The sequence below is a fragment of the Periplaneta americana genome, chromosome 9, assembly GCF_040183065.1.
Source record: "Periplaneta americana isolate PAMFEO1 chromosome 9, P.americana_PAMFEO1_priV1, whole genome shotgun sequence".
NCBI lineage: Eukaryota > Metazoa > Arthropoda > Insecta > Blattodea > Blattidae > Periplaneta > Periplaneta americana.
This window is the reverse complement of record NC_091125.1, coordinates 89,032,032-89,295,289: the sequence shown is the minus strand read 5'-3', so window position 1 is coordinate 89,295,289 and position 263,258 is coordinate 89,032,032. Positions and strand designations below refer to the sequence as shown.

The 263,258-nt window shown below is 35.3% G+C and overlaps 4 protein-coding genes across 11 annotated transcripts; 1 reads left to right on the top strand and 3 right to left on the bottom strand.

Moving 5' to 3' along the window:
- Window positions 1-47,196: 47,196 nt before the first annotated feature.
- On the bottom strand, window positions 47,197-89,139 carry LOC138706210 (WD repeat domain phosphoinositide-interacting protein 3). 3 transcript variants are annotated; one of them, XR_011333928.1, is made up of 9 exons: window positions 88,943-89,139; window positions 88,651-88,827; window positions 85,010-85,192; window positions 72,176-72,366; window positions 70,059-70,144; window positions 69,871-69,972; window positions 68,702-68,823; window positions 63,669-63,869; window positions 47,197-59,152 (listed from the first exon to the last, which is right to left on the bottom strand). XR_011333928.1 is itself a non-coding variant. In XM_069835242.1 (8 exons), the coding sequence occupies exons 1-8, from the start codon at window positions 89,007-89,009 to the stop codon at window positions 63,763-63,765; spliced, it is 1,035 nt and encodes a 344-aa protein (XP_069691343.1). In that variant the 5' UTR covers window positions 89,010-89,139; the 3' UTR covers window positions 47,197-63,762. The 3 variants fall into 3 exon arrangements, 1 of the variants encoding a protein (XP_069691343.1); XR_011333929.1 differs by having other exon boundaries at window positions 47,197-56,645; XM_069835242.1 differs by having other exon boundaries at window positions 47,197-63,869.
- A 121-nt stretch (window positions 89,140-89,260) lies between these two features.
- Window positions 89,261-92,068, top strand: Mrm2 (Mitochondrial rRNA methyltransferase 2). The gene is made up of 3 exons (XM_069835244.1): window positions 89,261-89,457; window positions 90,266-90,405; window positions 91,597-92,068. Exons 1-3 carry the CDS (start codon window positions 89,261-89,263, stop codon window positions 92,025-92,027), a joined length of 768 nt encoding a protein of 255 aa, XP_069691345.1. The 3' UTR covers window positions 92,028-92,068.
- A 2,924-nt stretch (window positions 92,069-94,992) lies between these two features.
- LOC138706209 (reticulon-4 receptor-like 2) lies at window positions 94,993-115,858 on the bottom strand. Of its 4 annotated transcripts, none has more exons than XM_069835238.1 (3): window positions 115,699-115,854; window positions 101,448-101,630; window positions 94,993-97,266 (listed from the first exon to the last, which is right to left on the bottom strand). In XM_069835238.1, the coding sequence occupies exons 2-3, from the start codon at window positions 101,506-101,508 to the stop codon at window positions 96,224-96,226; spliced, it is 1,104 nt and encodes a 367-aa protein (XP_069691339.1). In that variant the 5' UTR covers window positions 101,509-101,630; window positions 115,699-115,854; the 3' UTR covers window positions 94,993-96,223. The 4 variants fall into 4 exon arrangements, with proteins under 4 accessions (XP_069691339.1, XP_069691340.1, XP_069691341.1 ...); XM_069835239.1 differs by having other exon boundaries at window positions 101,448-101,612; XM_069835240.1 differs by lacking the exon at window positions 115,699-115,854 and adding an exon at window positions 115,487-115,617.
- Window positions 115,859-135,424: 19,566 nt separating this feature from the next.
- Window positions 135,425-246,016, bottom strand: LOC138706208 (uncharacterized). Of its 3 annotated transcripts, XM_069835236.1 has the most exons (4): window positions 245,776-246,016; window positions 179,679-179,765; window positions 159,809-159,852; window positions 135,425-145,175 (listed from the first exon to the last, which is right to left on the bottom strand). In XM_069835236.1, the coding sequence occupies exon 4, from the start codon at window positions 145,095-145,097 to the stop codon at window positions 143,694-143,696; it is 1,404 nt and encodes a 467-aa protein (XP_069691337.1). In that variant the 5' UTR covers window positions 145,098-145,175; window positions 159,809-159,852; window positions 179,679-179,765; window positions 245,776-246,016; the 3' UTR covers window positions 135,425-143,693. The 3 variants fall into 3 exon arrangements, with proteins under 3 accessions (XP_069691337.1, XP_069691336.1, XP_069691338.1); XM_069835235.1 differs by lacking the exon at window positions 179,679-179,765; XM_069835237.1 differs by lacking the exons at window positions 159,809-159,852; window positions 179,679-179,765.
- Between the last annotated feature and the right edge of the window lie 17,242 nt (window positions 246,017-263,258).

The window sequence follows — 263,258 nt, the reverse complement described above, 5'->3', positions numbered from 1 at the left end:
CCATTTCAAATTGTTATGATATTTCAGAAGAAAGTTGATATAAAGTAAACACAGATCTGACCATATCTAAAGGAATAATATTGTGACAGAGAATTTAAATTGATAAAAGAGATAAATACCGGTAACTTAATTTAATTTGATTTAAAACAATTTCCAAGTTTAATCATCTACGAATTATGAATTGACTAGAGGGAGATTCAAAGCCATGTCCTTTTCCAGATCAAGTTCCGTTTGATCATGATTCTAGTTTCACAATATCGTCATAAAGTCGAAGGAAAAGTTTTAATACACTTTTGATACCACAATGAAATTGTCTATAGTACCGCTAACTAAGAAATTTGGAGAGAATAGTTTTTATCCTGAAGGCACACACACGATGAAAGCTCAACAATTCCAAGAAATAGTATGGCTCTGCTAATAAAACGTTACAAGGTTCTTTGCTCAAAAAGTATTATTTCACATATTGCGAAATGACTATTGAAGTTAATTCTAAAGAAATGGATAATCTACACATATACTCACATATAAGTAAAGAACACTGGTTTGAATGTGTATAGCAATATATACTGTACCGACTGAAGTTAATAATAGTGCATGATAAAACATTTTAACTATAAAATAGTTTATATTTTATATTAACTTTGCATAGTGATAGATAAAGGAATAATTAAAATAAAAGATGCACAATAATTTCTAATTCATTTATTTGAGAATGCTGTTTCATTAAACCATTAGTGAGAATCTGTTCTTACGTCATTTTTGCACTATTATACGAATCAATAAATAATAATTAGAATGATGCCATATATGTCACAATTTCTTTTTTTTTAACGAAACAAATGCCGAATTCTTAATGAAATTGATAGTCAATTTGCATGCAGAAAGAAGTAATAGCCTATGATTTACCTACCAAATCAACTATCATTGTTCTTATACTAAAGACATTCAGAATTACAATAGATAAGCTATTTTAAAGGTAAGCCGTGCATATCATAGGATAAAATATGTATTTGAATGAATGTGATGTAAGCAAAATTTAAAATAACCTAATTTATTATAAGAGGAAAAAGAAATAACTACGGTATGTTCGAATATATGAAGTTATATTGTATAAAGCGTATTATATAAATGTGATATTGACTACTGATTTCTTCATAACAAACACAGATTGAGTAAAAATAACGGAGAAGAATAATGAATAATACTAGATAACAGTATTCCTTTAAAAATATGAAACTGTGATTCAAAGAGTACAAAAATTTTTATCAAAACAAATATTACTCCTGTAATAATTAAATTTCGTACTTTAAATAAATTGACAAGAAAAGGTAACGAAGTTGGTTGCGATATTTTAAGTACGGTATAAAGAGAAAGATAAAAATTAACATTTTTTTGATTCTATGAAAAAATGTTTACCTCTTTTTTTTTCAGTAAATTTTAATAACATGATAAGAATTTTATATGAGATACAGACCACAATAAAATATTACATTTCAAATTCTGTACTAAATTCATCTCAATACAGTATTACAGAAATTTGAGAAAATATACTCAAACCAGAAGGTGCTAAAATTATATTACTATGCAAAAAAAAAAAAAAAAGAGGCATTTCTCAGTTGCAATATTACTGAATGTCATGACAATTAAGACTATAAAATTTAAAATAATATCGGAAATGCATTAGTGTACTGAAGAGATATCTAAGTGACTGAAATTGGTAGTCAAGAACAAGTACAAAAATTGTGATAAATAGCATAAATAAACAAAGAACAAAATGTAAGATGTGAAAATGGAGCCAGAAAAACACAAGGTGTGAAATTAAAGAAAGGCTCACGATGACATATATAAACTACTAATTAGAACAGAATAGCAAATACAGTAAACATTAAAACACCACCACATAAATGGCTGTGAAAGGGTCATTTAACAAATAATAAAAAGTGTAACGAAAGAATGAAAATTACTAGTAATCTGTTGTATGAATGATACAAGCACACAGTACCTGAAAATAATTTAAGATCTGTAACACAAGTTTGAGAAAAGAGTGAAAATGAGATATTAAAAAAAAAATAACAGAGAAAATGATACTATAGTAAAGAGAATATAACAATAAAAATTAATAAAACAAGTGACAAATGACGTATGTAAGATCAATGAAAATAATTCCCAACTGTTGACTTAATACTCGCAGATAACCTTGAGACAAAGATTAAAAAGGAAAAAATTAGCTACTTCAATAGTTCAATGAACATAGTGGCAATAATAAGACAATAGTCAGATATTAAATAAATATAACAATCATTCTACGTAACATATCTCTCACAAAATTAAAGTTCGTGAATGACAGGAGAAAATGTGGAAAGTATATTAATTAAAAGTTACGGAGATATTAAAAAATCAAGCGAAAAGAGGCTATATAATTACAATGCTATATGTCAATTTAAATGGTTTGCTTAATAAGTGATATATTGCTTCAAAATTATGGAAGACAATAAATTCAAGACTATAAAATATACATTGTTCCAGTATTTCATTATACTAACAGGAGGATTAGTTGGTTAAAACACACTTTCTCTTCTCGTGTGCTGATGTTATGAAATATACTCAGGCAAATATGAAATAGAATATGAAAAGATATCATTAATAAAATTCACGAAATAAAATGGTAAATTACTGTGAACTATCTACAGCATGTGATCAGAAAATTACATTTTACTGGTGCTATAATTCTGATTAGAAATTAAATTTGACTGCATGAAATCTCGAAATCATAATTATAATTTTGAAAATTATACCCAGATATTTTTAAGAATTGCTGCAATGAAATTAATTGAGAATTTAAAATGTTTGCAGTGTCAATCTCTTTCAATTATTTACACAACACTAATAAATTTGATGCTGAACTCTATAGACATTATCAGAATAAATCAATTAGACATATGACTGTTTTGGAAAGCCTAAATAATGCACTAATTTGATTAACTGTAATAAAGGAGTATCGAATCATTAATTTAAATGTATTTGTATGTATAACTTAACATGGAAATTATTTACTTATTAAATCACACTGACTATAAAATCCATTGTAAGTTATTATAACATATTTTTAATTCCTCGCAGAACAGATAACTGCAAAAGTGAAGAAATATGTCTTCCTATTGATAAAGTTAGACACACAAAATATAAAATCTTCCATTTCAAGTTATTAATCTTTCCATTTATAATAAATAATATACTAATTATTTTGTACTGCTTCCAATTTATTAAATGTTTATATATACACTAATACAAAATAAATATTTAATAATAAGGAAGGAAACACTTCTATATACTATATCAAATTCAATTAAAAGTTGTCTGTGTGATTGCCGATAGTTTGCACGTTGTTAAATAATTACACAAGTTACTACAAATGCTGATACTATAAATACTGTCCAAATTTCACGAGAGGATCCCTGCGAGGGGAGTATGTCCTTGCGGTGTAAGAGGAGAGAGTAAGCCAGTAACTCAGCGTTCTTGAAGGAGCAGGTGGATGGGAGTGGTGCCATTGGCTGGCTGGGACAAACAAGGCTCAATCAATGGCCGGCCGGTTCTGTATCAGGGATAGGTTATAAGAGTGGGAGAAAAACTCGCATTCCTTGCACGAATCTTCTCGTGAAATGCGGACTGTATATAAATAAGCACATAGTCAAGTAAGTTGAGATAAGGCACATCATATAATATTTATCAGACAACGATGATAATAATAATGTTTCTTCACGTAAAATGAAGATAAATAACGCCAAACCATTTAAAAACAACACTTTTACAGTAACTGTTACGGTAATGTGTTTTACTGAATCTAAGTTACACTGTAGCTTTCTGATTTTAATCGAGGTGCTTGAAAATAATACCGTATCAAAAACAATTTCTTTTAGTAGGCCTATATACAACTTATAACTTATTGCTTGTCCACCTATTGCCATTCACTTACGAACATATAACATAATAAATACTTCAAAATCGACCTTCCATTGAGAACCATGACAGAACTTTCTGAGTACTTCACACATATACACAAATACACATACACTTGTATGACAACATTCGACAGAAAAAAAAAAACAGGAATTAAGTTTTATATGTAATATTAAAATACAAAGAAGATGTTGCACAAAAGTATAATTTTTAAAATATTAGAGCTTATTAAAAGCCACAAAACAATATTTAAAAATGTTAAAAGAAATATTTATAAAACATTATAGCAAATTATAATTGAGGGCACATCCGACAATGTTAAGTTAGACATGTAAAAGGCCTATGTAGCATATTTTATGTCATAGAAATTAGGATATTCAAAAGTGAATTAAACTCTTCTTACATAAAAAAGCAGAATCATCAGAGACTAAAGATTTTTCAGAATTTTAAGATAGATCATTGCGTTTTTCCAGCTTTGATTACTGGTACTTGATTATAATTGCATTATATATTCGATAAGAAATTATTGTTAGTTTACCACACAATGGAAATAATTGGTAGACTAAAATATAACTATTCCATTGCAGTCGGAAAAAAATCACCATAAATTCTCCATTTTACGCAGTATGTCACCTAATCAAATTTATACGGGATTTAAATTAAAGTGATTTTGTGGAATATACACCATGCATTAATTTCCTTTTTTCTGGATATTCAACAAAATAACTAGAAACATCTACATAAAGAAGCAAATGTTCGAAAAAAATTAATACAGTTACCGTATAAGAACTGTTTTCCTCATGTTGACATTCACGTTTAATAAAAGGAAAGGGAATGAATACTAGTAAAACTGAATAATTAAAATGTTTTTATTATTTTTTGTGATAGTATCGTAACAAATTTAAACGAAAATATGAATACAATACAAATTTTGTGTTTTAGCCAATTAATCTTGTTTCAAGTGGCATTTGTTGCTTATAAATGTTACAATCTGAGACACCGTTACTAACAACAAATAATCATAGTCACTTAGCAAAATATTTGTGGTGAGTAGAGTGCATCTAATTGTTGTATCGTAATAATGTTAGTTTTTAGATAAATGTTATCTACAACCACAACGAAGCATACCGTATGTGAAGTGGCTGCAACAGTACTTAACAAGATAAATTTTATTATCGATGCTTTCCTTCAAGTCCTTAGCTTTATAGTCATCTGTTAGTATGTAATACGAATGTAATTCCCATTACCTCAACACTAAAACTTTTTCTTATCTTATTATTAAATTTCAGTACTTTCAATGGAAAATTAATTTTCAAGATAGCTAAAAATAAAGGAAGTCATATTTAAATGATGCCTGTAACCAAACATTTGTGCATATGTTTTGACGTAATGGCTTCATCAATAGTGCACAAACCAGACTTTCAGAACTCTGCTTTACAAATAGATACCTGCTTTGCACGTAACTAATAATTTCACACACAAATAATTCTATCTTGTTTAACTCAGGTAATAATATATTTAAATCATATTAATGAAAGAGACATTTGCTGTTTGAGATTTAACATCAATTTCAGCAGCTAAAATATACAAAGATTAAATAGCCAGCACAAAAGGGACCACAATGACAAAAATGATCAACGACTTAATAGTATGAAATGGTAATTATGAAACAACAAGACTTGAGACGAGAACTCTATTTAGGTATTTATTCATTTATTGGCAATCAAAAACGACATTTTGGTAGTATAAAAGATGAATAAATACGAATTAATGACTAAATAAAAACAATATTCACTACATTAAAATCTTGCAAAAAGAAAGTGACATTTCAAACTCGGAAGTATAATATGTTTGTTCCTAGACCTTAAAGAGGTTATTCAGAATTTACAAACTGAAAATGTTCCTATATCTAAATATAAATAAGATTATTTTCCCCGTTTATTTTATTCCATGCTTAATGGCCAACTCAAAGTAAATTAAAAATTCGCATGCGAACTTATAATACTAACAAAAAAGTATTTGTATTTTAACTTCCATGTTATATATTTATCCAATGTTTCAAATATTTCAAGACTTACAGAATATATAATTAAATTCTTTGTAATCTCTCTAGAAAACAAGGTTGTGATGGCACAAAATCCCCACAAGTAAGAAAGGAAATTACATGATTTTAAAATGTTTTCCCGTGTTATAATAAAATAAAATGAGGAATGTGACATCCTTTTTCCAAACCATAAACATTTGAGCAATATTATTTAAAATTTCTTATGTTTGTAATAAGTACTAGTAATTGTACTTAAATGTTTATATTTAAAATCAGTGATACCAGTTAATGTTCACATAAATTATCATTTTTACAGCATGTAAAATAATATTAAAGCATTATGTACTGTGTCAAGCAATGATGAGATTCATAACAGGCTAGTATTCATATGAAAGATACTTTTGCATTACATGACCAGGTCATATCTATTCTTGAATAGGACATTTTCATTACCAGCGTATTTTAATAGTTCTTTTCTACTTCTCCGTGTACATGTCATTGTCACTACATTACTCTGACATAAGTTATGAGTATTACGATAGAAAAACAGCAGATGGTGGTCAGCATTACAATATGAAAACAATGGTCATACAATAGCATGTATTATTATTATTATTATTATTATTATTATTATTATTATTATTATTATTATTATTATTATTGCAATATTAGTGAAGGTAATAGGACTTCATAATATAAACAATAAAATCTCAAATAATGAGCAATTTTAACACGTAACATTTTAATTGTTACATAAATCTACATTTTAAACGAAGCAAAAAGAGGAATCCTAAATATATATGTAGATTGGCTATGTATATAGCTCGGAGACACCATTTTTGGAGGAGAAATGCATTGGTTATGTATAAATGTTCTAATACAATTAAAATATGGAGGTAAAAAATTATACTCATCAACTTCTAAAAAACGAAAGCCTAAAAGTTCTGTATTAAAAAAATTAGCACAGAACATGTTCTCGAAATTTACACAAATGAAACGTCATTTCCATAATTAATTTATATACAGAGTCAAAAATAATTTGACCTGTCAAACGAAATGCACTAATAAATATTGAAACAAAATTAAAATTTTCAAATTCTGAAAGAAATGTGTCGTAAAGAAATATATTTACAAATTGATAGAAATTATTAAACTTTTAAATTAAGGTATACTTGAAACATGATATTTAATGTAAATTATGTTTTTATTTAATACAAATTAAAATCAGCAGTATATTATAGAAGAGCTGAGTTTTACAGTACCGGTACTTACTACAATTTCCTGGAAGAAGTTACCAGTACCTATTGGCATACAATAGAGTGTCTGGGTAGAATAAAGAAACGAAACACCAATATGTAACACATTACAGTATATCATGTATGCCATTTTATCGAAGTAGAAAGTGAGAGATAAAATTTAAGAAAAAAGTCGTTACGAAAACACTATTATTGTCAAAACATGAATAAATATTGATGGAAGTAAATTAAATATCATTTTATCCAGAAAGAGGTTCAGAGGAATTTTGTAGTATAGGCCTAGCTATAATATTAACACAAAATATAAATATAATGAAGTTTAATTAATATTAAATATTTCTTTCTTATTCATCTGCAGAACAAAATAGATGTCATAATTAAAATATTGCACATTTTAATTGGTAAAAGACTTATAATGCTTTAGAAAGTGTATCCTTAAAATTGACAATTAATATTTATTGTTCACACTTTAACAAAGTCTGAGTAAAAATCTCACACAATTATTGGCAATTACAATTTTCGAATTACCTTAGATCGTTATATTAATTTCATTAATCAAATTGCAATATTTACTGCAGCTATATCTTGTCAGCCTTCGTCTATAATATACTGCTGTGCCTGGAACAGTGGAGACTGTGGGGAGAAAATAGGGTGATTCACTTAGGAAAGGATTATAAGCAAATAGCCTGAAATCCAAAGAAAATAAATAAAAGAAGCTTAAAATAGATATAAATTATATTTTAGCGGAATAAATATTATTAAAAAATGGTAACTGACAACTCTCTTGACCATACTCATTAATGGGAAATAGCTGTCGTCCTAGAAAAAAAAAAGAAGTCAAAACATTACCTCTAAACAACACTCCACTAGTTGCACAATATTAAAAATAAATATTGGTATTTGATTCTAAATTCTGAACAGAAATGATATTCAGTACTTAGATTTCAGAAGCATAGGTATTGTTCTGAACGAAGTAATTTCGATGTCAATATGAACAAAGACGTATCATTTCAACACTGAAAGTGTATTTATATCACATTATTAATTGAAAAAAAAAATAGGGAAACCACTACATGGAAGCCACTTGATGATAATAAATAGTACGAAAATTGAAAAACTTATCCAAAGCATATTAAATTTAATAAAATATTACCCACATGGTACTTTATAAAATGAAAAATTATTAGATACACATACTGTATGTTTCAAAGCATTTATTCCAGATTTGAATAGTGTGTAAAAATGTATAACATAATGAATAAATACTAATGCGTTCTAATGACTATATAATTGTTATAACTATTACAAAAAATATGAAATCAAAGTCGAAGAACATCGATATCTAACTTCTACTTAGAATATAATATAGGATATGGAAAACACACGATATACAAAATAATTTAAAATGTATAATCTGAATTAATGCGTATCTTTTAGATGTTTCTCGTCCCATTCTCAAAATTCATTGTGTGTTACTGAGGGCAGAATCCTTATTTTAAAATCTCACGAACTGTACGGTACCAGTATATGTAAATATAAATAATCATTCAAAACTTAAAGATGATATACGGTACATATATTGAAAAGGAAATAACATTGAATTAAAATAAAGACTATCATTGGTGGCATCATTAAATTATTAACTATGCTTACATGTTTATTTAAGTACTTGAGCAAATATACTTAGCAACCTCAAATTTAATAAGTAAATAAATAAATGGATGAAACAGAATTGTTACTGGAATGAAGAGTGTCAAAACGAAGTGTTTGAATTAATAATTTTATTATGATAAAGAATTGGAGAGGTATTGTTTCATACTGCTAAAGTTCTGCGAAATGTAGAGAATACAGTAAAAAAATAAAGTAAAAATATCTTAAAAGAAGTAAATATACAGGGATACATAATAAATTAAAATTGTAAATTGAGAGAAGTGCCGTAAAACTTTCAAACATAAATTACTACATTTATTTTATTAGTTATCAAAGTGAATGAACAACTAATATGTATAAATAAAATCAGAATGAAGAAAATAAGTTTAACCATTCTGATCAATCAATCTTACTGGAGTTCGAGGGCTGAATATTAAATCAAAAATATTTATTACTTAAAATATCGAAACTACATAAAAAATATTATTGTAATAAGACAAGTTTTATAAACAACATTGGTTGAAGTGCATCCCGAACACAGAAATTCTAAAATTCTACATTACATTGCTTCAGAACTAAGGGAAAAGTATTATTTTCACTGGAATGATTTACACCGAAGTTAATTTTTATAATGACTGAATGTCAAAGAAAGGAAACGTCAGTTCTTCCAATCTAAACAAGAACAAATAACAAAAAATTAAAAAAAAAACATGAAACTTCATGTGCCACATTGGATACAAATAATTTATATCAATTAAGCTTGATAAAAAGATTCAGAAATGTATGTATACAAGGGTATGTGAAAACAGGTAGTTGTGATACATTTTAACAGTAAACTGGCAAGTATACATTATGACACGTAATCATTAAAAAATATATATATATGTACGATGTGTGAAATGAAAAATGCAGTAATATATTTTATGAAATGTTAACAGTATTATTAATATTCTATTGTTGACTAAAATTAAAAATATACTTTCTCAGCACAATTAAATTTAAAATATACACTGCTGATAGTAGATCTATACTATATTCTTCATATTTCCATGTAATAAAGTAAGCCTTCAAATATATTTCATACATACACTTTTAAAAACAAATTTTTAAGTTGATAGTGAGTCATTTACAGTAATTTATATCAAATGAATGTTTCCAAATTGAGAACATTAAGTAACATATTAGAACTATATTAATAAATCAGTTTGTTAAAACGTTAACCCTCGGTGAATATTCAGTGAGTTTTCAATCGAATATTTGGATTAACATGATTTCTTCACAATTTCATTTTTTGTGACAAGGCTAACACAAAAGAATTAAGCTAGTTCACCCATTGTAATGTGTTGCAATAAAATGTGATCACGAATATTTAATAACAATTAAATCTTGAGGCATGAAATATAAGTATTTCCTCAGAAAGGATAGCCTACATATTCATACAAAGGTGAAATGCATATCGATACTATACAAATTATTGCAACTTGTGCTAGGAATTTTTCCGTCATTGAATGCGTCTTTTAAAATATGACGAGGTCTACTTATATTCGACATTTAATTGATTGATTTAAAGAATAATACGACTACATAAAAATGTTGTAGGCCTATATACCAAATTCTATCGAAATCAATACAGGATAGCAAGTAATAAGTCTTAAAAATCAGTAATTACGCATTTATTTCAAATCTAGTACGAAACTAAACTTAACATCAATAAAAGTTCTGTATTTTGCATCTTAAATAATAAATTAAGTAAAAGTGGAAATATTGTATATACAAACACAATATAAATTGAAGATTCTCAAGTTAGTTGGACCATAATATGAAAGTAATTATTTTATTGTTTAATATAGTGAAGAAATCATATTAAAGTTTATGGATGTAATAGAATGAATAAAACATAATTTAGACTGATATTGCTCATATCATTATGCTTAATGATGCTATCAAATATAGCATAAATTTTAATTTATATACCGTAATTCAATGTTATGATCCAACAATAGCTATATTTTCTGAATAAAACTTCATAATGAAAAGCAAAGATTGCATACAATTTGACTTCGATTTTAGGACATTTGTGACTTTCAGCTACATACACGAACTGATATTTAACCATTAGTAAAAAACAGTCTCAGACAATACTTTACACACGTACCTAACTCGCAACTCTAACTTTCTCACTACTTTCAAGAACTGTAGTGAATATAGGTATATTTATCATACTTATAAATCCATGGATTTTAATCAATAAAAGGTGTAAGTGGAAACTGAATTTGATTTTAGGTAACTTTAACCCAAATAATGATATATTATGCAATATTATATTGAATGTATGCTAAAGATGAATAGGTACATAACATTTTCTATCATACCGTAATAGCAAAGAATTGGCCATAAATCCTAATTATATATTTCATTAACTCGCTATAGAACGAAATGATTTTAATAATCAAAGTCGGAGAATATATTTTATTTCAGATAAAAATGGTGTAATAATTTAAGTGAGTGTTTGAGAATCAAAAGTACACATTCCATCGCAAATTTTCCTATATTCTAGTAAAATATACTAAAATATATACCTTAAGAATTTTGTTATACTAACAACTTTCTAATATTAAGGAAAACTAAGTGGTGAATAAATTACCTAGTTGACTAGTTTCGACTTCTTGTTAGTCATCCTCAGAGCTAGTGAGGTCCTTGCTTCTTCCGGTCTCTTCAGTTGTTTTGCTAGGGAATAGGTTTGTGTATGATAGTGATGAGTCGAACAGGGTGTATGTTCTGAAATTTAGATTCAACTTCACACTACCGAACACAAACGCACCCTCCAGCAAAGCAACTGAAGAAACCGGAAGAAGCAAGGACCTCATTAGTTCTGAGGATGACTAACAAGAAGTCGAAACGTCAACTAGGTAATAATTTACCACTTAAGTTTTCCTTAAGACTGGAAAATTGTTATTATAACAAAATTCTTAAGTCATACGAAGTGTTAAAAGTGTGTAAGCAAGATTACAGTATATAATATATAATTTGATGGCACTTGTAATACAAGAATATAATAAACTGGTACTAATTGGCGTATCGGTATAAAATTAAAACTAGATCGTTCAAATTAAGCAGTTGCAGACTTTAAATAGATGTTTAACGACACTTAATGTTAGATCTGGAATATACAGTTAAGACATCTTAAACAATCAGCACTGAAAGCATCATACACGAATAATCTGCACTGAATATCTCATCAATGAAATAAGAACTAAATTATGGAAACATTCCTAATAACTCAAGCACATGATCAGAGAAAATAATTCATAGTGAGTTCAGAAAAAAACTGCTTTAATTTAATGTAAATGGAACCTTTTCTAGCATATAACTGGATCGCGTGTTTAAAATAAAAAGGAGATACACGGGACAAAAAAAAAACATCAAACAGAAAGTCACACAAATATAGAAGAGAATTCAAAAACTAAGAAAACACAGATTAAAACAAGAAGGATTCATAACACACAAAGCTACGCACAAAATTTTTACGCACAACCTTGTATCTCTGTTGTGAGATATCAGGGCCTATATGAAATTACATTTGGCAATTTCCCCAATCTCTTTGAAAGCAGAAATGGAGTGGGAATGAGGAAATGCCGATACACTGTTGTGATGTCCACATAAAAGCAGTTGTGTAACCTCATAAACACCAGCGCCAACAAGCTTTGATGAGCCACATACTGGCTCGATCCAATTTGTTCCAACATACACCATCTTGGAACAAAATGGAAAACAAACTCCTTAGTTACCTTAGTTCCACATACCTATCAATTTTTCCAAGTGTTACTGTTGTGCTATAAACTAAGTAAAAATTAACATAGAATAAATCTTGCCATGAATTCACTTTGTAAGAAGAATCATACACCAAACTTTTAGTTAGTATGAGTCGTGTTCCAAAACTATATTTTACCAACACAAATACTACCTAAAAAGCCTTCACACTTAGAAAAAATAGCACATTACATTAAACACTAATAAAACAAGGAAGAGATTTAAAATAATGTAATTCTGAATTATTATAATAGAGTAATCTGATGAATAAGTAATAAAATGTTACATACAATATAGAAACATCACACAACGAGGAGGTTGAATGAAGTTTTCTATCTCTGTAAGAAACCACCAATAAACACATGAAAATGGTGAACATGTTAAATGCTGTTAAACTACTTTGAACTGTGACTAAAAAATTGAAAAGAATGGCAGGATACAAAATAGAATTATATATTATCTTCACATTACAATTGCATCAAAAACAGACAAGATGACTATACAAATTTGAAAAATGTACAAAAACAAGAAAGGTTTAAGAGTTCAAACAGAAATGACATATAACATATAACTGAGAAATAAATATGGAAATATCAACTACAAGTTTAAGTTAAAGAGCACATTCTGTGAATGAGAAAAACATTTCTGAAATTACTAAATACATCAAGAAAACCACGAAAAATATACAGTACTGTAATTCTTACGTAATATTCCTCTATTTTAAAAGCGTCAGGATAATAATATAATTTTTTTAATGACTAACGCTCAAGTAATGTCAAAACTGGCACATAGGTACATGAATAAAAATATATTTTACTTTAGAACACTATATTATGCACAAATCACCTTACAAAAGTCAAGTGAACACTGAAACAAAATATATACCGTGAAGTGGGGTGACTTTGAACGCCGAGGTGACTTTGAACAGTAATTTAGCTCCTTTCTAAATTAAATGCTATACCCAACTGCGAAAAAACTGAACTAATTTATTGATAACGTAAACAGTTTTTTCGCAATTGGGTACAGCATTTAATTTAGAAAGGCGCTAAATTACTGTTCAAAGTCACCTCAGCGTTCAAAGTCACCCCACTTTACGGTATGTCAGAAAAGATTATTTAACCTGTGACATGCGATGAAGAATATGAAACTAATAGCACAACATATCTTTAGTGGGAATCTAATGATAAGAAACGTAATCACAGTATTGGTATTTACGTGATTGTTAACTTCTTTTAACAGCATTTCACATGTGACAAAATATTATATACTTGCAAGTTTTAAAATACTGGTCAAGAATTAACTGAAATTTGTATCTAAACTTTACTATCTATTGCCGACCATCTTTGATAGCAGTATTTGAACCTGTTTTAAAGTTTGAAAGAAAATATGTTAAATTTTCATCTTAAAATATTTATATAAAAGAGTGTAGTACATAGTGAAAATGTATTGCTAGATTAAAATTATGTAAGATCTTATTAAGATGCATTCATTGATGTTTTAAAAATAAATATGTGACTAAAATTAAGATGATTGTATTTCTCATTAAAGAGGTGCTCCAGAAAGTGTATAATTTAAGGACAAGTTATATTAAAACCCGCAATTAAGATTAGTCATGAAGACTGAAATATTTAACATTTAACTAAGAAGAAAATAATAGCATCTTTGAACTCACAGAATAAAGAACTGTCTTGGATCAAATAAACTAAGTTACAATAATTGTGAAAAAATAAATATTACATTCACAAATCTTAATTGTGGGTTTTAACTGCATACACATATCTAAACAAAGAGATTACGACTTTTCTAAGTGCTGCTGAGTCAGGTTCATTTTTTCATATTCATACATGAATTTACACAAGACTAGACGATTCTGACTAACAGCATGCCAATCAATGTACATGTTTGCAAAGAAATGTTACCGGTAATAGATCATTATTATGGAATCTGTAAGGATGGAGCACCTCAAATAAAATTTAGAAAGTCACTCTGTCACCTCAAATACGAATATGCATCAAAATCATTAAAGCAAGCATATATTTTAATTATATACGAAATGAAAGGATTTTGAAGTATTAAACTTTCTAAATAACACACTAAAACAGTGTCTATAAATTTAGTAACATATTCAAGCCCCTGTTACATCACAGTAGACTCATTAGACTTACATAAAGTCATTTATATGTGATTAAATGTTATGTAGGTACTTTCCAAGTTAATATTATGCTCATGAACAATGCTTACTTTGTGACAGTTTATAGCGCAATCGATGTGATACAGTGAAATTGTAAGTATATATTTATATATATTTTTCAATGTAGTTGTGTGCCTATCAATAACATTGATTATATTATTATATACAAAATATATTTTATAATAAAATTATATCAAATTATAAAAATAAGAAGGCATTCTTACAGCAAAGAAAACATTTATTCCTTCATGAAAATAATCATTTTGGTCCTAACTGAACAGCAATTTTTTTTTTACAAAGTAATGTGGAATAATGGAGAAGATATATTATAATTTTCTTTCGGTGTTTCATGTTGTGTGTAATTAAAAAATTGAATCTAAATTGTTACCTATAACACTAACAAAACAAAACGTCTTACATTGGTTCTTGTAAACCTAAAAACCTTACACTTTCTATAGTAGTATTGTTGTAATTAAATATTTATTCTAAAGAAATTAACTGAATCTGACACACTGAATGTATTCATTATTAAATAGGTTAATTCACTGAATTACCTAACAAAATACATTAAAAATCTTACATTTACACCAACAGTTATTTTTTATCATTCATATTACTAAATTATGAATGTCCATATTTATGATATTAAGAAAATAGAGCATTATTTTTTCAAATATTTGTTTTTGCACTTGCCTCATGAGATATCATTAAATTGAGACCATATAATCAAATTTACAATTTTTTGTGCTTTTTGAACTGAAGACTTCATACAACGTATTGAAATAGTAAGATAATATTCGGTTATTATAAATTTAATGAATATTTAAAAATATAAAACATGGATGTATCAATACAATACAGTAGTTCTTTTCCAGCTCAGGCAGTATACAGTGACTGAGGTATAATGTAGGTGGTTGAATATTTATCGAGAACAAGAAAATAATATCGTCCTCTCTTTTCACTCAGCCTTCTCAGTACAGTGCTGGTATTAAGGATGAATTAAACTTAGTCTTTACGTTCTAACACAACTCTAGGAATTGTGTTTGGTCATAAAATGTTACATCCATTTGAGTGAAAACGAAAGATGAAATATCTACATCATAAAAATAATTTCTGGTAACAAATTGATTTAGGAGCTCTGAGTTATTAAAAGAGTGAAAAATATCTTAATCTAAACGATTAAAATTAATGTTATGTAAACAAGCGAGAACAGCAATAAACAAACAATTGGTGTAAATGACATGATATAAAAAGTTTATGAAAATAAAGTTAAGTGTGGAAGTATGAAAATAAATGCTCGTACATGCTTGAAAAATACTTCGAGGTTCAGAAATATGGATCAAAATGTATTTTACGGGTCAGTAATGGAAATATTGGTTGACACATAACTACAGAAAAATATATTTTAAGAAATAATATTATTCATATATATGATACGCATTAGCCTACCTTCAAGTGATAAAGTTTGTACAGTGAGAAATATATTTAACTTGATTTAGAATGTTAAAGTTTCAAATATAATAATATAATTATTATATGACTTCAATTACTATGTATTTATCTCGCAAATTAAGCACTGTCAGAAAACCAGGCATGATCGTAAGATGATAACAATTATTACAAAAAATCACCAAAATATCCATATGTTGTACAACAATATTAACATTGTGGGAATGGTACAACATAGTGGTACTTTGAACAAAAAAAAAAAAAGAAGAGTTTTTAAAATTACTCTAAGTTTTTATATCTGGAATTGTAAGTTAGTTAATATAATGTTTATTTATTTGTAAGTATTTGTGTAAGAATATGCAATCCATAACATTCAAGACCCATAAAACTGAAGAATAAAAATTGTTCTTAAAGGAGAAAAACTCGCTCTGGCGCCGGAGATAAATTCTGTAGGACCAAATATTAATCTTTATGAAGAATAAAAAATGAAATTATAGTAAAAAAGAAATTATGTCTGAGACAATTCATATGTGGTAAAACAAAATACGGCATAAGTTTTGTATCAAAGATAAGAATTATAAGATACAATTTTGAGACTAAGAATGAAACTAATTACTACATACCGTGCTCTAAAACAGTCAGAAGGCAATTTTCTCAGCATATTTCTTAAAATAATGAAATAAGTATTATCATAACATATTACATACCGGTATTTTATTTAATAAATATTTAAATGTTAGTAAAAAGGTTTTTTAAATGTTCTTCTTTAACAATACTACATGTATTACTAATTGCAAGTAAAATCAAAGAACATGCAGAAGAAATTTTTAGATTCTTCATCACTGCTGATAACATACAGAAACCATAAAGTTTCAAGGCTAGATTTATTCTCTTCTTCAGGTGAAAATAATGAAGCATTTTAAATTAAGTTAACATTGTTTATCACGGAACTCAAAGATAATGCATTTTTTAACACTACCCATAATCTGAAAAAAATCTAATAACAATCCATTCGTTTCATGATACAACTTTGACACGAAATATTAGTTCTACGAAATTCAGAAAACTACAAAATATTGGTTGCTTAAAAATCCAGAAATATGTTAATAAACAATTGGCATTTTCGCCCCCTTTCTTATAAATGTATCACTCAAGTGAGCTGAAATACCGGTAATATTTCAAAGGATAGTGAAAGTATTTCCACAGTAATTTTACCATAGGTGTTGAATGTACGGCCTTTAAGACTGTTGTATTTCCTTAACTTTCCGGAACATGTATTCTTAAATCTTCAAAAACACCAAAGTAATATTTTACAATCAGTATAATCAGCATTGCTTAAAATTTGATGGAATATGACTACATTTAATAATACACCGTACTAAAATGTTAAAGTTTCTCATCAACGTCAATAACATGTTAAAATGGTGTCAAAACAAGAATTACAAAGTAGCATCGTCCTCATTTTAGATAATTTGTCTCAGGGATTCTGGTTTAGATAACTGTAATTTAGCTTCAAATGTCAGCAAGGAAAGACATCTATATTTCAAATTCCGATTTCAATATTGGAGACTGGATGGCATTACATCGATGATATTGATATTGACTTTAAAGAATAATATTGAGAATATTCTTGATTCGTCTTGAGTGTCTACTTTGTATAGCACTCCTTAAATTTTTCGTCTTTTCACGAAATTAGACCAAAATTATATAAATTGCCTACAATATTACCTATATCTTCATTAAGTACAGTAAGCTTACCGGTACACATTGATGTATTAAGCTAAGAGCAGTCCTTTCGGAAAATGTTTATCTTAACAAAATTAAATGAAACTGAATTCATAAATTACTCTAAGTTCCTCTTTTAACAAAAGTTTAAGAGAAGTACCGGTAATAAGGTCTTTATTCTGTATATTCTTAATAGTGCGCATTAACTTTGCAATGTATTGTTATTTTAAACCATTTGTGGAAACATGAATTCAGTTCCTTGACTGAAAGCAGAACTTACGTGTTTTATAACTGTATGTCTTGTTGAGTAAAACTGTTTCTTCCAATAATTATCATTATTATCGTATACAACGTCTGTGGGAGTAGGCTATATTATATGTACCTATGTATGTATGTATGTATGTACGTACATACGTATGTATCTATGCATGCATAATTGAATGACATGTAACTATGTGTTTACACACACATGCATACGTATACTGATCTGAAACAAAGTATTCAAACAAGTGTCAGTCGTATCTTAAATTTTTGTATCAATACCATTTATCCAAAAATCTTGTCATACAAATAATGCAAGTTGTGTGTCAGAATCTTTTCACAAATCTCCCAAATCATCAAAGACAAATATAAGTTACTTCTCTTTATACAGCTGACAAATAGTAAATTACGTGATGCATAATTTTGTTTTTCTTTGCAGAGCTAAAAAACAACCTTAAAAAAAATAAAATAATAAACTTACATATATGAGTTGTGTAACATATATAGGCCTATATTGAAAATCCGTATTAGATCAATTTCATCGTGTTTTATGATGCAAAGAAAATATTATAATTAGGCTACAAATATAAAAATATACTTCTGTAAGGGAACAATAGTCTAATATTTAATAATGAGAAAAAACATAAAATCTATAAAACACATATAATCTTCAGATTGTAATTTGATGAATTTTGAATAATATTTTACTAAGGAGTTATGCAATTAACTTACAGTTCCAACTCATAATGGTTATAAAGCAATGACAAATTTCAGCAATTACAAATATGATGTTATGTTTCCTTTTCATCGAATCTCCTCCTGATGTAGGATCTACATGCCAATGTCTGTAAGGGAGGGAATGGTTTTCTTTGTACCACACACTAGGCGCCGAAACATATGTAGGTCTCTCCTTCCTGGAGTCATCTGAGCATAAAGATCTCCACATAACATACCGAGGACAGCCATCCATGCCCACTCAAAGTACTACATAATTTACCTCTGTTACTACCTATGTCAGAACCCGAATCTTCTTTAACTTTAATATTATAAACTACGGCATTTCATAATTGAGTTCTTTTCAGTAACTTAATATAAGGTCTAAAAAAAAAAAAAAAGAAATAATGTGATGCCAATTTTGCTAAAGATTAGATACAGTTAAAGAAAGATAACTTATAAAAAATAAGTAATACTTTCTCTCTGTTCTTGTTTCTCATCTTCTTTTTTGTCTTATTTTTTCTTACTATTCTTTTTCCCTTTATCCTCCTCTCTTCACTTTTTCTCTTTCTCTTTTTTTATATTTCTCTTTATAATAATTTTATTACCGTACTTTTTTTCTTCTCATTCTCTGTTCTTATACACATTCTGTTTTTCTTCCTTCAACATACATTAGAACCTCCATTATCCGTGCTAATGAAGGGGATGGACTGAACGAAAAAATTGGATAATCCGTCCCATGGAAGATTTTGTAATTTCCTCAGTGGTCTTGCATTTAACTCGCTATGTAGTGGATCAGAAGTTCACTAATTTAAGTTTGGTTATCAACGAGTTTTTAAGGGGCGAGCAAACCCTTTGCAATGACTGTCTCAGGAAATATAAGAATAAAGGAGGTCTCATGTTGTAGATTTATGTACCTTTTTACATTTCATCCTTGTTTTTTTTTTTTTATTAAATCGCACAGTTGTAACTCCTATCTCGTATTATGATGCAAGATGGGCCACAATTTCCGTTTCTCAACCTATTCAATAATTTCCATTTTTTGTTTTTCGATACTTAACACAACACGTTTTCTGTTAACACTCGTGGAAGACGTTTTATATACAAGTTATATTATAGAACGGCAATTCGAACAGTAGACAATGTTGTGTAACGATAAAACCTTGTAATAACACTGTTTTTTTTTACATTCTTCATTTATTTCTTGTTTCTTCATCTTCATTATATTCTTTTGAATTACTATCCCTTTTCCTTCTTTTAAGCTTTGTAATCATTTCTTCTCCTACCTATTAACTGAATAGCCGCCCAGAATAAGGTTGCAACTCTCATTTCTCATAAGTTGACTTTTTAGTGAATAATGGTTGTTAATGGTGTGCTATGTGTAATGCTTGTACTCGTATTCAAATCTGAACACATGTCTGATTGTCAAACTTGCTCTAAAAATTAAAAGTATATCCAGTACAATGTGTTTTTCCCCATTTTTTTAAAGAATTTCGTAGCCTATTTGTTGGTTACAACCTTGTTCTGGGAGGCTATTCAATTCTTTCTTCCAAAACACCTTCACATCATTCCTATCTTCCTTCTCCTCTTTCTACTTCCCCATACTTCCATTTTTCTTCTTCTGTCAAATTAACTGGAACAAAATATTCCGCTATTATTTCACTTCAAACTACTCTATCACTAGCTTCGATGGTCTCAACAGTGATGTTGGCAGAACATTTGTCCTTAGTAGGGCCACCCATATTAATCATGTTCAATGGGCGTGGTATCTACTGTACTTATTAGAAAAGGAAACACACTACACACAACTATAAAAAGTCAGAGCTACGAACCTACTGCAGATATCTAAAGATATTTTCTTTTCCATTTACAATGAGATACGATACATTTCAATAATGTAATATATATTTCTGTCAAAAAATGTTTAGGCCTGCTGTTAGGTGTAACTAAATATTTATAATCAGTTCAAACATAAAATTTAAAGAAACTGCAAAACATTTTAATACGATGTTTTCGCCTATTCTAAGCGAAGGTCTGAAGTTATAGTTACAGAAAATTCTCATTTGCTATTGTATTTCTCTGTATGTTATATGTAAAGAAAGTATGCATTCCTTGCCTCATTCTCTTTAGAAGGAACTGATAATGGTCCTTACAAACACAGAGAAATTTTTTCCTCGAAAATAATACTGTATACCCCTCAAAAAATAGATATATTACATCCACTTGGTAGTTCTAAGTATTTTTTTTTCCAACCCAAGTTCAGACAGTAGCTCTGTTTGTAAAAAGCTAAGCTCAGTGCTACTTAAGAGACAGAAATCATCTCGTGTAACATTTATTAAATAGCACATCATGTGATAAAGTACTGAATAAGATACTAAATAAAAAGACATGTTTCAACAACATAAAGACCAATATTTTGCTGTCAAACATTATTAACATGAAATATAATCAAACGTTTTCATAGCAGTTCAAATGGTGTATAAAGACTGAACATAATTTTCATATAGGAACAAATACAGTTTCTTTGTGTTTATCGATTTATTTTCTTTCCTTTCGACTCTCTGTTCTAAGTGCACTATATCCTATTGACTTATTATGTTAGCACTACACAATTGCAATGAAGAAAAATTCTTGTAATATCAAGTACCGGTGTCTAGGACAAGCAGTTATGATTACAGGAATTCCTCTTCAGTTATTACAGTGTAAATTTGTAAAACAGGTATACAATTACCTCGTTTTAAAATAGAAGTAACTTTTTCTCTCTCAGATAGTAATACATTTTGCTTCTTGCAAGTACTATCATCTTCATTAAATAAAATAAAACTAAATATTATTATTGGCAGTTTAATATGACGGAACAACTAAATTAAAATACGTTCTTTGTAATAAATTACTGTAGAGCACACATTATTATACATCATTGTGCATCTAGGTTAATTGTGTCTTCAATGTTCTCTACATATTCGATATGAAGTACGTATGTTTAAGAATATTTTTCTGTTTTATTACACTGACCAGCAATGTTGCTTGACAGACACTAATCTTCTTGGTGTCACATCTAATAAAGGTATACCATACAAAAATACTTTACTTAAATAAAATCACACAAATAGTCTCATAATACATTCTAATAATTTTGAAATACATAAAGACTGTAACTCCATCATGAACTTCGAATATTTATTAAGTGAAAAGGGTGCGAGAAACAAATTTATGCTGAAAATCAAGGTGAAAGATAAAGCAAAAGTCAAACACCTATCACTGAAGAGAAGTCAGATAAGTAAATAGAGTTATTTTGAAACAAACTAATTTTTTTTTTATATGTATAATAATTGGATAACAAGCATCATATTTCGTAATACATAGTTTTCCACTGATTCCTAAATGGCTATAGTGATCTTCAATACATGTGCACAAACACGAAAATTTTCTAAATTTTGGAAATGACCATAATAAAATTATTTAACAAAATTACTGATAAATGTATTTTACTCTTCCATTACAACCAAACAGAGGATTTTTGGTCCCGATACTGAACATTAGGTGTATGTCAGTTGCAAGGAGGTCATTGAACTCATTGCTACACTCCCGCCATACGCCAAGGGACATGACGTCTTATTGCTGTGTAGGGACCGAAAATTAGCTGTCTGATTATAACACATGCCAGCACAGAGAAAGTACTGTGATGCTGAAAAATATACATTTCGAGTTGACAAGAAGCGTTTTCAGTACCATCTCTCAAAATGATACAGTAAATCTTGGCATGCCATCTGTCTGCCTTATGCCCTAATTGTTTCTTTTTTCAGTTATTATCGTCGTTAACAAGCTGCAACGTTAATACATATCACACATATGAAAGAAATATGTAGGCTACAATAGTTTCGTCTTCAAATTTGCCCAAGGAGAGGGCACACAGGCGATATTATGAATGTAACTATTCTGAGTAAAGATTTGAAAGGGAAATTGAGATTCAAATTTAAGGCAAACGAAAAGGCAATAATTATTACGGTGGAAGAAAAGCTATATAAGTCAAAATATAATTTTAATTACAAATAAAAAAGTCATGTTTTACGAACTTTGATTTTGTCGATAATTTCACTATGCCAATAAGTATCATATGTCGCAAAATATGCAATAAACCACACCAGTGAACATCAGCGAAGAAGTTTCGAAACCATAACGAGTAAACATCATTGCCTTGAAACATGGAAATAGTGAAAGAATAAAAGGGTTACCTTTGGTATTAGTTGGCAACTAAGCACTGATGCAAGTTCAATCTAACCTACTCTAATATAACCTAATTAAACCCAACCTACTGTAACATTAAACACTACTACATACAATATATAGGCATGCAATAAATTCAAGTATTATACAAAATTAGGTAGGTGCCGGTAGCAGAAGAGCATAAGTGACTACCTTCTAATACTAAAGGCTAGCTAAATATTTGTATTTCAAGAAGGGAAATAAAAATAATATTTATACATTACACTACATACCATAATTCGAAAGAAAAAAAAGATATAATTTTACTGTACAATATCATTTTTACCTGAACTTGGTAGTTATTTTGCAGGCTGATGTCAGAACAACATTTTATAGTACTGTACATCAAATATGCAACTTATGTGTCTGTATCAAGTTACACATATATAACAATAAGCCACTAGATGTTCAACTTCTTTGTCGTATAAATAGTAATAATATTGTGACTAAACAAGAAAACTATTAAATGTTCGATTCTTTGTTGTTAAATGTATTACTCAAGTTTTCGAATGTATATATGTACATAGGAACTTTTTAAAGTAAAAATAATGCTTTAAACACAGAATAGTGTTAGCTATTTTACAGTTCACAAGTAATATTGCCTTAAATTTTTGCAATCCAAATGCTTTTAGGTGGAAATAATGCCTTATTTATTACATCGAAAAAAATAACACACACTGTGACCAAATATTACAATATTCAATATACTTTGAAATGGCACCAAAACAATATCTATATTTCTTCGCTCTCAAGTACATTTTGTTGTAATAGAATGTTACATCAAATTGCACTGTACCACACTTTGGTTGGTAAGGAATGCATACATCAAACGGTTACTTCTATCTTTATAAAAAAATCTGGTATTGAACAAAAATGTTAGTTAAATTGTAATGCAATATAAAGTGAAACGCCACAGATACTAGTAATGTTTTTTTTTTAATTTTCGTTATGATTATGATAGGCTACATGTTTTATTTTCATAATTATGGTTCATAATTCTGGCAACATCATCTCATTCTAAAAATTAATTCAACATTTCATTGAGAGGTAAAAACTGTTTAGGGAAACAATTTCAAATTATAAGTTTGGTATGAAAAAACTACTACAGAAATATTAAACTGCACCCCCCCCCCACTAGGCCAGGCATGGGAATAGGTGTCCTGAAGAGCTCTCTGAACACTACCCCATCTTTCCTGACTCCATAAATTTCATAGCTGTGCTGTGTGTATATAATATTCGAACCTGAGATACACAGATGTAGTACTATTCAGAGGCATACTAAATGAATGATATACAGTACAACAAGATACATTTCAATTTCAAATAAACGTGAAAAAATGAGTATACGTCTTTCTAAATAATGATGAAGCTGAATGTCTGATCTACTCAGCTGAAGAGTTACATAAAATAGTAGGCCTATAAAATGGCAAAGAACTGTACGAATCATCACTCACTGAAACTTTCTCTACCTCACATAATTTTGCAGCAAGAATTGTGGCCATGCTCGGATACACTTATTTATACGTATAAACAATTTTTTTATATGAATCATATTAGAAGTACAGTAAGACCTGATAATTCGGACTTCTCTAATTTGGAATTCGCAATAGAACATCTTCCTTTCATTTTTATTTTTATGTAAGACGCTTGGAGAGTAATATTCTACACAGTCAAAGAGTGAAAAATCTGATAAATTCAAATTATCCATATAAGATTGATTTAGATACATTAATTGAATTTGTAGACTGTAATCCGAATTATCAGAAATTTTATCTTTCCTTTAAAAAAATGCGTCATGATGTAGGCCTACACAAAGTACAGCAGTGCAAACATACGCAGACAACACTTACTTCTTTCTTCAAATTACAGTGTGAAAATTCCAAAGCTGGTACTTCCTAATTGTCTTCGAATGAAAAACTTCAAACTCATTTCTTTTTTAATTAATGCTCGATATGTTTCCAAAAGCTAGATACAGAATGTACTACCTGTGCAGTACCGGTAATTGACTAAAGAACTTCAAACTCATTCTTTTCTTAAATTAATGTTTGTAAAATAGAATGATTAAACACTAAGCTACGAATTAAACAACTATGCAATATCATTATTTTTTTCAATTGTCGAAATAATCCTATCCCAATAAATTCTTTAAAATTTGGATTTTCACTAATTCAGACTGGATAACCCCACAATTAGTCCGAATTAGAGAAGTTCTAGTATACTACACGTTCTCGTCTATAGATGACCATCAACTGTCAGTTTTACACTAAAGTACAAAAAGTGTTAATTTCATTATAAAAAGGCTTATTAGAAATAAGAAATGTAAGTGACCTACAGCACCGAAGTGATTATTATAAATGAGTACTGAAGTCAATAATTTTTATTTATGTCTAATACTATGTTGGTATAGTAAATGAACAGTAAAAATAACTTTTAGAAGCTGATACCGGTAAGTAATTAACTTTTAATATTTAATTGTAGAACATATAAAATTAATATTGTAATGACATGCACGTCACTATTGTTGCTTACTCCTACTACGACTGAACACAGTAAGCACTTGATGTAATGAACAAATAGTCAGGGTCCAAGATTGTGGGGTGAGTGAATATTAGCAGTTACCCAAACCGTCCCCTCATGTCCGCCCTAGATGTCTGAGTAATTACCACCATGCTTGCTGTTGCATCCAAGGCTCGTAGGCTCAAAGCCGACATAGAAATCCTTCGGAAAAGAAGTAAAACTGAATAGCCATTTTCTATTTATAAATGTAAAAGAACTGTGAGAAGACTGCTAGCAAAACTGACCAACAATTCTCGCCCATGTCAAATTTCAACTGTGCTAATCATTCACCTGCCATCCCTATCAACCTAACCTGGAATAATGAATTCCACTGTAAAAGTAAATACCGGTACAGGAAACTCTTAATCAACCTGGAAATAAAAGCAACCAATCAAATTGCAACAATCTAAAAAATCAGGTTTCCTTCAACAAGGGAAAAAATAACAAATAATCTTTAAAGATAAATTCTTACTTTCGTGTAACATAAAAATTCATCATATTCAATGTTTCTACACAGAAGTATATGTGGATTCGCAGCTGTTTTAAAACGTCACTTTAAAAATTCTCCTAATTGTTATTTTAGAAAATAAACTGAACATTTTACTAATATGCAATGGAATTCTGACTAAATCACAGAAAAAAGATGTCGAAGTAAATAAGAAAGCTATTTTTAATTTCAAAAAGAATTCGAAAGCTAGAAACTGCTTTTGTTATCACAGTTTTAAACAAATAAAGTCAATATGCCATTTACTAGACAGTAAAACTTAAAAAAGAAATATCGAATTATATATACATTGGGCGCATTTTAAATAAAAATTTTAACATCATGAAGCATACTCCTTGTAAAATATTTTCTCTTAAGATACATTATAAGGAAGAATCAGAATTCTTAGTGAACACAAGACTGTATTGGAATCAGTGTTATCTGGGCTAAAGGACAGTGGTCTGTTGGAACTGTTGTTGCCATATGTTTTGTCTGCTACTCTGGCAGACATTATCAGTGGTGTGGTACACAGGAGCGCAAAGATCTTCTTAGAGTGTCGGGAACTACTGGGACTGTGACTGTTTGCATTACGGTATTTAAGGTCTGGATGGATCGTGGCTTGCTGTTGTCGCCATGGTCCGCACCGGTGGTCGAAGTGTTATGATTGGCTACCATCTTGTTTGGCTGTTGGATGAACGATTTGATGCATATGTTTTTCAGGACCGGGTACCATGCTTTGTTGATTCTAAGGCCTTCTTCCTTTCGATTTAAGTTGTTCTTGTGCTTATAGGTTTCAATGGCCTCTTGATGTAATCTGCCACTGAACTCTATAAGCACAAGAACAACTTAAATTGAAAGGAAGAAGGCCTTAAAGTCAACAAAGCATGGTACCCGGCCCTAAGAAACACACGCATCAAACCGTTCATCCAACAGCCGAACATGATGGTAGCCAATCATAACACTTCGACCACCAGTGTGGATCACGGTGACAATGGCAAACCACGATCCATCCAAACCTTAAATACCATCATGTAACCAGTCACATTCCCATTCGTTTCCGACACTCTAAGGAGATCTTTGCCCTCATGGTGGTGTCTGCCGGAGTAGCAGATGAAACATATGGTAACAACAGTTCCAGCAGACCATGGTCCTTTAGCCCGGATAACACTGATCCCAATGATGCCGGCAGTGAAAGCCTGCATTCCAAGACAAGACTGTATGTTTTGTACCAACCCTAGGTAGGTAATGCTCGTAAAATTTATGCTGAGGGATTTTATTTTTGTCCACTGTCGGCGACTGTTTCAATGGAGACTTCCGGTTTCTTCTTGTGTGTTGGTCTCTCTGATAATATGGCTTCAGCTGCATAACAGATAACATGTGTTGTAATCTCAGAGGTCCCATCATAATTTTTACAATCGTTTACCTTTAGTGAGAGTCTACTTGGGAAAACCAGTACTATACACTATATAAGATAAGGCTTACCTATATTTCGTCCCGAACCATAGCGTCGTGGTCTAAGACATCATACCTATCCGAGACGTGGTTCAAATGTTAGCGTGCTGGTCTTTTATCTAGATGGCCTGGCTTCGATCCCCGTCCAAATCATGATGGAATTTGTGGTGGACAAAGAAGAAGTTCGCTGGTATGGGAAGGGATTGAGGCTCTGGTCCTCTGAGGCTCATCAGACCAGCCGTGTGCAAATGGGACGTGGCTCTATCAGTGGCTGAGGCAGAATGGCCCACCTGTCAGCGACGGATTCACGAATGATACCGGAGCCACCTGTCACACTTGGACAATCATCGCATATATATAACCCGCACAATGGGCAAAAGCATGCCTGAGTCCTGTCCTGGGTAGAGCCTTCGTAAAGTCAAGCCAAGGCAACAGTAACTAGGAATGACATTACAGAGTACACTCTGATTCGAGTCTTCACAGGGAAAGTATTTTCTCATGAAATCTAGGCCAGTTAATATGAAAGGTTTCCATCTAGTATTGAGATAAATTTGGGGAACTATGATAGGTAGCAAAATCCGTTGCGAAAATCAGCTATAATGACTGGGAGGATCATCATGCTGATCCCATGATACCGCATTTCTGGTTAGATGATCGTTCACCTCTGAGGCTTGTGAACGTGACGCCAGCAGCCATTCTGCAATAAGACCAACGGAGTATGTACGCAATGAACCAAATTTACCATTACCTTTCTTGTAACAGAAAGGCAATTGCACTTTTTACGGCATTCTAAACATCGCTGGTATCTGTTCCTGGATTATATGCTTACAAAAAAATGACACCGAAAAATAAAAATGTATTGTCGAGAAAACTCTTTCTTTTCCAACTGTGTGAGGAATTGGTAAAACTGTTGTTGATCACATGATACCACCGTTCTGGTTAGATGATCGTTCACTTCTGAGGCTTGTGAACGTGACGCCAGCAGCCATTCTGCAATAAGACCAACGGAGTATGTACACATTGAACCAAATTTACTATTACCTTTCTTGTAACAGAAAGGCAATTGTACTTTTTATGGCATTCTAAACATCGCTGGTATCTGTTCTTGGATTATATGCTTAGAAAAAATGACACTGAAAAATAAAACTGTATTGTCGAGAAAATTGTTTCTTTTGCAACTGTGTGACGAATTGGTAAAACCGTGGTTGATCACATGATACCATTGTTCTGGTTAGATGATCGTTCACCTCTGAGGCTTGTGAACGTGACGTCAGCAGCCATTCTGCAATAAGACCAACGGAGTATTTATGCAATGAACCAAATTTACCATTACCTTTCTTGTAACAGAAAGGCAATTGCACTTTTTATGGAATTCTAACATCGCTGGTATCTGTTCCTGGATTATATGCTTAGAAAAAATGACACCGAAAAATAAAAATGTATTGTCGAGAAAATTGTTTCTTTTCCAACTGTGTGAGGAATTGGTAAAACTGTGGTTGATCACATGATACCACCGTTCTGGTTAGATGATCGTTCACTTCTGAGGCTCGTGAACGTGATGCCAGCAGCCATTCTGCAATAAGACCAATGGAGTATGTACACACTGAACCAAATGTACCATTACCTTTCTTGTAACAGAAAGGCAATTGCACTTCTTACGGCATTCTAAACATCGCTGGTATCTGTTATGCTTAGAAAAAATGACACCGAAAAATAAAAATGTAATGTCGAGAAAATTGTTTCTTTTCCAACTGTGTGAGGAATTGGTAAAACCGTGGTTGAACTAAGTTTGAAACTACGGGGGTTGAATCATTAATTCAAAAGGAAAATTCAGAAAAATGTTGTTAACAGAAGAAGAGCAGTATTTAGTACTTCAGAAATATGAAAAACATACTGTGTGCGCAATATACCCTGCAAAGAAGAAGGGAATATCTCAGTCCTATTGCAAATACCGCAGAAAACCATTTTCTAAAGAACATAGGGCTTTGCTTCGTCTTAACTGTAAGACGGGCAAAATGTGACAATATTGTTAGTATACCCATGTAAAATCAAATTCCATAGAAAATAAATGTTCAGTGAACAGAATTTTCTAGTTTTTAGGTTGTGAAAACAGATAGTAAAAATTGCGACTGTTTACCTTTTGCATACATTAAATTGATCATTACCTGTCTAGAGTTAATTATTCAAGTCATCACAAACGTGACGATACTGGACATATAGCTACAGAGGTGTGAAAATTATTAGAATAATCTTAATTTTAAAGGTTTTTTAATACTTCCTTCACAAAATATTAATTGAATTGATGAATATTGGTATATATTACTATACTGATGTAGGATATATTTACTACTAACAATGCCGGAAAGCATTGTTGTACATTGGTATTTTTCTTATTTTACAATTGTTATGGGAATTCAGAATTTATTATATTATGTTGGCGGAATTGGAAACATAAAAAATTATATGCACAAAACAGATGTATACGTTCATTTGAACCTTCACAACAATGTACACGCAAAGAACAATTTGTTTAAAGCATTTCTTAATTAATTTTTTATGTTTCCAATTCCGCCAACATAATATAATAATTTATGAATTCCCATAATAATTGTAAAATAAGAAAAATACCAATGTACAACAATGCTTTCCGGCATTGTTAGTAGTAAATATATCCTACATCAGTATAGCAATATTATATACCAATATTCATCAATTCAATGAATATTTGTGAAGGAACTATTAAAAAATCTTAAAAATTAAGATTATTCTAATAATTTTCACACCTCTGTAACTTCTAAAAACTGTATAATTTCATGGTTAGTACGAGATCTAAGTGAAGAACAGTTATATAGGCATGCAGTACAAAACTGAATTTATAATGCAGTTTTTTTTTAATGTAGGTAGTAGGCCTACCTACAAATATTAAGAGAATCACTTAAAACACATATATTACAGAAAATCTTAATCATCAATATAAAATACGCAAATAAAAGTTCTACCAAATTGAATAAAGCAGATGATAGAAGTACAGAGAACCTCTATTATCCGTGGTAATGAAGGGGATGGACTGAACGGTTGATCGAAAAAATCGGATAATCCGTACCATGAAAAATTTGTAATTTCCTCTATGGTCTTGTATTTAACTCGCTAAGTAGTGAATCACAAGTTCACTAATTTAAGTCTGGTTGTCAACGACGGGTTTTTAAGAGGCAAGGAAGCCATTTGCAATGACTGTCTCAGGAAAGATAGGCATAAAGGAAGTCTCATGTTGTAGATTTACATTTTTTTTTACACTTTGTCCTTGTTTTTTTTATTAAATCGCGCAGTTGTAACTACAATCTCGTATTCTGATGCGAGATGAGCCACAGTTTCTCTTTCTCAAACCAATTATTTCCATTTTTTTCGATATTTAGCACAACACGTTTTCTGTTAACACTCATGGAAGACATTTTATATGCTATGCAAGTTATATTATAGAACGGCAATTCGAACAGTAGACAATACTGTGTAATGATAAAGGCTTGTAATAACACACTCTAACAAAAAAATATGTAGAACCTACTAATATGATGTATAAAACAGTACTTCAAATAAGTTACTTATTTCTGAAGAAAAAAAAAAGATGGAAAAATAGACAGTCGGATAATCCGTCAATCGGTTAATAGGGTGACGGATAATCAAGGTAATAAAACTGTATTGTCGAGAAAGTTGTTTCTTTTGCAACTGTGTGACGAATTGGTAAAACCGTGGTTGATCACATGATACCATTGTTCTGGTTAGATGATCGTTCACCTCTGAGGCTTGTGAACGTGACGTCAGCAGCCATTCTGCAATAAGACCAACGGAGTATTTATGCAATGAACCAAATTTACCAATACCTTTCTTGTAACAGAAAGGCAATTGCACTTTTTATGGAATTCTAACATCGCTGGTATCTGTTCCTGGATTATATGCTTAGAAAAAATGACACCGAAAAATAAAAATGTATTGTCGAGAAAATTGTTTCTTTTCCAACTGTGTGAGGAATTGGTAAAACTGTGGTTGAACTAAGTTTGAAACTACGGGGGTTGAATCATTAATTCAAAAGGAAAATTCAGAAAAATGTTGTTAACAGAAGAAGAGCAGTATTTAGTACTTCAGAAATATGAAAAACATACTGTGTGCGCAATATACCCTGCAAAGAAGAAGGGAATATCTCAGTCCTATTGCAAATACCGCAGAAAACCATTTTCTAAAGAACATAGGGCTTTGCTTCGTCTTAACTGTAAGACGGGCAAAATGTGACAATATTGTTAGTATACCCATGTAACATCAAATTCCATAGAAAATAAATGTTCAGTGAACAGAATTTTCTAGTTTTTAGGTTGTGAAAACAGATAGTAAAAATTGCGACTGTTTACCTTTTGCATACATTAAATTGATCATTACCTGTCTAGAGTTAATTATTCAAGTCATCACAAACGTGACGATACTGGACATATAGCTACAGAGGTGTGAAAATTATTAGAATAATCTTAATTTTAAAGGTTTTTTTAATAGTTCCTTCACAAAATATTAATTGAATTGATGAATATTGGTATATATTACTATACTGATGTAGGATATATTTACTACTAACAATGCCGGAAAGCATTGTTGTACATTGGTATTTTTCTTATTTTACAATTGTTATGGGAATTCAGAATTTATTATATTATGTTGGCGGAATTGAAAACATAAAAAATTATATGCACAAAACAGATGTATACGTTCATTTGAACCTTCACAACAATGTACACGCAAAGAACAATTTGTTTAAAGCATTTCTTAATTAATTTTTTATGTTTCCAATTCCGCCAACATAATATAATAATTTATGAATTCCCATAATAATTGTAAAATAAGAAAAATACCAATGTACAACAATGCTTTCCGGCATTGTTAGTAGTAAATATATCCTACATCAGTATAGCAATATTATATACCAATATTCATCAATTCAATGAATATTTGTGAAGGAACTATTAAAAAATCTTTAAAATTAAGATTATTCTAATAATTTTCACACCTCTGTAACTTCTAAAAACTGTATAATTTCATGGTTAGTACGAGATCTAAGTGAAGAACAGTTATATAGGCATGCAGTACAAAACTGAATTTATAATGCAGTTTTTTTTTTAATGTAGGTAGTAGGCCTACCTACAAATATTAAGAGAATCACTTAAAGCACATATATTACAGAAAATCTTAATCATCAATATAAAATACGCAAATAAAAGTTCTACCAAATTGAATAAAGCAGATGATAGAAGTACAGAGAACCTCTATTATCCGTGGTAATGAAGGGGATGGACTGAACGGTTGATCGAAAAAATCGGATAATCCGTACCATGAAAAATTTGTAATTTCCTCTATGGTCTTGTATTTAACTCGCTAAGTAGTGAATCACAAGTTCACTAATTTAAGTCTGGTTGTCAACGACGGGTTTTTAAGAGGCAAGGAAGCCATTTGCAATGACTGTCTCAGGAAAGATAGGCATAAAGGAAGTCTCATGTTGTAGATTTACATTTTTTTTTACACTTTGTCCTTGTTTTTTTATTAAATCGCGCAGTTGTAACTACAATCTCGTATTCTGATGCGAGATGAGCCACAGTTTCTCTTTCTCAAACCAATTATTTCCATTTTTTTCGATATTTAGCACAACACGTTTTCTGTTAACACTCATGGAAGACATTTTATATGCTATGCAAGTTATATTATAGAATGGCAATTCGAACAGTAGACAATACTGTGCAATGATAAAGGCTTGTAATAACACACTCTAACAAAAAAAATATGTAGAACCTACTAATATGATGTATAAAACAGTACTTCAAATAAGTTACTTATTTCTGAAGAAAAAAAAAAGATGGAAAAATAGACAGTCAGATAATCCGTCAATCGGTTAATAGGGTGACGGATAATCAAGGTTCTACTGTAGTATGGGAGATATTGCTATCTATCGACAATATTCCGTATCAATTCTGACCATAATTTTGTGGTTTTAAAAATTCAAGAAATATACCACCTAGCCTATAAAACAAAGAAATGTGCTACAACATTACACTCTTTAATGTTCCTGGATCAATTTATTTTCAAAACAAATAATTGAGATGATGAAAGCAATAATAAGCACCATAACAAACATTCCTTTGTCTGAAATAATTGTAATCTAAATCTAACCTTACAGCATATATTTTAACATGTTTAAAATATAAATCGAATAATTTAAAGAGTTATCTTAAAATACTGGAAAATATTCTTGTAACAACGTAGATTTTATTTTATCTTAAAATATCGTATAATCTATTATATCTGAAATATGATGCATACTAGTAATTTATTAACCATCCCACATTTTACATATGACTCTAAAAAACTTTAATTACGAAATCAATAATATTAATGTACTTCTGGACAGCAACTAAATGAAACAAGAATTAAAACTTAGTAAGAAACAAAATCTTTCTTCTAAATGGTTTTGGTTTAACATAAAATCCGGAAAAAAACAATATACTCCAAACAATGTTTCAAAGTTTGGTGCAATTAACTGGTGGCAGATTGCAGATTCTCACATTAATACAGAAAAATATTATATTCTTAGTTAATATTTTGTAAGATATTTGTGAATATACTTTACTTTTTATATAATTTTCATACAACTGTCTTAAAAATGCCCAACAGCATCTAAACATGCATTTCAGCGAAATATATTTCTTTAAAACAACACATTCAAAGTAAAGGTAATTTGCAAACTAATAAAAAAAACTGCAGATTATATTTAATCATGAATTGTTGATACAATATTCTGAAATAAAATTGAAAAATAAATGAAAATGTACATTACAACTGGGAAAAGAAGAAAAAAACGATAAGCAATTACTTGGCATGTCCTTTACGAGAGAAAAATACTTCAGGAGCAAAAATGTAATACATACCAAGTGCATTTTGTCAATAATATTTATTGTTTCTGTGTTACATTTTATTTTGATCATGATGTCATTGCTGTAAGCATTTTTTATATACTGGTAGTTCAACTTGGCAAACTTGAAAATACTGTTCTTCGGTGGTACCAACAGTAATTACAACTGGAAATTATTGCGACAGTATTCTAAAGTAAAATGAATTTACAGCATTGTTCATTGTTTCAATAAGAGTGCATAATTTTTACATTATTTAGTGTAGCAAGAAATTGGAAGAAAATAGTGATGACCCATTTGAAAAAGTTATGAAATAACTGACAGAAGGAACATACAACAAAAAATACATTATAAAATGAAAAGTTGGTCACAATACATGTAAGAAATCAAATTTATATCTTTCAAGCTTTAAGTGACTTCTCTGGCGAGTAATATGAGATAAGATTCTTGGTAGCAGTGTAACAAACTGTTAAGTTTTAATCGCGAATTTTTTTCTTACCTTTCATTTTAAGAATTCCACTAAAGAATGTCCATTGATAATTGATATTGAAATGCAAAGAAATTTTTTTTTGGTAGTAGAGAAGGTAGTTGCTGCCGTAGGTCAACATCCAATATAGGTGGATCTCATATTCATTAATAATATATATAAGAAGTACAACCTCTACTGTGAACAAATTAGTACCAGTAACAAATGAAAGCATATTGATAATAATTACTGGTATATTGATTTATAATTGTACAAGTTATTTTGTCACTAAAATTATTGACAAAACAGTTCTACTCCGAGATTGTCACATGTCAAATATCGATACAGTATACAAAATAGATGTCCAATACTGATCTTTAATAGATACCCATCTACATATGTATACATACCATTCTGTGACATTTCTTTGGTCCTAACTTACACTCTTCTCTAACTGGACACGTTCACATTGTAAAAGTACCAGTATCACAGTAAGTCGCCAGTAGTACTATATGTAAGCAGAATGGAAGTTACAATACACTGTGTTAAAATTAGGATTTAAATACGTGTCACTAACTAAAAGACTGAAATTATATCTAGCTAAAGCATGATGGCTTATATTACACAAATCATACCAAAACTAACATTACACAATGATATCATAAATGTGTGCATTTACAAATATATATATATATATATGTGTGTGTATACCCTAGATAGAAGTTTACTGAGCACAGTACAGTGAATATGCTAGTTTTCTTGTCTCACTTTCAAATTACCAACGACTTCTTGTGTTTTACACTTATGTCATTATCTATGAAAAAAATATGAATCCTATTTTATTTAATATTTCTTCAGAATCTTTCTTAAGTATAATTATTACTGGCATCTCTAAAGAATATGGTACCAGTAAGTTTTCGTGTTATTTATTTCACACTATTACTGTGATCTGATATTGGACATCTTGTCTGACAAAATCTGATTTATAATAATTTCATAGAAATGAATGTATTAAGAATCGATCAATAAACCAACAGAAAGTTTATTTGCTGTTTAAAGTAGCTTTCTGTACAAAAATAATAATATACGGTACTTTACTTCATTTTCTGTATAATCTGGTATCATATTACCGGTACCGTATTCCAAAACAATGCACAGCATGGTATCTCTAGCCAAAGTATCTCATAAGGCTGATCACAAGAAAGAAAAAAGAAACAATGGACAATGATGGCAAAATTAGGTAATGTCTCTTAATAACATGGATCACTAATACATTATTGCTAGTACCATAATTCGAAGAACAAGAATTGCTAAAATTTTATAATGTATTGTAATACAGTGGAAATTGCTCTTACTTTGTATTTAGAAAATTTTTTAATTTTATCTGAAGGACAAAAATTTAGCTAAAGATATTCACGAATCCCCCACTCTTTGCCGATAGTAATATTGGTAGAAGTTTACTGTAAATCATTCTTTCTAAATTCGTCATCTTAAAACATTGAAAAAAAAAACTAATCTTTCTTACTTATATCATTCATTATAGATTTTACAGTGTAATCTGAGTTAAGCTATTGTGATAACAATTTTTCTATTTCCCTCCATACAGTATGCTTAGATGTTCGATAAAGTTCTCATCATACCTCAATAAACTAATAATTATATATAACATGTACACATTTACAAAACTATTCGTTTTTTTACAGTTTTTCCATACTAATAATACGACATCATGGCCAAAAATAACAAAGAACGTTTTACTACACCAGGAAGGAGCCTGAAACCTAAAATTGACTGTTACACTTATTATGACTTCTTCTTTTCCTGGATGTATTAAGTTTATTTAATAACAGTAACACTTCATTTATTTTGAATAATTATAAAAACATATTAAACATTTAAACTAGGATGTTGTTCATGATCAAAGACTTCATTTAATTAATTTTATTTCGAGATACCAATACACAGATAGTGTTTGCAGAAGATCCATTTGTATCAACAGATAATAGAAGTGCTACAAACTTTTTCATGTGTGATTTTTGCACCTGCAAGAAAGAGGTAGTCTAAGAAAGAGAAGTACTTTTAAAAGCATGAAATAATATTGACGTAGTATATTGAAAGAAGTTCATTTTGTTATTTTCATTTGCCAAAGGTGTGGCTACAAAATTTAAGATAAAAAAAATATGTATTCGTATAAATACTGAAGAAATACAATTTCTTTTATTAGATCGCAAATATATCCAAATTATAATTTTAAACTAAATAAAAGGTATTACAATCCAAGCTCCTAATGACATAAGTAGTAAAGAGAAAATAATATGAAAAATTCGAACATGTTTTCATTAAATTTTTATCTCAGGATAACATCGTCATAAATTAAAACAATCTTACTTTATAATTTGAAGTATCCTGACAATAAGACACATACTGTACATCCACTAATAGTACAAGAGTGATGCAATCTCATTAATGGTAATTCAAAAACATTAAATATATTGGAAAACCTATCAACCACTAGACATTTAGGCTACAAAATACAAGATCTGTCTTACATGAGAAAATAATTATGCTGATATGAATATACCTTTCCGTCAATACAAAACAATAAAACATGTAATAGAAAAATCGGTTCATAAACAGGATGAATTTGTATATACAAATAAGTATGAGTAAATTGACACAGCTTATATATTGGTAATTAAAAAAAACATTACCGGTATTACATACTTAAATTCGGAAGAAAGAGAAAGGCATTAGGCATGGGAAAGGGGGAAAAAATAATAAATAAATAAAAAGGGTAATATAAAAACCAAAGAAAAGAAAACTCATAATTGACCGACTTTAATGTAAATTATAACAAATGTAATATATATTTTCATAAAAGTGACTACTGGAAAGTTTGAAGATATGCAAAAATATCACATGATACGAACCTGATAATGAACAACATCCTTGCGATAAACAAAATAAAATCTGAGAATACTCATCTTGTTTACTAGTTAAATGGATTTCCTCCGATGAACATATTTCTAGTAACAAGATTTAAGTCCAAGAAATTGGCAACTGAGGGGAATTAGTTACAGAATTGTGCAAACAATAATGATAACACTTCCTCTTTGCATTGTATTTAATTGATGGTTTCCTTGTACAAGCTCGTCAGACATACTGCATTGTTTACTGTCGTGATGTCAAGATATTGTACTATGCATGTCTTGTAAAACTATAACCGAAATAGAATTTTATAATGAAATCATTGTTAGAGGATCAATTTCTCGTTTCAAAGCTCACATTAAGAGATGTTAATTGATTACACTTGGGCTATAATAATATTCTTGTTATATGAAATGTACCATCTTCTCTTATTAAGTCTAGTATAGTCTAGCTAGTCTTACTACGTGTTTAAATCTCAAAAACTTCTACGCAAATCTGTTCATAAATTTCGACAAATTGTTACACCCTTGCAAAAGTTTCCAAATGGACAATTTGGATGGATTCAAAAAGTGAAATTAATTTTTATATTGTAATACCTATAGCTTGTTCAAGTTTCCGGTTGGATGTGTAAAATGAAATGAAATCTCCAAAGAATTTTTATAATATACAAGCACACATTCCTAAAGTTAAAGTGCGAATCTTGAGTAAGAAATAACTTTTTATTATTTTGTCACTTTAACTTGTTTTAGATTCTTTAATTACAGAACTGGGGTGTAACATTGTCTTTTCTCAATCCTTAGTCCCATGATTGAGATAAATTTTTGTCACACAATAGACAACATGTGTGTTATCATATGGCTGTTACATTATACTGTAATTAAAATATACTTTGTTGGTACCATATTATGAGGAATAAAAATGGCACATTTTATCTAGGGCAAAAGAAAGGGGAGAGATTCTTTAACTCCTGACAGATTGAGTAATATTTCTGTCATATTTCACTGTTAGAATAGCTACTTTGTACCAGCACAAATGATCATGAACATTGCATTAGAAGAGTGAGAGAGTTGCTATGTCATAGTAATCGTCAATCAGTAGAATACGAACAAGTCTACATATTAACCTCACAGTTTGTCAGCTGTTCATTTGTAGCCATATTATAAGGAAAATGCTACACATATGTCTGCTGTTATATTCCATGTAAAATCCATTTCCTTCCAATAGATCTAGATTTTGGCTTGTTATACCATGTGTATGACTGTAAAAGAACTCATGAGATTTGAACAATGAACATAGTGTCTTTTTTTATGGAGATGGCTAATAATGTTAACAGTATGCATAAAATAAAATTTGGAAAAAAAGATATTAATGGAATCCAATAATGCAAAGCACTACAGACTACTTGAACTTGTTCTATTAAATAAAATCAAGATCACTAATTAAATGTTCAATGATAAAAAAATTCTGGCACAAATACTGTACTTTCTACATTGTCACAGTGATTATTAAAATAGCTGGCAAATTTCTGTGTCTATTTCTCCAATGTTCTGACATGTCAAACATTTATTTTGTGGACAACATTTCTATTACAGCTGATGGTTGGAAAATATTTTTCTGTCGGAACAAGTTGAAAAAAAAAAGAAATTAATCATATAGTATGGTACATATTTAAGTTTGAGTCTTTATCAAACACAGTATACTTTTCTAAACTCTGAAACATTAATGCTACATTCAGTAATTATACGTAAACATACAAATGGAACAGTGACAACTTCATGTTTAAATGAGTAACTGAACATGGTGATGTTGATAAAAGTCTGTTAGTGGTGCAAACATACTGTAAGTTTTCATAGTGAATAGCAACTCAACTGTAAAATGTTTATTCAACAACAATTCTTTTAAGAAGAAGTAAACAATTTTAAAGATTCCCAACAAGTGTGCAAATATATGGCAATTCTGGTTAATTAAATAAGTTCCTATGGCTTGCAGATAAATCAGGGATTATTATGGAATCTGTCTGTAGTAACTTCAATACCAAGAACACATTTTTTCATATGAAAAATTAATTCCAACGAAACGTATGTACCAGTGTTTTATAATATCATCACAACCATCATCACAATCATATTAAAACTGCAGTGTTCAATAAAAATAAATTAAAGAACAATACATAAATTACATTTACAAGGTTTTTTCTAACTCGCCTATAACATTTGTTCTATTGGAATAAATAAGAATATACAATTGCCTATTTTTATTAAAATAAAGTTACTGAACTAAACTGAAACACTGGTATTTACAGAACAAATGACGGAAACGTAAATTTTTACAGAAAAATACTGTTATGGATGAGAAAAAGTGATAAAATTTGTTGGGAATCGTTTTCATGGATGGAGTACAAAATATATTGTGAAAGGTTTAGATTCAAAGGATCATGGAATTAGGAATTAGAGTGCAAAGATGTTCCAACGCGCTGGAATTCTCTCTTCCGTGGATGTTTCCAGGAACATGTTAGTTATTGAAGAATCACGACAGATCAAACACATGAAAATATTTTGCTATAAATTAAGCCGGATAAGGGGTGGGCAATAGTTTTGACTATAGTCAGTTTGAAGGGGCGTAATTATGCCAAATATTGTTACCTCTGTAAAACTATTTGTACTCAGGTTCATATATTCTATACGTACATAATGGAGATTAGATTAAAAAATATTTGTAGTCAAAATAATAGATCAAAGCACCAAATTACAGCACATACATATGATTAATTAAGACTTTAAAATTAAATTCACTGTGAAGAATATTTGACATACTGGTACATATTGTTTATCCATGCATCTTATGAAAAATTCAAAATGTTGACGAGAAGATGGGAGATGACTTCGATAAAATGTATAATAGAACAATGCCTTTTCATGTTTGCAATATTCGGCATAAATTTAATTACGAACATGTTTGTTCACATATGTATGAGAGCTGAGAGCCTTACATTTTCTGAAGATGTGCGGACTTAAAACAATGTATGGAAGTACTCTCAAATGTATCCATTTGTTGCTTTGAATCTACTGAAATACGATGTGTAAACTCTTGTCCACCTCTCATGTAATAAATTTATACACTCACTACCGGTACCATGATGGAATATTATTTTAGGCATAAATAAAATAAATGGAAAAACGTTTTTATACTTACAGCCATAAAATAATTTGTATGTTTTACTGTTACTAGATATGGAGATGTGAAAACATAAATAAATAATCAATAACTTAGAATATGTTTTTGGAAACGAAAACTAAGCTTATGAGTAACCCAACCCACAATGCACACAAAAAAAAAAATAGAAGTATGCTTCAGTGAAAATAAATAAAAATTAACTATTAAAATATTTGTACCTGCATGATAACATTTGTATTGTAAAACGATATTTTTAAGAAAACTGGAAAGAAATCACATCTACTTAGTAAAAAACATTTTAATTGGTTTAATTTCAGTTTTTATTGGGAAATGTACAGCAATCTATTTCAATAAATAATCAAATCAATAGAATTAAATATGCTTATTTTCCACACTTCCATATGTTCTCCTGACCTGAAACATCTATGTTCGAGGTACAAAAGAGAAAATTTTATTGCAACGTTTGGACATGAAAAGTTTACTCTGACATCACTCGTGGCACCATGGAAACAAGTGTAAGATGAACTTCGTGCTTCGTGATTTTCCATGTACCGGTAGTCCATTTTCTGTTTCATTGCCTATCGATTTTTCACATAACAGTATTGGAAAGAGTGGGTGAAGAAAGAATGATGCTGAAACTGATCAGGAAAAGAAAAAGGAATTGGTTGGGACACTGACTTAGAACAAACTGCCTACTGAAGGATGCACTCGAAGGAATAGTAAACAGGAGAAAAGTTCGGGGCAGGGTAGAAGGAGATATCAGATGATAGACGACATTAAGATATATGGATCATATGCAGAGACTAAGAGGAAAACGGAGAACAGGATTTGCAGTGAAAGACCCGCCCTTGTGCAGAAAACTGTAAATGAATGAAGCTTCAAAATATAAGTTGGACTCATCCCTTCGGAGTCAGCCATGTCAGGTCAATCGCATTTCATCAATCTTGATGAAGAGACTCAGAAATTAATTGGTTTCCTTCTTGCTTTCGTGTCAGCAAGTTCTTTACCAACTCCCATACATCCAATTTTTTCAACTTCGTCCGCATTTATTGAGAGCAATGCTAGATCGCTGAATTTATTGTGACTTATTGTGCTCATTACATAGTTTTTTTATTAAATTTCAATTTTGAAAACGACCTCTCAGCAGAACTGACTAAGACAGGAAGCATCAGAAACAGCTAATGTGCTGTAATAAGTTCTGAGAAGCTAGACACCAATGAATTATATTTCACGAATAGAAGTCTTGTTAAGTCACACACAGATTTTGTCCTGCAGAAATTGTTTCACATGCCAGTAAATCTACTAATATGAGCCTGTCGCATTTAAACACACTTCAATGCCATCAACCTGGGCCAGAATCTAACCTGCAACCTCAGGCACAGGTCAGCACTGTACCGATTGCACCACCCAGGCCAACACTTCAGATTCTCCTGATAATGATGCAAGAAGATCCCATCGTTTAATACTGTGACCAAAAAATATACATAAATCTTGTAAAACAACAGATATGTTTTCTACTTCTCTTATACTTTTAATGGTAACAAATTTAAATTATGAGCTGCACAATATATATAAAACGCCTTTTCTTCAGTATTCTTTAATTTTAGTCATTATATACACCACTCAAAACGGACATCCTATCGTAAGCTTATGCTCTGCAGCATTTCAAATGTAATTCTGAAGAATTCAAATCATTAAGTACTTCAATAAAGTCATTTGGTTCATTATATTCATCAAGGATTATTTCACCATGGCGATCCCGGCCACTTAGTCACTCATGACGAGTGCACCGCTGCACATGTGGACACTGTGCCAACTGTCATACATCTATGACGTAATGCATGAGGGTAGGCCACTAGAGGAAACCCAAGAGATGGGACTTAAACTGAGAGGATTCGATCCGACATCGGGATGGGAATCTGGTGTGGCTTAGTGGATAGAGCGTCAGCACGTAGGTGCCAGAGAGAATTTTTCTCTGTTCCACTCTTCCATCATCATAAGATGACGCAGAATTTCTGCACTGAAATATCATATGTACTTTGGTACATTGTAATATACTCTTACAAATAGTTCAACTCCTCTTCCGAAATCAATGCTAAGTGTGCGCGTTTGAACTGATACTTTTCTTATGAGTTGTAATGAAACATGTCCCCAATATTTGACGTCAATGGAACGTACAAATAAACAGTGGCAAAGCTAAGATGTAAATACTGGGTATGCTGAAAAAATCTGCTTACCTTACATCTCTTTATACAGCAGAGGTTTCTCTGCTTTTCTATCAAAGTTTTTCGTGACACAGACCCCACAAGAAGGTAAAGGCCACTCATTTCCACACCCAAACTGAATACAGGTAAAACAATATAACTTATTTATCTAAGAACACCCTGTTAGCCAAGGATATTTCTTATAACATGAAAATTGAAAATTTGTATTTTGACTTCCTCCATCTGCTATTTTAATATGTAAATGTGGTGTCGATCTCTTACCTTTGTAAGCACATTTTGTTTCATATGTCCAACTTGAAAACGGTTTCTCTTTTAATTCTACAAATAATGACTTCAATGTTCTCGCAGTATGCGCCATTTTACACAAAATTACTACGCAACACATGCATGCACTTTTTGATTAAACCAACACTCAATAACAAAATGCATTCACAGAACACCAATATACAGCGACATATTATTGTGACAGGGAGCAAGAGGCTAGCTGTGTTTCGCACTGAGCTGTAGCAAATCAATATCCCTCCCCAATTCCCCTTCATGCTTGCTTCTACTACAAGCCTCACACTGAACTCATCAAGATTCTGGAATGACTGCCAACAGTGAACTTAATATATGTAAGAATCGGAGTGAAACCAAGTGTTATGACACATCGTTATTACAAACTTATAGGCCTGCTGTTACCAGGTATAACTCATATTTGTTGGGTAGGCTAAGCCTCAAAAGCCTCTTAAGAGTTTTGCCACTGCAAATAAAGTGTCAGAACACTAATGACAAATGTTACTATAATGATCTTTGGGGCCTTGATGTAATATATAACAACAACATTAATGATAATGATGATGATGATGATGATGATAATAATAATAATAATAATGAAAATTTAACACAATTAGCCATAGCTTATTCAACTGATAACTTTTCAGTATAGAATCAAAATTAGATTCCAGACACAGACACATCTTATGAGATTTGTCATTGACGAAAAGGTAATGGTGCAAGTTCCCTCCATTTCTTTCAATTTTCCACATTACTTATTTCGCCATTGCTCCATTCTCGTATATTACCACCTTACTGTCTCTAAATAACCTTTTTTAATTGGAGAAGAATGTTAAGGGGTTAGAGCTTACAGCAATAAAATTTTGGAAATATTCAACATTTTTTTCCTCCATTATTGTATCTTGTACAATAATGAAAAATTAGTATGTGTAAAGCAGTGTCCTTCTGCTATATGAAAAAAATATTTTTACGATTTAAAAAAATTATTTACTTTTTTTTTTTTTTTTCAAAATTCAAAATTGTGGCAGTTCACTGTGCAGAGCTGAAGTGTTTCCCTCATAACTCATAAACTTGTTAATTTTTTCATGTTCTCTCTCTTTAATTTTATTGCTGAAACTCATGTTTACAATATCATGCTCTTTCAATTACATTCCTTAATAAATAATATTTTTTTTTTTATTTTGTGTTAGAAGAAAATTCTGATATTTGACCATTTTTTAAATGAATTTATTTTTTATCAGACAATCTATCAAAAGTAGAGTAGTATTTTGCATCATATTGTAGATATGATATGCATAAATACACACAAAAAATTGCATCAGAGAATGTTGGATAGTTTTTTAGTTATGAGGAAACACTTCATCATTGCACAGTGAACTGCCACCATTTTGAATTTTGAAAAAAAAAAAATGTAAATAATTTTTTTTAAATCGTAGAAATATTTTTTTCATATAGCAGAAGGACACTGTTTTACACATACTAATTTTCATTATTGTACAAGATACAGTAATGGAGGAAAAAATGTCGAGTATTTCCAAAATTTTACTGCTGTAAGCTGTACCTAAACCCTTAAATAGAGAATTACTAATCTATTCTGCAATACATAGAGTAAAAAGGTACAGTATATACTCATTATGACTTGGTCCCAGATTAAAATGATGCAAGACTGTCTCTATGATTTATTTCATTACATACTGGGAAGTTTACACTGCTGTCGAGGATAACGACGTATCTTGTGGTGTCACTGTGCAAGCACTGCATTTCTACTGTGAAACGAGCTTAAGACCAGAAGGGTCGTCTAACATGCTCGCTCATTATGTCTCAGTTGCTGATGGAACCTGTATGTAGTTTTGAAATGCTGGAAATGTTAAGTTCCAGAACATGGTTGAATATTCAGAAGTCTAATTTTAAAGCTTGACTCTTCTTCCTAAATCTTGTACCTTTCATTCGACAATGGATGTACACAGCGTGAGTAAAATGTCTAAGTACATGCAGATAGCTGAAGCTGATCACTTAGAGTTGTGCATAACAGAGTACTGATATGTGTCAAAGAAGGTGAACTTACCAGTTTCTTCCAACATTTTCTTAACTTTCACTTCATCTGATGAAGATTTTTTCTTGACAGTTCTATTTTAAAAGTAAGAAGAAAAATAATAGGTACATTCATTGTGGTAGGGAAAATTTACGACACGATTTATTTCATGAACTAAAAATAGTTACGAAAAAACTGTATTAATAGTTCAGAATACGAGAGAGATTCTGGAAACATTTCACTACATTCTAAATAAAAGTGAACATCGTTTAACTGAATACCTGCAATGGTTATAACATAATTGATAAAAATTTGTGAGACGATTTACAAGAGATAGTCTACTTCTTTAAAAATAATTCACAACTGTTTAAAGAATAATAATAGAAATGGAATTCGATGATAAACACTATCATTTCAAAATGTTAATATTGTATATTAGTTATGGGTCTGTAATATATTTCTTACTCTTCTCATTAAATTTTTTTTTTTTTTTTTACTTATTTCTTCCAAACGCATTTTTGTACTGATACATTTGTTTGTTTTATCACAGAAGGACAATATTAAAATAGTACATTATGCAACGAGCCTATAATGGTAGTAATTAAGACGCAAGTATGTTTATGAAAATGAGCGCGAGTTTCATAATTTTCATACAAGCGTCTTAATTACCATTATAGTCAAGTTTCATACGACTTTTTATGCTCGACCATATTTCTAACTTGAAATTATTCAGAAGTATTCATTTTATTCTTATCTGACTGAGGAGCGGAACTGACCTTGTGCAATTGTGAGATATGCGCAGACGCGAAAGTATTGATTTTTTCCGAGGAACAAATGTCCACATTGACCTTGATATAATCTAGAGACTAAAATAAACATTAACCTTGCTATAACCTTGAAATTGGTTTAGACATTGAAAAACAAGATGACAAATTGAATTTATTTGAATATTATTTACAATTAACGCTAATTATTATAGTAACAGAACATAATCTTCTGCGACAATATTGGATTTCCAGCCTCTGTGACGTTTCGCTAGTTGTCTTTCGATTGCATATCCGAGAATAATCGATACTTGCGCTTTCATATTGCTACAATGGTGCTTTCTGATTGGTAGAACACCTGAACTTTAATGAATAGGTGTACTTTAATGAGGTCCATTAAAGGGCTGCTACCAGGTGTATAATTACTACATTTCGGCATGGTCGAGCATAAAAAAAATATATATCAGTAATTAAACCCTCATCTTTGTTAATACAGAGTGCATGCTTAGAAGTAACCTTTCTTTATGTGAAGTAAGCAAAAACAATATTCAAGTTTCTTGGATGAAAGAATGAGCAAATTGTAAGGTTATAAACGTAACTCTTTTATTATAATATAATTGAACAAAAATTGCAACACAGTAACCAATCCCATGTTATCACAGTAGACCTCCTCTTCTGCATTGAGTGGCATTGCTTCTAATTTAATCTAGGAGCAGACAGAAAAAAAAAAGTTCATTTCTCGCAAATGTTATACAATGTATCAAAGACAAATATTTACATACAATAAAGCAGCAATTGAGTATATTATACTCACTAAACTCCAACAGTCACAAGTGACCTCTAGATCATGAGGGCTAGCTCTCTTGCTTTGGGCTGATACAAAACCTGACAAAATTTAGTCAAGTAGATCCTCATTTGTCAGTTGTCATCTGCCACCTTTTGACACTGTTAAAACTTAATTCTCACTACTAATATAAATGGACCACTGTCAAGTTCACAAAAACTCTTTTCAACTATAACCAATAAATACTTCTCTATTTAATTAAATTCAATAATGAAAGTACTCAAAATTCTTATAAAATGGACATGGAAATAATACAGAAAATTATTCAATGTACAGAACACTGTCATTACAAATGTATTACAGTATAGTAACAGGCAGACATATTTTAATTTGTTTTGCTTTTTGTTAACTTATATTTAGAAAAACAATTGACCGTCATTAAATGATAAATACTCATACTTCTCATTATACGTACCATGTAGAAATTAAAATAACTACTATACAAAGTGAAAGTTTGTCAAATTATCCGTACATATTCTTCCAGAGCCCTTTAATTTGAAGCTACAACATTCTCATTGTTAGAGACTTTTTATTTGTCCTAATCCCTATCTCAGGGATATAACATACAATTTGCTATGAGAAGTATCAACATATCAGCTAACATGCTTCCATTCTGTCACAACTCTCAAGTCTGCTGATACCAAAACACAGAAGTTTCAAAGATCTTGACTGGTAACAGGCATGAGGTGCATGAGTGAATCAAGTAATAGGGTCGATTCCGCTTCTTGACAATATTTTCTACTACCACTGTTTGAATAATTCTGAAGAATTTTACACCCGCTCTGCCAATACTAATCCAGTGTGATAGAGAACGATGAAAAACAAAATGTTTGTATTGTATTTTGTCTGCAGGTTTAGTGCATAACTGAATGATCACGAAGAGCTGTGTCAAGCGTGTGTGTTCCAGCAGGCCAACAAAAAGCTATTCAAAAGCAGATTTTAAGCTGTTTTTGGAGAATGTGTTTTTATCTTATGGTTTATATTGGCAGCAATTTTTTGTATTCATTCTTTCTCTTACATTACCTACTCATGTGTGAATTTTCAAGAGAGGTTTAAACCTGGTGATTTTGGAAGATTAGGTCGATTTTGTCTTTGATGTCGAAATTTCAAATCCTTGATATGAAAGGTCAGAAGCAGCTAAATACCAGATGAAACACAATAATAACTTCATTTGGTGTTTTATGAAACGAAAAATAATATGATACATAGATTGTATGAACAAATATAAATAGAAACAATAAAATTTTGTATTTTGAAGCAATCCATGCATACAAGGCTTGAAAGCATATTTTTTCAATCCACAGTCTAGTATATACAGTCGCGAAGTTCAATACATAGTAAATATGCAAACATTAGATAGTTGCTCACCACTAGGATCACTAATATCGCCTCATTACAGGCATGCAAAATAGTACCGTCAAAGTCTGTTGTTTCTAGCACCCTCAAAACTCAAGCTTCGTGACTATATATAGTAGACTGTGGTATTACACGCAAATGAAAGTAAGTTAAGTTATATTTTATCAGTAAATTATTTGTGTTTTGAATAGAAACATAATTGTAACAGGTGACAAATTACCACAAATACGTGAAATCTGACATCTGTATTTTAATGAAGAAACAATATAATTTTAGTTTTGTTTCCGTCTTGACTTATTTTAATGTTACATGTTACATTAAAATAAGTCAAGACGGAAACAAAACTAAAATTATATTATTTCTTCATTATAATTCGACTTATTTGACAGCTTTATTAAAATGAATTCAAAATTCAAATCTGTATTTTAATTTAATTTTATGATACAATTAAACATCTATGCAGACTGAACAAACCAATATTACTACAGTGAATATTTTTATTACTGTGGGTTGCAAGGTAACAAAATTGTAATGTTTTGATAATAATAATATTAATAAAAAGAGCACTAAAATAAAAGTAAAATGAATAAATAATTCATTCTAATAAGTTAAGAAGTTCGACAAGATGACAACCAAAAATTAATTTAAAGAAATAATAATAATAACGGAATTCAAAGATACCTAAACGAAAGGGCTGGTGAGAGACTTAGATAGCAAAATCATCAGAGCTAATTTCAGATTTTCTACAAAAGCTGTAGTAAAATTCAAATTATCCAATGGATACATCAAATTGCAATCAATTTGCAAAATAATTCACAATGATAGGAAATATTTTGTAAATTAAAAAAAGTTTAATTCAGTATAAACTATGCAAGGAATTTAGTAAGTAGTTTTCTTACATTTACGAAGATATAAGTTAGTAAAAGAGCAAATAAGACTAAGGACTTTTCCTTACAAGTCTGTCATAACAAGAATACTTCAGTCATACAAAATGAAGACTACATATTATACTAGCTGCAATGGAATGGAAGGACATTGGTCTGTTATATTTCAGGTTGCTGAAAGAACGGCTCTTTAAACCTCCAATGAAGATTTAGAAGACTTGACTGATCTATCCTGAGGTTTTTATGTTACTGTGGTAATCCTGTATAACATAAAGTGCGCGGTCAGCGCGTCTGGCTGCAAAACCAGGTGGCCCGGGTTCGAATCCCGGTCGGGGCAAGTTACCTGGTTGAGGTTTTTTCCGGGGTTTTCCCTCAAACCAAATTCGAGCAAATGCTGGGTAACTTTCGGTGTTGGACCCCGGACTCATTTCACTGGCATTATCACCTTCATATCATTCAGATGCTAAATAACCTAGATGTTGATACAGCGTCGTAAAATAACCCAATTAAAAAAAAAAACATAAAGTGCATGCTTTAATCATCTTGCTGTGAGCAGAAAAAACAGTTCTGTTATCTTCATCACTTGAGGATTACATTTTTGAAGTCAATCATCTTTAGGCAGTGTACAAGTCAAATGCTGTGAAACAAAATTCTGTGATGGACGTTTCAAGAGGGCCATACCTCCAAGAAAACACCTAGTGCTTTTATTACCGATTTGTAATACAGCAAGAAAACTGAAGTAGTAGTTGTTTTCTAATGCCAGGTGTTTGACAATAAAGTCATTTGACCTCTTGCACTCCAATATTTTTCAAAGATACTGTCATGATTAGCCACTGAAGCACAGATTTTGAGGTATTCCGAATCCATTTCTTGGTTTGAGTTGCACAATGGGCAGTTAGGGGACTGATATATTCCAATTCTATGCTGGTGTTTGGCCAAACAGTCATGGCCTGTTGCCAATCTAAATGCAGCTACAGACAATTTGCATGGTAAATCGGGAATTAACTGTGGATTATGATCATTTCATTCTGCATGAAAAATAGCAAAGTAAAACTGGAAAATTAGTAATTAATATGAATACATGAGGTTGTTAAAAATCTGGGCACTTCTGAGATAGCTAAAACTGTTAAAAATAAGATTTGCATAATGGAAGAATAAGGTTTACTTGTAAACAACTGAAAAAATATAAAATTCAAATACAAACGCCATTTTGTCTTCAATCATTAATAGTCTCTTCTCGAGGTTCGGTACAACAGTGAGAAGAATAACTTGTGGAATGTTAAATCTTTTCAAGGCGCTGGTAAATTATCTTCTACTTTAAGTATCTTATTTCATAAACCAATAAATTATTTCATTTTTTAATTTTGAAAGAGTACTGAGTATGAAAGTGTTAAATTCAATCCTAATTTATCATCTCTCATTGCACGAACATTTGAAAGATTACTACTACACATTTACAACATAACAAAAGTTTCACTTCTGCTGCACGTAGCTCAAACTACACACTTTCTTTTTTGCAGCCAATTTTAATTATGATATTGAAATACAGTGTTGCCTAGTTTGTTGTAAGGCTATATATTGTTAAGTTTCTAACAATACTGTAAGAAGTGCTGGCTGCTGTTTGTTGGCAATATTGTGGAATACTGTCAGAGCTGTTCTCCTGGCCAACCCACTACAACCATTTATATATTATATGATGCATGTCTTTGTAATGTGCTAATAATTCTAATCTATTCAATTTAATTATTAATTGGTCCACCATCAAACTTAAAACATTATTAAAGAAACTGAAAAAATTCAAGAATAAATTAGAAAGTAACTAACTTTATAATAAACATTAAGAAACTAAAAGTTTAATTGATCCCCACAACAGAAAGCACAATCATTAATGCTATTCTCTTACTAATAGCCAACAAGCATGTGGCATTCACACAATGACATAAAATTCCATGAATCACAGTAAATACACTTACTTCTAGTCCTTAGGTTAAGAAATAACAAAGTATCAATAAAAGCAAGATACGCAAAAGAAATTTACTGTCAATCACTTTAGGACAGTGGTTCTCAAACTGTGGTATGCGAACCACCAGTGGCACACTGAAGTTCGGTAAGTGGTATGCCTTATAGTTTCCGAGTTATCACAAATTTAAATAGTCTTACACTTTTCATTCCCAGATTCCAATACCTGGCTGTCACCCAGATTTCTCTAGTGACCCTTCGATATAGACATATTTACGTCAGAAAAAAAAGTCTGCTCACAAATATGAAATGTACTCATGACAAATAAATGTAAGAGTGAAAAAAAAGTCATAGTTTTGTCTATGCATCACATTCAGTCCCACTTTCATCTTCAGAATTTCAAGTCTTCATCACCATGTCCAAGTTGAAATCCAAATCACACTGAACCTGTTTGTTGTCCTCCCAAAGCCAGCTGTGTTCACTACTATCTATAGCAATGGAGATGCAGCAATTCTTTAGAATATAACATGCATCACAATTTTGAAGTTGATGATTTTAATCGAGTAAATACAGTATTTTTATAATGCAGAATGTGGAACAACTCTTTTGATTTTTACATAAATGCTGTAATTTTTTCTTATTGTTTGGAACAATAATTGGTTCAATCCATTTATCATTAATATGCATGCAATTTTAATCAATATTTTGTAACCAGCATATGTATAAACGATTCACGTATATTTTTCCACTACACTGAAGAGAATGTTCAAGCAGAAAAATTGATATAAAGATTAAAGGAATAGCAACTGAACATCCAGAAGTACCACTGTCCAGATACATCGAAATGAGTTATCTAGTGTTTTTCCTGAGTACAGAATCAACTCCCAAAAAGGGAAAACTTAAATCATTACGTCACACACACAGGGGAGAGATGCCACTGATCCGAAGTCCATTGCAGATCTGTATCAGTTAGCTACAGAAAAATAATGAATGGTGACAATTTTCTGTTGTACGATTCTTTCAATCAAACAGCAAACAGATGAGAATAAATTGAAGTTTTTCAACATAACGTAATTTGGAGCTTCTAATTAAATCATATAAGTGGTTTACTGATGGCACATTCTAGATGTCATCTCATTTTAAGGGTCCAGGGAAAAAACCAGGTGTCACTTTTTTGTCGAGATGGAGTTTGTGGTGCCATTGGATTCTCACTACATTATCATAATCATCCTATCACATCATCGGGGTAATGTAACTCCGCCTTCCAGGCACCCCAACCTCAGAAGTGGGTTACAATTAAGCCACAGCCAGGAGAGAGAAGACCTGAAATGTCGAAAAGACAACCTGGTGGCATTGGATTTATATATAAAAAAAAAATTCTCTATGGAAAGGACTATCTTTTAGAGGTATGAAACAGGAAAAGAAACAGATTAGTCATGGGTTTATTTGCCTTCAAATTTTTGGCGCACAGGAAAAGAAGCAGGTAAGTAAATTGTTTCAGCGAAAAAACCAAGTTTCATGGAAAAAGTGACTTACCTGGTTTTTTCCCTGGACTCTTCATTTGTTTGTTCATATATTTACAATAATAATGGAGTTGTAATAAAAACAAATGAACATTTGGCTCAAAAATTTATGTCTTTCTCTTAGAACTTTCTTTCCTGTTTTACAATGGTGTATCAAGAGGTATGTCATGCTGTGAGCTAGCAAGCTATATTAAGAGATACACTGTTCATCCAAGCCAGGATTATATCCGATAAAATGGGAATCATTAATGCGTTAATGTTTTTCCCATTGGCCAAGCTTTTCTGTTGCTTTTTCCAGCTTGGGCGAGCAATATACACAAAGATTCAGGCTGAGATAATACAAGAATAGTATAACAATAATCCTGACAGCATAAGTCTCAACAGGGCATCTATACATAGCTGTTTTTAGCTTTTATCCTTATTGGAGATACCAGAAATACTTTCGGTAGAATCTTAGATATTATTTCAGACAATCCTTTTCTTACTACAGATTACAGTACTTTTAATAGATACAGTAGAGACCAGGGAGAGGGCAAAGATCTACTGTACCAGCATGATATCCACTAGAATTATGGAATTTCTATGAAGATACTGGTCGTCACTGTACAAATAAGTCAGTAAGATGCATGAATGACCTCAGCTTGTGATTGGAAAACATCCATCCCTCTAATCTGAACTACAAGAATTAATTAAAGAAAAAGCAGATATTGAAACTGATCTGGCCATATCTCGCTTGGCCAGGCAGTTAACATACACAAACTTAAAGGAGGCTTCAGTTATAAGTCTGCATCAAGAGTGCAGTACAGGAGTACATGATTTGTAAAGATGAGGGAAGAATTCCTTGTTACCTGCAGGTGCTGGGACATAATTTTGCGTCACAAAATAAATTTCTTAGAATATTGGATTTATTTATGGAGAAAGCACCAGCAAAACAAATAAGAAAAAGTATTGGAAAAAAAGAAGTAAAAAAAATTGATGTCCACTGCTGAGGAGTAACAGTCAGCATGTCTGACTGTGAAAGTAGCTGGCCTGTTCATTAATAGCAAATGCTGTGTAACTTTCAGTGCTGGACCCTGGACTCACCTCGCTATCATTATCATCTTCATCTTACTCAGACACTAGATAACAGCAGTTGATAAAGCATCGTAAAACAACCAATTTAAAAAAAAAAATTGATCAGAGAAACTTGGTCTGGGAAGAGAGTCATTGAGAATAAAGTGTAGAAAAACAGACTTTGGAAAGAACAGTTTGGGAAAAACGGGTTTAAGCACTGGTAAAAAGAGACTTGGAATAATGGCTTAGAAAAACTGGTTCCCAATGTAGGTATATAAATGAATACAATGTGTAAAAGCATACCATTTTAGATTATCATCATACAGCTATTTCATCTGCCATGCTTAGCCATTTCTGTTATTTTTCAGACAACAATTTAGCTATTACCAAGCCCCTGCTGGCAACACTGTGCCTGTATCATTATAGAGCTGTCACTCATTTAAATTTAAATTATGTTTTATTTAACGACACTCACAACTGCCGAGGTTATATCAGCGTCACCAGTGGCCGGAATTTTGTCCTGCAGGAGTTCTTTTACATGCTAGTAAATCTACTGACATGAGCCTGTCACACTTTTAAATGCCATCGACCTGCAAGGATCAAACCCACAATCTCGGGCACAGAAGGCTAGCACTCTAAACAGCTGTCACTGATAGCCAGACCTTCCTTCACAAGCATTTCATAATTGAACTTCAGATAATACTCTTGTCTTCTGACATTTTTGCCAACAGAAAAGTGCGAATTAACATAAAAACGAAACGAAAGGTGCAAAGAAGAAATAAACAGGGAGTTGGGCATATAGGGAAATTGAGTACATAGCAAAAATAAACTGACAAACGTTTCCATTCTAGCATATTTTTAAGTTATATATTATTTTTCATAAAATATATACAATTATGGTTGGATTGAGTGTTAATCAGCATAATCCTATGTAACAGGCTGATATTGCATTATGAAAAGAGCTTCAAAACTCTGCACTGTACACTTCATATACGAAAATCAATTATGGTAGAGACTGTCTACTGTTTTCGGTTAACCACTCACTCCCTTTATTACAATGGACAATTTGGGCCCACGAAATTGTTCAGATTTTCAAGCCAGTATCACCCTACCCCCTTGTCATAAGTCTGTTTTAAGTGATTGCTCAAATATGAGGTCTGTGCTGTGTGGTAGAGGATTATATTACAGTGTTGGGCACTTGCTTACAGACGATAACAATGAAATAATGATTAACATGTGGAATAATGACAGGGAAAAATGGAAGTTCTTCAAGAAAACCGACCTAACACCATCTCTGTAAATTGAATGCACTGTAGAGGATATGGATTTAGGTCTATGATGTCACATTTGATAATGTAGCCATAAATTTATCAGCACATAATTTCAAACAACGTAAGTTTAGTACAGCTCCATAAATCACTAATGAAATTTTTTCATTGACATTCGTTTTCCCAAGACACTCTCAAATTTACATTACAGCAGAAGAGAAAGTATGCTTACATGATATACCTTACTAAGTGAAGTTTCTTTCACGACCATAAAGTCTCTTAACTTCAATCTCAAACATTCTGTATATCTATTTAGTGAAACAAGGCTAAATTTACAGCATAACAATCCTGCTCTTTTATAGAAATTCGTAACAAAGCAACATTTATATATGAGAATCAATTAAACTTCTTTCAGTTATTTTCATCTCTATTCTCTTGTAACTTCATTCTTCCTCCAGTAATTTTACATTTTTATGTATACATGCTTATATAGTGCTAAATTGTCATTATCATTTTTAATAACTGGAATAACTTCATTTTCCTTTCAGCACACACACAACTCTCTCTTCGAATTTATGTACACATTAGTACCGGAAACAAACAGACTGGCTATTCTATCAAAGAAATCAATTCCAATATATTTTACACTTTAGTAACATATGAGCACCATATCAGAAGCCACGAGCATATTAATATCATAATCAAGTAAAGATGCTAACAAGAACATACTAGTTATGAAGAATCGTCTCACTCGTCATTACTTCAAAAACCATCATTCAACCAACTTATTTCTGTCACCTGTCTAAGAGTTTGAAAGTGTTCTTTTCTGTAATCTATGGGCAAAAATGTATAGCCTGCTGAGCATCTTCATTGGTTTTGACGTAGATTTTTAGGGTCTTTTAGAATAATTAAGTAATAAAAAAAATCGCTCTGCAGTATCACAACCTTATACTGCTACCTGAAACTTTGACACAGTGGGAATCAAGAAGAATGGAACAGAACTTCTGTCTCAGAAACCATTCAGTCCATATCTAAGTCACACTACAACCTGTTTAGTTTTATAAACAAGCAGATGAGGCTACTACTTGTAGCTTAACAAAGACTTCCAATGGATTGCAGAGCATTGACAGTACCAGTAGTCTAAAAAGAACAAAAACAAAATCAGTTCAGTGATTCGCATCTCATGTTTAACAAAGGCGTTATGAGAATTTGTGTATTTTAGTGGGATGTCATTCAGCACTAGATTCGAATTCATTAGTCATGGACTCATGATGCTCATACAGTTGCATTAGCTGCAAATATTAACAACAATCTTACCAAGACAACTTTATTTCTTTCAAGTTATAATCTCGCAATCACAGTGATTCGCTTTTCTTCTCCCCAAATCATTTCCCATATGCTGAACCAGAGATATCAAAATTGAAAGAATCGTCATGTTCAAGTCACTCTTTTTTTTCTTCTCCTTTCCTTCTTCAAGAGTGTAAATCTTTTGCATTTCTGATTTTGGTGTATGTATGACGAAACCTGAACTGGAGTGATGGTAAAAGTGTGTCAATCAAAATGCTGACTTTCTAGAGAAGTTGAGAAAAAAGTAGGCCATTTCTCTCATAACCAGTATGTTGGTGGGGGCGTTTTCGTTAGAATGTGATCATATGATCGTGAGTTTGAGTATGGCCCTAATATGTGCAGATGTAGGACTGTCAATACTACACAGATGAGTTTCATTATAAATTTAGTGTAGACAGATAAATAAGTACGAGAAGTTTACAATAGTATGGTACAGAATAGTTTCAATTAGTTTAAAATTCACTGTCATATGAACAATGTTTATGATACTGCTAGAAGTAGTAGTTTCCTTTTATTATTTGATCTCGATATGTACAAGATATTTATAACTACACAGGTGGGCAATCTTTCTACTTCATATTCCCTTCATGTTAGTAGTACACTGTTCAAATTACTGACAATTATATTTCAAGAAGAACTGGCAAGTAATTAAACCTTAAAACAAGGGTTCATTAGGTGATGATCAATTTTACTACTTACAAAGGTAAATTGTAAAAATTCAAAATTTCCATTACTGTCATGGGTTATTTCTATTTATAGATACAATTGGTACAGAATCATCATTCACCAGCATTTCTCAAACTCAGGAAAGTGCATCATCTTGGAGTAAGCAAATAAACGCAAGGACATACATCAACACCAAAAATTTAATTTATGTGTAGATTGCTAAAGAACAGCCCTGGCAGCTCCTGTGAAGATGGGAAAAAGGAAGATACAGAACTTGACCTGCCTATCCTGTTATGGGATTTTGTTTACTATGGCAATCTTCAAGTGTTGTTTTCCTAAGGAACATAATCATGTGGTTAAGTCACATTGCTGAGAACACAAAAGGCAAGTACATGATGTGCTGTTTTCTTTGTCTTTGGAGGATTTAAATTTTTATTATGGCTAATTTTAATCTAAATATTTATAGACAGTGCAGCGTAATTTGCACGTATACAACAAAAGGCCAGATAATATAACGTTTCTGGCATTCACAATCAATGCTGGCTAGTATTTGCTGGTAATGTCATGAAGAACTGTCAGAGCTGTTCTTCTGGCAAACCCGCTGTTAAATCTTATTTGTTACAGGCTCCTTCTCAAAAATGTTGCATATAGTATCAGCCTAATTTATACAATGATTGATCATAAAAAGATTACACATCCAATAAATAAAAATGCCAATATTGTTGAAAACTCATTCATTGCTGACATATTTGACACAGGTTCTAGTGTTAAGTGTCACGTTAGTTTAATCCTACTGTACATAAGACAGAGAAGGTGTCTTAACAATTCCAGATGAACAACCACAAAAATTTATGAAAGTTCATTACTTGCACATTTTCTGTTTCCTTTTCTTTTCTACTTGTAGTAATTCATAGTTATAACAAGAGATGATGTAAAGGAATTTATTTGTGGCAAAATAATCTTCTGGTTGCTTCTTATACTTGATACCAATTTCTCAGGCTAGCCGTACAAACAAAATTACACACCTTAATAAGGCTGAAGGTATAAATTTTCCATTTCAGTAAAGAAATGGTGTACTCGTTGTGTACCTATATTTTGTTTTGAAATGTGCTCTGTAAGACTCAAAATGCTTCCTTCCGTAAATATAGACACTTCGTATATTAATGAGAGCCACGCCAGTGACATGTGTGCATGTGTGAATTGCAATATTGGCCCTAATGAGTGTCTCAAGTTTTCTTCTTGTATTTGCTCACTTCTCTTCAATGCAACAACTCTACACTATAATGCCAGCAATCTCTATCATTAAGAAAACTATAATCAGAGATAATGGTGGAGTCTGTGAAAATCCATTCTCTGATGATCATTCGAGTCTCTCTACAAGTACAAGAAAAGATGTCTTTCAACATTTCCAAATATTCAATGCATATCATTTTCGCCAAATTTCAACTCCTCAAACTCTACAAATTTTCCTGATCTCCCTAAATGTTTTCAGTTTCTTTAACAGCCAGCTCATACACACTTCCAGACAATAGTTACATCAGTCAATTCCTTTTTCTTGGGTGTAGCAAATTCGCCAACCAAAATATGTCACAGTAATGATGAGAACAATTTTCTCAACAGGAAGATGGCTGTTCCTGAAAAAATATTCATTTTCTCATGAATTTAACAAAGTTTCACTTTTTATTCCTTCTAGTATATAAAAGGGAAACTGTTTTAGATTTCATTTCTGCTAACTGGTTTTGCAAGCTGTCACAATGAAATTCCATGACTTGCAAAACATAAAAAGCTCCCAGAGCTGTGGGCCGTGACTCCATCACTTCGTCCCTTCACCTGCAGTAAATTGCAAAAGACTAAAGAATATTCTCATTTGACACACAATCTCACAATCTTCATATACTAGAAATCGTGTAAAACAGTGGTATCCTCATGTACGAGGGCTATTCATAAAGTAACTTCCGTTTATTTTTTACAAACCTGTGAATGACACTACAGAATTGGGTTACAATACATTTGAAAGTATACACTCTAGTTTATTTTTCCACATAGTTTCCACTCACATTGAGACACTTGTCGTAGCGTTTGACGAGCTTTGAAATTCCGCGATCATAGAAAAAGCGCTTTGAGCCAAGCCATGTCTTTATGTGCATGAAGCCATGGTAATCACTAGGTGCCAAATCTGGGCTATAGGGAGGGTGATCCGATACTTCCCAGTTGAACTCTTGCAGTTTGGTCGCAGTACGATGCGCTGTTTGCAGCCAGGCGTTGTCATGCAGGAAAATCATCCCAGAGCTCAACATGCCACGACGTTTGTTTTGAACGGCACTTTTCAAGTTTGTTAATGTGTTACAGTAACGCTCGGCGTTAATTGTGGCATTCCTCTCCAAGAACTCCACTAGCAAAATTCCTTTTCTCTTGCAGAAGACAGTTGCCATGGGTTTCCTCGTGGAAAGTGTTTGACGACACTTTGTGGGTTTTTTCGGAGAATGAGTATGGCCTCACTGCATTGATTGCAGCTTTGTTTCTGCATTCACATACCGCACCCAAGTCTCATCTCCTGTCACAATCTGATCGAGAAAAGCATCACCTTCTCTTTCGTAACGCTCAAGAAAGGACAGTGCTGCTCCCATCCGCAGAGCCTTTTGTTCCTCAGAAAGGAGTTTAGGTACCCATCTGGCAGAAAGTTTCCGGTAGCCCAAATCTTCAGTAGTCACTTTGTACAGACTAATCTGTGGAAAATCCTCACTAAGCTCCGACATGTTGAACCTGCGGTTTGCTCTAACCCTTTCGTCAACCAAACGAATCAGATCTGCATTCACGATACTCGGTCGACCACTTCTCTCTTCATCATGGACATTGGTTCACCCATTTTTGAACATACGGCACCATTGTATTACACCACCTTCACTCATTACATCTGGCCCATAAACTTCACAAAGTTGGCGATGGATTTCACTAGCTTTACAGTTTTTGGCCACAAGAAGTCTTATTACAGAATGTACCTCACACCTGGCGGGACTTCTGATTGTAGCACACATTTTGACAGCACGTGGCTCAGAGAGGAACAAAGACACGACCTTGGCTCTATCGCTGCTCGATGCGTATTACTTCAAGGTACACTCCACCACAAGAGTGGCGCCACTGTCTCTGTTGTTACGCACGCTATATGAAAACGGAAGTTACTTTATGAATAGCCCTCGTAACATTATGGTTTACATCCACTCTTCCTCCTAAATATATTAACACGTTTTCATTTCTCCATTTCATTTGGCATAATTTAGGCTTTTTATTATATGGTGGCAGTCACAAATATTGCTTCTAAACTCGTTTCACAACAACTGACATGATATTATTTGAGACAATGGCTACCATTTCTGTCTTTTATTGCAAGTGGGATACAGGGTGTTTCAAAGTTACAGTTACAAACTGCAGGGATGACTAGAAGACAATGAAACATGTCAAAAAGTTCTAATAAACATAGGTCCAGAAACCAACTGTTTCCGAGATATGTCATCAGTGTCACCACTGTGGCCACCAACCAAATACACCTGGTACATTTGCAACTCATTTCTTACCTGGCAGACTTGGCGGTCGTGCCTACCTCCATTGTTTGCATCTTGAGTTATGTGACCTTTTGTATGATGTGACTCTTTGGGAAAGGCAGCTGCTGTGGTATGTGCGTGACAGACCACTGGATCACTTTTATTTGAACAATCGAGAGTTCTTTGTATTGTATTGTATTTATTAATATTCCATGGTATTCTTACATGCTTACAGCTAGAATATGGAACAAGTCAAAAAACTTAATACTATTATAAAATCTTAATTTATAGTCACAGTCTAGATGAAATATATACAGACGAGATTTACAATACAGTCTACTAGTACAACACATAGTTTTAGTATCAATTTCATGAAGTGTTATTGAATGTCATGAATTCACCTACAGAATAGAAGGCGTGAGAAATTAGGTACTTCTTTAATTTGGCCCTAAATAATTTTATGTTTTGAGTTTCATTTTTTATATCGATAGGGAGGCTATTAAAAATTTTTACTGCCATATAACGCACTCCTTTTTGATAGCACGATAGACTTGCCGATGGAGTATGAAAGTCATTTTTTTGACATGTATTTATGCTATGAACTGTTGAATTAGTTACAAAGTTTTCACGATTACATACGAGGAAGACTATTAATGAAAAGATATACTGACAAGCCATGGGCATTATTTGTAGTTTTTTTAAAATAGTCCTACACGACTGCCTAGATTTCGCACCTACTATTATTCTAATTACTCCTTTTTGTAATAGAAATATACTGTTACTATCTGTGGAATTTCCCCAGAATATTATTCCAAAACTCATTACCGAGTGGAAGTATGCAAAGTATATTGTTTTTAAGGTATTGATATTTACTATCTTTTGCATAGATCTAATAGCAAAACAAGCTGAATTTAGTTTGGGGGTAATTTCTTTAATATGATTTTTCCAATTTAACACATTATCGATTTTTAAGCCAAGAAATTTGGTTGTTGTTGTTTCTAATAGGGATCTATTGTTAATTATTGCGCTAGAAATTTGCGACGTTGAATTTGGATAGGATTTAAATTGAATTATGTTAGTTTTTATTATTATTGTTTATTAGTTCTTATACACAAGCTTCCACAATAGGTGTATCAGCCATGGCTTACCAACACCATGGCCTCCCAGGTCCCCTGACTTCACTTCTCTGGATCTTTTGTTTGAGATATTTAAAGTGTTTTGTGTAATCCAACCCTATTGATAATGTTAATGAACTGCAGGAATGCATTGGGAATGGTTGTCAAAGCATTAGAGACTCGCCAGGAATATTCTAAAGTGCATGACTGTCAATGAGGAAACGTGCTGATGCCTGCCTTAACATGAACAGTGGCCATTGAGCACATGTTATAACGCTCTCTTTCTCCAATGCATATTGGATGTTGTTACCCCAGAGCATCTGTACTTCGGACCTAAGTTTATTACAACTTTTTACATTGTTTCATTGTCCTCTACTCACTCCAGCAGTTTGTACTTATACAGTAATTATGAAACATCCTGTATAAAAATGACGCTACGTGGAATGACTATAGCTATCACATAATAAATATTATCTCTTATAAAACTTCTGCTAACTTTAGTAACAAATCTCGTTATAATATGTACACTTACAATTATTATGGGCAAAGAATGTATCATCAGTTGACACAAATCAACAGTTTTATGAATTGATCATTAGAAGTCATGACACATGGCTCCATTACTTCACTCCTTCCAGCACAAGAGGAACCATGAAATGGAAATACACCAAATCTTCTATTCTACTGAGAGAGTAATGGTCTGTATCTTTTAGGACACACAATGTGTGTTATTGATGATCTTCAGTATAGACAAACTTTGAATACCAATAGGCACGGTACTATGTAATGTTATAAAAAATTGCAGGACATGGCATGTTAAGTAAGTGCAAAACTAACTGCAAGATTTCCACTGAAAAGTTTTTTAACATCTACCATTCAGTGCAGATTTGGGCCTTGAGAAATTCACCTCTTTCTTTCAGGCCATCATTTCACATAATATGATGAAGGCATAAAATGTTCCGAAACATGACTGTTGCAACAGCAATGACATATCTTGTATGTATACTAAATGAACAAAATAATTACACAATATAGTAAATGATGCAATTGTCAAGGAGACTACAAAAAAAAAAAAAATGTGACACTTCTACACCCCACTACCAGCTTCCACATTACCTCTTACTTACAAGCACTGTAACCTTTTTCTTAATCAATCTTCGTATAAATATTTAAAATGAAGCTGAAAATCAACTTCTCCCTTATGTTTGATAACTGACTCATGGCAATTAGATTTCTGCAGTTTGAAAAATACTGATCTACATATTTTGTTCGATACAATAAGAATATTATCATATTACTTGAACTAAATAAACATTTAAAGGTTTCTGTTTATTAAGCTACAAATTCGAAATAAATTACAGAATGTTCAATCCTCTTCACATTAACTGCTCTCCAATCTTAATACTCGTATTGTACTAAGCAAATATCAGTATAAAGGAATTTGATTATAAAAAGCAATGTCTTGCCAACTCAATCCACTCAATGCAGAGACTCACCATCACATATGGCCACAAGAGCAAGATGACCAGGACAGGCGAGGAGGAGGAGGAGAAAGGAAAACCAAGCCTGTCCTGATATCCTGCACACGTGCTACATCTTGTCATCAGTCATCTCCAGGAACTGGGCGTACACGTCACGTGAACATTCACCCTTGTTGTTGAACACGAACTTGTAGTAACTTCCATCAGCACATATCACTGAGAAAAAACACAATTCCACACACCGTCAAGTATTGTGACTAATTGTGGAGAGATAGTAAATTTAACAGAGGCTATTCCCAGGTCAACAAGCTAGTAATAAAATGACAAAGATGTAAAAAATAAAAAAAGTTATTTTGAGCATGTCTCACATTCATTTCATCTGCCACAAATTCTAAATGATGTGACAGGCAATGATGTGCAGTTCCTTTAATGAGAAGATATTAGCTGAATATCACTATCAATTAATAGTAAGTGATATAGTGGTTACCTTATTTGCTTCTGGATACAAAAACCATAGGTTCAAATTCTGCTAAGCAATGGATTTTTGAACGAAAAAAAAAAAAAAAAACTCCATGGTGTGAATACCTTCAGGAGGGAAGTAAAGTTGTGAGAGGGAGTCTTATGTAGCATTAATTTCGTGGTATATAAAAAAAACTCAATACAATCGATCAAAATGTAAATAAAATTCTGAAAAAGGCCAACAGCATTGTTTGTACAAGGGTGATCCAAAAAGTAAGATAACAAGAGCTCTCATGGGTGACATATTCCCCTGTTGTTCGAATTTTCTGCCAGAGGTGCAGCACAAACTACATCTTTATCACGCAACCATTAGATGTGCAAGATGACCAATGCTGCAGCTGGCCAAGCACATCCACCACAGATGAGAATGTGTGTCATATTGAAGGTCTGATTCAGGACTATCGCGACATTCGACTTAGCGACACTGCTGAGGAACTCAGTGGGTGGTGTGCATGGTGAGCAAACATAATGTCCATCGTAGAATTTCCAATGCACAAAAATGTCCACACCATATTGTCCAACCCAAAAGGTCCACCGCCGGAAACGTCCACAAGGCAACTAGTCCATACCAAAATGTCCACATAGTAATGCAATTCCAGTATGATACTGTGACCAAAGGAACTGCTGCAACAGTAGACAAAATAACATGCAGACAGCAAATGCAGGAACTATTAGCCATATTGTTCATTCTTCTTCCAGACATACAAGCCACATTTGACATCCTGTATGAGGACATCCATGAGGATCTTCTCGAGCTTGCAGATTTTATGAAACATGTTTATGTAAGGGGTAGACGTGTGCAAGAGAGACGAAGAGCTGTTGCTCCTAGATTTCCACCAGAGAAATAGAATGTTTATGAATCAACTTTCTATGGCCACCACCGGACAAAGAACACGTAGTTGAAGGGTTTCATTTGAGATTCCAGAGGATAGTATCTGCCCATCATGTTAGTATTTGGCGATTTCTCGACACGTGAGACAAAAACAAAATGAAACAGAACATCAGATACTGCAAATACAGGCTGGTCATGTGAATGTCAAGACACCCAATAAACACGAAATGCAAAACAAATCAACAAAGGGTGCTACAAATAGTAGGATCTTATCAGCAATATAAGTACCAGGTGAATGTGAAGCTCTATCTCACAGCAATATCATACCACCTAAAATTAAACATTACGGTCCTCTCGAGCAGGAATGATGTAATTTTCTTAACTTGATGAAATCGTGTAAATTCTGTAACTTCTCACTTACTGAATGATATAATTTTCTTAACACTATCAAATCGTGTAAATTTTGTGACTCCTTACTTACTTGCACACGTTCAGTAATAATTTTTATTAATACATTTGTGCTGCAACTGCTATTAAAGTAATTTAATTTTCTCATAATTTTATGTTAATATCGAATTGGTTTAAAAGATGGACATTATTGCGTGGACATTTTGGCATAAGAAAACTGGGCATATTTTTAGTGTGGACATTTTTGTCTTTAGACCCATATTTAGTATGGAGACTTTTGTCATTGGACCTAATATCGACTGGACATTCTACGATGGACATTATGACCTGCAAGCATTTTACTGATGAACAGCTGGGATACTGAAAGATATGTTCACGGTGGGTGCCAAGGCAACTCACAAAAGATCACAAAGCCAAGCCACTCAGATGGCATTGTCTCTCATGCACTTGATGTGGCTTCATGAGAAAGGAGAACCATTCCTGCATCGTGTCATTACAGAGCATGAAACATGGGTGCATAATGCGACACTGGAGAAGTAGTAAGCATTCATGTCATGGAAACACGCATCATCCCCATCTCGCAACAAATTCCAAACAGCTCCATCTGCGAAGAAGGTGAATTGTTACAGTGCTTCTGGTGGGAGGTAATGGACTATCCTCTATACAGCTCCGATCTAGAACCCAGTGATTTCCATCTCTTCGGCCCATTGGAGAACTGAGTCGTGATTCAACACTGATAGGGTTGTTCTGCAAGCCTTCATGACGTAGTTTCAGAGACTTGATGCATATTTCTTCTATGCCAGCATTGATGCCTTGGTCTATCGTTGGAACAAGTGTTTGGATAAGCATGGTGACTATGTTGAAAAGTAATGTATACCAATGCCCTACTATATCTGTATCAGTATATCTGCCTGTGAAATAAAGTGTGTCCATGAGAGCTCTTGTTACCTTACTGTTTGAAGCACCCTCATATATAATTCTTACTATAGTGTTTCTCAAGTCTAGAAAAGAGCAATAGCCTTATGGAATCACTAATGCCACTTAATGCTGTAGAGAGAGCGAAAAAGGCAGATATGTAACTGTGTACAGTAGAGTCTCGTTAATCCGAACTACGCTAATCCGAAAATCTGGTTAATCCAAACAAAATTATTTTAAGAAAAAACCAAATTTATTGTAATCGTACAAAGTAGCAAAAAGAAAAAATGTATAAATTCACTCAATTTCTTTTACTTTAAAAAATTATGAAAATAGCACAGTCAAGGGTACTTACAACAATTAGTGTTTTCTGTACATAATTTACACATCTGTCATGCTCATAAAACTAGTAATATTCTGTTGCAATGAAGTGAACCTGTTGGTGGTTGTTCTAAAAATAGCAACAGGGTACTCCCATCACTCTCTCAGTGGTCGTGAACAGCATGCATTGCATTACAGGAAATATTACGGTTAATTCGAAAATCCTGTAATCCGAATAGGTCTTGGTCACAATTAGTTCGGATTAACAAAACTCTACTGTATATCTCTAATATAGTACAGTTGCCGCAATAGCATTACCATATGTGAGATTCAAACTTCAGACATAAATTATTTTTTTCGGCTAAACCATTATTCAAATACCAAAATGACATTTCACTTTTCGGTTACTTATTTACCCTTCAGGGCTGAAAATTTTACCTGACCTGTGGTTCCTTTAATATTCTCTTCATGCAGCTGATACGAACTCCCAAAGCTTTACTAGTCGATTGAATAATATTATTTCAAATTAAACCATTTTATTCTTGCAACATTAAAAACAATTGTCATAGTATTGCTTTTCAATGGTCTGCCAGCAACACTAGGCTCATTATTCATTTTTACACCTTAATTGAGATTTAATTACAAATAAGGAAGTATTAAGTATATACAAAGAGATAATACCTTTCCATAACTTAGGTTTCAAAAGAGATAAAAGGAATTTTTTAACAAATGAAAGGAAATTAGTTATAAATGAGTTTTAAGATCAAGACGTCTGAAGGAAATACGCAATTGAAAATACTACACAGATATGAAGAAATACGAGGTAGATTAATAGGGAATGAAAGACTCAGCGTAAATCTGTTATTTATAAAAGCTCAAAATTACAAAATATAGTACTGTGTAAAACATACTTGATGCGAAGCAATCTGTCGTGGAGCAGCCCTAGAACACAACTGATCCCCACCACTAAGTTCTGAACAGTACCAACAAGTAGTCTGCGGCACAAGTTCATTTCCAACTTGTACATCTATAGCATGCAACACTGACATCTAAATAATATAAATATAGTTAAAAAATGCTGCCCATTTGCATGTATGCATTTATTATATCTTCTTAAAAAACTGTCATTCGCAAGGCAAAGGTCATCAATGGAAATTGATACAATCGCCCTAAGAAAGTCATTAGTTCATTGAAGTAAGAGGATATTTATTTGCAAACCATTTCATGCATAAAAACTGCAGACTGTTAAGTCAGGTAATGCAATGACTATAATCCAAAACAAGTTCTTACTCCTCCAATGTGTTTACCATTTTATACCAGTTCTTACTGCTCTAATGTTTCTACCATTTTACAAAAGAAATATAAATACTTCACCAAATTAATATGTGTTACATAATAAAATTTAAAATTAAAGAATTTAAACTATGGTTTATTTAACGACACTCGCAACTGCCAAGGTTATATCATCGTCGCCAGTGTGCTGGAATTTTGTCCCGCACCACTAAATCTAGTGACATGAGCCTGTCGCATTTAAGCACACTTAAATGCCATTGACCTGGGCCGGGATCGAACCCGCAACCTCGGGCACAGAAGGCCAGCGCTATACCAACTGTGCTATTCAGGGCGATGTTACACAATATTATGACCTGTAAATGTGGGACAAAAAAGATAAATACACAATTTCTCAGAGTGGATTAGAAAAGCACACACTTGAAAGAAAGTGTAGTTCACGGACTTCTCAAGATGAGTTACAAATACTACACACTCTCCAGCCCTAACAGCCAGGCTTTCCTCGACATTATTTTTGAGAGTGTAGCCTGACGTTTCAGGCACACAGTAAGAGTTCGCTGTGCAACAACAATGAAACAATCTGTGTACAAAGACAATATTCAGATATGGCACAATAATGATGCAATGATGATATAACAGAAAGAGTAATCATAGTACTTTTAGAAAACATGCATTACAGCTACTTACAATCAGTTTTGAAATCAAAAAATATTAACTTCCCATGACAAATAAACATAATTCCGTACTCTCTCATAGCACTTACCTATGACGGAGTTGTTATCTGCTCCAAAGGCACACATGCACTGTGGTCCACCAGGAACCTGGAACTTACAGAAGCTCCAACTCGAGCTGAAGTATTTAGGGAGGAAAGTGGCAGACGCAAGGCTACAACATAAATAATCCAACCATGATATGTATAAGAATAAAGAGAGAAAGTATATCATATTCAGTACAAGAGTCCTACATCTATTTCTTTATATCTGAACACTGCTCGAGAATGAAAATAGATGCTACTTACTTACAAATGGCAGGTTCATTGCCACCCTCTCATAAGCCCACCACCAGTCCCTATTCTGTGCAAGATTAATCGAGTCTCTATCATCATATCCCATCTTCCTCAAATCCATTTTAAAATTATCCTCCCATCTACGTCTCGGCCTTCCCAAAGGTCTTTTTCCCTCCGGCCTCCCAACTAACGCTTTATATGCATTTCTGTATTCGCCTATATGTTCTACATGCCCTACCCATCTCAAACGTCTGGATTTAATGTTATGTCAAGTGAAGAATACAACACGTGCAGTTCTGCGTTGTTTAACTTTCTCCATTCTCCTGTAACTTCATCCCTCTTAGCCCCAAATATTTTCCTAAGAACCTTATTCTCGAACATTCTGAATCTCTGTTTGTCTCTCAAAGTGAGAATCCAATAATGATATTGATTATGATGATGATAATAATAATAATAATAATAATAATAATAATAATAACAACAATAACAACACTAATACAGATAGAAAATATTCAGCTTATAATACCAGGATATCAACAATGACTCTAACTCATATATAAAAGTGAAGATTAAGACAACCTTAGAAACACTCTTCATAAGATAACAATGTTAATGATGAAGATGATGATTATGACTATTTGTTAATGCATGTGTACTGCTGTTTAAGGCTATAAAGTAGGCTTCTTCTTCTTCTTCACTTTATGGAGTAGTAATACAATGTGACAAATGGTAATTTCAGCTCTTTATTTATTTTATTTCACTTACTCATTTATTTTTATTTATTCATTGCGAACACCATTTTGTGAAACATTTCCTTAAACTACTGAGGCTGAGAAGGGTAAAAAAATGTGGGAACACAGAAAAATAAAGAAAATTAAGCAAATATGGTGAACTAAGATATACGAAATTTTACATAATGAGAGTACCTGGATTGTCTATTCAGCTTCTGGTCCTCAACAGCGAAAACATGAACAGTTCCATGATCACTTGCCACACACAGCCAAGAGGAGTCATGGTTGAAATTAATACTGCAAACAATAACAGCAGCTATAGACTTCAACATAATTAATTCCTTAAGTTTCACTCCTCTCTGAATGCAAACACTGGATCTTACCAGTAAATATTTGCTGTGTTCGCTCCTCTCCTCAATTCGTTGATCATGGACCCTGTCGATGTGTCGAATACTCTAATTAAAGTTCCCTGCAAGAAAAGAAGTGCAAGTGAAAGTAACCCTCAAAATAGACAAACAATACGTAACTTCAAAATTTGGTTATGTGAATTATTTTATTAAACTGATTTATAGCAATAATAATAAGTGTGCATGAGCATGTGCACAGATGAGTATGGGTATTTATGTACGTACATACTGTTACTGGGATGAATCTGTGTGCGTGAATGGCAATGGAATGGAAGAGGCGAGGGATAGGCAACAAAAAATTTGAACCAGTTGCAAATCTAGCTTTCAGGTAAAGTTCCCTGTGAAGTAGACTTGAATAATTTCAAGGGAAAAATTGTTTTGGGGCCAGGTATCGATCCCAGAACCTCTGACTGAATGCACCAGCGCTCTACCGACCTAGATACCCAGGAACTCTACCCGACACCGTCTCAATTTTTCCCCTTATCTCCACACATCTCAAGTGGGCAGATGAGATGCCAAAAACCCACATCGAGTGCACACAAACTCTGACTTGAAATTGTGGTTTTCTGTTAACATATCTACAGTAACGTATATATTATGCAAACCTAGCTTTCAGGTAAAGCTCCCTGTGAAGCAGACTTGAATAATTTCAAGGGAAAAATTGTTCCATGGCCAGGTATCGATCCCGAGACCTCTGGCTGAAAACATCAACACTCTACCGACTGAGCTATCCAGGAACTCCAACCGACGCTGTCTCAATTTTTCCCCTTATATCCACACACCTCGAGTGGGCTGACGAGATGCCAGAAACCCACATCGAGTGCACACAAACTCTGTGTGACTTGAAATTGTGGTTTTCTGTTAATGTACCAACAGTAATGTATATATTATGCAAATCTAGCTTTCAAAAAAAGTTCCCTGTGAAGCAAACTTGAATAATTTAAAGGGAAAAATTGTTCCAGGACCACATCCACATCACTATCGTATTCTTGAAGCACTTTGTTAATTTCCCTCACCTTCTTGAGACCATTATTCTTTGCTTTACCTGACAGTGTAGTTTCTCGACAAAATTTATTCAGAACTCCATCTGACTTGCGGAATACGTAAAACCACTAATATTGAGCAGAAAACACTGATTTTTAATTTACACAAGGAAAAATGGCAGACTAACTCATTAACACATCACAACACCCTCTACATGAGGAACATTTAAAACAAACACACCAACTTCAGTCACACCTTGTCAACTATACCACACAGTGAAGTATACCCGAAAATACATCTTTAAAGTCGCAACTACTAAATAGAGCAAATAAGAAAATTATTGCTTTTTGCTCAATTTTAGTAGTTAGTATGTATTTTCCAAGTCAAATCACGGAGTTCTGAATAAATTTTGTGGAGAAAACGTGCCATCATTTAAAGTAATAATTACATTTTTTTATCAAAATCCAGAAAACTAGAAAACAGTTTTCACTACAAAAAATTTAAAATATGCATGAAATATGCTCTTACTGTCGAAATATGCACTAATGTTCAAAATATGTACCTATATGCAAGAACAACAGTGCGTCAATCATCTTAATCAAACATGAAACATGTATGAATTTTCAGGCTCTCACAGTGACTGTGATCAGAATTAGGCTTTTGCGTATCCCACTGTGTCATGGATTTCCAACATTTCAAAACTACATACAGGTTCCATCATCAGGGCAGATAGTTAAGACCAGAGGGGTCACTTACTATGTTGGGCTCGTTATGCCAGACTAATACTCAGTTTTACAGATTAGCCTTCATGGGTGAAAGATAATCTGAACACTGTAGTTGAGTGCAAAAAGATTTTTCAAACTTATTAGCTGAAAGTGAAATCATAATGTTGGCTGGACTAAAATCGAAAATGATGGTAACACCTCACAATTAAATGTTTTGCCATCATTAATATCCTTTGCAATACAATTTCATCTAATATGAAAGAACAACTAACTTTAAAGCATTTGCTTTAAAAAAATGAATTTGTAAGATACTATGACATAAATAGTAAGTAACAGAGTATAAATTATTTTGTGGTATATCATAAGTTGTAACTACATGATCACCTTCTCCGATGCAGTGGCAAGTCTTGTTCCCTGCAGATTGAGGGCAATACAACTGAGAGCTGCCTCATGCGCCACTATGTCCAGTGGAGCCCTCTCTGTGTTAGCGAGATCCACAACTTGGACATGCCCTGTCTTGCGACCAGGAAAGGCCAGTAAGGAGTTATTGCTGTTTGGACACAACACACACAAACCTGCAAAACAGCAAACATCTCCTTCCAGTGTGACAGTTTGACTATTCAGATTATTTGGATGGGACAAAATTGAAGTCTATGCGAATTTTATTAGTTCTTACAAGATTCTGTTTTATTTGAAGATTTCCAATAAATCCTGTGAGGTTAGGCAACGAAAAAAGAAGCTGAAGGAACAACATAATAGCCATTAGATGCAAGGATCGCAGTTCAAATGTGAATTATTTTATAAGCAACCAAAAATGCTTATAATTTGGGTTTCTTTGCAGGAGAGTAAAGGCAGTTTTCTTTGTCTTATCATCACCATCATTGCTGTAACTAGGTCGGCCACTACTACCATCATTAGCAGGAGTTTTCTGTCTCCAAACAAAATCAATCATGCCACATTTTCTTCTGTTCTGTTACCCATACCTGTACTCGTGGTAATTGTGTTGAACCCTAATCAACTAAATGATTTAATATGTACTGTTTTAACCTTCAATGCAAATATTAGCTTAAATAGACATCATGGTTACGCACTTTTATCACTGAAGATAAACTGGTAGTAAATTTCCTACAATAGAAATCTGAAGATGGCCGACATCAAGCCGAAACTGTCATTAACTAAGGTAAATTACCACCATAGTTTCAATTAACACAAAAAAGTTGTTTATATAACAAATTTACCAAATCTTTACGAAATAATATTTCCCACAGGTTCTTCTCCTTTTCATTATGAAATAATATATGTTGTTGTTTTCTAATGCCAGGCGTTTGACAATAAAGTCATTTGACCTCTTGCACTCCAATACTTTTCAAAGATATTATCATGGCCAGCCACTGAAGCACAGATTTTGAAGTGTTCCGAATCCATCTCTTGGTTTGAGTTGCACAATGGGCAGTTAGGGAACTGATATATTCCAATTCTATGCAGGTGTTTGGCCAAACAATCATGGCCTGTTGCCAATCTACATGCAGCTACAGACGATTTTCGTGGTAAATCGGGAATTAACTGTGGATTTTCATGCAGAGAGTTCCATTTTTTCCCTTGGGATTGTGTTATCAAATTTTGTTTGTTGAAGTCTAAGTATGTAGATTTAATAAATCTTTTCACAGAGTAATAGTAGATTTAGTAACAGGTCTGTAAGTAGCAGTGCTGCCCTTCTTTGCTAAAGCATCTGCATTCTCGTTTCCCAGGATTCCACAATGGGATGGTATCCATTGGAATACAATTCTTTTATTGAGTGATATTAATTGAGGGAGCATTTTAGTTATTTCTGCTGTTTGAGATGAAGGTGTGTGTTTAGAGACTATTGATAGAATAGCTGCTTTGGAGTCTGACAATATAACTGCATTCTTAAATTTATTGATGTGGCATAGAATATTCCTGAGACTTTCACTGATTGCAATGATTTCTCCAAAAAAACTTGTTGTTCCATACCCAAGAGATCTATAAAGTGAGAAGAGACAGCACGTAACACCTGCACCAGCACCTTGTTCTCTGGAGATCAAGGATCCGTCAGTGTATAAATGAAGCCAGTTTTGTGGAGGGTACCTAATATTAATTATCTCTAAAGACAGTTGTTTTAGTATTTCAGTGTTTACTTCTGATTTCACTATTTCTTCTGTTAAATTTAGATTATATTCCATATTTAATAGAGTTAAAGGGTTTGGTTTAATTTGTAAGTTTTCTTTTAAATTCGGGATATTGATTTTCTGTTTTAATTCTTGAACAATGGATATGAAACTTTTTTGAGTTTTCAATCTACAGAGAGGACTGTATGAATGCCAACTGTTTCCTGGTAATCTGATAAGTTTTTCATCATTATGAAATAATATATATGAACTACAGTAGAACCCCTTTTTAACGAATCTTAGGGATTACTTCTTTTCCTTAAATTGGGGTTTTCCTTAAAAGGGAATTTACATAAAATGGGAAGGAAAGGCTGAAACAACTAGCACTAACATGTGTGTTATATACCACATTATAATTATTTAATTAGCCCACAATTATTATTTACAATACATTTCATTGTAATATTAACTAACTCTTCAAATGGTAAGACACGAATATTTTTCTGTTTGGTTGAACCCGACAGTATATTATTTTATAAACTTAAGTAGCTAGAACTTACCAAATATAACTATTGCGAGGGTTAACCAAGACCTCTAAAAAAGTTAATACTAATTCCTACATTTTCCATTTTATACCAGAGCATTTCTGTATTAATTAAACTGAATGCTTTTTCTAAATCTATGAAGCATCAATACTTATATTCCCATTTAGAATTGAGATATTTGCCATTAATAGCTTTTGGGAAACTTGAAAGCTTCAGTGAAAAATGATTATACAACAACCAGATTGCTTCAGACACCGAAATCGAGTGTGTTATGTTGTATGAAAACCAGGTGAAGTCACAATTGATCTCATCCAGCCAAGGATCAAATTTTTTATAAAGAATAAAATATTGTAAAAAAAATGTGAATCCTCCAATAGTTGTTATTTTACATTTCTTGATGAATTTTAAATGGGTATTATGCATTGTTGTGTTACATGTCATCAATCATTTTCTATCATTGAGGAAAGTAACTTATAGCATATTAAATTAATTGATACATTTTAATAGTGCTAATTCAGAGTGTACATAATGTTACATCAGTCACGTTCGTTAGTCACAATACTTATATCTGAATATAAATTTTTTATTGTCTTATAATTTGTTTCATGTCTTAAAAATTTTTTTGTTTTAAAAATTAAGTATTAAGTTCATTATTGAAAAAGTCTATACTAATTTAAGCAATAGGCACCATTATCTTTTCATTACTTAACTTTTCCATTGCAATAAGCATGGTGTAAAATGTTATGTTCGTCACATTAACAAAATAAAAAAAAGGTAAAGGTATCCCCGTAACATGCCATGAAGGCATTTGGGGGGCATGGAGGTAGAGCCTCATGCTTTCCATGACCTCAGCACTAGAATGAGGTGGTGTGGTCGGCACCACGCACTGACCGCCTTTTACCCCAGGGAAAGACCCGGTACTCAATTTTATAGGAGGCTGAGTGAACCTCGGGGCCGTTCTGAAAGTTTGGCAACGAGAAAAAATCCTGTCACCACCTCGGATCGAACCCCGGACCTTCCAGTTGTGGGTGGGATCGTTGTTGTGGCCCCACGTTGGGCGCCATTTGTGGGTGTGATCGTTGTTGTATTCCCACGTTGGACGCCGATTGAGGGTGAGTGGTTATTGGGACCACACGTTGGGCGCCATTTGAGGGTGGGTGCGTCTCGATGTTGCGTGAGATTCACTCAGGGTAGCAGAGGTACGGTTGTGGTGTAGGTTGATGTCGGGAATAATACCAAGCCGGCTACTTAAATAAAAGGCAGCGTAAACTTCAAAACTATAAGTTTATTGTCGTATCCACTTGGTAAACCCTAGAGTATGTATTTCCGGCTGACTTATAATTCAATCGTTGGTCGCAATTCTGTATCGACTCAGTTGCAGCTCTGAATAAGCTCTATCCGATACTATAAATTCAATACTCTGTCCCGTACACTACGACACGAAGCGAAATAGTAGTCCTGTCGACACCAAACGAAGTAGTTATTCTGCCCTGTATGTAGGGCCGCCGACACGAAGTAAAGTTGTTTTGATGATCTCCGCTCCGAAGCGGAATAGTAGTCGTCATCTCCGCTCCCCGTCACCCTTATTTATAAAAACCTATCCTACACTAAAACTAACTATCCTATTGGTTAAAAACTACGTCACTAACTGGCCTAAAATCTATTCCCTATTGGTCCAAAGTGACCTCATAAGCTGGACCAAGATCTCTTCTTATTGGGCGCGAAATATGTCATCTCTAAATTTAAACTTTGGATTTCCCATAACCTCAAATTAGTTTGTATATCTCACAGGAGTACCTGTTCTTTGGAAAACCCAAGCTTGGCAGTATCTTTCCCACGGGTCCAGTCTAACTCCGGCTTTTATGCTTCATCGAGTCTATACGAAACCCCGCTCAAGGTGGCCCTAAATCTGTCCGATGCTGACAAGTGACGAAACACCTGTGTGAGGAAGCTAATTCTAACGAAGTCGCCAGAACATCCCCGCGAATACATGTACTAAAAATATGGAGATATCACTTCGCTAATAAATCGGTCTCTCCCTCTCCTAATTACTGCTTCAAATGCCCATCTACATAACCATTGGAAATTCCCGAAAGAGTTTCCAATGTTATGAGATGTCCCCGCTTTCTGCCTATAACTAGCCTCACAGTTCCCCTACGCTATCAGCCGGTAACACATTATTTACAATACAATCTGATTATAATATCACTACAAGCAATTACAATAAATAATACATATATCTTCACAAGCCTTTCTATGTACACAACTCTCACACAATAAGCACAACAATGTACAATTTATATTCACATTTACATATGTACAATACCATTCATTCACATATTTACATTTATTTATTAATTGATCAATTACACACTCTGCGTGCTTGGTTGTACCAGCCGCCCTGTACATGTTCACCTAGCTGTACGCGCGAGACTAACCATCCTACTCTTTCTCATTCCTGCCTCCTAGCCTCTCCTGTTTGAAAGGCCGCAAGAGTTGCTTGTGGTACCTACCAACAGGTTTACTTTTTCCCCTTTCTACCAATTCGAAAGTATGGTCTCCATATCTACTTTTAATTTCGTAGGGCCCTTTGTACAGTAGCTCCATGCGTGAGTAACGTCCTCTGAGGGCGGAAGATAACTTCACGTCCCTTAGCAATACCAGATCGCCGGGTGTGGGCTCCCATTTGTGGCGATATCTTTTAACTTTACCGAGTCTATACTCAGCCTTTTTCCTGATTCGGTCGAAAGCTAGTTTACACAGTAGTTCATCACTAGGAGGCTCACCCTCCTGTATTGCCTGCGGCAAACTCTTTATCATGGGATCGGGATCGATCCCTAACATAAGTTTGATCGGAGCTATTCCGGTCGTTGGATTGATAGAGTGGTTCATGACTCTCTCAATCACCTCACATTGCCTAAACCAGTCCTTATGGTTTCGGTGACACAGAATACGGAGGTACAATGATATATCCCTAAGCGCTCTTTCGCAGGGATTACCGCTGGGAAAGTATGCGGAGCAATTGTATAGTTTCACGCCCGCATCTTCCAGCCTTTTGCAAAACACTTTCGATTTATGTACCGACACATTGTCACTGAGCACCGCTGTTACCGGACCGTAAGTCGGTATGTAATCTCTAACCAGCTTGTCAGCACACAATTTACTAGAGATATTTCTTAAAGGGTAAATCTTTACAAATTTTGTGAAGACATCGTACGTAACAAATATGTACCTGTGTCCGAAGGACGATGTGGGCATTGGACCGTGTTCGTCCACTGCTACAAGTTCATTCTTTTTACCCCTGATAATGACCTGTGGTACATTGTCATACCTTACATTTAGAGGTTTCGCCCTCTGGCAGACCTCGCAACGAGATATTACCCTTCTAACCTTCTTTGACAGTTGCTTAATATAAAATGATTCTGACATAGTTAAAATGATCCTATCACTCCCAGAGTGACACATAGATAGGTGAAAGTTGTTTATAAGTTCATTCTCCATACTCGCAGGTATGTATATCTTCCACTTCTGGATATCCCTACCATGCAATTTATACAAGATACCAGAGCGCAATCCATACACTTCGTCTTTCACCTGTGAGATTTCTCTAGCTTTGTCCATTAAGGCCCTTATCGTGGAATCCTCCTGCTGCAAATCTGCAATTTTCCGAAATTTTCCCGTCAGAGCTCCATTCCTCGTGGAATCAATTTTCATCACGGCAATTTCGTACGCGGGGGCGGTGATAGTTTCCGGTAGCCCCGATTTGGAATTCAAACGAGAGAGACAATCACCAAAAATATTGTCTGCCCCCGGAATATGTCTAATCGTCACATCATGAGCCAAAATCTCGTGCACATATCTAGATATTCTAGAGTTCGTCAATTTGCATCTACTCAGAAAAGCTAGGCTAACATGGTCAGTAAATATGATGATCTGCCTATTAAAGATATACTGACGGAACTTCTGTAGTGCGAAGTACACAGCAGAAATCTCTAGTTCCGTAATTGATGCGTTGCTTTCGGTACGCGACAGTCCCCTAGAAGCTGTGGCAATCACATGTCGCTTATTATCTTCATCTGTCTGACATAGAATTGCTCCATATCCATATGAAGACGCATCAGTATAAATCTGAAAAGGTAGGCTGTCGTTAGACCTTTCCAACAGAATTGAGTCGGCAAAAAGCAGTTTCGTTCGATCGAATGCTTCCTGCTCTGCCGACCCCCACCTGAAGGGTGTATCCTTCTTCAACAATGCTCTGAGTGGGGCTACATGCTTAGCATAATTGACGAGAAACCGATTCTGGTATTGTAGGATACCTAGATACCTACGAACCTGTTTCCGGTTCCGCGGCGGCGGGATCCTCGAAATGCTCTGAATTCTCTCTTGGTCCGGTCTAATTCCGTCAGACGAAATTACGTAACCCAGGAAAACTGTCTCAACTTTAAAAAAAGGCTGTTTTCCCCAGCTTGACTGTCATACCAGCCTCTCTCAATTTAGTAAGTACAAAATCAATATCTCTAATATGCCTATCAACATTATTGCCATATATAAGAAAATCGTCAATGTACTGTGCCAGAAAACCTTTCGTCGAATCACCAAAAATTATGTCAAGTGCTCTTAGTAGCGCAGATCCAGAACTCGCGATGCCGAATGGGCATCGGGTATACTGATAAACTTTCCCGTTATGTAGGAACGCTGTGAATTTTCTCGAGTCCTCGTCCAGCGGAATCTGCCAATACGAACTGGTCAAGTCCAAACCAGTGAATATAGAACAGTCACTGATACGGCCTAACAAAGTGTCCACTGACTCCGTCCTGAAATTATCTTTAACTGAAAACGAGTTAACGTGTCGGGCATCGATCGTTACTCTTAAGCTACCATTGGGCTTTCTAACCCAGCACAATGCATTTACGTAAGGCGAGTCTGATACTTCTATAACGCCATCTCTTAACATATCATTTATGACTTCGTCTGCCTGATCCCTTAAAGATAGGGGGATGGGTCTACATTTATGCCGAAATTCCTCCATTCCTACCACCTTAATTTTGTGTGTATACACTCTACACAGACCCGGCGCGTCTGAAAAGACATTTAAATGGCTACCTACAACATCCATTAAGCGTTTTCTTTCACTCTCACTCAGGCCGTGTGCCTGGTTAACTTTATCTCTCACTATTTCGAAAGTATCTGTCTTCCTATTGTTAGACGCGACTACCTGCCTAAGATCGCCCGGCGAACTCTCATTACAATATCTGGCCCTACCGCTAATGAGATTACGTCCTATTTGTCTCGCCTGGACTAATTCGCCGATACACAATTCGCATTCTCCGCAGCCTACTTGACACACTCCCCTAGTTACCTCGTTACCTTCCCACGGATTAACCTCTATAATTACATTCTTACAAATTTTGAGGTGCTCTACAAAAAATAACTCTTCCTGTAATTCTATCTCTCCCGCGGTTCTCTCATCTAACTCAGCTCGAGCGTTATTGCTACTGAATGGGACATGGCCTACACTGCCGTTACCTGCCGTAACCCCTAGTCTGTTTTCCCTGAAATCTAATAGCGCGTGCCATTCATAGAAGCTTTCTACTCCAATAATGATGTCGGTAGTCAACCTTTGTATCACAAGAAAAATCGCATTTAATTTCACGTCTCCGCACTCTAACTCGAACCATACTTGATATTTTACCTTTTCCTTCTTCTTGCTTAGGGCGCCCGCACAGTACAGTGAACATATGGGTAACGTTTGCGGTTTTATTCCTGAATCCCTAACCTTTTGAAGAAATTCCAAGCTGCATACATTATTTGTGGAGCCCGAGTCCAACAACACACAACACTTTGTCCCAAATATTTTAGCATCTATATAAGGCAATACATAAGTCCCATTATTTTCTAACTCTGGGTTAGTAATCTCGCTCTGTCTCTTTACGCTTACCGCGTTGGTAGATTCTTTTGACAGTGGCTTACTGCACTTAGCTACAGAAATCTCCGAACCCTTGAGACTTCTGTCTAGCAGTTTCCCGAGTGCGATGCAGTCGGTTCCACTGCTACCTCGTCTCTATTTCTACAATTTATAGGCTCCCGGCCCATATTCATTCTGACCGGACTTTGCTGACGTCCGTTCATGTCTCTATTCCTGCTTTGTCCCACGTTACACTGTGTAGGTGGCCTATTGCACCCTTGTGAGGCCATTTCTTGTAGGACGCCTCGCCTATCTCTCTCCTGCTCCTGTCTCCTCCAATCACCTCGATTTTGCGGTCCCCTGCTAAAATTAGGCTGCCAGAATCCCTGTCTGTAATTTCTGTTTCGAAGCCAATGTGGTTGGGTTCTAAGCCTACTATTTCCGTTCTCTTGTCTTCCCGTGTACCATCGTATGTGGTTAACCCTACGCACGGGACCAACACCTCCTCTATCGTTTCTCATCCTGTTATGACTACTCTGGTTGTTCCTAATATTATTGTAAGGACCCCCAAAGGGCGGGTCAATCCTTCTCTCCCTGTTGGGACTTTTCCCTCCGTTATGGCCATTATGGTACCGACTATGTGCATTGTTGGGGCTCCTGTCACCACCCCAGTTACTCTGATTTTGGGCTCCTGTCCTTGGGGATGAAAAGGCCGTACTTGCCCCCTTCCCCGCTTTCTGGTCGGTGAGGCTTGAACCCTTTCCTTTGCCATGTTCATAATCTGCCTGTCCACTACATTCATAGTGCGTGGCGTCCGAACCATCCAGCGCAGTCAATAAATCTATTGTTTCCCCGAAGTCTCGGGGCCCTGCTACGATCAGATTATATCTTATGTTCTCGGGATACTGCGAAATCACAGTTTGGATCAGCTCTGAATCCGGTATTGGCGGATTGAGGCTTTTCCCTTTCTTAACAATTTCAAGAAAATAATCTATCATAGAGACGCCTCTTCCCGCGTCAAACCTGCTCTGATTAATTTCCTTCCTAATTCTTTGTTGTTGTCTTTGTCCCCAGTATCTCTCCGAAAATTTTTCTCTGAATTCCTCATAAGTGACATTATCCCCTAGGGCCACTAGCGCCCAGTTGAGTGGTCGGCTCTTTAGGCTCTTTCGTACGACAGTCATTTTTAAGTCATCCGGCACCCCTCTTACTCTGAAGTACGTTTCTAGCTCACTTATGTAGTTATGTGGGTTTGAAAATTCAACCTCATCAAAAATAGGGTAACCAATCTCATTCAAAATGTGAGTGGGGTACTGGGGACGGCCTAAATATGCCTTGTCGTTTACATTTATCAACTCACTACGCACATCATCCCGTGAGGTCTGACATTCCTCACCAACACTATTGTTAACATGTCTTACATTTATGTTGCTACCTGATGCCGGGCTCTCACTTGTGCCCTCTTGTCTAGAAGCTGCACGGTCCGAGCTGCTATGTCCGCTTAAATTTGCGGGACTACCCCCATTTAGTACGTCGTTTATTGAGTTTAGTTTACTTCTTAATTCTTCCAAACATTCGTTATCCGCCCTTTCTTTATTCTTTATGGCTCGCTTGAGACCGTCCACTTCCTGATCCATCTCACCTATTTTCTCTTCCACCGAATTCTGAATTTCCCGAACCTTTTCCACTATCGTTTCCTCCACAGCTGATTTTAGGTCGCTATTCTCTCTAGTAGCGCTATCTCTAACTCTAACTTCTAAATCCTTCATACTTTCTGACATCCTATCCATAGCTATCTTCAATTGGTTCTCCATTCCGATCCCATTCTCGGCTAATTTCCCCTCTAGCTTCTCTATTTTGTCCTCCATCTTGTTTCCTCTCTCCGCTAATTTTGCAATATGATCTCTAATCTCTCTCGAACTTTCCCCCAATCTATTTTCCATTTGTTTTATTTGTTCTCTACTTTCCCTTGAGTTATTCTCTAATTTAGTTTCCATTTGTTTTATTTGTTCTTTACTTTCCCTCAGAATCTGTTCTCTACTTTCCCTTGAGTTATTCTCTAATTTAGTTTCCATTTGTTTGATTTGTTCTCTACTTTCCCTTGAATTGTTGTCTAATTTATTTTCCATTTGCTTTATTTGTTCTTTACTTTCCCTTGAATTGTTGTCTAATTTATTTTCCATTTGCTTTATTTGTTCTTTACTTTCCCTTGAGTTATTTTCCATGAATTGTCTCATCTGCTCCCATAACTGTTCTAGCGTCATTTCCCCTTTGCCACTGTCTCTACTCTGTTGCTTTTCCACCGTTCGCTCTCCCTCTATTTCTTGTCCTGCGTTATTCTCGACCTCCTCCCTAATTTCCATAATTTCCTCGTCCTTCCTTTGCTCCATGGTTCCCTTGTTTCTATTTCCTCGTCTTTCTCGTATTTTCCTAACTACCTTACTCCTATGGCTACGTAGTATCATCTATATGCTACTCTGTCATCTATCCGACGCTTGCTTTCCCAATAATAATCTAACTAGGCCTGTATTTGCACTCGACTCACTTCCAACGAATTACGCAATACACTTATTTCACTCTTTCCCCCAAAATATCACACACAAAAAAAAATACATATATATATATATATATACACCCGAAATATCACACCAGAAATTGAAACATATACACTTTATAATTATTCCCCCAAAATATCATATACATATATACACATTTATACGTCTTCTATTCATACTTGCCACAGCCTCTCCGAGTCGCCTTCTCTGGTGGTCCCCGTGTTGTCTTCTCTAGTGTTGTCATGATGTCGCGATGGCTTGGTTCTGTTCCCGCCTTCCAGCGTCGTTCCTCGGCTATGCAGGGCTGAACTGCTCCGTCCGGTCCTCCTCGTTGTTTGGTGCTGTGTTCGCACCCGGGGCCGGTCACTGGAACAGCTGTCTTCCTTCGAGCCCCACGTTGGAAAGCGCCATTTGTGGGTGAATGTCGTTATTGTGGCCCCACGTTGGGCGCCATTTGTGGGTGTGATCGTTGTTGTATTCCCACGTTGGACGCCGATTGAGGGTGAGTGGTTATTGGGACCACACGTTGGGCGCCATTTGAGGGTGGGTGCGTCTCGATGTTGCGTGAGATTCACTCAGGGTAGCAGAGGTACGGTTGTGGTGTAGGTTGATGTCGGGAATAATACCAAGCCGGCTACTTAAATAAAAGGCAGCGTAAACTTCAAAACTATAAGTTTATTGTCGTATCCACTTGGTAAACCCTAGAGTATGTATTTCCGGCTGACTTATAATTCAATCGTTGGTCGCAATTCTGTATCGACTCAGTTGCAGCTCTGAATAAGCTCTATCCGATACTATAAATTCAATACTCTGTCCCGTACACTACGACACGAAGCGAAATAGTAGTCCTGTCGACACCAAACGAAGTAGTTATTCTGCCCTGTATGTAGGGCCGCCGACACGAAGTAAAGTTGTTTTGATGATCTCCGCTCCGAAGCGGAATAGTAGTCGTCATCTCCGCTCCCCGTCACCCTTATTTATAAAAACCTATCCTACGCTAAAACTAACTATCCTATTGGTTAAAAACTACGTCACTAACTGGCCTAAAATCTATTCCCTATTGGTCCAAAGTGACCTCATAAGCTGGACCAAGATCTCTTCTTATTGGGCGCGAAATATGTCATCTCTAAATTTAAACTTTGGATTTCCCATAACCTCAAATTAGTTTGTATATCTCACAGGAGTACCTGTTCTTTGGAAAACCCAAGCTTGGCAGTATCTTTCCCACGGGTCCAGTCTAACTCCGGCTTTTATGCTTCATCGAGTCTATACGAAACCCCGCTCAAGGTGGCCCTAAATCTGTCCGATGCTGACAAGTGACGAAACACCTGTGTGAGGAAGCTAATTCTAACGAAGTCGCCAGAACATCCCCGCGAATACATGTACTAAAAATATGGAGATATCACTTCGCTAATAAATCGGTCTCTCCCTCTCCTAATTACTGCTTCACAGTCCGTAGCCAGCTGCTCTACCAACTGAGCTACCCAGCCGCCACATAATAATAAGTTAAATTAAATACATTTTTTCCCAGCATTGTTGACTCTGTTCGTAGCATGTACTGTATTCGTTTATTCTTATTAAATAGTTAAAAGAATTTAACATTTATAAAATTAGTGTATATAACCTCTTCCTTCGTGAATGGATACTTCAGTTTGTTACATTAGTTATGATGGAATGATCCTTAAAATAATTATCTTCTCTCACTGCTCCACATGTGTTGATGAATGCCTCATTTTCCTGTATCAACATAGGATCAATCAGTGGTCGAGACACAGAAGGATCTTGCACTATAATTGTTGATAAGTGGAGTCTTCTTGTATGGAATGAGGATTAAGATTTTTTCTGCCTAAAAATCTGTCATCCTCATCCAGGATTAAACCCACAATTATTGAGTCACGAGAGACAAGCACTGTAACCACTACAGAACTAAGGACTCTTATCCCTGAATATTTATATGAAAGCAACCTTTACCTGACTGTTCATTTAACAAGAAGCTATTGCAACAGTATAGATTTTAAACTATCTGATAATAATCCATTCATTGTTATTTCATAAGTTTATAGTGGCCAGTAAGTGCGTGTTCTTACCTTTGGGATTTGGGTTAGTTTCAAAGACGTGAAGCTGCTGGGGTGCTTGTGTAAAGGTATATACCTTGATCACACCTTCTAACACAACCACTATTCGATCACGACGTAAACGTACACCTCTCACTGGGGCATTGAAGTCCAAAGCTATGACAGGAGTCTTCTTCAAGTCATCCCATACCATAACTGATAATAATATAAACACAGAAATCAGGAACAGTCATAATGTTTCTAGTTTTTTTAATGCATTTTGCAATAATTTCAGGAACCAAAAGATCATTGTTTTTATATTCTCTGATTAGAAGATTATAATAATTGTTAAGGTAGAAGCAGCAATATTTAAACAGTATTACAGACGTCATTTGAACACAGCCAGTAGCAGAGATTCTAAGAGTGTGACAGTAGAATTTCAATGGGCTTCCCCATAAATGAGGAATTAAGTATATCAGCCAATTCGGACAAACTACATTACGAAAATTATTATATATATCAGCATTAGTTTATTTAGTTTGATGTTAACAGATAAGTAAAGAGAATAACAAATTGAAACTAGTGATCTTAAGCTGTCTCTTTGCCAGGGGATGGAGTTGAATCTGGCTTAAGTGTCACAGAAGCTAAAGTACAACAGAGAGTAAATGATTACTGTCATCAAAAGTCACCTGGTTAAGATAAGGTTACCAGACATCCCCATTTCCCAGAGACAATCCTCGAATTTTGCTTTCTATCCCTGGGCAAAATTCGTCCCAGGATTTAATAATTTTTCCCCAAAAATCCCCGGATATTCATTGTTAATTATTAATGGTTTAATGATCCTTGCACAGTGTTGTGATAAATTTTGCTAATGCAACTATGCCGTTTCTTCATGATGCCATAATTAAAACTGAAGGTGAGGACGTAACTGCAGTCAGTCTTCTGTTGTTATCAAAATTAATTTTAAAAAATTTAACTTGAAGAAAGAAGATATATTCATTTCACCATCAATTTTAAGCAATTTTTGGGCATCTTTAGAAGAAGCTCTTATTTCACAACAGAATTCTTAGTATCTCTCATGAATTTTATGAAAATACTGTTGAATATCCCAGTGCCTGGATTATTCTTTCACAAGATATGATATCTATGAAATGTACTTATATTGCTGAGACCTCCTCTAGAAAAAGAAAAATTTGAAGAGACAGTCCATTATTTTTCTTAAATTGTAAATAGACTTGACTTGGATGAAAATAATTTATTTCATGAAATAGAATCCATCCATCCATCCATTTATTTATTTATTTAACCACAAGATGACTGACAGCTTCATTCCCATAACTTATACGGCAAGTACTCTCTTCTTCATCAGCTGCAGTTCTAAGAACTTCTCTACTGGTAGAATCAACAATCACACTAACAAAGCTGAGTAGAGTTCCCCAGAGTCTCAAGAAAGCTAGAGGGAACACAACTGAAAACCAGAAAACAACCAATAGAAGAATCCTTTACTCAGCATCCTTTTAAAAGAGTCATCTATCTAGATCCTGCTCTGAAAAGAATAGAAAACTATATAAAATCATCACTTATCTCCCAGAGCCTAACCTTGGTTTGATACTGAGTGCCACAAACAAAGAAAAGAAATGATCAAACTCCTCCACAGAGCACAAACAGACATTTCCTAGGCAAATCTAAATATCTATGGATTGCAAAGGAAAGTATAAAAAAAAAACTGCTTAAAGACCAAAGAAACTAATTTCATAGAAGAACAAGAAAAAGCCAAGCTCAAAGGGAGCTACAGATCCCTTTCGTGCACCTAGAAGTAAGACAACTACCACTACCAGAGAGATCCAATGGAATCTTATAAAAAAAAAATCTCCCTTTTCCTCAACAGAGGACACCTAATGCCAAATCGAAGAGTCAGAGTTATACAATATTAAGCTGGTAAACAAAGCAGAAGAGTAGCCATTCTCAAGACGAAAGACAAGAAAGCAACCGGACAGGATGGAATTTGTAATGAAAATCTCAAGGACACAGCAGATCAATTGAATCCCTTCACATGCAATCAATCGATTTTAATGTGTATAGTAGGTTATTTCATGTCACTGTATTCTTGCACCAATAGCCTATAGCAATGTATGTTTTCATCGTGATTGTTTATTTTTATTGCGTATCACGTAAATTTATAGCCCATAAAAAGTTCACCATACATTTACTATCCCAACTTTGCAAGGTATCACAATTTTGGGACTTGAAAATCTGATCACCTTATACACCTGCTGCCTGCTTTTACATTGCATAACTTAGTAATGCAGTAAATTCATTTAAGAACTGGGTGACACAAGTGCTGAGGTAGTGCCGGTGATTTCGAAAGTGAAAATCATTGAATGTAATTATAAGAGATTTTTTGTGGAGATACAATTGGTCGTATATGCAAAGAATAACAAAAGCCTAGATAATTATGTAGATAGGAACGGTTCAAGCAGCTGAAGTATGTGACAAGGTTAGTGGGTTAGTTGAGGGGATATATACCTACTAACCTTGTCACATACCTCGGCCACTTGGGGGATAGTTAAGTGACACGAGAACGAGTTATATGACAAGGTTAGTGGGTTAGTTGAGGGGATATACAAGTAACTAGCCTACTAACCTTGTCACATACCTCGCCTCATGTCACTTAACTATACAAGTAACTAGCCTACTAACCTTGTCACATACCTCGCCTCATGTCACTTAACTATCCCCTCAACTAACCCACAAACCCTGTCATATACCTCGGCCACTTGACAGTTCCTATCTACATACCTAATTACAATAGCCTAAACTAACCAAACCTAATCTAACCTGTCACAAATTCGTATGCAAGGTATATAAGCGCTAGTTTAGCCAAGAATTAGTTTGTAATTTTCAATGGTGACTTGTTTAAATAAAAACTTGTACCTAAGTAAGTTTGGTATTAAAGAGTGACTTATATTAATTTAACTGTATATTTACTACCATTAATAGTAAGTCTACGTAAAAAATAATAAAGTAAAGAATCATAACATTAAAGTATACAGTTAAAGTTGAAATAGTGTAGACCTAATACATAAATGAAACGGGAAAGCATAGTGAAAATCTAAAGTTTTATAGTTAAGGAAAAGGAATTACGTGAAACTAGGGTAAGGGACAACATTAGTGTAAAGTAAAAGTATAATAAATGAAACAGTACAAGAGGTCAGATAATCTCTATCAGTGCAAGAATTACTTACGAACTTTTGTTGGAAGTGATATGGGTGATTTTAAAGTGAATGGAGAAGATGCTGAAGTGGGGAGACGAGTTTGTTAAAAACATGTTAGTCTGAGTGTATAAATAAGACAGAGAACAGTGGGTGATCTTTCGTAGGTTATGATTATAACAGTATAATTAGCATTAAGAAAACATAGGGAAAACACACGTCTGAAATGAGAAAAAAATAGTAATTACTGAAATCATAGGTTATGGGTAGCCCGTATATAGCAATATGGTGGCGAAGCATAGTAAGTATGATGTATGAATAAATACATACAAATAGTATGATAAATACTCCTACAATGTAGGTTAAGTTACAATTATTCGATAGATGCAGAGTTCGTAACCATAAACGATAATACTGATAAAAGTTATTTGATATGAACTGATATACTAAACAGTGTATTACCTCTGTTTGGTGGGTACATCGGTCTTGGTCCTCCTCCAACTAGAGCTAAATAATTGCACCGAAAGAGCATTTCGACATAGCTCAAACCACCTTCAGCAAAATCCTGCCGTTCTTTCTCTTTCAGCGGATCACAGTTATACACTCGAAAGCCATTTTCCATTCCACATGCGAAACAACCTGAAATGATAGTACTACAAACTCAACAGAAATGTATACATTATATGACTACTTAATGCGGCATTTTAACCCTGTCAAAATAGCAATCCAATGTGACACATGACTGCCAACATACCTTGATCTTGATTGAAGCCTGCATACAAAAGACCATTGCCATGAGGATTTGAGACACCCAAATTCATTTTTAAAGTACTAAAGTGTTAAGTAAAGTCAGAAACAATAAATTAAATATATTTTACGTGTTTTTATGACAAAAGACGCCTAACTACGACTTCCTTGAAGCCATCTTTATTGACATATTCTTCGACCAATAGCTTTCGAAGACTAACAATTCGGCCAATCAGATTTCCGAAACCTACTTGTGACGTATTTTATTAACATGGCAGATTTTGAGTTCAGCGATTGCTGTACATAACCTTAATACAAGTTAATTATGTTAAATATTCGGTTTTCATTCATGTATAATGTCCACTCCAACAGTCGAAAAAAGATAGTAAAATTCAGTACCTCTAATCACCTGCATAAAGAAATTCCAAGAAATTTAAAAGGCCGAAGTAAAAGTTCGCAAGAATGGTTAACCAGACAACTAGCAGATCCTTATGTAGAAAAAGCCAAACTGTCAAATTACAGGTATTTATTATTACTAGTAATTAATTCGATTATGCCTGATCATTGCATACCATCTATATTAAACAAGAACCAGAGAGAGTCCCTGCTTTGCAAAAACCATTAAACTTGCATAAATCCAGGCTTATAAAATCATGCATGCCCATATTCCCTTTCTTATAATAACGGTAATTCTGTGCCTTTATGTATAAATATATGCGTGAATTACAAACTTTCTAGACGAGCGAAAGAGATAGATCTAACTTAACCCCATTATCGTCGCAATCCGAAGGCTAACCACCCATATTCAGCTATTCTTCTTGCAATAAAAAATGAAAGTATAAAAAAAACATTCACCATTACATTAGACACAATAATGATTACAGAGAAGGTTTTTGGTAATAAAAAAAAATCTGGCAAAAAATGCATATAAAAGGTCTACTGTTATAGGCCTGTAATAGATTACCAGTTAATATTACACAACATAGAAACTATAAATTTAAATCTGGATTTAAAATATTTATGTAATTTGGATGATCTCTAACTGTGTGTTGTATTTGTTTTGTACTTAGTTCTATTGCATATACTGTAGCTTATTCCAACGACAATGTCAGACACTTGTGCTACAAGTCTATTGACAAAGAATATCTACTTGATCATAGTCCTTCCTGCCTTGCTCTTGCTAACATACAGTAGATCTAATCATTATTAAAATTCAAAAACCTTCTATCCTCCCTAGTCCGCATTCGTTATAGTAATTTTAATAGAAACAATGACCATGAAAGTTTCCAGATCTCGATTGACAATATGTTTTTGTTCTTTACTTCAACAGATGTCGTAGTGCATTTAAATTGCTAGAAATTGATGACAAGTTCAACCTGTTTGCTCCAGGGCAATGTGTTATCGATTGTGGCGCAGCACCTGGAAGTTGGACCCAAGTAGCAGTACAAAGAGTTAATGCCAACAAGAAGGGTATGGAAATACTTTCACTAAGTTATCTCGTATATTAACAACTTTCATGTAGGCCTACAGTGATGTTGGAAATGTCAAAGCACATTGCAGTACGGTATTTACATTGTGTTGTCACCACCGTATTAAGAGAGTTAAGTTAACATGGTATAAATAAGCTTACCAGTATTCTTGCAGATCTATTTTTCTTCTGTGCTTTTCGGGCTTGATTCTAGCAGTCATTACAGCATATATTGTGATATATTATATAGGCTTAAGTAGGTTACCGGTATTTACAGTTTTCAATATACCAACAAAAAGTAATGAATGTTCACTGAATGCTTTATCCGTAAGCCTACACTTGTGTAGCCCTCTAAACTTTGAACATAGAGAAAAAAGTGTTCGAGTTCATGAATTCTATATGTCTGTAATAACAACTACCCGTAAGTTAGTCTGGTTGTGTGATGAGCAATCATTGTTCCAAAATTATTATAAATAGAGGAAATTAAACGAAAAGTTAAATATTGTAAATTTAAAATCTGATGGATTTGTACGGTATCTTTAAAGAGAGAGAGAGAGAGTGAGTGAGTGTGTGTGTGTGTGTGTGCGCGCGCGCGCGTGCGTACCTGTGTGTGTGTGTGTGTGTGTGTGTGTGCGTGTGCAATGAATCTGTGTAGGACTATATGTTACATTAAATATACCCTACAAAATATTCAATTTGACAGGTGACATTCAAAATGCAATATTTTCTTTCAATAAGTGCAATGTTAAATAGTTCATTTACAATAAATATCATTAGTTATTGAAGTTTTCATGATATGATCGCAGGTCACATACCATTTGCTACATTCGAGTCACAGGTACCACTGCTTTTGGGCTGTTATAGTACAGTAATAAGATGCTTAAGACTCCTGAAGTTATAGCTCCTGTTCGGAAAACGTATTATTTGTCTTTCTTGTGTTAGATTTTACATTACCTTGTTAACATGTTTCAGCCTGCTATTGGCCATCTTCAGAACTGCCGATAGCAGGCTGAAACATGTTAACGAAGTACCGGTAATGTAAAATTTAACACAAGAAAGACAAATAATACTTTTCCGAAGTGATATAGTATTAAAAGTTGTGTAATCAAGATGTTATACTGTTGTTGAACGTAATTATGTCTGTTGCTTTAATATTTTATTTCGTACTATCTTTGTGCATTTTGTTGTAACAGATGCCAAGAAATCAGTGGGACAGGTTATAGCAATTGATCGTCTGCCCATCTATCCAATAGAAGGTGCAAAAGTATTGGGGAATGCTGATTTCACATCACTTTCAACACATGCAAAGCTGACGGAGATGCTGAGTGGAACAAGAGTGAACGTTGTTCTGAGTGACATGGCACCCAATGCGACAGGTATTCGTGAAATGGACCACGAGAACATTGTACATTTAGCTTACACAGCACTGAGGTTCGCAGTACAGGTGTCCCAGGTGGGAGCGTGTGTGCTACTCAAGATATGGGATGGACGTGATACTAGTAAGCTGGAAAAAGACCTTGCAAGGTTCTATGAACATGTTAAAACTGTAAAACCACCTGCGAGTCGCACAGACTCTGCTGAAAAGTTCTTGTTGGGAAGAAAATTTAAAGGTTTAAAAACATGAGTTGTAAGTTTATAGATATGTGTAATAAATTTTGTTATGAACATTGTTTCATTTTACTACTCTTCTCCTTCCTGATTCTTTGACTACAATAATAATTAAGGATCTGGAACAGTACTATAGGTATCCTAAAAGCAAAACTCAGCTCAGACTCCTCACGCCGCGCATACTATACCCTTCTTATGCCCTGCAGTAGGCGGGTTCTTTAATAAGCGGCTACTGGTATATCTATAACGGCTACGGTTGCGGACATGTGCACTCAAAGAGCAGCTGTAACAATAATCAATTAAGTGACTATAACATTACAAGATGTTGACATCGTCTCTTTCTAAGTCACAATCGGTATCTATCTTCACTGGAACTGTCCTCATATTTAAATTTTAAATATTTAAATTCAATTAAATTAATATTTAATATAAAACGCTATGTGACTACCTGACTCTGTAGCAATAACATATGTTCAGTTCAGCACAAGAAGATAATACGTGCGCATGCGCATAGTGTCGGTGGTGTGATTGGAGATGGGGAGCATGCTGGGAAAGGGAGCATACATCATCTGCGTGAGACAGTCACGCCCGCTGGTTTCTGCGCACTGAGTTTTGTTTGTTGGATGCCTATAATAGTATATATACAGTAGAAATCGGTTAAGTTATAACAACTCCAAACGGATCACCAGTTTACGTTCATTATAGCCAATAGTCGCACAAACCGGGTTTTTTTGCTAAAAATTTAATATCTGTAAATTTTAGGCAGCACACGTACATGATTAATGAACAGAATAGAGTTGAAACTTCAAGAAACGTAACAGAAATACAATACTTACAGTATTTGTGGAGAGTAACTGAAAAGGAATTTTTTCTAATGTTTATAAAGTATGTACAGCAATAATAAGCCTGCAAAATATCAAAACCTATAAGTGAGGAAAGAAGTAACAACAATGTAAATTGTTCAATAATGTACATACACGGTCTTGGCTAATGAATGAAATAAAATGTTGAGTATGTTTTAAATTTACTGGAAGTGCTGTATAGTAGCAATAATAGTCAAGAATGACACATCCTCGTTCCAATTACTATATTACAAAAGTTACGTAATTAACAGTACAAAAATGAAAATACAGTACTCTATACATATATTACACGAAGGCCTACACTTTCTCCTGTTTTTCTTTTTAAAATATATAAATGTGATGTACTGTACCTTACACATTAGAAGAATCCAACACACATAACCACAAAACATCAATAACGAATACACTATTATTCCAATTCTGTACTTTAGAAAAAGTAACACATTATTGGAATTTAATTTTCTGGTTTTCTACAATCACAGCAAAGACAGTCTACAATCTAACTGAAAACAAGAATTTGAAAATAAGCGTCAGTAATCTCCAAATACGTAACAAACAAAAATTCAACATTGGACGTTATACTCGATAAATTTATCCGAAAATGTGATAAAAATACGTCGTTTTATACGATAAGTCGTAATAATAATAAGTGTGAAAGGAGTAAGTTTAGAAATAGAAAATGTAGATGACTTATGGAAGGAATGTAAGGAGGTCATAAAGAATAAAGCAGAGGAAGCGGTTGGACATCAAAATGCTAGAATATATATAATGATTGGTAAGATGAGGAGTGTAAAGTAGCTACAGAAAACAAAAATAAAGCATATACACAAATGATACAGAAACACTATACAAGGAGAGCAGTGGAAATATACAAAGAGCTCGGGAGGAAGGAAAAACGCATTTTAAAAAAGAAAAAGAGATGCTTCCTTGAAGAACAATTAAAAGAAATTGAGAAATATAACTCACAGAAAGAATCAAGAAAATTTTATCAACAAGTTAATAGAATGAGACAAGAATTTAGACCTAGAATCGCAAGTTGTAGAAATAAGGAAGGGGAAATCATTGCAGGTAAAACAGCAGTATTTAATAGGTGGAAAGAACATTTTGAACGATTGCTAAATGTGGATAATGAATTGGATGCTAACACTGACGAACATATAGACAGAGAAATATATGGGAACTCAGACGAAGAACCTCCAACTATACAAGAAATAGAGCTGGCTATTATGAAACAAAGAGATAACCATGCACTGGGTCCTGATAATATTAATATTGAATTATTTAAACAAGATATACCCGAGCTAATGGCAAGACTACATAAAATTATTCAAACAGTATGGATACAAGAAAACCTACCTAAAGATTGGACAGAGGGAGCCATTGTACCTATCTATAAGAAGGGAGATCAGATGGAATGTGCTAACTATCGGAGAATCACTTTATTGAACACTGTATATAAGGTCTTCTCCACTATTTTATACAACAGAATACTAGTACATGCAGGAAAAATTGTTGGTAGCTATCAGTGTGGATTTAGAAGTGGAAAATCCACGATTGATCAAATTCAAGTGCTGAGACAAATACTGGAGAAAACAATGGAATACAACATTAGCATATACCATCTGTTCACAGACTTCAAAACAGCATATGATAGTATAAATAGGCTAAAATTAATACAGGTAATGAAGGAATTTAACATCCTGGAGAAACTTGTTAAGCTCACTGCTATGACATTAAGAACTACTAAATGTCAAGTTAAAATACAAGGAGAGTTGTCTCCTCTATTTGAAACTAATTCAGGACTGCGACAAGGAGATGGTCTGGCATGTTTATTGTTTAATTTAGCGATGGAATGGGTTATAAGAAAAGCTGGATTAGATAATAGAGGGACTATATATAATAGAACAATACAAATTTTAGCATACGCAGATGACCTAGATATAATAGCCAGAACAACAAAAGCATTAAAAGAAGCCTATACTAAACTGCATCTGGCGGCCAAAGAAATAGGACTGCAAATTAACCAAGATAAGACAAAATATATGGAGGTTAATATAAAACATGGAAGTACACCATATCTTGAGGTAACTTAAATGGGAATAAATTTGAAAATGTGAATCAATTTAAATATCTTGGAACTTTAATCACAAATGATAATAAAATACAAAAAGAGATATCATACAGAATAATTATTGCAAATAGAAGCTATTCAGCACTTATAAGACAGATGAAATCCCATCTGCTTAGTACTAAGACAAAGATCAAATTATATAAGACATTAATTAGACCAATTCTGACTTATGGTAGTGAGTGCTGGACACTTACTAAGAAGGATGAGAATTTAAGGATCTTTGGAAAGGAAGTCCTGAGAAGAATCTATGGTCCCATGAATGATAATGGTATGTGGCGAATTAAGTACAATTTTTAATTATAGCCTACCAATTGTACAGTGATTCAGATATAATTAAAACAATCAAGTCAACAAGAACTAGATGGCTCTGTCATCTGTGGCGGACAGAGGAGAGTAATCCGGTGAGGAAACTGACTTTTAATAACAGAGAGGGCATCAGAAAGAGAGGAGGACCACCATTGAGATGGATGGATAATATGGAAGCGAACCTGCATGAGCTAGGAATCAGTGCTTGGAGGAAGAAAGCAGAAGATAGGGACCAGTGGAAAAATGTGGTGAAGGCGGTCATGGCCTGAAGCGGGCTGTTGCACCTACGAAGAAGAAGAAAGAATATGAACCAAAGGGCAACCAAATACTAGGTTACTTATGAATGGCAAAGAGATACATTCAAAGTTAATGTATAGCTAGGTCTAACATAAAAATATGATCCATTCATGTTTATGGTATCCACAATTATTGGAATTTTCTACTTAAGCATGCTGCAGCAATTCTTGGAACCACATCTTACTCAGGATGGTGTTTTGAACTCTGTGGTCTTTCAGTAGGATGGTGCATGACCCCATTTCGGTGATGTTATGTGTGCCTACTTCAACGAAACATTTCAGAATCGTTGGCTAGGCAGAACTGCACCAAGACTCTGTGTGTCATGTTCATCAGCCCTAACCCCACTGATTTTTTTGCTTGGGATTTTATCAAGTCCAAAGTGTACAAGACAAAGAATCGTGACCTTCAACAATTACGGTAACGAATTAATAATTTAGCTACAGCTACATATTACACCACGCATATTTCGTGCTCTCTTCAGAGAGACAGTGCAGAGCTGGGAGCGATGTCTTGAAATCGAAGGGTGTCAGGTTAAACTGTACTTACATTCAGTAGCTTTTGTGAAGGTGTTCAGCATATTGCATCAAGACTTTCTGTCCATCTAGTACAATAATGTCAATGACCAGCTAAATGACTTTCATCGTTCGAAGTATCTAAGACAGTGTTATCCACTGATATTACATCCATGGGGATGGAATTATCATAGATGGGTGTTGTAAGTTCTTTTCTTGTACGAGTTAGGTAACACACAAAAATAACAACAACAAGAACTATACCCACAATCAATATGGCTTCCACTACATACAGAAAGATACTGGAGACATTTGCAGTTTTCATATCAGAGCACTTAATATGACGAAGAGTGAACCACGATTCCCCTGAAAGTTCAGGTGGACTGGCACAAGCGGCAACAGTATGTACATTATGAGCTGTAAACCATAACCAACTATCTTTTTGAGCGCAATCACATGTTAAGTTATTACCAATGAGATAGACTGTAAACAATTTCGTCATGCCTTGCATCAAGTTTCCTACATCAAGTGTTGTGATATTGTTATGAGCGAGATCTAAAAATTTAACGTTATGTAGGCCTTCAAACACTTTCGCTCCTTCCAACATTTCAATGTTATTCATACGCAATGACAATGTAGTCAATTTATCAAGACCTTTAAATATCCCGTTTTGTAAGCTTCTAATGTTGTTATTGTCCAAATTCAGTAACTGGAGATTAGGAAGAGCGCAGAATGCGTCAGGTTCGATGTTACTGATTAGATTAAAGCTAAGATTAAGCATCTGGAGCGAGTTCAAGCCACAGAAAACATCATTCTTCAGAGTTCGCAGCAAGTTCTGTGTTATTTGTATGGAAGTCAGATTCTCTGCACCGCTGAAAGCCCCATCCTCAAACGATGTTAAATGAGTGGATTGCATCGCAAATATTTTAAGATGCAATAAACCAGCTGATTTGAATTCGTCCTTTGAGATTGTTGTGATGTTGTCAAAGCCTATCACAAGCTCTTCAACACTGCTGTCTATGCCTTTCGGTAGGTGATTTAGATGTGCGTAATAGCATGAAACATATGGCATCCATGTGAAGCAGTCACAGTTTTTAGGACAAGGAGCTGTTGATTCTTTTATTTGTAGGAGTATCACTACCAAAACTGAAACAGCAAGAAGTGAAAGAAATGCATTAGTTTTGTTCTATTCCTAAGTAATAACATCATCATCATCATCATCATCATCATCATCATCATCATCATCATCAACATCGAAGCTTTCGTATTACAGACGGATTTACAGTCAATCATGATGATAATACTGTGATAGAGAATAAAAAATTTCAGGCTATGTTGTAGAGGTTCATAATCACTTCTTTTTGCAATGTTGTCTATATAGGTCTACAAAGTTTACTAAACTGTAATATTGGAGCTGTATCTGCAGAAGAGAATATAAACGACTGTAGTAGAATAATAATATCTAATCTTCCTCAACTTGGTGAGGTTGCCAAATATAAAGAATGTTAAACAGTAACATTTAAGGTGTGACATTTAAAATGTCTTACAAGAAATTTGTTTACCATAAACTGAAATTTACAGTAGATGTTTTACAATAATGAAAATTTGCAATAAAATAAAAAATACAGATAAAGAAATAAAATAGAATGAGAAAATTCAACTGTAATTTGAATTGAAGTACAAGTGTTGCCGTAAAGTCTGCAGAGAACCCTTCAAAGCTATCATAGATATTTCTGTAATTGTTGTTGTTGGGACTCCAAATTTATGACAGAATAACACGAATTGTTTTGTTATGGTCCCTCTAGCACCCACCATTAATCCGATGACTTCTATATTCCTGAGTTTATATTTTGTTTTGTAATAAGGGATAGTTGGTTCATAAATTACCCTTTTCTCTAGATTACCCTCCTCGGGTTGATTCTGATGCGTCTCGAATCTGATGGTCGGCTCCAGAATATAACCTTTTGTCTCTCCAGGTTTAAATGTTATAATATCAATACGCTGAAGATTTCCAGTATCTGCTATTCCATGGATTTCTTCATAGGTAGTGTTGCCATTGTTCTTAAGGCATGTTGCGGTTACAGACCTGATTTTGTGATGCCTGCTGTTACAAAGAGTTTCGCCAAATGGGCATGAACCCAAGACATGAGCCACAGTTTCAACTTCATTGCCTACAGTGGTTATTGTCTTCAGTCCTGCTTGGAACAGGGCATACAGGAGCAACATTACCGGTCATCTTTAGCGCATCTCTCCACTCGGAGTTAGATAGGCCTGTATGGTGTCTAACCCAGTTGTTTACAGGAGTAGGTCATGGTCATTGAATGTTGTTTGGTAGTATGCAATCCAGCATGCAATGTTGATATCCCATGTCATAAAGGCAAAAGGATCGATTGTAATAACAATATAATTAAATTTTGAGTAAGGCGAGTTTTGCACTTGATAGCCTCATTGATAATAACATTCATACCATTCAACCAATCAAGAAATTGGCTCTTCTAATGCATCTTTTCCAATAAACAAACACTAAAAAAAAGTGGAACATCTATTGAGGCCAGAAAAACTTAATGTAGATCCTAATTCAAGTTAAGCAGCATTAGAAATGAAGTTTTATATGAATATAAAATGTTTTCTAATTTCATTGGAACTGCAAATGCATCTGACTCATAAGTTTGGTTTTATTAATTTTGTTTTCCCCTCAGTTTATGAATATATTTGTGATTGTGAAAACTGTAGTGGTGCTATAAATATGTCAGAAAGTATTTACATTGATCTCCAGGAGGGGATTACTTTGGGAGGTAAATATTTTATCACTGTGAAGTAGCCTACTTCAACAAAATGAAAGTCTTACAACTAAATATTGGGAAGCAAGAGAGAAAATAATTCGATTTTTAAATCAAGAGTATTAGATACTGGTACCTACCTACATTAAATTTATTAATTTATATAGTCTGACACAAAACATGTGTTTACTCATGAGACAGAATATTTCACAAGTGTGTTTTAGAAAAGAAACAGTATGGTATTCTTCATCAATGATCGCAACCAGAACTCAAGGAAAAGACGAAACAATTGATCAGTATTTGGAGACCCTAAAAATGTTAAGTAAAGACTGTAATATTAGAGCTATATCTGCAGAAGAGAATATAAACGATTGTATTGAAGAAGCTTGGGAAGCATTATAGGTACCGCTAGTTATATACTCCTTAAAAAAAATTCACCGGAAGTAGAAGTACTCTATTTGTATTTTATTTTTGGTCCAGGGGAAATACTCGTATTTTACGACATTAGTAATAATCAGAGGCGGCTCCTCAGGGCAGGCAGGGTAGGCTAAGCCTACCTCAACACATTTAGAAAAACCTAAAAGTGGATATTTATTAACTACCCCAACATATTTGGAAAACCTTATATAATTATATACTCTTGTCTAGGTGCTTAGAAATTCTTCAATTGACTATGAATGGGATTTTTTGAGGGTTAGTTGGACGTTGCTTACTACTGGCAGTTCGATTTATGCGACAAGAATACACTGGACAGATCACGATGCGTCAGAAGGTAGGCAGAAGCGAAGTTAGCCAACCTTCCACGTAACTTCAAAGCTGGCCCTGGAGTAAGCATTAAAAGAGATCGCTATTCTAAATGCTTTCTTAGCGCATGCGTTCTATGCTTAAGCCAGCGCGCTAGAATTCTGCCTGCCCTAACGAGAACCCACGAGCATTATCGAACACCTACGATTTGCGAAATTTCTGTTTGAAAGTTTCACGAGTTGGAATGTAGATTGTTACGAGTAGTATAACAGTTTTTAAACAGTGTGTTTTAAAAGATGTTTTTTTTTAACAGTGTCTTTTAGAAAATGTGATTTTTGCAAGTACGTACTGTATGTTATGTATATTTGGTGATTTATAGTTAATGTAAGTGATAACAATAATATTATAGTATGACTGATATAATAAGTGAACTGTTACATTGTCCGTTTTCGCGTCGTAATGACATTGAAAAAAGAAGTATTTTGGACAATGGACGACCCACTCCTGCATTAAGCTCTATTGTTCATAAAGTCAGTGCTAAAGGTGCAAGAAAATTTAATCCTTCATGGTATGAAACACTATGAAATGGAAATATAAAAACTGGAGATTTATCTTTCGAAAAGGTGGAAAAATTCAAATATCTTGGAGCAACAGTAACAAATATAAATGATACTCGGGAGGAAATTAAACACAGAATAAATATGGGAAATGCCTGTTATTATTCGATTGAGAAGCTTTTGTCATCTAGTCTGCTGTTAAAAAATCTGAAAGTTAGAATTTATAAAACAGTTATATTACCGGTTGTTCTGTATGGTTGTGAAACTTGGACTCTCACTTTGAGAGAGGAACATAGGTTAAGGGTGTTTGAGAATAAGGTTCTTAGGAAAATATTTGGGGCTAAGAAGGATGAAGTTACAGGAGAATGGAGAAAGTTACACAACACAGAACTGCATGCATTGTATTCTTCACCTGACATAATTAGGAACATTAAATCCAGACGTTTGAGATGGGCAGGGCATGTAGCACGTATGGGCGAATCCAGAAATGCATATAGTGTGTTAGTTGGGGGGCCGGAGGAAAAAAGACATTTGGGGAAGTCGAGACGTAGATGGGAGAATAATATTAAAATGGATTTGAGGGAGGTGGGATATGATGATAGAGACTGGATTAACCTTGCACAGTGTAGGGACCAATGGCGGGCTTATGTGAGGGCGGCAATGAACCTGCGGATTCTTTAAAAGCCATTTGTAAGTAAGTAAGTATGGTATGAAACACATAAATGGCTAACAGGAAGTGAAGTTAAAGCTAAGCTGTAGGTGGTCACGTTTGTTATTGTAATCTAAAGAAGGTACTTGGAATCAGATCATATTTGTAACTCGGTAAGTATAAAGAGACTTGAAAAGAATTTGAATCCAATTTCGGAAATGTTGTCTGAACAACAAGGGTTGCAAGACAACAGTATAACAATAAACTAGAAAAAAACCGACAAATTATGAGACGGCTCATTGATGTAACAGTATTGTTATGTAAGCAAGAGTTAAGTTTTCGGGAGGCATGATGAAAGCGAGCTGTCATTGAATCGCGGGAATTACATAAAAATGTTCTGTAAATTTTGCCTACCCTGGACATTTGACTACGAGCCGCCACTGGTAATAATACAATCCATAAACAAAAAAATAAAATAAAATATAGTATTTCCAGATAAGAATATGAATCGATATTATCAAATAGGCTGGCGGTACCCATAATGCATCTACGCCGAAGCTTTTATTACTCAGCTGCACACTCTCCACTACAATTTACCTGCATCAGCGAGTTTCATTACGGAACCAGCAGTTCGCATCATGGTAGAAGACAACTCCATCAAAGAGACACTGACTGTTACAACTCAGAAGTGTTACTTCTGCGGGTTTCATAACCATCTTCATACTGCACTGCATGCCCCGCAAAGAATGCCATCTGTAGGTCCTGTGGTAAGAAAGGTCCCTGTAGCAAGGTAAGTCCTTTATTAAGAGTCATGCTCCCGACAAAAAACGCGTAGTGTCGTCCCAGAGAGAGGGGGGGGGTTTAAGTGACACTAGGATTGAGTTTTGAAATCCCTATAATTTTAATCTGATTTATCTCATATTTTAACTCTTTGTTATACGCATTAACAGTAAGTTGTGTGCAAATTTTCAGCTCAATCGAACTGCTAGTTTCGAAGTTAATTTTATTTTAATAATGTAAATTATCTAGTGATAATAAAAATGTTGTTGTTGTTTTCTAATGCCAGGCGTTTGACAATAAAGTCATTTGACCTCTTGCACTCCAATATTTTTAAAAAATATTATCATGACCAGCCACTGAAGCACAGATTTTGAGGTGTTCCGAATCCATTTCTTGGTTTGAGTTGCACAATGGACAGTTAGGGGACTGATATATTCCAATTCTATGCAGGTGTTTGGCCAAACAATCATGGCCTGTTGCCAATCTAAATGCAGCTACAGACGATTTTCGTGGTAAATCGGGAATTAACTGTGGATTTTGATGCAGAGAGTTCCATTTTTTCCCTTGGGATTGTGTTGTCAAATTTTGTTTGTTGAAGTCTAAGTATGTAGATTTAATAAATCTTTTTACAGAGTAATACATAGATTTAGTAACAGGTCTGTAAGTAGCAGTGCTGCCCTTCTTTGCTAAAGCATCCGCATTCTCGTTTCCCAGGATTCCACAATGGGATGGTATCCATTGGAATACAATTCTTTTATGGAGTGATATTAATTGAGAGAGCATTTTAGTTATTTCTGCTGTTTGAGATGAAGGTGTGTGTTTAGAGACTATTGATAGAATAGCTGCTTTGGAGTCTGACAATATAACTGCATTCCTAAATTTACTGATGTGGCATAGAAGATTCCTGAGACTTTCACTGATTGTAATGATTTCTCCATCAAAACTTGTTGTTCCATACCCAAGAGATCTATAAATTGAGAAGAGACAGCACGTAACACCTGCACCAGCACCTTGTTCTCTGGAGATCAAGGATCCGTCAGTGTATAAATGAAGCCAGTTTTGTGGAGGGTATCTAATATTAATTGTCTCTAAAGACAATTGTTTTAATATTTCAGTGTTTACTTCTGATTTCAGTATTTCTTCTGTTAAATTTAGATTATATTCCATATTTAATAGAGTTAAAGGGTTTGGTTTAATTTGTAGGTTTTCTTTTAAATTCGGGATATTGATTTTCTGTTTTAATTCTTGAACAATGGATATGAAACTTTTTTGAGTTTTCAATCTACAGAGAGGACTGTATGAATGCCAATTGTTTCCTGGTAATCTAATAAGTTTTTCATATTGAATCAGTGCTTTTTCTTCTATTGTCATTTTGATGCTTTTAATATTAGTGAGGAATCTCATAGAATCTATTGGAGTTGTTTTGATTCCACCAGTAATGAGTCTGAGAGCTTGGTTTTGAACATATTCTATTTCGTTTATGAAAGGTGAAGTAATTAAAATTTCTCCGCAGTATGTCAGCACTGGCTGTATAAACATTTTGTATGTAGTGTTCAAAGTATTCCTAGAGCATCCCCATTTCTTTCCTGCTAGTCTTTTTAGAAGGGAGAATCTTTTACGAGCTTTTTCAGAAATGTATTTCAAATGGTTGCTCCATGTTAACTTACTATCGAAAATAACTCCAAAATATTTGGATTCATAAGTCCTAGTAAGGTGTTGGCCATTGTATTGGATATTGAATTCTCTTTCTTTTTTACCAAGTGAAAATATTTGGTAGTTACTTTTGCTTAAATTGAGTGTCATCAAATTTGATGTATTCCATTCATGTAGTTGATTTAGAGCTTTAAGAGCAGAATTTTGAATTTTGTCTCTATGTCTGTAAGATCCAGAAGTCCACAAAACTATATCATCTGCAAATAGTGCTGTTTTCATGTTTGATTCCTCTAGGAGGGAGGGTAAGTCATTTATATAAATATTGAATAAAGTTGTGCTGAGGACAGCGCCCTGAGGTAGACCTCGATATGTTTGTCTGTAACTAGAAAGTGAGTTATTGAATTTAGTGGCAATGAATCGTTGACTAAGGAATTCTGATATCCATCTGAACATATTGCTGGAGATACCTAATTTCTGGAGTTTTAGTAATAATTTATTTCTCCAAACAGAGTCATATGCTAACTGAAAGTCGATAAATATTGCCAAGGTATCTTCTTTCTTGTTAAAACTGTCTTTTATTTCTTGGCCGAGGCGTATGACTTGTTCACTGATAGAGTGTAGTTGTCGAAAGCCGGCTTGTCTTGGTGATAAAAGATTTTGGGATTCTAAATACCAAGTTAATCTGTTGGAGATCATGGACTCCATGGTTTTTGCTATCATGCTTAATAGTGCTATTGGTCGATAACTATTAACATCATGAGCAGGTTTCCCTTTTTTGTGAATTGGTACAATGATTGCTTTTTTCCAAGCTGCAGGAACTGAGGTGTTCCATGATAAATTGAAAATGGATGAAAGTATAGACTTGGCCTTTCATTCGGAATGAATGTTATTGGGGCCAGGAGATTTCTTGGTTTTTAAATTTTGTAAAGCTAGAGTTAATTCTTTGGAAATAATAAAAATGTTACATGTGTGTTACATTTAAATGCAGCAAGTTCATATTTTTTTTCTTAAGAACCTTGATTCACGGTAAATATTTTGAAGTTGAGAAATTCATTAAATCTTTGTTAGTTTAGGCACAATTTTGTGAAAGTAACATATTTATTTCTTCATATTTCTGATTTACATAATACTCTTTTCAGCGCCTAATTTTCTAGATAGATAATGCATTGACACGGACGAATATTTTCACTGAATTTGGTGAAATCTGCAAGCACATGAAAAATCTTGAACAGTGTAGTCTCGAGAAAAAAGTAAATTTGTGGAAGGGGATGTAATACTGACGTATGGAGCAGGCCTATATAAAAATCGCTCCTGAGCTTGTAGGAAGATGTAGAGGCAAAAAATAAAACTCTTACTATCAACTCCCTAAGTGCCCAAAGAATATTTTCGTAGAAAAAAAAACCAAAATGAATTATTTGATCATTTTCTGTGAAAACTCAGACCTAGTATCCTTTAATTTAGAGTGATAAGAGGAGTTTTTCTGCAGTACAGATGATCACATAAAATGCTTTGTGATATAAGAAATACAGAAAGATTCAATCTTTCGCCAGTTTTGTGGAAGCCATGTTTAGAACTACATTCTGAGAACAGTTTTTCTCACGAATGAAAACTGTGAAATCAAAATGTAGGACTCGCATGATGGACAGACATCTTTGTGACCAGTTACGGTTGGTAGTGTGCAACATAACTCTTGATTTCAATTCAATATTCCTTGAAAAAGTAAGTGAAACTGAGGATAAATAATTCCAGCAGCTTTTATTTCGTTACAATTCAACTTACAGACGTAAAAAATTGCATTATTTTTATATCGGAATATCAATTATGTATTTAATTTAAATTCATTTGGAACTCTTAATTATTTATAATTATTTAGTGCTAACTTGTTTTGAATATGTATAATGATTTACAATAATGTCATACAACGCAAACATTTCTAATTAATTTTGATTTTGTACACAATGAATATACAATAACTTCCCAATGATGTTTAACGTATTAATGATCTACAACTGTTCTATACTTCGTTCCATAATATCTTAATATCTGACAGGAGAAGTAAACGTTGCTTGCGGAAGAAAAGTATAATTGCTATTCAACCAATGACAGAGGTCTCAATCCACGCTTTACTTGAAGTTGGGCGGGAGTAGAATGCTTCAGACCGCCCAACTTCAAGACAAGCGTCGAATGAGACCTCTGTCATTGGTTGAATAGCAATTAGCTCTTCTCCTCTGCCGACAATGTTTACGTCTCCTGCCAGATATTATGGAACGAAGTTATACCGCACCTACTGCGACCCCTTTCAACCCTTCCTCCTAAGGTGGGGTGGGGTGACCAAAGTCTCTTTTTTGACAGGGACAGTCTCGTAATGTCCCGTCCGTCCCGTCGTTTAGAAGAAAATGAAGCATTTGTCCCGTTTTTAAAGAATTATTGTTATTATTACTATTATATGGTATTGAATTCTTGTTATAATAATTATTTCCTGTGGTCTACAATGAAATAACTGGATATTTAGCTAATGCGTCACTACAAAGACTTTCATTATTACCTATTGCCTGATCCGTCGTCTGTACAGGGTTGCCAGATTGATTTTACCTAAAGTCGCCAAATTTTGGTGCTATTGTAGCCCAACGTCGCCAATTTTCTACTTTAAAATAGGTAATCTCAATGTACTATGGTCCAAAACGCATTATGTACTACTTAGTCCCCCAAGAGTTCGGTGTTTGCCATTTAAGGCGCCACTGTGATGGAATTATGTTTCCCATGGATGCTTCCATCTACCATTACACGTGGCAATGATATGGATGCTTAACAAGGTCAGTGTGCATCGTTCTATTGAATATGTGAAGACACGAAATCATTCAGTTTGTGATTGTCTGTTTTATTAAGCTCTCCTCTGTAGAACTGGTAAGTTATAGATGTATGATTGTTTGTACAATTAAACCTGGCTATATAGTGCTTACTTTCACGTAATAATTAGACTGGCAGAGGTTAAGGAAAAATGTTTAACCTCAAGGCTAGAAGTCAGTCCTCAACTATGTACCACAATTTTTCGTGGACCATAGTTGTATTTCATTTTGAAATATTTGTTTTAATAAAATGTGATGAATGTGATTATTTACTTCTGCAAATACGGTATCGCAGTATATTCTAAAACACTATTTAACATTATAGTCAAGTAAACAAATAAACTGGCTGTTCCAGCATCAATGGTACTAGCACGAATGATGGTCCTGTAAAACGAAAACTTCAGGGTAGAAGGAAAACAACTGTCCCTGTAAATGACTATGAGAGCGATGAAATTGAATTGGACACAGATTATGATGTTTCCGGTGTTCTCTCCATATTTACAGACAGTGAGTCAGATGTGGAAAAGAAGACGAAATCTGTTACATTAATGCTAAAGGCACATAGATATATGGTAGTTACTTATGAGGAGGAATTGTGGCCAGGGAAAGTTTTGGAAGTGAAGAACAATGGAGCTGTTGTTTCATGTATAGTAAGAAGCGGCAATTACTGAGGTGGCGAGAAATGGAAGACATTTTATTCTATAGAAAGGAAAATATAATAAAACAAATTGAAGACTCCTAACGCGTCTAGAAAAAGAGAGATCTATTTTCAATTTCAGAATTACAAGAGAAATGGAGATTCAAAGGATCGAAATAAGCCTACTGAATGTAGTTCTCAGTATGGTAAATAAACATTATCAGTGAATTTATTTACATAATATTTTGCTAAGAATGTGTTAGTTTATTTTGATACCGTACTTTTGTTCTTTAACACACAGTAGTTGTTCATTATTGCAGGAAAATGACTTTCAGATTTCACTTGTTTACTGTGTGTTTATGCAATGTGTACTAATGAAAAGAATCCATATCCTTTTCATTTATTTTTATGAATATTTAAATACTTATATAGTCACAATCATGCCATCATCATTAATATTTCTGTGCTATATTATGTTTCTACCCTTAAATTAGAAACTCAATGTATTGATTTACGAATAATTACAGCTCCAGCTATAGCCCATTCATGCTTTCAAGCATGAATATATGAGTGGACCATAGTTGGGCAACTCAGAATACAACTATGTACCAATGTTTATTTTTTTAACACCTGTAATTAAATAATTTCAAACACATATGTCAATATTTATTTAATATACAATTACAACAGTCCAAAGCCAAAATTTCACTTAATCTGGATGAATAGTACTGAATATACAAAGAAAAATGTGGACCATAGTTAGGGGAAACTATGGTATGCGTTTTTATAATAATATAATATCGTTACTTTATGTCATAGCCTATTTATGTAGTTCTATAAATGTAGTAGGCTTATTTATGGCATATGCTTTGCATTGGTTTTTGTGACGATCTCAAATTTTCCCCACTCCTTCAATTTTGCACAACACAAGTCACTGTTATATCCCCTTACAAATTAAACTAATCTCAATATTAAGACCTTTGAAATAATTAAATATTTAGAGAGTTGTAATAGAAACTAGGGTTAGATTGCTATTTTTCACTTTGTTAGAAAATTCTCTACAATGCTTCGTTTATAAGTTCCAGTATTGAACAGTTTATTGGTCCTCAGATTAAGAAAAAATAGCGCAGTAGGCCTACTTCCTGGGGCAAGGAAGAAAGAGCGATACGTTTGTTTAAATAAGTGTCAAAGATCGATGACAAGTTTCGACCCTCAACTATAGGCCCTAATGTCGAGAATAAATATAAACAACTATAATAAAGATTAAATTTCTTGGATAAAGAAAAAACAAGTTCCTGCGTGTCAACAATGTTAAGTCTAATATTTGATGCCAATCATTGAATTGGATTAGAGATGTATCAGCAATGGACTACTCGATAAAATAAAATTAATACATGATTGTGATTTTTCCTATGTCGCCCAAATTTCGCAAAATTCCGGGCGAAAGTCGCCCAAATGGCGTTAGACGCAATTCTTAAAAAATAGGTCGCGAAATCTCTGTTTATGTAGCCCAAATAGCGAAATATCGCCCAATCTGGCAACCCTGCGTTTGTAGTGAAATACGAGCCAAGTAATCATCATTGTCGGAACCAAACAGGTTTTCCTTATTGTTGCCTCACTCAGTGCGGCTAGACTATGGTGATTCGTTAATTCAAACGCGGGAAGAGAGAAAAAATACAGACACAGAACAGGGCGATTCGAGAATCAAATCAGTTTAATTTTCACTGCTGTTCATATAAACACGTTTCGTTGTTACGAAAGCAATACCGTGAAAAGTGAAGTACAGTATATCGAAAAGTACTTGTAGTTGTAATGAAACCTTGCAAAAAGAGATTCAATTTATACATTTATTGGACAAAACATCTCAAGATAAATCAAAAGTCTAGTGTCTAACCGTGGCGTGGCAGAGTAATGGGTGCCAGATCTTTAGAAAAATGGAAGGACAAATTCTTTACGGTACTTACTCTTCAGAAAGTAGTAAAAATGGTGTTATGCTTACCAGGCACATCTCCTCCGTTAGAACGTGTATTTTCGTTAATGAATAATGTTTGGACAAATTAAAAATCTCGTCTTTCAGTTTCAACATTGCGATCTGTTTTGATGGTGAGAGTCAATTTCTCTTATAGTTGTCCAGAGTTTTATGACATTATATTAAAAAACAAGGTTGTTCTTCGAAAAAGTGGCACATTAGAGAAATATTTCTGGCATTCTTCTACTTCAAATTCTCAACAGGAAGAATCAACTAGCAAGCAGTGAAAAGAGAGTTATGGTTAAGACCGTGGCTAACGAGAGCCATGAGGTATGCTATGCTCATCGGATTTACTTAATATAGGCCTACTCTACGTTTTCATGGAGTATTCAAATAGATCTGAATACATTTTCCGTACTGAATACGATCGGGCCTGTTTTCATGCAATTTTCGATACGTATTGAAAACGATCTGAGTATGGAAGCTGAAGTTTCGAAAGTAGTTATATTGGTTAATGTCATCAACATATTATTAGCGTGTTGGTCACTCTGTAGGCATTAGCTATAAACAATGTCCCCCCCCCCCCCCAAATGAGGCGCATGGAAATTTAATATTCTGGCTGTTAATGAATAATGGTAACATTGACTTTTAGAAAAACACAAAATATTATGTTTTACAACACTCTTTTTCAACATAATATTGTCCTCGCTGTTGGTAAAACAGCTGACACATCAAACAAATGACGATCGATCACGCGCTTAGCGTATTGAGATCGTATTGAATACGATATCCGTTTTCATGGAACTCAATTCGAACTGAATATGATCCGTTCCCACTTTTTAGGTGCATTGACGTTGAGACTCAGATCGAATTGAATCCCCTTTTTCATGAAGATTTCAATACGGCAAGTGTATTCAGATCGATCCATTAAAACGTAGTAATAGTACTCTACTGAATGCTGTTTAGTTTTGAAAACTGAACTAACATTATGGAGGATGGAGGTCGTAGCATTTTTATCAGTTGAAATCTTATATTTTTAAATGTTACAAGGCTATTCTTATTGTTTTATCACTGGCCTCGTTAATAGAATGATTAACAATTCACATGCTATTTTAGTATAATTTGATAGTCGTCTTATAACAGGCAGCAAAAACGTGATAAGTTTTTTACGATAATTTCTAGGTATCAACTCATAAAGTTATGATCACCCTATCCCCAGGTCATACACATTCGCAGCACTAAAGTGAGTCGGAGCTATAATGTCTTTTGGTCGCTCATGCCGAATACGATAAACGGAAGCTCTTAAATACATACGTAACATTGTTTAGAATTAATTTATTTATATCTCAGCTGATGCATTTGAGATAATAGCAGTTAATGTATTCTCACATTTTAATCTTTTTAATGAACAGAAGAATAGCCGCTTGAAATAATAAAACCTGATATATTTCAATAAATTATTTGGTAATTATATACAAAGACTGTGCCAGTTGACTTATGCCATTTTTCAATTAACTTGGGTTTCGTTAATTGAATTTTTTTTCCGTTCTATCTTCAACTCCTCTTTTTTCGTCTACTCTCTCTCCCTCTCTTCTCTCCTTCACCACTCTCGTTCATGATCTTTTCCCTGAACACCGTCTATCTTCTTAATTTCCTACAATAGGCCTATTATTATACTTAATTTTAATTTTAATACATATTTTTGACTAGAGGTAGACTCGAACTGATGAAGTTGACCTTACTAGCAGGACGCTTTAGCGATCATGACGGTCATGCCTACATCATCAGGTTCAGAAAAAACATTTTAAATATTCCTTATATGTTTAGGATTCGACATTAAGAATTATTTTCGCACTAAATTTTATTTTGGTTCGTAATTTTAATTATAATTTAATTAAGTAGAAATTTGGAACAGATGCAATATAGGGGCCACCCATCACACATTATAAGCAAAAAAAAAAAGTTCAGCGGAAATAATGGTTCGATTATTGTTTTTAATATTCGATAAGTATTAAATGCTACCAAATTAAAAAAAGAATAAAAATGATTTAAATAGTTTATTACTAGATGTGATTTTAGTCAGTTTGTATTATTTTTTGGTCTAGGGAAAATATATTTTACTGTTAGCCTACTACCGTTATTTCCATTTCGAAGTAGGCTACAAGTCAACAATATAAAACTGACCGTTAATTTAGAAGTTGGCAACATATTTTATATCGATTATAACAACAATACATATCGATAGTAATATTCATACCATTCAACCAATAAGGAGATTGGCCCCTATAATGCATCTGTACCAGAAATTTACAAAAAATATCTTTAATAGAAATAAAATAATTATTTAAAATAGTGAATAAACAGATATTCAATAAAATGATCAAATCTTACAATCGCCATAGCAACCCAATGATGAACAAGTGTTGTTGGTAGAAGCGCCATTTCCAAAAATTGATTGAAGACTAGTTCGTGCTTATCTTGTCGAAATTTAATGTACGCGAGTGTGTAATAAATACTACTGCATGTGTACACGTCTCTGATTCCGAAACTGACTTGAGATATTTTTTCATCCGACACGGAGTGTTACGAAATCAATGTAGGATGTGAAGAATGTGGTAACATTTTGAATGCAAACTGGGATTTAAAATTACTTCGATGCTTCAGACGAGTTTGAAAAATCAAAGACAAAACGGTGTGGTGTCAGTATTTCTATGTACAAAAGCACTTTATTTAGTAAAGTTAATTTAGGACTTAATGATGTTCTTAAATTTGTGTACATATGGTTATCGCGAGATCCGCCCAAGACAAACTCCTTTAGAAAATGACCTGTGTTTAACACCGAAAACAATAGTGAACTGGAGTTCGACTCCGGAATAGAGAATACCTAGAAATTAGGCGGTAAGGACGTGGTTGTAGAAATGGACGAGGCAAAAGTTGGGAAAAGAAAATACATAATGTAGGGTCGAGTAGAAATTGGTTATCACTATTTTACTCTAAACCTTGTTTTGAAATTAAGACTAGTATTGTCTCATAAAAAATCAACAAAAAAATATGCGGATTATCCACAAATAAGACAATTTATAAAGAAAAAGAGTTGCACTATTTCTCATTGCGTTGGGATGGCGTCGTAGAAGTACATTCTTGGCATTAAAGGCTCACGCGCATTAATACGTAACAGATGACAAGCGCGGAACTTTCAACATCAATTTTCAGACAATAATGGATGTTAGAGGTATATTGGATATTATCCAAACCTTTTCATGAGGCAATGAGAACACGTTAAGAACTTTACAAGATATGAGATTGATAAGAAGAAGAGTGTGTAGTTTCCTAGTACCTGGTACTCGTTACATAGGTCGTTTTTGTGTTTACACAGTAGCTGATTTCTGAAAAGAATTTTAATAGTTTGTTGCTAGGTGTGTTTCTAGTCAGTTTGTAATATATATTTTTGGTCCAGGGAAAATATACATTTTTTATGATTATACAACAATGGCTGACTTAACAGCTTATGTAGCGAGTATCGGGTACTAGGAAACTTCCGAAGAGTGAGATGCAAAGTTAGAAATTGTAGACGATATTGCTCTCTCGTAAGAAAAAGTGACAGCTATTTGGGATGGAGACATACAGGAACATGACCCAACATATTTATGAACGATAACGTAATAGCCTACAGTTCTATTATTTCTAATGCATACACCAAAATTGCCTATTAAAATTATATAATGCAAAGTTCGTAAGCTATTTAAGGGGAGTGGGTAGTGATGCCTGTGCGATTGAAACAGTCCGATACAAAAGTTTAGTTCAATATTTCTAGGGTTTTAGTGCTCAGAGTGGAATAAAAATTTCCATGCTTATACAACCAATCATTCTGAATTCAGTGGTATAAAAGACAACTAAATAGTTCCGTATTCGAGTGCAAAATAAAGACCCTAACCGATAACCTCTTTTTCCACTTTGCTAAGTGTACCTCATTCTTCAGGTGCACATTACTTGCTACAATCTTGACTAATATACTTTGTATTTTGTTAAGTTATCAAGTAATGTATATTGTAAATTCTAAAGCAAAATTTAGTTAAATGCTTCACCCCTAGTGAAACAGAAAAAATATTGAACTTTGTTTAACAATTTTTGCAATTTTTTTCAATGCGTATATATTTTTTTCTCGTGTTATGTGTGTCACATTCTTAAACCCGTAGGTCTACTGTGTAGAACACAGCCTACAGAAAACGTTGTAAAAATTTCATGTAAATTGATTCAGTAGTTTCAGAGAAAAATGCACTTGTTTGAAAAACGTCAACTTATGGAAAATTGCATTTAAAACGGAATGAAGTATGAATTAGATGCACCGCCAAATTTAAAGAGATCATTTAAAGGGCTTATCTGAAGAAATACCCCCACAAATTTATATTATTTTAAAGAGGAAGTTTTGTACTCTTTTTTTAACACAAAATAAAAAAAAATCGAATTTTTCACCTCTAATCACTACCTGGTTCCCTTAAAGAATTTATTTCTTTAAAATAAAAAATACACCTGGACCACTGTCAAACCTTAAGGGTCATCTGGGCATAAGTCTACAACTCTTCCCAAAATCATGTCGAAGTAACTCCTTTTCTTTAAAATGTCCATTCTTTTCTCTTCGACACATCGCTGTAGCCACTGCCACAATCCTTGAAACTTGGCCATCTTTTTACGGGTTATTGTTCGTGGTCTGATGCTTGGAATAAATTCTAGGAACAAATCCATAGGGCAGCGATTTCCGAAGAAAAAAACTGTTAAAGGCAAACAAACGGTCTTCGTATTTTAAGTCGCTGGTCCATTGTATTCTTCTGATGTATAAAGGCCACTTATCCCTTTCGCCTATTACATCTTGTATTTCTATATACATTTTGTACCACGACATTTTCCTGCTGCTCATTTTGAACAATTACAATCACCGAGATATATCGATTCACTTAATCGAAACCTTAGTGCAGTTTATTCACGATACGGAAGGAAGAAAATAGTTCCGATGAAAGAAGATTGCATCGTAGAATACACAAGCAGTCGGTAGAATTATGTACTAGTCTTAATTTCAAAACAAGGTTTAGTGTAAAATAGCGATAACCAATTTCTACGCCCGACCCACAATTTCTATTGTAGACCTACCCGTTGAAAAAAGAGATAAACTCTGTTGGATGTGATTACAACACACATAATTCCAGGTACGACAATAATAATCGGTGATTGTTGAAAGTCAAATAATTGTCTGGAAGATGAAGGCTACAGGCATTCAGTAAAGTTAACCATTCGTACAATTTCATTGATCCTGAAACATAGAACGTGCGTGACACGAAGTTCGTGCGAAAATTCCGAGATATGGAAGAAAGCAAAAACATTACGCCAGATACATCGCTGAGTTATTCAAACGTGTGTATCCAGACCATTGCATTGTGAACATACTCAACACTTCTTCAAGGCTATTGGTAAATTGCATTCCGTTTCACATCTAAAAATGGTGAGTAAAAGAAACATAAATACTTAAAAAAATATTCCTTGCATCAAAAATAAATAATTAAAAACGCATTAACGACATAAATATTTACGCCGCATTCTCAAGTCTTATTTGACATTTTTTACTTGGTTATTTAACGACGCTGTATCAACTCCGAGGTTATTTAACGTCGATGGGATTGGTGATCGCGAGATGAGGCCGAGGATTCGCCAGATTACCTGACATTTACCTTACGGTTGGGGAAAACCTCGGAAAAAACCCACCCAGGTAATCGGCCTAAGCGGGAATCGAACACGCGCCCGAACGCAACTCCGGATCGGTAGGCAAGCGCCTTAGCCGACAGAGCTACGCCGGTGGCTTACTTGACGTAAAAAAAATTGCAATAGTGAATTGGAGCTCATTTTGTCGAGAGGTATGTCTAGACCGCGTAATAGAGAAAAAGACCCCAAAATTAGGTGGTAAAAATGTGGTAGTTGAAATAGGGAATAAAAAAACACTACGCAGGATACAGCGCTGAGTTCGTGCTCGAACGTGCACATCCAAAACCGTTGGTAAATTGTATCACCTTACATCTAAAAATAATGAGTGGAATAATTAATTGGGGGCTTCGCCTCCCAACTCCCCTAATTGTACGATCAGGAAACCATTTTTGGAATTGTAACCGCCTCTCCCTTAAAAAAAAAAACGCAAGAAAAATTAAAGTAGGCTATAATTGGGAGCTCCGCCATCCAGCCCCCTTGAAAATAAGTTTCCGACAATCTTCAATATCGGAACCAAACTCAGCATAAAAGAAATGCTCACAAAATGTATTTTTCTTTATTTTTAACGCTAGAAAAAATTAAAGTCTTAATTGGAGGGCTTCGCCCTCATCCCCCTTCAAAATACGAAAACCTTCAACATCGGAACCATGCTCTCAGCATAAAAGAAATGCTTACAAAAAACGTATTTTTTCTTAATTTTTAGGTGTCACAGTCTTTGTATAGGCCTATATATGCGTATATAAGTACTTTATGGTATTTTATACTTTGTCAGAGAGGCATTTTCAAATAGTCTGTATTGAACTGAATTAAAAGCTGAAATGTCAAATTTCAACATTAGTTGAACCGTAGAAATTAATTCGTTATGCTTACTACAGTGTGTGAAGAAAATAAAAAGGACATAAGTCCACATGCTGTAACAGATAACATAAAGGGTAAAGCATTGGTGAGTCATATCAGTGTTGTAGATAGTACTTTTTTAATCAAAACTGTTTGTACTTACATTGCTGTATTACTTTAACTGTTATATTGGGCTTCAAAGCTTAAGACTTTGTGTAATTATTAAATTTTGTAACCTTACAAGATGAAACGTGGTTGAGAACATTTCTGTTTCTAGCTTTTGTTGTGAGTACGGTATAGCCTAAAACGATTTAGATTTTACTGATATTGTGTAAAACAACACTGCCTATCACTGACAGAACTGAAAGCGAATACCTGAGTAATATATCCGCTGAGATCTTGTAACATTGTAAATATTGTTTGACGTCGAAACCATATTAAACTATAAAACGTCTTTGATTACAACATGTACCTACTTCTACTGTAAATCACAGTTTGGTATCAACTCAACACTTCCTCTCAGTGTTACCAATTTAATTTACAGCACGTGTGATGTAGAACTGTTGAAATTTAGACATCTACATTGCACAGCAGTATGTTAGAAAATCATGGAATATTAACAAATGGAACATGCAGTTTTAGTAACATTTTAGACGGGTGTCAATATAACAAACGTGGAAATAGTTTAGCCATATTTTGTATGTACTTCGCAATTCTATCTGACGCTATAACAGGAAAGCTGTAACCCGTTAGCACGTAGTTTCCTCACACTCCGCAAGGTTGTACACCATTCCCCAGCGCCTTGCCTCTATCGCCCCACCACGACTACAATGCAACCAAGCGTTCAGCCGAATCGGTAAAGTCATGGTCGTACGTTATTCTTTATAATCACAGAACCTGTCACAAGAGATGAAATGTTGAAGATGGGAATTTGATAAGGGATAAGGGATAATAATAATAATAATAATAATAATAATAATAATAATAATAATAATAATTATAATAATAATAATACATTATACACATGTTAAATAAATAACTTTATCTTCCCCTTCAACATAGCAAAGAAAGGAAGATTTACCCTGGACCACAGCGAAGAAAGCGAAATAACTTCCACTCTCCAAGGTAGTGTAATATTATGATGATAACACTGGATTACGTCGTCATTGGGCCGAGTGAATAAAGCTGAGCAAGTCCTTTTACTTCACTATTTTGGATGAAATGCTTCCAATATGTTGAATAAAAAAGAGCCCAGCCTCCTGCTCATGGTGATGCAACAGCAGATGTGAGCAAGTGCTTACCGTGGGATCAATTGCTCTTTGATTAGAAAAATGATGTGAATAAAGTGATGGATTTGCTTCAGGGAATGAGCAAAAGCTTCTGAAAACTGTAAGTCTGGTCAGTAGCAGACTCACCTGACTACAGAGCAGATCATGGCACAGTTGCCTATTAATATACGCCATGAGAAACGGTACAAAATGCGCCGTTCTCCTCCAATAGAAGATTATAAGGATTTATACAGATTCAACAAAGAAAATGTGAAGTGGATTGCATCCCATTTCTTGGGAGAAACTCATGAAACAAGAGGAGGTGCTCTGACGATGGAACAGAGAATGAAAATATTTTTGAGATACCTGGCTGACCCCGGCTTTCAGTCTGGTATAGCAGAAGAGTTAGGTGTTCACCGAAGCACAGTTTGTAAGACAATTAATGGCGTGGCTGATATGATTATGCAGAAATCTGATACATGGATTAGATTCCCTTCAACAGCAGATGACATAGCTGCTGCTAAAATTGAATGGTTGGACACATACAAGTTTCCAAGTGCGATTGGTGTACTGGACTGTACGCATGTGCGCATTCCAAAACCTGGAGATCACGGTGATGAGTATATAAACGGAAGGGAATATCCAAGCATTAACGTCCAAGCCACTTGTAATGCAAAAGAATGGTTTACAAGTATTGTAGTTGATTGGCCTGGGTCGGTGCATGATAGTAAGATATGGAAAAATTCGACTATTCGTGAGGTTATAAGGAGGCACACAAACACAGTTCTGCTTGGTGACGAAGGTTACGGCTTAGAACCCTGGTTAATGGCCCCATACCGAAACCCAGTAGAAGATAAACATAGAAGATTCAACAGATTGCTGAAAGAAGAGAGAGTTGTGATAGAGCGTTGCTTTGGACAATTGAAGAGGAGATTTCCTGTTCTACAGTATGTGTGCAGAGTCTCTCTTACAAATGTGCCAAAAATCATAGTTTGTTGTTTTTTGCTGCACAATGTGGCAAAATATTTGCAAGATGAGGATTTCACAGATGTAGACATCATAGGTGACGTGGGTGTGGAAGAGAATGGTGAAGAGGAACAAGTGAATGAAAGAGAAATTTTAGGTGCAGGACGTGAAAGGAGGGAAGAAATTGCTCTTACAATAGAAAATCATGGACTGTGAGTAATCCTTGTGATTATGGCTGAAATTATTTGTGATGAACGCTAGAATTTAATTTCCGTTTAATTTCACATTTTATAGTTGTATATTTTGCTAAAGAAATTGATTAAATATGTTTGTAACCACACAGAATATTAAAAAGAGATGCACCTATTAGTAAGTTCACTAACATAATATGTAACTAGAATTTACTAAAATATACTTTTAAATATACTTTTTACTTACATAAAACTGAAGTATAAGAGAAAATGACAAATTGAATTACCGTACCTAGCTACTTAACTTGTTTTCGAATAGTAATATTTAGTTCAGACTTTATAGAGTATAGGAATTTTATTTGCTTATATTTTGTAGAAAAATATTTTATAACACACCCAAAATATGTGATACTTGTATATTATTTAAGTAGGCCTACTTCAGACTAACTCCATTTATATAACATGTAAGTTAACCTACCTTACTAAAATAGATGATGATGCAAGTGTAATTATTACCCTTAAGAACAAACACGACATAATAGTATGGAAAAATAGTACAGTGTACAGTCCCGCAATTTAAAACATAAAAATGAAAACTTTCATCATTTTCAAGACAGGTTTCATTTTCGTTGTTGTGAGGTGTAGTGTGACGTAGGCCTTCCTTACTATTAAGTCTTTCAATCAGTAATCGTTCTCTCTCAGGCTGAAGTTTTGTTAATTTATATTGTTTCAACAATACTAGTCTTTGTAGTTCTATGTTGGTATGGGTTTTAGTCTTTTTCAGTTTCAGAAAAATCGTGTTTAGCTTTCTTTGAGGGCGGTGGTTTGGGTGAAGACACTGTACTACATGATGATGATTCAGAATGTGCAGATTGCTGAGGCCCCACACTTACAGCTCCTATAAACAATTCAATAATAACTTGTAAGGCGATACTGCGAAGAATTGATTGTATTGTTGTGTGGAGCCCTGTACCTTGTTATGTTTATACCTCCTAAAGTGACACTTATCAAATAAATTAAATATCATAATAACAGCAACTTTAATTAATTATTTAGCAGTAGGTCTACATGGAATTTTGTTCAATGTAGGATTTGTGTCCCCTTGCAGTAGATTGTACAGCTATGTTTCCCAGGAATTCAGGACTATTGCCTTATTTCCCGTTCTGTTAAGATCATTTTTCTTTTTAAGTCTTGTTTTGATGTTCTTGATTTTTTTTAGCAATTCTTTAGATGTGATAGATGTTCCGAAAATAATTTCATATAGGTAGCTTCTGTATTTCCTTAATAGCTGCATTTTTTTATATTTTTTTGCATCTGGTACCTGCGACTTCAGGAGAATATCCAGATATTTGCTTAGTGTTGAAACAGAAATACTGTTGTGCTCTCAATAGATAAAGACGTTTCACTTTCTCCATCAGAGAATCCGTCTCACTTTTATCCACTTACAGATACGAATGAAATCAATTTTGGTTCTATGCAGTTCATAATAATGACACCTGCATTAAGATTAAAGGGATGCCGACACGGCCAACAATGCGGAACACTACAGCTTAGCCGTCCATATATGTGACTAACGGGAGCACGTGCTCATAAATTAGAAGCACAGGGTTGGAGCATAAGGTAATTTTTATTCACATTATCAGAGGCTTATCCTCATGCTCCAACCCTTTGCTCCCTATCATTTCCTCATGCTCCAATCTCGTGCTTATGCTCAAATGCTCTAGTTTTATTCACTCGGCCCATTGTGTGTGAAAATGTAGGACAATAGCAGCTTAATATAAGAAGTGAAGGTATTTGGAGCGGTTTAGGTGGGTTTATAGCTTTCGCAGGACCATATCATGTGTCTGGTATGGTGCGTTACAATTTTGAGATTATTTTCAATTTTTTAGATATAAATACGTTTTTTTTTCTGCAGTGTATGGTGTGTGCGGATATCGAAGTTTCATCTAAATGCTATAAAGTGACACTCCACGCAGTGATATCGATACGTAAAATATAACTCTATGCAATGTCGTAGATTTTTTTTTTTTTTTTTTTTTTTTTTTTTTTTTTTTTTTTTTTTTGCAGGAATGAAAATTTACTTTTTGCAGGATCGTGGTTTTTGCTGTATTTACAGCTATTGTTGTTAGGCCTTGAAAGTTAGAATTCCCACACAGAAACTTGTTGCTAGGAAATCATTCTTCATAACATGAAACTATAGTGAAATAGGCCCATTACAGTACCCTTCATTGTTACTTAGTTACCATTACAATGCAGTTTTGCAAATGCTATGGAATTGTATTACTCTAGATTTTCAATGCAAAATATATTGTTTGCAATTTTAAAAATATGATGCGTGCAAAAAATGTTGTACAATACACTTTTGTGAAGTGCATTCCAAAATCTCGGAAATTGAAAAACTCGCCTCGATTCTGTAAAAATCAATTCCCAAACTTGTATCGTAGAACTATTATTTACATCTAGTGTGAATTATTACATTTACGTATGTTCAGTGGCGCAATCGCAAAGAGAAGGGGCTAAAGGCCCCCCCCCAAAAAAAAGGAAATAAGGAAGAAGAAATGTGTTTATGCCTTGACGTAGCTGTATCTGTTATGTGAGAAGTGCGTGATCTTTGAAATATTTATTTCTGAATAGGCCTGTATGTGAATAATTTTTATAACATATCTTTATTTTAAAAACTCAAACGTTCTATAATATACGAAGTTCTCTAACTTTTATTTGGAGCGTGTCTAGTAGTCCCAACCATTCCCACCAAACAATGACATCAGTGTGATGCTGTCTGTACTTCTCTAACCTCCACACTTTGCCGTAAGGATATAGTTACACAGCATCAATGTTGCTTTATGACACATTATAAATAATCCATTCCAAACCATTTCTGTGGGTGCTCCAATGAAAACAAATAAAGAGTGGTAAATATGAACTCACGTATTATTTTTATCTTCTGTTGTCTAAACAAGGCGCCATATTATCTTCCAGTTGTTCTGTAAGGAAATAAAATAGCATTCTGTAATAATTGGCGATGCATGCAATGGAGAGGAAAGGAACTGGCCACCCTACCTCATTATCTCCTGGCCTAGTTGCCTCATAAGTAGTGCTTTTTGGTATCACTTGTGAGGTCCGGATAGTTGACTTAACAACAACAATACGATTTAAATCGTAAATCATTTGTTCAAAACAACATGGCTTTTGAGAACCCAACACGGAGCATATTTATATTATATCCACGCGATGATTGTCAAAGTCCGACAGGTGGTCTGTGTGGTATTCGTGAACACAATGTTGACAGGCGGGTCATCCTGCCTCAATCCTGACAGACACATGTACCTTCCAAATCCTAGGTCCCAGAGCTGGCCCTAAAGTTCTATATCAGCATTGGAGAACCGTACTTACTACTTCCAAGACTTCATCTCAGCCTATATTTAGCTATTGCATATGAGGGGGTGAGACTCAAAGGGGTACAAGTGACATTTCTAAGTACATGAGTTAAGTGCATACAGGGCAAACTAAAACATTAAAAAAAAAAAAAAATTTAGTGGCAAAACTACAAAATAAAAAAATTCACAGAATTTAGGAAATCTTAAGTACTTTGAACCAATTTTCTCACAAATAACTTAAGTGCACTTATACACTTGCACTTGGTAAAGGACAAAGATTAATGTTACAGGCCACGCAGAAGAAGAAAATGACTTTGTAAAAAATTTTCTGTTAATGTTCTGATCAAAGCAGCAGACGGACGACTATCATGACGTCATAAACACCTCTAATTGCACGAAATAGCTAGAAATTCATGTTCTGTCTAATATGCTTTGTAATTTAGTCACTATGATGAACAATGCGAGTTATCACAGAATGCAGATAAATAAAAAAATTACGAGTCTAAAAGGATATATTTCGGTGGTTAAGGCAAAATAATGTAAAGTATGATGATTGTGACGTAAAATGACCGCAATTTCGGATCTCCAAGATGGAAAATTCCATAGATATGAAAAATAATGTACTCACTATGCGAAGTACGAGGAAAGGACTATATATATATACTGTATAGGCTATTTAATAATGTGAATCAATGAACCCAAGTTTCATGTAATTTCATCACAATGAACATAGTTATCGCCGTTATCGCAAATCACAATCACAGAGGACCATTGTTCAAAGGCCTCAGTCGTGTGATGGATTCTTATTTCGTTACTGTGACTAGAGAGAGTAGATTTGACGAAATTCAGAGCTCCATGAGCCGAAGCTAAAAACGCAGACACAAAAAATATTGCTAACATTGCGAATGCCAAGATCACCAAATAAAATAGGCAAAGTAGCGAAGGATCAAGAATGATTATTATCAAGCTGGATATTAAGAATGGATTCCATACAACCCCGCACAATACAATCAGCCTCTAGAAGAAGAGAGGGAAATAACTAGAGAGGGGTAGTGCGAAGGAAGTAACTTATGTTAGGCGAGGAATGTGAAAGCAATTTTTTAAAAGGAAATAGTAGTAGGTTATTTTACGATGCTGTATCAACATCTAGGTTATTCAGCGTCTGAATGAGATGAAGGTGATAATGCCAGTGAAATGAGCCCGGGGTCCAACACCGAAAGTTACCCAGCATTTGCTCATATTGGGTTGAGGGAAAACCCCCAGAAAAAACCCAACCAGGTAACTTGCCCCGACCGGGAATCGAACCCGCGCTAACCGTTACTCCACAGGTATGGACTAAAATGAAATATGCTATATGAGTGCAAAGAGATTGTAAACCAATAAATAAATGCTTCATAGTATCTAATTTATCACGCATAACAACTTCCACAGCTGGCAGCAATATTGGGGAACCAAGGAGTGTCAAAGTGGAAGGGGAAGACAGTAGAATTCCAGGAGTGAGAGCATTAAAAATTGATAAAATAGTATCATCTTGTGAGGAGCAAAAATATAACTCGCATTTATCTGGGTTTAGCTCAAGACCAATTGGTTGACAAGAATTAATAAGTGTTGCAAGGTCAGATACGACAATATACGGAGGACCACCTAAAATGCCATTGTCCAGATATAAGAGATTCAAAGGACTGTTTAACTTAGATATTACGGATTGAAGAGTAAGACTAAATAGGAGGGGACCAAGAACTCCTGTTTCAAATGAGATTACATCAAGATTATAATAAAGGTTAGAAGGTTCCCGATGCCTTTGCCATACAAAAGCATTGGGGGACACAATTCTGAACGATTTCGAGCATAGAATCGCGTTCGATGCAGTTAAAGGCGTTTCTAAAATCAAGGTTTAAGAGAACATGGATAATAGATTCACGTCCTTTAGCAATGCCATAACCAAGCTGATGAGGAAGTAACAAAGTGCTAATTGATTCTTTGACAGAAAGGCAGGCGATTTTGGAAGTTAGTTGACGAATAGTGTTTCCAATTGCAATGGGTCGTATTCCTCCACCCTTCTTATTAATGGCTAACAGATTGACACCGTATAAATGCGTGCACATGATGACATTGCCTGATAGCATGAAATTAACTAATTGAGTAATAGATTGAAGGAGACGACGTCTAGAATCACCTACAGATTTAGATGTGAGGTTCTTAAAATGTTGAGGTCGAATGCCATCAATACCAGACGCAGAACCAATAGGAAAACTATGTATAGCCTTAAATATCATGCCTTAAGAGAAAGTCAACATAACATTAGACCCAGAAGGCAGAACGGGGAAGGAAAGATGCCGTGAAGGTGGAGGATGTTTCAATTTTAAGGCTTCGTATGTAGCATTTGAAGCTTTGGCTATACCATAATCAGATGAAAGGACTCGAACAGCTCCAGGACTCAGCTTAGGCCAGACGAGAGGGAAAAATCTATGTTTATAGGGCGTAGAATTCAGGGAGGATGTCTGAATGTTCGCTTTAATTTTTGAGATTAAAGATTTATCTGACTTCCGGTTTTCTTTCATGGGAACTTTGAGAGCAATATATGCAAAGAGGAATAATTGATGCCAAGATTGGTCAGAATCGAGAGACACACATTTATCCATAAGTTGTGCTAATTTATCAGTAGCTAATCAACGAGCACCTTTAGGAATTCGACGTAAAATGGGGGGGATATTATTCTTACATCTTGAGAGCGTAGAAAAGAAAGTGTCTTCGGAAGAAGTAGCGGAAAGTTGCTGAGGAAGGGGAGGGGCATTAGAATGGACTTTGGTGGTATGAATACGCAGACCCTTCAGATCTTCGTAAAATTTGTCAGTGTTGTCGGAACACAGAGAGCAAGATAAAAGGTCGTCAGTATGGGCTGAGAAATTATGAGTAGTATCCGATAAATTATTACAAGAAGGACAAATCCATAAAGAATTTTACTCACTATGTAGTTGCACTTCTTCATCAGATAAGAGTATACAATCACCACGAAACTGTGATTGACATTCAGAACAAAATATAAAAATACTGTGACAGCCACATCGAGACTCGATCACGCGTCCCGCAAGAGGGCAGGTCGCGCGGGAGTCGGTACGGGCTCCACGGAGCACTGGGGAGCGGCTCGCGGCGTGGAGAGGAGAGGAGGCGACACGCTGTTCCGCGGACGTGACGAAGGGTGAGGGGAAAGTAAAGCAGCTAGTGACTGAGGGGGAGAAATCCAGAGAATTCGAGAGTGCCATCTTCTGGACATCCGTCGAAATTTCTAGCATTGTACTTTCTCGTAACTATGGTTTGGTTATAAAATACGACACGCGAGTGAACTTGAGCAGTCGTTGTTGTAATCGCTGGACAGCAAGCCAGCCAGTCTTGTGTAGCAGTGAAGCCAGCTTTCGAGACCGGAGTTCGACTTGAGTGTGTCCGCAGCTGTGTGAGCATCCGAAGCCCTGAGTTCGAGTGCAGTGGACTGCAGTTGGGGAACCTGAGTTCGAAGTTCAGTGGACTGTCTCTGAAGGTCTAGGGTTCGAGATACTGTGAACTCGAGAGACCGAGCTAGAAGAAATTAGCCAAGGCAAACGAACTTTGAACTGAGAACTGACAGTTCTGATTTGTAAATAGTGCTCTGTGAACATTAGTTAAGATTAACAGTTCATTGTTGTTCTCAATAATCCAAGTAAATTGTCATTGTCGTCTGTGGAGTGCAATAACGAATACTGTGTTGCTGTGTGGAGTGCAAATCCCATTGTTGACGGGAGTAGAATTAAATTGTAGAAAGTGATTATTATTATTGTCGTAACAATAAAATTACATTATTGTTTTGTATAAAAAGTTACAATACTCTTAGGAGACGAATCAGAAGTGTCACAGAGGGAGCAGATGAGAAAATCATTGGAAATCATAATCATATGAATAAAATATAGCTTTGCTAACGAAAATCGACAAATATTTGTTGCATAATAAAAGTCCATAAAACAAGAATTAGATAAAATAGAATTCATCAACACTTCAATTACATAATGAACTAGTTCTCATCAAGTAGAAAATAAGTTTTAGTCCATTAAACAAACAATTCTTCTATTCCTAGAGCAAAACACACGGCCACAACCACAAATTTGAGGCACTATGGTTACTGTTGTAAATATATTACCGGTATATGCCATATGAAAATCAATCCAAATATTCACAAATATATTAAAACAAGATACCTCTCTGAATTTACAGTATCTTGAAAAAATATCGGTCCTATTACTCGATTTGCTGTTACGACGCACCACACACCAATCTTTTCATCATGCAGGAGAACTTAGTGAATTAATCACGGATTTTTTGTGTACCAGAATCTATTGTTCTGCCAACATACGAGTACATAACCACGTAAATGAAACAATGCTTCATCAAAGAAAATGATTAAATATGGATCAACAGTAGCTACCGTTAACAATGTTTTGTAAAACCCAATTACAGAAATTCACTCGACTTTCGTTGTCATGCGGCCGTAATTCTTGGACTACAGTAACTCTGTAAGGTTTAGATTTTAAAAGTTCAGTAGCCGTATGGGTTCAAGTTTTTGATACGCCTACTTCTTGTGCAACACGACGTAAAGATTTATTAGGAGAACGTCCTAGTGATGCACCAGTATCATCAAGTTTTGCTTTTGTTAGAACTCTTCGTTTTGGCCTACGAATTTTAGAGTTCAGCGATCCCGTTTCTCTTAATCTAATGACAAGGTTTCGAACTGTACCTCTATTTAGAGGTCGAATATCGGGGAATTTCTCTATAAATTGCCTACATACTTGTCGACATGAATCTGTTTTGACGTAAGTTTCGTACATAAATATTCGCTGTTGTAAACTTTTCAGCCGGAATTTCAATTAGCTAAACAACTAATTTAATGCACAGCACACACACTTCAAACGTATTTAAAGGACGTACACAAGCACACACATCTTCTATCATTAACGTCTCAGACTGTACTAGAATAAGTGTGGCAACGACCGGTAACATACAGGCCCGCGCAGCCTTGAAGCATGAAGCAATGAGCAGTTGGGATCTTTCCGCGTTCTTCGGATCAAGCGTGATGCGACCGCATCATAGTTTATTTAAGTTACAGAGTTATTAATTTTATTTCCAGGTTCAGTTCAGAACACTACAATGAAATAATGCGCTCTAGCGGAAAATTACAACCCTATTTTCATTCGGAAATGCGGGCAAGTGACCGATACTATAATAAAAATCCGAACGCACAGAACGAATTTTTTCTGGTAAGTGAGAGCCTACCTTTACCAGTTGAAGCACAGATAACTGTAAAGATGACGATAACTGTTGTTTTTTAGTAGATTATTTTACGACACTTTATCAACATCTTAGGTTATTTAGCGTCCGAATGAGATGAAGGTGATAATTCCGGTGAAATGAACCCATGGTCCAGCACCGAAAGTTACCCAGCATTTGCTCATATTGGGTTGAGGGAAAACCCCGGAAAAACCTCAACCAGGAATCGAACCCGGGCCACCTGATTTCGCGGCCAGACGCGCTAACCGTTACTCCGCAGGTGTGGACCGATAACTATTGTTTCGGAAACTCATTTCAAACATATTAGCACGTTAAATCTTAGATAACTCTGTATGTACAGGTAATTGTCTTTCCAGAAACAGAGCATTAACAATTCTGTGACCGGGAGGAAAAAGGTCTTAAGTCAATTTTTGTGAAAATTAGATTTTTATATATTCTGAAAGCGGAAACAATTCTCTACAATCTGGTAAAACGGCTAAACTCAAATAAGACTCCTGACTGGATTTATAGAACGTTACCAAATGTCCTAAGTACTTTTTGAATCGAACACACACAGGATAAAGGACTTAAGAATATTTAATACTTTATTCCTTACAAACCATCACATCTTTACTTTCCATACTTTCCGTGCTTCCCTATCAAAAAGGTCTAACTTGTATTTTAGCCATTTTATCACATACTGATGCCCTTTCCTTTTAAAACTTTAAGCACCAGGGTAAACAGTCCTATAATTGTTTAAGACCCATTTTGCATTCCTAATAATTTACAATTCTCATTTATTTTGACATGAAAAAGGTCTTATGTTTAATAGTCCCTTCTACTCAGTTTGGCTTCTAGTCTTAAAAGGGCTTAAGTGCGACAATTTTTGGAAATAATCAAGAAAATTGTTAAATGAGCAGCATTACCTATTTTAGAAGAAATGTAAACAAATAATATCCAGAAAAAAACCTCTTAATTAAAAAAACTCTATAATTGACACCAATTTCAATCTTTCTATTGCTTTCCTGAAAAGTATAAAATTTTTACTTAAGACCTTTTTCCTCCTGGCCACAGAATTTATTTCTGTTTACCCTATGGAATGTTTTTTCATAATAAATAAAGACAATATGTGTATATCTGATGCCTACCCACTTCACTTGCGTGATTCGGATTCCGCATATTGCGGCTAGATGGCAGGGCTGTGACCCATTTTCTACAGTCACTGTACCATTTTCAAGTTGCACACCATTTCGGCGGGCCACGTTATGCATGATGCATATCTGTGAAGAGTTCTTATGTCGTGTACTAGGGCGAATGTATGTGTAAATGTTCGTGTAAGTGTAGTATAGGGAATGGATGAGGATGATGAAAGTAAGGAAGGGAGAGGGAGAAACCCGGTGCCGGCACGTAGCCTGCTTCTGTCGAATAGCACCAGGGGGGGGGGGTCGCCAGGCTTAACATCCCTATGCGACGGACGAATCACTATCAACAGTGACATAATATGCCTTCTCTTCAAATGCACTGCGGAGAGATTTGAGATTTAACCCAGGCATATTGGTGCATAATTTAGTGATCAGAAGTTGTGCACCGCCATCTCTCCTAGTCCCAAGGTAGAAACTTTACATCACAATTTCTGACTCTGCCGGGAATCGAACCCGGTCCGACTAAAGGCGGGTTCACAATAAACCGGGAACGAGAACCAGAATGAAAACGAGAAGCAGAGGACGTGAATATGAAAATTTTTGATTCACAATAAACCGAGAACGTAAACGACTATGCATATCGATATGCATGTCAATAACGATATGTAAAGTCGATGTTACGGATTCTGATGTTATTTGTGTATAATTGACCAATGACGTTCTCTCATGAGTACAAAGCAGCCAACATAAACACAGGTTAACCAACTTCAAAATTTCAACTGAAACATTTCATTAGGTATGGTACTATAAATATGTCTACCATAACGTAAAATAATTAGAGAAGAAACATTTGTAATAGAACAAAAATGAACACAACAGTAGTTATTGAATTGAAGCATGAATATGTAGTGTGTAATACAACCAATGCAGTAATAAAATATGATTCACTTACGATCGGTGTTCAAAGATGCAGCTATTGAAAGCCACGTATTCTCATCTTATACGAGGCGCGCCGCTTATCGTAAACGTGAGGATTTTCCTCAACACTCAATATTAGAATCTCATCAAATAAAACTTGCTCCATGATGCACAGCACAGAACAAAATAATGCATAGGTTATGTCACTGTCTTCTTGCTACAAAATATACGACGACAAAGTAACTTTTAGATGGCAATAGAATGAATCTAGTGGGCTGTGATCGGAAACGCGAACGCCAAAGTTGAAACTTGGCCAACTCGCCATTCCCAATCCCGGGCTCCGGCAAGCTTTTCGTTAATTGTGAATATTCACATTTAAATGTACACATTTTAACAATTTTACCGTTTTCGTTTTCGTTCCGATTCTCGTTTCCGGTTTATTGTGAACCAGCCTTAACCTGGAGGCACACGCGCTACCAAAGAGCTAACGCGGCGGATGATGAAGGAATGTGTGTTTCCATGTTGAATTCCCTGTGTTATTCCATTAACAATTTTAGTAAAATATCCTCCATTATTTTGTGATTATGAAAACAATCGAATGACTTTCCTTCGACTAAAGAAATCAATCCATTATTATTCCATCTCTAGCTTCAAGTCTGTAAGCCGCTTGCCTCACCCCGCAATACGCCTTCTCACTGAATGAACTGACTATTGTGACAGGAAAATTTCGAAAAGAGGACGTGACCTACTGGAACACATAAGAAATGAAATCCCAACAAACGCGTGCAATATCCGAAATCTGCATCACAGCCAAATCACCGCGAAAGGTTAAACTATCGTGTTGAATATGTTCATTTATGATGGTATCACCCACCACCTGCGAGCTATTCAGAGCAGAAAGGCGGCTACGGGGGATGACTTCAGACTTTGCTTCTCAGAAAGAAGACAGGAGTTTCGGTGTGAATGGCAGCGACTGTCTCACAAGGAAGTCCGCTCTTTCACAACGTCTTTGAGTTCTTGCCAAAGTGCTGCACATCTGCGCGGCTCCGTGATTTACAAGCCGTAGGCTTAATAATTACCAGCACTAGAAAATTCAGCACAGCAACACGAAGCTTTAAAATTCAGGTTTCTTAAAACTTTAAATTTTGAGTTGTTTCCCTTTTGAACTGGGCCGTCGAAATAATCTTTACAAGTACTAATTCCACAATTTGGGACATCTGGCCGACATCTACGGCTGATCACTAAGATCCAGAATACAAAGCTGAGGTTAACTTAAAAATAAAATACAGTATGATTTGCGGAGAGAATACAGAACAATGATAAGTTTAAAAATAAAGTACAATTTGATTTCGGAGAAACATGAGATGAAAGTACAATGAAGAGTAATGAAATGAAGTAAATAATATTACGTAGTGTTATACAAGTGATTGTGTAAAACGGATAATGAATATATCAATACCATTAGACAAATTACATAATTCCACTACACTTTAAATAATACATAATTGCACTAATTAAAACTACATTAATTACGATATCCCAGAAATTATTGAAGATAAAGTGTAGAAATGTTCTACGATTTCCTTAGTTACATATATTGTGAGTGTGCAAAATTTGAAATCAATTGCTTAATAATTACCAACACTAGAAAATTCAGCACACACAACACAGAAGCACGAAGCTTTAAAATTCAGATTTCTCAAAACTTTAAATTTTGAATTGTTTCCCTTTTGAACTGGGCCGTCGAAATAATCTTTACAATATTTACATAATTTCACTAATTAAAACTACATCAATTACGATATCCCAGAAATTATTAACGATAAAGTGTAGAAATGTTGTACAACAATTTCTTTAGTTACATAGGCCTATATATTGTGAGTGTGTAAAATTTAAAAACAATTGCTTAATAATTACCAACACTAGAAAATTCAGCACACACCCAGCACAGCAGCACGAAGCTTTAAGATTCAGATTTCTCAAAACTTTAAATTTTGGAGTTGTTTCCCTTTTGAACTGGGCTGTCGAAATCATATTTACAAAATTTACATAATTCCACTAATTAAAACTACATTCATTACAATATCCCAGATTTTATTGACGATAAATTGTAGAAATGTTGTACAACAATTTCTTTAGTTACATATATTGTGTGTGCAAAATTTGAAATCAATTGCTTAATAATTACCAACACTAGAAAATTCAGCACACACCCAGCACAGCAGCATGAAACTTTAAAATTCAGGTTTCTCAAAACTTTAAATTTTGAGTAGTTTCCCTTTTGAACTGGGCCTTCGAAATCATCTTTACAAAATTTACATAATTCCACTAATTAAAACTACATTAATTACGATATCCCATAAATTATTGAAGATAAAGGATTGAAATTTTATACAACAATTTCTTTAGTTACAAATATTGTATGTGCAAAATTTGAAAACAATTGCTTAATAATTGCCAACAATGGAAAATTCAGTCCCCGTATCCATTAACTTAAATTTTAATTTAAAAACTGTGCGAGTAAAAAATGATTATCATTCATTATTATGAAAGAGGCTACGTATAATTCATATCATTTATTTATGAAAATCGGCATAAAGGCGATAAAATATTTCAAAATATTAGTGGAATATTATGTCAGGACTGTTGTATATTGAGGTCAACGAAGCAAGTAGTTCAAGACCGGAACAAATTTGCCGAGATCAACAAAACTGGTAACTTTCAGACTCGAAACGAATCAAAGGGTGCAAACTTTGAAAGTACATATGATTATGAATTTATAAAGGTCTCAGAAAAAAAAAAACTCTATATTTGAACTCCGGTAACCGGCGTGGAAAGCCGACGGAAGCTCTCCAGACGTCATCCTGACTGTCGCATTTTCAACTGATCTAATTTCTAAGAAAGAGACAAATTGCGTTTGTCACGTGAATGCTACGGAACACCTGTCTCACTATCAATGACGCATCTTTGGCTCGTGGCGAGATCCTGTTTGGCTGCCTGTGTTTTTCACAGGCACGTCTAGGGTGGTCCATCTGTGTTTCATGACAGCTGTCTGGATTAACTACATCGGTACTATATACACATAATGCTAACTGCGATGTTTTTAACTTTATAAAGACTTAGGCCATCCAAAGACGATGGGATCATACAGAGATTATGGAGCAACGGTGTAATGTAAATATCAGGGTAAACTGATGTAAACGGACCAATTCAAATCTGTCCCACGGGTTATTTTTTTATTATCAAACTTGATTAAATTCTGCAGAATCAAACCAGAGCTTTTCAGTGAAAATCAACCAGCTTATAAGCTAACAACAATCACCACCACCATCATCATCATCATCATCATCATCATCATCATCATCATCATCATCATCATCATCATCATGGCTTAGAGCGCTTCGGCAATCAAGCCTGTGCCCTCTTGACATTTGCTTTCGTTGATTTCAACTTTTTCCTGAGAACTTTTGCCTTTAGGCTAATACTTTGGAACCAGTGCAAGTATCCTTTCGCTATTCACTCGAGATAAGTGCTGTTTCCAATTGTGTTTAAATTAATTTATTTTATCATTTAGATTACATAGATACCTACATTAAATTTACAGGAGAATGGAGAAAGTTACACAACTCAGAACTGCACGCATTCTATTCTTCACGTAACACAATTAGGAACATTAAATCCAGACGTTTGAGATACACAGGGCATATAGTCTGTATGGGTGAATCCAGAAATACGTTTAGTGTGTTAGTTGGGAGACCTGAGGGAAAAAGGCCTTTGGGGAGGAGGAAGGTTAATATTAAAATGGATTTGAGGGAGGTGGGATATGATGGCAGGGACTTGATTAATCTTGCTCAGGATAGGGGCTGATGGTGGGCTTATGTGAGGGCAGCAATGAACCTCCGGGTTCTGTAAAATCCATTTGTAAGTAAGATATATTAAATTGTTTCAGGATAGTTTTTTCCCCCTTATTAAATGTCATCTTGTACATCTTTCACTCTAGAAGAAATCTCATTTCCAGTCCTTGTTAGAGCCTAAATGTACGTATATTCGAAATATGACCCTTGTTCCACGGCTTCATTTTAAACTATTATTTTGTAGAAATATCAATATACTACAGACCAGGCCTAAAACCTAAATATATACTCAAAACATGACCCTTGTTCCATTAGCTTTATTTTGAACTATTAATTCTGTACGAATATTAATACACTACAGACTACAATCTAAATGTATAGTCAAAATGACCCTTGTTCCATGGCTGTATTTTGAACTATGAATTCTCTACGAATATTAATACACTACATACTACAACCTAAATGTATAGTCAAAATATGACTCTTGTTCCATGGCTTTATTTTGAACTATTAATTCTCTACGAATATTAATACACTACAGACTACAACCTAAATGTATAGTCAAAATATGACTCTTGTTCCATGGCTTTATTTTGAACTATTAATTCTCTACGAATATTAAAACACTACACACTACAACCTAAATGTATAGTCAAAATATGATTCTTGTTCCATGGCTTTATTTTGAACTATTAATTGTGTACGAATATTAATACACTACAGACTACAACCTAAATGTATAGTCAAAATATGATTCTTGTTCTATGGCTTTATTTTGAACTATATATTATGTACGAATATTAATACACTACAGACCACATCCTAAATATATAGTCAAAATATGATTCTTGTTTCATGGCTTTATTTTGAACTATTAATTATGTACGAGTATTAATACACTACAGACCACATCCTAAATGTATAATCAAAATATGACTCTTGTTCCATGGCTTTATTTTGAAGTATTAATTCTGTACGACTATTAATACACTACAGAGTACAATCTAAATGTATACTCAAAATATGACTCTTGTTCTATGGCTTTATTTTGAACTATATATTATGTACGAATATTAATACACTACAGACTACAACCTAAATGTATAGTCAAAATATGACTCTTGTTCATGACTTTATTTTGAACTATATATTATGTACGAATATTAATACACTACAGACCACATCCTAAATATATAGTCAAAATATGATTCTTGTTTCATGGCTTTATTTTGAACTATTAATTCTGTACGAATATTAATACACTACAGACCACATCCTAAATCACTACAGACCACATCCTAAATGTATAATCAAAATATGACTCTTGTTCCATGGCTTTATTTTGAAGTATTAATTCTGTACGACTATTAATACACTACAGAGTACAATCTAAATGTATACTCAAAATATGATTCTTGTTCTATGGCTTTATTTTGAACTATATATTATGTACGAATATTAATACACTACAGACTACAACCTAAATGTATAGTCAAAATATGACTCTTGTTCCATGGCTTTATTTTAAACTACATATTATGTACGAATATTAATACACTACAGAGTACAATCTAAATGTATAGTCAAAATATGACTCTTGTTCCATGACTTTATTTTGAACTATATATTATGTACGAATATTAATACACTACACACTACAACCTAAATGCATAGTCAAAATATGACTCTTGTTCCATGGTTTTATTTTAAACTATTAATTCTCTACGAATATTAATACACTACACACTACAACCTAAATGTATAGTCAAAATATGACTCTTGTTCCATGGCTTTACTTTGAACTATTTCGGAGTGGATCGAAAGATGTTAAAAACGTTAAGGAACCGATATGGTGTAAATGATGATGGTGATAATGAATTCATTATATTGCACAACCTGTTTTCAGGGTAATAATTCACACTTGTGTTGAAACTTGCTCTTTACCATTGAGAATTCAGCCATGAAAGAGAAAGAGGGTTACATATCTCTGGTTTTAAATGTGGAATGGGAACGGCAGAGGTGGCTCCTTAAGTTTGCAGCAAGTTTGTGCTATTGATTTCAAATTAATTTATTTAACAAATCGAGGACAACATTAGTCCGCGACATGATCTTATTTGAAGGACTATGCCAGAAAATAGGGGACGAACGGACACAAACTAGTTGAATGTATGACAGAAATTGTTACTTCCTTGAAATAAATAAGAAGATAGTCTTTCATGGCTTATGTTGCGGTTTCATAACAAGGTCTATTTTTACAGTGCTGGGTTGTTAATTCTTCACCCAACTGTCAAGCTGGAGGACCATCCCTTATCGGCTGTCTACGACTGCTTATTCAGTATATTCGGAGCTACCTTACGAAATGGAAATAGGCTATAAGATTGGTAATTTATCCTTTGAAAAAGTGAAAAAATTCAAATACCTTGGAATGACACTCGAGAGGAAATTAAACGCAGAATAAATATGGGAAATGACTTCTATTATTCGGTTGAAAAGCTTTTGTCATCCAGTCTGCTGAAAAAAAACTGAAAATTGGAATTTATAAAACAGTTATATTACCAATTGTTCTGTATGGTTGTGAAACTTGGACTCTCACTTTGAGAGAGGAATAGAGGTTAAGGGTGTTTGAAAATAAGTTGCTTAGGAAAATATTTGTGGCTAAGAGGGATGAAGTTACAGGAGAATGAAGAATGTTACACAACGCAGAACTGCACGCATTGTATTCCTCACCCGAGACAATTAGGAACATAAAATCCAGACGTTTGAGATGGGCAGGGCATGCAGCACGTATGAATGAATCCAGAACTGCATATAGAGAGTTAGTTGGAAGACCTTATGGAAAAAACCTTTGGGGAGGCTGAGACATAGATGGGAGGATATTAAAATGGATTTGAGGGAGGTGGGATATGATGGCAGGGACTGGATTAATCTTGCTCAGGATAGGGACCGGTGGCGGGCTTATGTGAGGGCAGCAATGAACCTCCGGGTTCTGTAAAATCCATTTGTAAGTAATATATAATGGATAATGCTCAGATTTAAAGTTAAAGGAAAATGAACATGAATATAATTATTGTTCAACACATAAGAAAAATCACATCAGCTTAATAACGAACTGTATTATAGTTACGTTACATACAGTCTGCACAATACAATGTACATCAACAAAGATGTTCAGAATGGGTTCAAAGTCCAGAACATTTCACACTTATGCACACCTATTAAAATATTTTAACTCTTATTTTTGTAGCCAACATGATCCATGTTTACCTCTCTAAATAGCCAGCAACGTATCCATCTGCACTTGAACTTTCATGCTATGCCTATATTCCCAATTACGAATTTTCGACAGAGTTCGGTTCGAGTCTGGGCCGATGAAGCGCATGTATGAATAGCGAGCAGTGTGCAGCGTAACAGCGGCAATATCTATCTGTAACCTCTCGTATAGTTCAATACATATAATTTTTATTAATAACTATCTGCACACAATATTATATTTTTATTTCATAAGGAGTACTAACCTGTGTTACAGAAGTTGTTCTTGGGCTACAACGATGTATGGTTTCAGTCTTAATAGTTTAGTAGCCGTATGAGTTGGGGTTTTTGAAACGCATGCTTCCTATGAAACAGGACGTAGAGATTTTTGTAAGAACATTGTAATGATGCATTTATTTCATCGAGCGTTTCTTCCGCTAGAACCCTTCATTTTGCCTTTGGAATTGTAAGCGATCTCATTTCCCTTGATCTAAGAAAAATATGTTTGTTTCTCTACTTGGAACTGTAACGCAAGGGAATCTTTATCTAGATTGCCTGCAGACGTCTCGATATGAGTTGGTTCTTGCATAAAAGTTTTTTGTTCTGGTATGACTTTTCTGGCTGGTATTTCAACAGTAGGCCTGTAACAATCTATTTAATGAACACACACTGAAATTACATTTTAAAGAACTAACACTACAAGTAAACACACGTCTTGACTTCTGAGACTTATCACACTACACACTGCACGATGAATGCAACAGCTACGGAAGCAAACACGCATTACGTGAACTTGAGGTGGCGTGACATCAGCTGATAACGATTCGGCGCAGTCTCTCGGCCCAGACACGAAGCGAACGCTCCACAACAGTGGGTTACTACGGGTACTTTGACATGCACCACCCAATCTAAACATCAGTGTTTACAACAAACACAATTATTTACATTTACCAATTTTTACATTCATTAAAATAGATTTTATATTACGCAATAATTCAAGAGTGGAATAGCATATTTTTGACACAGCAAGAAATGTTGAATTCATTGGTATTTATAAATTATTTCATATGCTAATTAGCACACCAATGCTGCCAACATTAATTTTTCTTACTAATTTCAGGTTTATTTGATTAATAAATATAATTACACATCTAAACTCTTTATTATTTTTGGAAAACATACACTACAACAAATATCAGGTACTAACACAAAAATATGGCGTTACATTAAAATACTTTTATGTGACAGTAGTTACGAATACACATACAATCTTTATATACTCCATAACAGCTGTTCTCCAAAATATAGCCCGAGAACCGGTAGTAATCTTCAAGTTATAGCTTTGTGGACTGCAATATAAAATTATTTAGCAGAAATTTAATTTGAGTAACACATTGCAATTCTTTAATTCTAAAAGTATTTACGGTCCCGGTCCACATGTTGGTTGACATCTGGGATAAAATGAATACTGAAAAACTACAAGTAACTTTGACGAGAACTTTTCTCTGAAGGCGGAATATTTGTAACATTGTCATTTCAATAATTCCTCGTGATGGAGCAAAACTGAATAGTAAGACATTGGAAAGTTTCCACATAAGAATATGTTTTTTAAAGATCTGGATGTATAACACTGTCAGTTGCCTATGAGTAGACTTCGTGGAATTGCCACGAGAATCGCAAGGTTTACTGCACACGCGGTATAGACTGTATGAGAAGGGGGCGTGCAAAGGATGGAGTAGGCCTATGCCTCTAATGTAAAACCTGTATCCTGCATTCAAGAAATATAATGAATGATCATTGAAGTAGGAAATGTCTAAACATGTAAATAAGCAATTATTTTGTAGTGAGATATATTAACTCTTAATATTTAATATAAGATACTCACATCATCCTTGAATATGTGCATTGCAGTGAGGAGTTACGTGCATTTTGAGCGACTGCAAGGTAACCTCCTCCGATGGTCACTTAAACAGTTTTTATTTTGGGAAAATGTACATTCAACATCACATGATGTAATACGTACATATTTGAAGAACGGGAAGTCACTAAATTTTAGTACACCAACTTCAGACGTCTTGTCATGACCTGATGGTACATCATTTATAATACGAAGTTGTGAATAGGCAGAATTTTTAGCAATAATGTTTCTCAACTTACATTTCACTTTTTCTGAAATTAGTGAATTGTTATTTTGGATAACGGTTTGTGATACTTTATCCACTATATTAAGGGCTTCTGAGAGTTGTAGTTTAGATTCTAACAGCATGATGCTTTTGGACACGATTTTAAATCTAGAATCAATGAACAGAATATCTTTCAATTGTTCAGAAGGCAATGATTTTACAGCTGCAACAGCGGAACTGTCTGTGCTATCCAATGCATCAATTACCTCCATTATTTTTCCGTAATGTTCTGCATAAAAATTAACAGAATCCAACCACGTTCCCCAACGGGTCAAGACTGGCTGTGGGGGTAAGGGTATTTCAGGGGCAATTATTTGAAACAGGGACACTCTCATTGTAGTATGTTTGATTGAATTCTTGTCTGCACTGAATAAATGTTAAGCTTTGACTATTCCAACCACAGTAATGCAAAAACAAGTGCTTACATAGGTATACATTAGCTGTAGCTGCTCTATCTATTTGGACCGGTCACAACTCTTAACATGAACTGCTTATACTACGAGACGGGCGGCCGCTCACCTCCTCTATACTACCGTACATCGGCAACCTGATTGCTTGCTGCGTGTGGCAATTTAACGAAGTCTACCTATGAGCTTCCTAGCAATCTGCTACTGAATACTAAAGATATTATCTCAATGTAGCGTATATATTTCTGTAATACATAGGCCTCTTCAATATTACTGTGGAAATAATCCGACCGCGATATAAGAAACATAATTCTTTATACACTGCTACCACTAACGAAAATCTAACTCTATTACTACATGCTTGAAAATAGAGAGTGAATCAGCCAAATATTTTTGACATTGTCTGAAATTGAGGGAAAGGCCCTTTTACTTCATTCTTAAAGTTTGGAATAACTAATCACATATGTAAAAATTTAACTCTAAAAACTATTGCACGCTTAGTTACAATATTTTTCTTTTAAAGGTCGTGCCTGACAACTATTTAGAAAGTGATTTCCACCCCACCCTTTTCGCTGCACCCTATTTCAAGGTCGACAGAAGCTTATTCTTAGAACCAATATCCGTACGGCACTCTTACAGCGCGAATGCACTTACAAGCAAGCATTCTCATGGGCGCAGATAAAATACGTAGTTAGGTAATTCTTTTCCTTCCACGATGTTCTCATACAAATTTTGGCCACTCAACCGCAATTACGAGAGCGGTAAAAATAAATTTTCCTTGGGCCGTTTACAGAAAGAAAACAATTTCATTGAAAAAATTGTAACAGACACAACAACTGTTGAGCTATTTTTCAACATATTTCCACCTGAATTGAGACATTTGTCATATCGTGGGCTCAACAGAGAGATGCAGACTGCTGTCACACGCTGGTTCCGATCCCAGGCGGCAGATTTTTACGACCAGGGATACAAAAGTTGATCCAATGGTATGGCAAATGTTTCAGTTCCGTTGGGGAATATGTTGAAAAATAGCTCAACAATTGTTGTATCTGTTCCAATAAATTAATCTTTCGTGAAATTCTGTTTTCTTTCAGTAACACAAAAGAAGACTTTTTTACGGGCCTCCTAATAGCGCTCGAGTAGCCAAAATTTGTATAAGCACTTATTTTGACATTATTAACATGGTGAAAGAAAAATAATTAACTCTTTTTTATCTGTCCCAATGATAATGTATGCTTGTTAGTTTATAGAATGCATTGTGCCCATAAGAATAATTTATTTAATAATCCGATCATAGCGAATTTATGTCAACAACAGTAATTAATATGAAACCAAGTCGAATCACATAATTTATTGAAGGTACAGTAAATGTAAGTAAAAATTTAATTACAGCGATATTTCATTCTACTACCTTTCTTTTATTTGGGAATTTAATTTAAATCGTTAACATTTGACCTGCTGACACATCTGTTCACAAGTAAAAACGTTTTGGTTAGGAACTAGCCCTCCCATTCAGATAAAGGTTTTCCTTCGTGATGTAAATCTGCAATACGGAACTCCCGGATTTATTTTCTTTCCAACTCTAAAATAACTAGTGTCCTCGGCGGGATTTAAACACGCAACTTTTGCATGCAATAACAACCATCGACGAAAGCACAATACCACCGCAAGCTATAATAGTTTTTAATTAATTCTGGACAGGCTGGAGCTTCCTGTAACACACTGAATACCCGCAAATTCTGAAATCAAGCTACACAAATTACAATTCACTTAATTACTAACAATAAGATATAATTTTTCGTGATTGCCGACTGTACATAATTTACAAGACTTACAATAAATAATGTCTTTACGCTGCATACCTATATACATACATTCCATATCCTACTACCAACCTATCTCATACAAATTTACCTTCTTCATGGAGCTGCATTACTGATAAGGTCACACACATTTTTAAAAAGAGATAACAGTAAATTACACAAATTAATAATGTAACTTGTCTAGTAACAATTTTTCGCTATTTTAATATATGCACACGGCCAGAGTTAACAGCTCTCTCTAGGAGTATACTGTGAGGTCACAAAGTGGGTGTACGCCGCATGTATTCTTACTTCACTTTGTGAATGTTGGTATCTCTATGTATACGTTGGTACCATGCTATCATGGTAGCACACTTAGCATTGCAAGTCCACCGATACCTGAACACAACCTTCCTCAATCGGTGGATTGGAAGAGGATCTGCAGACGATCAAGCTCATTTTGCCTGGCCTCCACGAAGTCCCAACCTCACAATACCTGATAATGCTCTCTGGGGATTCCTCAATGACAAAGTGCGAAATCACCTCTATAACACAAGGGCACAATTACGAGCAGCTGTGGAAGATGTCTTCTACGAAGTGACCCTTGATTATCTCCGCAAAACATCTGCCAGGACATGGCGCAGAATTCACCTGTGCTATAAAAATGAAGGTCTTCATACCGATATCTTCGATCGTAAAATTATCAGGTATATGTCCATATCAATCACTCAACCATACTCATCGTAGTGTCGTAATGCATGAAGGGTATGCCCACTTTGTGATCTCTCTCTACAATTATTACTCGTATTATTAAGCTACCCATTGAAGGATTACGAGAACAGGATGGTAAAGCTCCTAATGTGATGAGAATTCGTTCCCGAACGAATAAGAATTACACAAGACTTTTACTTGAAGTTCTCTAGAAAATGGAAAATCATTTCCTACTAAATAAAAAAATAACACACATTCATCTGTTTACTTTGTCTTCCAACATGATAAAAATTACTTTTTCAACAAGAGAGAAAATTATAGAAATTCATTTGCTGAAAGTTAAAACAATAATGACAATGCATTCCGTAACAAGAGATAAAATTACACATATTCACCTATTTATTACCATCGTGATAACATTCATTCGTCAACAATCACTAATACGACACACTCGACTGTTTATACATCAAATTATGATGGTGGATGCTCGTTTCTTGATGATCAAGAAAATAACACATAATCTGCGTACTTGATATTACCACAGTCTAGTATATACAGTCACGAAGCTCAATACGTAGGGAATATGCATCCATAGATAATTGCTAACCACTAGGATCGCTAATATCGCCTCATCACAGACAATGCGAAATAGTACCGGCACAGTCTATTGTTCCTAGTACTCTCATCACCTCAACTTCGTGACTGTATATACTATAGGTATCTTACAAACAAAACTCAGCTCGAACTCCTCGCGTCGCGCATGCTATACTCCTCTTACCCCCCTGCAGTAGGTGTGAGAGCATGCTGGAAACGGGAGCATACGTCATCTGCGCGAGACAGTCACACCGCTGGTTTCTGCGCACTGAGTTTTCATTGTTGGATGCCTATAGACTGTGATATCACTATAGTTATGAAAGTTAATTTTCCGGCAAGAGATAAATCTACACACATTCACTGGTGTGGGCCTACTTCAGATCAACGTCATGATGAAAATTCATTACTCAACAAGAGATAAAATTATACAGATTCGGGTGTTCCATCCCGTTAACATGACAATGACATTCATTCTCCAATAATAACAGACAAAACTGCACACATTCATTTGTTTACTTTAGATTAACAAGACGATGAAAATTATTTTCCCATCGATAGAAAAAGTAATACATTCAAGTGTTTACTCAAGGTTACCATGGTCATGAATATTCTTGAATATTCATTTCTCGACAAGGAAAGAAATTACACTTACTTTTACATCAAATTCAACACAAGTCTTTGGTATAATTAAATTCAGATTGTAACTACCAACACTACGACGGAAGTGGCAAAAACGGACAGCTTATGCCACAAAAAGTCTTGCTTACACTCTACCGCGTATCTTGCTTTCTCTTGATAAACATACGTAATTATATGTATCACGCCATTACATACAAGAAGATGAAAACTCAATCGCCGACAGGCAGAAAGTAGCTTACCAATCGAATGCTGCTTAAGGTCTGAAGAAGGAACGAAACACTTCAATACAGGATACAGTGGAACCTCTTTTATACGTTATTCGTTTTTCGTACGTTTCCCACACAAACGCCATACGCACTTATACTTCTCCGGTTTCAAAGTTTATCCTATTTATACTATATCCTAGCTTAAAACAATATTTTCGATGACCTACGCTACAAAGCATAGGCTACATTTTTTCGTACAACACACTTCTGATTATTGGATATCTTTGTTTTAATCTGCAGCCGTGTTAGGCTTACTAGTCAACGTTGAGAAATGAATATAGAATGTCCCAAATTGATGTATACACATTTCGAAACACTATTTACCAGCAACGAGATGAGACAGAAATACCATTTTTGTGGTTTTGTATTAAGCCCGTACATGTTTAAAATGGCCCCTTTCCACCACAGTACACACCCAACAACGACGTACAACAGAGCAACATACCAACTGGATTTTTGCTAATGGAATATTATTACAGGCATGTTCAATTTGAACTCTCAGTTCCTCCAGTGTATGTCGTTTTGTGGCGTACACTGTGTCCTTTAGAGCTCCCCATAGGTCTGGAGGGGTTAAGTCCGGAGATCGAGGCGGGAACTCCGCAGCACTTCCTCTTCGTCCTATCCATCTCTGCGTCGTCGTCATTTAGTGCGTGGACAAGTTTCGGAATGTATGGCTTCTATTTTTTAGCTCGCAAAATTCGATGAACACTGAATGTGCCGATACCAATCTCACGAGAACATTGCCGCAGTGGAACTTCTCTTTCTTCCGCACCGCCCTTTCAACACATCTTGCACCGTTTCGTCGATTTCAAACTTGTCTCGGATTCTTGTGATAGTTAACCTTGTTGGTGGTGTGTTCCAAATTCAACCTCCAACGTCGTTGAATCTCAACATTCTCCACTTTCCAATAACATTTCAGTATCCATTTACGTTCATCGAACTATAATTTCACCGCCATGTTTGTTTCGAAACAGATGAACATGTTTCCATGCTTTCCACTGCCTTCTGAATAATAAACCGCAAAAATTATATTTCTATCTAATTTCTTTGCTGTGAAATAGTATTTCAAAATGTGTACATCAATTTGGGACACTCTGTACATTAACTTCAGTCACATTAGGACCTGCATAATGTGACTAGACCACTTCGGTTGAAAACTAGCCCCAAGAGCTGATCTAACTACCATTATATAAAATATATGTGTAGAAAGCCGTGTTTAGCTTCAATGCTGTTTGAAAACCTTGGTCGAGATACCAAATCTTGGCTATGCATGGTCTGAATTCTTATTTGCCGTTATGACACGTTCACTCATCTATGGGCTTGAGGTAAAAATCCATAACGGAACATAAAAATCCTTCACCGATAAAGAATATATTGAAAAGAATGATGTTAATGGTCTTTGGACTAATTCGTTATTTTGTACATGTTTTTCGGGAAACGTATAAAGAAAGCTCCACTGAAATTAAAACACTGTGACTTGCATCCATTTTATGTACAGTATATCACCTCTCTTAATACACTAGCGGTCTTCGCCTTCTATCTGAATAGAAATCATGGTAACCATCTGCCGTATCACTATGCTGATCACGCAACAACGGCATACGTGCCCAGAATCTTATGAGCATGGGTTGATGCCTCGTAGGGTCTAACCTCCAACCTGGAGGCAACCACCAGAAAGTCTGTCTCTGCTGTATTTCACTGGGTGAGAAAGGAAGTGACGGCATGGCGTAATCCCACGGTTGCGGGAATCTAACAAGATTTTGTCTGACTCCCTCTGTCTCGATCCTATCTTCGTCGCTCAAACTGTTTCTCTCCGTTGGGAACCTCACAAAGCCGCGCTGTGTCGTCGATTCCAAACCCACTTTCGTCTCCATGGCAACCTGAATTTCATCTGACTCAGTTGGTGTGTTAGGTTTCTTCATAACTGTTTCTGTAGTTATTTGTTCAATTTCTGTTGATGTGGTAGATTCTGTTGTTGTTGTTTGTCTTTTGTGTTCTGTGTTTGATGCGTTCCGTCGACTCGTGTTTCCAGTTCTTCCGTCTTCTGAACTGATGTCACTTACTTCTTCCAGGAGATCCATTGCCGATCCTTGAGTTTTTACCTTTTCTGGGAAGCTTTCAACATCACCTTCCGGCAACAAGATAGTAGTTGGTGCCGTTGACAACAGTTCCTCATCTTCCACAAATGCTGGTTTTGCTTTCGGTGTAGTACCGTTTTCCCTGTCGTTTACGATCTCGTATTTCGTTGTGTTAGATTTATCACTTTGTTGCGTATCAATTTGTTCGTCCAAGTCGCTGGCATTCTCTACTTCTTCAAGAGAACTTCCATTTTTGCCAACATTCCAAACTGCAACAATGGTCTGAGGTTTATCAACTTCACTTTTCTCATTATTGTTTTTAATCCCGTCTTTGAATACATCTGCCATAACGACTGCTACTTCTACAGACTCTTTGGTTTCTTCTTCCGGTTCCGGCGGGATTTCTAATGGGATTGACACGTGCAGAGGTCCTGATTGCGAATCCGACGTCGTGAGATCCTCATAACCTCTTCTAACTACAGGAGATGCGTACATAGCGTTCAGTCGTTGGAGTAGAAACTCTAGTTGGGCGGCGTGGTTCAGTTGTACCAACTTGACGCATCGACCCATAGAGTCCGCGCGGTAACCTTCGGCGCAGTCAGGCAGAGGGGAACCCCCTGAGAACGCAGGTGCGATGAACACTGACTTTGGGGTTATTCTTCGCCTCTTGCCTTCCTCATTCCTTGGTTTGGGTGCTGTATCAGGGTCCACTAGCAATAAGGCACGCCAACTTAGTTCGTCTCGGGAATTTCCGACTCTGTTGTTGGTAGGCCTGCAGACACAACTCTGGTAGCAGAGCAGTGTCAGAATAGCTGCGATGATTAGAGGTCTCTGCATGGCTCGTTGCTCGTCTGATTCAGTCCAGATCGTTTACTTCATCTCAGCATTGTTGCGATGTTGATAAATACATTTGTCCTGAAAGAAATAATGAAACATCTCTGTTACAACATACACCAGAAGCAAATCATGCACAAGTAATTTTAAGCTACCGTATCTATGGCAAGAGTCGAGATTTTTATGCTATTACATCAACAGTATAGTGACAAAATTAGTCAAATTTCAATTTCGATTTTCAACTCGCCATTACTTCCAGGTTTTTAGGTTCACTTAACTCCCACAAAACGTGAAAATAGCAGGGGAAACTGGCGTTACTCTAGAACATAAAATATGTTGAATACCGGCATCTGATTTGAATAGCTTAAGAGAGTCTGGATTCGATCCCACGATAGATCTGTAATACGGTGAAACTTCATTAACAGATACGCCCCAATAGTGGTCATGTTTTATAAAAATAATTTCAAGTACTTACTTATGCTTAATGTATAAAAAAAGACGAAGAACCTATGGTTTACAACTTCTCCAATAGCTGATATATTAAAAGCACGCAATGCTCTTTATTTTACAATTCTCATTACTCATTAACTATTATTCGTTACTGTCATAATTTTGGAACTTTTGATAAATAAATGCACCCAGAAACATGAATACAAATAGTGTAGAAAGTAAGCAACAATCTACAATTTCAATATAAAGAAGTCCCTTTTTACGAATATCATAGGTCTATCATGTGCTAAAATGTGCCAGTACTTTCTCTAAAATTAATAAAAGAATAAATGTTTATTCATAATTATATGTGAAATGCATTTCAGAATTGTAGGAAAAAAAATATTGGTACTACTTAAAGCACTGAGCATTAAAATGTTTTCCCAACTTTAATTTTATAAAGTTTCACCTGCTATAACTTATCGATTATGTTAATATATAGACTAAGGTTATTCAAACGTAAGTTCACATCTTGAAATGGTAATAAGTTTGTCAAATATTTAGATTCCACTAAATAATAACACCAATTTGTTCATAAAGAACTGGAAGTTCATTAAAACACGACAAAATTAAATACAGTATGACCTCCACTGTATTGTTCGATAAGAAATAGTTTTCTTCTACGCTATAAACGGTATTAGTAAGCACATTCCTAAGGATATGTTCAATGACATCCGATACTGACTGTTTCAATTCCTCACGTGCAGTAGGTCTACTAAGAAATGCCTCGTCTTTTAGACAACCCCATAACCAGTAGTCATCTGGATTTATGTCTGGTGACCTAGAAGGCCAACTGTTCGGAAAATGCCTACTAATTACACAATCACCAAATGTGTTGCGCAATAGTGTTTTTAAATTATTGTGTACGTGAGATGGAGCGCTGCCTTGCATGAATATGATTCTGTAACGCTGGTATTGCAAAGTCTTGCAACATTTAACAATATCGCTGCCTGGTTACAGTCACTGTTTTTGTTTGTCCATTTTCAATTTCTTCATAGAAATATGATCCTATTATGAAATGTGACATAAAACCACACCAGACAGTATCCTTGATATCATGTAAAGGTAAAACCATTGTAAAAATTATTAAAATTATTCTCCTACTGCCGTCTGTAATCTGAACAATACGTATTGTTTATACAAGCGTGACACAGTTACCATAGCAACGAATCATGCATCGATAAAAAGCCCCAAACATTCTAAACTGTAATGGTACCTATATGAAATCAAACTGTTGATATGTACAGAAGATACAGTTGTTTCAAAATGTGAACTTACTTTTGAATAACCTTATATTATACAGCATGTAAGATTTATTTTTATTAATTTCTTCTGATTCTCAATAACGGATACTTCACAACAGCAGATATCTTAATTGCCGGAAGGTACTGCTATTGGAAAGTTCTACATGCATTTATAGTGGACAAGACTCATTTCAAGAAATTCTCGAATTCATTTCGTCAAGTACCGTCTCGCTACTGACGCTAGAGGACTACGCAGTTGATACAGTATCGTTCAGTAACGAAAGAAAAGATGCGGGAAATTATAGGCAAACAACACGTAAGGCGAAGATAGACTTGGGCCTATTCCATGAAGAACAATAAGTGAAATTACTCGAGATGATCATCGATCAGCAACACATACTCGCAAACAACTCTCCTGAGAGCTAAATACATTCTAAGAAAAATTCTGATGTGAAAGTCTATATTATTTCTACAGAGCGTGTTTCTATAAATAAGCACTTAAACTCAAAATATATAGATTACTATCTTTACTAGTGACAAATTTATAGATAAATAGATAAAAGACCAGTACTCAAAATATATAGATTACTATCTTTACTAGTGACAAATTGATAAATAAATAAAAGACCAGTACTCAAAATATATAGATTACTATCTTTACTAGTGACAAATTGGTAAATAAATAAAAGACCAGTACTCAAAATATATAGATTACTATGTTTACTAGTGACAAATTGGTAAATAAATAAAAGACCAGTACTCAAAATATATAGATACTATCTTTACTAGTGACAAAATTGTTAATAAATAAATGACCAGTACTCAAAATATATAGATTACTATCTTTACTAGTGACAAATTGGTAAATAAATAAAAGACCAGTACTCAAAATATATAGATTACTATCTTTACTAGTGACAAATTGGTAAATAAATAAAAGACCAGTACTCAAAATATATAGATTACTATCTTTACTAGTGACAAATTGGTAAATAAATAAAAGACCAGTACCGTACTCAAAATATATAGATTACTATCTTTACTAGTGACAAATTGATAAATAAATAAAAGACCAGTACTCAAAATATATAGATTACTATCTTTCCTAGTGACAAATTTATAGATAAATAGATAAAAGACCAGTACTCAAAATATATAGATTACTATCTTTACTAGTGACAAATTGGTAAATAAATAAAAGACCAGTACTCAAAATATATAGATTACTATCTTTACTAGTGACAAATTGGTAAATAAATAAAATACCAGTACTCAAAATATATAGATTACTATCTTTACTAGTGACAAATTGATAAATAAATAAATAAAAGATCAGTCATTTTCGTTGCACAAATCTATATTGGTAAATTTGTCACGATTAGTGATAAGCACTAATAATAATTACTAAGATTCGGATAATGTAGCTGTATAGCTCTATAGGATAAGGCCTTGAATTGCTTCAGACTAAGTAAATACTATCTCCTTTCACTAGCTAAAACTCTATCTGCTGGGAAGAGCACTCCCCACTCCCTGATCTAGCTAAAACATCAGTGAATGGACGGTACAGCGTCACTACTGTCGACTGGGGGACACGCGAAAACTAGTTAATGTCTGTAAACAAAACGCACCGACGGACCAAGGATTTTTATCTTGATATAGCTACTTTATCCGAACTTCAATAATTACTAACAGTGTCATTTCTTTTACCACCTAATTGTTGCATAAAATTTGTCATTTGTAAAATTGTTAGAATCGCGAGCACGTTTTCTACAAATCTATTGCCTTTCGTAAACTTTGTACAGTAATATGATTTTGGAGGCCACGCAACGCACATAACAGTAACAATATTCAAATTATCGGCAAATAAACTGTATTAACCTACACAGCGCCCTCACAACGAGGACTACAGCTCGTGTCTTGGCTAACTTGTACACAATCCCATAGTAACAACATGCGAAGACCTCTTAATCGTCCATCACAGAATTTTGTTCACACAGTTCATCTTGTATCCTGCCTAAAAAGTTTCACTTCAATAACAATGATAGAAGATGTATTAATATGTGTTGCTGCCAGGAAGTCAAAAGGAGAATAGCGATGGCAAAAAAAGCTTTTAATGGAAAAAGGAGCAGCTTCTGCGGACTTTTGGAGAAAGAACTAAGGAAGACACTAGTGAAGTGCTTTGTGTGGAGTGTGGCATTCTATGGGGCATAAACATGGGCATTACGTTGATGAAGAGAAGCGTAGAGAAACATCTGAAATGTGGATATGAAGAATGGAGCGTATGAAATGTACAGATAGAATAAGAATTGAAGCTGTGTTGGAAAAGAGTGGGTGAAGAAAGAATAATGCTGAAACTGATCAGGAAGAAAAAAAGGAATTTGTTGAGTCTGGGGAGAAACTGTCTGCTGAAGGATGCACCGGAAGGAATGGTACACGGGAGAAAAGTTCGAAGCAGAAGAAGATATCAGATGATAGACGACATTAAGATATATGGATCATATGCGGAGCCAACGAGGAAGACAGAAAATATGAAATATTGGAGAATGCTGGATTTTCAGTGAAAAACCTGCCCTTGGACAGAATACTATGAATGAATGAATATTAATCAAAATTTCACCAACCAATTCATGTCTTCATTTCTTTAGAATTTGCATTATAATCAGTAAAAATAGGAATTTACCCACAGAGGTTACAAAGTTAGTATGCATAGAATGTTAGCTGTACGAGAAACATATCTCCATTCAACTGCTGCGGTAGAAAACACATTTCAGTTGTAACCTGGCCATACCTCAGGCTTCATTCACGTCACTCATGACTAAGTACAGTCTAAGCACAATTAACCTAATATCCTCATGTCGTATAAATTCCTACTTTTAATAATCAGTTATTTTATTTTTAAAATGAAATGCCGGAGAGAAAAAAAAATTACTCTGAGCTGAAAATGTGTTGACATCTGTGTGCGGAGTTCTTTAATTTCCAGCGACGCATTGCCGTAACGTCAGTCCCATTTGTTTTCTTTGAGGTTGGGCACTGGACGCTGACAAATCAGCCGACGGACACGGACGGAACTGGTCGGTGGGGACGTACAGAGGGGTTCACTGACGTGCAATTGTTTGGGAGTCCTGCTCTTGATTGCGGCTCACAAACAGAGCACCACGGTCACAGATGGAAAACCCCACAACTTGGCGCGCATACACGTCGCAGCAACCCACTGCCATTGAGGACGCTCGAAATAACAGCGTGACGTCATGCCTCTGTTCGTCCCCCAAACCGTGGAGCAGGTTGTGGTTGGGAGGAACAAGAGGCAACAACTGAGACAGCCGACAATCGCAACGATGATGATGATGATGATTACGCTGATCACAGCGAGACTAATTATCTACATTATCACTACTGCTCGGATTTCTATGACGTTATATTTTTATTTTTTTTAGTTGGTTATTTAACGTCGCTGTATCAACTACTAGGTTATTTAGCGTCGATTATATTTTTATCCAGGCGCCTATTTCACCTATGAACTTTGCAACTTCGCAAAATTTCACTTTTCAACTTTTTAAAAGTGAAAAGTCTTTCTGTTCCTCCATTAATTAGAAACTGCTTTACACTTTTTATTCCATTCTGAAAAGTCTTTGATGTCAGTAGCCTTTGCAACTCCATGTTATTGAGTTCCATTTCGTAGCCAGTAAATACAGGGTGTCCTTAAACTATTATCGGGTTTTCAAAGTTGTTTAATTCCTCTGACTTGTAATATAATATAAGAACGAACTTTACATGGAAATAAAGAGCAACTCAACGAGTTTTTATACATTATTTTTTTTACTTGGTTATTTAACGACGCTGTGTCAACTACTAAAGTCCATTTCGGGTAACTGGATAGGGAAACAAAACAACTTCCACCCTCTCCTTGTAGTCTCTTCGTGTCTCCAGCGTGAGTAAAGTTCCTCTTACCACCTTCTACCCCCTTGCTTCGCCATAATTCACTTACTTTTAAAAAGTACAGATTTTGAACTGCAATCATAATATGAATATATATAATAGAGATAAAAGTGATTAGATGTCCTTTTCTCAATTAAAAATAATCCGTGGCGCTACAGCCCACGAAGGGCCAAGACCGACCAGCCGGCTGCTGGCCTCACGGCACATGCCGAAGCAGAGGTGGACGATCATCCAACCAGAATGGAGGTATCGTGTGGTTAGCACGATGAGCCTCCCAGCCGTTATAGCTGGTTTGCGTAACCGGATTTCGCTACCTATCGTAGCTTCCCAAGTGCATCACGATGCTGGGTGGGCACCGGTCCCATACACTGGCCTAAATGTCATGAGAAAATTTCTTCCCCATGAGGACTCGAACCAGCGCGCATTCCGCAACTCGAGTCCTAGGCAGGATGCCTTAGGCCACGACGCCACGGCGCGGGATCCTTTTCCCAATTACATGAGTGAAATAAATACATAAGCCTTAATTTTAATTAATGATGTTTTCTTTATTTAAACTTTGGGGGGTGTAAGAAAAAGGAATGCGGTAGTTCCCCTAGAGTTGTGGTAACTATCCTTGAAGAAAACATTGTGTTTCTGCAGTCGAACGTGCTCGCGAAGTAATTTATCCCAACTGTTTGCGTAAGTTATATACTAGTAATAAAAATAAATTGTATACCGGTATATAGCCTAGTTCAGTGTGTGTATGTGTAAATAGTGTATCGTATATAGTACATACAGATCTACGAGTAATATAAATACATTACGGAATTGTAGTGTTAACAGTGCAGTTTAAACAGTATAGTAGGCCTAGTGAATGAGATGTGTAGTAGCAGAAAACTCGATCATAAAACGTAAGCCCGGTAATGCGTTAAGAAATGGGGAGAAGAGGTGCATTTTAAATTCATATCCTACTATGATTCTTGAAGAACTGGCTGAAATGACGGGAAAACAGACTCCTTTAATATTAGTGATTGAAAAGGTACGTAGGCCTAGTTATTATATATAAATATTCCTACTGTATTATTTTCTGACGTAATTTTTTCAAATGCTGGTTTTTCATATGTAGGCTAGATTCTTATTTTGGTTGGATTAATTCAACTTTCGTACATGGAACATATGAAGTACTTCTCACATCCTTCTTTTGATATTTCAGTGTGATTGTTCTTACAGTATAACATACACACTACAGAGTAATGAATTCATATGGACAGTGTTTTAGTGTCCTCCCCTCTGCCGGTAGCAAAGGGAAGGAGTCCCTATCAGGTTATCTGGAATAGACTTTTGGTTATTTAGCGTCGATGGGAGTGGTGACAGCGAGATGGTATTTAGCAAGATGAAGCCGAGAATTCGCCACAGATTACCCGACATTCACTTTACGGTTGGAGAAAACCTCGAAAAATCCCAACCAGGTAATCAGCCCAAGCGCGAATCGAATCCGCGCCCGAGCGCAACTCCGGATCGGCAGGCAAGCGCCTTAGCGACTGAGCTACGCCAGTAGCTCATACAGTACCTTATAAGAGTTCAATGTGAACACCATTTGTCACACGACAGATATCCAGCTTTCACAAAATTGAGACAAATTGAAGTTATAGAAATGTATCCTGTTTTTATATACTCTTTTCTTGGGTTCTTCATCACTTGAATCACTTAATAGTAAATTTTATCTTAATATTATATTTCTTCTCAAAACAAAAATATACTAATGACAAAGAAACTAGGTTTTTTGCAAAACTCTCATTCACTTTTCAGCACATGACTTTGCACTTTGCAAAATTGTTTTAATCGTGGAACAGAAATATTAATATATTTGAAACGTTTCTTCTACTTTTCCTTTTCACTTAGTGAACCAGCTTTGAAAAGTGACAGTGGAACACAAACTGCAATGAAAAGTGCAAACACCAAAGTGAAAAGTTGAAAAGGTTAATGGTAGAATAGGCCCCAGGTCTCTATTTACAAATTTAAGTTAAATTAAAGACATTGCTAGCTTTTCTGAACACGATGACAACGGTTTTGTCATATAATGCATATTTTACCATATTTCAGCAAGGTTATATTTGACTAAGCATATTTTTAATCATTTACAATATTGTTTCAATAATTCTCCAAGTGTTAGTCACATGTTTTGTACCAATAATGACAAGGGATTTTGTTTGCGTTTGGTTATTTATTTTGGATTCCCTTTCCTTAAAAATAGTTTGTGGTTAAATGTAGTTTGAAGGCAACGGGATTCTTCAGCAGTAACTTGTGGTTGGTTTTGCCTTCACCCTGCCCAGACATGTGTCAATTAAGTGTTTCCAACCCCGCTGCTGCCATGTACTGATTCACAAACATTCAGTGACCCTGTTAACATAGGGTTGTAGATGTAAAAGCATAGTCTCGCAGATAACGGGCACTGGACATTTTCACTCCTCTCTTTCCTTTTTTCTCAGAATCCTTTCGTCTTCTCCTAGATCAGGGATGTCAGTCAGAAAGGTGGTATATATTTTCAATCCGGTATGCTTCTTATTTTGATTTAGGAATTTTGTTGAGATATCTGTTTATTGGGAGAAAACTTGTAATTTTTCTGTCTAGGTGCATTTTGTTCTTTTCGGTATGAAGCGGTACATCCACGATAGTTAAGTGCATATTTGCTCATTTACTTTAAGATGTATTACAATTTTACTTCTAATTGGATTCTTTTTTTACTTGGTTATTTAACGACGCTGTATCAATTACGAAGTTAATTAGCGTCGATGGGATTGGTGATAGCGAGATGTTTGGCGAGATGAGGCCCAGGATTCGCCATAGATTACCTGACATTTGCCTTACGGTTGGAGAAAACCTCGAAAAAATCCAATCAGGTAATCAGCCCAATCGAACCTGCGCTCGATAATTGGATTCTTTCCTTTGAAATCCATTCATTTCGATTTAGAAGTAGAAATGTTTAAACCACAGCTATATGATATTGTTTCTAATTTGTATATTGATCGTTGCAATATATTCTTTGAGTCTGCCATTATAATCTTGTCAACTGCAAGTAAAATGGTCTAAATTTCTTTGTTTCTTGAAACACAGTATTGATATCTTTTATATAGCGTTCTTTCCATTTCAATATATGATATAGGGTAAAGATTGGTAATATTGTGATAGGAGTAATAATATGATAATTATTTTTGAGAATTTATTATAATTTTACTGAGCGAGAGGAAAATCGTTTTTTTGCGTCAACGTATTAAGGGAATGTTCATGGACAAGTTTCTGCACAAAACCGGTCCTTCTCTCGCTCAGTAAAATTGTAATATATTCTCAAAAAGAACTATCACAATATTACTCGTATCTACTTTTTTTTAGTAGGTTATTTTACGACGCTTTGTCAACGTCTTAGGTTATTTAGCGTCTGAATGATATGAAGGTGATAATGCCGGTGAAATGAGTCCGGGGTCCAATACCAAAAGTTACCCAGCATTTGCTCATATTGGGTTGAGGGAAAACCCCGGAAAAAACCTCAACCAGGTAACTTGCCCCGACCGGGAATCGAACCCGGGCCACCTGGTTTCGCGGCCAGACGCGCTGACCGTTACTCCACAGATGTGGACTTATTTGTATCACAATATTAACAACCTTTACCCTAATGTTGATAAACACACAGCCATACATATATACAGAGTGTTTCATAATTATAGGTACAACTGCAGAGATGAGTAGAGGGCAATGTAACAAGGCAGAAGTCTAATAAACATACGTAAATCCAGAAACCAACCGTATTCGAAATCTATGGCACAGCTCTTGCATTTTGTCAAGACACTCGCGATGTGCATTACGGGAATAACGTTTCTGTGGAGGGGATTGGAATAGAAGGGAAGGTCGGGCGTGTGTCTACCGAGTTCAAGGCAAATTCATCTATAATTCGTAAGTAGACTAATCCGATCTCGTGCGCAGCTCTGTAGGAAGAGTGGGGGAGTGTCTGAACATAATGCATGCGCTGTATTTTATTATGCCTCATAAATAGAGGTAAGCTACTCAGGGGTAACATAATATTCGATATGCACTGGAGGAAGATCTCGTTATAACATGTGCTCAATATGACCACCATTCATGATAAGGCAGATATCAGCAGGTTTCTTCATCGACGTTCGAATATCCCTGGTGTGTCTGTAATGCATTGACAACCATTGCCAATGCGTTCCAGGAGTTCGTTATTAATATTATAAATAGTACTGGAATAATACTGAAAACATAAAATATTCCCAAAAAAAATCCAGATTGAAGTCGGGGGACCTGGTAGGCTGTGTTGATAAGCCTAGGCCGATACACCAGCTGTGAAAGCTTGTGCGTAAGAATTCTAGAACGTTCTCAAATGAAAGTGAACCGGTCCTCCGTCACACATGTACCACAGCTTCTGTCTTTCCCAAACAGGCAAATTTTCCAAAAGTTCTCGTAGCTCATATTGTAAAAAAAATAATAATGCAGGTACGCACAACCATTGAATCTAAAAAGTAAGAAATGAGGTTGCGAATGTACGAGGTTTACTGAATTGGTGACCACTCTGACATATTTCGGAAACGGGTGGTTATCGGACCTATGTGTTATTTTAGTACCTTCCTTCATTGCCCTGTAGTCACCACTGCAATTTATACCTGTAATTATATTATGGAACATTATATATATATATATATATATATATATATGTGTGTGTGTGTGTGTGTGTGTGTGTGTGTGTGTGTGTGTGTGTGTGTGTGTGTGTGTGTGTTTTAAATAAAATTGGGGAAAGAGAGCCAATGTTAATATTTATAAAATTTGTTATCGTCGCCATCACCATAATCATCATCATATTCATCACCGTCGTTTCGTTACGAGCAATGTTACTTCGATTGTCCCCATATTGTTCATTGTGGCCTACTTAGTGTTCAAGACAATGGTAATTGTATTCGTGTCTGTTGTGTAATGTTTGTCTTTATTTTTCCCCCGTTAGCACAGTGTTTAAAAAAAAATAAGCGACTCTTGTGAACACGTTTCTACAGAAAGTCAAGTCATGATGAGGGTGCCGGCATGTGGTCATTGCATCTCTCTAAGGGTGCTGTTTGCGCGCGCATCAAACGGGTTTGAAGTCGGTCAATCGAATGCTTGTGAGATCGCGTGGAATCGAATCATTACGTATGGAGAAGTCACGGCCAAGGACCCCGCGGCGAGACGACAGGAGCGAATTAATTAACAGGAACTACACAACATACTGTCCCGCGCCGTGGCGTCGTGGTCTAAGACATCCTGCCTAGGACTCGCGTTACGGAATACGCGCTGGTTCGAGTTCTCATGGCGGAAGAAATCTTCTCACGAAATTTCGCCCAGTGTATGGGACCGGTGCCCACCCAGCATCGTGATGCACTTGGGGAGCTACGATAGGTAACGAAAATAATAATTCTTCTTCTTCTTCTTCTTCTTCTTCTTCTTCGATTTTTGGTAAATATTCCTGGAGGTCCAGCAAGTCGGCCAAAGGCGACCCCGCTCTTAATGCGTCCGCCCCCATTACCCTTTTGTAGAACTCCCTCACATAGACGTATTTGTGTTGCTTGAGTTTACGAAGTTTATAATCATCAAAATCGGTGACTTTAATCAACTTTTCTGATGGGGACTGTAGATTTTCTTCCTTTAGTTCAGTCTCTCTTTTTCTGTGTTTGAACAAGACGTCTTCTGTGATGATGTTATACTTTTTTTGGTTGTATATACTGTAAGCCTAATATCCAGTTAGCCCCACGCTTCCAAAGCCAATTACTTTGGCGACATTTGCCAGTAGGCTTTGCGAATTCCGAAATATTTTTCTTACTAAACGAACAATGTCCATAACACAGCAATGGCACTGCTATTGTTGTCTTAACATTGTCTATATTTTCGCCACGCACAATAGTTTTAGCGATCTTAGCTGTTGTTACGCAAGTATCGTTCATATAGACGCTTCCTCTTTCTTTATAATATTCGTATTAGGATCTATGAGTCCACACCTGTGGAGTAACGGTCAGCGCGTCTGGCTGCGAAACCAGGTGGCCCGGGTTCGAATCCCGGTCGGGGCAAGTTACCTGGTTGAGGTTTTTTCCGGGGTTTTCCCTCAACCCAATACGAGCGAATGCTGAGTAACTTTCGGTGCTGGACCCCGGACTCATTTCACCGGGGTTATCACCTTCATATCATTCAGACGCTAAATAACCTAGATGTTGATACAGCGTCGTAAAATAACCCAATAAAATAAAATAAAAAATAGGATCTATGTTTTGCTTGTGTAGTAGGCATAACAAAAATTGAATGTTATGGATCCATTAACACACGTAACGGCTTATATTCCAAGAGTAGGCCTACATATTAATGAGCAGTTTGTTACTTCGCGAACCTGAGTTGTTAAGTTAAATGGATCTGTTTTGAGTACAGTACTTGAGAACCAATTTCAAGTTTATCATGAAGTTGAGACATTTGTAACTTATTTCTAATGCCCTTATTAACGTCCAAGAACAATGGAATTAGTATATGTGTGCACGGGCCATACAATATGGCTCATATCCTTCATTACTAGGTGACCATTTTGTATTTGGAAGGTAAACAGCGGCGCAGCGATCTCATGATTTACTATATGGGTAAGAGAAAGACTTGGCCCGGTTGCAGAAACATCGATCAGATATGATCAAAGATTAAAGAGGATTTCATTGGCCTTCAGTTCTATTTTAGTTGCAGAAGAGAAAGTGGACCCTGTAGTGTGCGTTACTGTCCACGCAACGCCACAGGCAAACTGTTCCTGTAGCGAGCCCCTCCTTTTCAAGTACTATGTGACCATTTTGTACGTGGAACGTAAACAGCGAGCCTGCTCACAATCACAACAATAACGCACACTACAGGGTCACTCTAAAACACGTTCCTTACTCCTAAACAAGTACAGTATACTTCAATTCCGCAATGTTTATTACATAGTGTTCTGCCAAATGACAGGTGTTTCACTGCAAACCCAGCATTCTCCAATCTTTCCTATTTTATGCCTTCCTCTTTGTCTACGCATACGAACCATATACCTTAATGTCGTCTAATCATCTGATATCTTCGTCTGCCTCCAACTCTTCTCCCGTTCACCATTCTTCCAGTGCATCCTTCAGAAGGCAGTTTTTTCTCAACCAGTGACCCAACCAATTCGTTTTCTCTCTTCCTGATAAATTTCAACATTATTCTTTCTTCACCCACACTTTCCAACAGAACTTCTGTCCATTTCACACGTTCCATCGTTCTCCATATTCACATTTGAAATGCTTCTAGTCGCTTCTATTCACTTCGTCGTAATGTTCATGTTTCTGCCCCATACAATGCTTCACTCTACACAATGCACTTCACCAGTCTCTTCCTTAGCTCTTTTTCCAGAAGTCCGCAGAAGATGCTCCTTTTTCTATTAAATCTCCCTTTGCCATTGCTATCCTCCTCTTGACTTCCTGGCAGCAGCTCATATTACTGCTTATAGTACACCCGAAGTATATGAAGCTGTTCGCTTTCTCTTCTGCCTCATTTAGTATTCGCATGTTAACCTTCTTTATTTTTCTTCCGACAACCATGCTCTTAGTCTTGTTTGATTACGCATGCTCCCTTCTTCTCCTTCTCAAATATCTCTTCTACCTTTTCATAGCTTTCGTCCACTTCCTCGTTTGCTACTTAACAGGACCGGGTATTTATGGAGATCGATAAAATCACGACATAATAGATATACAATAGATTTTTACTAATATTTACGAATTAAGTGATTCTGATTAATAGTCTATGTGGATAAAACAATCGCGATAAATAGCGAAATAGAGTTCTAACAGTGAAATATGAACACATTCGCGAATTATTACTATTGCGTCGTTTTATAGCGAATTTCATATTCCGAGTTGCTTTTTCGGATTTATTTTTTTACTTGAATGTGTTATATATCCAAGTAGGCTACACTGCATGGTATTCCAGGCATTCTGATTATATTAGTGAACTCAAAAGGCGAAGAATTCAACATTTCACTAATAATTTGAAAGTGTTAATTTGAGGGCTGCAAGTTTATTTGTTTGTTTTTTCTTTTTTTTTCATTTTTAATGAATGTGTGTTAAATACAGAATTAATCCAACAAAATAATATTGTGTATTGGCCATACAGCACCTTTACCAGAATCCAACGAACCTTTAATGTTAATTATTTGGAAAGTAATATTCATACTGAGTTAATACTCCAATTCGAAAATAATTGAAGGGCCTGGGGCAAAAGGGAGGTAACATAAAATTCACAAAATTACATTTCTTGTGTCTATATATAGAGAAAAATTAGTGGCATATTTAGTACAAGAACGAGGTAGATCCGCTGGAAATTGAGTGTTTTACAAGAATTTGAAACTTATCTCACGTGTTTTTGCGCAAGAGGAACGTACTTAATTGTCTCTCCTGAGAAATGTGGTAAAATGGAGTTCCCCCCCCCCTCTTGCACAAAACTCAATTGTATTTTCAAAAATTTCCATTAATCTCCGCCAAGAGTACAAATCAATCTCCAACAATCTCCACCCACACCAATATTATAAAACACAAATGATAAAATTAATCTCCACAAATACCTGCCCCTGCAGTAATTCACTACGTGGCATATAAATTTGCACTAGCACTAAGTCCATTTTCTTCCCTTGTAGTCTTACCATTATCACCCGGTCATCTACATAACGTACTGATATCACTTTATCTTTCACACGTGGTCCCAGTAATACACCAACACCATGACTTCCTTTGCACTCACCATTTGAACAAAACAACCTAAATTTATCACTCACCAACTCACCACTATTTCCCCACATCATTTCTTATAATGATAAACAGCATTAAAAGAGTGAGTATAATATAATTTTTGTGATTTTCCTTTGCTAATAATATTGCTGTTTAAAAATGTAAATATAAAAATACAGTTTTTTAAAAGAACCTTATCTACAAAATTAAAAGCGAGCACAATGTTTTTTCATCACTGTACAGTAAATATCAGTAAATATGGACTTACAGAAATCGTTATTTCTGGGAGGGGATGGGTCGTCGCATTATGTTCTGTAAAGAAAAGAAAAGACAATCTGTATTACAATTCAAGTCATTAAACCATTTGTTTAAAGGCAGGCAAGTAACACTAAATAAATTTGATGCGTTCGTTGAGGTGTTAGGTGTCATGGTCGTATATATTAATCTCCTGTAGCAGTTCTGCGAAAAAAAAATAATTGGCAATCTGTAATACAATATTGAAGTCTTAAAGCCAGGTTAAGTAACACTACTGCGCTTTTCAAATGACAAGCGGTTTGTCCTTGAGAGCCTGACGACCAATGTCCAATCAGAACGAGCGAAAGAAAACGAGTAGACACACTCTTTGCACGGAGCCGTTAGGCTCCACTAATAGTGTCCATTGGCTGTTGTGTAATTCGCTTCGCATTTGAAACGTACTTTAATTAGGTGGGATTTTTTTTTCATTGTTAGGAGGTCTAGTTCGGGTATATATTATATTGTTTCTCCTTGTGGTTCCGTAAAGAAATAGAATTAATCTGTGATATCATTCAAGTTATTAAATTATTTGTTTAAAGCCAGATAAATAACACTAAACAGGAGGGATATCTTCGTTTAAGTGTTTAGGTGTCTTGTCAGGGTATATTAATCTCCTCTGTAAAGAAATGAAGTGGCAATCTGTAATACAATTCAAGTCATAAAATCATATTGTTTAAAACCTGTCTGCAAAGAAAAGAAATGACAATATGTAACACAATTCAGGCTATTAAATCATTTGTAACACTAATTAGGTGGGATGTCTTTGTTGAGGTTGGGGTGTCATATCCGGGTATACTATCTCCTTTTCGCTTCTGTAAAGAAATAAAGTGGCAATCTGCAACATAATTCACTTGTTTAAATCCACGTAAGTGACATTAATTAGGCGGGATATGTTCGTTTAAGTGTTTTGTCGGGGTAAATTTCTCCTCCTGCGGTTCTGTAAGGAAATGAAATGACAAGCTGTCATGCAAGTGGTTTCTCCTATTTCATCTGCAATTTTTCAGTGACACGAATAGTTGCCAAGTAGGCTATAATCTCTCAAAGCCACCGGCATAGCTCAGTCGGCTAAGACTCTTGCTTGCTGATCCGGAGTTGAACTCGGTTCGATTATATCGCTTGGGCTGATTACCTTGTTGGATTTTTTCCGAGGTTTTGCCCAACCGTAAGGCAAATAATAGGTAGGTATCTCGCTGTTACCAATTCCATCTACGCTAAATAACTTCGTAGTTGATACAGCGTGGTTAACTAATCAGATAAAAAAATAAATAATCTCTTAATGCTTGCATCCCGTAACATTTACGACTCGCGGAACTGCAAGATATCCATCCCGTCCTTCAACCCAGAAACTGTTGTTTTTAAACATTATGAAGATAATGCAATGTTATTACTCGACCAAGGCGAGTGGAGCCGCGGGCGTAACGTGAACTATCGCGATGCGGTATTACGAACGCAGGAGCAGTAACGCCACGGCTCCGGGCTGCAGGACTCCACGGGCCTTGGTCAAGTAATACCAAGTATTCGAGCCATTTATTATCTAATTTATCTGCCCTAATTGCATACTGAATTAGTGTTGCTACCTGCCCAAAACTGAGGTTCGTTTGGCATTAGAGGCACTTAACAGTAATACTTCTAAATTTAGAGCCAGATTTATTTGGCGGGAAAGTATTGAGAAATAGATATGCCATTAGTCAGAATTTCTCCCACACAGATGCTTGTTTTCACTGGATGGTCAGTCGTTGAAACAACATAAAAAATTTAGACAGGATTGTACGTTTTTATTAAACATAATAAACTTCTTCTAACATAGGTGCAATCAGTTCTACCAAGAATATTCAACGTTCTCGCCACTCAATAACCAGTGAGGCAATGAGGAAGTCCGCGTTCACAATATTTTATTTTCAAGTCCCGAGAGAATGAATTTCAAGAGAATGAGCTGTCTGCAATTAAGGACCGTTTTTGCAAAACTTGCTAACTGCAAAATTGAGATTTTGGTGGATTCGTTAACATAAACCAGGCCTCTACACGATGTTAAAGGCATCTTAACAAAATTGAATTATTTCTCTTCATTGTAGTGCGTCAAAGTGTGATGGTTGCACCTGTAACCTATTAGTCTCCATTCAGTTTTTGTGTCTTCTGTAACATTTATTATTTTTTTTTTAGTTAGCAAGTGTTGTAAAGACGGTCCTCAAATATTGATGCAAGTAACTTACATACAACACTAGTTGTTGTTTAGTCAACTGTCCGAAGACAGGTCTGAACATCACAAGTGACACCAACATGGCACCACTTATGAGGCAACTGCTAGATAGGTGTTGAATTCATCAAAGAATTAAGATATACATCAACACTGTTAGGATAAACATCCACATTTCTTTCTTAATGTCTTTGAAACTTTGGTGACATGATTCTTGGGAGTAAACTAAGCAATTTATGTAATTCAAACTTAAAAATCGAATTTTGGGGCCCAAAGAATTTTTTTTAATGTTACTAAAAATTTGGACCGATCTAATTCCATTAGAAATTGATCTAGGGTAAAACTTCTTTCGTCAAAATGATTCCTTACATATGGAGAATGTTAGGCCTACATACTAAAATCACTTTAGTATATATATATATATATATATATATATATATATATATATATATACACTTGCATATTTTTCGGATAAAATAATTATAATGGATTGAAAGTAATAATAATTTAGTTTACAACATAGCCATATGTTTAAGCTTAAATTTCATACCTCAATGAAGTCCTTTTGTCCAATTGGAAGTCTACTTCCCCCCCCCCGTTGGAAGGATAATAAATGTCGGAAAATGAGAAATAGGAGAAAACAAACAATGAAGATAGGTCTGGGCACTAAGAACGAATTCTACTCTCTCACGGGGATCCATATGACTTCTCTTCAATCCCTTTCTTCCCCGCCGAACACCGCGCAGCGTTGATGCCTTAACGGATGAATATTAAGCGTCCCCGTTTAGAGTTTGGATTCGCTCCCGGTGCCCAGCCCTGGCTTAAGGTAAAGAAAGTATAGTGCGTTTATATTGTAAATTCCCAAATAATTATGAAGTTGTTAAGATAATGGGTACAAGTAATATATTTTTGAAAATTAGAAGAAACGAGCTTCCAGATGAGGCAGAAACATTATTTACAACATTTTTAATAAATCTGACATTTCTAGAGTCGTATACCTTAAGTGTTCAAATTGGAACACTATTCTGTCGTCTGCAGATAACCTAATATGGAACATATCTCTGAAGAAGAAACTCCACTTGAAGGTCCATCAAATAGGTTATAGGGAAAGTGCAGTCAGGCAAGCAGATACAGTCGGTGCGAGAGTAGTTTGACAAGTGGGTCACAGCGCTGCGTGCTAGAAGGGCGTAGGTATGCCTACTCAAGGGGGAATGATCAATAGGTATTTTATTTAACAAAGATTTCAACAGGACTTGCTGATTAGAGTCGAAATGACGTTGAGAAACGGCCGACGAATTTCTCCTGGAAGCATCACGGACAACACGCTATATTCGAGGATGTACAATTTTTATTTGTTTCAATATTTACTTTTACAAAGTTTAAATTAAATGTAAATTTTCAACAACTCTAATTAAGAATTACAGTAGATGCTGAATACAACACTTGCTGATAATATAGGCTGCTAACATTCGGAAGTGACTGTACTGTGCAATCATCTGCGAAACAGGGCGCGATGTCGCCTCGTTAGCGTAATGGTACGGTGTGTAACTCGCTTCCAAGCTTTCAGTATAAAAGTTATAAGCCTATACAGAGTGGGCGAAAAGTCCCACTACACCTTTTCATTTTTACTTCAAAACAAATATATGCATGAAAATTGTGTGCATGTTACTCGTATGGCATTGGCGGACGTATTTCGAGGTATGATCATGGTGGAAGACATCCGGAGGATCTTAGGGAAGCTATAAAGCATGGAAATTCCTAGTCATTCCTAGAGTGCAAGATGGCGAAGTGAGTACGAGAGATTTTAGTGTGGAGGAGAGACATGTGGCTTCCACGTGGACCTACGAGCGGCCACATACCGGAAAAACCATGAATAACACCATGCAGGATTTAAGGGCTGGTATTGATAAGGCGCCACCATGCAGAGATATCTTGATGAATTGGGAGAGAATGAAATATTTTCGCCCTGTGACTGTCAGTAAATTAACAGGAAAGATTTCGACAGGCGCATGACATATGAATGCATATTATTACTCGGTTTTTCCGATATGTGGCCGCGCTTGTGAAACCACATGAAAGACAAAAGATTCTCCTCCACACTGAAAACTCTCGTATTCACCTCGCCATCATGCACTCTTGGAATGGCTGGGAATTTCGTGTGTCTTGGTCTCCCTCAGGTCCGCCACTACGATCACACCTCGAAATACGTCCGCCAATATCATACAAGTAACATGGACACAATTTTAATGCACGAATTTGTTTCACAGGAAAAATAAACGGGTGTACTGGGACTTTTCGCACTCTGTAGCCTACATCAAAATCTCTAGCGCTACTTTAGCTTGTGCTTGTTTGACGCTTCCATGGAGTCTGGGTGAGTGTTCCTAGTTTGTCTTTGTTCTGTATTTATCTCGTTTGTACAGGGTTTGGGTGCGTGTACATATATGTTTATCCTACATTTATCTCGCTTCTACGGGCTATGGGTGCGTGTACCTATTGTATGTTTGCCCTTAATTATCACACCTTGCACTGGGTCTGGATGTGTGTTCCTAGATTATGTTTGTCCTGCATTTATTTCGTTCCTACTGTATCAGAGTGTGTACACAAGTGTGTATCATAGTGTATTCAATCTCTCTTTTTTATTTCATTATTATTATTATTATTATTATTATTATTATTATTATTATTATTATTATTTTAAGTTAATATTTGGATACCGGTATGTATTTTTCTGTATGTGATTTGATCCTGGTTGAGTGGAAGAGAAGGCCTGATGGCCTTAACTCTGCCAGGAAAAATAAAAATATTATTATTACTAATTTATGTTTATCATCTCGCTTCCACAGGATTTGGATTAATATTCCTAGTGTATGATTGTCCTACATTTATCTCGCTTCCGCGGGATCTAGGTGCATAATCCTAGTTTTTAATTATTATTCTCCTGCATTTTTCTCGCACTGGAGTCTAGGTGTGTGTTCCTAGTTCATTATTGTCCTACATTTATCTGTTTGCAAGGTGTGTGGATGCATGTTTCAGTATATGTTTATCTCGTATTTACTTCACTTCCTTGTAGGTGCCAGCTTTTGTTTGTCCTGCATTTATTTCTGTTCCACGGGGTCTGAGTGCGTGCATCTAAGTTGTGTTTTTCTTGCATTTATTTCCCTTTCATGGTGCCTGAGTGCGTGCTATCTGTCTTAAGTTTGCTCTGCTCGCTTCCATAAGAGTCTGGTGGGTATTACCCATGATCACATATACAGAGTGGGGCTTGGGAACCAAGTGTTTTTGGAATGGCTTATACTCGATTATCATGAAAGGGAGAGACGTGCGGCATGTGACATTCCATTCCGTGGCTCGTAGCATTTCACCTGCAGTCGGCATCATGGAGCAATGGACGCGTGTTTGCGTATGATTGTTTTGTTAGAAATGGCGAGTCGGTGACCGCGATACGGCGTGAGTTTTGCTACAGATTCAATATTAATCGCAATGATTCTGTTCCCGTGCGTGATACAATCTTATGTTGGGTTAACAATCATTGAACAAAAGGCGCAATACTGAAGAATAAACCGCCCGCCCCCAACGCAGAGTGCGTACTGTACTCCAGAAAATGTTGAAAGAGTCAGACAAGCGATACTGCGCAGCCCAGGCCGCTCTGCTCGAAAACATTCAGCTGCACTTGGAATCAGCAATCCCACGGTAAGACGGATTTTGCATGACGATTTACATTTACACCCATACAAGATGGGTGGTTGTGCAGAAATTCAATGTAAGGGATTACCCCAACAGATAACATTTTCGGTATTGGGCTGCTAAAAATCCGCGTCATTTACACGAAAAACTTATGCATACCGGTAGCCCTAAAGTAACAGTTTGGTGTGTGGTGGGACGGTTTGGCGACATTGGTCCCTACTTTTTTCAAGAAAATGGGATTACTCTGTGTGTTACATTGAGATAATTAAATCTGTGTGTTGCATTGAGATAATTAACACCTTTTTCATCCCTGAGTTACAAACAAGAGGTACTGATCGTCAACGTTTGTGGTTTCAGCAAGATGGTGCCACGGCGCATACCTCCAGAGCGTCAATGACAGTTCTTTGCCTAATGTTTTCCAATCGTCTCATTTCGAGATTTGGTGATGTTTCATGGCCCCTTCGGTCCCCTGACCTGTCCACGTGATTTTTTTCAATGGGGTACCTAAAGGCATGTGTTTACATTAAAGGACGCAATACGTCAACACATCACCCAAATCAACAGAGATCTCCTGGAAAGAATAGAGGTCAATTTTCGTCAGCAACTTCAACAATGCGTCAACACAGACGGACATCACATGCCAGATGTAATTTTCCGCTCATAATTGAAATGGTATGTTCACACAAATGTTGTTCTACCAATAAAGTGTGTTGAAAACAGAAACTAGCTATTTTATGATTATTTTAAAAACACTTGGTTCCTATGACCCACTCTGTATAACAGATTGGCCATCCCCATGTTAAAAACGGTGACATGTGAAAGAGAACAAGCACCAGGATCGCCACCGTCGATTGGGAACGACGCTAGATGGAAGTACAGTTGCTCCATGCAGTTCAAATGAGAGTTACAACGTGACTTCTTACGCAGTAGCTACAGTAGATGGCAGCATAGTGAAATTGATCAAAGTTGTTGCCGTTAAAGCCTATAAGGTTGAGCTATCTATTATAAAATATGTGATCAGGGGTGTTACTTTCTTGGTTTGTTACGTATTTATCTCGCTACCGTACAACTTGGTGAGTGTTACTTGTCTTGTGTTTATATTCTGTTGTAAAAAAAACAACCTTGTCCTGCATTGTATTAAGCTGTAACAAGCTACACAGCTACTGCAGCTGGATTATCGCTTCGTCCGGAAGCAACTTTATGTTGTTTACAGATTTTCTTAGTAATCTTTCTGTTTTTTTGTCAGTATTCAAATAACATAAAAAATAACAATTTCGCTCTAAATACTTCGTGTTCAGTCCTGTGAAATGTTCAGTATGAGCGAATAGAAAGAAATGTATTGCTTCTATCGTTTATAAATATAGCCTCTTTACACTAAATAAGTGTGTAAATCCATCAAGTTATACTAATGAAATTTTACTGCGTATGCAAAGTATTCACTTGTAACAGCATAGACATGAGTGGTGATTTTTAGCAATTTCAAATTAGATATTTAGCATTTTGTAGCATTTATGCATTCGTCATTAGCGTTTTGATGGAAAACATGGACTATAGGCTAATACAGGAAGACAGGTGATGTTTTTTTTTTAATATCCATGTGGAATTAAAATCTCTCTCACACACACAGATACTTATTATTTATCAACTTTTCAATCATTTTCATAAATCAGCGAAACCACTGAAAGAAAGCAAGGACGTACCTTTACATTTTGTCCTGTCATTCCTGTTCTATTCCTTACAATAATAAATTGTAGACTATTTACTGTAAAATCTTTGAGCATCTACGCTGTTGGTACAATCCCAAATACATTACAGAGCTGCTTGGACGAACTCTTGGGTATTTAAGCTTTGAAACCAACAACATTTGCACGCAGTCCACATCATTTCTGTTCTTATATTTTGAACAATGAGTATGAAAATATTCATATTCCTGAATAAAGCTATTTATGTCAAAATCTTGTGTTTTGCTCTTTCACAAACATTTCATATCAACTGATAAGCCTAATACCTGGTTAGTAATGGTAATGTTAAAAACTTTACCAACTTCTAGGAAAAAACTATATTTGTGCAATTTTCTACCATATAACTGCTCCACTTTTTGTTACACTTAGCCATAAGCACTGTAACTAGTTTTTTTAAATGTATCCTTTCACATTTTTTAACAAGAGTTTAAGAATTCCAACATATCTGTTGAAAACCATCATCCAGCACATCTTTTGAGGACAGTGCATAATGCTAACAGCTGGTCCCAAAGTTTGCAAAAGGGGTAAGAGCCCTCCAGCTGAATGATTAACTTCCTGAGATGGAAACCTACTTATAAACTTAGCCCGACAGTATACTTCAAAATAATTACATTCATTTGAAATATTAAGGAGAAATGAAGAATTGCTATTCACTAAATTAAGCAACCCTACGTCCTCGCCTTGGAAGACGCTCGAACAATCATCATACAGCCCGTGCATTTCAAAGACTCTCTCAGGATAACACCATATGGTCATAGTTGGCGTTATTTGGCAAATCGTGTTATGGAACTTATTTTTATGAAGTACAACTAATTGATTGTCGTCAATTTGCTAACCAAAACTTTCTTTCTTTTCATGGTACACCACCGCGACGAAACATCAGGAGCACTTCCCAAACTACTGGGTCGCCGGTGAGGATGGAGGTAACACACTTCAGGTTCGTTCCAACAAGCGGTTCATGCATGAGTTCATGTACGAACCAATGATCATCTAATGCGCATGCGCTGGTTGGGTATCTGTTACGGGATTGAAACTGAATTGATGTTGGAACGCTTTTTCATATTATCGTGTACTAAAATCCAGAGAAGCTATAACTGTGATCAGCATTGCCTGAGAACGAGCTGCTTAATTAGTATAGTTTCGCAGCTAATTAAAATCGCAGAAAATAGAATTTCGATAGTTTTCTATAAAAGGAAAACAAATAATATGTAAGGTAAGAATTCCGCTAATTCGATGTCGCGTACTGGGGGACTCTTTTATCTAAAAAGAAAAAAGGTTTTTTTTTTTTTTTTTTACTTATCCATTTATTTTACTTTTAGTCAAAGTTGCATGTTGAAAAAGTAATTAACTACTTCAATATCCAAATAATTTTCATTCTTTTTATTTTTGGAGAAAATTTAAATTAAATCTCTAGTTTTATTATTCATCTGCACTGTCACTTTCCACTTTAACCTCATTGCTGTGAACAGTCGATCATGTCTTTCTTCAGTACTCGCATATTTAAGACACGCACTTACCAGTACATGCCTCAGTCCGCCGACTACTTCCGACCGTTCCGGACCCGTGTCAAAATTTTGTTGGAACGTCCGACTGAAGTACTACACGTTTCCGGTCCAGAACTGGTTTGGTGTCTGTTGGAACGTCTTTTCTGTACAGCGCATGCTCACGATAGTTACGGACGGTTACTGATTGTTGTTGGAACGAACCTTTATTGATGTTAAAGGTCGATTCACACTATACATTACGTAATCTTTCCGTTTACATTCTGTATCCTTTCCATTAAAATGTGCTGTATTCACACTTACATTCTCTTTCAGTACATTTAAAACCGTGAACCTGTGCACTTCTCAAGATAAAAATATGTAGTCAACAAAGAATTTTAATTACATGTGCTATTACTTTAGACGAGGAGGAACGTAGGACTAAACGAAAGAGGAAAGGAACAAAATGGATTCATGATATGTTAAAATAACGACATACTGTACAGAAGGAGAATAGTTTACTTTATTCAAAGAGCTAACAGATGATGATGCAACATTTTTCCAGTATTTTCGACTGTCAAAATATCAATTTTATGATTTACTTTCCAATATAGAAGAACAAATTCAGCGTCAAAACACTACATTCAGAGAAGCTATAAGTGCAAAACAAACGCTATATTCTCGCACATTGTTTTAAACAAAGCAACACAGAACATCTAGCTGCAATTGAGACGGAACGGAAACGTTTGTTAGTGCACACTGTCAAAACATGTCCATACACATTCCATAAACATTGCTGCGATATAATACTGAACGCAAATGGAAAGCTCACTGAAGGTATACAAAACGTGAAGTGTGTATATGCTCATTTAAACACTAGTAAATATTATTTACGGATAAATGATGTAACGTAAACGGAAAGGTTACGTAATGTATAGTGTAAATCGACCTTTAGGGTGGTGGGAAAGGGTAGAACGGAATGGAGTGGAATGGGGTGGTGAGGAGTGAGGGTGGGTTGCGTAGTGGGTGGGGAATAAAGAAGGGGTGAGGACTGCGTGTGAGGTGGGGAATGGAAGTTTGGAGAGAACTGAGGTTGGAGTGGGGACTGGGAGGAGGTTGGAATGTGGGCCGGGGGTGGGTTCTGGGAAATGGGTGGGTTGTGTATAGAAAAATTTTCTACGCTTTCATATAAAAATAGATCGGTATCAATATTCCAAAATAACAATGATTGCAAATTTGACAACCACATATTACATATTTATCATTAATTTCATCAGAAATAATCATATTTATATGAACAAAAATAGCACAAAAATAATGCAGTGCAAACTGCACACAACCGAACTACTGTGGAAACATCAGTTGGTATGGTAAATAACTGGAAGGTGGCTGAATTTAGTTCCCTCTGAGATAAAGAGTTCATGGAGGGTAAGGAAGTCTGCTCCGTCGTGCACAAGGGATAGAGAGACAGCATACCCGCCAGCAGCTACGAATGCATGCGTCTTGTCCGCAGGTAAGAGACGCTAGTTCAAGTGTGCAGTGTTTTGATGACCGCTGGTCTATGCTTCCAGCCTCGTCTCAATGGTTACCGGGTGTCTCTGCCAGATGACTGAACATGCGCAACGAGATTATAATGTATGACTCAGTCTCGCTCTCGAACAATACAAAAGGCATGGAGACCTAACTGTGCTTTCTGTAAACACTACTCTTCGTGGTACATAGGAAACGAAATTATTGTATTACAAAATTGTAATACAGGTGATTGAAAGTATTATATCGTCGGCTCAGAGTGTAAACCTGCTAACTAAAAAAAAGGCAATTTTACAAGAGAAACAAAAAACTGAGTATACAGTAAATTAACCCTGAAACTCTGATAATACCACATGTACTTTGGATTTGATCCTTAAGTTTCAGGGTTAATTTATATTCAGTCTTTTTGTTTCCCCTGTAAAATTAGCTTTTTGTTAGCAGGTTTACACTCTAAGCCGACGATATGTATGTGTGCAACAACTCAAATTTGAAAAAGGAATTTCAATCTTCACCACGTGAAAAAAAAAATAATTTCCATAAAAATATCGCCACCACACAAAACGTCTAAAAGAAGTCACATAATTACCACGTGAAAAAAATTCATCTCCATAAAAAAGTCGCATAGCCACCATATGAAAAAAAAATCCATCGCAAAAAAAAAAATCACATCTCTCAATTACAAAGTTGTCTTCACTTTTTCTTGAATAAAAAATATTGTGCTCTGAAATTCATCACTTCTTCTGAAGTAAAATGTTCAAACTCTCAAAAACAAAATAATAATAATAATAATAATAATAATAATAATAATAATAATAATAATAATAATAATAATAATAATAATAATAATAATAATAATAATAATAATAATAATAATAATAATAATTCTGCAAAATATCAACGAACTTCTCATATAGCCTTCCTCTTTCAATGAAAAGAAATAAACTCCTTAAAAAAATAACCACTGTTTCCTACAAACATTAATAAATACAACAATAAATTACAACTTCTTCTCATATGAGAAATGAATCCAATTTATCGCTAACTATTCCTACTTCAATCAATCCTCCTCCTCCATCATTGATTAACAAATGAACTCTTAATAATCATCTATTCTTCAAGACAACATCAACTGAGGAAAGAAATATTCCTAAAAATATCACAACTTTTGCCCACAACCTTCCAAGAAGAACAAATGTCTATTCTAATAAGGAAATGAGGTAGGCACAAAATATTAAACATAATTTCGATGCAGGAAATACGCAGTTTCAAGGAGAATAGAAACTATTACAACTTAGAAAAAATTTAATACAAAATAACAACAGCAATGTCGTCTCAATTGAACATATGAAGATGTAGGCCTACTACACCACACCTCAGCGAATTGCCGGGTAACACCTGGAGAATACAGCATCATATCACAGTGAGTTGCTGGACGACATCTCGAAATTACTAAATCACATCACAGGGAATTGTTGGGCGACATTCCGAGATGTGCTACATCACAGCGAGTAGCTGGGTGACATCTCGAGAACTATTACATCACAGAGAATTGCTGGGTGATATCTCGAGATCTACTACATTATATCACAGGGAGTTGCTGGGTGACATCCCGAAATATATTACATCATATCATAGCGAGTTGCTGGGTGACATCTCGAGATCTACTACATTATATCACAGCGAGTTGCTGAGTGACATCTCGATATCTATTACATCATATCATAGCGAGTTGCTGAGTGGCATCTCGAGATCTACTACATTATATCACAGCGAGTTGCTGGGTGACATCTCGAAATCGATTACATAATATCATAGCGAGTTGCTGAGTGGCATCTCGAGATCTACTACATTATATCACAGCGAGTTGCTGACTGACATCTCGATATCTATTACATCATATCATAGCGAGTTGCTGAGTGGCATCTTGAGATCTACTACATTATATCACAGCGAGTTGCTGGGTGACATCTCGAAATCGATTACATAATATCATAGCGAGTTGCTGAGTGGCATCTCGAGATCTACTACATTATATCACAGCGAGTTGCTGAGTGACATCTCGATATCTATTACATCATATCATAGCGAGTTGCTGGGTGACATCTCGAGACCTACTACATTGTAGGATCATAGCGAGTTGCTGGGTGACATCTCGACAACTACTACAGCAAACCACAGCGAGTTGCTGGGTAACATCTCGAGAACAACTCCATCATACCGTAGCGAGAAGTTGGGCGACATCACACAGCGAGGAACTGGGTGACATCTCGAGAACTACATTACACCACACCACACCATATCACACGACACGACACCACACCACACCGCACCGTTCGACACCACACCACATGAATATTGAAATTTGTAATTGTTATAAGTATGCTAGTCATGCAGAAATTAACCATAAATTTGTTTGTAAATTCTTGTAACAATTTGTATTGCCAATTTTAGGTGGAATGTTATTAAATAATGCACACTGTATATTAGAATCCTATTATTTCATAGAATGTTACTTTAGCAATTTCTGATTAATATCAATTACCTCATTATTGATGTTAAACATTTTTTCATAAACAGTTAAATTTGTTACGAAATTTAAAAAGTCCATATCAACATTCAGTTTCATGTGATGATCGTTTTTGCGGATGGGTGCGTAAGTGATCAGAGGCTGCGATGTAACTATTAAGCAGTTTCCATGGGTATTATATGAAAAACCTAACGATGTTATTTTCTGTAATAAAATCTGTAGGGAAATTTTTAGAAACAGCAATTAAAATATTCTCGGATTCTGTGCAGAGTCCTGCTCCCCAATATTTCAAAGAATTTGGTGCCTATGATCGGCCATACTACGTATTTCTCTCCAGCCTTCATATTCACATATACCACGCATCTGGTGATGATCTGCCGTTCCTCATACAACTATATAAGTCCTAATATCCTCGTCAGGGGGTTAAATTCTGTGAGGACTTCAGTGTCTCTTTATACAAATCCATGAGCTGTTTAGAATTCACCATCTACCAAACTTTGGACAGACCGCAAGGAATATCCATAGTGACGGACGGTGGATTCGACGTCACTCAGCACAGGATAAGCCCTACTTTTTAAATGGAGATGATAATGCAAGAGGAATTGTGGAAAGTGCTGGTGGAATGACTAGGAAAAACGAGAGAGCCCCGAGAAAAGCCCTCACAACCTTGGTTTTGTCCACCACAAATACAACAGTCATCGTCGAGATTTGAACTCTGGTCCGCAAGACAGCGCTCTGCTAACTAAGTTACCAAACCGGCTATCAGATAATGATATGGCAGTAATGGAGCAGCAGTGGTTGGCCGCTTCACCCACCACAAATTTCACATAATCTACCAAGAATCTAACAACAATCTATTTGGTAATAATGTTTTAAAGGAGGAAGATGTAGCTTGGATTCTGCTCACTGATCATGATTATAATGATCTAACAATGTTTGGTAATTGAGTTGCGTTAGAGCCAGCACTGATCAGAACTTCTCTGAATACAACTTTGTGAAAGAGGTATTCTTATTACATTATATAGTCCAATGAATTTCGTTCGTGTCGTGTTTTTTAAGGGAACATTTGTTGATGCTTGAAAAGTTTATGTAAACAATAAGAGGCTTAATGTTTTATGACAGACACGCGCCTTTGTACAGCTTCCTTATCTCTCTTTTGTGTCCATACCTTTCTAAGAGACTCATAATTGCTTAGCGCTAGCTATATAGGCTACCATTCGAAAGAGTTGTACGTGTTTTTGTCAACATAATGAGAGCGTTCAAAAATAGAGACCGCTTCAGGCTACTTGAATGACTTATTGTGGTAACAATCTGTCATGTTACTTTCAAAACCACAACTTAACAATGCCAAGGAAAATGTCAATATACAGTATCCCTACTGACCAGATTATAATAGACAAGCACGTTCGATCCAAAGTCATGAATATTTTCGATTCTTTCAGTGCACAATAGTGCTAATTGAAATTTTGCGTTGTCGTTTTGGAGAAGAGTTTGCAGTACAGTAGGATTATTTAGTCTTGACAGTCGCCGAAGATGTGCACCTGGTCAGGCAAGTCCATTTAGTTACGTCAAGGGTGTTTGGGTTAGTCTCTCGCTTGCCTTCGGAGCGATCGGATGTCGTGCGTGCGGTATGTTTCTAGTACAATGTACTGCATTCCTTTACCGACTGTTTGCCCTTATTTCTACTCCGGAACTCTCACCACTACTCCTATTACTTCCCCTCTTTCGCGTCGCTGAGCTGTCAGGACTAAATAATCGGTCTGTACGTGGGATGTTTAATAAAACTGTAATAAACTTCGTAATATTTGTAAGAAAAAGAGATAATAAACGGAAAAGGAGAAGTGAAATAAAAATGAGAAACAAAAAGATAGTAAATAATGAAATAGGAGTTACGACGTATTTACTCGCGTAATCCTCCCCCCCTCCCGCAATTTTCATGATTTCTCTCACGACGCGGAAGATGATCTGGATTTTTTGTTTGAAGTAGTACAGTATAAAGTATATAGGGGAGAATTGGTTAAAACAAGGTGGTACGGCAAAACAGGATACCACGTTTTCCACAGGGAAATGCTGACATCTCCCAAATGAGGCATGTATTCCCTTCGTATACGCAAGCTCTTCAACGAGCAACAAATACTTGGTGAGAACTTCCTCGTGTGTGTGTTGTGTGGATTAGAATTTAGAAAACGCCCTGTTTCCTAAAATATTTCCTTCGTGTTAAGGTGTTCATAACGAGGCACTGAACTTCGACAGTCAGTAGGTAGGCCCCTTACTTACTTACTTACTTACTTACTTACTTACTTACTTACTTACTTACTTACTTACTTACTTACTTACTTACTGGCTTTTAAGAAACCCGGAGGTTCATTGCCGCCCTCACACAAGCCCGCCATTGGTCCCTATCCTGAGCAAGATTAATCCAGTATCTATGATCATACCCCACCTCCCTCAAATCCATTTTAATATTATCTTCCCATCTACGTCTCGGCCTCCCCAAAGGTCTTTTTCCCTCCGGCCTCCCAACTAACATTCTATATGCATTTCTGGATTCGCCCATACGTGCTACATGCCCTGCCCATCTCAAACGTCTGAATTTAATGTTCCTAATTATTTCAGGTGAAGAATACAATGCGTGCAGTTCTGTGTTGTGTAACTTTCTCCATTCTCCTGTAACTTCATCCCTCTTAGCCCCAAATATTTTCCTAAGCACCTTATTCTCAAACACCCTTAACCTATTTTCATCTCTCAAAGTGAGAGTCCAAGTTTCACAACCATAAAGAACAACCGGTAATATAACTGTTTTATAAATTTTAACTTTCAGATTTTTTGAAAGCAGACTGGATGATAAAAGCTTCTCAACCGAGTAATAACAGGCATTTCCCATATTTATTTATTTATATTAGATAGGCTCCCAAGTGCTTGAAATAATTCTATAGTTATTAGTCTTCAATTATTGTAGTTCAGTTAAATTCAATATCTTTCTTCGTAACTATCGATGCTTCATATTCTAAATTTCAATGCGGGTGTGACAAAACGAGATATCACGCGGCTGGCCAAAACGGGATAGTGTCTTGTTTTCCCAGAACAATTAAGTACAACCTCATGTACTCGTATTCTATTTGTGCCCAATGCCAAGAGTCGACTCACGAGGAGTGTAGTAGCATGGATCCAGAAGATTGTGATGAATTCATATCCGATTTTTAAGTGAACATTTCTCAATCTGAATAATTGTAATATTTATAATAATTAATAGCAATATAATGTACAATTTGACATGGAACTAATTTGTTTTGATCACACTCATGTTTTATGTGCAATTTTTGTGACTTATTCATTAATATTACAACAATTTCAATTGATTTATATAACTATCCCGCTTTGTCCAACCAGTTTGGCAAAATGAGACACTTGCACAACTTTCAATAAACATTATTTTCCTCTTAAGCACTGTGGTACAGAGCACATTTCCAAATCACTTATTAAAATACATTCCTTAAGGGACTCATAAACAATAATTGTTTTTATCCCTTTCAGTGATCTCGAAGAAATGAGCTATTCCGCGCTAAGTATCTTGTTTTGGCTAACTCTCCCCTATATTATATGTCTGACGTTTATTTTCTTTACGAAATTAAAAAGTTAATTTTGACACAATTATTTTACGCGCGCAGTTTAACAATTAACGCCATGATACGAGATTAGTAAAGCTCGGGCTAATGACATTAGAACTCACAGCGTTACAAAGTAATAGAAACCGCAAAAGAAACATATATATATATATATATATATATATATATATATTCAATATTATGTCTAAACATTAATTTCGTTAGTAGGTCTACATGGATTATTTTTTATGTTATTTATGACTATGTTATTCTCAATATATTGTCACAGCGCAACTCCCCCCGTTCTCCTCTTTTCGACTTCGAATTCTGTGAAAATGGAATTACGGGAGTAGATACGGTGAAAAACACAAGAAGAAAAACATGACAAAAAAAGAGAGATAGAAAAATAAACAGAAAAAAGCAAAGAAGCATTATAAAAAGGAAAAGAGGAGGTAGGGAGAGAAATAAAATGGGGGAAAATGGGCCTATAAGTAGTGAAAAGAGTAAGGTAAAAAATAAGAGGTAAAGGAAGAAAGAGAAGACAGGAGACATATAAAAAAGGAAAACAGAGTATAAAGGAAGTGCATAGGAAGAAAATACATAAAATAGGGAAAAAAAAGTAAAAGAAGAAACAAGAAAGATACTGTATATTATGATCATAAGAAAAGAGAGGACGAGAACAAAAATAGCCTATAGAGAAGAAAAAGAAACAAGGGCAGTTAGAGAGAACAGAAAAAGAGGAAGGAAGAAGACAAATTAGGGGAAAGGTCAGCGTAGATAGAAAGGAAGAAAAGGAGAGAATGGAAAAGATAGGTTACAATTTTCTCACATGTCGTCATATCCCCATTATCTCCGAACAGTCTTTGTGGCTGAAAACATATTCTAAATAATTACAATTATAACTTTAGTTAGTTAATGGAAAGGTGTTTAAGTTGGTTATTTAACAACGCTGTATCAACTATCAGGTTATTTAGAGTCGATGGAATTGGTGATGGCGAGATGAGGCCGAGGATTCTCCATAGATTATCTGACATATTCTTGGAGAAAACATAGGAAAAAAACAACCAGGCAATCAGCCCAAGTGGGAATCGCCTACGCCCGAGCACAGCTTCGGATCAGCAGGTAAACGAGCTATCGTTTGAGCTACACTGGTGGGTTTGGAAAAGTGCTATAAATGAAGAATTACAATTATTACCATCTCAATTTTTTAATAACTCCGTGGTTGAAAAAGTGCGCTAAATAAAGAATTACGTAGAACATTATAATCTATATACTATATTATAAAAGGCAACCCTCAAATTATTTTGCTTGGAAGGTACAAATACGTCACGGATATGGCATCACGTGACTCCAGCAATCAACAAAACCATATGATTAGCCTTTTTCAAGTTGGCGGACTTGCTACATGTGCACTGAGCAGTTCCGAGGTTAAGTACGACGAATGCACAAAGCACCCGTGTAGAAATGCATTCCTCCATAGGAAGAGAGGGGAGGAAGGTGCTTAACTGGTGACAGAGTTTAGTGTGACCAACATTTTGCAACTTGTCGCTTTCAGTCATGATGATTAAAACGGTAGAATGTTATTAAAGATAGATTTTTCTAATAATATAACTATGTTGTGATGTTAATAATTATGCTAGTATTTCATATGCATACAATTTTGAACCTTACATTGAAGAGTGAGTTATAAGTGACTTTGTTGCTTTGTTATTGTCAATGTTAATTCGAAAATTGGCCTGTAAGTTATAACTTAATGACACAAGATAAAATTATAACTGCCTTTCATGATAATTATAGTGATGGAAAAAGTTTAGGTGGAAATAACAAAACTAAGAGGGTTATACCATGGACAGCCATAGCACCAAGTGATGCAAATGTACCCTTCAAATTGAGAAGAAAACAGTTTCCAATAATTCCAGCTTTCTTTATAACTATAACCAAAGCACAAGGGCGAACATTCAATAAATTTGAATTTCTTTACTGTAACCTTTACGATGGCGGGGGGGGGGGGGGCGAGGAAAGTACTACAAAAACATGTAACGCAAAGTGAGGAAGAGGGCCATCTTTCAAAAGAGTGCAGAATTTTTACGGAAGCGTAGTCAAAAAACGATGCCTTTTATGCTTGAAGCGAATGAAATATTGCTTCTATGTTGATTTCTTTATAGTCAATTGAGGCGTTCTCTCGAACAAGAACTTAACTGCAAAATATTGAATTTGAGCTACAGAGCATCGAACATTTCAGATCTCTTCAACATTGCACAGGACGACATTCAACATGTTTCTGAAAGGCGCTGTGTTTGTTGAAGGGAAATTATATTTTGTCAGGAGGTACATGTGTTATTAAGAATTCAATAGCCTATATGCTGGAAATGGAAAGACGACGTAATAGAAGTTAAGTTGTTATTCCAGAGAACGCCTTAATTATTATGTCGTGGCCTTGGTTTGACAAGGTTCTAACTAACAAAATTGGCAAAAATGTGTTTTCCATTTGTAATCATTCTTTATAATACTGTCTAGCTTATAAATACATTTCAGCACAATTTGTTGAAAAATGAAGGAATTAGCAATGTGACAGAGTTCTATCTGATGACAACTTTTGAAAATATTTGTTTTGACAAAGTTCTAACTGCAAGCTGCTACTATTCTCTCGCAAATATCCAGGAATTCAATTTGTGCGATGCACAGCTAAGCATGATATCATATTTTATTTGTAACTTTCATGACGTATTGATAAACATATGAGTAATGTGGTCACATTATTTATAATTAATTGAAAAGAAATACCAGTATACCGATACTTTTTTTCTATGGGGAACAGCTATCAGCATAATAAAAGTGAGATATCAAAGTTCTGATGACTACCCTGATGATTACATTCCTCCTACTTCATCTGATAATGATTATGAAGAAACAACCCCAAGGACGTAATTATCGTATGTAATGAACCTAACCTCAGTGGTAACATGTGGTCTACAATGAATTTTGTGAGATCTGATAAGCTATTACAAATTAAGATCCTGCCTTGAAGAATGTATAATTTTCAAAGAATATGGTTTCTTTACCATTAAATTGTCTGCTTACCGTTATATGCCTCAAATAAGACAAAACAGAGGTCTAAATGAGAAGGAAACAGAGTGACGTTGGCCACAAAGTTTCCGGTAATTAAATCTGAAAAAAAAAATTAATGAAGAGGAAGGAAATGACAAGCAGGCAGCTTTTGGAAAGAAGACTTGACTTCAATAATAAATTTTCAACATCTCAGCAAATTTCTTCAATTGAGTGACGTACTGTTTCACAGAGTTATAATGCCAACAATAGCATTTCGATGGACAAAGATTTACACACTGAAAAAAGTTTTGCGTATATAAGCTGCTAAACAATACGTAAGATGATTTTTATATTCAATCCCTTCGTCTTCCACTTAGCCATTTTTTCACGTGTTCATAACATTTACACATCACTGAACAATCAATGAATTTGTGATCAGGGATTTCATGTACAATTACAGCCCAGGTTGGAATTTGTTACAAACTACAGCGCAAAGTGAAAGGGGCGAGCGACAGCATGTCATTGCCTGACAGGCCTGCGGGGTTGCGGTCGCCGCCTTTGTGCACACAATTTTTGTGCTTCATGCAAGGACTCTTTACCCGTTATTCTACATTGTCATGTTACCTTTTGTCAAGTCATTTGTAATTCCCTTTCCCATTTCACTTGCCTGTCATCTCATTTCTTTAGCATTGCGAAATGTAAACGACTAGTCCAAGTGTGGACTTTGACAGTTTGCGGAATGTGGGGAATTTAATTAATGTATTAACATTTATTCCTCTCTGTATACGTAATCAACTGCATACTATCATTTCTATCTACTGGAATTAGATGTAGAAGAAGCAAATCAAAGCTACGGCGATCTGGGAAAAGATTTTAATTATCGGTACATGTACTACTAGGGAAATAAATGCACATGTCGTGTTCTGGACTCCATTCTCTTACCTTTAAGTTTCATACAGTTCCTCAGTGCAATAGCCTACAAGTGTCTTTATTCCTGTCATGTAAATGTCATTTTAAAATTCAGCGAGTCAAGTCTTATTAATTTATTACAGTGCGGGCACTTTAAAAGTCCCGAAGCATTGCTCGGCTCGTAGGCGGCCCAAGCCCCGTGCAATCGCCGGCATTCCCCTCCATGAAACTGCGGCGTTCTTACCGCGTGCAGTCAGTCGTGATTCGTGAGTGAGATTTCATTAGAGAGTACAGTAGCTTTGTGCAATGGTGAGATATTCACTGCGTCATATACAGTGTTGCCAGGAAGTTTAGGGACATCTTATAATTCTTATAAATTGCTGCCCCGACCTTAAATTATTAGAGAAACTAACAATGTTTTAACCGTTGATTAACAATAGGAAAGACTAATTTTTAACTCAGAAGGCTATGGCGCTTGCCTGCCGATCTGGAGTTGCGCTCGGGAGTGGGTTCGATTCCCACTTGGGCTGATTACCTGGTTGGGTTTTTCCGAGGTTTTCTCCACCTGTAAGGCGAATGTCAGATATACCACCTTACTATCACCAATCCCATCCACGCTAAATAACCGAGTAGTTGATACAGCGTCGTTAAATCACCAACTATTAAAGAAAACATCAATTATCACATTTTGCTCAACTACAGCTAAATAAAGTTGATGAAGCGTGAAAGTAAAGGAAACATCGAGGTCAGAATCTCAAGAAATAAATGTCACATTTAAATGGGTCTCTAGATGGTATATATCCAAATTTAATCCCATTACATATACGCTTACAAGTTCAAAGAACCTGCAGAAGAGGCCCTTGATCTGTCTAGAAAGATCAACTGATAGAATACCTACTCATTTACAAGTTTCATGTTTATGATGGAGTGCCGGACTATTCTAAAGGTCCACCAGACATGCGTTTATATATAGGAATGTGAACCTTACGGATTCATTTCAGGGTCGTATCCTGGCAACAAACTGATTATATTTCCGAGAACGTGTACGCCCGGATTACAGTGACGACGTGCATATGATCGAAGTGATCGAACCCTCTTCAGCTACAAGGATTCAATGTATTATCTGAACCTAGTCACCAAACGTAGTTTTAGTAGGTTTATCCAGCATTTTTGTACGTATATTATACATGTTTCTGAAGCCGAGAACAAATATCAGATGTGGACAAAACCCGAAAACATTCACTAGCCAGCTCCTGTCAGAAGGCAGCATATTCTTCCAAGACGCAAGGTAATTAAAAAAAATCCGTGGCGCGACAGCCCATCAAGAGCCATGGCCGACCGGCCTGCTGCCTTAGCAGAGGTGAACGATCATCCAACCAGTACGGAGGTATCGTGTGGTAAGCGAGATGATCTCCCCGAGCCATTATGGCTGGCTCGCAGAAAACTAATTATTAGAGCCCGGAAAGTTAGGCATTTCTAACAGTTAAAATAAGCAAGCAAAAAAGGCAATAAAAAACCTAGAAAAAGGCACAATAATCTTTTAAAAAGGCATTATAAATTTTAAATATATTTTAGCAATAAATTTAAATTATATCAACATAACTCACATATTTACTTCGTACGTGACACATGTTGACTTATAAAATGCTTTCTTTCGTGAGTAACTGTCTTTTCACAAATCTTACATAACAAATCTGTTCCATCGGTTGAAAACACATGGGCATCAAATTCACTAACGTAAGCATGAACTTTACTTTGCAATGGTTTACTGAATTTAGACATTCTAAGCTAACCCATGGTTGTCACCCGACAATAATTGACAGTTCCTCACTCAAATTTCTTTCTCCTACAATAATAAACACGAGTAGCACAAAACTGTAACAGAGGATTTGAAAATATGAAAGCAAACAATTGGAAATGGTACGTGGCAACTTCTATGAGAGCGAGCTTAATATTTAAAATTATAAAGCTGATTATTGGTATGGTGAAGACATGACAATATATTTGTAACTGTGGATCGTCGATCATTATTCATATTACAACTTACAATAGTATTAAAGCACGATTATTAGCAGATTAAGCACTGAAATAAATTACTTTTATTTACTTTTGTTAGTAAAGTTAGTCATTCATACACATTACAATTAATTAGAAAATTACAAATAAACAAGAAATATTGCTTTAAAATGAGAGAAAAAAGGCATATTATTAGTAAAGGCAAAACAGGTAAAATAAAAATTAGCACTATCACTCTGATTTACTCCAAATCACATTTATATCTATGCAAATAATGATTTACTTCCACCCAGTAAAAAAGGCATTTTGCCAAACATCCGGGCTGTACTAATTATTATCCATCACTCGCTGTAGTTCTTACTGACAAGTGAAAAATAGTGAAAATGACGGGTAATAAGTTTCAGTTCTCTCAAGATATGTGAGTTTGTCTTCTACACAACATATTTTAGAAGATGATAACCATTATCACAAGAAATACAGAGCATTTCTATGCAGACTCGTTCCACTCCAGCTTGTACCTCAAAACTGTTAGCGGGCGGCTAGTGGTCATACGCCGGCATACACGCTTCCCTACTCAGGTCGTTCCCACTCCACCACCCTCTACCTAAGCGGGACGGGTGCTTCGCCCGTCGTAAGCCGACGGAACATTACTACCTGGGACAACTGCATAGGAACGTTCTGTACGCGATGGTTAGTTTCTTTTAGAGGTGCCGAAAATGTATGGACAACGAAGGCAGCTAGTTTCTGCACTTCTTTCATAAAACAACTTCTTAACTGCATTTATTTTATAAATTGAAGATCTCCTCGGAAAAAGGATGTAACATCAAATTAATGAAATATGTGACTTCGATGTAAAAAGTAATTTTGAAGCATTCATTTATAACAATAAATTACTGCATCCAATAGCTGAATAAACTTTTATCCTTGATTAATCAAATGATTATAGGCCTAATAAAATATGTCTCTGAAATTATTTTCTTTTCTCCTGAAACCTATATTATACATTTTTTGGTTACATTCTTATTCCTGGAAGGTCTTCCATTATTGTTAAGGAAACTGTAGAACCTGCATGTATGCTTCACTCTACAATAACCGTCATGCAACTGCGAGAAAGATTATGTAACATACTGTGAGAAAAACAAAATGACTTGTTTTCGTGATAGACTAGGACACTGTTTGGCTGTGAATGGTTCTCATTTTCAGCATATGTTGTGAAGTTTGGTTAGTGATAGTGTTTTGTTTGGTTTTATGGCCTACTCAACATGATTTTATACACTTATACTTGTCTCAAGTTTGAAGTCCATGAAACTAAATAGTTAAAAGACACGAAACGGATGAATGTGTAAAATTTCTACGCATTCATACGTAAAATAAAATGGAGATTCGGAATATGTAAATCTTAAAACAGAGTATTATTATTAATATTATGAATTGTACTTTATTATTAACTAAACGTACCCGTGCGCTCCGCTGCACCTGTTAGAAATAAATGTAAAGTAATTACGTAATTAAAATAGGACGTTTGATCCAGGGAACATTCGTGTTTGTTAGAAGGATAAATCGTTTAATATGTTACTTAATTGAAATTGTATTTAAATAATTAAATTGCGATCATTTTGGTCCAGAGAGCACTCATTTGGTGCAATGACAATTCCTTTAACATGTTTCTTATTTGTTATTACACACAACTATAGTTTAATGAAGATTGACATATAATTTAGTTTTAATGTGTAAACTTTATATTACTTGCTATATGGTTCCATTGAATTAAGGTAATTACTTAATTTTAACCCTTGTTTTCTACGTCTTCAGTAAATGGCGCTTGGCCCACTATGGTTCTGAAACCTTCAAATAACTTAAATAGTGATACAGCATAAACAGTGATATGTAATTATATTTCTTTCTTTCGAAAATGTAAGAATTCACGATCTCCTATGTACCATTGCTATGGAATGAATAAATGTGGTTTTTCTTCCTACTCAAAAAATTTTATATTTTGCACATGGGAATTACTGCAGGAACAACAACGCTACAATCTGAGGCGGCGGTGAAAACGTATTGTATTATTATTTTAAAAGTTTATCAGACCTACCAAATTTTGCATAGAATAAAACTTATCGGAAATCATTTTTAAAGAAACTTTTGTTATGTAACATTTTTCACAAAAAAACAATAATAAGCGAGATATTTCGATTTAATTCAGGCCCCGTTAAATGAAATATTTTGAATGCCATATAGCCTAAAATCTAAATTACAACGAACTTAACTTATATTTCAATTTTCATCGAAATCCGTTCAGCCATTATCGCGTGAAAAGGTAACAAACATCCAGACAGACAGACATACAAACAAAAATTTCAAAAAAGCGATTTTCGGTCTCAGGATGAATAATTATACATGTTAACACCAATTATTTTTGGAAAAGGGAAAATTACAGAAAATTTTCGGCTACATATTTATTATTATATTATATTATATTATATAAAAAGTGCGTTGATAACGGATGTACTCCGATAAGAAAGTTTTTAATTTGTTGTGGGGGCTCTTGAATCTCAGAAGCAACAACCTTTACAACAGCGCAACATAATCTGCTTGGCTCATTACCCAATTTTTTTTTGCATTGCATTTATTGCATATATAGTCTATTTTATGTATTTTAACACGATTCAATTGAGCATAGTTAAAATTTGAATTATAAAATAATGGATTGCTAAGCTAACGTACTATCACTGCATACTAAATCAATACACTCTCGTTGTTCATTAATTCTCTGAGATTAAAATGAGTGTGTACATAAATATTATTTTAAGAAATACAGAAAAAGAATGTACAAAAAAGCCTATCAAATTTTCTGTGCATAGGAATAGTTTAATAGCTTTCGATTGTTGCTGTCCAAGGCCCCTTTTTCGATTGTTGTTGCCCAAGGCCCCTTATAGACGAAGTCATTTATTTCATTGCACCGTCTTAAATGGCGTTATTTTAATTTTAAAACTCATTTATCTCATTAAATATCAGTCCTATCAAAATTTTGTAAAGAATAAAACTTATCGGAAATCATTTTTAAAGAAACTTTTGTTATGTAACATTTTTCATAAAAATCAATAATAAGCGAGATGTTTCGATTTATTTAATTCAGGCCCCCTTATAACCCCCCTTTTAAATAAAGTATTTTGAATGCCATGTAGCCTAATATCTAAGTTACAACGAACTTAATTTATATTCCAATTTTCATATAAATCGGTTCAGCCATTATCGCGTTAAAAGGTAACAAACATACAGACAGACATACAAACAAAAATTTCAAAAATGCGATTTTCGGTTTCAGGGTGGTTAATTATATATGTTAGGACCAATTATTTTTGGAAAATCGAAAATTACCAGAAAAATTTCGGCTACAGATTTATTATTACTATAGATGTAATTATTGACTGTAATTAGTTATCACTACCACCGGGTATTTACCAATTTTCAGTGTGAATAAATATATGCATACACTAAAAAAAATAAGTTTACTGTCCCACTCTGTATACCTGAATAACTTTTATCGAACACAGGTACCATATTGTATGGTTTATCCTTAAAAGCTTTTGCATAAAACCTTTTTTAAATTAAAATTTAAGAAGTTATGAGTAAATGCTGATTCACAATAAACCGGGAACGGAAACGAGAACGATAACGGAAATAATGTTAAAATAATGTATTTAAATGTGTGCATTCACAATAGTTAATTGTGAATCCTTACGTTTAAATACATATATTTGAACAATATTGCCGTTCTCGTTCTCGTTGTCGTTTCCGTTCCCGGTTTATTGTGAACCAGCCTTAATGCTTCATACTTAACACACTGTATATTTTTCGTTCTTCTTGAAGTATTTTCCTCTACACACTGCATTCCACCTCACAGAGATAAAATTAGTACGTCGTGCAGCAGGTAAATTTTTATCTCGTAGAACTCCGTCCTTAATTTTGTATCACAGGAAAATTAAATGTGTGGAAATCTAAAACCTTCTTCCTATTATTATCCTAATGTATTTAAACAATATGTACAAATTTATCATAATTGAAGGGGTCAGAAGCAAAGGGTTATAAGTGCACTTAAGTTATTTTTCAGAAAATGTGGTTGAAAGTACTTAAGCTTTAGTAAATTTCGTGCAAATTTTTATTTAAATTGGTTACTGTGGTTAAAAGATATATAATATCCCTTTGCTACTACAATTTAGATGTTTTACATAGCTTGCTCTGGATGCACTTAACTTATGTTCTTAGAAATGTCACTTGTACTCTTTGCTTCTGACATCCTCACTTACAAACTAGATACACATTTGGCTTAAATCAGTGTAGGATTATTTGTTATTTACAAAAAGGTAAAGGTATCTCCGTCACACGCCATGAAGGCACTTGGGGGGGCATGGAGGTAGAGCCCCATGCTTTCCATGGCCTCGGCAATAGAATGAGGTGGCGTGGTCTGCACCACGCTCTGACCTCCTTTTACCCTCGGGAAAGACCCGGTACTCAGTTTTATAGGAGGTTGAGTGAACCTCGGGGCAGTTCTGGTTTTGTTACATGAAGACAAAATAAACGAATAATAAATGCGTTTGAAACGTACATTTAAACATTATTATGCTTTTAATAGCCTATGGTTTTTAGCTTTTGGAACCAAAAATAAGTAGATACACGGCGGATCCTACGTAATATTGGTCTATTTTGACGCAAGCCGTCCATTGTCTAAGACAGTAGTTTAGCTATTGATATCGATAACAGACATCCAAGTTCTAAGCGAGATTCGAACGTACGCTTATGGCTGTCATGCAATGACCATGTTTTGCGTAGTAACAGGTACACGTAAAGACAACAAAAACAACAACAACAATAATAATAATAATAATAATAATAATAATAATAATAATAATAATAATAATATAAGAGGAGAAGGAAGAAGTATAGGGGTCCGGAAGGAGGAGAAAAAGGAATCGAAGCCTGGTCTGTGACAACACGCTGTCATCTATCTCACTATGCAAACGGATCCAGAGTTCACTCACGTCGCATTGTAATGGTCGCTGGCGCCACCTGCCGACGACAATGAAAGTGACGTCACGGCCCGACAACTCGGCACCTAGGTTACGCAACACGAGATCGACACAGGTGTCTGCTCGCGGACCACTGCTACAAATCCAGCAAGTCTTTCTTCTTCGTGGTCGAATGTGAGTCGTGATGATGATGTTGAAGTGGTCGTGGAGAAATGGCGCAATCGGTTAGTAGGAGAAACCAAAGTGAATCAAGTAAACTTGCAACACAGACCTTTTATCATGCGCCAATCTAGTGGAAATTGAACCCGCGACCTCACTGAAGATGGAACTTATGGTGACTAAACTGTAGAAACAAGAGTACAGAAAATAAGCAAGCTCGCATGCACAGATACACAGTATCTAGGTAGGCAGGTGGGCAGACTAGAATATATCAGACAGAGACAGACATCGGATGTATCGAACAAACCGTACAAAGCATACATAACGTAGGCGTATAGGTCGTTCGTTATCTCGTTAAACCAAATGGATGAGTGCGCCGTAGCTGATAGTAGAACCTTACGGTGGGGTAAGTGAACTAGCTTGCTACAAGTGGAAGCGTAGCGAGGGAGGGAAGCATACCAGTCCACTTTTCTTCCCCTCACGCGCAAGTAGGTTTCACGAGATAACGAATGGCCTATTTATACATAGGGTAGTCTCATAGCCTCGTCATTAGAAGTATGTTTATCGTTTGTCATTTGTAATTTGTTATTTGGAGTTGTAATACTTGTAAAAACCCTTGAATTTTGCGGATTTGAAGAAAGTTTGTGCTATTTGTGAACTACGAAGATGAAGTGTCAAGTGGAAAAAACTAAAACTTCCTATATATTCTTTTGTTTGAGCTTAATAGAGGAACAAAGGCAGCGGAGACGGCTCGAAATATTTGTGTCATGTACAGGGAGAATGCCATCTGAGAAAGCACTGTCGTTTCAACACACAACAAACCATAGTTAATGTCCATTCACAGAGGATTTATTTTATTTTATTGGGTTATTTTACGACGCTTTATCAACATCTAGGGTATTTAGCGTCTGAATGAAATGAAGGTAATAATGCCGGTGAAATGAGTCCGGGGCCCAGCACCGAAAGTGACCCAGCATTTGCTTGTATTTGGTTGAGGGAAAATCCAGGAAAAAACCTCAACCAGGTAACTTGCCCCGACCGGGATTCGAACCCGGGCTACCTGGTTTCGCGGCCAGACGCGCTGACCGTTACTCCACAGGTGTGGACTTCACAGAAGATGATATGCGTCGGATAGGATAAAGAAGGTATCGTGTACTACGAATTGCTTCTCAGGAATGTAACCATAGCTGCTGACATTTACTGCCAACAACTCAGACGTCTTGCGGCCGCAATTGACACGACCGCACTCCGCTAACATGATTAAAGCAGCTATCCAGGAGTTTGGTTGGGAAGTGATTCCATATCCCCCATATTCTCCCGATCTTGTCCCCTCAGATTTCTACCTCTTCCGTTCTCTATCCAACTGTCTTCGAGGGAACTACTTTGATAACGAAAATGATTTTGAAAACTAGGCTTGACGACATTTTTAAACTACAAACCAACAGATTTCTTCAGAAGCGGAATCGAAAAATTACCCCAGCGTTGGCAGAGCCTCATAGGTAATGTAGGAGAATATATTACTGATTAATTTCGCTCTCCTATTCACCTCAAATAAAAACTTTATTCACAGCGAAAAAACGCTACTAATTTTGCAACAATGCAATAATTAACTCTCAGTATGACAGCTGCACGCCACTGCCGGTTCTGCACGCCGCTGTTCAGCAGACGTGTGTTTGTTTTTGTAATGAGGCACGAACGCAAGGTCTGCTTGTTTGGCTCGCGTTCTGTGGCGTTGCATCAGCTGTTATCTGCCTGCACAGACTGAACAACACTAACAGCGCGTGCCGCGTAGGGTGCGCGCCCCACAGCGTGGCAACTTTCCCTTTTGAATGGCAGGGTCTGAATGTCGTGCGTGGCGCCGGTAACAGGAAATTGACCTTAGAGCAAACAGGAAGACTTTCTCTATCGGAAATGCACCAATTTTTATTTAACGTCCATTGTTAACTGCGGAGGTTATTCAGAGACGATGAGAAGGAAGTTGCTTGCTTATAAGTAGGGCCAGGATTCTTAGGAAAATAAATATTTTATTTGCACTGTAATAGAAACTCGTAAAGTTTTCATCAAGTAATCTTCCACAAAAGCCCCATTTCAGATTAATGAATGTTCAGTGAAGCTGCTTAGACGTAACAGCTGGCAACTGTTTTTCGGAATTGTCTATCTGTGGACCTGTGGAACTGCAGTCTGCTCTCTCACCACAGACGATAAGAACTGCCACCACTAAAAAACGTGTACTGTAACTAACACACATAAACATTGATGTGTCATTTAGGAGTGCCTTGTAAGTTATCGTAACGCTGATTCAGAAAGCAATTATAATTTCATAAACATCAGCTGCCTCAGTTGTCGTTTCCAATCATAAACATATCTCTATGGAGTGCATGTTGTTTCTCATTGGCCAGGGCGCCCTTTTTCCCCAGTCCAAGGCAGTGTTTCGCGATAATCGTCATTTGTAATGGACAACTTGGGAATGAATCTCACTGTGTACTGTAATTCTTCAGCAGTTGGCGAGATAGCATAATTTATACTGGTGAGTACTGCATATTGTTTATACTCACATAAAATAATTGAAATGTAATTAAATATTTTTCCTTTTTTGTCACATATTTTCCCGATTTTTAGCACATAAAAATAAATATTTTTCCGACTTTTAAAAAATTCGAGCCTATTTATAAGTAAGAGGCACTCTTTTTTCGCATGAACGATAAACGCAACAAAAAATATAATAAAGTCATTTGAAGGTATCTTTACAGATCATATGATTGTGATTACTAAAATATAGATATTATTTTCGCGAATTACAGCAAAAGTTCAATTTGAAGCTAAATTGAGTAATTTTGCGGAAAGTGCGAAATTCTAGCTATAAATTCTGTGGTGTTCGGGTAAAGGGGGATAAGTTATTTTTTGTGCAGATGGAATTTAGTTCCCCAGATGAATACACAAGTTAAATTATACAAGTGAGTGTGCAAAAAGCAAAAGAATACTAGCATTTGATGTATTTTATTTGTGTAGAAAATTATTTGCAATAAGTATCCGAAGTTTGATTTTCATTCATCACCAAACTCATTGTTATGACTTATCTCCCTTTACCCACATAGCACAGAATTATTCTCAGAAAATAAGTTTCAAATTTTGTTCCAGGTTTGTGTATGTGTGTGTGTGAAAAAAGAAATTCCAGCTTGACAAAAATATAAATAGCTATGGACAGAACATGACGTTCTTTGTTCCAGGACGTACCAGTAGATGACTATCAACCTTTACCTGCATACTTTGATTAGCTTTTGTATTTCTATACTAAAAGCCAGGTTATGAACCGACTAAACAGGAAGTAGTTGGCAGGGCGAGAGGAAAGTGCGGGTTAGAGGGGTAGCCTGTGCAGCGATGACACGTTGTGCATGGCGGGGTGGAGGGGGGAAGGAGAACGGAGCTTTTCATTGGACTTCACGTGAAAATGTCGTCTGCTAACGAAAATCTGGCAACGTAATCACGGAGACAGTGTAGCCAAACTTCCCAGTTCATTTACAGTACCACGGGCAATACGAGTCGCATTTCGTACCAGCGTCATTAGCTCGTGCTTTCTTAAAACAGTAATTTTAATTACTAATATTGTTGATAGTGTTATCGAGAACTATATGCAGTAGTTATTTTAAACATATCGGTGACAAACGCTTAACACACTTTGAATCTCGCGCCACTATGTGGCAATAGAGCTCAGAAAGCGAGCAACAGAACGTTGCTTCCGGTTTAGTCGGTTCATAACCTGGCTTTTAGTATAGCACCATCCATGAGTCCATGTGCAAATGTGTAAAAGTAAGAATTAATTCATAATTATTGCTAGATAATAGGAATGAAAAAAATAATAAAATTATAGGTATTGTATTAATTTTTTATTTATATTCCTGGAAAATTTAAGATAATATAACGATAATTTTCACAATGTTCTTTGTCTAATATTTAAATAAAAATAAAGTGAAATTAAAGTGATAGCGCATGTAATACTTAGCGAAAAATCGCGCAAAGGTAATTTTCTTCTCACAAAAATGGGCAAAAAAAATGCGAAAAATAATGCTTTTACTTCCAATGTAAGGTAAAGCAGGTAACATTGCTGGTATGGTAGGATTACTTATTATGGTAGTAGGCACGATAAATGAATATGAAGGTGAATATAACGACGAAATGAGCCCTGGGACAGGCGCCAGCATTTCGTTCTTCCAGTTAAATAGTGTTGTAACTCGAAAGTTGTGATGTGTAAAGATATGCTCTTTCCTAGTAAAATACTGTCTTAAAATATTTTAATAAAAAGGCAGCAAAGCCTTTGGTAATTTACTATTTTATTATTAAAATTTCATACCCTCAATTAGTAAAACAGAGTTGAAAATAATACGAAAGTAATATGTGACATTCGACATAGTACAACAATATTTTACTGAGAATGCGATTTGCTCTTAATGAGTTGAAATCCCCGGAAAATACCTCAACCAGGCAATTTTTTCAATCAAGATTCGATTCCGGGTCCGCTAGTTTCGGAGTGATATAGTCATACTGATCATTGTACTGTAACAGTAGTGGGCAATTTGTCCCAATCAGGATTCGATCATAGACCCGCTAGTTTCGCAGCGATACAGTCATACTGACTACTGCATTGCCAAAACGGTGGAGCTTAGTATAATATTCTAAGCCTTGGAAAATTTATGGGATAAATATATGTTGATAAATAGTTTGACATAATAGACAAGTAAGAGATGTAACAATTAACAAAAGGTGTTTCTGATATACGTAAAAATCCCCAACAAGATTTACAATTTGCATACACAACCAAAATATCAATTAGTCACCTGAATGCAAGAACTAGGTAACTTGAAATTTGATTTTTTTTAGTTACCTCTGTTATAGCATAGCAAAAATCGCACAGAATGTAATGCAAGAACTAGGTAACTGATCGAACGATACCAGCGACATTTATTTTCCAATGTAACAAATACCTAGGTAAAAGAAAACGAGACATATTCCTTAGTGCAATAAATAAGTAAATAGGCAATATCTAAAATAGGAAAAATTGAGTTACCTAGTTCTTGCATTCAGATGACGAATTTATATCAGTATGATATAGTAACTGAAATAAATTTCTAAAACTATTACACTTTTACTATGTCATACTACTTTTGACCAATAAAACGGTACGAAAGGATGTTTCAATCAATCATGACTGTTTATCGGTACAATTTTATCACTTCCCTAGCATTTGTTAGTTTTTTATCACTTCTCTAGCATTTGTTTCTTTGTTTGCCAACATTTCAAAATGCAAATTCTTTACGGTACTATAAAATATGCTTTGCGATCGTCATTTGTTTCCCCCCTAGACAAATGAAAATGGCGGCTCCGTTCAAACATTTTGGTACCGCTAACATTAGTGAAATTGAATTTAATAAGTCAATTAATATTTATTTTATTCTATTAGAGTACTTTATTTCTTCTAATCTTTATATACTTTCTTCTAATCGTGTAATAGTCAATTAAATCCCTTCGATTTTTGATTTTCTCCAGATAAATCAAAACCTCTAGTGATATTACTATTGATAAATTATGTGCAACTCTTTCCAGTAGCTTTAACAGTAACGGGTAAATATTCTTCAGGAGGTTCTTCAATGTACGGACGTCATTCATGATAATACTGACGACTGCACTATTGAGTACTGTAGGCCTACAACATCGTCACAGGATTACTCAGCAAAACAGTATGTAGGTCACAGTCAAGAAGCGGGCATAGTAAAAATACAATAGTTCACTGATCTTCAACTCCACGTATTAAGTCGGAGATGGTGAAATGTAATAACATAATAATAATAATAATAATAATAATAATAATAATAATAATAATAATAATAATAATAGTCCCAAGTATTGTGGGTCCCTATGACCACGGCATGATGCGTCCTCAGGTTGTAGATAGAAGAGACTGCCTCCAGATATGGAGGGTGGTTGTTGTTTAGTCAGTTGTCCGAAGACAGGTCTGAAAAGCACCACTTATGAGGCAACTAGCCCAGGAGGTAATGGGATAGGGTGGCCAGTTCCTTTCCCCCTCCATTGCATACATCGCCGATTAGCTACATGTTACACTAATCAGACTTCAGATGCATACAAACAATTGTTCTTCCTCTGACACATATCGTCAAGTGAGATATACTGCCTGATAATAGATGTACATATCAGCCAGAACCTCAATCAGAGAATAATATGGAGGGTAGCTGCGAATATATTGAATAAGGAGTCGCAGGCAGCCGATGGGTATACAGGGTGTTTCAAAAATACGGGGCATAATTTCAGGTATGTATTTCCCACATGTAGACAATCAAAATAGTTCATTACAATATGTGTCCGGAAATGCTTTATTTCCGAGTTATGGCCTTCACAACATTGAAATTCACCGGAACGTATACTAGTTCGGTCCCACGGTAACTATAACGTCATCGGTCCCATCAGATACAAATCTGAAAATAATATACAGTACTAATTATGTCCGGGGTTCAGAAAGGTACAGTACAAATTCGGTCCGAACTATGCAGGTATAGACAAGATATATCTTGTCTATATATCAAAGAGACTGTTACAGTATATATTATGAACTATACAAAACACAAGAACCAATAGAGATTCAAATTAAAAGACGGAAATGGAGGTGGATAGGACATACTCTGAGAAAACTTAATGAGGCTGCAGAAGGACAAGCATTGGAATGGAATCCCCAAGGAGCTAGGAAGGTGGCGCGACCAAGAGGGACATGGAGAAGAACGGTTAATGAAGAGGTGGGAAAGTCTGGAGAGAAGTGAAGGCTACGGCAGCAAATAGTGTCTGTTGGAAGGTTCTCAGTGAGGCCCTATGATACTACTACTACTATACAAAACACAAATTTCTTCCAAAAACATAGCTCCTAGTATCACTGACAACTCTGAAGTTTAAGAAGTTTGGACTAAGGTTTATACTGTACAATGCACATGTTAATCAACATTTTAAACAATGCCTTAGATAAGGGGCAGGCAATTTTGTAGTTTGCTGTCTCGAGTCACGAATTTACCCGTCCCTGCCTTATGACAGTCCTAAGCCTGCATAGAAAGGGAAGGAAAATGTTGATTTTGTAGTTTGCTGTCTCGAGTTACGAATTTACCCGTCCCTGCCTTATGACAGTCCTAAGCCTGCATAGAAAGGGAAGGAAAATGTTGATTTTGTAGTTTGCTGTCTCCAGTTACGAATTTACCCGTCCCTGCCTTATGACAGTCCTAAGCCTGCATAGAAAGGGAAGGAAAATGTTGATTTTTTAGTTTGCAGTCTCGAGTCACGAATTTACCCGTCCCTGCCTTATGACAGTCCTAAGCCTGCATAGAAAGGGAAGGAAAATGTTGATTTTGTAGTTTGCTGTCTCGAGTTACGAATTTACCCGTCCCTGCCTTATGACAGTCCTAAGCCTGCATAGAAAGGGAAGGAAAATGTTGATTTTGTAGTTTGCTGTCTCGAGTCACGAATTTACCCGTCCCTGCCTTATGACAGTCCTAAGCCTGCATATAAAGGGAAGGAAAATGTTGATTTTGTAGTTTGCTGTCTCGAGTCACGAATTTACCCGTCCCTGCCTTATGACAGTCCTAAGCCTGCATAGAAAGGGAAGGAAAATGTTGATTTTGTAGTTTGCTGTCTCGAGTTCCGAATTTACCCGTCCCTGCCTTATGACAGTCCTAAGCCTGCATAGAAAGGGAAGGAAAATGTTGATTTTGTAGTTTGCTGTCTCGAGTCACGAATTTACCCGTCCCTGCCTTATGACAGTCCTAAGCCTGCATAGAAAGGGAAGGAAAATGTTGATTTTGTAGTTTGCTGTCTCGAGTCACGAATTTACCCGTCCCTGCCTTATGACAGTCCTAAGCCTGCATAGAAATGGAAGGAAAATGTTGATTTTGTAGTTTGCTGTCTCGAGTCACGAATTTACCCGTCCCTGCCTTATGACAGTCCTAAGCCTGCATAGAATGGGAAGGAAAATGTTGATCCGAGACCGAATTAGTACTGTTAATTTAATGATCCGGGACCGAACTACAGTAGTATTGTTTACTTACTTCTTGGCTCCGGACCGAACTAGTATATATTTTTGATCAAGGGACCGAACTAGTAAACTCCGCAGCCGATAAGAGGTGGTCCTCTAGCTTGAAGATTGGACGAAAGGCTAACAACCTATCACCGTAAAAAAGATCTTGTTACGAAACCCCAACATAAGCCTTGGAATGGAACTGATTCTTTGGTGCGACCACAGCAAAGGAATAAGGTTACGAGATTTGGTATTTGGAAAGACATGAGTCTATATAGAGTAGGAGGGGTAACATTAGCAGCAAAAGAACTAGCGAGCTACAGAATAGACTGTGGGAGTACAGGAGGTTAGGTTAGGTGGGAATGGAATAACATGGGGAAGCAAACAATTATCACCAATTAGGAACAGGATTCTTTATTCATAGAAGAATAAAATCAGCAGTAAAAAAGGTCGAATTTATCAGTGACAGGTTATCGTATTTAGTACTTAAGGGTCGATATGGTGCGATATCATAATTATAAATTCTCACGCCCCTAAGAAGAGAAAGACGACCATATAAAGGATAGCTTCTATGAGAAATTGCAACACACTTTTGATCAGTTATCTAGATTTCACATGAAAATTTTATTTGGGAATTTCAATGCTTAAGTAGGACGGGAGGATATCTTTAAACAGACTATTGGAAAAGAGAGCCTACACGTAGGCCTAACTAGTAAGGATAATGGAGGTTGGTTAACTTTGCCACATAAAAACATTAATTGTGAAAAGTACTTACAACATTCCTGCATAAGGATATATAGGTACACAAATACACTTGAACTTCTCCAGATGGTTTGACACAACTAAATAGGTCACATCTTGATTGATAAACGAAGACATACTAGTATAGTAGACATTCGAACCTTCAGGGTGCAGACTGTAATTCTGGCCATTATTTGGTAATTGGAGAATTAAGAGAAATACTATCAGTAGCCAAGCGAGTAGAGCAACAAGTTAACATTAATGCATTCCGTGCCAATAAGTGTTTAAAAATGTTCTCTGTCTGATCCCAAAGATTGTCGGACTAATTAAGATACATGCTATATACTCAAGTCCTTTGGCTTCCCACTTGTTCGACAATTTTTTGTTCATATTTCAATGTCGCAACCTTATTGTTAGTACGGATAACTTATTCTGTCTATTTTTTGTGCAGATTTATGTGCGCAGTTTGAGAGAAGGTTTCAACATCAGCTCATTAGCAGTTCCCTTGTAAGAGTGAAATTACCGGCGGTTTACGGAGTAGGAAAACAATTGAAAACTACTCTCTATTATATTTCATACCGAGGTCGATATATTTTTACTGAATGCGACTCCACAGCCCAGGTTAAGAATATTGCTGGGCCTATAGATATAAACAAGCATTGAAACCTATTCGTATGTCCCTGGCTTGCTATGCATTTGTATCTTTTCAGTGTAACAGCAGCTAAGTGCTAGTCCTAATTGCCTTGGTAACAGCAGCAATTATGTAGTAACAGGTTGCTTTACGTAAGCGCTGCACAGTCGAGTGAATCAATCGCATTTGGACAGGTGCGTGACAACACAAGCCCTCATCAAGGGTGGAGGACGAAGAAGCGTATAACGGTATTTAATGTTGTGCAGATAAAACTCACGTGATTAAATTTCCGGCTACCAAACCAGCGCACCCGGGCTCAATTCACAACATGAAAGTGCAGACATCTGTATTCAACAAGGACTACAGTCCATGAGGATTTACTTGTCTAGTCCCTTTTAGAAAGAGAGAGAATGCTCACCATCTCTCTCTACCCTCATTTATGATGGTCGACACTCCTTCAAACGACCACGAGTTACCAGTGGCGGCATTCTCTTCCTCTTCAAATTCTGACTCCACTCCGCCAGAAAGTTCGTCCATGTCCGTGTCGTCCAAATTGAATACGAACGAATAATAAATTTCCATCTACAAGTCCATCCTTCGCCCAATAAAATTTTTCAACTTCTTCTACGTGTTTACAGGCCTTCCTCTAATTTTCTTCCGTCACTTTTGCAAGTGCGCTCATTTTTAACCTGTCACACACGTTTTTTAAGAATCCTATTCGGGGATTTCTTTCCTGGAGATTACAGCATGCTTCCAATTCCGCTTCCGCTTTCTTTTTTCTTTTTTTTGTTTTGTTTTTTTTTTTTTTTCTATTTTAATCCTGTTAACACCACGAGATGATATATCTGTCGCTGCAGCAGTTCTTTCGATAAAACTCGGCATAGATATTGTTTCTTTTCCGCATTTCAGTGCCTCATATTCTCCAGTAAAGAATTTATATGCATTAATAACCATGTTCATACCGTCCGACTTCAAGGCTTTCCCGCGTTTTCCCATATTGCCTACCATTATTATTAAATACAAGAGCACAACACTCATTACAATATTTAAGGTATCAGTGAAACCATGCATCTCCGAAAACATTTTAATTTGTGAATTATATTATATTAAATTGGTACAAGATACAAACTCGTCCACACCTGTGGAGTAACGGTCAGCGCGCCTGGCCGCGAAATCAGGTGACCGGGTTCGAATCCCGGTCGGGGAAAGTTACCTGGTTGAGGTTTTTTCCGAGGTTTTCCCTCAACCCAAAACGAGCAAATGCTGGGTAACTTTCGGTGGTGGACCCCGGACTCATTTCACCGGCATTATCACCTTCATTTCATTCAGATGCTAAATAACCTGAGCTGTTGATACAGCGTCGTAAAATAACCCAATAAAAAAAAAAGACACAAACTCACTTCACTATTCACAAAATACTACTAACTAATGAACTCAAACAACCCCGAGACGCCACTGAGAGGTCCACTAATTGGGTTTGCAAAAGTGTGAAGGGAGAAGGGAGGAGAAAGGGAATTCCAAGAATTGTACAAAAGGAAACTCTTGCCCGTCACATCTGGTGGCAATCGGTAGACAAGGACCTCAGACAAGGACAGTAGAAATCACGCCAACTTAATCCTCATGCACTGTACGTCTCCAATGTACTGTGGTGTTTTCTCCAGAGGTCTTGTGAGGCCCGTTTCACAATGTTAATAAATTACTATTAACAATTTACGAGTATAAACCACAAGCAAAAAATTACAAATTCTTGTAAATTCCATCAATCTCATTAATTTGTAAAGTTTGACAAGATTTACATACTCACTTCATAAACGGGATTATGCAAATGTTTCAGTTGCCATCTTTTAAAAGTTTAATTATCTCAGAAGGTATGAGGTTCAGAAAAGTGAAATCAATTCTGTTATCACTACAGGTCAAGGGACTCTGTGCCTGAAGATACTGTGAAATACGCGGGTCAGGCGATCGAAGTGCCATAGAGCACCGTCGTGCAGGTACCACATACTGTACTCCAACCACGAGAAAGTCTCCAGGGAATGAAACGAAGCGGGGTGATGCTGTGAATGAATGTTGATGTCATAAGATGTCATAAGGTCACACACGTGGGTACTCATATCTCTATTGACTATCTCTCAAAGCACAAACCATAACGCATTTTTATACTACCCTATTTACAAAATTAGATCACTGTTAATCTCTTGGTCTTTTAATCCCTCCATACTTACTTACTTACAAATGGCTTTTAAGGAACCCGAAGGTTCATTGCCGCCCTCACATAAGCCCGCCAGCGGTCCCTATCCTGTGCAAGATTAATCCAGTCTCTATCATCATACCCCACCTCCCTCAAATCCATTTTAATATTATCCTCCCATCTACGTCTCGGCCTCCCTAAAGGTCTTTTTCCCTCCGGTCTCCCAACTAACACTCTATATGCATTTCTGGATTCGCCCATACGTGCTACATGCCCTGCCCATCTCAAACGTCTGGATTTAATGTTCCTAATTATGTCAGGTGAAGAATACAATGCGTGCAGTTCTGTGTTGTGTAACTTTCTCCATTCTCCTGTAACTTCATCCCGCTTAGCCCCAAATATTTTCCTAAGCACCTTATTCTCAAACACCCTGAACCTATGTTCCTCTCTCAGAGTGAGAGTCCAAGTTTCACAACCATACAGAACAACCGGTAATATAACTGTTTTATAAATTCTAACTTTCAGATTTTTGGACAGCAGACTGGATGATAAGAGCTTCTCAACCGAATAATAACACGCATTTCCCATATTTATTCTGCGTTTAATTTCCTCCCGAGTGTCATTTATATTTGTTACTGTTGCTCCAAGATATTTGAATTTTTCCACCTCTTCGAAGGATAAATCTCCAATTTTTATATTTCCATTTCGTACAATATTCTGGTCACGTTTAATCCCTCCATACAGGAAATAACATATGGAGGAGAGCGCATGGTTTTTAAACTGATGTTGTAACTCTAATATTATCTATCTACTTCGCTCCAATAGATGACGCAATAGTAAGGACATTCCTTTCACGGTTTATCTCCTGGTTGGAGAACAGTACTAGCGCGCAAATTCAAAACTGTTAACTGCACACACACACAGACAGCCAATAAATACAAGCAGATGCTTAACAAACGTCCACTTTAGTTACAGATCAGGCTTTCTACTTTTATTGTCCCCGTCATTTAATTTCTACTTTGTTTAGTTATTTTATTACCCTATCAAATCATCATCTCTGAACATACTTCATAATTTAAAAGGTACGTTAAATAATTTTATATGAAGCAGGAGGCAATGGGAGTAAAAGACTTACATTGCTATTAGTTTGCTACAGAAGTAAGGACCGCTATAACAAAATTTGGTGCAAGTGAGGTGTGGCCACTTCCTGTCTGCGGCTTGCGGCCCGGATATCGACAGGGAAGTTCGCGGAAAGGTCTCCGGCGTGGGCAGATAACAAGGCAAATCCAATATGTTGGGTCCTTCACAGGAAACGCTACTTTCTCCCATTTACACTTTCTATCAATAGAACGCCGTTTATCCGAAACAATGTGAGCGAAGTGATTTCGGACAAGCAATTTTTCGGATAAATCACATTTATACTTACAGACCTATGTGAAGGGAAAACATTACAGTATGATTAAAGAATTGAATTGTCCTTCTTTTGGTTATTTTACGACACTTTATCTACTGCTATTGTTATCTATATCTAGCTTTTACTTCTTGTGGACCGGGAACGAGAACGAGAACGTGAACGGAAAACTGTTAAAATAAATATATTTAAATGTGTGCATTCACAATTAACGAGAAGTTTGGCGGAGCCCGGGAACGGGAACATGAGAGTTGGTTAAGTTTTAACTTTGCAGTTCTCGTTTTCTACCACAGGCTATTAGATTCATTCTGTTGTCACCAAAAAGCTATTTGGTTGTATATTTTGTAGCAAGGAGGCCGTGACATAATTTCTTGTAACTAACGCAGAAATTCAGTAGAATCACTTTCCACATATGCTACGTGTATATGTGACCAGACTGCCACGTGAATTGAATTCTTAAATATTCCGTCTTAAATTTCGAAGTTGGTTAACCTATGTTTATGTTGGCTGGCTTGTACTTTTTAGAGAATGACACTGGTCAAGTATACACATATAACATCAGAATGCGTAATATCGACTTTATATATCGTTATTGACATACATATCGATATCTATAGAAGTCTCCGTTCTCGGTTTATTGTGAATAAAAAATCTTTGACCAGGATAAATAAAACCACTATTATTATTATTATTATTATTATTATTATTATTATTATTATTATTATTATTTCGACATTTTTCGTGCATTCTGTATATACAGATGTACAATACATGATTATATGTCTACTTGGCTGAACAATACGAAGACTTCCATCTCTAGTTCACCGTCCCTATTCCTACAGTGCCACAAACACCAGGTCAAAGCCACTATAGTCACAATGACCTACCTATATACCTCCCGACCCACTGATATTTGGCATTTCTACAGTGATAATAGACAGCAGGTCTGCCGGTACAAATGCACTCACAGATCCAAGATAAGGGTACAGAGATAGGACACTGTGAGGACAGGTAAAATCTTTAAACTAAGTCCAGATAATTTCATAAACATTTTAAATCCTTCAACATTAACATCTTCAACATCTTAACAATGGAAACTCCATAACACAGAACCCTTCAACTAGTGAAAGTCCTACGTTTGGTAGAATTTACTTAGATTAACTCCCTGATTTCTAAAGCAAAGATTTCTGAAAAAACGATCAGACTAACTCATGTAGAAGCTCTCGCGAAAGATCTGAAATCCTCGCAACCGTTGAAATTTAAAAGGCAGGTAGCAGTTCCCGGTCAGTCATGAAGTCCACTTGCAAAACATTTCTCTTTGCCAGTCGTTCGCTTCCTAACAGGTGCTTGTAGTGAATCTCTTTGTATTAATTTACGGAAGTTTTGAAAATATTCTCTGGTAGCATTTATAAGTGTGTGTATCAGTGGCGGCTGATTAACTGAGGCAAGTGAGGCACTTGGCTTAATGGAAATGAAATTTTATGTTTTTATATAATACATTAGTGATTTTAATTAAATATATATCGCTGTAGAAGTATTTGAAAACTTTGTGATGTATATAGACCTGTTTTGCAGTAAAATTTGTTCCTGAGACCAGGATCACTCGTGCCGGGTCTGGCTTCTGCATTTCGTATGTTTTTGCGGGCTTTGAGGTTGCGCTTGAAACGTTGTAGCTGAGGCACAATTCGTCTGGCCTCGTGGCCTGGTCAGCTTTCACTCCTCCCATCCATGGACCGGTCTCAAGGGTGGAATTGGGTGGGTATAGCAGTGATGACATGTCTTCCTAATAGGCCATAAATAACATAAAAATTCCCGCTGTTCAGCAGGCAGAGACCCACACTGTTCTCTCTCATCATGTCTTAGTTTATGAGATGACTTAAGCGAGGGTGTTGTACTATTGTACTTCGTAGTATACAGTAGTGAGAGTGGTTCAATATTGTTATGTATATCGGGAAAATATAAACGGAAATAGAAGCAAGAAATAATGATGATGTAGTTAATCCATTGTTAGTGTGTCCTTTTTCGAGAAGAAATGATATTGAAAGAGAGGAAGTTTTAAATAAAAATATAGCCTACCGAGATACCTACGCCATCGGTGACAACTTTTCTGACAGATAATCTCAAAAAGCGAGTTTTAATTGCATCCTGATATGGACAACATAAATGATTAAGTAATAATGTGGTGCAAAACAAACTTAAATAAAAATAAACCTTGTTTGTTGCTGTCGGAGGAAAAAAATAAAAAGGAAAGAAAGAAAGAAAGAAAGAAAGAAAGAAAGAAAGAAAGAAAGAAAGAACAGTGTGTCTACTGAGAGGTTCAGTGATCTGAAAAATATTTCCAGGGGAATTTCAACATATACTTCTTCAGCTGAGCATAATATGGGTTGCTTCATCACACAATCACTTAAACAAACTCACAGCATAACTTATTTGGTGAGTGACATTATTTTTCATTAATAATAATAATAATAATAATAATACAGTAATAATGATATTAATAATATAATAATAGTACTAATTCATATCATGAATACACATTTCCTATCGGAGGCACTTAAACTAGTCGCATCTGGCCTCACCGAGGACTTCGGTCACCGGCCGCTACTGGTGTGTACGTATTTAAATTGTGTATAAAGAGTTAGTTTGTTTGTAATTTGCAATTTAGGTAAGGAAATGGCTCCAGCAGTTATTTCATAATTAAAGAGAACAAGCATCGTAGTGAAACCAAAGAAGTTATAAACGATGTATTCGTGTTTATATCCAAAGAAGCTACTCAAGGAAATGAAATTTCTCTACACAATGTTCAAGAGCGAGTGGTAATGGCTACAGGCGTGTCCCGTAGTATTTTATATGAGACCTCGTGTTGATAGAAAATAAGTTGGCTGAAATTCTCATATATCTCCCCATCTCACTTACTTGTGAGTAAATTTAGTGAATGCAGTTTTCAAGCATAATTCCCGCATTTTAGTAATACACATTAATGTAATCTTGCTTGTATATTTATGCGGATATTTCACGGACAGAGAGAGGGTCAATACGATACTAAGCATTATACCGTACTGATTTCTCATTACGCTAATTATATTACGAGAATAGATCAATTTAGCACTGTTCATAATTTAAGCTCCGTAATTCCGTTGATGATCCATAAACGCTGAACTAAACCGGTCGCGGTGTACACAGCAACTAAGGCGCGAAGCCCTAAGACCGTTCTAACGTCCATTAGAACGCCGAATTAGCGATACAAACGGGGGCAGTTGTAAGAACAAACCGTGACACTTAACTGTGTCAACCAAAAAAAGCGTCTGTCTGCTGCGTCGAAATTAAACACGGAGGAGTAAAGGCCCATTCACAATGAAAATTAAACATGACCGTAACATAAACACAGAAGTTTGCTCCCAGGCTACCAAATGGGATCATTCACAATGATTCACATAAGCATTGACATAAACATTACCGTAAGACGTTAACATGAAAGTTTGCAAACTCCAAACTTTCATGCTTATGCTTATGTGATTTGCAAACAGAACACAATCGTGGAGCGCTGAAGTATACGACAGAATATGAGGAAATGGCGTCGTTGTTATGTTTCCATGGTTACCAATTATGTTTGCGGTTAGGTTTATGTTCCCATCGTGAATGATGGTATGACTTCTCGATTTTACCGTAACATTTATATTCTTAAGTCAACGCTTACGTTATGTTTAATTTTCATTGTGAATGAGTCTTAACAGTCGACAAATTTTGCCTGTAGCTCTCGGTGAGATACTTATCCTAAGTAGGGACCGTACTTCGTCCCAGGACTCAGGAGGCTACAAATTTAAATATTACTGGAGTTTTTAAATGGACGGCGCATATGGATCTAGCAAGCGAAGTACTTGACTGATTTCTCACGCGACTCCTGTTTGGTCAAGTTGAACAGAAAAAGAACGTGGACCATTTTAACAATTACACTAATATTTAATATTTATATTATTTATACGATGTACAATACAATACGATATTTTTACTATATACACTATAATAAAGAATGTAGGTCCACACTGATCAAACATTATTTGCACTATTATGTACAATGTTGTGTACTGTAATGCAAGGCATTTTATGCAATAATGCTATACCCTACTTATTTTATAAATAGTGTATAATAGTTTAAAAATGTTTGGCCAATGTACGCCTATATTCTTCATGATAGTGTCAATAGTAAAAATAGCGTAATTATACACAGTGTAAAGGGGCTGCCAGACATTGACTACTGTACTTTGGAAATGCTTTTCGTCTTTAGAATATAATCTTTTTTCAAAGAATATTACTTTTGTACAATATGACTTTTAATTCTAATATATCAATTGTCTTTCATTGTGTTAATCATTCCTTGGTCCAAATTATCTGATTTAACACCAAATTGTACTTGTTTAACTCTTAGAATTACATGTAACTAAACACATCTACATTTTGCTGTTACTATTATCATCGTGATTATTATTATTCAATTTTTTCTATATTGCTGTTATTTATATTTGCTATATAGACTATATTCATACTGGTTGGATGGAAGAGAAGGCCTTATGGCCTTAACTCTGTCCGTAAAATAAATCAATTAAGGAAATAAATAGGCATAAATAAATAAATAAATAAATAAATTGGGCGGAGATACGCAACAGACCAACCGACATTTTGAAAAAAAAAAAAAAAAGAGGAGATATTTACGCAAATCTGTTGTTGGCTGGATTATTTATCTTAGCAAAAACAATAATGCGATTTGTGCACTTTGCTGCCATTTATAAGCAAAATTCTTTTATTGAATAAAATTTATTTATTTATTTATTTATTTTGCTTTGCAATATTAATTCAACTGCTGGTATCTTGTTAAAATCGGTTACTCCTTTTTATTATCATTAATTGTGCTATTTGTTTTAGTAACAGATGAATTTTACAATACTTCTTGTATAAAATATTTAATAGATAACCAAATTTACTTCAATGGTGAGTATCTCGAAAACATGATTTTGTCGGTTGGTCTTTTATTAAGTAACTCCGTCCAATTGTAAGTAAGGTTACCATAATATAAGTCTTCATCACTAGAATGCATTGTAAACAGTCTGAGAGGTGCAAGTTTTGAATCATGAATAGAACGCCAACTGTAGCAAGGTTCCCTGATAGTTCCTGTGGCACGCGCCAAACACGACGTCACGTCAATATAGTCTATATGAACACGACAGCGAGTAGCACGCGTGACCCCAGACTACATTCAGAATGAATTCGATTTGCTCGTGTTAAGTACATGGTTGGGTTCTTTCCGCGGTTTTCCCAACTGTAAAGCGAATGTTAGATAATTCCTTTACAAATGTTTGGACTTTTCTCACTGTCATCAATTCCACCGACGGTAGATAACCTCTCAGTTGATATAGCGTCGTTAAATAGCAGACGGGAAAAGCGGCCAATCTCCATGACGCGACGTAGAATGTGAACAAAACTTACTACCGTATTTCGGCAACAACACAATCGATTCCACCCAACTATACATACTATCAATTGACAATACCAATCGAACATTTATTTATTCTGGTGTACTTAAGGTCATCAGGCCTTCTCTTCCACACACCAGAAATACAAATACAATAATAGAAATAAACAGAAAAATCATACTATAAACGAAGTAAAGCTGCACAAGAATATACACAAATTGCAGTGACACAAACTTTAGATAAGTGGTTAAGTATCATAATTAATTATATCCTAACTAATTAAGGAACATAAACAAGAAATTTGCAATTTTAATCTCCAGTAAAAAACACAAATCAACACTTCTAGCAATACCTAAAAACTATTAGATAAGACAACATTGGCTAATTACTTACGTCATGTTTCACATATTGAATCTTCATATTTTCTGTTTTTTTTTTTTATAAAACGTAACTTAAGTTATTGTATTCGCTAGTCTACTATTATTTTATGCTTGTCATTAGAACCGAAGTTTGCGGAGTCATACCCGACCTAAGACATTAAGGATTTACTAGAATAAACCGAAGGTCTTTACGAGTCACCTTATTTCGAAGAAATCCCTTTTTAACAGATTCACGACTTGACTTAACATATTCGAATCCAAGATAATCCAGAAGTCTCAAGAAGTGCGCTTTTCCAACAGAAAGAAAGAGAGATTGATGCCGTAGTTCCTTTATGCACTGAGTATGAACTTGTTGCCAAGACAACGGACGACTCTGAAAGTGTTCGCAATTCCAAGAAGCTCTCAATGATTTTCCAGTCTTTATGAATACAAATGTACTGAAAAAGCACACTCAGCAACTGTAACAGAAGAATCCGTGCTAATGTAATACGAAATCGCAGCTTCCTCGCATTGATGTTCTTTTCAGTGAAATTGCACTTTATTGTAATGTGTAAGTAACCTCATGTTTCTGGGTGAAAGGAAAGCTTTGGGAAGCCCATAACTGAGAGAAGAGAATAACACAATGAATATAAGAGTGAAGGAAGGTAATGCCACAGTCTAGTATATACAGCCACGAACCTTGAGTTTTTGAGGGTACTAGAAACAATAGACTGTGCCGATACTATTTCACATTGTCTGTAATGAGGCGATAGTAGCGATCCTAGTGGTTAGCAACTATTTATGGATGCATATTTACTATGTATTGAGCTTCGTGACTGTATATACTAGACTGTGGTAATGCTATGAACTGGATTTATTTTATTATTATGATGTACCGAAGTACATATGATATTTCCGTGCAGAAATTATGCGTTATCATAATGTGATAAAGGATGGGTAGAAAACACCAAAGGAAAATCCGAGAAGTAGAACATAAACTGAGGGGATTCGATTCGGCACAATAACTGGAATCCGGTGTGGCTTAGTGGATAAAGCGTCAGCACATAGAGCTGAAAACTCGGGTTCGAGTCCCGGTGCTGGAGAGAATTTTTCTCTGTTCTATCCATCCTTTATCATATGGATTTATTTTGTTCATGGTAAGTAGAGTCCTGCGTTTGGATATCTAGAGTCTCCAAACAATCCGTCTCTCGTACTCGTATGTATAGTATAGAGTAAAACTCGGCGGCATCCAACGCTACTTACACAGTTGAGGTCTGTTATTCATGCCAAAACAAAACAAAACAAAGAAAACTAGAAGCTTGCAGATCAGTGCTCTAATAGAAGAATTTGATAACGAGCACTTCGTTAGAAAAAAATAAAATGTATTTGATCAAAAATGAGGAGAAGTTTTTCATTTGAAATACTTAAAATGTTTGCAGTTATTTATTGTAATGTGTAGAAGTTCTTAAAGTACGCAGTCAATGAATTCGACTGTACTTCTTAGACTAATAGGCCTATTGTTATATTTCTTGCACATCTCAAGGTAATGTCACTATACAGCTGCAGTGTATATTCATAGAGCATCTCTGAGAACGTGTGTTTGCATTGTATATATATTTAATACTGTTTAATATATTTCAGTAACTGTTCTTAATAGGTTATTTTATGACGCTTTATCAACTTCTATGGTTATCTAGCGCCTGATGAGATGAGAGTGATAATGCCAGCGAAATATAAGTCTATAGCCCAGCGCCGAAAGTTACCCAGCATTTGCTCTTAATGTTTGAGGGTATTTGAAAATAACTCGTTATAGGTTAACCGGTTATTTTAAAATAACTGGTTAACCGGTTATTTTCCGGTTATTATTTTTTTTTACATTTTAAAGTCAGCAAATTAGTCTGAAAAACAAAATGAGAAGTTATTTACAATAGAAATCAAATAACAATTAGCAATAAACTGTAAACCAACCAGAATATAGTTGAAAGAACATGATTAAATGCTGAAGATCAACAATGACATCCTTAAACAAAATACAAAATAATAATAATAATAATAATAATAATAATAATAATAATAATAATAATAATAATGATAATGAAATAAGGCTATGAAATTGCATTTAGTTAATTATCTCACTCACATTAGTGTCGTTGGTAAGATAAATAAAAAATAACACAAATTCCATAATTGTTACAATAATAATCTTGATTAAGATACATTCCGATGGGAAATCTATTCTCCTACGAGTATAACCAATAACTACTGAAGCCAAAATTTCTCGCCGTTTCAAATGCTCCAATACCCGCAGATATTATATTATAAGCCAATAATAAATAGTCGGCGATTAAGATAGGCATAGGTTATTGACATTAAATTGAAGTCGAATTTCATTTTGCCATCTATGGACAGATGAAGTAAGGCCGTAACCCCCATCCTATCTAGGAATGACCTACGGGACAATTTTTATACAGAGTATATTACACGGAGTAGAGAATAATAAGAAAAAACTATATTCGACTGATGTTAAATTTGAGATACGCTTAAAATATATTTGATTCAGTGTTTATTTTAAAAAATAACCGGTCGTTTGGTTATTGAGGAAAAGAACCGGTTATCAAGTTAAACCGGTAATTAACGGGTTAACCCTATGAAAATAACCGGTTATTTTTGCCCATTCCTAGTTGAAGGAAAACCCCAAAAAAACTTCAACCAGGTAACTTGTCCAAACCAGAATTTAAACCTGAGCTCATTCGTTTCATGCTCAGACATGCTAACCGTTACTCCACAGCGGTGGACTCTATAAATGTATCTTTATCTTAGCTCTAGAGCTGCATGTGTTGACAAAATATGCTGGCTTTTGAAAATTTTGGATTTCTCTCTATCCCTGGTAAAATAATTTTTACTACACCTAAGCTGTCTTTAAATTAATATTTTGTTATTATTGTTATTAAATCCAAGAGGTATTTCGTACATTAATACTATTTCTGTTGTTCAACTTATACACACAAATAAATGAATAAACAGATGTAAACACACTGCTTTGACTCGCAGTGTTCATTGTGGGCCTACTGTTTTGAAACTCACAGCCTACTGAGGAATGGAAACTACCCTAACAAGGTACATTCACGAAGTGTCTCACTGATAATGGTATAAAATCAAATAGGCCTACAATGGAAAGTTCAGCTGTAATCAATGTTTATGGTACCAATTGTAGCTGCCCATAGTGCAATTATATAATGTTTATGAGCCTAGATAGATATTTGTATAATAATGAAGACGGAAGGAAACTCATCTATAAATAATAATTAATTATTCTACTAATTTTAGCTGTCCTTACATATACTTAAACATATTTGTGGGTGTTGATGTAGAAATCCGTTAAACACAAAATGTAAACGACAATAAGCACATTGAATTAAAGATGCATTTTTGCAGTTGGGAGTTGATCAATTCGAATCTTCAGTGTCCCAGATAAGATTGGCAGCAGCTTCAAAGACATCACATTCAACTGGAAAGGTAGCTTTCTTCCAGGCATGCGTAATCATGTTAGTGAATATGGGGGATAAACACATACAGGTAACAACCACTCCACCTGGTGCAACTTCCCTTGTTCAACCGTTGGATATATACTTTTTTCGTCATTGGAAGAAGTTCGCCAAACGTTTTTGTGAGAAAGTTTTACTCGACAACATTGATATTGACCTCCAGAGGTGTAACGCTATCAACCTGCATGCACTTACCCACAATCATTTCAGTGCCCCCATATTCACTAACATGATTAAGCATGCCTGGAAGAAAGCTACTTTTCCAGTAGAATGTGATGCCTTTGAATCTCCTGTTAAATGTTATCTGGGACACTGAAGAATCGAGTTGCTGAACTCCCAACTCCAGAAATGCATCATTCATTCAATGTGCTTATTGTCGTTTACATTAATTGTGCTTAACGGATTTCTACATCAATACTCACAAACATGTTTAAGTATATGTAAGGACAGCTAAAATTAGTAGAATAATCATTATTATAGATGAGTTTTCTTCCGTATTCATTATTATACCAATATCTATCTAGGCACATAAACATTGTATAATGGGTAGCTACAATTGGTACCATAAACATTGATTACAGCTGAACTTTCCATCTTATTTGATTTATACCATTATCAGTCAGACACTTCGCGAATGTACCTTGTAAGTAGTGAATGAATACCTGTGATTTGAGAGCTATTGAAAGCCATCCAAAGACCCTGATCCAAAGATATGGCAACAAAATGGTAAATTTGTGTGGAGTGACGCGTCACCCCGGTATGCATTCTAGAGTTAAGAATCCAGACAAAAAAGGTAATAAAAAAAGATTCGGGAAACATTTTTGTGTCCTCAAAACGGGACAAATTGCCATTAATCGAGCATATGGTTACCATATTTCTATGTGGATTATGCGACCCAAATGAAGGGATAGAGCTAAAAAATTCTACAGGTGAAGATGATACGAAATGTATCCCTTCGCTATATCTTGTGGTAGACCTTGGACTGAGTCATCGACTTGTGGAAGCAGGTCGAGGCATGCTGCATCCGTTATAGCAGGAACAGGAACAGTTAGCCGTCCAGAAATACAACCCTTTCGGCAGCAGAAATACACTCCCCTTCACCGAGAGGTAAAACACTTTTGTTGCCTCTCTAACCAAGCGTAAAATCGCATGAATCATTGCCCTCACTGCAGGTACTGAAGGCAGCAGACAATTTGGCCAAGGGTCGAATCTCTTATCTCTTTCAACATTCAGAAACATTTCTGCTTTCCAGAGCACAAGTGCAAAGAAAACACTTTTTGACTCATCAACGAACTCTTAGAAGGCATCGCATTTTCATCAAGATGATCTCAAAATCATTATGTAATTCTACGGAGTTCATGTAAATAGGTGAAATTAATAACAAGTTAATAGTTCTTTATTTAAGGGGACAGGTACACCTTTGGTAGTTATAATTTTACTGATATTTCAACATATTTCCTTCGGAATCTTTGCAGTGGCGACTCGTAATATTTTTTGTATGTAGGATATGAGTATGATGACTGATGACCAAGACAGAAACTAATAATAATAATAATAATAATAATAATAATAATAATAATAATAATAATAATAATAACAATAATAGTAATAATAATAGAGCACAGGGTACATATAATTTCTTGCTACAGTAAAATTCTTCTAAATGATCAATACAACTTCAGATATTCTTTCGGCAGTCCTGTCATCTGAAAGTCCTGTTAATTCTTGTTTTATTATAGCTTATTTTATTTATTTTTATGTAATTTTGCTTTTTATTCACTTTATTTTTTATATTATATCATTTTAAATTATTTATTATTTCTTTTATTATGCTCTTTTAAAATGACCAATGAACTGCATTTAAGGCGGCTACAAGGGTACTTGAAAATTCCTATTGCAGTCTCTGACAGCGTCTCCACCACCCAGAAAGAAGGGTCGTAGTATTAGGATATACGGTCACATCCTCAAACGCGGTTAAAGTTAAGTCATACCCTGCCCTCCGCATCCTCCCCTGTCCTTAACTTCACTGCTAGAATAGCATGGTGCGTGCATGTATAGTTCTTCCACCATGCACTGTTAGAAAAAAAAACAGTTTGCTGTAACATATTTGGATGGTTCCTCGGAAGGTATTTCTAAGGTCTGAGATGTGGAGTAGCGACAACTCACGACAGAAAGTGAAAGTTTGAAGAAAATTATTGTCGGGACGCAGTAAAAATCAAAATCTGTAATTAAAATGTTTTCTATCCTCAGAGACACGAAATTAAATTGTAGGATCGTCCTCATATCTTTCATGAGGAATCGCCACTGATCTTTAGGTCCTTTAGACATAAAAACTGACATGCATAATATACACCAATTTAACATAATTAAGCAATTTTTAATATGTTTAAAACTTAATTATTATTATTTTAATTATGAAAATTTTGCGGAGTAGTTATTTTGCTCCCCCGAACAGAATTTACATAACTAAAATCTTAATTTATTTTAATTAAGCTCTGCGTGCATGTATAGTTCTCCCATGTAAACAACATAGCCTATTCTGAAATCTTCAAAGTAGAATGTATACATTAAAAAAATAACACTGAACAATGTATTTTTTAAAATTTAGTGTAAAATCAAGCAATAAAAATAAATATAAGCAACCGGTCAGATCAAAAATAATTATGAATGATCAATAGAACAAGTTTCTCATTTCAGTTATGCTGGGTATGATGTATCATACGACAGGAAGAATGATCTTACAAATGAACTGTATAAATTTCAACATACGCAGGCCTATGTGTAGTACAGTGGCGTAAGCAGAATTTTGTCATTATTAAAATTGTTTACAATTTACACTTTCGATATTTTAAATGTTGTGTATTATTATTATTATTATTATTATTATTATTATTATTATTATTATTATTATTATTATTATAGGGTAAAAAGGTAAAAGGTAAAGGTATCCCCGTAACATGCCATGAAGGCACTTGGGGGGGCATGGAGGTAGAGCCCCATGCTTTCCATGACCTCGGCACTAGAATGAGGTGATGTGGTCGGCACCACGCTCTGACCGACTTTTACCCCCGGGAAAGACCCGGTACTCAATTTTATAGGAGGCTGACTAAACCTCGGGGCCGTTCTGAAAGTTTGGCAACGAGAAAAAATCCTGTCACCACCTGGGATCGAACCCCGGACCTTCCAGTCCGTAGCCAGCTGCTCTATCAACACCATTATAGGGTATATTTATTAATATCATACTATGTATATTCTAATAGAACATATTTATGAATATCCTTAAATCTTTGAAACGTAATTTTTTCACAGTCATCCAATTTTCAACAAACATGTTACATTTCATTACAAGGTCGTTATTAGGCGGTAGGTCTGTCTATAATGAAGATAGCACTGTTATGATTCGAACGTGTCACAGCACCAAGTACAGGGACTATATTGAATGAGGGGTAGGAGCACTATGCCTTATGTCGATGTAGATTTTGTTACTCTGACAGTAAAAAATTAATTAGAGAAGGGAAAACGATTATGGATAAAAAAAATTACTCAAATCTAAATATGTAATTCTTTTTAAGTTTAAGGGAGGGTTCAAACCCGGTAACCCCCCACCCCCTCTTGCGTACGCCCCTGATGTAGTAAAATATTAGAACTCTGAGAAACAACCGGAATTGAAACACGACACAAATTTTATAAAGTGATGGCTGTCCCAATGCTAATGTATGGTTCAGAGAATTGGGTACTAAATAGATCTGACAGAAGGGAAACTGAAACAAGTGAAATGAAGTTCTTCAGAAGAGTTGCTGGTCTTATTTTGCTTGGTCACGTGAACAGTAATGAAATCAGAAATATACTAAATATATTAAACTTAAATAAAAAAAAATTATATGAAATAAAAATAGCTAGTATTATCACATACTGCGAATGGATTATAATAGAATAAGTAAAAATATTTTTCATTACAAACCAGAACGTCATAGAGATGAGATTGAGAGATTCTCTGAGCCGGAATAGTACTATGTAGAAGAAGAAGAAGAAGAAGAAGATTATTATTATTATTATTATTAAAAATAATACATGCATTACATTAAAGATTTTAGATATTGTCATTCACATGGCAGAATTACACATGCATGAAAAGTTTCATTAAAATACTGTAGGCCTACTTATTGAGTTAAGCCTGGTTCACAAAAAAACGAGAACAGAAACGACAACGAGAACGAGGACGGAAATATTGTTAAAATATATATATTTAAATGTGAGCATTCACAATTAATTTTCACTTTCCCGTTCCCGGGCTCCGGTAAGCTTCTCGTTAATTGTGAATGCTTACATTTAAATACATTTATTTTAACAATATTTCCGTTTCCGGTTTATTGTGAACCAACCTTTGCCAGGTAAACGCTGTTGGGTTGAACAAAATACTGCACAAATTTGCATAATTAAAAAAAAAAAACTCTTAGGGTTTTAAAAAACATTAACATTTCTTGGCGATGTACAGAGAGTGTAATATATTAACCGTGTGTCAATTTGTATTTCCAAAGGAGCTACATATATATTCTCAAGAAAAAGAATGTTGAAAGGCTTACATCTCTCTTAACGACGCTTTCAACTGTAACGCGTTTATGCAGCCTGGAGTTGAAGTCAACGTAGGCCAGAAATGTGGACAATTTTTCCCTGGAGTCCTTGGCTTGGTTTTTCGAGTCCTTACACTTATAACATGTTTTGGCCTATTGTGCTTCCTATACAAGGTGTAAACGACATAAACTGCCAAAATTATAGGCCTATAGACAGTACATATCGGTCTACTGAACAAAATGCCTCTTGAAATTTAATTATTTATTATAATTTTATTTTTAATTTTTAAAATACCATGTTTTTAAAAGTGATAACAGTCTAATTTTTGTTTACACTTTGATTGAACGTGAATGTCACAGCAAATGACCTTGCGCCCAACACATACCAATACACAACAGAGTACAAACGGCAACTTAAATGTAGGCCTACGTATCGGGTAAAGTAAATAATGACTATATTATCATTTTCAAAAAATTTAGACTCACAAAACTTTATTTTCTGGGAACACCTTGACAGTCAAAGGAAAACATTGACTATTTTCTTCAAATTTATATATTACGATGTACCGAAATACATGTGATATTTCAGTGCAGAAATTCTGCGTTATCATATGATGATGGAAGAGTGGAATAGAGAAAAATTCTCTCCGGCACCGGCATTTGGACCCGGGTTTTCAGCTCTACGTGCTGATGCTCTATCCACTATGCCACACCGGAATTCCCATCCCGATGCCGGATCGAATCCTCTCAGTTTAACTTCCACCTCGTAATATATGATATGCGAAAAATAATCACATTGTGATTTAAGACGGCGCTTATTCCGTCGGATCCCGGCCACTTAGTCACTCATAACGAATGCACCTCTGCACATGTGTGGACATTATGCCACTGTCATACATCTATGACGCAGTGCATGAGGGTAGGCCATTAGAGGGAACCCAAGAAGTGTAACTTAAACTGAGAGGATTCAATCTGACATCGGGATGGGAATCCGGTGTGCCTTAGGGGATAGAGCATCAGCACGTAGAGGTGAAAACCTGGGTTCAAATCCCGGTGCCAGAGAGAATGTTTCTCTGTTTCACTCTTCCATCACCCTCAATTTATGTTCTACCGCCAGTATTTTTTTTTTTTTAACTTTATATCGTTTACACACTGTATAGACGATGACTGTCCAAGTCCGACGGATCGCCTGGGTTGTGATGCGTGAATGCGATGCTGACAGATAAGCCGCCATACCTCAGCCCTGATGGACCCGGGGTCCCAAGTCCTTCCCATAAAAGCAGCGGAAACCCATGGGGCCTACTATTCCAAATATCCCGCCCTAGCCTATTTTCAACAATTGCAGATATTATAAAAAATAAGGGGAAGGCTGAGAGTGTCGGCGAAATTATAGATGGAAACGGGAGTGACTCGAGAAAATCCGCCAGCGTTTGACAGACGTCTGCAACTCTCTGTCGATCCCATGATATGACAAAATATGTCTCAATTCCGGTGGGGAATATTTTGAAAAATAGCCGTGTCTGTTCGAAAAAAAATTTTCCAATGAAATTGTGTTTTCTTTCTGTTAACGGTCCCTGGCGAACTTATTTTTTAAGACTCTCGTAATTGCGGTCGAGTGACCAGACTTTGTATAAGAACTTCTTTTGACATTATTAACATGGTGAAAGAAAAAAATTAACTTTTTTTTTATCTGCCCAAATCAGAATGTTTGTCAGCGGAAGAATGCATGACGTCACAGGCTCATCGATGTAAAACCCCGATGGATTTAAAGATTGGTTTAAAAAATAAACGGACACGAGTGTACCCTAACGTAGACCGGTAGCAAGTCGGACTTGTTATCTAAAGGCTGGTTCATAATAAACCGGGAACGAGAACCAGAATGAAAATGAGAAGCAGAGGACGTGAATATGAAAATGTTTGATTCACAATAAACCGAGAACGTAGACGACTATACATATCGATATGTATGTCAATAACGATATGTAAAGTTGATATTACGCATTCTCATGTTATTTGTCTATAACTGACCAATGGTGTTCTCTCATGAGTACAAGGCAGCCAACATAAACACAGGTTAACCAACTTCAAAATAATTAGAGAAGAAACATTTGCAATAGAATAAAAATGAACACAACAGTAGTTATTGAATTGAAGCATGAATTGTAGTGTGTAATACAACCAGTACAGTAATAAAATATGATTCACTTACGATCATGTTCAAAGATGCAGCTATTGAAAGCCACGTATTCTCCTTCATTTTCTCATCATTATACGAGGCGCGCCGCTTATTGTAAACGTGAGGATTTTCCTCGACACTCAATATTAGAATCTCATCAAATAAAACTTGCTCCATGATGCACAGCACAGAACAAAATAATGCATAGGTTATGCCACGCTCTTCTTGCTACAAAATATACGACGACAAAATAGCTTTTAGATGGCAATAGAATGAATCTAGTGGGCTGTGATCGGAAACGTGAGCGCCAAAGTTGAAACTTGGCCAACTCTCCGTTCCCGATCCCGGGCTCCGGCAAGCTTTTCGTTAATTGTGAATGCTCACATTTAAATGCACACATTTTAACAATTTTACCGTTTTCGTTTTCGTTCCGATTCTCGTTTCCGGTTTATTGTGAACCAGCCTTAAGACTGCGCTTGGGCGAAGATTCGATATCGCTTATGTTAATTTACCCAGATGGATTTTTTCCGAGGTGTTACCCCAATTGTGATACGAATATCAGTTGATTTCATTCAGAATCCTCTGACTCATCTCGCCAAACACCATCTATCAATTCCATCGATGCTACAAATCTTCTAAGTAGATACATCGTCTTTAAACTAGCCTAAAAAAATAACCTTAGCCAAACATTATGATTACCCAAGCAAAACAAGATGACCAGGTCGCGGCCCGCAGTTTACTCTTAGCTACTGCTTGCTACGACACATACGCAGCCTACCGCCCCTGTCATGACTGTAACAGAGCCATAAAGTGACACCATTTGTTTCCATCACTCGAGGTTGCCAAGTACAATTCAATTACTCTTGAAGGGCGAGGTCTCAGGCCACATAATTCAATTTAAAAGGCAGTTGTAACGCATTGTGACGACGCACCGCTAGTTCAACAACTATATGGTCCACTTCGCATCTAGCAATCCGGGATCAAATCCCGGCAAGTCCAAGCGGAATTCGTGATGGACAAATACGATTTTTTAATAATCGGTTGCGTTATTTAAGGGTACCCGCGAGTGAAATTACGAAATTCTAAACTGTAAAAGGTAAATTTTTCAAATTTGTGCCATAGGTGTATACTAATACAACTAAAGAACTCACAAAAATGTGTCCTTGTAGCTCTCATGGTTCACTAGTTATGGGCAAGTTTACATTATGGAGGGGGGGGGAGTAACTCAAAAAGTCCCTTGCGTAACAATTTTCTTTTTTTTCGTTCTCATAATTCTGAACCTGATATGTATAGTAGTGACAAAAAAAAACCGGACCGACCCTTGTAGCTGATTTCAGAGCCTAGTTCAATCCAGAGCGCGATAGACTGGTAACTAAAACTTTCGTGGTTCGAATCCTCCCTGGGAAGGAAACTTTTTTGTGTTCCTTATTAAAATTTATTCCCAATACTTTTCGATTGCTGGTAAAATTCATGTTCTGGGAATAATAAGTTAATTAAGTAGTAAAATATCGCTGCAATCGAAAAGTATTGGGAATAAATTTGAATAAGGAACAAAAAAAAGTTTCTTTCCCAGGCATCATTAGAACCACGAAAGTCTTAGTTACCAGTCTATTGTGCTGTGGAGTGAACAAGGCTCTGAAATCAGCTACAAGAGTCGGCCCGGTTTTTTTTTGCCACTACTGTACATTTATTATCATACAGTACATCTCACTTGACGATAATGTATGTGTCAGAGGAAGAACAATTGTTTATATGCATCTGAAGCCTGACTAGTGCAATATGTAGCTAATCGGCGATATATGCAATGGAGGGGGAAAGGAACTAGCCATCCTATCCCACTATCTCCTGGCCTAGTTACCTCATAAGTGATGCCCTCTTAGTATCATTTGTGAGGTTCAGATCTGTCTTCGGACAGTTGACTAAACAACAAGCAACAATTTATTTATTTATTTAGCCTATTTAATCTGACGGAATATCACCAGTTTTGTAAATAGGCTCACCACACATATACTTATTTAAAATGCCCTCGGTTTCCATGTAGATTGATTCGATAAGCCTCTGGAATTTTTTTTAATATCGTATAATTTTTTTCTTAAAAAAATTAAGAAACCGAAAAAAATATATATTGAAATTGTAGTCACCATAAAACCAGAGCATTTTTATTCACTACATATCTGTGAACTAAAACACCAAGTTTGAACTGTCTATCACAAAATCTGTATCGCATGGAGCATTTTATAGGAACGAAAGTGCTGAAAATTTAAAGTGTGAGAAAACAGTGCAAAACTAAGCTTGTCGCAGCTGGAATTTAAAGCACCACGGGACTTTCAAAATTGGCGTATGGACTTTAAAAATGGCGCTACCGTACTGGTAGTAAGTATTATTTTAATTGGTGGAGCAACAGTCTGACTTATTAAAGGATTTTCATTTTTCTTACGTCAAGCACTTAAATATAATTTTATATAGTGCAAGGTTACAAACTAATGTTTAGTGCGTGTAGAAAGAAATTAATAAGAAAACATAGGACACATTAACACAACCTAAAATTAACTGTCTTCAGAATGTCTCTGCGACAGAGTTTCAATATCAGAAATTATGGACGGTTTTCGCGTAAATTTAATTTAAAAACCACTAATTTGAAGTCGCTGACCAATGCGATCAGCTTGCAACATTGTAGCCAGAAAGGGAGATGGGAAGTCATTCACTAAGGCAGACAGACCTGAGCTCGTTGGCCTCTTACATCTATATTACGAGAAGAAAGAGACCGCGATGTTACCAGACTGCTGAAACTACGAACTTAATTTTCTAATTAATCGTGCATTTAATCACAAAACGTAATATAAGTTTTCTATTCATTTATGTGTACTCTATCGTCTCTTTCAATCTGCAAGATTATTTCCCTTCCATCCTTTATATACTTAATAAAATAAAAGTTAGTTAGCTCAAGTTTTTGCTATTTTAATAATTAGATTTGAATTTACTTTACCGAAAATTATAAGACAGTAATTTATAATGCTATTATTCACGAAGAATAGAGTGTTGTATTCTTTACGGATTCACATTTCGGTGCGAAAGAATTCAAGAAATGTCCTAGTATGAAGGATATCAGAGTAAAAAATGAAAACGAGACTAAAGAAAAATTTGCAGATTATATTAAAAAAAAAAAACAATTAAACTTCAGGTATGTGAAGGAAGTGAGTTAGAACGTTCTCAGCATTTTACCTAACACAAAGGAAAGATATCCAGAAAATGACAAAGAAATGTATAGCAAAGAAGTCTCAGCTCATCACCTGTAAGCACTCATAACAGAATATTCCATTAAGAACCTTAGAGACCCTCTCATCAAAATACTTTTACCAATGGAAGTAACAGAGTAATCCACAAATGACTGGAGCAGATATTATCAATATAATTTTGTCAAATCAGTTTACAGAAATAAATGATATGAGATATTCTGGAGCAGATTCATCAATATATTTGTATCAAGTTTTATCATATCAGTTTACAGAAACAAGTGATTTGAGATATTCTGGAGCAGATATTATTAACATATTTGTATCAAGTTTTGTCAAAATCAATTTACAGAAACAAGTGATTTGAGATATTCTGGAGCAGATATTATTAACATATTAGTATCAATTTTTGTCAAAATCAATTTACAGAAACAAGTGATTTGAGATATTCTGGAGCAGATTCATCAATATATTTGTATCAAGTTTTGTCATATCAGTTTACAGAAACAAGTGAGTAATTTGAGATATTCTGGAGATTTTCAAGATTTTCTGGAGCAGACATTATCAATGTAATTTTGTCAACTCAGTTTACAGAAATAAGTGATTTGAGATATTCTGGAGCAGATTCATCAATATATTTGTATCAAGTTTTGTCATATCAGTTTACAGAAACAAGTGATTTGAGATATTCTGGAGCAGATATTATTAACATATTTGTATCAAGTTTTGTCAAAATCAGTTCACAGAACATAACTTATGGTTTCGAGAAGATCTCGAATAGATATTAACTTACATGCGTATCACGTTTTGCCAAAACGAATTCACAAAACATAACATGGACCTCGAGATATCCTCGAGTAGATGCACTGTAAGTTGGTTTGTTAAAATCACATCACAGTACGTAACTTGCACCTCTAATATATCCAGTAGGTATTTATAGTAAGGACACTAAATTTTCTAAAAAACAATAGACCTTATAAAAATTAATACCACAATAAGCTCTCACACATACCAGTACATGGATATGATTTCTTTAAAAACCAGTATGAAAGTCTACCAACTATGTAACTGGTTATCCAATATATATCTCTCTAACAAACGATGTCAGAATGTTGCGTTACCAGGACAACGGAAGATTTTTATACATCAGCGTGACCTTGACAATCTAATCTTCCGTCAACACATTATGGTATGTACACACCACCGATTATCAGGGAGCAGGACATGTGTGAGTCCATCCAGTAGACAGTTACAAGTGCTGGAACTTCCCCGTTTAGGAGAGTAACTGCAAATATACAATCCATCACTATCCCCGGCCATCAGTCTTGTGGAAGTCACTTCCATGACATGTCTAATATCTGATCAAATAAACATTGCAGTGTATGCATGCTTTATCAATCTCCGTTTTGCGCAGTAACTCAGTGCATTAGATACAGACCTATTTTGTGAAGATTAATAAATGGTGCAGTGTAATTACTTATCTTTTACCTACGGAAGCTATTAAATTGTGTGTGTGTGTGTGTGTGTGTGTGTGTGTGTGTCCAATGCCTAAACGACATTTCATACAAGTTGAGAGGATGCGAAGGCATTTCTTTCCCCTTCTACTTGCCCTGAGTCCGTCAGTGACAGACCGCTAGCTGTTACCTCTTATACCTGCACCCCCCCCCCCCAAGTTAAACACACAAGAAAATAAAATATTAAATAAAGTACATAAGTGGATATAAAATACAGTGACACAGATGTTTGACAATTACATCTTTCAGTATATTTTAGTGTCGTTCTTATAATATTTTCAACTAATAATGAATTAAATTAAGGAATATTAGTTTGTGTTATGAAGTCTGGGGGGAGTGACACAGTGCAGATTGTCCCGTTGTGTATGCTTAGAGTAGCAACTAGCAGTGGAGAAAACATTTATCTTCTGCTGTCAGTAGCTTTTTAATATCCCAGTTGATATAAACAACAATAAAATGAAATACAAACGCTTAGTATAGATTTATGAAATATAGATTACCGGTAAACATTTTCAATAATAAGAATTTTCACTAGATTCAAAGTCAATTAGTCGAACGTTAGTAAGATAGACAGTAGCATCTTCCCCTTCACAGATGGTAAAGAATGTGAGTAGAGGGGAAATCCTATCAACCAAACTGAAATGGGGATTAGACACATTTTTGTCAACTTCAATGTCCGAGAAACCACTGCTCGCTTACAAAAACTCACCAAATATGTCGTAAAACCCACCAGATTTTCGTTCCTATAGATTTTTTACGCTTAATTGTTAAATAATGCGAGATAAGATACAATAGTATAAATAATCATTAAAAAGTATGACAACATACACCACTCCGTCTTAGTGCAGCCCTAATTTCAAAATTTACTGAAATTCCCATTCTGTTTCTAATTTTGGTTTAATGATAATACTTTGAAACAACTTCTGAATTTCACCAAGTAAGACATAGACCCTAACATTGATGGCGCGAACTCGGCAATTCTTTTCAGGGGTTTTTATTTGATGCCTCTTTGTACTAGAAACTTTACAAGTACAATTGTAGTAATACTGAATTTTTTTCGCTTCATTAAGTTCATCACGCGCCACTATACTTAAAGGTTTTCAGTAACTTTTTGGGTTGTACTGAATTAAGAAAACCTTGATTTGTTGTAGAACATAATGGAAACAGTCTAGCAACATTTTTTAGTATTTCCATACGTACATTCATAAAGTATTTTCAGCAGTTGCTTCATTCGAGGAACAACGAAAGAAACGCGCAGTCATAGAATTAATTTCTCACTTTGTGTATTAAGACTGTGTTCTGTTTTCAATTCCAGCCATTGGGTTGTTATGCGGTTAACTGCAGAATACATTGATAGACATCTAATATTGCAAGACAAGTACAGTGAAACCTCTCATTTACGGACATCAAATGGACGTAACAACCTGTCCGCATCTGGGAGGTGTCCTTTATTGGGAGAGAGGCTCCCCAATCTCACAGTAAATTTGTAATATGCATTTTGTATCCCTTCACGCTTTAAATGAAATGTATTACTGTAGTTTAATTCTAAATATAGTATACTACAGTAGATTCTTTGCAACTTTGAACTACAGTAGATAAGACCGAAAAAGGAAAATACAGTAGGCCTACTGTGCCATGCAATTTTATTCTAGGTTTACAGTTAAGCAGTACTATAATTTACAATTTTCAACTTAACCTTTACGTTCAGGTGCCATGTCTCTCGAAACAGAACAACTTATTAAAGTAAAGAGAATAATCCTACTAACTATATCATGTGTCGAATACAATTTGACGATCGCAGAAACGTTGGACCCAACAGATAGGTTAACTTTTATGACATTATTTATCCACCAGCTTCCAGCTAAGAAAGGGTAGCCGGCTGGGCTAGTGATAGCCTACAAGACCCTTAGGGTGCTATGCATAGACATTTCGATAGCCCGCGCTACGAGCGTGCTAAACTAGCCCCGGATACGAAAAACGTTAATTCGCTGATCATCCACCGGAAGCCCGTGCTAAGAATATCTATGAATACGGCCCTTATTGTCTTCTTTCATGTTAAGAAATTTCTGTACAGTTCTCAAAATTAATTTTCCATTTTTGTAACACATTAGGGCCCGATTGTATAAACCATTTAATCTTAGATCAGAGGTTAAATTGATCCTTGTTTCAGCTGAACTTGGAATTTTGTGTTGTATAAAGCCTAATCTGAGAGATTAATTTGTCTCAAACTAAAGTCAACTTTGACTGAAGAAATTTCTCCGATTAAGTTAGATGATCCAAGTTCAGTTATTTCTTTTCTGTTTGAAATATACGAGTGACAGATTGTGCAAATAAAATATCCATTATTATTAATATTAATAGATATGCTAGGTACATTTATATATATATATATATATATATTTCTTTCAATTTCTTGCCTTAATACACAAACAATTTTATATTTTATAAGGCTCTATCGTGTTCAGCAGTATCAAATAACATAACCTATAATTATATTATGTTTATAACAACCATTAATTATTAATGGATATGATAGGTACATTCATAAATTTTCAATTAACTGCATTACTAAACGAAAATTGTCGTTTTATAAAGTTTTATTATGTTTAGCAGTATCAAACACCATACCATGATAACAACTCGGAGAACAGTCAACCTTCTTCTTATTGTCCGCCATTATTTACATTGCACAAAAAACCAGTGTCTCCAACAGAGTGTACGGAAAGTCGCCAAAAAGTAGTTGTAAAGTCGCTAGATTTCTCATTATCAACAAAGAAAGATTAAATTTTGTCACTATGGGGTGCTAAAAAGGTCACTAAATCCCTATTTAAGCAATATAAAAGTTAAAAGAAATTGTTGTTGAAAAAGAATTAAAGTCGCTAGATTGGCAACACTGAACAAACCTGTCCGCGCATCACGTATTTCACCTGTTCATGCGATGTTGCCAAATCCTTTTCACGTGAACTTAGATTGCATTTGAACCAAGGTAATTTGATCGCAGAAAAGTTTTATACAATAGAAGTAGTGTCTGAACTCTGTTCACTTTTCGATCTTCGATCAAAGTTGATTTTTAGTCAGGGAGTTTTATGCAATTGGGCCACGGTCTTGAAATCCATGTTCTGTCCGCAGTCAGGAGGTAAAGCAAGCTTTAGGTCTGTGAAACAGCTGTCGTGTCCGTGTCTGAGAGTGTCCGTAAACGAGAGTGAAATTTATCATTATTTCTATATTATTAAAGATGGGACATAAAAATCTTTCCGCATATGAGGAGTGTCCGTATCTTGGGGGTGTCCGTAAGGAGAGGTTTTACTGTATTTTGAAAAGATAGGGTCACCGACGAAAGAATCGTGTTTTATATGCAAACAGGAGAGATCGTTTTTTTTTCCTATAGGCCTAAGTGAGCGCCTACCTTAATAATGACTACATAGAACTGATAAACTAGTATAATTATTTTTTTACAGTTTCTTTATAAGAAATTAGTGACAAATTTACAGCTACTTGAATTCCAACGCTATTAAGGATCATAAAATAGCATTACGGATACAATTACAGAGACATAATCTTGCAATTCCATTCAGTAATGGCTATGCCAGCACCCATTTATGGATCAGAAGTATGGACTGACATCACATCAGACTAGAATAAATATAAAACGCTGAAATGGAACTCATAAGACCAGTGACCGGCTAAAACCTGATCCATAAAGACGGAATAAATTCCTCAGGCAAGAGCTTAATGTAGAAACTATCACAAACAACAGAAGATCACGTGAGGATATGGCATAAGCACGTACATAGGACGCAAAAATCCGTACGTTCCACAAATTATATAGAGTACTCCGTATGTAAGGGTATGCGCTACTGAGATTCAAAACCTATGCAATTTTTTATCTGATTTCAATGAAATTTTAACCACTAATTCCTTTCAATAAGACTAGATTATGTTAAAATTTTCGAAATTTTTGGTTTGTAAATTTGGTCCATAAATAAATTAAAAATGCATATCTTACAATTATTGAATTATGTTACATATGGATGAATACTAACTGACCGAAACTATGTCAAGTAAAATAATTTATGTACAATTATAAGAATGACATAATAACTTAAATATAAATAGATAAATAAATAAAATAATGTATTGTGGGTCCCTATCACCACGGCATGGTGCGTCCTCAGGTTGCGGATAGAGGAGACGGCCTCCAGAATGGAGGGAAGCTGCGAATATATTGAATAAGCAGTCGCGGGCAGCCGATAAGGGGTGGTCCTCCAGCTTGGGGATTGGGCGAAGGGCTAACAACCCATCACCGTAAAAAAAGCAGCTTGTTACGAAACCCCAAAATAAGCCTCGGAATGGGACTGATTCTCTGACACGACCACAGCAAAGATAAGGTGCTTAGGAAAATATTTGCGGGTAAGAGAGATAAAGTTACAGGAGAATGGAGAAAGTTACACAACGCAGAACTGCACGCATTGTATTCTTCACCTGACATAATTAGGAACATTATATCCAGACATTTGAGATGGACAGGGCATGTAACACGTATGGGCAATCCAAAAATGCTTATAGAGTGTTAGTTGGGAGGCCGGAGGGAAAAAGACCTTTGGGGAGGCCGAGACGTAGATGGGAAGGTAATATTAAAATGGATTTGAGAGAGGTTGGATATGATTGTAGAGTTGCAACGTTCCTAGTGACCCTCGATCTCAATGATTGCTAATTCTGTTTATTCATAGATGTGGCAACCATCCCTCTACGTGAAGATGAAGGGAAGCCGTCAGTTTTTCTAAACGACCGTTGTGATTGGCTGTTTTGTTTTTTAGTCAACTGTTCGAAGACAGGTTTGAACTTCGTCCGTGACACCAATAAGGCAACTAAGTCAAGAGTTACAATAATAATAATAATAATAATAATAATAATAATAATAATAATAATAATAATAATAATACTTATTATTATTATTATTATTATTATTATTATTATTATTATTATTATTATTATTAACACTGCGAAGATCGCAGTAAAGGAAGACTTTACGACAACCAATAATAATTAGAAGGGTGCGGTAGAGGGTCAGTCGGAAAAATATTTCCTGAGAAACTGCACTCGAGGAAAAAGAATGAAATATACATAATTTAGAACATATGATGACAGGCGCAGTACTTATTCAGTGTAATGTACTGTACTTGCCACTCATCCGTTATCATCGCCAGCGTCTTCTGTCCGTTTATTTTTCAGCATACTGTACTCATGAAATGAAATCATCTTTTATCGTTTTATCCAGAGTATCATACACGAATCATTCAACACTAGACAGTCGAAATGTCTTACGTAATACAGCTCTCCATAGGAAATTACGTGCGTCAATATTGCTATCCCATATTTAAAACCCGCTGATGGGCGACAATATCTCAAATAATTTATTTTGCCTCTCACTTCGAAGCTTAATTTTAGCATTCAGATATTTTTCCCTGATCATAATATTGGAAAATAGTCCCTCTTAAGACATCCTTTAAAAATTAGCTTTATTGTCAAGGATTTTGGTTCATTATACTTTTTTTTCGAGAGATCTGACATGTACAGTCTTTGAAAAAAACTTTGTCGCACAGAGACTTCATAAGTCCCAGAAAGGAGGCAGTGCGCATGATCAGACATACAACGAAACAAAACTAATTTTATTACCTCAACTAGTCGTTCTATTGTGAACCAGATCGCTCCTCTCTGATCATGCGCACTGCCTCCTTTCTGGAATTTACAAAGTATCTGTGCGAGAAAACTTTTTTTAAAACTGTACGCCACTCCGTTTCTAAGATTGCTTTGCTTCTGTTAATACTCGTTGTATTGTGCGAAAATACAACTGACATCTGTTGATATTTGAAACTTGACTCTCTTACCTACGATACATTTTCTTCGATGAGGGTGGCCTGAAAAATGTTATAATCTATACTACAGCCTCTTGAATAACTTGAAACTCACTTTCTGACCAAACTACATCTTGAACTTGCCACCACACACACTTAATAACTAAGTCAGTAACTAAAACAGTAAAAGAGCACAAACTTAAGAATCACTATTGACTTTGATGTAGCAAGTACAGCAAACACTTACAGACTGAAGAATTCTGATAGAAAACAAACAAGCCTTATCGTTCAGGGTAAATTCCCTTCCTCACACTTTCTAGTACAAATTTAGCACAGTCACCAATAATACAAAATGAGCACTTTGACTTAATTATTATGTAATAATAGATTCCATATTTTCCGTTAAATAAAATGAATATTTTCGGTGTTAAACACTGCCACTATTTCGATGGGTATTTCGTGAAATAAGATGCCAATTTGGTGGGTATTTCGTGAAATAAGATGCCAATTCGGTGGGTATTTTGTGAAATAAGATGCCAATTCGGTGGGTATTTCGTGAAATAAAATCAAAATTCGGTGGGTATTTCGTGAAATAAGGTGCCAATTCGGTGAGGATTTCGTGAAATAAGATGCCAATTCGGTTGGTATTTCGTGAAATAAGATGCCAATTCGGTGGGTATTTCTTGAAATAAGTTGTTAATTAAATGCGTTATGCTATGTTTAATATAAAATTTTGTTACTTTTTCTTTCACATATCAGCATCATCAAAATATAAACTAAACATATTTCTACATTGTCCGCACGAAGATTTGTGTACGCAGAGAAGTCTCTCTCACTGTCCACATGTCATGTGGAGAACCACACTGCCTGTAAACAATTCACATCAAATTCACTGTGGCCCTCTACTAGTCCCCCCCAAAACCTCTTTGCATCAAATTATAACCTCTGGTGCATAACATACTGCAGCAAAGATTGATGAATGCTGTAGAGTCTCTTCTTTGTTCATAAATGGGGTAAAAATTATTAGACAATCAAAGGTCATCTAATATATTTTTACGTACGGTGTACTACGTTATTGGTCTTCTGTGCCCGCCCTTTCTCGACGATGAACAACTCCCGAGCAATGAACCAGTGACTCGTACACAGAGGATGAGGAGTAAGCAACAGGGTGAGTACAAACACTATTTACTGTAATACTGAGTATGATGTACTTGTCTTTAAGCGTTGGAGGGACCACGCAGCAGATTTCCTATACGTTTCAACTTAAATTTTTTGTATAAATAAATGTATTATTATAGAATGGTATCAGTCTAAATGAATGAAAAATATTTTTGTCGTTAATATCAAACAATTATTTTACTTAGAGGAATAACCACTGTAATTATTTACCCTCATATTTGTGTATGTATTTAGATGCTAAAATAATTATTATTTAAGTTTGTATCTTCATGTACAAGTGAAATGAATTTCTTTCTTCTTCTTTACTGTATCTTTCGATGTCAAAGTCGAGCATGAGCAAAGCGATCGCCGTATCAGTAACATAGTGGGAGGAGTCAGCTAGCTTTCCAAATTAGAAATTTCCATAACAGAAATTTCCAACGGAGGGACTCCATTGTACTTCAATCTCTGATTTTTTTTTCGATAATCATAGATATAGTAAAAATGAAAGTACACAATATCCATAGAGAAACTATGGAAAATTTAGCGTTATCAAGGGAGATGCAAATTTCGTAGTTTTTTAATAAATGGAATATATTCTATGGCACTGATCGCCAAAAGCTGTGTCGCGACACATGCCCCTGCCTCCACTCAAGCGTAACCATGGCATCATACTCTCACCCTCTGTTTACAGTCTTCACTTCGATATAAGTAGACATTTTGAAGAGTCCACTGCAAGAATGATGGATGTCACTTTCTTATCGAAAATGAACCAAGACTGTCAATGCATAGCTTAAGACATATAGAATGTAGACCTACATAGAGAGTTATATGGCATTAACATTGATAGTCATTGTCCAGTAATGATCGGAAAATCTCAGTTAAGCTTTGAGCGCTAAGCATTTCAAACTTTCAATTGCTTCTCCTGCAAAATGTATTCCAAATGACATCCATCATTCTTGCAGTGGACTCTTCATTTATCAGCAGCGGACGTACACAAATAATGTTACAAGCGTGTAAGATAATATGTTTCGATGACTTTTCCAAAACAGAAAACAGATAATTTGTAAAAACTTAATTTTAAGGAACATTTGCAGATGGCGAAAATATGAGATACTTAATTTGTTGTAAAATTTTAAATGAAGATAAAAGAACAATGTACGTTGTCATTATTCTTCTTGTTATAAAGACTACCACGCCCTTAACTGTAATTTGAATATTTCATTAATAAACGAACAATAAAAATATCGGCTTCTATGTCTTAATCAGGGTAAAATACTTCGACGTATGTAGTGTAATTTTAATATTTCATTAATAAACAAACAATAAAACGTATCGGCTTCTATGTTTTAATCGGAGTAAAGTATTTCGACGTTTTTTTTCGGCGTATGTAGTGTAATTTGAATATTTCATTAATAAACGAACAATAAAAATATCGGCTTCTATGTCTTAATCGGGGTAAAATACTTCGACGTATGTAGTGTAATTTTAATACTTCATTAATAAACAAACAATAAAACGTATCGGCTTTATGTTTTAATCGGAGTAAAGTATTTCGACGTTTTTTCGGCGTATGTAGTGTAATTTGAACATTTCATTAATAAACGAACAATAAAAATATCGGCTTCTATGTATTAATCGGGGTAAAATACTTCGACGTTATGTAGTGTAATTTTAATATTTCATTAATAAACAAACAATAAAACGTATCGGCTTCTATGTTTTAATCGGAGTAAAGTATTTCGACATTTTTTTCGGCGTATGTAGTGTAATTTGAACATTTCATTAATAAACGAACAATAAAAATATCGGCTTCTATGTCTTAATCGGGGTAAAATACTTCGACGTATGTAGTGTAATTTTAATATTTCATTAATAAACAAACAATAAAACGTATCGGCTTCTATGTTTTAATCGGAGTAAAGTATTTCGACGTTTTTTTTCGGCGTATGTAGTGTAATTTGAATATTTCATTAATAAACGAACAATAAAAATATCGGCTTCTATGTCTTAATCGGGGTAAAATACTTCGACGTATGTAGTGTAATTTTAATACTTCATTAATAAACAAACAATAAAACGTATCGGCTTCTATGTTTTAATCGGAGTAAAGTATTTCGACGTTTTTTCGGCGTATGTAGTGTAATTTGAACATTTCATTAATAAACGAACAATAAAAATATCGGCTTCTATGTCTTAATCGGGGTAAAATACTTCGACGTTATGTAGTGTAATTTTAATATTTCATTAATAAACAAACAATAAAACGTATCGGCTTCTATGTTTTAATCGGAGTAAAGTATTTCGACATTTTTTTCGGCGTATGTAGTGTAATTTGAACATTTCATTAATAAACGAACAATAAAAATATCGGCTTCTATGTCTTAATCGGGGTAAAATACTTCGACGTATGTAGTGTAATTTTAATATTTCATTAATAAACAAACAATAAAACGTATCGGCTTCTATGTTTTAATCGGAGTAAAGTATTTCGACGTTTTTTCGGCGTATGTAGTGTAATTTGAATATTTCATTAATAAACGAACAATAAAAATATCGGCTTCTATGTCTTAATCGGGGTAAAATACTTCGACGTATGTAGTGTAATTTTAATATTTCATTAATAAACAAACAATAAAACGTATCGGCTTCTATGTTTTAATCGGAGTAAAGTATTTCGACGTTTTTTCGGCGTATGTAGTGTAATTTGAATATTTCATTAATAAACGAACAATAAAAATATCGGCTTCTATGTCTTAATCAGGGTAAAATACTTCGACGTATGTAGTGTAATTTTAATATTTCATTAATAAACAAACAATAAAACGTATCGGCTTCTATGTTTTAATCGGAGTAAAGTATTTCGACGTTTTTTCGGCGTATGTAGTGTAATTTGAATATTTCATTAATAAACGAACAATAAAAATATCGGCTTCTATGTCTTAATCGGGGTAAAATACTTCGACGTATGTAGTGTAATTTTAATATTTCATTAATAAACAAACAATAAAACGTATCGGCTTCTATGTTTTAATCGGAGTAAAGTATTTCGACGTTTTTTCGGCGTATGTAGTGTAATTTGAATATTTCATTAATAAACGAACAATAAAAATATCGGCTTCTATGTCTTAATCGGGGTAAAATACTTCGACGTATGTAGTGTAATTTTAATATTTCATTAATAAACAAACAATAAAACGTATCGGGTTCTATGTTTTAATCGGAGTAAAGTATTTCGACGTTTTTTTCGGCGTATGTAGTGTAATTTGAATATTTCATTAATAAACAAACAAAGAGTATCGGCGTCTATGTCTTAATCGGGGTAAAATACTTCGAAGTTTTTTTTAAAGTATGTAGTGTAATTTGAATATTTCATTAATAAACAAACAATAACAATTATCGGCTTATGTCTTAATCGGAGTAAAATACTTCGACGTTTTTTTTTAAGTATGTAGTGTAATTTAGAACTTCGTGACCAGCCTGGTACGTTTTTCTAATTTCAAATATCTGCTGATGTAAAGTACACGTTCTTTTTATGGTAAATAAGAAAATATATATTTTATTTTATTAATAATACAAAAATAATGAATAGGAGGATAAATGTTAACACTGAAAAAAGTATGTGTAGTTAATAAGTAGTAGAATATTATATTGTTTTTGGTCACAGTCCGCCTCTGCACTGTTATTCACTGCATTACCTGAGGGGAACCACTCCACCTCTCTCCCTGTGATAGTGGTGTGCGGGTTGCATTTCTATTACGTCACAATTTCGTGATGTTTGGCAACCACTGGACTGACGTATTTCGTACAGTGACTCACATTTTGCGTTATTTCGCGAGTTTGTTTTGCTTAAATATGGTATTTTAGATATCTATAAGGGTGTATGTATGTATGTGTGTATATATAATCATCGGGTTTAAGGAAACGAAGCTTACGTTACACCCTAATAATTGTATAATACTCGTAAATGTGCTGAAAAATAAAGTGTGAGAAAACAGTATATATAGTTTATATGGAATTCACTTCAAGACTGCAGGCATTTAAATATGACGTAACTGTTATGCTCCCAAGCACCGCAGGGCACTGAAACGTGCTAAACATATAAATAACAGACTGCTGATTCATTTTTCACAAAATAAAATAAAATGAAATGCGACTTTTGATGGAAAATGAACAACATTTCGCCCGTCCTCCTTAGAAGAAAGGTTAGGATAAAAATGTGGTTAACACTGAGCAAAGCATTTACAGCCAGTCATGAAATTGTTTTAATTAATCCAAATTTATGTTTTTTTTTTCTTAGTTATTTAACTACTGTAGCCTACTACTGGGTCATTTAGCGTCGATGAAATTGGTGATAGCGAGATGGTATTTGGAGAGATGAAGGCGAGGATTCGCCATAGATTAGCTGACATTCGCCTTATGGTTGGGGAAAAAGGCCAACCAGATAATCAGCCCAAGAGGAAATCGATACCACGCCCAAGCGCAACTCCGAATTAGCAGGCAAACGCGCTACCGCCTGAGCTACGCCAGCGACTCACTACATTGTTACAAATGTAGAATCGATGAAGATGCAGCGTCTGAGTTCAGCCGAGTTTTTGCTATACATTTATAATTTTACAAACGTAGTAACTATCATAGCGTGAAAACTCATTTGCAGTTAATAAATATTCATCAATTTATTCATTCAAACACATTTTACACATTTTCAGTGAGTAAAAATGTCTGCACAAAATCCAGGAGCAAAAAAAAAAAAAAAAAAAACTGTTGTACGATATACTGGCCCATTTCGAACACTGATAGAAAAAAAGAGGGATTTATGTGGAGCACTATAACATACGGCGGAGTGGACAGTAGGCCTATTGAAATTAATTTGATATTTAAACCCATCAAATCCGAAAGCTTAAATAATGATGACGACGATGATACACAAATATACAGTTCTGAAAGATTCAAGATACAAAACTCATAGTTAATGCGCAGTGTTCAGGAGGAGAATCGCATGCCATTTATGTTTTCTTGCAACTTGATGAACTTGTTTTCCTGCGACGCTGAAAGTGGGTTTAAGAACCACTGCAGAGCGAATTTACCTCAGTTTTCTTGTTGATATTGATCTCTACAATGCGGACCATTCAGGTAGAGCAATAAATCTTTCAAGTCGTTTTAGAGCTTAGGTGTCACCCCACGACTTCTCAATGAAAGCCACCAGAGTTCGATTCCGGAGAGAATCTAAGAAATTGCCGATGGTCAAAACAGCAATGAAGCAACTTTCCTCTTAGTAGCTGTATTAGCTTGTAATTCTCGATCTACAATTTTAATGTCCTATTATAATCTCAGAACTATTTTGTCGTTTCTGTCATACTATGCTTCGTGCAGCCAGTTAAATAATAATAATAATAATAATAATAATAATAATAATAATAATAATAATAATAATAATAATAATAATAATAATAATAATAATAATAATAACAATAAGTCACAAAATACAAAGGTGACACACATTTTCTTATGATAAGTTTCACGTGCTTGCAAAAATTCAGTTCCTTCTTCATTATGTTGCCTTATGATTTCTTAAACTATCAATGAAAGGAAATCTATTAATTATATAAAAATTGAGTCCGTAGTCTCTAAGCGCGGCAGAAGTGAAACTTCTTAGTAAGCTGTGAATGTGTAGTAAATAAATTAAATTTAAATTATGTTTTATTTAACGACGCTCGCAACTGCCGAGGTTATATCAGCGTCGCCGGTGTGCCAGAATTCGGTTCCGCAGGAGTTCTTTTACATGCCACTAAATCTAGTGGCATGAACCTGTCGCATTTAAGCATACTTAAATGCCATCGACATGGGCCGGGATCGAACCCACAACCTCGGGCACTGAAGGCCAGAGCTATACCGCCTGTGCCACCCACGCCGACAACATGTTTAAATGTTCGTGCAATGAAACGTTATATTAGAGTTAAATTATTTAATACTTTGTACTTAGTACTCGTCAGAATTAATAAATGAAACAATTTTGGTTCATAAGATGAACTATCGATTTAATTCTAAATCACCGACACCAGTTGGATCAGACATTGCACCCGTTGATAGTTGGCGGTGTAAGAACATTCACTAAATCGATGACACTTTGCAACTGAACTGCAGAAGAGATGTTAGAAAATGCCTTTTTCCTTGCCCTGCATTCGTTCCAGTCTAGTCTTTTTCGTTTCTGGCCCATTTTCGGCGATTCATTAGCACGCTCTCTTTTAAGCCACGCTGTAGTTCGTTCAGCTCCTGATTTCGGCATATTTTCTAGCAAAATATTCGTAACAATGTCATTTCACTCACTGGTTTCGGCTGTGTAAGACAGAAGACGCATTGCCCGGCAGTAAACGTCCTCCCACTAAGTTATGCATTAATTTGTGTAAATTGGTTTAAACCCGCAAACATCAACTTTATTTAAGCAATAATGTACTATCCGGCAAGGCGAACTTCCGACTTGGCCTTGTAGGTAAGAGCGCTGCAGTCGATCAGGTGACTGTTTATGTTACAGTACAATGTCACATCGTTGTAGTCGCACTTATTTTCCGCGTCGAAAGTTCGCATTGCCGAGCAGTAGTAACGTACACAATTCCGCAGCAACACTCATGGCCGGTTTCACCAAGCTTCTTTAAATCAGCACAAATGACTTAGTCAACAAATGCGTCGTTTAATTTTAACGGGATCTTTAAAAGTTGACGTTTACCAAGCCTCGTTTCTTTAAAATTAAGATGCGTTTAATAACGTGGGGATTTTGTACTTGTATCTTGCATTTTATATTTCATATAAGACTACGGCTTGGAAATCACAAATTTCATTGGTTGCATATGATCATGGCCGACTTTGTTTTGTTTGGCATGAGACAAACGGATAAGAAACAGTAATTTTAAGAACATCTAAAAGTTCTTAGTTCTTGATACTCTTCCTAAATACAGTATGTCATACCTATCGTAATTAAAAACAAAAAGACGCATGGAATAACGTTAAAAGAATAAGAATGAATTAAATAGTTTTCCAAATGAAAATAGGAGGAATGTAGAGCAGTTAAATGGCAACTTCAAAAAGAAATTTAAGAAGAATTTTGTGGAAGATAAGATGGACAGCTTCAGAACTGATGCCACAATTATATAATTGCGGAAGTGAAAATCTTTGAATTTATAAGGGATTTTTTTTGTGGAAATGTAGCTGATCATATATACAAGGCATTGGCTAACAGTAACTTAAACTAACCAAACCTAACCTGTCACAGATTCGTATGTGCATGGTTTATAAGCAAAGTACGAAAGAAACTACCTCAGCGCCCACTTTGCTCGGAGCTTTGTATATGAAATTCTTTGAATATTGAATGAAAAATAGAATCTTCTATTGCAGAATCTTTCGGCCATATTACTGCCAGGAGACAGGATTGCAATATGTACACAATTTATCATATTAATGACAGGAAATGTAGCTATGGGCTTATTAGAAAAATAATGAATGTATTGTGGTCGTCATGTTGATAGTATGTCCGATACTTTATTCACATATCTAGACAATACAGCTTTTGACACCCCTTTCATATCATCAATTGCTATTTCAAAACTTCCCGTAATATAGAATTTTAAAACGAGAAGAATCTATTGAGGTTTTAACTGGGCGATTCCTGTTTGTTGTATTCTAACCTATATTCAGTTTCTTCTAGAATCATTCTTACACTTATTTCCTTAATGTGTGGCTTTCGTGGAATTCTTTATCACTTAAACCTTCAAAATCATTATTCCGAGTGTTATTACTACATATAACTTCGTATTTATGTATAAGTTCTAAATAGAGAATTTCAACATAGAATACGTTCGCCATGTTGTTCACTTCTTAAGGCTTCGTTACTGTTTTAACGCGACGAATTAGGTTCTAATAAATGAACGGTGGGTTTAAAGATGCGTTAGCAATAACGATGCTTGGTTAACACAAAACTGACTAGCGAATCATTAAATTATTTAACGAGACGTTATAATGATAACGAAGGTTGGTGAAACCGGCCATCAGCGTTTTACCGAGTGCGCGAGCTGATCGAGAGCTAGGCCTACCTTTTGGTAAGCGTATACGTGGAAAGCATTTTTGTGTTTTCATCATGTCAGTCAGTCCGCCTGTCAATATGACGAAACTCGCTTCCCACAGGTAGAACTTTTATGAAATATTGAAGCGGTTCCAAAATACTTTATGACGCATCATTAGTCAGTCGAAAAGTTAGAGCGTCGACATTCGACGCCGGACATCCAAATTCAAATCAAGACAAATTAAGTTGGAATTTGTGATCATCGTAGATGGCATTAGGACAGTTTTCTTCGGAGTATATGTGTCGCATATCTTTCTTGGCACTTGTGAGGAAAGAGAAGGTTAGCAATCGAGCCTTTATGGTGGTGGTCCTGTGCAGGGTTGAGCAAGCAAAGGGACTGGGATCAGGATGCGAATTAAGGGGGATGGGGGATTTCCCCCCTGTTGGAACGTTATCCCCGTCTCATAAATTTATATTAACATCCCTGTCAGGGATAACTTCTAGGCTTTTAACATATTATTTTTAGAGACGTTCAATATAGTAATAATTATAAATTGGAAACTTACCACTGCAATTTCACCTAAATTGCACTGTTAATTATTGTTTTTGAATATTTGCAAAAATTAAGTAAACTCTACAACTCCACTAAAGTTACTGGATTCGTGATGCAAGTAACATTAAGGAAGCCGTGAAAAAATCAACAAGATTCCAGACTCATCATAGACTGGGGGGGGGGGGGGGAAAGACAGACGTATATCACGGGCTGCAGGAGTATAGTAAACACAGAAAACATTTTAAAGCAACAATGTTGAAGATAGATATTTTTGTTTTGCAAATTTGCCGTCATTGAACAGAAACCAAGATGGAGATTTCATTGCAACTAATTAGAAATTCCTCTTTCAGGTATGTAATAAACGATCTTCGCACAAAATGTACGATACACAAGCGGTATGTTTTCTTTCAATTCTCGGAAATTAAAAAAGCTCAACTACGTTTCGCTTTTTGAAACTTTTCCTCGAACATGAAAACTTCAACATATCGCCCTTGTAACTCATATTACTATTATGTATGGTATTCTCTATCTAGGATTCTATCCTCTCTCATCAGTAATTCGCACCCTGACTGGAGTAGACATTTAGACAAGGAAGGAGCAATGACACTGAACAGAAGTATGCTCAGTCGCTTAGAAGAAGTTTACCTGTAGGCGAGATGTCGCCGATACTTTTTAAACTAAAATGTAGCAGGTCTACTAAAAGGGGATGAACAAGAGAGATCGTTCTCAATGTATTAAGAAATAAGCAGAGTAGTCAAAAATAAGGAAAAGAGAGTATCAGAAGCAAACAAGATGTCTCTACCAAAGGTGAAGACGTTTTGTCTGAACAAAAATAACATGCAGCTAAAGGAACATCAATGAGTGCATTAGGAAAGTAGCAGTCGATGGAAAAAGACCGCTACTAATATTGACGATTTTGACAAAGGCGTGATACGACGAATGATTCACGAATTCCATCTTTTGCACAAAATTTCTCCTAAAATTTCGAATGCGGCCGAGGGTTCGCCAAAGAATTAGGCTACCTGACATTCGCCTTACAGTTGGGGAAACCCTGGGGGGTAGGAACAAGCCATTCTACATGAAATCACCCATCATTGATTGGTGAATACTACTAGTCGATGACACAGCTCATCTGCCCTGAACCTTGGGGAAGTTAGGGGTGTGAGGCTAACTTTGGAACAAGCGGCTGGCTAACGGTACTTTTGGTGTGAATACCCTCTGCTTAATCCCCTTTCTATTTTCTCCAAAGAAACATTTCTCTCTCTTCATTTGTACTTGGAAGACGAAGGTGAACGTTTGCTTTATAGAACTGCTGGTGTAAATATATATTCAAAGTTAAGTCGTAGCAATATAACTTTCATGTGTAGTGCACTCCATAGTAACGTGGCGTGGAATTGGTAAATCAATATTTTCATAATGCATGCTACTTTGTATTTCTAACTTTCTCTCCATCCACTACTAGTGCGAAACTATTACCCCAACTCAGATTTAAAGAGTAGCCTATTTTAAGAGAGTTCAAGTGTAAGAAGATGGGGATAGCTTAGTAACAGCACAGGGGAGAAGCGCCTTTATGTACTGGCTATCATGTAGCACACCCTCAATCCCTGTTGTTACTGATTGGCAAGGTTCGCCCTAACGACTCAACGTCGGTAAGTTTCCTTCTGTATACAGTATATAGAAAATAGTAGGCTATTATCAGTTTCGGAATAGAGGATGGATGTGAAGTAAAAGGTTTATATATGAATAATTTTTCTTTATTTTCCCTTTATCAAGCTTTAATTTTATTATTTTTTCTAATTTTGGTAGGTAAAGGCTGTGTGATGTATCTTGTCTCACTGTGAAAAGAGAGAGAAAAGAGATATGTCTTACTTCGTCTGTGTTGTTAAGGTGAAGGGGGAGTGGAGCGGTGCCGTCCATCCATCCATCCAGTGGCGGAAGGGACTAGTTGATACATTCTGTAGCGCAAAATAAAATTACAAAATATCTCTCTTCGTACTGTGTAGTTCTGTCACTGAGCTTGCCTTTCAAAAAACTGAGTTCCGGCAGCCTGTACAATAACAAGGTTTTGAAAGGAATCCTGAAAATTTACAACCCTCCTATAATCTCCACCCTCATTTGAAGGGAATTGGTTTTATTGCTACTGAGACAAGATAAACCTTGCCAGGTATAGATATAATTTAATAAAATTCTATACTGCAGGTTTTCAGAGCGAATAGCTCATGTTGTATGTAACAAAAATGTGTAATACCATATTCTTGGAAATTGCATAGTTTTCACAGAAAAAAAAATGTTTTTTCCAAATGTTTAACATCCTCTTATTCCGTAACTATTGCCAGTAGGATCGTGATTTTTTTCCATATCTATAGAAAATCTAATAAAAAATCATTCATCTCTCTAGCGTACTTCAATGGTGTGGACGGTTTTCGTGTAAAATTAATTTAAAAACCACTAATTTGAAGCCACTGACCGATGCGATCAGTTTGCAACATTGTAGCCAGAAAGAGAGATGAGAGGTAGTTCACTGCGACAGAGAGACCTGAGTTAGTTGCCCTCTTACATCTGTATTATGATAAGAAAGAACATTGTGTTAGCGGCAATGTTGCCAGACTGCTCAAACTTCCAACTTAATTTTCTAATTAATCGTGCATTTAATCACAAATCGTAATATAGGTTTTCTATTCATTTAAGTGTACCCTATCGTCCCTTTCAATCTGCAGGGTTATTTCACTTCTACCCTGTACAAGAAAAGATGATAAATTAAGGAAGTACAATTATTGAAGTAGCAGACCTGGGAAATACGGGAACCTTTTCTACGAGTTGTAATGAGACCTCGCTTTGCGGAACTGCAAAGCTATAACGACGCGAACATCGAGGATCTAAGCCAGCGTTGTCAGACACAGCCTAAACGGAGCGGAGCGCTCCACTATAACTCGCTATGTGCTCCGGTGCTTCCACAGACATACCTAAGCAAGTTGACGCTCCGACTGGACGTCTCTAGCACCACAACCGGTTTCGGAGCTTACAACTCTGACACTACTGATCTAAGCAGACATGTTCATAAACAAAAACCTTAAAAAATTTAATAACAGATCTATTAGGTCTATTATTTAGTAAATTATTTAATAACACTGTATCAATTAATACGTTATTTAGCTTGGTGAGAGCGAGATGGTTTTTGGGGAGATGCGGCCGAGGGTTCGCCAAAGAATTAGGCTACCTCACATTCGTCTTACAGTTGGGGAAACCCTGGGGGGGGGGGGGAACAAACAAGTAATCATCCAAGCAGGAATGGAACCCTTATCAGAGCGTAACTCCGGATCAGCAAGCAAAAGGGCCTACCACTTGAGCTATGTCAATGGCTTTTTAAATCCCGTATTATTTTTCTTAAATACTCAGCGTCGTGCTCAGTCAAAAAATATATAATAATAATAATAATAATAATAATAATAATAATAATAATAATAATAAGAATAAGAATAGTAATAATGATGATGATAATAATAATAATAATAATAATAATAATAATAATGATAATAATAATACTAATAGTAGTAATAAAATAGTGCAGTACAAAGTATACAGTGAATACAATATTTCTAAGTACACACAATAAGGAAAATTAAGATTATATATAGCTCAACTTATCACATTAAAGATATAACATTATCGGAAAATATGAAAACAAAAATATAAAATAAGTTGAATATCATTAGAACATAAAAAAAATGTGAATACGTGGAAACATGCAATACAACACTTGTCATAATAGTAAGTTAGTTTGGCAACTCGTCATAAGATAATTTTCTAACTTGGATTTGAAAGAATTCAATGTTCGGCAGCCCTTGACTTCAGGCGGCAGAGAGTTCCAGTGACGAGAGGTAGCAACAGTGAAGGATGAGGAATACAGAGACGATGCGTGAAGTGGAATTTCTAGCGTGTTATCGCGTTGTGATCGAGTATTAATATTATGATAGCGAGAGAGAGTATGAAATCGAGCGAATAAATAATAGGGGGATGAAGAGTGCATAATTCGATATAAGAGAGAAAGTGAGTGCAGATTTCTCCTCTCATGTAACCTAAGCCACGATAACTTCTTGAAAGAAGGTGAGATATGATCATAGTATGGAACATTACAAATGAAGCGGACGCACGCGTTATGAACACGCTGTAGTTTCTGAGCGGAATCAATCCTGAGATCACTGAACAAAACGTCGCAATAATCGAAGTGAGGTAGAATGAGTGTCTGTACCAGCGTCTGTTTTAATTTAGATGGATAATGATACAATCTTTTTAGTGAATGGAGAATAGAGAATGCCTTCTTACATGTATATTTAATATGCGTATCCCAATTGAGATTAGATTCGAAATGTACCCCGAGATTTTTGACGGTAGAGCTAAACGGGATGATTGTTTTATTCAGTTTCACAGGTGGAATATTCAGGTCGTTGACTTCAGGAATTAATCTACGGTTCGCGAACAGAATAGCCTGTGATTTACATGCGTTTAGGTTAAGCCCAAATTGTTGAGACCAGGAAGAGATGGAATCAAGATAGACAGTCTACTTAAATAAACTCCTTTAGAAACATGAAAAACGCCCGGCAGAGAAGTGAAATCCTATCTCTCGTTCTGTGTGCCCACTGTCTTCTGTTTACCCTGTGATGGAAAATATCACAATGAACTATGGTAACCATATAATTAGAGAGTTCGTTACTTATATTGGTTCATGATACTTAACAACAAAATGGGTCAAGGCTCTCTATCCTTGAAGAGAATTATAGTTGTTATAATTATGATCATCTGCCTTTAAGCATTGACCCTTACGCCAGTTTCATTCTCACCCACTTGATAGCCATGGGCCAATACTAGATATTCACAGTTGTGCAACCCAATCACGGGGTAACTATGACGCAAGACCGTTACCCTGAACACTATCGTGTGAAGTCCCACTATGCATCTGTGTAGGTTTGATAGGCCTATAGGTCGGAAAAAGCGAGTCTTGATTAAACCTTTATAACGAAATACTCCCAATATTCAGGTGAACCGTAGTTAGTGTCAATTTCAGGGGTTATTCTTTGGGATATTTCAAACAAAAAAGTTTAATACGATTTTGCTAGTTTTTGCTTCCTTTTCGAGATAAAAATTGTTTTACATGAAATATTTCATAGCGTGTTTTAGGACGGCCAATGATTGAATTCCCAATATGCTCAGTAAATTTAAGAGATCAACATAGAATATTACAGTAATAAATGATTGAAAGAGTTTTAGTTTTGTCCTTTAAATGTTTAGAAATCTGATCCGAACAAATGCAACTTTTTGTTCTGCAAATAAATTTTAAAATGTGTCATTTTCTTACTTTATGAGATGATATACTTAAGCTATAATCTTCTACAGCAGCCGTGGCGAAAATGTGACTCGCGAGCACATTGTGGCTCGCAATGATAACTATGAATTTCTCTTGCTTCCTACCTCCTCCAACCCCCACCCTCTCACTCACTGGAGTCAAAGTCCGTTCCATTTGTATTTGTCTCTGACCTGCGAGTGCCGTATCGTCGCAATGTCTCTCTCGAAACTATGTACCTCTATAAATACGAAAGTTTTAAGTAGGATGGGAGGACGCATTTTTTTTCCTGCCAATATGATGAGAATATTAAATGTATGATTTGTTCACAAGTATTACGAGGAAAACTGTTGTATAACATAAAACGGCATTATACTGCATGTTACTCATGAAACATTAAAAGGTTAAGTGTTATTATTATTATTTATTATTATTATTATTATTATTATTATTATTATTGTCTCTGTACGTCGATCCTTTTTCAGCAGATGTACGAATAATGCGGTTAGCTCACAGATTTACAATGTGATGTTAAATGAAAGCTAAATGTAAGGACTTAACAAATGTTGAACTTTTCAAATCTTTGCCAAAAAATAAATATCCGAAGCTTCGTTCTTTCGCTTGCTATGTTGAAGCCATGTTCGCTACAACTTAAGTTTGTGAAAAATTATTATCAATAATAAAAATAGTAAAAGCCAAATTTAGATCAAGACTGACAGACAAATACCTTCGTGATCAACTACGACTGGCAGCAAGTGACATAATTCATGATATTGAAACTCTGTCGCAGAGACATTCTGAAGACAGTTAATTTTAGGTTATGTTAATGAGTCCTATGTTTTCTTATTCATTTCTTTCTACACGCACTAAACATTAGTTTGTAACCTTGGACTATATAAAATTATATTTAAGTGCTTGACGTAAGGAAATTGAAAATCCGTTAATAAGTCAGACTGTTGCTTCACTTCCCCTTCGGGTGTCCGCCTTCCTCCATAGCTGCTATGCAAGTTGCAGATTACACAGTGGCTCGGCGCAAGATCACATTTTCGCCATGGCTGTTCTACAATATAAGAAATAAAAGACGTGAGAAATAAAAATTAAACGAGTTATAGTTAATGCTAAAATGAAATCACGGCGTTACCCTTTGCTAAATTTGTGATGGTTGTTGTTGTTTAGTCAACTGTCCGAAGACAGGTCTGAATCCCACAAGTGACACCAAGAAGGCACCACTTATGAGGCAACGACGCCAGGAGATAATGGGGTAGGGTGGCCAGTTCCTTTCCTCCTCCACTGCATACTTCGCCCACTAGCTACATATTACACTAGTCAGACTTTAGATGCATACAAGCAATTGTTCATCTGACACATATCGTCAAGTGAGATGTACTGCCTCATAACAGATGTACGTATGAGCCAGAACCTCAATCAGAGGATAATTTGTGGTTGTTACCCATTAGTAGTATTAGTATTAGTATTTATTTATTTAACCTGGTAGAGATAAGGCCGTCAGGCCTTCTCTGCCCCTCTACCAGGAGATTCCAACTACAATATCAACAATAAAATTACAATTAGTATTAAATTTACAATTACAATTACAAATAATATTACAGTTAGTATTAAATTTACAATTACAATAAAATCAAAGTACGAAAAGATTACCTGAATAATTAAAGCTAGATAATTTATCATAGAGAAACAAAGAATATTTTATATTTACTGCATTACAAATTAAATCTAGAATAACAAAATTGTATAGTGATGAAATTACTGAATATTGAAATGTTTTATCATAGATTAAAGAAACTATTTACAAGTAATCAATTACTGACCAAGTGCCTAGTAAGTTTTCGTTTGAATTCAATTTTATTTCGACAGTCCCTGATGCTAGCAGGTAGCGAATTCCAGAGTCTTGGCAGGGCTATTGTGAAAGAAGATGAGTATGAGGAGGTGCGATGGGATGGTATTGTTAGTATAAATAAAAGTTGACTTTTTGTCACTTTCAGTTAAATTCTCTTTAACAACGAAACTATTCGCACCTACGTGATATTAACAGTAAGTGCATCTAAACTACATATCGTATAAGGATAAGAAGTTAAAAATAGGACTATGTGTGAAAACTGGAAATGTGCTGGAAAGTGAGAAAAACTTGACGATAAAACAAAAATATTAAACCATGATATGAGCTATATTTTTTACTTCAAATAAAAATATTTAGGTAAAAATGGAGGAAAATAATGAGTTTCAAAAATATGTCAAGTGCATATCATGGTTTAAAGCCTTTTTTTTTATGGTCAAGTTTACTCCAGTTTACGGTATGGAAAAAGTTAATTTACGAGTAAATAGAAGAGAGTACGCCATGCGATATATCCTGTAAGGTTTTTCCAAAACAAACCTTGCCCCCCCCCCCCCAGAGGAGTCAACGTCGGGTAATTCATGGGATAAAGTTGACGATAAAACAAAAATATTAAACCATGATATCAGCCATATTTTTTACTTCAGATAATAGAAAATATTTAGATAAAAATAGAGGAAAATAATGAGCTTCAAAAATATGTTCAATAATATCATGGTTTAAATCCTTTTTTTTTTTTTTTTTTAATGGTGAAGTTTACTCCAGTTTACGGTATGGAAAAAGTTCATTTACGAGTAATTAGGAAGAGAGTACGCCATGCGATATGTCCTGTAAGGTTTCCCCAAAACAAACCTTGCCCCCCCCCCCGAGGGAAGTCAACGTCGGGTAATTCATGGCGAATCATCGGCATCGCCAATTTCATCGACGCTAAATAGGACAGTAATTGATATGACGTGAAATTAATAATAATAATAATAATAATAATAATAATAATAATAATAATAATAACCATGTGATACTCGATGTGCTATTAGGATAATACAATTTTATTCTATCTCACACTGTCTTAGTTACAGTAGTCATGACACCAGTACACACGTTGAAATCCGGAAATGATCGCTTTTGTCATCGTTATATGATACTTTCTCCATAAATGAATACTGAGAAGTTAGAAACACAACTGTCATAATGCTTACACTGAAGACTGTGAACACACGACAATGCTATTGTAGCAACTAGATTGGCATTGAGCCAATTTAACAACATTACACACTGAGCATAAACGAAAACAGCTGATATTTTGTAACTCACCTCAGAGTTGTGCTGTATCAGGACATTTCTGCAAGTCCAGCCGCTACTCTGCTGAAGAAGTCGTGAAGAACAGTCACCTTCACAAGAGTGCAGCAGACATACGTCAAATTCTGGGCTGTCTTGTGCACGAAGTTGGCCTAGAACATACGGCGAACACACACTGCACGAACGCTCAGCACGGATAACGTTAAAAACGCTGCTGCCTCTACGAAGTGCAGTACCAGACTGCTCAGGTAACCTGTCCTGTCGCGCGGTCAGTAGTTCTAGGGGAGGGGAAGAGTGCGGCGCGGAGGGGAAAGGCACACAAACAATAACAAGATCGTGCGGGGATGATGTTTGACAGGGCAGGCCACTATACCGAATGAAGTATTGGAATATATAGACGTGGAATATTTCAACTCATACCAGTAATTTTAGGGATCTCTGACAATATTATTACTGGAAAAGGCGTCGAGGAAAAAAGTAGTCAGTCGCACTTCCTTCTGACGTAAACCCCGAATGAACTGCGGCCGAAAAAAAAAAATACGAAACACCTGTATAGTACATTGCAATGCATTGATGGCCGCACGGTATAAACCAGCCGTGACGAAAATGTGATCGTTCGCCGAGCCACTGTATAATCTGCAACGTGAATAGCACCTATAGAGGGAGGCGGACACCCGAAGGGGAAGTGAAGCAACTGTCTGAATTATTAACGGATTTTCTTTTTCCTTACGTCAAGCACTTAAATATAATTTTATACAGTACAAGGCTACAAACTAATGTTTAGTACGTGTAACAAAAAAAAAAAAAGAACAATAAAACATTGGACACATTATCACAATCTAAAATTAACTGTCTTCAGAATGTCTCTGCGACAGAGTTTCAAAATCAGGAATTATGTCACTTACTGTCAGTCGTAGTTAATGACGAACGTATTTGTCTGTCAGTCGTGATCTAAATTTGGTTTTTACTATTTCCATTGTTTAAAATATTTTTTTCACAAACGTAAGTTGTAGCGAACATGGCTTCAACAGAGCAAGCGAAACAACGAAGCTTCATATATTTATTTTTTGGCAAAGATTTGAAAAGTTCAACATGTGTCAAGTCCTTACATCTAGCTTTCATTGAACATCACATTGTAAATCTGTGAGTTTAAATTGAAGATTTAACCGCATTATTCGTACATCTGCTGAAAAGGATCGACGTACAGAGATAATAATAATAATAATAATAATAATAATAATAAAACTTAACCTTTTAATGTTTTATCAGTAACCTGTAGTATAATGCCGTTTTATGTTGTACAACCGCTTTGCTCGTAATACTTGTGAACAAATCATACATTTAATAATCTTATCATATTGGCAGCAAAAAATACATCATCCCATCCTACTTGAAACTTTCGTTTTTGTAGAGGTACGTGGTTTCGAGAGAGACATTGCGACGATACGCCACTCGCAGTTCAGAGACAAACACAAATGGAACGGACTTTGACTCCAGTGAGTGAGAGACTGGGGGTTGTGGGAGGCAGGAAGCAAGAGAAATGCATAGCTATCATTGCGAGCCACAATGTGCTCGTGAGTCACATTTTCGCAACGGCTGTATAAACAAATGCTTCTACCATACCCCCTCCCCAATGAACGAGTGGCAGATATATTTCTATTTTAAGAGTAACTTACTACTGAATTACCTCTGCGATGGCTGAGTGGTTAGACCTTCAACTTGTCACGCAGGGGGCCCGGGTTCGAACCCCGGTCAGGTTAGGGAAGTTTCATTGGAAAATCCATAGCGACACTTGTGGCTAACAAGGTCGCAGTTCGGGTTTCTCTCGCGGTTCTCCCGCTTTTCCCGTATTAGACATTTACATTATTCCGTCACCATTTATCCAATTCGTCATCATTCCATAGCATTCCCCAATTGCCGGCTATAGTGATGCCCGGATGGGGTTCGCCTATGGATGAAGGGGGTTGCCTGCTCGAAACCTGGGTACGCTGCGAACCTTAGTGTAGTCAGCCGGTGTGGATTTGGAAATGCGCCTAGCTTAAGGGTAGGCGCAATAGAACGTAACAGGTCGCAGTGCTGGGCCATAGTGTCCCCCTCCCGAAAATGTCAATCCAATTGCATACTCTTGAATTAAAACACATATGTACATAGCCTACATAATGTTCTGCCCAAGGGCAGGTCTTTCACTGCAAATCCCGCATTCTCCAATCTTTCCTGTTTTCGTCTTAGTCTCTGTCTATCATTTGATATCTTCTTCTGTCCCGAATTCTTCTCCCGTTCACCATTTCTTCCTTCCTTCCTCAGTAGGCAGTTTCTTCTCAACCAGTGACCCAACCAAGTCCATTTCTCTTCCTGATCAGTTTCAGCATCATTCTTTCTTCACCCACTCTTTCCAACACAGCTTAATTTCTTATTCTGTCTCTCCATTTCACACGTTCCATTCTTTTCCATATCCACATTTTAAAAGCTTCTAGTCGCTTCTCTTCACTTCGTCGTAATGTCCATGTTTCTGCCCCATATAATGAATGCCACACTCCACACAAAACACTTCACTAGTCTCTTCCTTAATTATTTTCCAGACGTCCGCAGAAGATGCTCCTTCTTCTATTAAAAGGTTCGTTGGCCATTGCTATCCTCCTTTTGACTTCCTGGTTGCAGCTCATGTTACTGCTTATAGTACACCCCAAGTATTCGAAGCTGTACACTTGCTCTACTGCCTGATTTAGAATTCGCAAGTTTACCTTCTTCATTTTTCTTCATATGACCATGGTCTTCATCTTATTTGCATTTATCTTCATCCCATACTACTCACAGCTGTCATTTAGCTCCAGTAGAATACCCTTTAGTATCAGCTCCTCTTCTGCTAACGTCATATCAGAAGCAAATCTTTTACATTTCGTTCTTCTTACTCTTACTAAAGTGCATAAATTTGCTGATGGTATGGCGTTGTTAGTAGAAGAGGAGATGACACTAACAACAAAGCAGCAAAACAGTACGACGTGGTCTGTTGTGAATCCAAGCCCCCGCATACTGATAAGGGATCATATCACAAATACATTCATGTCTGAGTATTTCTGGCAATGCCAAATATTATTCAACGCCTTGAAAACGACGCAAATATTAAGGATATTGCTGGAGAATTTAAGGTAATATTTGTATTTATTTATTTATTTATTTATTTGCCCATTTGCCAATTCACTCAATCACTTATTTATTTATTACGCCTATTATATTTTATAGATAGATGTATTCTAGGAAATAAAATTAATTTGTATCAAATTCACTTTTCTCAATGAATTAACAACTCTTAAATATCCATTCCTGTATGATCGATTTCTTTTTTTACTGTCCATAATATTCCTTGACTTTCATTCTCTACATAAACATGATGCTTGCCGATTGCAGGGGACTTGCTCCGCGTGTGATATCTAAGTAGGTAAACATTGGCTATCTCCTATATCGACGGAGTAGTGTATTACACACTAATAATAATAAATTATGTCCGATGTCACAGTTAGCAATTTTAATTGACGAGACGTGCATCGCGCCATCTGAACACATTGCTACCTTGTTCAAATGCCGTAAGAACGCACTGCCTTGCCGCTTTTAGCAGATCAGGCTACGGTAGGGTAGCCTACAACTTTCAGCTGAGCCAGACCACTGCTCTGAGCCAGACCAGTTCGGTTTGCACGCGACGATCAGACACATGAATCAGCTTCTGTTTCCGTTGCAACGGATGACGTATGATTACACTTAAATTGTTACGGAAGCTTTATGGCGTTTGAGTTTGCCCTTTAGTACTCGGAACTCAGGATGCTGGCAGACAAAACAACGACCTTTGGTAATTTTCAAATAGCACAGCAGCAGGATCAGAGCCACAATACAGTAAAATTTCAACAAGCAAAATGCTCTACTGCTTCATTAAGAATTCGCAAGTTTACCTTCTTTATTTTTCTTCCTATGACCATGGTCTTCGTCTTATTTGCTACAGCTGTCATTTAGCTCCAGTAGCATATCCTGTAGCATCATCTCCTCTTCTGCTAACAACATCATATCATCAGCAAATCTTATGCACTTTAATAAGAGTAAGAAGAATAAAATGTATAAGATTTACTGATGATATGTCGTTGTTAGCAGAAAAAGAGATGATACTAAAGGATATTCTACTGGAGCTAAATGACAGCTGTGAGCAGTATGGGATCAAGATAAATGTAAATAAGACGAAGATCGTGGTCACAGGAAGAAAAATAAAGAAGGTAAACTTGCGAATTCTAAATGAGGCAGTACAGCAAGAGGACAGCGTCAAATACTTGGAGTGTATTAATAAGCAGTAACATGAGCTGCTGCCAGGAAATGAAAAGGATAATAGTAGTTGGAACCACATGTAAAACATAAGTCTGCTCTGATAATCCGGTTCAGTTCAACTCTGAACTATACAATTTTGTAAGGTTTTAACTTTAATTGTTTCGCATCTCTTATCACTGAAGACTGTAACACCCCTACCTGCTGAGCTACACGGCGAGATGATATCGTAGAACTTCTCTCTAGTCGATGGCCAATTTCATCTAACATCTCCTCAGTGAGAGCACGCTTCACACATGTTCGTTTCTTATCCAATACTGATCCAGTTGTACGAAATGTCTTCACTAAATTGTAAATCATTGCTTTAGAAGGCTCTGGCGAATCAGGGAATGACTGACGGAAGTTTGTTACAACTGTTCTCCAAGATTCGTATTTCACAAAGTCGTCATAAATAAACACTCGTTGTTCCAGGCTATATTTCATAATGGACACACTATTGTACTCTAAATGTAGGGTACACAGCTGTACCCTCACTGTGTGAACGTGTTTACATAATTAAACACGAAACGTACGCGAGCAAGAGGTCTGATCACTGCGATGGCGCAGCAGTTAAGGCCCATTTACAATGAAAATTAAACATAACCGTAACATAAACACAGACGTTTGCGGCGAGGCTACCAAATGGGATCATTCACAATGATTCACATAAACACTAACATTAACATCACCGTAAGACGTTAACATGAAAGTTTACAAACTCCAAACTTTCATGCTTATGCTTACGTGATTTGCAAACAGAACACAATCGAGGAGCGCTAAAGTATACAACAGAATATGAAGAAATGGCGTCGTTTTTATGTTTCCATGGTTACCAAGTATGTTTGCTGTTATGTTTATGTCTTCATCGTGAATGATGGTATGACTTCTTCATTTTACCGTAACGTTTAGATTCTTAAGTTAACGCTTACGTTATGTTTAATTTTCATTGTGAATGGGCCATTAGTACGCATACGATTTTCTGCTGACGCCGGTCTAGCCCTGGCTGTCTCATTCTGTGCATGTACTGTATATGATTAAGTTTGAGCTCTCTATCATTATATTTTAAGCATTCTTTCTTCCAAAACAACGCCAATCCTTGTCTAAAAGGTTGTGCATGTCTTACTGTAGACCTTTCATAAAAATGGACTGAACGCGTTTTGGGATCACAATCTTCAATTATATCACCTGTGTGTGACGCAACGAGGAAAGGAGAAACGGGATTCCCAGGTGAAAATCCGCCAAACATTTTAATTATCCATTGTGATTGTCACTTACACTTGCCGGTATTTGAACACTGGCCGCTGGCGCAGGAATCCAGTACGTGAGACGTCTGTTACAGTTCTGTTAGTACATAATCGATTATAATGTATTCAGTACTTGCAACAATGTCTACCTTGCTAGCAGATACGATTGTTTTGTTGCTGGAGGAAGCCGGAAGCTGTGGCAGCCAATTTGTATTCAGACCTAAGCATTGACAGTCTAATGAATTTATTCACTTCCGGTCGAGCCATTCCAGTGACGCTATAGAATAATGACAGCCAAATCAGACCTTCACGATGGGAATATTTCATCCGAGTCCCCGTTTAGCATGCAGACAATCCCCTTAGAGACAAATAACATCACACCAACTGTCGTCATGGAAACAGCCGATGCAATATTCAACTACTTAGTTCGTAGTCTTTTTGCATGTAATATAGCAGGACCAGGAAAAAGAGAAGGAAATTCCCTGTCCAGTCGGGCCAGAACACAGCCATTACTTTGGCATTTTCTGCAGTGAGCAGCAGTGGCGGCTCATAACATTTAATGCCTAGTGCCAGATAGGGCCTATAAGGATAAACAGTAACAATATTGACATTTATTATTATTATTATTATTATTATTATTATTATTATTATTACTATTAACTTACAAATGCATAGGCCTACAACTGTATAGAAAATCCTGATAAATTGCGGGCCTGAAGGCTTTCCATCAATAATGTAACATAATAGTAGGACGAATTGAAACATCAGTCATATAGGCAACAGTGATATAAAAATAGTCTAGTCATTAGCTCTTTTTTACGTCTACATGGTACACTTTTAACATGCAATCAAGCAACTTGTTGTGAATCATTTTAGAAGTACTCTTAAATGATGCTGTTGACTTGGTTAAGTGCTCTTTTAACTTTTTAAGTCTTTATTTAACTCAGAACTGAGGTGAGCTAATTCACGAAACACGCCTCTGTATTCTGAGTCGTAGGATTAATCGTGCCTTCTTAATGCTAAATCTACCGCATAACATTTTATGCAATTTATTATTAAATTTAGGACATATGTCTACTTGGTTTCCTCAACTTTCTCGTTGTGTTTTGCAATCGCGAGTCTGTAGTGTAGGCTAAGTTTAAACTAAATTTCAATATTCGCTTTAACGAGCATAGACAAGCTGAAGAATTATTGCTTATATGAATCTTTGTTTTTTTATGAGTTTTATTTGATCCCTTAGACCTAAGTGTAGTAAATCTGTAACACCCAATTTTTAACTAGTAATGTTCACCTCGGAACAAAACACACGGGAAACTAAAGAACGCATTCTCCATATCTCATCCACATAACTAGTTGCTTTTTATAATAAACGTCCAAGTTGCATTTTTCAGATCTGTTAACTTTAGCATTTTGCCGTTTTTGGTGAATATTTAAATGCCATGTAAGTCAATTATTTAACATAAAGTAAGTTTTGATATGTTAATATTGAAAGCGGAGATTTTAATAAAGTGATAACTGAATTAATTTCTTCACAACATTACATAACACGATAACACTTTACAGGTCTACAGTTTCGCACTACAGTTAGAAATATACTGAAAGAAAAGCATTCTTAAACAAAGTGTTTTAAGAAACCGAAAGGGATTTTATCTTATTTTTGCATCCCTACCTCTAAGAAACTTATTCTGACAAAACGGGAAGACAGAGAAGAGTACGAGGAGTAAGGAATTGAGATACTGAATGGGGTTGTATACAGCTACCCATCCATTTAAAAACGAGAGCGGTGAACTGTGCCTGGCACATTTCAGATGCTTGGAATGGACGGGAGAAGATGAACATTGCGCGCGCATCCCATTATATTTCTTATGGGATGTAGTGCCTGGCTCAGATTCATGCTGCAAACACTGGGGTTGACGGCAACGACAATATTGGCGGTAGAGTTTGCAAGTACAAGCGTACCAACTTAATTCTCTCTGGATTTGAGCGCAAAATATGAATTCTCCTTTTCTCTCTCGTGTTCTGGTAGTACCATGTCACGATGGCACTACCTCTAAAGCCGCTCCTGAGGTGAGCAGTTTCCGGCATTTCTATCAACCCAGAGCTAATGTGATCATTGATCGAGTGGATTTGGAGTCAGCAGTCAGGGAGTCTATAATACAGAGCGTTCGTAAAGTCCCCGTGTCAAATTCTGAAAATGTATTACTAACTTGTTGTACGTGCTATAAATCTAACTCTGTACAGTAAGATCCGAAAGTCTTGTCTCCCCCCCCCCCTTATTTGTATGTTGATGTGCATCCTTTTGAACATGTCATAGCAGATGTGTGACAATGGTTGATACTTCACGTTCATGCTTGTTTAGTGATCCAGAACATCAGTATGAGACCATCATTGTCGCAGCACAAAATGATGCGGCGCCATGTCTGTGTGAAATTTTCCGCAGCACAGGCGGTGTAATTTTCCTGAAGGCCTCCCTAACAGCTTTGCTTCAAATCTTCAATGTCTGGTATCCATGTTTCGAGACATGCTGCTTAATTATTCCCCAAAGGGAAATCACACCGTCTTTGCTGCGGAAAATTTCACACAGGACATGGCGCCGCATCATTTTGTGCCGCGACAATGATGGTGCCCATATTGATGTTCTGGATCACTAAACAAGCTGTAACGTAAAGTATCAACCATTGTCACACATCTGCTATGATATGTTCAAAATGGATGCACATCAACATACAAGCAGGGATGGGGATGACAAGACTTTCGTGCCTTACTGTAATACAGTGTGTAGAGCAGTGCGCAACAATGCATAAGTGGCGTAACACAAATAGTAACCCTTTGAGAGTGATTGAAATAAATTGTCATATGAAAATAAGACTTCTGCCTGAGCAGAGGATCGCTTTGCAAAAAGCATGCTTTGGCTGTAAATTTTATCACAAGTGTGTGCTTATCCTGATTCCCAGGACTAGATAGGAACACTCTGTATAGGAACACCAGCGATTTTAACGAATGTAATTACTAAGGAGCGGATTACTATGTAATTAAATATATTTCTTGCATGTGATAAAACACAATTAACAAAGTTAAAAATTCCGAATGTCAAGTTTCAAGTTTAAAACTCGAATTTTATTTCACATAAAAAGACATATTTTCACAAAAAATGTATGTAAATACATATTTTCAGGAAATCTATTATAAACACATCAATCTTGGAGTTTTTTTACTTAAATAATTTTTTACAAGAACTTTTAAATATTTTAAAACTAAATCAATTATATCACTCAGAAATACGTTATCTTTTTGAGAATTCTTGGTTGCTTCGTGTTTCTATGAGCTTTGTGGTGTATCCGTGATCCATTTTCGTAATGTATCGCCTCAAGTTCTGAGAACTGCTAGGTAGCATATCAGTGTTATATGAGAATAAAGTAACATGGACAAGAAGGAGAGCTTTTGCAACACATAATTAGGAATGTTTATTGTTGCTGAAGATGATTTCATTCCGCGTTTTGTTTGTGAAACACAACGGATAAGAGCTCGGGTATAAACATTATTTAATTTAAACAAATCTCCCGCCTCTCGTTCATGCCTATGAAGTGAGGAAATACATCTTGTTGTGATTCCCCGTTATCGGACCATAAGCATAAGCTGCGTAGTGTAGACGTGGTGGCGTCGCTATAGGAAGCTTTTCTCCGACATTGTCAGTCAGTAGCTATATAGAAACATTTTTTTTTTTTGCGTTAAGATGTGTGGTATATTAGCCTCTTAAGATACCTGAAATCAAATCGCGTCTACAGCAATATGTAGATGAATTTAAAAACATTTTTACTACCGACGGAAAAGTGTTATTTTGCCAACCATGTGGTAAATCAGTAAGTGCAGATCAGAGCTCTCAGGTAACCCAACATTTTTTCTGGAAACAAGCACATTGCCGCTGCTTCACGTGTGCATTCACGGCAAAACAGTGGATAGAAAAAAAAATGTGTAAAGTTGCTCAAGTATTGGAGGGTGTGCCTGTAGGTGAAATTGACGGTGTAGGTGTTTGTGACATTCCTCTCTTTAAATATGCACGTCTGACGTCCTGTGATGTGGAAAGATCGTTTTCACAGTGTAAGTCGTTGTTCAGAGATAATCGGCATGCATTTGTGATGGAGAATTTGGAAATTACCTTTGTTTTCACTGCAATTCTCGGACAACTACTCAAGTGTGATTGGTGAGTACCTAGTAACATTTTTTTTTCAAACTAAGTAAGGTATTTCATCATCATCATCGACGCTACAGCCCAATTTGAGCCTCGGCCTCCCTTAGAACTCTCTTCCATGCATCTCTGTCCCTGGCAACCAACCACCAGCCTTTAATTCCCACTTTCTTTAGATCCTCTAACACTCCATCCATCTATCGCAGTCTTGGTCGTCCTACACTCCTTTTTCCTTCAAATTTATTCCCCATAACTTTCTTGGGTATCTCATGATCTGCCATCCTTTGCACATGTCCTGCCCATCTTAATCTTGATATTTTAATGACTGTAACCACATCAGGGGACTTACATAGTTGGTAAAGTTCAAAGTTGTATCTTATTCGCCATTCTCCATTATCACATATTGGGCCATATATCTTCCTTAGAATTTTGGTTTCAAAGGATCTCAATCTTGACATATGAGCCTTTGAGAGGGTCCATGTTTCACTGCCATAAAATATGTTAATACAGGTTTTACAAAAACATTATAAATATTGCATTTTGTTTCCCTTGTAAGAAATCTTAACTTAAAGTGCCTCAATAATCCAAAATATGCTTTATTGGCATTTTGAATTCTTCTATCAATTTCTTCACAATATCATTAGTGTCATTGATTAAGGAGTCCAGATATACAAAACTAGAGACCCTCTGAAATTTATATTGATTAATTTTTAAATGGGTTGTTGTTGTCAAGTCCCTTTTTTTTTTTTGTTTTTTACATCCAACAATCATGTACTTAGTCTTCTGTTCGTTAATTTTCAGCCCCATTTTTTGGGCTGCTGTTTCTAAAGCAGTAAATGTTCTCTTAATATTCTCCACAGATCGACCAATGATATCTATATCATCAGCATAGGCCAGTATTTGGGATGATTTGTAGAGTATTGTACTTCTAGTTTGTATATCTGCATCCCTTATCACTTTTTCAAGGGCAATATTAAATAAAAGACACGCTAATGAGTGTCTTAGACCCTTAGTAGTTTGAAATAAATCTGATAGTTCAGATTGGATCTTTATTTGACACTGACTGTCATCCATGCATGTTTTAACTAGTCTCATCAGCAGGGAAAGGATTTATATGTAAATACATATTTACTTATAAAGCTAATATAATTTATATTTTGCATTATCTTTATGTTTCACAATGTGTAGGGTTGAAAAATCCTACTTTTATTTTCCATATTTTTCCATATTTTAGAGTTTAGTACATATTTTCGTTAATTTCCATATATTTTCCATATTTCATATAAAACAGTCCATATTATATTAGGTTTAACAATAAAACAAAACAAAATTCCATTAACTTTTAAAAATACATTTCAACAATAGAGATTTAAACACATGTTCAGTAATCCCTTTAACATCAGAGTTATTTGAAAATTAGCAGTCCTATCAACAATGGGAAAGTAAGTTACAAAACTGTATTAATTTAATTTAAAATTTTTAACAGACTTCAGTTGTGCAGCTCAACAGTTAAATGCCAGTCAGAGTACACATAGGTTCAGTTTTGTAAATCATACTATAAAGACGGTAAATATGCCAAAAGTACGTCATTCAGTCAATTTAAAATCAAAACTAACAAGTTACATTTCAGAATTTAAAGAAGATGGTTTATCAACTGACAATAAAATATTATTTTGTAATTTGTGTCAGTGTGCAGTATCATCTACACAAAAGTTCCTGGTGCAACAACACATTACAACTAGTAAACATCAGGCCAACAAACAACTAAATTCCAAGCAGAGACAATTGTTTTTAACACAACCAACAACATCGAATGTAAGATCTGAGTTTAACATCGACCTGTGCCGTTCTCTCATCTCTGCTGATATTCCTCTCTACAAACTAAAGAATAAGGTCTTCAGGGAATTCCTTGAAAAATATACTCAACATACAATCCCGGATGAGTCAACACTTAGGAAGACGTATGCTCCATCCATCTACGATGAGACAATACAGAAGATAAGAGATGAAATTAAAGATAGTTCAATTTGGGTTTCCATTGATGAGACTCCCGACAAAGAAGGTAGACTTGTTCGTAATGTAGTTATCGGTTTGTTAAGTGAACAATATTCTGAACGAATTCTTTTACATTGTGATGTTCTAGAAAAGTGCAATAACAAAACTATAGTTAAACTGTTCAACGAAGCTATGGGTATCCTGTGGCCAAAGGGTATTATGTACGATAATGTGTTATTCTTTATTAGCGATGCTGCCCCTTATATGGTCAAAGCTGGACAAGCATTATCTGTTGTATATCCTAAATTGACTCATTTTACTTGTGTGGCGCATGCATTTCATCGTGTGGCAGAAGTGGTCAGAGACAATTTTCCTAAAGTAGATTTGTTGATTTCATCAGTGAAAAAAGTATTTCTCAAAGCTCCCAGTAGAGTTAACGTGTTGAAAGAAATGTACCCTGAAATTCCATTGCCACCAAAGCCAATTTTAACTAGATGGGGTACATGGCTAGAAGCAGTTGAATATTATGCCGAACATATAGACTCTATTAACAATGTTCTCCTTGCATTGGACTCTGAAGATGCAGTCTCAATTGATACTGCGAAAACAGTTACCTGTGACATAAGTGTGAAGAATGACTTAGCTCACATTCAGCATACATTTTCATGCATCATAAAAACGCTCAAAAGTCTCCAAAATAGGCACCTTTCACTATCTGAAAGTTTTGAAATTATAAATAGTACTGTGGAACAACTGAATCGTGGTAGAGGTAAAGTTGCAGATGCAGTAAGAGCTAAGGTGGACACTGTACTTTCAAAAAACCCTGGATATGAAGAACTACAAAAGGTTGTTGCTGTGATGAGTGGTGAATCAACAGTGAAGATTAACTTGGACTTATCCCCAGCAGACATTGTGAAATTGAATTATGTACCAGTTACTTCTTGTGACGTCGAACGCTCTTTTAGTCAGTATAAATCTATCCTCAGAGACAATAGAAGAAGATTCACTTTTCAGCACTTGAAAGAAATGTTTGTAACCTATTGTTATGGTAACAGACAATAAAAATTGTGTTTTGTTGAAACTACATTGGAAGATAAGGTACGTCCATTATATTTTTTGTTTAGTTTGATTAAAATGTACCAATATTTAACGTACATAGTCATTTTTTTATAATTTTAAGTCCATATTTAATTCCATATTTTGGTAAAAATCCATATTTAATTCCATATTTTGGTAAAAATAACTACATATATATTTACATATTTCATATATTTTTAGTCCATATAAATCCGTTCCCTGCTCATCAGCTTCTTCGGAATGTTCAGCTCTACCATCGCCTTATAAAGCTCAGCTCTATTGATGCTGTCATATGCCATTGAAAAATCAACAAACAAGTGATGAGTTTCAATATTTTGTTCATATGTTTTCTCAATAATTTGTCTTAAAGTAAAAATTTGATCAATTGTCGACTTTCCGCTTCTGAAGCCAGCTTGATATTTTCCTATGGCCCTTTCTGTGTATGGTAATAGCCTGTTGTGCAAAATTCTGGAGAATATCTTATAAGTGGTATTTAATAACGTTATTCCTCTATAATTAGGGCAAATCATCTGGTCACCCTTCTTGTGTAATGGGCATGTAACTCCAATTCTCCAATCATCAGGAATCATTTCTTGTGTCCATATGTCCTTAATTAATTTCTGTATGTCTTGTATTAATTCATTACTGCTACTCTGAAGGAGTTCTGATTGGATACTATCCATTCCTGGTGCTTTGTTTTTCTTTAATCCAATTATTACATCTCTTATCTCTTCTTCGGTGGGTTCATCAATATCATCATGATCATCATTCCTATAATCGTTATTATTTATAATACATTGTAGATCATTATGTTCCTTGTTTAAAAGTTCCTTAAAATGTTCGGTCCATCGTTTTAGAATTTCATTCCTTTTTGTTAAAATCATCCCTTCATTATCCTTACACATAGTGATTCTAGGTTTAAAGTTTTTCCTATCGGAGTTGACAATTTTATAAAAGTGCTTACTATTGTTTGTCCTTCTGAAGTCTTCTAAGTTTTCCATACGCTGGTTCTCATATATCCTCTTCTTTGTCCTATGAACTCTTTTCTCCTCTCTCCTGCATCCTCTTTGTAGCATTACGGTATAAGCTAAATTCTTCTCTTGTGTAACCAATTCACATTCCTCATCAAACCAGTGATTTCTTTCTGGTTTATCAATTTCTCCTAATACACTTACAGCTGTTCTAGTAATTATATTCTTTATTCAATTCCATTGTTCATTTATTGTCACATTATTTGCTGTCGTGTCATTCTTCCTATTTCTTAGTTGCTCCTCCATTTGCTGCTTGTATAACGTTTCAGTTTTCTCATTTTTTAGCTCTTCAATGTTGAATTTTACGATTTTCCTGCTGTTAACTTGGTGTGTATTTACATTTTTATGATTTGATATTCTTTGTCGAAATTTGGATATAACCATAAAATGATCTGAGTCCATATTAACTCCTCTGTAAGATCTAACATCCATCAAGCTGGATATATGTCTCTTATCTATTAGAATATGGTCAATCTGGTTCACAGTTACTCCGTCAGGGTGTTTCCAGGTACCTTTGTGGATCTTCTTATGACAAAATATTGTACTTCCTATGACCATTCCTCTAGAGGCTGCAAAATTTATTAGCCTACATCCATTGTCATTACTGACATTGTGGAGACTATGTTTCCCAATGGTGGTTTGGTACGGTATACACTTTCTTTACCACTTGTGTGGTATAATTTTAATGTCGTTCTTGGGACAGGAGTCGTAAGCTTTATCTAATTGATAATAAAAACTTTCTTTTTCGTTATCTTGCTTGTCTTCTGTCGGAGCGTGGACATTAATTAGGCTACAATTGAAGAATTTACCTCAAGTTCTAAGGATGCATATTCTATCACTTAAGGGTTTAAAGTCCATGATAATATGCTTGACTCTATTATTTACTACAAATCCCGTACCAAATTGATGTTTATGCTTGTTACAACTATAGAAGACCGTACATACTTTCTTCTCAATGACTCCTTCACCTAACCATCTCACTTCCTGTATTGCTGTTATGTCCGCAGTACATATTTTCAATTGTTCAATCAGCGTTTTCAATGCTCCTGGTTTGTATAATGTTAGGACGTTCCAAGTACCAATCCTAACTCATTTACCTTTTTCAAGCCAGGTTGCCAACGATTAATCCGTCCGTTTACTAATTCTTTGGGTTTCATAGCAATAGTTTTTTTACAGGGTAGAGTCGCCAACCCTACGCCTAACCTCCCAGCAATCCTGAGGGGACGATGATTTTCTGTCAGGGTTTACTCCCTTAGCTGATAAGTCTCAATTATAGCGTCAAGGACTCGCTTTGCGCCCTCACATGGCTTAGCGTTACCCAGGGACCATGACGTGGACATGCATATGTAGGACTTGGTAGGATTAAATGGCGTTTCTCGAGTTTTAATAGTTCACAACCATCAGCAAATTAAGTAAGGTATTTTTGTTATATTTAAAAAATATAGGCCTATATATATTTTTTATTTTTAGCAAATATTTTCGTACTTTTTAGCACATAAAAAATAAATATATTAAAAATGTTTAGCACATAAAAATCCGCTCCCTAGTAATTACTAGGGAGGGAACGAAGTCTGGACACCAAAACATTGCCTAAGGAACACTGAGTATAAGATGCCGTTAGCTGTTTACTTTACTGATGTACCTTTAGGTTCATATGCAAAATGAAACACGTCGCGTGAAGGAAGCTCTGTTCATTCGAAGTTTAATGGGTGTTTTTTTTTTTTTAAGTTTATTTATACACACTTTAACATCTGTGGTCATATCGCGTGTTAGGATCTTTGGGTATACCAATAGGCCGTTGTTACTATTGTTAAGTTCCTGTTTCTGTTATGTTGTACATAGATGGCTTGTGGTCATGTAAGTGACTATAGATTTTTATTAGTATATTATAAGCAGTAACATGAGCTGCTGCCAGAAGTTAAAAGGAGGATAGCAATGGCCAAGGAAGTATTTAAAAAAAGAAAAAGGAGCATTTTCTGAGGACCTCTGGAGAAAGAATTAAGTAAGAGACTAGTGAAGTGCTTTGTATGGAGTGTAGCATTGTATGAGGCAGAAACATGGACATTACGACGAAATGAAGAGAAGCGACTAGGAAGCATTTGAAATGTGGATATGGAGAAGAATGGAACGTGTGAATTGGACAGACAGAATAAGAAACGAAGTTTGTTGGGAAGAGTGAGTGAAGAAAGAATGATGCTGAAACTGATCAGGAAGAGGAAAATGAATTGGTTGGGTCACTGGCTGAGAAGAAACTGTCTTCTGAAGGGTTTAATGGAAGGAATGTTGAACGGGAAAAGAGTTCAGTGCAGAAGAAGATATCAGATGATAGACGACATTATGATATATGGATCATTTGCGAAGACTAAGAGGGAGGCAGAAAAAAAGAAACACTGCAGAATGCTGGGTTTGCAGTGAAAGACCTGCCCTTAGGCAGAACACTATGAATGAATGAACGTTGTTATGGTCGTTATGTTGAGAATATTTTTGTCAGTTACAAAATGTTCGTCATGCCTGGACTGGCGTTACGTAATGAGCACTGGTTTGGGTCTTCACGGGAGAAGAAAGTTTCTCATGACATTTCGGCCATGTATGAGACCGATGTCCACCCAGTCTCGTGATGAATTTGGGAAGCTACGATATTTAGCGAAATTTTGCTCTGTGATCCACCCATAAAGGATGAGGGATTCATTGTTCTAAGCACACGGTAGCCCCGTACTGGTTGGATGATCGTTAACCTCGTTGAGGCATATGGACGTGAGGTCGGCAAATTGGCTGGTAGCCTTTGGGATTCTAAGGGCTGTCGCACTCGGAATTATTTTTTAAATTTTATTTCAAAAGGCAGGAAGAGTGAAATGAGTCAATACGGAATTCGAGTGGGTAGAAACATATTACTAGACTGTAGGTCCTGTTACTGATAAAAGTAAACGTTGCCAAATCTTACACATCAAACACCTGATTATCTGTTTATGAAAAAATTTAAATTACCTTTTCCAACAGTAACTTAGTTCTAAAGTTTGGTGAAACTCACTAACATTATCTGGTTTTATGACGTAGGCTACAGTAGTTCCACGTTTTCCATTCTCAGCAGCCATGCAATACCATCCGTCCATTTTCCTTTTAATTCTCATTCGTGCATGGTTCTTTTTGTATCTTCGTCCTACGTATTCTTGCATCTTCCTTACCTTGTTTTTTTAATATACTGTATATAATAATTCGTGTTCCATCCATAACAGGTTAACTGTCTAACTCCCACTTCACTAGTCATTTATGAACCACTATTATCTCTCTAATGTTAGTATTTTTTAACTTATCAATGTGCTAAATTTTGGCTGATCTTCGCCAATAAATAATCTGTCTTTACTGAATTACTTTCTTTGTTTCTCTTTCTTTTCATTTTCCATACTGCACAATCATATTATCATCACACTATTTACAATGATGTGGTAGATATGACTTCTTGTTTAACTTTTTATAGGCCTATCCCTACCTTCAGCAATGAAGGGAATTCGGACAGAAATTAATCTATTTATTATTATTATTATTATTATTATTATTATTATTATTATTATTATTATTATTATTATTAAAGTGTTTGCCAATAGCAATTAGCCAATAATAAGATTG

Bases quoted from the DNA above. Each gene is read 5' to 3' on its own strand.
- LOC138706209 (XM_069835241.1), bottom strand. From the start codon at position 115,759: ATGGTTTCGACGTCAAACAATATTTACAATGTTACAAGATCTCAGCGG. The intron at 97,267-115,698 runs GTATTCGCTTTC...TTGCTGTTTCAG, and splicing joins TCAGCGGATATATTACTCAG to TTTTGGTAGTGATACTCCTA.
- LOC138706210 (XM_069835242.1), bottom strand. From the start codon at position 89,009: ATGAATTTGGGTGTCTCAAATCCTCATGGCAATGGTCTTTTGTATGCA. The intron at 70,145-72,175 runs GTGATCATGTAG...CTTTTCTTGCAG, and splicing joins TTGCCACTGCATCGGAGAAG to GGAACTTTAATTAGAGTATT. The intron at 68,824-69,870 runs GTACTCTCATTA...TTTATGTTGTAG, and splicing joins AAGCTGAATAGACAATCCAG to CCTTGCGTCTGCCACTTTCC.
- LOC138706208 (XM_069835236.1), bottom strand. From the start codon at position 145,097: ATGCAGAGACCTCTAATCATCGCAGCTATTCTGACACTGCTCTGCTAC.
- Mrm2 (XM_069835244.1), top strand. From the start codon at position 89,261: ATGTTAAATATTCGGTTTTCATTCATGTATAATGTCCACTCCAACAGT. The intron at 89,458-90,265 runs GTATTTATTATT...TTACTTCAACAG, and splicing joins GCCAAACTGTCAAATTACAG to ATGTCGTAGTGCATTTAAAT. The intron at 90,406-91,596 runs GTATGGAAATAC...TTGTTGTAACAG, and splicing joins AGTTAATGCCAACAAGAAGG to ATGCCAAGAAATCAGTGGGA.